Raw genomic sequence first — 261,618 nt, forward strand, 5'->3', positions numbered from 1 at the left:
AAAATGGAGCGCATTCCATGCAGCAAACTTTGCTTTTAAACAAATGTTCCTCCTACCTCAATTTTAACCCTTGCGATTTTCCTTTTTTGCATTTACATTTATTCTGTAATGGATTTCCATCTACTACAGAATACTAAATTCAGTATATTCCAATGCAGTGCTACCACCTGCAGGTCAGCATTGGAATATGCTAGTAATCGGCCTGGAAGCCTTGTACAGGCTCAGTGCTATTCAGTTCCTAATATAGAACGCCTTCCTCAATCTCAGCTAGAGCAAGGCATCAAGGCCCATAGTGTGCAGCTTCTGGTTTTAGCACTCACAGATGCCAGGGTCACATTTGACCACGGCATCTGAGGAACTGAATGTCTGAAATCAGCATTATTGAGGATTACAGACATTAGCCCCAGGTCTTTGCTGCTTAAAATAGCAGAAACCTGGAGGTTCCGTCATTCACTGCACTTCCGCTTTGAGTAAAATTTTTAATAAGATGTCCCTAATAAAAGTTTTTCTAATATACTTTATTAATGGATTTTGTATTTTTATTAAACTTTTCTTAAAACTGACAAACTGAGCAGTCAGCGGTGTACGGAGTATGGGCTGTAGACACTTTATAAATGGGGCCGCAGCAGCAGTGCCCGTGGAGGATTGGCCATAGACCTACAGAGAAATTTCCCAGTAGGGCGATGCCTAGGAGGGCCACTCAAACCCTCTCCATGGCTGCCAGTCGGGTTCATAATGATCTGATTCTGCAGGTACCCTCCTGAATGCAACTGTATAGACATCTTCAGGACAGCGATACAGTTGGCAGTATTTTATGCTGCACTGTGGAATTTGGTTCAGCTGGGGCGGTATATTGCTCTGCACTATGGTATTGCTGGCCCTGCCTACATACAGTACAGTATGTTGGTCCTGCCTAATTATGTTGCCTTGCCTTCTGTCAATTTGGACCCACCTGCAACATAAGGCCACTGCAACATGAACCACGCCCCCCGGCGTCCTTGGCAACGTGAGACACACCGCCGACTTCGGACCTGGATTCAAGAAAGCCGCCCAGGGAGAGCTGACCACCGCGAGAAGACTGAACACCGCAGTGCCGGGTGAAGGGTAAGTTACCTCTGCAGCCAAAGACAGTGCGGGACGCCGCACCTAGGCACAGAGCATCCCTTCTTCCCACAGTCCAGTACATAACTACATTGCTATATATATATATATATATATATATATATATATATATATATATAATCATAAATGTATGTGGCTCTAAGGATATTAACTGAGAGCGGTATATAGCAACAAGGCACTTTATTTTTCTTCTCATAGCGGTGACTACACAATAAGGTGCATTTTCCATTTTTATTCATTCACCTCCTTTCCAGAGGACATTACCCCACAAAAAGACTACCTTATACAGAGGGGGATAAGGATAAAAGACGCACTATTTTACCTTATTTTATCCACCAGATACCTTCCACCTTGAGACTACTATTTCTATGACAACTCCATGAGAAGACTATTCTATACAAAACTACATGAATTAGAACAATCACTTTTTCCTTTTTTCCTTTACTAGCACATCATCTTGTATTTTATTACATTTTTAATTAGCGCATTATTTTTATGAGTATCATGAGCTGACAACCGTTCAGTGACAATCTACCTACCTTTACATTCAATTACTACTATCTATTAAAGGACATTCAGCAGAATATAATCCATTAATACTACATACTACAGTTTTCTCCTCATTTTTACAGTTACATTATTTTAATATATTTTACACTCCATATTTATCCTAGAAATAAATTATTAGACAGACCCAAATCAGAGTGTGCCTGCTTACTTATATAACTTTATTTATTTTTCCCCTCACCCATGACAGCACCCATGTGACTAGGTCCTCCCATCCAGGACAGGAAACCTGATGAGATAAAAAGGTTCACATCCCCACCACACCTCAGTTCAGGTTTCCTGTCCTCTGGATAAGAGGTACCTAGGGAGCTCCTGCTCCTACCTTGGGTTCTCACCCCAGGGGGCTGGGTAAAATCCAGTCTACCTCACCGTGAAGGGACCTATCCCATGCGGCATCAGTCTGCTTGGGGACCAGCTCGCTGACACCTGTCTTCCTCCTGTCTCCTCCCAGCCTCAAGGAGAGTCGCTGTGGCCGTGTACAGACGGCTGCTGGTCTGGTGCAACGGTCCTGGCTTTATGAGCTTTTTTTGTAAGACCACTATGTCAAGCGTATGTGGATAAATTGGTTATGGAAGAGTCGCACAATTTGTCCAAAAGTATTAAGGCTTTGGTTAGATCAGAAGTTAAGTCATCTATTAAGTCACTCAAACTGAGTCATCCGTGATTACCAGAGAAGGCTGGTTACAATAGAGACACTGATTCTGATATTTCTGGGGAAAATGATGATATGGAATCCAGCCAGAACTTATAGGATGATTACACCTCTTCAGAAGAGGATACAACGTGGAGGGCTCTGTTCCCGGCTGAAGATACAGAACCTTTATTAGAAGCTGTTAAGGCCACCATGCAAGTTAGAGGACGTGAAACAGCCTAAAACAATAGCTGATCAGGTTTATGAGGGCCTGGGTCCTACACATAATAGGGTTTTCCCCGTACATAAAAACATGGAAGCTCTTATCAGGAAGGAGAGGAAATGAAAATGTTTTATTCCCGCTACAGTTAAAAGAAAGTATTCATTTGATGAATAGGTTTCTGATGCTTGGGTCAGGGCCCCCACAGTGGATGCTACTGTAGTTAAAATAGCTAAAAATGAGGATTTATGCTGTCTGGGAGATCCTTTGGATAAAAAAGCTGATGTTTATCTCAGACAAGCATGGGAATCAGCATCAACCAGTTTTAGTCTATCACCACCTCTTGAGTCTCTAGGTCTTTAAAATTATGGTTAGAACAGCTTGAATCTTATATTAAGGAAGAACAAGACCCCTAGAATTGCTATCTTCCCTCCCTACCTTCCTTAAGGCAGCAGATTTCCTAGCGGACGCATCTACTGATGCGGTTCATTTTTCTGCCAGAGCGGCAGCCATGTCAAACTCAACTAGACAGGCTATCTGTCTGAGGTCATGGAAAGGGGATCAGGGCTCTAAGGCTAGGCTCTGTGCTATTCCCTGTGAAGGTTCTAGGTTATTTGGATAGTCATTAGATGACATCCTAGAAAGAGCTTCAGATAAGAAGAAGGGATTCCCGGTTCGCCAGAGGCCTTCCTTTTTTTGTAAACCCCAGTCCAATTTTAGGAGGCAGAGGGGTAGGCAGAGTGACAGAAGAGAGAGATTTCCTAAAAGATCTAGTGTTTTTTTGTTAAAGCCCCAAGAAAATAGATCCAAAGAGAAACAACAATGATGCCAGAAGTCAGGTGGGGGGAAGGTTGTCTCAGTTTTTCCAGCCTGGAGGTCCATTTCTCAAAGCAAATGGATCCTAAGCGTTATAGAGAAGGGTTTTCGATTAGCATTACTTTCCCGTCCTCCGGAATTTTTCACCCAGACAGTCTGCCCCAAGAACCCCAAAAAGAGGCAAGCCTTAGAATCAGACGTATTTGCCCTTCCAGACAAGGGGGTGGTTTGTCCCATTCCCAAGAGGGAGGTAGGGAAGGGTTGCTATTTCCCTTTGTTTCTAGTGAAAAAACCAAACGGGACATTCAGACTAATATCTGAAAAAGCTAAACAAGTCCCTAACTTACAAAAAATTCCGTATGGAGACAATAAAAACAACTACAAACCTACTCTTTCAGAATTGCTGGATGGCAAGCCTGGATCTCGAAGATGCGTATTATCATATTCCAATTCATGCTTGTTCCCAAAAGTTTACGAACAGCGGTTTGGGTAAAAGGGAAGTTGCTACACCTCCAATACAGGGCACTTCCCTTTGGCATATCTCAAGCTCCAAAAGTCTTTACCAAGGTGGTAGCAGAGATAGCAGCATTTGTAAGACTATCAGGAATAACTTTGGTACCCTATTTGGAAGATTTTTTAATAATCTCTCTCTAAAAGAAGGGTTAGAAAAAAACTCCACCTTGCTCCACCTTGAAAGACTTAGGCTGGAAAATTAATTGGAAGAAATCAAACCTGGTTCCCTCTCAAGTTTGTGTGTTTTGGGGAATTCAGTTGGACTCCCATCAGCAAAGGAATTTTCTTCCCCTTCAAAGGAGGGAATCAATCAGGGAGCAGATTTTGTCAGTCTCACTCTTACCAGTGTACTTACAGAGAGGCGATGGTGGTGCTGGGTCAGATGACATCTGTAACACCCCAGAGTGGTGTTACCACTTCTGCACCTTGCTACTGTCTTTATTGGTCTAACCTCATGTCATCTTATTCCTTTATTCCAGGTCCTCCACACTGTGCATTTCTAATGTTATGTAACCGTTCATGTAATATGCCTGGTTCACCAGCAGGTGGCAGAAAACACGGCAGAGCTGTATGTAGATAGAATGGAATGGTAAGTTACATTCTAATCCCCCTCTGTAGGGAAGTGGGCTAGTCCGACTTCCTGAACGGAGGGTGGGGACCAGTTAGTTCCAGTCTAGTTTACCCCTTTCTAAGGGAAAGGTGTGCAAGGGCAAATCTCTGCTGGACATGCCCACGCCAGCCAGAGCACCCTAAGCTCTGCTGGCCATGGAAGCCAAAGCTTAAAGCCTCAGGAGCCAGGAGGAAAGTACTCTGGCATAACCTAGAGTCAGACTACAGAGAAGAAGTGTAGCATACAGAAGAAGCTAAGTTATTCAGCCAACCTGTCAGTACAGCAGAGTCAGAGAGAAACAGATATAGCAGAGTGGAGTTTGCCTGCCAGTTTCATGCTAAAGCCTGCTGGAACAAAGACAAAGCCTGTAAACCGCTTTGGAGAAACGTTTATTCAAGTAAAGCTGCCATTGAACTTCATCTCAAGGTCTGGACTCCAGTTATTCTTTCATCCCTCAATTATTCCCCCTAGTTATTGCTTCGGAGCCAAAGCCTGGGGTACAGCCGTATCCAGGTAGGAGCACCGTGACACACATAAAGAGACACTTCAGGCCGCAACATACCACTCAGCATTTCCTACACCTGGGACGCGTTATACAGAGGGCCCTAGGGAGAGGCTCCCATTGCACATCCTCTATTCCAGCAGTGGCATATGCACAGATCCACTCCAGAAAGCTACAAGCAGACATTCTAAGATCCTGGGATGGCTCCCCTTATTCCTTGGACCAAAAATTAAACCTATTTTTTATTTATTTTCTCCCAATCAAAAAAAAAATAACAATCATAGCACAATCATTGGAATTCCATTACAGACATGGCAATGATCATAAGCATAAATTGTCATAAGAAGCATGAATATGAGTACTCAGCATGTTACATCATAAGGTACAATAAAATAACAGTTTGGGGTTAGCTGCAATTGGGAGATGCTTAGATATTCGATAAGGCAGACCATACATCCTCCGCAGTATTTTCCATACAATAATGGTGTCTCTTAACAACAAGGACTTTGTAATTGGTCCTGGCTAGGGATGAGCGAACTCGAACTGTATAGTTCGGGTTCGTACCGAATTTTGGGGTGTCCGTGACACGGACCCGAACCCGGACATTTTCGTAAAAGTCCGGGTTCGGGTTCGGTGTTCGTCGCTTTCTTGGCGCTTTTGTGACGCTTTCTTGGCGCTTTTTGAAAGGCTGCAAAGCAGCCAATCAACAAGCGTCATACTACTTGCCCCAAGAGGCCATCACAGCCATGCCTACTATTGGCATGGCTGTGATTGGCCAGAGCACCATGTGACCCAGCCTCTATTTAAGCTGGAGTCACATAGCGCCGCCCGTCACTCTGCTCTGATTAGCGTAGGGAGAGGTTGCGGCTGCGACAGTAGGGCGAGATTAGGCAGATTAACTCCTCCAAAGGACTTGATTAACTGATCGATCTGCAGCTGTGGATCATTGAGCTGCTGATCCTCAATTGCTCACTGTTTTTAGGCTGCACAGACCGTTTGTCAGTCTCATTTTTCTGGGGTGATCGGCGGCCATTTTGTGTCTTGTGGTGCGCCAGCACAAGCTGCGACCAAGTGCATTTAACCCTCAATGGTGTGGTTGTTTTTTGGCTAAAGCCTACATCAGGGTGAAGCTGTCACACCAAGTGCATTTAACCAGCAATAGTCTGTTCATTTTTTGGCCATATACAAAATCAGGGGCAAGCTGCGCCTGTCACCAAGTGCATTTAACCCTCAATGGTGTGGTTGTTTTTTGGCTAAAGCCTACATCAGGGTGAAGCTGTCACACCAAGTGCATTTAACCAGCAATAGTCTGTTCATTTTTTGGCCATATACAAAATCAGGGGCAAGCTGCGCCTGTCACCAAGTGCATTTAACCCTCAATGGTGTGGTTGTTATTTGGCTAAAGCCTACATCAGGGTGAAGCTGTCACACCAAGTGCATTTAACCAGCAATAGTCTGTTCATTTTTTGGCCATATACAAAATCAGGGGCAAGCTGCGCCTGTCACCAAGTGCATTTAACCCTCAATGGTGTGGTTGTTATTTGGCTAAAGCCTACATCAGGGTGAAGCTGTCACACCAAGTGCATTTAACCAGCAATAGTCTGTTCATTTTTTGGCCATATCCCAGTCTAATTCTGTCACTAAATCCATACCGGTCACCCAGCGCCTAAATACTAGGCCTCAAATTTATATCCAGCTAAATCTGTCCCTAGTGCTGTAGCTGGGCGAGTTATTTAGTGTCCGTTCAAGCACATTTCTTGTTCTGGGTTGAAATACAATTCTCAATTTAGCAATTTCATAATTTAGTGGTTCCTGCTATATCAGAGCTCTTTGAAATCTATCCCAAAAAGGGTATATAATATTGAAGGTGCACATAGGGTCATTCAGAGTAACTTCACACACACCCGCTACTGTGTATTTCCAAGTCTAATTCTGTCACTAAATCCATACCGGTGACCCAGCGCCTAAATACTAGGCCTCAAATTTAATTCCCTCTAAATCTCTCGTTACCCACCGCTGTACTGTTGTTGCTGGGCAAGATATTTAGTGTCCGTCAAAGCACATTTTTTGTTCTGGGTTGAAGTACAATTCCCAATTTAGCAATTTCATAATTTAGTGGTTTCTGCTATATCAGAGCTATTTGAAATCTATCCCAAAAAGGGTATATAATATTGAAGGTGCACATAGGGTCATTCAGAATAACTTCACACACACCCGCTACTGTGTATTTCCAAGTCTAATTCTGTCACTAAACCCATACCTGTCACCCAGCGCCTAAATACTAGGCCTCAAATTTAAATCCCTCTAAATCTCTCGTTACCCACCACTGTACTGTTGTTGCTGGGCAAGATATTTAGTGTCCGTCAAAGCACATTTTTTGTTCTGGGTTGAAGTACAATTCCCAATTTAGCAATTTCATAATTTAGTGGTTTCTGCTATATCAGAGCTATTTGAAATCTATCCCTAAAAGGGTATATAATATTGAAGGTGCACATAGGGTCATTCAGAATAACTTCACACACACGCTTCTGTGCATTTCCAAGTCTAATTCTGTCACTAAATCCATACCGGTGACCCAGCGCCTAAATACTAGGCCTCAAATTTAAATCCCTCTAAATCTCTCGTTACCCACCGCTGTACTGTTGTTGCTGGGCAAGATATTTAGTGTCCGTCAAAGCACATTTTTTGTTCTGGGTTGAAGTACAATTCCCAATTTAGCAATTTCATAATTTAGTGGTTTCTGCTATATCAGAGCTATTTGAAATCTATCCCTAAAAGGGTATATAATATTGAAGGTGCACATAGGGTCATTCAGAATAACTTCACACACACGCTTCTGTGCATTTCCAAGTCTAATTCTGTCACTAAATCCATACCGGTGACCCAGCGCCTAAATACTAGGCCTCAAATTTAAATCCCTCTAAATCTCTCGTTACCCACCGCTGTACTGTTGTTGCTGGGCAAGATATTTAGTGTCCGTCAAAGCACATTTTTTGTTCTGGGTTGAAGTACAATTCCCAATTTAGCAATTTCATAATTTAGTGGTTTCTGCTATATCAGAGCTATTTGAAATCTATCCCTAAAAGGGTATATAATATTGAAGGTGCACATAGGGTCATTCAGAATAACTTCACACACACGCTTCTGTGCATTTCCAAGTCTAATTCTGTCACTAAATCCATACCGGTCACCCAGCGCCTAAATACTAGGCCTCAAATTTATATCCCGCTGATTTTGAATACAATACATTGGGCCAAATAATATATTTGTTGTTGTGGTGAACCATAACAATGAGAAAAACATCTAGTAAGGGACGCGGACGTGGACATGGTCGTGGTGGTGTTAGTGGACCCTCTGGTGCTGGGAGAGGACGTGGCCGTTCTGCCACATCCACACGTCCTAGTGTACCAACTACCTCAGGTCCCAGTAGCCGCCAGAATTTACAGCGATATATGGTGGGGCCCAATGCCGTTCTAAGGATGGTAAGGCCTGAGCAGGTACAGGCATTAGTCAATTGGGTGGCCGACAGTGGATCCAGCACGTTCACATTATCTCCCACCCAGTCTTCTGCAGAAAGCGCACAGATGGCGCCTGAAAACCAACCCCATCAGTCTGTCACATCACCCCCATGCATACCAGGGAAACTGTCTCAGCCTCAAGTTATGCAGCAGTCTCTTATGCTGTTTGAAGACTCCGCTGGCAGGGTTTCCCAAGGGCATCCACCTAGCCCTTCCCCAGCGGTGAAAGACATAGAATGCACTGACGCACAACCACTTATGTTTCCTGATGATGAGGACATGGGAATACCACCTCAGCATGTCTCTGATGATGACGAAACACAGGTGCCAACTGCTGCGTCTTTCTGCAGTGTGCAGACTGAACAGGAGGTCAGGGATCAAGACTGGGTGGAAGACGATGCAGGGGACGATGAGGTCCTAGACCCCACATGGAATGAAGGTCGTGCCACTGACTTTCACAGTTCGGAGGAAGAGGCAGTGGTGAGACCGAGCCAACAGCGTAGCAAAAGAGGGAGCAGTGGGCAAAAGCAGAACACCCGCCGCCAAGAGACTCCGCCTGCTACTGACCGCCGCCATCTGGGACCGAGCACCCCAAAGGCAGCTTCAAGGAGTTCCCTGGCATGGCACTTCTTCAAACAATGTGCTGACGACAAGACCCGAGTGGTTTGCACGCTGTGCCATCAGAGCCTGAAGCGAGGCATTAACGTTCTGAACCTGAGCACAACCTGCATGACCAGGCACCTGCATGCAAAGCATGAACTGCAGTGGAGTAAACACCTTAAAACCAAGGAAGTCACTCAGGCTCCCCCTGCTACCTCTTCTGCTGCTGCCGCCTCGGCCTATTCTGCTGCTGCCGCCTCGGCCTCTTCCTCCGCCTCTGGAGGAACGTTGGCACCTGCCGCCCAGCAAACAGGGGATGTACCACCAACACCACCACCACCACCTCCGTCACCAAGCGTCTCAACCATGTCACACGCCAGCGTTCAGCTCTCCATCTCACAAACATTTGATAGAAAGCGTAAATTCCCACCTAGCCACCCTCGATCCCTGGCCCTGAATGCCAGCATTTCTAAACTACTGGCCTATGAAATGCTGTCATTTAGGCTGGTGGACACAGACAGCTTCAAACAGCTCATGTCGCTTGCTGTCCCACAGTATGTTGTTCCCAGCCGGCACTACTTCTCCAAGAGAGCCGTGCCTTCCCTGCACAACCAAGTATCCGATAAAATCAAGTGTGCACTGCGCAACGCCATCTGTAGCAAGGTCCACCTAACCACAGATACGTGGACCAGTAAGCACGGCCAGGGACGCTATATCTCCCTAACTGCACACTGGGTAAATGTAGTGGCAGCTGGGCCCCAGGCGGAGAGCTGTTTGGCGCACGTCCTGCCGCCGCCAAGGATCGCAGGGCAACATTCTTTGCCTCCTGTTGCCACCTCCTCCTTCTCGGCTTCCTCCTCCTCTTCTTCCACCTGCTCATCCAGTCAGCCACACACCTTCACCACCAACTTCAGCACAGCCCGGGGTAAACGTCAGCAGGCCATTCTGAAACTCATATGTTTGGGGGACAGGCCCCACACCGCACAGGAGTTGTGGCGGGGTATTGAACAACAGACCGACGAGTGGTTGCTGCCGGTGAGCCTCAAGCCCGGCCTGGTGGTGTGTGATAATGGGCGAAATCTCGTTGCAGCTCTGGGACTAGCCAATTTGACGCACATCCCTTGCTTGGCGCATGTGCTGAATTTGGTGGTGCAGAAGTTCATTCACAACTACCCCGACATGTCAGAGCTGCTGCATAAAGTGCGGGCCGTCTGTTCGCGCTTCCGGCGTTCACATCCTGCCGCTGCTCGCCTGTCTGCGCTACAGCGTAACTTCGGCCTTCCCGCTCACCGCCTCATATGCGACGTGCCCACCAGGTGGAACTCCACCTTGCACATGCTGGACAGACTGTGCGAGCAGCAGCAGGCCATAGTGGAGTTTCAGCTGCAGCACGCACGGGTCAGTCGCACTACAGAACAGCACCACTTCACCACCAATGACTGGGCCTCCATGCGAGACCTGTGTGCCCTGTTGCGCTGTTTCGAGTACTCCACCAACATGGCCAGTGGCGATGACACCGTTATCAGCGTTACAATACCACTTCTATGTCTCCTTGAGAAAACACTTAGGGCGATGATGGAACAGGAGGTGGCCCAGGAGGAGGAGGAGGAGGATGAGGAAGAGGGGTCATTTTTAGCACTTTCAGGCCAGTCTCTTCGAAGTGACTCAGAGGGAGGTTTTTTGCAACAGCAGAGGCCAGGTACAAATGTGGCCAGCCAGGGCCCACTACTGGAGGACGAGGAGGACGAGGATGAGGAGGAGGTGGAGGAGGATGAGGATGAAGCATGGTCACAGCGGGGTGGCACCCAACGCAGCTCGGGTCCATCACTGGTGCGTGGCTGGGGGGAAAGGCAGGACGATGACGATACGCCTCCCACAGAGGACAGCTTGTCCTTACCCCTGGGCAGCCTGGCACACATGAGCGACTACATGCTGCAGTGCCTGCGCAACGACAGCAGAGTTGCCCACATTTTAACCTGTGCGGACTACTGGGTTGCCACCCTGCTGGATCCACGCTACAAAGACAATGTGCCCACCTTACTTCCTGCACTGGAGCGTGATAGGAAGATGCGCGAGTACAAGCGCACGTTGGTAGACGCGCTACTGAGAGCATTCCCAAATGTCACAGGGGAACAAGTGGAAGCCCAAGGCCAAGGCAGAGGAGGAGCAAGAGGTCGCCAAGGCAGCTGTGTCACGGCCAGCTCCTCTGAGGGCAGGGTTAGCATGGCAGAGATGTGGAAAACTTTTGTCAACACGCCACAGCTAACTGCACCACCACCTGATACGCAACGTGTTAGCAGGAGGCAACATTTCACTAACATGGTGGAACAGTACGTGTGCACACCCCTCCACGTACTGACTGATGGTTCGGCCCCATTCAACTTCTGGGTCTCTAAATTGTCCACGTGGCCAGAGCTAGCCTTTTATGCCTTGGAGGTGCTGGCCTGCCCGGCAGCCAGCGTTTTGTCTGAACGTGTATTCAGCACGGCAGGGGGCGTCATTACAGACAAACGCAGCCGCCTGTCTACAGCCAATGTGGACAAGCTGACGTTCATAAAAATGAACCAGGCATGGATCCCACAGGACCTGTCCGTCCCTTGTCCAGATTAGACATTAACTACCTCCCCATAACCATATATTATTGGACTCCAGGGCACTTCCTCATTCAATCCTATTTTTATTTTCATTTTACCATTATATTGCGATGCTACCCAAAGTTGAATGAACCTCTCCTCTGCCTGTGTGCTAGGCCTAAATATATGCCAATGGACTGTTGCAGTGGTGGGTGACGTGAAGCCTCATTCTCTGCTATGACATGCAGACTGATTCTCTGCTGACATGAAGCCAGATTGTCTGTTACGGGACCTCTCTGCTCTGCCTGTGTGCTAGGCCTAAATATATGCCAATGGACTGTTGCAGTGGTGGGTGACGTGAAGCCTCATTCTCTGCTATGACATGCAGACTGATTCTCTGCTGTCATGAAGCCAGATTGTCTGTTACGGGACCTCTCTGCTCTGCCTGTGTGCTAGGCCTAAATATATGCCAATGGACTGTTGCAGTGGTGGGTGACGTGAAGCCTCATTCTCTGCTATGACATGCAGACTGATTCTCTGCTGACATGAAGCCAGATTGTCTGTTACGGGACCTCTCTGCTCTGCCTGTGTGCTAGGCCTAAATATATGCCAATGGACTGTTGCAGTGGTGGGTGACGTGAAGCCTCATTCTCTGCTATGACATGCAGACTGATTCTCTGCTGTCATGAAGCCAGATTGTCTGTTACGGGACCTCTCTGCTCTGCCTGTGTGCTAGGCCTAAATATATGCCAATGGACTGTTGCAGTGGTGGGTGACGTGAAGCCTCATTCTCTGCTATGACATGCAGACTGATTCTCTGCTGACATGAAGCCAGATTGTCTGTTACGGGACCTCTCTGCTCTGCCTGTGTGCTAGGCCTAAATATATGCCAATGGACTGTTGCAGTGGTGGGTGACGTGAAGCCTCATTCTCTGCTATGACATGCAGACTGATTCTCTGCTGTCATGAAGCCAGATTGTCTGTTACGGGACCTCTCTGCTCTGCCTGTGTGCTAGGCCTAAATATATGCCAATGGACTGTTGCAGTGGTGGGTGACGTGAAGCCTCATTCTCTGCTATGACATGCAGACTGATTCTCTGCTGACATGAAGCCAGATTGTCTGTTACGGGACCTCTCTGCTCTGCCTGTGTGCTAGGCCTAAATATATGCCAATGGACTGTTGCAGTGGTGGGTGACGTGAAGCCTCATTCTCTGCTATGACATGCAGACTGATTCTCTGCTGACATGAAGCCAGATCCTCTGTTACGGGAGCTCTCTCCTCTGCCTGGGTGCTGGGCCTAAATTTATGACAATTGACTGTTGCAGTGGTGGGTGACGTGAAGCCTGATTCTCTGCTATGATATGAAGACTGATTCTCTGCTGACATGAAGCCAGATTGTCTGTTACGGGACCTTTCTCCTCTGCCTGGGTTCTGGGCCTAAATTTATGAAAATTGACTCTTACAGTGGTGGGTGACGTGAAGCCTGATTCTAGGCTATGATATGAAGACTGATTCTCTGCTGACATGAAGCCAGATTGTCTGTTACGGGACCTTTCTCCTCTGCCTGGGTTCTGGGCCTAAATTTATGAAAATTGACTCTTACAGTGGTGGGTGACGTGAAGCCTGATTCTCTGCTATGATATGAAGACTGATTCTCTGCTGACATGAAGCCAGATTCTCTGTTACGGGACCTCTCTCCTCTGCCTGGGTGCTGGGCCTAAATTTATGACAATGGACTGTTGCAGTGGTGGCTGACGTGAAGCCTGATTCTCTGCTATGACATGCAGACTGATTCTCTGCTGTCATGAAGCCAGATTGTCTGTTACGGGACCTCTCTGCTCTGCCTGTGTGCTAGGCCTAAATATATGCCAATGGACTGTTGCAGTGGTGGCTGACGTGAAGCCTCATTCTCTGCTATGACATGCAGACTAATTCTCTGCTGACATGAAGCCAGATTGTCTGTTACGGGACCTCTCTCCTCTGCCTGGGTGCTGGGCCTAAATTTATGACAATGGACTGTTGCAGTGGTGGCTGACGTGAAGCCTGATTCTCTGCTATGACATGCAGACTAATTCTCTGCTGACATGAAGCCAGATTGTCTGTTACGGGACCTCTCTCCTCTGCCTGGGTGCTGGGCCTAAATATATGCCAATGGACTGTTGCAGTGGTGGCTGACGTGAAGCCTCATTCTCTGCTATGACATGCAGACTAATTCTCTGCTGTCATGAAGCCAGATTGTCTGTTACGGGACCTCTCTGCTCTGCCTGTGTGCTAGGCCTAAATATATGCCAATGGACTGTTGCAGTGGTGGGTGACGTGAAGCCTGATTCTCTGCTATGACATGCAGACTGATTCTCTGCTGACATGAAGCCAGATTGTCTGTTACGGGACCTCTCTGCTCTGCCTGTGTGCTAGGCCTAAATATATGCCAATGGACTGTTGCAGTGGTGGGTGACGTGAAGCCTCATTCTCTGCTATGACATGCAGACTGATTCTCTGCTGACATGAAGCCAGATTCTCTGTTACGGGACCTCTCTCCTCTGCCTGTGTGTGTGCTGGGCCTAAATATATGCCAATGGACTGTTGCAGTGGTGGCTGACGTGAAGCCTCATTCTCTGCTATGACATGCAGACTAATTCTCTGCTGACATGAAGACAGATTCTCTGTTACGGGACCTCCCTCCTCTGCCTGGGTGCTGGGCCTAAATATATGCCAATGGACTGTTGCAGTGGTGGCTGACGTGAAGCCTCATTCTCTGCTATGACATGCAGACTGATTCTCTGCTGACATGAAGCCAGATTCTCTGTTACGGGACCTCTCTCCTCTGCCTGTGTGTGTGCTGGGCCTAAATATATGCCAATGGACTGTTGCAGTGGTGGCTGACGTGAAGCCTCATTCTCTGCTATGACATGCAGACTGATTCTCTGCTGACATGAAGCCAGATTCTCTGTTACGGGACCTCTCTCCTCTGCCTGTGTGTGTGCTGGGCCTAAATATATGCCAATGGACTGTTGCAGTGGTGGCTGACGTGAAGCCTCATTCTCTGCTATGACATGCAGACTAATTCTCTGCTGACATGAAGACAGATTCTCTGTTACGGGACCTCCCTCCTCTGCCTGGGTGCTGGGCCTAAATATATGCCAATGGACTGTTGCAGTGGTGGCTGACGTGAAGCCTCATTCTCTGCTATGACATGCAGACTAATTCTCTGCTGACATGAAGACAGATTCTCTGTTACGGGACCTCTCTCCTCTGCCTGGGTGCCGGGGCCTAAATATCTGAGAATGGACTGTTCCAGTGGTGGGTGACGGGAAGCCAGATTCTCTGCTATGGAACCTCTCTCCAATTGATTTTGGTTAATTTTTATTTATTTAATTTTTATTTTAATTCATTTCCCTATCCACATTTGTTTGCAGGGGATTTACCTACATGTTGCTGCCTTTTGCAGCCCTCTAGCTCTTTCCTGGGCTGTTTTACAGCCTTTTTAGTGCCGAAAAGTTCGGGTCCCCATTGACTTCAATGGGGTTCGGGTTCGGGACGAAGTTCGGATCGGGTTCGGATCCCGAACCCGAACATTTCCGGGATGTTCGGCCGAACTTCTCGAACCCGAACATCCAGGTGTTCGCTCAACTCTAGTCCTGGCAAACTGGAGATACTGGTATGTAACCATGCCATCAGGTCCCAGGGCTTTGCTAACTGTTTCTCCAGACTTCAACCTATCTTTGAGAGCCAGGCATTTCCTTTTATGGTGGGCCATGGGTTCCATGGTCATGCATGGATCAGACTGTAATCACTACAGATTCCAGCCCCTGGGGTTGGGGTCAGTGGCATAACTACCGGGGAAGCAGGGGAAGCGGCTGCTTCGGGGCCCGGCAGCGTTCAGTCAGTCTCAGATTATTTAATACAGTGGGGGGGGGGGACTTTGCCACAGTTTAACATTTTTTTTTTTTTCACTTGTGATCTTGATTCTCCAGGGGGGGCGCCCCCGCACTGAGCGCCCGGCCAGGGAGCGAGTGCGGCGCCACGGGGCCACAGTTTATCCGGATAAGGGGGGGGCTGGGTTACATGAGGCCTCCCCCCTGTCCCGGCTCCTAGATGCCAGGGGGCTGCGCCGTTTCCCCACGTGGTGGGTGTGCCCAGCCGGCGGCGGGTCGGCCCCTCGAGCAAGGGGGGCACCCCTGCACTGGGCGCCCTGCCAGGGAGCGGCGTGACCCCCCACGCGGCTCGTCTCAACCGGTGAAGGGTGGGGGCCGGCTCATATAAGGCCCCCCCCTGTCCCGGCTCCTAAATGCCAGGGGGCTGCGCCGTTTCCCCACGTGGTGGGTGTGCCCAGCCGGCGGCGGGTCGGCCCCTCGAGCAAGGGGGGCACCCCTGCACTGGGCACCCTGCCAGGGAGCGGCGTCACCCCCCACGCGGCAACATTCATTTGACCGATGTGGCGGGGCCCGCGTTGATTCAGGGGCCCCCCCGCACCGGTTTAGGCCAGAGGGCTACGCTACTCCCCACGCGGTAGAAGTGCTCAGCCGGCGGGTGGGTAGACCCTGAGCGACGGAGGGCACCCCCCGCACTGGGCACTCTGCCAGGGAGCTGCGCAGCCCTCCACGTGGCTCCCGTTCTGTGTTGGCGTGGGGCAGGGGCCAGTGCGCTAGAGGGTCCCCCCATTCGGGCCACGGTGCCAGGGAGCTCCGCGCTCCCCACGCGGTTATCGTGGTGGAATGCGGGGGGCGCATTGGCCATGCTCTGCGTTTTCACTAAAGTCTGGCACGGGCCGCCGTGCCACCTAGATAGGCAGGGATCCGTGACAACGCCGGAACGGTCGTGGGGGGTACATCTTAGCCAGTGACTAACCCCTTCTACCGGTCACCCGCAGCTTACAGCTCATGTCCAATCATTCCATGTTTTACCTGCACGGTTCCGTATGGCAGGCGCGATCCACAGTTGACACCTTCATTGTTTGCTTCCAGGGTCCAAGTTGTCTTGATCTCATTACGTAATTGTGGCTTATCGGTAAGGTAGTAGGGGTTCACGTGGGGGAGGGGAAAGGAAGTGCCCATCAGTGGGTTATGTGTCTCACGCATTGTCTCACGTCCAGGTTGGGCTGTTTCACGAACTTTCTGTGGTGGTCAGTGTAGATTTCTGAGTAGGTAAGTAGATCATTTCCCCCGTGTTGTATTTCCGGGTGGCGGTTCCTGGCCCCTCCCTCACGGTTCCTTTTGTGTCAGTGTGCATAGCTACACGGGGGCAGTACACCTTTCCTTGCTTTGCGTGCAGTTTCACGGATACTGGTGGTCGTCCAGTTTAGCCGGTCACTTATGTTACTGTTTCCACAGCTGTGTTGTCACACGCATCAGACATCATCGAGGCGTCCGTGGACGAAAACGCAGCAGGAATGTCTGAGGGGGGCAGTATTCCGTCCCCACGTGCATGGACCATTCCCAAGCTCATGTCGGAGCTAACGAAGAAGGGCGTCCCTTTCCCGGCTTCCGCCAGGAAGGCAGAGTTGTATCGACTGTGGAAAGACTCTTTAGTGCCCAGTAGTGACGATCCCCCTATGGCCACGGTGCAGACGTCACTCGCGCAGTTGCACGTCATGTTGAACAGTCTGACTTCGGCGGTCACCTCGATACAGGCTAGGTTGGAATTAATCGAGTCTCACGTCTCGGTCATTCCGATTTCTGCCCCTGAGGTCCCGGTCGTTGCCACCTCTGCCGTAGGGGATACCCGTTCTGTCCAGGCCATCCCCAACGTGGCTCCATCTCATTTCGTGCCAATCAGCATCAGGAAAGACATCCTTGAGGGTAGGGATGTTAACCTCGCTTCATTGCTGATAGCCTCCAGAGACTTGTCTGACAACAAAGTCATAGCTTGCGGGGAAGTCTCGGTGGTGCTGAGAGGCCGTGACCACAGGCTTAACCGCAAGCTAACCATCCCGGAATTTGTCATGGCGTTCAGCCTTTTAGGGATGTTATATGTTCTGCCAGGCCGGACAGGAGGGAGGAACTCGATCTGTACCTCTTTCGGGTTACAGAGTTGGGTTACAAGTATGGAGGAAATTCGTTTTACGACTATCATTGTTCGTTTTGGCCAAAGCAGCAGCTGCGCTTTCCCAGTTCCAACATGTGACAGATTGGTCCAACTTAGACACAGAACTGTTCTGCAGGCACTTTGCTGGCCTGAAAGCTCCCTCCTGTTCCGCCTGTCAGTCCATCTTCCACTCGGTAGAGTGGTGTCACTAGTCAGCCGCCAGTACCTCATCGTACCCGTCCAGCTTTACAGCTGGACCACTCAATGTTTTCAGACCCCCCCAGCTCCGTGGACAAGCCAGGTCGGCCCATTGTTCAGCTAGGTAGGGCTCAGATCTGCCAAGAAAGTTGAGGGCCCGTCCACAGTTATCACCTTTCTGGGCATTGAACCAGACTCACAAGACATGTTAGCCAGGTCACCTTCGGACAAATTGATGAGGATCAGAGAAGTTATCCACAGGTTTGCAGTCACGACCGTGGTCACTAAGGCCGATTTGCAGTCACTACTGGGCATGTTAGATTTTGCCATGCGCATCATTCCGCAGGGCAGGGCGTTCATATCCCGCCTGTTGGCGCTCCTGGCCACGGCCCGGAGCAGGACAGCCCAGTGTGTCTGGATAGTCAGGCCTTAGCTGATCTCCACATGTGGGATCAATTTCTTTGTCAATGGAATGGGGTGTCCTTGTTCAGTCCCGAGTTGTCGTGTAATTCTCCTGTAGTATTTTCAGATGCGGCCGCAAGCTCAGGTTTGGCCGCTATTTTTGGCACCCACTGGGTCGCGGGCGAATGGCCTGCCGAGGTGAGACAGATCCCAGGTTTCCTCCACTCCTCGGTACTGTTCGAACTGTACCCCATTGTGGTAGCTGCCTACATATCGTTGGGTAAATCAGTCTGTTCTGTTTGTGTCTGACAATGCAGCAGTGGTAGACATTGTAAACAGTGGGTCGTCTAGATCATCCCATGTTATGTGTCTCTTGAGACGACTAGTACTACTCTCCCTACATCACCACTTCCATGTCCATAGCGCGCATGTGCCAGGTTCACAAAACGTGGCTGCCGATGCCTTATCAAGGGCTAATTTCTCCCTTTTCTTACAGGTCATGCCAGAGGCAGATGTAGTGGACGCTACCGTCCCTCCTCACGAATCCTTAATCCTAGCGTGACTAGTCACCTAGAGACGGCCCACGCCTTGATTTCCAAGTCCCTTTCCCCCAACACCACCAGGGCATATACCACCGGGTGGAAGGCGTTTTGCAAGTTTCAGGGGGAATGTCCTCAGGAGGAATCTAGTTTTGTAGAATACATCCTGGCGTTCATTGGCTACTGCCACTCAGAACTAAAACTCTCTCATAACACCGTGAGATCATACCTGTCGGGAGTGCAACATTTCTTCTCCATCAATCATCCCGAACGGACATCGGTGTTCTCCATGCATGCTGTCAAAGCCGCACTCGAGGGTTTGAGCAAATGCGGGCCCCAGGGCCAAGTACGTAGGCAGGCTGTCACAGGGCTCCTTTTCGTAGACTTTATGACGTTCTGGATAGGAATCCTTTTGGGGTTCTACCCAACCTGGTGCTCAAATCCGCCATCTATCTAGCTTTATGGCTTCTTGAGGCCTGGGGAGTTCACTTGTTCTCCTGGCAGCAGCAGGTCTCTCACAGTCGACCAGCTGGTCCAAAACGCCGAAGGTTACGTGCTGCTGCTGAGGACGTCCAAAACCTCACAGGTGGGGCCCCCAGTACCGGTGTCTTATTTCCCGCGTCTCATCAATGGTGCCCTGTCACAGTTCTGTCAACTACTATCAGCCTTGTCAGGGTCCGGGCCAGATAGTCCATTTTAGCCCTTTGGGGTGGCGTCACTCACCACCCATCAGTTCGTGTCCCACGTACGCTCCCTGGTGGCCAGCTTGGGCGGCGACGCCACCGCGATCTCGGGACATTCGTTCCGCATAGGTGCTGCGTCCGCGGCTTCCAAGAATCAGGTGCCAGCGCATGTCATTCAGAAATTAGGGCGTTGGCGCTCCACGTGTTTTAGCCGTTACATACCTCACCCCGAAACTGAGATGTCAATAGCTTTCAGAGTCTGGTTTGTAATCACGTTGTAATAAAGTACTCCTGCCTACCGGTATGTCTTTTGCCCTCTTTCAGGCATCCCTCCACAACGCGGTTACGGCACAACTCTGACCGCTTTAGAGTAGGGCATCCCAGGTAGATCTCGGTACGTTCCTGGTTGCCACGACCACAAATGTATAGTTTTTCTTCAGTGAAGACTACAGTCCAGTGAGAAAGGTCCCAAGAAGGGTGAGTACGGCTGGCTTCAGTGCTGTGGACCCGAGTGTCTTCTTCTCAGCCTTTACATCTTAGTAAAATTAGAGGAGGAGAAGGATGGACTTCCATGGCATCTGGCACTGGCCGCCAAACTACACCGAGTGGGACTTCGAATGTGCAGGGAGTTGGAGGAGGGCAGCAGCAGACTACTAAGAGGCTTTGTCTGTTTTTTTCTATTCATGACCTATCCAGATCGGTGGAGGGAGGGGGTGATTCGACACCCCCACAGATCAGCTGTTTGAAGAGAAGGCAGCACTCATACAAGCGCTGCCTTCTCCTCATTGTTAACCTGCTTACCGACTGCAGTGAAGAGCAGTGTAATTGCAACTATGGCATCCCCATTCACTCCTATGGGACATTACCCTATTACTCACTTGGACAGAAAGGAGCTGCCCCATTGAAGTGAATGCAGTTGCGAGGGCAAGCAGGTAAACAATGAGTAGAAGGCAGTGCTTTTTTTGAGCGCTGCCTTCTCTTCAAACAACTGATGAGCGAGGGGGTTGGCTGGTGTTGGACCCACGCTGATCTGATATTGATGACCTATCTTGAGAATGGGTCATCAATAGAAAAAAAGCTGAAAACTCATTTAAAAGGAAATCATCTGCTTTTGTGAAACTGATAACCGATCCGGATAGGACATCAACATTAGAGCTCATGCACACAATAGAATTTTTTAGGCCTGTATGTATAACCACTCACTACAATGGGCCTGGCAAAAAGTGGAAATGACACAAAGTGATTTGCATGCCTGTATATCCGTATAGCGGTTCCATGGGCAAGGAGAGGAAATTTCTGCAGGAGCCAAAAATAAAGGACGGCACACCCTAGTGCAGAATCAGTGCTTTGCGTTTTTTTAAAACCGATTTTAAAATGGGTATCATGAGTCGGCTTTGGTACTGACTGGCACCTTGGTTCTAAAGCCGACTTCAGATACCTGTTAAAAATCTGTTTTAAGTTAAATAATCAAAACCTGAAGTTATTGACCGAAGTCTCCCAATACTTCGGCAATAACGAAGTCTGAACTGACTTTGGATCTTGGCTTTAAAGATCAGAACGCTCAACCCTAATGAGGATGCTTGTTACTGACACGGACACTGGCCCTGTGTGTGGAATCCGCTGCGTGAAAGAGTGCCAAGCCCCGTTCCGGACAGCAGAGACACGGAGCATTAACTTGAATGATAATGCTCCGTGCCTCTCTGTGACCTTTTTGCTACAAAATCATGGTGACAACTTTATCTCACTGTTATTTTGTAGTAAAAAGGTCACAGAGAGGCACAGAGCATTATCAATCAAGTTAATGCTCCGTGTCTCTGCTGTCTGGAACGGGGCTTGGCACCCTTTCACGCAACAGATTCCATGCAACAGGATCCGCTCGTGTGAAAAAGCCCTAAAGGTGCTGCAGATCACTCTGTCATCCAGCAAAGAAACTTGAACGTGTGGACACCAGAATCCTCCTTTCTTGTCAGCTGATTGTGCTGTGTTATCCACACCCTGCTCCCCAGAAATAATGATTTTGTATAAGGATGAGCAATTTACTGTTACCTTCTCCCCTAAAAAGAATTTATGATAGAAATCTGCTTTCCTCACTGTTGCAAACACAATAGACATTGAGGTCAGATTACAGATAGCAGGTCTATAGAGGGGATGGGGGTGAGTGAGTCATACTCTTATTTGATCAGGGAGAAATAGTGGAAGATATAGTGCAGTGCAGAGAGATAAATGCCATGTATAAGACAATGGTCTGATATAGTGCTAGTCTTAATATTTATGCAAATAATAGCATATTCTAGGACAGGGATCAGGAAACCTCCGGCACTCCAGCTGTTCTGAAACCACAACTCCCAAAATCCTCCTTTCACTTCTGTGGGAGTTACAAGAACAGCCAAGTAAGCTTGCATGCTGGGAGTTGAAGTTTCACAGCAGCTGGAGTGCCGAAGGTTGCTGATCCCTGTTCTAGAAAGTTATCTGATAACCTCCTTAGAGTTTAAATGTATATGTAAGAATATGTGTGGAGTGCAATTGTGTTGGTGGCATATTGCATAAACATCTCATACAACATTTGTTACAGAGAGATTGCAAAACCCACATAAATCCCTCGATATGTCAACCTATTAGGATCTGAGCAGTGCTCAGAAGCGTAAAAAGAAGAGGGAAGAGGAATTCAAGAGTCAAAAAATTGCTAAAATTAGTAGCTACTTTTCTGCTCCTAAATGTATGGGTGAAAGCTCTACAGGGAGTGCAGAATTATTAGGCAAATGAGTATTTTGACCACATCATCCTCTTTATGCATATTGTCTTAGGGCCGCTTCACACGAGCGGATGCCGTGCGTGGCATCCGCTCCGTGAAAGAGTGCCAAGACCCGCTGCAGACTGCAGAGGCACGGAGCAGTAACATGACTGTTAATGCTCCGTGCCTCTCTGTGATCTCTTTACTACGAAATCACAGTTGTACACTGTGATTTCGTAGTAAAGAGATCACAGATAGGCACGGAGCATTAACAGTCATGTTACTGCTCCGTGCCTCTGCAGTCTGCAGCGGGTCTTGGCACTCTTTCACGGAGCGGATGCCACGCACGGCATCCGCTCGTGTGAAGCGGCCCTTACTCCAAGCTGCATAGGCTCGAAAGCCTACTACCAATTAAGCATATTAGGTGATGTGCATCTCTGTAATGAGAAGGGGTGTGGTCTAATGACATCAACACCCTATATCAGGTGTGCATAATTATTATTCCTTTGGCAAAATGGGTCAAAATAAGGACTTGACAGGCTCAGAAAAGTCAAAAATAGTGAGATATCTTGCAGAGGGATGCAGTACTCTTAAAATTGCAAAGCTTCTGAAGCGTGATCATCGAACAATCAAGCGTTTCATTCATAATAGTCAACAGGGTCGCAAGAAGCGTGTGGAAAAACCAAGGCGCAAAATAACTGCCTATGAACTGAGAAAAGTCAAGCGTGCAGCTGCCAAGATGCCACTTGCCACCAGTTTGGCCATATTTCAGAGCTGCAACATCACTGGAGTGCCCAAAAGCACAAGGTGTGCAATACTCAGACATGGCCAAGGTAAGAAAGGCTGAAAGACGACCACCACTGAACAAGACACACAAGCTAAAACGTCAAGACTGGGCCAAGAAATATCTCAAGACTGATTTTTCTAAGGTTTTATGGACTGATGAAATGAGAGTGAGTCTTGATGGGCCAGATGGATGGGCCCGTGGCTGGATTGGTAAAGGGCAGAGAGCTCTAGTCCGACTCAGACGCCAGCAAGGTGGAGGTGGAGTACTGGTTTGGGCTGGTATCAAAGATGAGCTTGTGGGGCCTTTTCGGGTTGAGGATGGAGTCAAGCTCAACTCCCAGTCCTACTGCCAGTTTCTGGAAGACACCTTCTTCAAGCAGTGGTACAGGAAGAAGTCTGCATCCTTCAAGAAAAACATGATTTTCATGCAGGACAATGCTCCATCACACGCGTCCAAGTACTCCACAGCGTGGCTGGCAAGAAAGGGTATAAAAGAAGAAAATCTAATGACATGGCCTCCTTGTTCACCTGATCTGAACCCCATTGAGAACCTGTGGTCCATCATCAAATGTGAGATTTACAAGGAGGGAAAACAGTACACCTCTCTAAACAGTGTCTGGGAGGCTGTGGTTGCTGCTGCACGCAATGTTGATGGTGAACAGATCAAAACACTGACAGAATCCATGGATGGCAGGCTTTTGAGTGTCCTTGCAAAGAAAGGTGGCTATATTGGTCACTGATTTGTTTTTGTTTTGTTTTTGAATGTCAGAAATGTATATTTGTGAATGTTGAGATGTTATATTGGTTTCACTGGTAAAAATAAATAATTGAAATGGGTATATATTTGTTTTTTGTTAAGTTGCCTAATAATTATGCACAGTAATAATCACCTGCACACACTGATATCCCCCTAAAATAGCTAAAACTAAAAACAAACTAAAAACTACTTCCAAAAATATTCAGCTTTGATATTAATGAGTTTTTTGGGTTCATTGAGAACATGGTTGTTGTTCAATAATAAAATTAATCCTCAAAAATACAACTTGCCTAATAATTCTGCACTCCCTGTAGTGTCCTCTAGGAGCCCTAGTAGAGGAGCTGTGCCCAGTCCAGCACATCTTCTGCCCATACTGGCATCAGCTGCAGAGAAGACAACTTTAGAACCCGCTGATGTGAATGTCGCTGGTGCCCAAATAGAGGAGGGTGTCCAGTCCAGCCTGTCTTCTTTTGAAGAATGTAATGTAATAGAAGAAGCTGGAGACATTGAATGTGCTTCGGGATATCACCTTAGTACAAGACCCTACTGAAGATCTGCCAGTTCATACCGTTATTACCAGTGAAGCTGCAAGCTCTTCTGCCAGCAACATTTTAGATGCAGCTGTTTCTGAGAAGTATGTCACTGATAGGGCTAATTATCCTGTGACTATTTCTGACCCTAAAGTCAAGAGATTCATTATCTCACATGGCCCTTGCTGACCTCACGGTCCTTTTCCTAGAGATAGGACATTGACAGAAGATAATTTTCAAATATTATAACAGGATTACCCAAACAGGACTTAAACTACCTGTCACATGGTTATGTTATTCCCCGAAGCTCAATGCTGTGTATTGTAAGCCATGCTGGTTGTTTGACGATCGGAAAAAGCTGGGTTTTGAACCATCATGGGCCAATGGTATTAATAAGTGGAAAAAATTTAACTAGAAAAATTCTAACTCAGAGCTCCAATTCCCACATTAAAGCCTGTATGGTATATGACCAGTGGAGAAAAAAGGGCACTATTGATGAGGAACACGAAAGGCAAATAATTAAGAAAAAAAAATTTGGGACGCAAGTTCTACAAAGAATTGTAAACGTGACACTAACCATGTCAATAGCTAATCTGCCATTCCGTGGGCATCGAGAGCACTTAGGTGAGCTTAACAATAGGAATTTTCTGTGCATAGTTCAACTTTTAGCAGAGTACGATCCCATTCTAAAAGAACTAATTCAAATGCCACAAAGAACAATGCAATATCTCAGCCCCCAAATCCAAATTCTTTCTCAACAAGTAAAAAAGGAAATAGTGTCAGAAATTTAACAGGCACAATTTTACTCTGTCATCATGGACACTACACAAGACATCGCAAAAGTTGATCAACTAAGACAGGTTTTCCGGTATGTTTCTGTTGCTAGAGATGAGAACACCAGAGCGACCAGTGTGAAAATTCATGAAGTTTTTTGGGGATTTCATGCTGTGAAAGATGAGTGCCGCAGGCATAGAAAATATCATAGCCTAAATAGAGAGCAAAGGTCTAACATTACACAAGTGTTGTGGCCAGGGGTACGATGGAGCAGCAACATTGAGTGGCATATGCAGGCCCGAATTTTAGAAAAAGAACCAAATGCTCTTTATGTGCACTATGCAGCACACAACCTTAATCTTGTATTGCAAGATGCAATGGCAAACATCAAAGAAATTGCTAATTTATTTGATGTTGTGCAGATCATATATCAATTTTTTGCAGACAGTATTAGTAGGTGGGATGTACTTTGCTCATTCACAACTGAATCCAGCGTGACATCGAAGAGGCTGTGCCCTACTCACTGGTCATCACGCTATGAATGCCTGCTTGCCTTACGTTTCCGTTTTCAGGATGTGATGCAAGCACTGTCAAAAATCATTTTTACTTCAACAAAAAATAAAGAAAGAGAAGAGGCAGCACTTATACAAATAAATGGAGTCATATGAGTTCATCATTTTAGTAGTTTTCCAGACAAAAATTCTGGGAAATGTTAACATAGTTTTGAAAGTTCTGCAAGCAAAAAACATGGACTTGTCTAAAACATCCACTTTAATCAAAAATGTTGCAGACACACTGGTCCAATTCCGGAATCAGTTTGAGAAAGCAAAACAAACTGCGGCATCACTTGCACAACAGTGGGGCATTTCACCTGAATTTCAAAAGAAAAGGATCCCCAAAGTCAAGCGTCATTTTGATTAATTGGCAGTAGAAGAGCAATTAAACGATGCAGAAAAACATTTTAAAGTGACAGTTTTTTGCCCATGTTTAGATGTACCGTATTTTTCACCCGATAAGACGCAATCCCCCCCCCCAAAAAAAAAAAAGTGTGGGGGGGGGGGGGAATGCCCCTGCGTCTTATGGGGCAAATGCTGCCATTTTACATCGCAGTCTGCGATGCATCAGCTGGATGGGGGAGGGAGGAGGGGCCGGTGTCATGCAAATGCTCCGGGGCTGGTGCGGTCACTGTACTCCGGCCCCACCGCTCACTCACTGCTTTATTGCCTAAACATTTTATAATAGCTTTCATTAAAGTTCCGAGCCCCATCTGTACTACTTACTAAATGTCCAGTAGCAGGCAGAGCAGGGCGGGCGGCGGGCCGGAACTTACTGATGTCACGTGCCTGCGCCGCCTACTTCATTCATAAAGTAGGCGGCACAGGCACGTGACGTCGTTGAGTTCCGGCCGGCCGTCCGCCCTGCTCTGCCTGCTACAGGACATTTAGCAAGTAGTACAGATGGGGATGGGGATCGGAACTTCAATGAAAGCTATTATTATAAAATGTTTAGGCAATAAAGCAGTGAGTGAGCGGTGGGGCCGGAGTACAGAGACCGCACCAGCCCCGCTGCATTTGCATGACACCGCCCCCCCTTCCCCCCCACAGGTTTAGCTTCCGTATATTAGGGCATCTGTGGATGCCACTATTATGGGGTGGGGATATGTGGATGGCACTGTTATGGGGGGGAGATCTGTGGATGGCACTGTTATGGGGGGGTGATCTGTGGCTACCACTATTATGGGGTTGGGGATATGTGGATGGCAATGTTTTGGGGTGAGGGATCTGTGGGTGACATATATAGCAGTGCCATCCACAGATCCACCCCCCATAAAAGTGCCATCCACAGATCCCCCTCCATAACAGTGCCATCCACAGATCACCTCCCCCATAACAGTGCCATCCACAGATCACCTCCCCCATAACAGTGCCATCCACAGATCACCTCCCCCATAACAGTGCCATCCACAGATCACCCCCCCCATAACAGTGCCATCCACAGATCACCCCCCCCCATAACAGTGCCATCCACAGATCACCCCCCCATAACAGTGCCATCCACAGATCACCCCCCCATAACAGTGCCATCCACAGATCACCCCCCCATAACAGTGCCATCCACAGATCACCCCCCCATAACAGTGCCATCCACAGATCACCCCCCATAACAGTGCCATCCACAGATCACCCCCCCATAACAGTGCCATCCACAGATCCCCCATAGTAGTGTCATGCACAGACAACCATTAGTTCAAAACCCACCAAAAGCGCACCTTTTTGTAAAAAAAATTTTTTTTATTATTTTCCTCCTCAAAAACCTAGGTGCGTCTTATGGGCCGGTGCGTCTTTTAGGGCGAAAAATACGGTAATAACATCTCAGCTTCCAAACAGCTTTAAGGGAATAAATCAGGTTCTTGGCTGTTTCAACATTATTCAGCCCACGATGCTTTCATCTGCATCTGATGAGAAGCTCTTTAATGCTGCATCAAATCTTCAAAAAATCTACCAGGAAGATTTAACAAGCACTTTTCCTGGCCAGCTTCTAAGTTTTCGATCGGCATTAAAAGAAGAGATCCTTAAGGTATCCTCTGTCAGTGACCTTGCTCATCTCCTGTTAGTCGACAACAGTGCACGGTCATCCACATTTCCAGATGTGTGTGTAGCCTTGCTACTATTCTTAACGCTACCTGTGACAGTAGCAAGTGCTGAAAGATTCTTTTCAAAGCTGAGATTAATTTAAAAAAACTACTTGAGGAATACTATGTCCGAACAGAGGCTTTCTGGACTTGCAGTGCTGAGCATTGAAAACAAGAGAGCTAGGAAACTAGACATAGACAGCATTGTGGACACGTTTGGAGAACTCAAGGCGTGCAGGCGTGTGTTGTAAGAAACGGTCTTCTGTGTAAGTGTAAAGTTGTTTGGGAAGTTTGAAGTTTCAGCAGTTGACCGTTTCCTGCTGAACTAACCAAAAAGTTTTGCTAACAGTTTCTTTATTGGAATTGCATATAGATTCAGTTTAAAGTAACACTCCTGAAAGAGTGTCACTTTTTATACTGTGAGGATTGAATAGATACTGTGATACCTCTCAAATGATTATTTAGGGGAGTGGTGTTCTCTAAGAATATTAATAATAGTAATAATAATATTAAGGTCTGTATGCATAATGTAGCAAGAAATGTGGTTTGGATAAAGGGGTGGTCTTCTAATTGAGTTGCTCTTTTGGAGAGGTTTCACTATATATTCAATTCTTACCTCTGTAAAGCTGACCATACACATTAGATCTGGTGAACAGCAATAACCATTTTAGTCTATATTGGCTGTTGTTGTTCAAACTTCCATACATGTTCAATGAAACAGGTCCAGAAATAGCTTTCATGGAATGTTCTTTCAAAGAAAGAGATTTCGTTCACAAACAGTCTTTCTTTGAACAAAGGATCTTTTTGCTGCCTATCGGACGACATCGGTATTGAACACTTCTTTTCTACCATTGTTCCCCTAAAACTGTTGGTCATTGTTAAATTCGCTCCGCCAATCATACATTTTCATAGATATTGTCCATTTTGATCAAGTGTAAAAAATAAAATACATGCTCACCTTTTGGATTTTATTAGCTGCCCAAATGTTTGACCAGTTTGAGGGTCTGGAGAGTGTTTTTAAAGGCACAAACTAAATGTTGGTTTCTTTTCTCTAGGTTGCAACGCCATTTACTTTGCTTTCAAGTTCTGTTTATGTTAATGTAAGTTTTACATACATTGTTTGAACCAATCCTGCTATAATTTCTAAATGTAGAAGAAACAGAATTGTACATGCATATGGATGAGTTATATTTCCTTTTTTTGTGTCCCTAGATTGCTTTGTTGTTGCACTTCTACGTTTTTACCGTTGAAATACATGTGTGAATTGCAGAGATAGTCCTCTCCTGGCTCTTTTGGTTTCTGGTAAGTTTTTTGTTGTATTATATGGGTGTAGAATTTAGTACATTTAAAAATATGTTATACTTTCAAATATAAATAATACATTTTATCTGAGTATAACAATTTTTTTTTATTTAGGTTGTAGTTATGTTTTTCAAGTTGGAACAATCAACCTAGAAGACATGGAGACAAGAATAGCTTAGCAAAGGTACATGCTGGGAGTTGTAGTTTCTCTGCAGCTGGAGTGCCAAAAGTTGATGATCCCTGCTCTATATAATGAAACATACATACATAATATCTTCATGTATTATGTATATATAACATTATATTTATCTAAACAGAGAGAATTTTCATGAATTGAAATGCTGTGCCAGGGAAGGTTTTTCGAAAGTCCAAAGCATATCGAGAATTGTATATATTTTACAGGAATCTGTAACTGTAAGAAAGTGCAACATAGTCTTGAAAAAGGTCAAAAAATTTGTTCCTGGCAATAAAGAGTTTTCAGTATTAGTTATAAGTATTTCAGTCTTTGAATCTATTTTCACCTCCCCATGTAAGGGGGCTTTAAGTTATGTGTTGGGGGGATGGGGGGTGATCTTGACTAGTCACAGGAGTGTGGGGGTTGCATGGGAGGAGGGTTAAGACTTTGACAGGGCCCCCACAACAGTATTATACAATGACACTACATGACAGTGTGTGTGTGTGTGTGTGTAATATATATATATATATATATATATATATATATATATATATATATATATATATAAAATTAGGAAAAGGATGGCGTGACAGCCTGGTCTGGTCTAGATTGTGACTAGCCAAAGGAATGGGATTTACACAGGAGGAGGGAGTTGCAGGGGGGGCCCAGTCACTTCTAGCTACGCACCTGGTTGGGGTGCTCACTCTCAGAATAGGTACTGGCAGTTTAAGTGGGATCTGGATTCAAGGAAGGCATCTTCCAACTTCAAGGAGTTAAAGGCAGTAAAGATGGCTCTGGAACTAGCAATTCCAGACATAAGAAGCAAAAATTCAACGACAGTGGCCTATATAAACATTGAGGGGGGAACAAGAGTTCCAACTCTTTTACGTTTGTTTCAGGAGATTTTTCACATAGCGGAAGAAAGAATGCTTTTTCTTTCAGCAGTTCATTTGAAGAGGAAGGAGAGTTTGATAGCAGACTTTCTCAGTCGCACTTCCATGGAGAATGGTGTCTAAATAGAAAAAAAATTCTGGAGATAGTCCAAAGATATGCTCTGCCTACAGTGGATCTGTTCTCCTCAAGAGCCAACAGGAAAGTGGAAAGGTTCTTCTCCCTCAATCATTTGGACAGCCCCTTAGCAGTGGACGGGTTAGCACAGGGCTGGAGCCAACAGTTAGGTTATGTCTTCCCTACATTTTACCTTATTTCCCAGGTATTGAGAGAAAAAAAAAAAAAAAGAGGACGAAGGAGCCTCAGTTATCTTTATAGCTCCAAAGTGGCCAAAGAGGTTGTGGTACACGAGCCTTCTGAAATTGGCGGCAGAGCCTCCAATGATGTTACCATTGAGGAAAGATCTTCTTTACCAGAGTCCACTAATGCATCCCAGTCCAGAAATACTCCATCTCTGTGTGTAATTTGAAAGGGAGGTTTGGTCTAGAAGAGGGTTATCTGATAAAGTAGTCTCCACTATGTTGAAATTAGGAAGTTCACCTAGTACATTAAAGTGTGGAATAGTCCAGATAATTTTAAAGTTCCAGACGTTCCAAGAATTCTAGACTTTTTGCAAGCAGCTCTAGATAAAAAGCTTAAAGCATCCACCTTAAGAGTATAGGTGGCTGCTCTGAGTTACTTCTTTGATTCCAAGTTAGCAGATCATCCATGGATTAAAAGATTGTTGTCTGCAGCATCTAGATTAAATCCCTTATTAAGACCCTTGTCTCCCCCCTGGAATTTAAACACTGTCCTTTCGACCCTATCTCAGGAGCCGTTCGAACTACTAAATAATATCTCTATTAAGATGCTTACCTTCAAGTTGGCCTTCTTGCTGTCGATTTCTTCAGCTAGACGGGTCTCAGAGATTCAGACATTCTCAGCCTTCCCTCCTTATACTACAGTTTTGGAAGACTAAGTGATTATTAGGCCTATCCCATCTTTCCAGCCTAAAGTGGTCTCTGATTTCCACAGAAATCAGGATGTTACCCTACCATCTTTTTGTCCAAATCCAGTAAATACGTTGGAAGAGAAATTTAATTGTCTGGATGTTAGAAGATGCTTGTTGCTTTACTTAGATTCCATGGCATCTTGGAGAATATATGAGAATCTCTTGATCCAGTTTCAGGGTAGATTCAGTGGTCCTAAGGCTCCTATTTGTGTCATTGCTAGATGGCTAAAAAATGCCATTTCCCCTGACTATTCTTCTCTAAACTTGCCCCCCCAACGGGGTTCAGAGAACATTCAACTAGAGCAGTTGCGGCCTCTTAGGCAGAGAAGATGGCTGCTTCTTTGGCTCAGATTTTCAGAGCGGCCACTTGGAGCTATCCCCATACCTTTTTTAGACACTACAGACTCAGATGCAGCCTTTGGGAGGAAAGTACTACAAGCTGTAGTCCCCCCTAAGGTTTGGGCTTATAGTTTATTCTCGCATGGGTGCGGTAATGGGTGAGGGGAAAACAAAAATTACTCTTACCGGTAATTATTTTTCTTGAAACCCATGACAGCAGCCCAAATTTTACAACACTTATGTAAAAAAAATAAAAAAATATATAAAAAAAGTTGTGTTATATACATAAGATTTCATAGATGGGATATAATTTACCAAATTGTTTCTCTTCTCTACTACATTGTCTTTTTTTCTGGTTTCAAGCATTTTCTTTGGTGTTTGGCACGCCTTCGGAGATCTGGTTATTAGATCCACTGAGGTGTGGTGGGGGTGTGAACCTTTTTTATCTTGTCAGGTTTCCTGTCCTGGATGGGAGGACTTAGTCGCATGGGTGCTGTCATGGGTTTTAAGAAAAACAATTACCGGTAAGAGTAATTTATGTTTTCCAGGGCCACTTTTAGTTCCCAATCTACCCCTGAGCAGTGCGTACTGGCAGGAACACATATTGCTGCTCCTGCCCGTGCCCCCCGGAGGTTTACTAACTCCTGGCATAGCACATGGCTAACCTGTACCCATCTGATATGCCAGGATTAGCTGAGTGGAGAGGGCTCCTGCTTCACTAAGCTAAGAGCTGAGATGCAGGCAGAAGCAGGAACCTGCTCCGCTAATTCTGGCATCGCACATGGGTACAAGCCAATGACAGGAGGTCAAGCCAATGGCATGCGGGGACAGGGATAAGCCTCCCTAGCGGGGACCAGGAGCGGAGCAGGGAGAGAGGAGCCAGGTAAGTATATTCATTGTGAGGGGTTATAGCAATAATAGAGGCAGCAGTTACTCACTCTGATACTCTCCTAGGCCGTGCAGTGATGGGAAGGTCACACCTTTCTTCCCTTATGGGGCACACCCTGGTTGTAGGCTTCTCCTGCCTAATGTCATGTGGGGTGTCCTTGATGTTGATAGATTTTAAAGTGCAAGGCAGGGTTCCCTGGAATGTGAGGAGGTTTAACAGATGAACGGTTCTTTACTTGAAGATATAGTTCAAATACAGCAGTCACAGTTCTCCGCATGCACGGACTGGCAGTTCTTATACAGTTTTGTACTTTCCACAGATATCACAGTTGTCACAGCTGCAAAGGTAGTTAACAGACCAATTTTCATACGGGCCCCATAGCAGCTGCATGATCTGCCTCTACTGGAGGTACGCCATTGATTGTCAGCTCCCTGGCACACTAGCAATGAGTGCTTCCATCTGTATTGATGGAAGAGCTTATTGCACCCGGCACTCCCCTGACAGCTGGCACATGGGAGGAACCATCCCCCTCCCTTGGCATGCTTCTGGATATACCCTTTTGCAAGAGACCTATACACTGTACACCTATATATTCTCCTGATATGTAAATCAAAAAACACATACTACAAATAATGAAAAAAATGAATTAAAACCCATTAAATGGTGCTAACCCCATTTATACTATAAATGAACTATACTATAGTGAACATATGCACAGTATTCGGACATTGGGACACATTTATTAAGACCGGCGTTTTAGACACCAGTCTTAATAAGCCCCTGCACTGGTGGTGGATCCGCCAAAGTTATGAAGAGGTGCAGGCCTCTCTAACTTTGGTGCATCCAGCGCCAGTTCTAAATGTAAGGCTACTTTCACACTAGCGTTCAGAGCGGATCCGTTTTGAACGGATCCGCTCATATAATGCAGACGGTGGCTCCATTCAGAACGGATCCATCTGCATTATATTGTATAAAATTTTCTAAGTGTGAAAGTAGCCTGAGCGGATCCGTCCAGACTTTACATTGAAAGTCAATGGTGGACGGATCCGTTTGAAGATTGAGCCATAGTGTGTCATCTTCAAACGGATCCGTCCCCATTGACTTACATTGTAAGTCTGGATGGATCCGCACGGCCAGGCGGACACCCGAACGCTGCAAGCAGCGTTCAGGTGTCCGCCTGCTGAGCGGAGCGGAGGCTGAACGCCGCCAGACTGATGCATTCTGAGCGGATCCGCGTCCACTCAGAATGCATTAGGGCTGGACGGAAGCGTTCGGGTCCGCTTGTGAGCCCCTTCAAACGGAGCTCACAAGCGGACAGCCGAACGCTAGTGTGAAAGTAGCCTAAGACAGCTCACAAGTTTTAATCCCCTCTAAAATTTAACTTTTATTTGTAATATGTTAGAAACCAAGATTATAAAGAAAAAAAAACTATGAAATAGATACCGTATTTTTCGCCGTATAAGACGCACCGGCGTATAAGACGCACCTAGGTTTTTGGGGAGGAAAATAAGAAGAAAAAAAAATTTGAACCAAAAGGTGCGCTTTTGAACTAATTGTGATCTGTGGGTGATGCACTGTTATGGGGGATCTGTTGTTCTGGGGGATCTGTGGGTGACGCACTGTTATGGATGATCTGTGGGTGACACTTATGGGGGATCCTCTCTGGATGGCACTGTTATGAGGATCTGTGTATGACAGTTATGGGGGGGGGGGGGGGGATCTGTGGATGACACATATATAGCATCTTTTGCTATGTGTCATCCACAGATCCCCTCCATAAGTGTGGGGGTCGCATTTGCTTTTATAATGGGGGTGGGGGGTCGCATCTGCATTTATAATGACAGCGGGGCCCGTGCAGTGACTATTCTACTACACGGGCCCCGCTTACTGTATAATCATATCCCTAATAGTTAATTGTGTGCATGTAATCGCATAATGAGCGATAATGATGAGCGCTATTACTTACAATTAGAAGCGCTCGCCGTTCGAAGCAGAGAGGAGGGAGGAGGCAGGCCGGGAGGACGGGCGCTGGCAGTGTGAGTCATACATCATGCGCCCATGCCGCCTGCTTCATTCATAAAATGGGCGGCGCAGGTGCGTGACGTATGACTCACGTTGCCAGCGCCCGTCCTGCCTCCTCCCTCCTCTCTGCTCTGAACGGCGAGCGCTTCTAATTGTAAGTAATAGCGCTCATCATTATCGCTCATTATGCGATTACATGCACACAATTAACTATTAGGGATATGATTATACAGTAAGCGGGGCCCGTGTAGTAGAACAGTCATTGCACGGGCCCCGCTGTCATTATAAATGCAAAAATATTTCATCAGCACTGTCCGTCAAGACACTGGACGATGCTCGACCCAAATAAAGGCCCTTATTGGTGCTGACTGCAGCCCCATAACCATCAGACGGCATTGTCTCCTTGAACGCCACAGAACTGCTCGTTTGGACTTTGCAAGAGAGCACCAAACATGGGACATTCAAAGGTGTAAGAAAGTTTTATTCTCTGATGAGAATTTTTTTTAACCTTGATGGTCCTGATGGTTTCCAACGTTACTGGCATGACAAGCAGATCCCACCTGAGATGTTTTCTAAGCGCCACAGTGGAGGGGGCACCATAATGGTCTGGGGTGCTTTTTCCTTCAGTGAAACAATGGAGCTTCAGAGAGCATTCCTCATGACTGAGGTAACGACTGGGTTTTTTAACAGGACAACACTACAGTACACAATGCCCGCAGGACAAGGGACTTCTTCCAGGAGAATAACATCACTCTTTTGGCCCATCCTGCGTGTTCCCCTGATCTAAATCCAATTGAGAACCTTTGGGGATGGATGACAAGGGAAGTTTACAAAAATGTTCCAGACAGTAGATGGCCTTCGTGCAGCCGTCTTCACCACTTGAAGAAATGTTCCCACTCACCTCATGGAAACTCTTGCAGCAAGCATGCCGAAACAAATTTTTGAAGTGATAAGCAATAACGGCGGAGCTACTCATTAATGAGTTCATGTTTGGAAGTTGGATTTCTGTTTTGGGGGGGGGGGGGTTTAGTTTTTTTTGGGAGGTGTGGTCCTAAACTTTTGATCAGCTGGAAAACAGCCTGTTTCAGTTTGTTGTTTTCATTAAATTGAATGTTCAATTTTTTTTGTCTCACTCCCATTTCTTTTTTACATGTTAATGCTCTACTTGGAACCTTGTTAAGATCCAGCCATGCTAAATATGATTTTTTGCCATTTTTCCAGTGGTCTTAAACTTTTCATCAGGACTGTATATTCTAACTGCCTGATAATTTACTTTGTTATTTGCTCTTTTATTTCATTTAACTCTGGTCTTTTTTTGTCCTCCATCTGATGTATGCTTGCACCTTAACTAGTATTCAACGTGTATAAATTCTGGTGCTTGGAGGGATCCACGTACCCTCTATATGGCATTGCTTACCTTTATATGACTATGATTATTGCTGCTATTTTTCTTAATGGAGCACTTATACTACTTAGGCTACTTTCACACTGGTGTTTTGATTTCCGTTTGTGAGATCTGTTTCAGGGCTCTCACAAGCGGTCCAAAACGGATCAGTTTTGCCCTAATGCATTCTGAAGGATAAGGATCCATTCAAAATGCATCAGTTTGCCTCCGTTCCGCCTACTTGCAGCGTTTTGGTGTTCGCATGACTATGCGGAGGCAAACAGTTTGCTGTCTTGGTGTTTGTTCACACCATGGAAAGTCCACAGAACACAAACATTCACCTTGTTAGCCCTTTTGCACGGCACACATCTTAAGATCCCAAAGCAGAGAGACTCCACAGCTTCACTGTGAGATGGAGGATAATCCACACCACCTGATTAATGGTGACTGCTTTTTATAAGCCTCCCAAGACCCGGCCTGGAACGTGGGGAGTAGCCACCCACCCAGCACTTTGGCTACTTCCAGTAAGAGCCATCCCGGATCGGCTTTACAGCCATACTAAACAGCTGAAGACTGCAAAGCAATAATGACACTTCAGGAAAAAAAAAAAACATTAATGATGGCCCCTTGTTCCTTCCTACAATACACATATTTTATATATACATACAAAGCCAGTGGCCAAATTCCATACATATTTAATCATGTAACATGTAGAAAAAAAATCATGTATCAAAAGATGTTTACAAGTATAAGGCTACTTTCACACTCGCGTTTGGTGCGGATCCATCATGGGTCTGCACAGACGGATCCGCACCAATAATACAACCGCATGCATCTATTCAGAACGGATTTGTTTGTATCATCTGACCAGCAAGAGACAAACTACTGGGGCCCATCACTAGAACAGGGACCCATGCTCCCCGTTTAAATGGAGCTGCAGCCATACATGTGCACTGCCGCTCCATTCAGCTCTGTGGAGCTGCTAGACACAGCCGACTGCTTGGACTTGGCTTTCTCCAGCAGTCCCATACAGCTGAACGGAATGGCAGACAAAATGCATGTGATCCTGTGGATATCCTATCCTGTCTTAATGGCACAACCCCTTTAAAACCACAGAATGCTTTCAACGGGCATCTTCTGCATCTAGAAAATGTATGGGTTAATTAGAATCATCAAGCTCAGTGTAGCACGAAGCCCAAGCATGAGAGCATAATTACAACGTAGACCTGTTCCTGGAAAAGCTTGTCTGAATTCTCCTTGCTATTTACAGGTCATTATCTAGACATATTCTATACATTTCCATGATGAATATTTATTAAATGCCAACATAATCATGTTTAGTAAAAACATGGTGGCAGGTTATAGAGCACAATTGTTTGTATATTTTGGACGGCATGCTGTTTGCTGAGAGGCAAGTTGTCTCTGGAACTTATTAAGAACGGCCTGCCAACTATGCCGATATATTTCTGTTTGTCTTTGTCAGTGCTGGCAATCACTCTACTTCCTTTCTATTTCTCTCGTCTTGCTCGTCATTTGTTAACACCACTAATGCCATGTGCTGGGCAATTCTCCACTCTTCGCACTGTAGGTTTATAATACATGGGGGGCTTTGTCACTGTGACATTGTAGGATGTAACAAATTCCCCATTAAAAGTGTCCTGTCTGAACCAGGAAGAAGTACATCAGCGACTTAAAAAGATTAAAATAGACAAATCGCCAGGACCGGATGGCATACACCACCGTATCCTAAGGGAATTAAGTAATGTCATAGCCAGACCCTTATTTCTGATTTGCGGACTCTATACTGACAGGGAATGTCCCACAGTATTGGCGCATGGCAAATGTGGTGCCAATATTCAAAAAGGGTCCAAAGACAGAGCCTGGAAACTATAGGCCGGCAAGTTTAACATCTGTTGTGGGTAAACTGTTTGAAGGTTTGCTAAGAGATGCTATCTTAGAGCATCTCAATGGAAATAAGCAAATGACGCCAAGAAATCGGTCATGCCAAACTAATTTAATCCGTTTTTATGAGGAGGTAAGTTCTAGACTTGACAGCGGCGAATCAATGGATGTCATATATCTGGACTTCTCCAAAGCATTTGACACTGTACCACATAAAAGGTTAGTATATAAAATGAGGATGCTCGGACTGGGAGAAAACGTCTGTAAGTGGGTAAGTAACTGGCTCAATGATAGAAAACAGAGGGTGGTTATTAACGGTACACACTCAGATTGGGTCACTGTCACTAGTGGGGTACCTCAGGGGTCAGTATTGGGCCCTATTCTCTTCAATATATTTATTAATTATCTTGTAGAAGGCTTGCATAGTAAAGTATCAATTTTCGCAGATAACTCCAAACTGTGTAAAGTAATTAGCACTGAAGAGGACAGTATACTACAAGAGGGATTTGGATAGATTGGAGGCTTGGGCAGATAAGTGGCAGATGAGGTTTAACACTGATAAATGTAAAGTTATGCACATGGGAAGGAATAATGCAAGTCACCCGTACATACTAATTGGCAAAACACTCGGTAACACCGACATGGAAAAGGATCTAGGAATTTTAATAAACAGCAAACTAAGCTGCAAAAAACTGTGTCAGGCAGCTGCTGCCAAGGCCAATAAGATAATGGGTTGCATCAAAAGGGGCATAGATGCCTGTGATAAGAACATAGTCCTACCACTTTGCAAATCGCTAGTCAGACCACATATGGAGTACTGTGTACAGTTCTGGGCTCCTGTAAACAAGGCAGACATAGCAGAGCTGGAGAGGGTTCAAAGGAGGGCAACTAAAGTAATAACTGGAATGGGGCAACTACAGTACCAGTATCAAAATTTGGGTTATTCACTTTAGAAAAAAGACGACTGAGGGGAGATCTAATTAATATGTATAAATATATCAGGGGTCAGTACAGAGATCTATCCCATCATCTATTTATCCCCAGGACTGACTGTGACGAGGGGACATCCTCTGCGTCTGGAGGAAAGAAGGTGAAAGAGCAGTGAAACTCTCTGCCTGAGGAGGTGGTGATGGTGAATACAATAAAGGAATTCAAGAGGGGCCTGGATGTATTTCTAGAACGTAATAATATTACAGGCTATAGCTACTAGAGAGGGGTCATTGATCCAGGGAGTTATTCTGAACAAAAAGTCCTAGGAGACTATTGCACTAGACAAACGCCCCCATGTTTTGTGTGTAATGCATTTCATATGGAAAGATTTATTAAGGTTGGCCTATTATACACCAGTCTTAAATGTCCATTGAAGTACAGTACAGACCAAAAGTTTGGACACACCTTCTCATTCAAGGAGTTTTCTTTATTTTCATGACTATGAAAATTGTAGATTCACACTGAAGGCATCAAAACTATGAATTAACACATTTGGAATTATATACATAACAAAAGTGTGAAACAGAAAATATGTCATATTCTAGGGTCTTCAAAGTAGCCACCTTTTGTTTTGATTACTGCTTTGCACACTCTTGGCATTCTCTTGATGAGCTTCAAGAGGTAGTCACCTGAAATGTTTTTGTCACGGAAGGTGTATAGAAAACTAGAAGACACAAAATGAAGATCCGACTGACTGGATCCAAAACTAAGGAACAAAAGGGAGAGCCCTGCAACAGACCTGGCTCTCTCCCTAACTGCTCAGCCTATGCAAAAATCTCAATGGTAGATGATCGCATATCCTCGTACCTCGACTGTATAACACCTGAACACCCTATAATAGTGAGGGGACACGACCACCGGCTCCCTACACTTGATACGGAGGGAGTCAGGGTCACCTGGGATCCAGTAAACAGGAAAACACAAATGAATGAACAAAACTTATCTGTAGAAGACTCAGTAGTAGCATCCAGCATGCATACACTCCAGGAAGTTGTATAAACCGCAAAGTGATGCAGTATGGGACGGGATTTAAAGGGATGCAATCAGTGCAACTACATGACAGCTGAGAGAGGCTAACGTGATGAGAAAAGGAAAGCAAAACAAAAGGAACCTCAAGGAGGAGGTTCTGAAGGATGTCTGTCAGAGCTTCTCAGATGTCTGGTGGTGACAATTTTCACTTCACAGGTGTGCCCTGTCAGGTTTAATAAGTGGGATTTCTTGCCTTATAAATGGGGTTGGGACCATCAGTTGCGTTGTGGAGAAGTCAGGTGGATACACAGCTGATAGTCCTACTGAATAGACTGTTAGAATTTGTATTATGGCAAGAAAAAAAGCAGCTAAGTAAAGAAAAACGAGTGGCTATCATTACTTTAAGAAATGAATGTCAGTCAGTCCGAAAAATTGGGAAAACTTTGAAAGTGTCCCCAAGTGCAGTCACAAACACCATCAAGCGCTACAAAGAAACTGGCTCACATGCGGACCGCCCCAGGAAAGGAAGACCAAGAGTCACCTCTGCTGCAGAGGATAAGTTCATCCAAGTCACCAGCCTCAGAAATCGCAGGTTAACAGCAGCTCAGATTAGAGACCAGGTCAATGCCACACAGAGTTCTAGCAGCAGACACATCTCTAGAACAACTGTTAAGAGGAGACTGCGTGAATCAGGCCTTCATGGTAGAATATCTTCTAGGAAACCACTGCTAAGGACAGGCAACAAGCAGAAGAGACTTGTTTGGGCTAAAGAACACAAGGAATGGACATTAGACCAGTGGAAATCTGTGCTTTGGTCTAAAGAGTCCAAATTTGAGATCTTTGGTTCCAACCACCGTGTCTTTGTGCGATGTAGAAAAGGTGAACGGATGGACTCTACATGCCTGGTTCCCACCGTGAAGCATGGAGGAGGAAGTGTGATGGTGTGGGGGTGCTTTGCTGGTGACACTGTTGGGGATTTATTCAAAATTGAAGGCATACTGAACCAGCATGGCTACCACAGCATCTTGCAGCGGCATGCTATTCCATCCGGTTTGCGTTTAGTTGGACCATCATTTATTTTTCAACAGGACAATGACCCCAAACACACCTCCAAGGGCTATTTGACCATGAAGGAGAGTGATGGGGTGCTGCACCAGATGACCTGGCCTCCACAGTCGCCAGACCTGAACCCAATCGAGATGGTTTGGGGTGAGCTGGACCGCAGAGTGAAGGCAAAAGGGCCAACAAGTGCTAAGCATCTCTGGGAACTCCTTCAACACTGTTGGAAGACCATTTCAGGTGACTACCTCTTGAAGCTCATCAAGAGAATGCCAAGAGTGTGCAAAGCAGTAATCAAAGCAAAAGGTGGCTACTTTGAAGACCATAAAATATGATATATTTTCAGTTGTTTCACACTTTTTTGTTATGTATATAATTCCACAAGTGTTAATTCATAGTTTTGATGCCTTCAGTGTGAATCTACAATTTTCATAGTCATGAAAATAAAGAAAACTCTTTGAATGAGAAGGTGTGTCCAAACTTTGTCTGTACTTTAAACTTTGCCAAATTTATTAAGAGGGGCACAGCTCTTAATAAATTTGGGACATCTGTAGGTTGCTCTTAAGGATACTTTCACACTTGTGTTAGAGGATTCCGGCAGGCAGTTCAGTTGCCGGAACTGCCTACCGGATCCAGAAATCCGTGTGCAAACAGATACCATTTTTTTCCAGATCCGGATGCGGGTACGGCTGACAAATGCATTGAAATACCGGATCAGTCTCTCCAGTGTCATCCGGAAAAACGGATCCGGTATTTATATATTTTTTTAACCTTTTTAAAGGTCTGCGAATGCGCAGACCGGGAAACCAGATCCGTTTTTTCCGGAACACTTGGTACCATATCCGGCATTAATACATTTCAATGGAAATTAATGCCGTATCCTGCATTCTGGCAAGTGTTCCGGAATTTGGCCCAGAGAAAATACAGCAGCATGCTGCAGTATTTTTTCCGGCCAAATACCGTAAGAGGGACTGAACTGAAGATATCCTGATGCATACTGAACGGAATGCTTTCCATTTAGAATGCATTAGGATAAAACTGAAGCGTTTATTTACGGTATTGAGCCACTGTGACGGAACTCAATACCGGAAAACTTTAACGCTAGTGTGAAAGTACCCCAAGACAGAAAAAAAGAAATCTACTCCAGCTATGAGCAGGTGTGAATAGCTGATATATTTGTTAAAATTCTGTAGCTTATTCCCCTCTGCCAAGGGCGTAGCTATAGGGGGTGCAGAGGTAGCAATCACTTACAGGCCCAGGAGCCTGAGGGGGTCCAAAGACCCTTGTGCCACATAAGACACCGGTATTATAAAAAGTGCATGCTGGTCAATTTACACCTCTGGCTGAAAGGGGTTAGGTCAAGAATATGGCATGGGAGGGGGTACCATTTCAAATTTTGCCTCAGGCAGCACAAAGGCTATTGTGCTTCCCTGGCCCTGAGGGAAGGGGGGCCCAAGCTGAACCCTTGCACCAGGGCCCATGAACCTTTATTTTTAATTTGAAATTTTCACTCAAATATGACATGTACCAAGATTTCTTTATGCCACAAGGCATCAATTTCCACCTTTTTTTTTACTCATCTTTCACAAAGTGCATATATGACATGCGCTGCCTTGAGGACTCCATGGGAGCAACTTGCAGCCATTTCAGATCAGGATTCAGAGGAACATGGTAACTTTTCAGGCGCACACAAATTTGAAACCATATCAATGCACAGAGTTGTGCAACCAAAGTGCACACAACACATGGTTGACTGAAACCTGACGAACCCAACTACAGTCAATGAGGTCTGTTGGTTTCTGTCATATGACAGATCCGATGCTGCCATTTTTGTTTTCAGCATAAAAGAGAAATGAGAAAACAAAAACAAAACATGGATGTGAACATACTCTAAGCTGAGCATGAGTTCTCTGTTTGCAGGGCTATATACAAAATCGAGGAGGCCTCATAACAAATATTAAAATGGGACCCCCTCTTGGTGCCAGTTAACACTACCACACCCCTAATCATATAGGACAGTAGGACATAGTGATTGGGGGGTCCCCATCCCAGGTTGCCAACCAGAATTTATGTTTTATTTTTTTGGGCAACTTATCAAAAAATCATGGATATCCAACATTTTTTTTACGGAAAATTGGAAAACCACAATGATAAAGATTATAAGTAATATGTGTCTATAGCTCAACATACCGATAATAACTCAATACTAGTATTTTCTGTGAGCTGTATAATGATGATAATTAAAACCAAAATAATCTAGTCAAATACCACCAGCCTCAAAAAAAAAAAATCACAGACACAACTATTTCTTTTTACAGGAGAAAAGTCACCTATTTTTACAGATTTTCCATACATTTCTGGATGGTTGGCAACCCTGTCCCCATCTCAAGTCCACGATCCCAACTTTTTTTTTAGAAAGCCTGTCCCCATGCATGTTATCACCCCCCAATCAAAATAGGGGAATCTGGCAACTTGGACTCAGCCCCCTTTCTTAGAGAACCCTATGAAGTCTATGTATTTTCACCCTTGGCTCACTGCAAAAACAATGCTTACACATCAGTCTCCCAATTTTCTGTGAGACGTTGGGAAGAACAGGATCTTGAGCCTCTGTGAATACCGATAATAACTGTAATCAGCAAGGTGGCCAACAGGGCATCTAATGTTCAACTCACTGATTAGCAAATTGTGATTTAAACCCCTTTATCATCAAAAGCAACCATGTCTCTCTCATACAAAACTATTGATACTTAGCTAACTGAATGCAGTCCAAGATAAAAAAGAAATGAATACAGAACAAACAGAAAGACGCCAGTTTCCATGGAAACATCTTGCAAACGCTAACATTTTTGGATAGGAATTTATATTTGATATATCTCTACAAATGTCTATCTGAGCACAATAAGCGTAATCAGTATCAGATGCATATGCAGTAAACACACATCAATGGAGGAAATCAGTAACACATTCCAAGCGTCTTACATTTAGTGGTTAGTTCAATGTGTTTACTGCAGGTGGTATGATAGTAAAAAAAAAAAAAGTGCAGCAGATGTGACCATCATTGCTTTACGCTTTTAATATGTGAGAAGATGGTATTTCATTATTAAAAGAAAGCCATCTGGCAACAGATATTTTTAAAGGTAAAATAAAAATACCATCAACTCTCCATCCTAATATAATGGAAATGTATGCAGTGTATCTTTTTACATTGCTCCAGGATTCAAGTACAACTACAATTCCCCATACTGTTCAAAGCCGTGTTATTCACATAATTTTTATATATGCGGCAAACTTAAAGGGGTTTTCTGGGCTTTTAATATTGATGACCTATCCTCAGAATGGTCGTCATAGACATAGCCGCAGCCAGGCGCTCGCACACCGCTTCATACAGCTGATCGCCGGGGGTGCCAGGTGTCGGACCCCTGCCGATCTGACATTGATGACCTATCCTGACGATAGGTCATCAATATTAAAAGCATGGAGAACTCTTTAATATGTTATGGGGCTTCAACATTGGTCTCCTTATCAGCTTACAAGCCTCTTTTAGCATCAGCATGTTCCTTGTGCTCCCCTTCCCTGCCATGTCTGTGTCAGTCACTGTAGGTGGCAGTCCATAGTCATGTATTCTGCCCATTAGGCTAGTTTCACACTAGTCCATAGGATCCAGCAGGGAACAGCCTGTCTAATCTCTCTGCATTCTGGCATTGCCTAAAGTATAAAGGGGTTGGCCACCCTAAGTATCAAAAATCCAAAGTGCCCCAGACAATAGCCAAAACTATGAAGTATTAATATCTAAAGCTAAATTTACTGGCTATATATAATTTTACTAACCTGTTCACCATGACATACTTCCCTAAAGGAGCTCCTCAGACCGGATGTGTGGGAGGCAGTGGCGTTGCTAGGGTCTGAAAACAAGCCCACTGTATCACGCCCCCATGAAGCCATGCCCCAACCCAGGAAACCACGCCCCATCAGCTGGGGGGGCCTTCACAGTAGTTATTAACCCCTTTCAGCAGTCCTCCCTTCACAGTAGTTATTAACCCCTTTCAGCAGTCCCCCTTCACAGTAGTTATTAACCCCTTTCAGCATTCCCCCTTCACAGTAGTTATTAACCCCTTTTAGCAGTCCCCCCCCCCCCCCTTCAGTGAATGTAGTCAGACATCTCTACAGTGGATATAACAAGTCTACACGCCCCTTTTAAAATGTCAGATTTCTGTGATGTAAAAAAATGAGACAAAGATAAATCATTTCAGAACTTTTTCCACCTTTAATGTGACCAATAAACTCCACAACTCAATTGAAAAACAAACAGAAATCTTTTAGGTAGAGGGAAGAAAAAATATAAAAATACAATAATATAGTTGCATAAGTGTGCACACCCTCTTATAACTGGGGATGTAGCTGTGTTCAGAATTAAGCAATCACATTCAAAATCATGTTAAATAGGAGTCAGCATACACCTGCCATCATTTAAAGTGCCTCTGATTAACCCAAAATAAAGTTCAGCTGCTCTAGTTGGTCTTTCCTGAAATTTTCTTAGTCGCATCCCACAGCAAAAGCCATGGTTCACAGAGAGTTTCCAAAGCATCAGAGGGATCTCATTGTTAAAGGGTATCAGTCGGAAGAAGGGTACAATAGAATTTCCAAGGCATTAGATATACCATGGAACAGAGTGAAGACATTCATCATCAGTTGGAGAAAATATGGCACAACAGTGACATTACCAAGAACTGGACGTCCCTCCGAAATTTATGAAAAGACGAGAAGAAAACTGGTCTGGGAGACTACCAAGAGGCCTACAGCAACATTAAAGGAGCTGCAGGAATATCTGGCAAGTACTGGCTGTGTGGTACATGTGACAACAATCTCCCGTATTCTTCATATGTCTGGGCTATGGGGTAGAGTGGCAAGACGAAAGCCTTTTCTTACAAAGAAAAACATCCAAGCCAGGCTACATTTTGTAAAAAACACATCTGAAGTCTCCCAAAAGCATGTGGGAAAAGATGTTATGGTCTGATGAAACCAAGGTTGAACTTTTTGGCCATAATTCCAAAAGATATGTTTGGCCCAAAAACAACACTGCACATCACCAAAAGAACACCATACCCACAGTCAAGCATGGTGGTGGCAGCATCATGCCAAGGGGCTGTTTTTCTTCAGCTGGAACTGGGGCCTTAGTTGAACTAGAGGGAATTATGAACAGTTCCAAATACCAGTCAATATTGGCACAAAACCTTCAGGCTTCTGCTAGGAAGCTGAATATGAAGATGAACTTCATTTTTCAGCATGACAACGACCCAAAGCATACATCCAAATCAAAGGAATGGCTTCACCAGAAGAAGATTATAGTTTTGGAATGGCCCAACCAGAGCCAAGACCTGAATCAGATTGAAAATCTGTGGGGTGATCTGAAGAGGGCTGTGCACAGGAGATGGCCTCGCAATCTGACAGATTTGGAGTCTTTTTGCAAAGAAGAGTGGGCAAATCTTGCCAAGTCAAAATGTGCCATGCTGATAGACTCACTCAAAAAGACAGAGTGCTGTAATAAAATCAAAAGGTGCTTCAACAAAGTATTAATTTAAGGGTGTGCACACTTATACAACCATATTATTTTATTTTTATATTTTTTCTTCCCTCTACCTAAAAGATTTCAGTTTGTGTTTCAAACTGTTTATAGGTCACATAAAAGGTGGAAAAAGTTCTGAAATTTTTTATCTTTGTCTAATTTTTTTACATCACAGAAACCTGACATTTTAACAGGGGTGTGTAGACTTTTTATATCCACTGTACAATGTACAGGGGCTCACACATCTGAATATACAGTGGTGGGGGTCACACATTAGTATATACAGTATACAGTGGGGGGGGTCACACATTAGTTTATACAGTGTACAGTGGTGGGGGTCACATATACAGTGTGCTGGAAGGAGAGGGCATACATTTAAAGATGAGACCGCTGCTATCACTGACGTCAGTCATACTGGCAGCACAGAAGGGGTTAAAGCTCCTGAACTGTTGGTCTGGCTGTAATAAACATGTGTGGGATAAGAACACAGAGCAGAGGGGCCATAAACCACACAGACACTTGGATTCAAAGTTTGTGGTCCACAGCACCATCCTGGCTCTGCTACATCCTCACATACAGCAGGATCCTCTCAGTACAGGAGAGACAGAGGGGGTGAAGTCTGCAGTCAGTGAGCTCTGCATCTGCCATCACAGCTTCTCCTCTCTCTCTCTTCCTCCTGCAAAAGTTTCTTTATTTCAGCTTTTAACAAGTGTCCCGGCTAAGCCCCTGCCAGCCCTGCACAGCCAGGAGTGCCAGTCATAGAAGGAAAGCACCTCTGATACAAGCAGGGTGCTGTAGGACCCAGACAGAAGCACACTCCTTCAGGCATGGACGAGCAGGGCCAGACTGGCCTGTCGGGATACCGGGAAATTTCTGTCCTCCGGGGGGAGCCTCTCACCCAGTACACGGCTATTGTGCGGCTGCCGCGTCCTCTACTCACACAACAGCGGAGCTCCATTCTCTGGGTCTGCGGCAGGGGAGGGAGAGGTGTGTCCCCTCCTGTTCCTCTCATAGGCTGCCGGCGTCATCGTGCCGCCTGAGCCGCATAGTGAGGGACACAGGCCGGAAGAGGCCCGCATCGCATCGCTGGAGGTAAGTATAAGTGTTTTTTTTTTGTTTTTTTTATATAGGTACAATCCTGGATCATGATGATGGGGGGGGGGAGCTACTGGCACATGATAAGGGGGGCTACTGGCACATAAGGGGGGCTACTGGCACATAAGGGGGGCTACTGGCACATAAGGGGGGCTACTGGCACATAAGGGGGGCTACTGGCACATAAGGGGGGCTACTGGCACATAAGGGGGGCTACTGGCACATAAGGGGGGCTACTGGCACATAAGGGGGGCTACTGGCACATAAGGGGGGCTACTGGCACATAAGGGGGGCTACTGGCACATAAGGGGGGCTACTGGCACATAAGGGGGGCTACTGGCACATAAGGGGGGCTACTGGCACATAAGGGGGGCTACTGGCACATAAGGGGGGCTACTGGCACATAAGGGGGGCTACTGGCACATAAGGGGGGCTACTGGCACATAAGGGGGGCTACTGGCACATAAGGGGGGCTACTGGCACATAAGGGGGGCTACTGGCACATAAGGGGGGCTACTGGCACATAAGGGGGCTACTGGCACATAAGGGGGGCTACTGGCACATAAGGGGGGGCTACTGGCACATAAGGGGGGGCTACTGGCACATAAGGGGGGGGCTACTGGCACATAAGGGGGGGGCTACTGGCACATAAGGGGGGGCTACTGGCACATAAGGGGGGGCTACTGGCACATAAGGGGGGGCTACTGGCACATAAGGGGGGGCTACTGGCACATAAGGGGGGGCTACTGGCACATAAGGGGGGGCTACTGGCACATAAGCGGGGGCTACTGGCACATAAGCGGGGGCTACTGGCACATAAGCGGGGGCTACTGGCACATAAGCGGTGGCTACTGGCACATAAGGGGTGGCTACTGGCACATAAGGGGTGGCTACTGGCACATGATATGGGGGGCTCTGGCTGCTGGCACATGATGGTGGGGGGGCTCTTATTACTGGCACATGATTGGGGGGCATCTTGCTGGCACATGATTGGGGGCATCTATTGGGGCACTTATTACTGGCAGATAATTGGGTGGCACTATAAGGGGTATCTACTGAGGCTAAAAAGAAGGTGTATTTTATATTGGCACATTATGGGAACATTAGCTCAACTGGGAGCATTACAAAGGGATATGTTTTGCACAATATAAGGAGAATTATTTCTACTGGGGGGCATTATGGTGGGCTTTATTATTCCCCCATGGTATGACTCCCTAGTAGCAGCACCAGCCTCTCCCTGCTCTGCTATCCCTCTGCCCCTTCTCTAAATCCTTATTATGAAATCTTTCTCATTAGGATAAAGCACAACATCAGCTCCGCCGAGCCCCCGGCCAAAGTGTGGAAGTGGCGTCCGAGATCCCCAAGGGTCAAGCCTAGTAACTGTAAGTTTTCATGTGAAATATGTTTGTTTGTATTGATCTTTATCATCAATTTTACATTGCAGATTTTTTATTTTTTTTGCAGCATATGGGTGAGATTTTATATATATTTGTATTATTTGGTCGAAAGACTCATTGGGGGGGTTGTAACAGGACTGCTGTAGAATATCTAAAATAGCTGGTCAAGTAAAATGTTCCATGCAACAATCATTAAATAGGTGGCCAACAAAAAAGGGGCGGGTCAAAGGGCATGGTAAAACACTGTCTGAGCATGCTGAGAGTTGTAGTTTTGCAACAGTTGGAGGCATCCTGGTTGGGAAAACACTGATAATATGAACAATGGTGGTTCTACAAAAGAGCTATCGTGGGGAAAAGTTCATATTCGTGTTTACACACGTGTTTTAAAATGAATGCTTTCTCCTATTATAAACAAGTAAATAATGACGCAATGCTGTGGGGCTGGTTTTTATCCCCAGTACGGCCCTGTGGACGAGGTACCTCCTCAATGGCAGGTGAAGGGATGGACGAGACAGGCAGCTGTGAAAGCAGGACAGGAGGGGGCATGGCTGCCAATAGCAAGGAAACCAGGCAGATCTTCTTAAGAAAATATATTAATAAGTGTAATATCTCCCTACTTTCTTTATAGTTTTAATAAATGCTAACAGAGTAGCCAACCCCTTTAGACATTATCATCTAGCTCCATTAACTATAATGGGGACCAACGGAGGTCCGTCCACAACCCGGCAAATATCGCGCATCGGTTTTCTTCCAGATGATTTTTAGTATATTTGCCCGGTTGCGGCTGGATTTCTTCCGGTCCCCATTATAGTTAATTGGGCAGGATGGTGACGTTTAAAAGTGTTTTCCGAGGATAGGTCATCAGTAGCTGATCGGTGGGGGTCCAACATCTGGGACCTCAGCTGTTTGAGAAGGCACCGGTGCTTTTGTGAGTACTGCAGCCTTCTCATATCTTACCAAGCACAGCACCGTACATTGTATAGCGGTTGTGCTTGGTATCGCAGTACAGCCCCATTTACTCATATGCAGCTTAGCTGCCCCTAGGCCATGTGACAGATGAACATGTTGGTAGTGTGAAGCTAGCCTAACTTGATAGAGCTCACCAAACTAGTAGGTGGCTAATTGAAAATACTATTTTGGGACCATAAGAGAAATGTTTGGTGCTATCTTCACCTGTCCTCTGCTCTGAGTAAAGTCACCCTGGAGACCACTAACCAGTTCAGGACCTTGGTAATCTTAAAAGGGGTTGTCCGGGACCAATTGTTTTTAAAAAGAATCATGTTTACTCACAATGTACATCTAAATAAAGGTGCCTCCATATATTTTCAGCTATTTTCACCACTTCTATGTGGCTCCAACGGTCCCCCACTCATTGTTTATATAGCTGTTTATCTTTCCCTAACTTCCGGCTGCACTGCCCTGTGGGTCCTGGGGCAGCGCAGCATCAGGTGGTTACAGCTGTCTCTCTGCTCCGCTGTAACTCCGCCCCCTCATCAATATTCACCTCCATTCATTCTAAAGCTCACCGGACTGGAGGGGCGGGGCTTAGCTGGTTGTCAAGGGGCGAGGGTTAGCAGGATGTCGGCCAGCCGCTGTATTTCTGCCCCTCATTAATATTCACCTCCATTCATTCTAAAGTTCCTTGCCCGGTGATGTCACCGGACTGGAGGGGCGGGGCTTAGCGCAATGTCTGCCCACCTAGTTACCGCCCCTCCATCAACTCTGCATAAATTACTTATGCTGCCAGTGACGTCACCGGGCTCCCTGAGCAGCGGAAGAGGAAGCTTTGCTTGCCTGCAAGGGATCCAGTACGTCAATGAGGAGAAGAAACCAGTAACTTCCGGCAATGAATTTCAAAGATGAAAACGGGGCTGCAGAAATCTGCCAAAAGGTACTACATGCTTGTATGTAATGTGTATGCCACACTTGTACTATTAGAGCAATGTCCCCAATCCTGGACCATCCCCTGTAGATATACAGCAGGCAGTCCTTAACCAATTGAAGGGGTTGTCGCACAAAAAATATTATACTTTTTTCAAACTAGAACTCTGAATTCTTCTGTAATTGCATGCAATTAAAAATTGTGTACAGCCACTGAGGTATTCAATAAAATGTATTTGTTTAGCACGACCTGCTTTTTGTTCAGCCTACTGAGATGGCTGCACATGTTTAGTTTCATCCTTCAGCTGCCTCCTGAGTTGTGATAGGGAGAGCATGGACACGCCTCCTGAGCTGTGATAGGGAGAGCATGGACACGCCTCCTGAGCTGTGATAGGGAGAGCATGGACACGCCTCCTGAGCTGCAGCAGAAAAGACTCTCTCTCTGGAGCTGCTGATATAAATCTACTGTAGCAGAGCATTGAATGGGGAGATCTCTGGATCCATGTGAGGTACAGAGCTGGTTCTTTGATAAAGATGTCTGATTTTCATTTTTTACATTAACCAGCAGATATCCCAGATAACCCCTTTAAGGAAAAAAAAAAAAAAACTGGCATGCCAACCTTTTTATATTGCTGACAATGCCAATCCAAACTTTACTCTGAGTAAAATATTACCTATTTTTGGTCAGAAATATGTTATACAAAGTAGAAGTGGATGGAGTAGGGTATTGAGGCCCGGGAAAAGGGCTGGAAATTGGCTTTAGGAGAACAAAATGTTGGGTGTTTACTACTGGCACCAGGGAGGGCAGCACATTTTGGTTCTGATGAGTTGAATTTCTTTTAGGGAGGAGAAGACTTAGTCCTTCGAACAAGCAACTTCCACCCTGCCAGTAAAAACCTCCATTCTACCAGTTTAATCATCTCCAACTAGAGTTAAGCGAAGCAAGCTTTAAGTGCTTAATTTGAAATCGCTTCGTTCAAAACTTCGGATTAATACGATACAGAGATTTGTCTCCGTACAGTAGTAGAATATATGGGCTCCGATGAGCCGAAGTTATTCACAAAGTCGCACGTGACTTTGTTGAACAACTTCGGTAGTTGATTTTTAAAGTAGAAAACTATTTTAACACTTGAAACTGAACTCTGCTTCAGTTCCAAGGTACTAGTCGGACCCCAAGCCGAGTTTGGTTTCAACTCTAATCTCCACTGCTCATGCCTTCCCTTTCTCCTGGAGCACTCTCTTTTATTCCATCTGTTACTCTCCAAAACAAGGCATGCGCACAAATTGCGGGACTTCTGGAAAGGAGCTGAAGTCCCGGCCCTGAAGTAGTGATGTCTGGAGGAGTGGCTGCAGTGCTGTTTGCCGTCCAAGTCTGCTCTGCCACTTGTGTGCCAGCCCAGTTGGACCACTTGGTTTGCCAAATTGCCACCTTTTTCTTCTGGTCTACTAAAAAGGTAATTTTATTTTCTTTCATCTAATACTATGTTGTTTATTGGAGTAGTTACTCACTCAGGTCACTGGGATGGGGGAGGGGTGGTGGTGGTGGATGGCACTAACTACTATATCACAATAAAGATATATCTAATGGCATCTTATATGATAATTAATCCCTTGGAGGTCAGTGAGGAGAGAGGAAGGGGGGGATGGTGTGGAAATTGGCATTTGGCACTAGTATATTATAAATGTAAATGATAAATTACTACCAACTAAGGGCTTTATTAATTTAGAATTTACATTTATAATATACTAGTGCCAAATGCAAATTTGATTAATAATGTGGTCTGTGTGTAGAGGAAATATTTTTGCTGAAATCATGTCAATATATATATAGTCTACCCCTCTGCTATGCGTATTACATTTTATTAATACCACATTTAATTTTCAAACCACCCCATAATATTAAATTCAATAAAATCATGCACAATAATGATACTATTATAGCATTGGGGGTCAATGATTTTCTTCATGTTATTAATATAAAGTAGTAAACTAATGAAGTCAACACAAGCTTTTATTGTTTATATAAAATTATTTTACTCCCCCCCCATCCACATATTTCTTAGGCCTCTTTCACACTTGCGTTGTCCAGATCCGGCGTGTACTCCACTTGCCGGAATTACACGCCGGATCCGGAAAAACGCAAGTGTACTGAAAGCATTTGAAGACGGATCCGTCTTCAAAATGCTTTCAGTGTTACTATGGCAGCCAGGACGCTATTAAAGTCCTGGTTGCCATAGTAGTAGTGGGGAGCGGGGGAGCGGTATACTTACAGTCCGTGCGGCTCCCGGGGCGCTCCAGAGTGACGTCAGGGCGCCCCATGCGCATGGATGACGTGCCATGCGATCACATCATCCATGCGCGTGGGGCGCCCTGACGTCACTCTGGAGCGCCCCGGGAGCCGCACGGACGGTAAGTATGCTGCTCCCCCGCTCCACTTTACCATGGCTGCCAGGACTTTAGCGTCCCGGCAGCCATGGTAACCATTCAGAAAAAGCTAAACGTTGGATCCGGCAATGCGCCGAAACGACGTTTAGCTTAAAGCCGGATCCGGATCAATGCCTTTCAATGGGCATTAATTCCGGATCCGGCCTTGCGGCAAGTCTTCAGGATTTTTGGCCGGAGCAAAAAGCGCAGCATGCTGCGGTATTTTCTCCGGCCAAAAAACGTTCCGTTCCGGAACTGAAGACATCCTGAATGAATTTCACTCCATTCAGAATGCATTAGGATAATCCTGATCAGGATTCTTCCAGCATAGAGCCCCGACGACGGAACTCTATGCCGGAAGAAAAGAACGCAGGTGTGAAAGAGCCCTTAGCTAAGGATGATTATAGGTGTTTCTAGCTTTGTGAAATGTAAACAGTCACTGTATTATTTGTGTGCGCGCTGTTCCTTAACTCCTTCACTACTGAGCCAATTTTCACCTTAAATCCCAGGCCGATTTTTGCAAATCTGACCATTGTGGTAATAACTTTAAAACACTTTTACTTATCCAGGCAATTCTGAGAATGTTTTCTCATCACATATTGTACTTCATAACAGTGGTAAAATTAAGTCAAAATATTTCATTTTTATTCATAAAAAAAATACCAAATTTACCCATAAATTTGAAAAATTAGCAAATTTCTATTTCTCTACTTTTATAGTAGATAGTAATAACTCCAAAAATAGTTACTACTTTACATTCCCCATATGTCTACTTCATATTTGGATAATTTTGCGAAAGCCATTTTATTTTTTGGGGATGTTAGAAAGCTTAGAAGTTTAGAAGCAAATCCACTTTTTAAGGATCAATTCAGGTCTGAAGTCACTTTGTGAGGCTTACATAATAGAAACCACCCAAAACTACACTCCTCAAGGTATTCAAAACTGATTTTACAAACCTTGTTAACCCTTTAGGTGTTCAAGTATTAATAGAAAATGGAGTTGAAATTTCAGAATTTCACTTTTTTTTGCAGATTTTCCATTTTAATCAATTTGTTTTCCACTAACAAAGCAAGGATTAATAGCCAAACAAAACGCAATTTTTATTTCCCCGATTCTGTAGTTTACAGAAACACCCCATATGTGGTCAAAAAATTCTGTACGGGCAGACGGCATTGCACAGAAGGAAAGGAACGCCATATGGCTTTTAGAAAAGCAGATTTTACTGGGATAATTTTAAGCTGTAAATTGAAAAGTTTGTGGATAGCTCACCACCCTCCTCAGTCAGGGTGCTCTAGTCGAAAAACTGCTCACTCAGTCAGTCCAAAAAATGAAAAATTGAATAGAAAAAACAGCTGGCACTCACTATGTGGTTCACATCAAACAACTGATGAACCGCAACATCTTAGTATATAATCATATGTCAAAACACAATAATAATACAATATACAAATAATCAGCAAAATGTTAAAAAAAAATTAAAAAAGGGATTAAATATTGCATTGAAAACTGATGAGGGTTGGGTAAGAAAGGATTTGATGCGTAAAAGGGCGTCATCCTATATACCTTCTATTTCAGATATAATAAAAATAATGATAGAAGTGGTAGAACGTAGCAAAAGGGGAGGTGGGCGGTTCAAATACAACAAAAAACGCATATGCGATTTTAAAACCGATTTTAAAACCGCATTAGAAACGCACTGAAATCGCATTATGCAAAAATGAGATTCCAATCCAGATTTTGTGGACTGCCTGAGAGATGTAAAAAGGAGGATGTACCAACAGGGATATAGCTACTGAGGAAGAGGATTGAAGTCCTCGAAACGCGTTTAGCGTTATATCCCTGAATACAGCAACATTTGGGACATGACTGACAAGATCTAGATTATCTTTTCAGAAGTGGAGCGCTCCATTTTTCGTATCTCAAGTAACACCACTCATAGGAACATCGGAACAAAGTTTCCAAGTCCCGCGATACTTCTGGGATACCACGTGACAAACACCAGAGAGCGAGGACGCCGAAAGTGAGCGGTGCAACGAGCGGCCGAATCCGACTGCTAAAGATTCCCTGAGACGGGTAAGCGACATTCTTCTACAGGCAAAAGTATTGAAAGCCATATTAGAAGGACTGCTATGTTTAAGTACACAAGAGGGAACGGCATCCTCTAGCAGTATTTGATATCATAAGCCATTGCAGCTTCCGGATCGATCGAATTAATCCACTGTGGATATTGAACTGACTTGGCAGTGTTTCACATTTAAAGATACAGGTTCCGAAATATAAGTGACTTGGATACCAATTGCCATCAGGCTAAGGATTATTGTGACACACAGAATCCAACATTTATCCAGGAGATCTTATTGTGTAACATTTCTACAGCTATATAATCAGTGTTTTATATATTTTACTGTTTTATATTTTACTCTTTTTAGGTTTTTTTTCAAACGTTTTTTTAAATACTATATTGTTTGTATTATAAATTGTATCCATTGCTGCTATTATTCCATGGTGAATTGGCGGTAAATAAATCAGTTGTTTGATGTGAACCACATAGTGAGTGCCAGCCGTTTTTTCTATTCAATAATTTTAAGCTGCCATGTCACATTTGAAGACCCCCTGATGCATTCCTAGAGTAGAAACTCCAAAAAAGTCCCCATTTTGGAAACTACGGGATAAGGTGGCAGTTTTGTTGGTACTATTTTAGGGTACATATGGTTTTTGGTTGCTCTATATTACACTTTTTGTGAGGCAAGGTAACAAAAAAAAAAACTTTTGGCACAGTTTTTATTTTTTGTTATTTACAGTGTTCATCTGGCAGGTTAGATCATGTGCTATTTTTATAAAGCAGGTTCAGGTTGTTACGGATGCGACAATACCAAATATGACTACTTTGTTTGGTTGTTTGTTTCAATTTTACATAATAAAGCGTTTTTTTAAATGATTTTTTAGTGTCTCCGTATTCTGAAGGCCATAGTTTTTTTGTTTTTTTTTGGGGCAACTGTCTTATGTAGGGGCTCATTTTTTGCGGTATGAGATGACGTTTTGATTGGTACTATTTTACGGTGCATATGACTTTTTGATTGCTTGCTATTGCACTTTTTCGGATGTAAGGTGACAAAAAAAAATAGCTTTTTTTACACTGTTTTTATTTTTATTTTTTTCGGTGTTCACCTGAGGGGTTAGTTCATGTGATATTTTTATAGAGCAGGTCGTTACGGATGTGGAAATACCTAATATGTATACTTTTTTTATTTATGTAAGTTTTACACAATGATATAATTTTTTAAACAAACAAAATCGTGTTTTAGTGTCTCCATAGTTTTTTCAGTTTTTGGGCGATTGTGTTAGTTAGGGTATTATTTTTGCGGGATGAGATTATGGCTTGATTGGCACTATTTTGGGGTGCATATGACTTTTTGATCGCTTGGTATTACCCTTTTTGTAATGTAAGATAACAAAAAATGGCTTTTTTGACAGTTTTTATTTTATTTTTTTACGGTGTTCACCTGAGGGGTTAGGTCATGTGATATTTTTATACAGCAGGTTGTTATGGACGCGTCGATACCCAATATGTCAACTTTTTTATTTATTTTTACATTTAACACGCATTTAACAAAGCATTTTTGAAACAAAAAGAAATTATGTTTTAGTGTCTCTAGAGCCACAGTTTTTTTTCAGTTTTTAGACGATTGTCTCAGGTAGGGTATCATTTTTGCGGGATGAGATGACGGTTTGATTGGCACTATTTTGGGGTGCATATGACTTTTTGATCGCTTGGTATTAAACTTTTTGTGATGTAAGGTGACAAAAAAATGTTTTTGTTAGCACAGTTTTTATTTTATTTTTTTGACGGTGTTCACCTGAGGGGTTAGTTCATGTGATATTTTTATAGAACCATTCGATACGGACGCGGCAATACCTAATATGCAGACTTTTTTTTTTTACTTGAAATTGTAATTTTTAATTTTATTTTTTACTTTTTTTTTTGTCCCACTCTGGGACTTCAACTTTTGGGGTCTGATCCTTCTGTATTGTAATGCATTGGCTGTAAGTGTATTACCACTGTAATACACTTAAAGCCTGCTTGCCTGTGGGATCCAGGGGGCTGGATCTCACAGGCTGTCCCGGAAGGCAGCCACGGTGCCTAAGGAAGGCATCGGGCTGCCTTCCTTGCCATGGGGCCCCTGTCACAGCAGCACGGGGACCCCATGGACACCAGAATCCGTGAGAATACCTGACGTGCCGTGGTCAGCGCTGACTGCGGACGTGCAAGGGTTAATGTTTTCACTGATGCCGAAGCATACAGCAGAGGTCCGGCTATCAGTGACAGCTGGACCGCTGATCTGACCGGACAGGCACAGCTCCTGCACCCGCATGATCAGCGCGCCGTACCTGTACAGCGCTGGGATTTCTGCGCCGTACATGCACGGCGCTGGTATCCTAAGGGTTAATCTGTACTTAAATAAAAGGCTTATTGCACTAGTAGTCATACAGCCCTGTATGTACTGGCTGGGTGAGCATGACAGGAGTATGACTGCTGACAGCAGCCATTTATACTGCAATCAGCATCACTAACAGTAACATGCTAGAATCTCATATTTATATTGATATATTTATTTTCATCCACAACTTACTCTAAACCTCACTCTAGCTTGTAACCCTCTTCTTTCAATGCAAACGGATGCACAAAGAAAAAGTATAGTTTGGGACTATTTTAGTCAACCCTCCCCAGGACAGGCAATGTGCAACACATGCAAAACCAATGTGAGCATGGAATCTGCAACTGCAAAAACAAAGAATACATCAAATCTTTGGACCCATCTAAGAATTAATCATGTTGAATTATTTAATGAAGCACAGAAAACAAAAGAAAGGGAATCATATAAAACACAAACTCTATTCCAGCCAAAAATAAAAGACCTATTTCAGAAACACACAAAGTGGCAAAAGTCTGATGAAAGATCCCAACTTCTGGACAGAGCAATCACAGAGATGATGGTTACGGATAACCAGTCATTTACAATGGTGTCTAACTCTGGCTTTAAGCGCTTGATGTCCATAGTTGAGCCAAGGTACACACTGAAAAATGAAAAGTTTTAACGAACCGAAATGCTGCCAAAAATTCATCACAACGTGATTCAGAAAGTAAAAACAATGTTACAACCAGAGAACACTGGCAATTCACTACTGACTGCTGTGATAGGCAGGTTTTTCTCTCTCTGTATATACAGTGTAGTACACATTTAAAGTTGTCCACTCATATGACGGATGGAAAGTTGAAAGAAATTGAGAAAAATTGGCAATATTGGTATAGTAAGATGGAGAATTTGGATGTGGTAGTGAACAAAGAAAAGGAGAGTCTGCCAAATGACATCCCTTCCCCCACCACATCTGCTGAAACCTCCAATAGTAATTTTGGTTCTTGTAATTCCACAAAACCACTATTTCTTCTTTTGTCAGCCCCTCCTCTTGTCACGACCATGGTCATGGTCGTGACTCTTGAACCGCAAGCTGTTGCCTGCGGTCTCGTTTGGTTGTTTCAACCATAGGTGAGGGCCGCTTGTATGTTGCCTCACTTGTGGTTGCTGCTGGCAACATGTTCTTATTATGTATTTGGCAGTATAGCAGCCTGAGCTGGTGCTAGGCAGCTTGCTGCAATGTGCATGCATTTGCATCTGGCAACCTGTCTTTGTTAGGTGTGTCTTTTGTATGTCTGGTGTGCACAGGGTTTTAGTTATGTGTGCACTTTTCCCTTCAAGTGGCTTCCATCCCTTGCCTGGTGTAGGAAGGGTTAACTCCCTCTTTGTGTGAACACTGGGTGAGTCTGTGTGTGGGTGTGGCTACATGGGCTATTTAGCCTCAGTTGAGAGCAGAGGTCTGAGGGGTACTCCAGGCATGTTGCTGGAGTCATCCTCCTGGTTTGTATACCATCTGCCAGTGAGGGCCACTCTTGTGGTCATAAATGTTGTTATGTGATGTTAAGTTTATGTCTATGTGGTGTCTGCTATTATTGCAGCTGTGGTTCTGGGTTCCTGTCTGTTTGTGTGCTGTGTCCTTTTATGTCTGTGTGTGGACTTCAGCACTTGAGCTCAGGGATCCAGTCAGTGTGTCTGTGGCAGGTAGGGGTGGAAGTCTTTCACTCTCCTTCCATATCCATAGTCTGTTTATGTTTATATCCACTTGCAGCTTGGCCAGTTTAGACTCCTGTTTCTCCGCGTCCAGGAGGAACAGGTAGTCTACCCAGCTCCTAGTTCAGGGATCGGCGGAGGGTGAGTAGGGATCCGAGGTTCCTGAGCATGAGCCCTCCTACCTTCAAGGTCGGCTCATGCAGCTAGGAGTTAGGGTCGGATTAGGAATGCCTTAGGAGGTGACCTGCTCCCTTATTCTGTTGTCCTGGCTGAGCAGCGAACTAACATCTCGTGGCATCGCACGGCTGAGTGTTTTCCCCATCCTCTGCCGTGACACCTCTGCACAATGTTCTGGAATGTGCTCCTCTTCAACAGGAACACCTCCCGCCGTGCTTTCTGCTCCTACCATCCATTCCCAATCCCCCGAAACTCCCTCCTAAACAAACCAACCCCCTCCTTATGGGGGATGGGAGTGTGTTTGCAGGCACAAAAATGCTGAAACTAGTAACATGTGTGAATGATGAAGATGCGGCACTCACCAGATTGCGAAAATAACGTGCAGGCTTTATTCCTTACTGCAAAACAAACAGACAAGCAGGGGAGCAGAGCGAGCCATTCACAGAGGTTCGGCGGTGAAGGCCATTTTGCGCTGGACTAGCGCTTCGTCAGACCGCTATGACGTCTCTGCGCAGCAAACGTGCTATAAATAGGCATCACCTTAAACCATCCCTATAGTGACGGCAGGACGCTCCAAAGAGGCTGCAGCAAGAGGCAGTGGCGATCACCACCCCCAAGGATGGGTCCCACAGCCTCTATACCAGCAAAAAAGAGGCACCGCGGATCACCACCATGCACGGCACATATGTTCCACGAGACGGGGAGAACCACGGCCGGTTCGAATCTTACTTTGTGAGTTATGAGGACAGAAAGAGCATGTCCCACATTTGTGATTCCCTACCGGCCTATTACTTTGTAGCCAATTCTGTTGTGTAGATTGTTTCACCATACTATGAACAAGTTTGTCCTTGAGGGTATGATTTCAGACTTTATTGCACTGAATGTCTGGGCCACGCTTCAGCTATTCTCACCCAAGACGGTAAAGACACCTTTGAGTCACACTCCCAGACCCGATTTCCCCTTCCAAAGACTGCAAATAGATTACATCCAACTACCCAAAGTTGGGATCCTAGAATACGTCTTGGTATGTGTAGAACTGTTTTCAGGGTGGCCATAAGCCTATCCTCTGACCAAAGCCACTGCACAAAACACAGCCAAAAAACTTCTGAATGAGATAGTTTGCCGGTATAGGGTCCCAGAGACAATTGAGAGAGTGACCGAAGTTCTCACTTTACAGGGGAGGTCATATTGGGAAATTATGGGAGCCCTGGGTATTGAACAAGCCTTCCATACTGCATATCACCCACAAAACAGCGGTAGAGTAGAGCGACTGAATGGCACAATTAAATAAAAAATACAGAAGGCTATGGCTGAACTGAATAAGCCATGGAAAGAGTGTCTATAATTGGCACTCTTCTCCATCCGGTATACCCCTAACAGGAAGACAGGCCTGAGTCCATATGAAGTACTCTTTGAGAATGCCCCTAGATTAGGACTCTATTTTCCACAACAACGCCAGATGCAGCATAATAGTCTTTCAAAGTAAGTTATCTGTCTTAGAAACAGACTATCTAATGTGTATTCCCAAGTTTTTGCTTCTCTTCCACATCCAGACAGCATAGAGGCAACTCATTCTCTACAACCAGGAGATTGGGTAGTGGTGAAACGACAAGTGCGGAAAGTCCTAGAACCACAGTTTGAGGGTCCACATCAAGTACTGTTAACTACCGCCACTGCAGTCAAGTTTAAAGTAAAGCCTAAATGGGTTCACGGATCTCATTGCAAAAAAGTACCAGAACCTCAAGTGCCGTAATGACTGCAAGGGCCGTAATGTTTTTGCATAGTTTACTGTTCATTCTATATTGTACAGGGGGAAAGGCACAGTCAGATCAAATCCCAGATACCCTATTTAGAGCAATACTAATGCAAAAGAATCAGTGTAATTGCATTTGTACCTCCGACATCTTCACCCACAATTGACAAAATGGCCTTAGAGTTCTTTCCCAGAAGCGATCCAACTGCAAAGCCTGTGCTGCAGCTCGACCTCATTTGGGTACCGTACCTTTCCCTTTGAATGAGGTTACCGATTCAGAGGGTTTCAGGTGCATCCTTAAGATGTATACTGAAACTATTCCCAGTAATAACACCTCCCGCTGCAGGACATTAGTGCAAAGACATTGGTGTTTTCCCTCCAGGATATTGTTCCTATAACATCTATCTAAATGAGACAAGTAGTGACTCTGATGCTTACCCTGACAAATGGTTTGTCCACCAAGATTATTAACATTCGGATATCTGGTGGTTGTGTGGAGACCTGAAAATCTGACCCAGTATACGAATGGAATGGATTGGCCAATGTACCCTGATTAAGGTGCTGGTGCCATTTGTTCTATTTTCGCCGTCTTGAGTGGGATCAAGTCAGTAAGCAAACCAATGGCCGGTCACGGCTAAGTAGGTCACTCCCTACATGTTTTTATTTTCATGTATGTATGTATGTATGTATGTATGTATATATATGCTATAGGAGTCCCTATAGGAGTGCCTGATGAATTCAAGTCTAGAAACCAGATAGCTGCTGGTTTCAAATAGATATTTCCCATAATTGGCGTAAATAAAAATGTAGGCTGGATTAACTATTTGTATTATAATCAACAGAGATTCGTGAATTATACCCGAGATGTGGTGAAAGGAATAGCGGAACAACTGAACTCTTCATCGGTGATGGCGTTACAGAATCGATTGGCCCTCAGCATGATCCTGGTGGAAAAAGGAGGCGTCTGCAAGATGATTGGAAGTTTCTGCTGCACCTATATTCCAAACAACACTGCCCCTGATGGAAGCATTACCAAGGCTTTGAAAGGACTGACGGCTTTATCGAACGAACTAGAAGAAAACTCTGGACTCAATAACCCATTTACTTCATGGCTCAGTGGTTTGGAAACTGGTCTAGTGTGTTGGCTAATCTGGTGGTAGTATTTTTGGTATTGGCATTAATAGGGTGTTGTGTGGTTCCTTGTTTTAGGAAAATAGTTTTTTAAATGTTTAATTCAACCATACCTGCAAACACCATGTACATGCATTGTAACACTGTCAAACCCAAAGATTATTATGAGCACCTCTTTGAGGAACGCGATTCCATCCTAAAACAAATAAAACCTTGTTGATAGTTGCCGAATAAATAGAACCAGATGAAAGCAAACCCGAAAGGGAGTTGGGGGGACCTGGTGAAGTAATAAGGAAAGTCCAGCTCTTTGCCATTTAGAGCGTTGGGATAGTACCTCACTTTGCTTATTCATCTTGTATCTATTTACCGCAAAAAGGAGGGATTTGTGAGAGACAGGCTTTTCTCTCTCTCTGTATATATAGTGTAGTACACAAATCAATCAAGAGCCTCGTGTGCATTTTCTTTGTTTTAAGGTTATTGGGGAAAGGGAGGGGGAGTTAGGTTGCCACTTTTAAATGTGCCAATGAAACTCAGGGATAAAGTTAGCAAACTACTCCCTTTTTGTCACAGAGCCAATAAACATTCATTTAGGACCACCCTTTTTGTCCACCTCACATTGACTATATAAGTGTATGTTACTTGAATAAAGGATGGCATATTTCCATGATACCAGCCTGTATTGGTCTCATTGAAAAAGCTGTATGAGCTCATACTTATAATCCTAACTGATTTGGCGCCACACAAAGCAGAAGGGAATTGCACAAATTACGATAACACTGCTGGTCCGGATCAACAGAATCACTAATCAGTCTTCTGTATCACTTCATTGACAATAGATGGACAAAAAGGCAGTTGGTGTTGAACACAAAGGTGATGCAAGGATCCCACAGGGGTAAGTACATTAAAGAAATGTTTCTAGGCATGCTTGATGACTGGGGGATAAACAAATAGTGAGTGCTGTTTGTGCTCGAGACAGCGGAGCAAACATGGTGAAAGGAATGACGCTTGCTGAAGTGTCAGATCTCAGCTACATGGCACACACCCTGCAACTTGTAGTAAATGATGGTCTGTCAAGCCAGAGAGTTGTGATTGACATAATTGCCAGGCTAAAGAAGTGCACAAGTAATTTCCACCATTCATGAATTGCCAAGCACCAACTGAGGTGCATTCAGTCAGACCTTGGCCTGCCCAAAAACAGCCTGATTAAGGCTGTTCCAACACAGTGGAACTCCACACTCCACATGCTACAAAGAATGCTGGAACAGAAGCAAGCTCTTAGCATCTATGCTGCTGAACATGGAGGATATTCTTGCCCTAATGCTGATCAGTGGGAGATTGTAGGAAATCTTATTCAGACCCTACTCCCAATAGAGGAAGTGACCCTAGAGGTTAGCCATAACGACTCAAGAGTGTCTTCCGTCATTCCATGTGTGAGAGTGCTGAAGATGCTTCTTCAAGAGAATGAAGGGCGCACTACATGTGACATTAAAACACTCAGGGAGGTCATGAAGGAAAGCCAGAACAAACGTTTTTTGAAGTATGAATAGAATATAAATGTAGTGTTGGCATGTCTTTTAGATCCCCGATTCAACCATCATGCTTTCTCTTCTGATAATGTATTGGGCAATGTCTCACAGAAGATATGCAAAAGGAAGTACAGGTTATAGAAAGGTCACATCTGGAAGAGCCTGATGCTATTAATGCTATTAGTCTGGAAGAGCATGCTACTAGTAGTACTAGTCTGGAAGAGCATGCTACTACTAGTAGTACTAGTCTGGAAGAAAAGGATGATGATGATGCAATAGAAACATACAACTTCCCAAAAAGGAAACAAATGGAAAAAAGGCTTAAACATGGCCAAATTGATGCCATGTTCAGCGTTTTATTGGGGCCTCATGTAGAGGATTCTCTAACAAAAGTCAGCCTTGATGATGAGCTTCATCTTTATTTGAAAGAACCAGTGATCAATAGAAAGGGCAATCCACTTGAGTGGTGGAAAGAAAATGATCTTATGCCAGAAGATAGCTTTGTACCTAGTGAGAGTGTTTTCAGTGAAGTGTCAGCAATCTACGAAAGAAACAGAAGCCGTTTAACAGGAGAACATGCAGAAATGTTGTGCTTTTTGCACTACAATGTACTCCTTCTCAACTGGAAGTATTGAAGAAATTCTAAAGTTTTATATTAGTTTAGCATAGTTTTCATAAAAATGTTATTTAATGTCCGTCTTAACTCACTTTTTTGTAACCTTAAAGCTGGATAGCAGGTTAACATGACTTGGCATTCGCTGAATGATCTGGGTTGCTCCAGGAACTGGTCCTGTGTATATTGTAGTGTACCCTACCCTGTGCCCACTACTATTTCCTGTGCTACCCAAGACCAATAACCGTATGATGACTAATCGTATGGAATATGTGGCTATGTGCAATTGAACATTGTTGTTCTTGTTACCTTTTGACATATATTTATTTAACAAAAAAAAGTGGTCCAATTTGTTGTATTTGACCCATATCACCTTTTTTTTTTTTTTGCAATCTGACTGGTATGTTTCTGCATTATTTATTTTTATTTACCAATGAAAAAGAAAGATTTACAAAAAAAACTAAACCTTAACAATAAACATGTTCATTTAACAGCAGATTTGTGTAGGAATTTTTTAATGAAAATGCACAGAATATCGGTATAAGTTATCGGCTATTGGCCTGAAAGTTCACAGGTTATTGATATCGGCTTTAAAAAAAATCTATATTCGGTCGATCCCTAGTCCTTTCCCTGACTTTGTGTATCTATTTCATATATATATATATATATATATCATAAGCTCATATTTACAGGGTTCCTACATAATGAATCTTGTAAACAATGTTCAAGGAAACTTTTCAAGGCTCCTAATATTGATGACTTGTCCTCAGTATAAGTCACTAATATCCACTCAGTGAGTGTCAGATACTGTGCACCCCCACCGTTCAGATGTTCCCTGCAGCCTCCGGCACCACACAGCTAAGTGGCAAGGTAAACTTTAAAACCAAACCAGCCTTTGTTACCAAAAAAACGATTATCTGATGGGAAGGATTGTGCCTACATCCAGTATGTGGATCAGGCTTTTCTTTGGCGTGCTTACACAAGGCAAATTGCGTGACAATATGAAATGCTGCTAAATGCCTGTAGGATGCAATGTGTAATGTACAACCATTCTTTCACATAGTAGGGACATCTAGTCAAAAAACAAAAATCCATCCAACATACTGGATGATAGCAAATTAGGATACTTTCATAAAATACACATTCATTATTTGAAATTGGATCTTGGAAAAAAGGCAAAGAAGCTAGTAAGAATTTTACTAGTGCTACCACTGTGCGCTTACACTCTCTGAGAGCCCTCTTTCTGCCCCCTACTCCTGTACATATCCAGAGAGAGTGGTCTATATAGTGCACATCCACATTGTCAGGGTTAGTTCACAAGGCAGCATTTTGACTTGGATTTTTGTGCTGATTTCTACACCAAAATCACAGTAGAAAACAATTGAAGGAGTTGACCACTTTGCAATATTTTTTTGGTTACTCACTATGGGGGTCATTTCTGAAGCTGAAATATGCCTATGGGTACTTTCACACTTGCGTTTTTCTTTTCCGGCATAGAGTTCAGTCACAGGAGCTCTATACCGGAAAAAAACTGATCAGTTTTATCCCCATGCATTCTGAATGGAGAGTAATCCGTTCAGTTTGCATCAGGATGTCTTCAGTTCAGTCGTTTTGACTGATCAGGCAAAAGAGAAAACCACTGCATGCTACGGTTTTCTCTCCGGCCAAAAAAACTGAATACATGCCTGAAGGCCGGATCCGGCATTTTTTCCCATAGGAATGTATTAGCGCCGGATCCGGCATTCAGAATACCGGAATGCCGGATCCGTCGTTCCGGCATGCGCAGATCGGCAAAAATGTCAAAAAATGTACAAGACGGATCCGTCTGTCCGCATGACAAGCGGAGAGACGGATCCGTGCTTGCAATGCATTTGTGAGACGGATCCGCATCCGGATCCGTCTCACAAATGCTTTCAGTCAGCGGCAGATCGGCGGATCCGGCGGCCAGTTCCGACGACGGAACTGCCCGCCGGATCACACTGCCGCAAGTGTGAAAGTAGCCTATATTAGGTGTATTTCAGGCGCAGATTGTGGCGCAACAGGTAGTTGCTCCACATTCTGCGGCTTTTCTCCACTCTTTCCAAGTCTAAAAAAGTGGGCGTGGCACGGAAGGGGAGTGGCCAGCAGGCCCATCTCATTTAGCATTTCATATCCCGGTTTCAGGCGTAGAAAAAAGTCTAAATGTAAGACAGCTAGGAAGCTATCTTACATTTAGAAAAGGGGTTGGTGTATCCATCGAAGTTAAGAATAAGCCTGCGTGTAACAGTCCTACGGGCTTACCTGAGTCAGAGGACAGCTGGCTGGAGGTATGAGTGGAGCCCAGTGGCAAGGACCGCAGGCAGGTAGTAGGTGCAGGAGGTCTGGCAGAGGCGTAGTCGGTAGGCAGGCGGTGGGTCAGGGCAGGCGGCAGTAAGCGTGGTCAGACAATCCGGATGGCAACGGTGGTAGCAGTTCAGTAGGTAGGGACAAAGCAGAAGAGTAGGCGGTAGTGAATTCCTGTCCATCAGTGGATTTCCAGTAGTAGCAAGAGCAGCAGATGAGGAGAAGCTTGATCAAGGCTCAGGAGCTCAATAATCAGCAAACTGGAGTGCAAGGGGCTGGACTTATATAGGGAAGTACCAGGTGTGGGGAATCAAGGGTGATGAGCAAGGCTTGGCAAGACTGAGGTTAACTAATAGGCTTCAGGGAGGAATGTCCAGAGAGGACGGTAGCCTAGTAAGCAGGGCTACCGCCTGGGATGTGGCTGGTCACAGGTTTGAATCCCGACAGTACTCCCCCCCTTCCAAGGTGACCTCCGGGCACCGCAGGGGCAGGCTTACCGGGGTGCCGTTGGTGGAACTCTTTTACCAGTCTGGGGGCGTGGACATTTTCTTCTGGCTCCCAGGAGTTATCCTCGGGAGGGTAACCCTCCCACCCAATTAGGTATTGTAGTCTTCCCCGGTGGATCCTGGAGTAGAGGATCTTTGCGACAGCGTATTCTTCTTCACCCTGTACCCTCACGGGTGGTGGAGGGGGCGAGTGGCGGCCTGCGAAGGTGTTCTCCACGTATGGCTTGAGGAGTGAGCAATGGAAGACAGGGTGCACCCTAATGGAGTCCGGAAGGTCGACCCGGAACGTGACCTCGTTGATTTGTGCGGTGATCCGGAACGGACCCATGTATCTTTGGGCCAACTTTTTGGAGGGGACCTTCAATCGGAGGTTCCTGGTGACAGCCACACCTTGTCTCCCACATGGAAGCCCGGGGTGGGTTTGCGATGTCTGTCTGCTCCCTGTTTAAAGCGCCTCTGGGCAAGCTGGAGGTTGTCTATAATGTTCTTTTGTGCCTCCTGTAGGGTTGTTAGGCGTTCGGCCACTGCTGGGAGGGTGGAGGCGACGGGTAGGTGGGGAATGAACACCGGGTGCGAGCCTGTGTTAGCAAAGAAGGGGCTGTGCTTGGTTGAGCTGTGCTCAGCATTGTTGTAGGCGAACTCGGCCGTGGGGAGATGATCAAGCCAGTCATCCTGCAGGTGGGAGCTGAAACAGCGTAGGTACTGCTCTAGGGTCTGATTAGTTCTCTCCGTCTGCCCGTTTGACTGAGGGTGGAAAGCGGAGGGCAGGTTCACTTTAACCCCGAGCGCCAGGCAGAAGTTCTTCCAGAACTTTGAGGCAAATTGTATGCCTTGGTCGGAGACCACGTCATCCGGGTGTTTCCATGCAGCCTGAAGACCTCTGAGAATAAGATCGGCCGTCTGTTTGGCGGTGGGTAGGCCTTTGTAGGGGATGAAATGGGCCATCTTGGTGAGACGGTCGACCACGACCAGGATGGTGTTCATCCCTTTTGAAGGAGGAAGGTCTACCACAAAGTCCATGGAGATCGAGCCCCAGGGGCAGGAGGGAATCGGGAGGGGTTGTAACAGACCCACGGGAGAGGAACGAGGAGTCTTATTGCGGGCACAGACCGTGCACGAGGAGATGTACCTCTTGATGTCCTCCTTGTATGTTAGCCACCAGAAGGAGCGGGAGAGAAGCTCCTGGGTCTTTCTTGTGCCAAAATGGCCTGCCACCTTGGAGTCATGGTTGAGTTTGAGCACTTCGAGCCGTGCGATTTCTGGTACATATAGTTGTAGGTCCTGATGAAACCAATGACCGTTCTTAAACGTAAGGCTGACATTCCCTGTGGGGTGGGCGAGGAAGGGGTCATTTTCGTATCCTTCTTTGATTGTGCCCAGGAGTTCTTTAGAGTAGGTGGCCCCTACGACCCTTCTCTCGGGTAGGATGTTTTTTCCGCCCTTGTTACACTGTGAGGGCTCGGAAAACATTCTGGGGAGGGCGTCAGCCTTGCCGTTTTTTGATCGATAGTTGATGAGAAAGTTGAAGTGAGAAAAGAATAGGCTCCATCTGGCCTGTCTGGCTGAGAGTCTCTTAGCGCTGTGGATGAACTCGAGGTTCTTGTGGTCAGTTAGTACGATTATGGGGTTGGTGGCTCCCTCCAGCAGGTGTCTCCACTCAGAGAAGGCATCCTTAATCGCCAGTTGTTCTTTGTTCCCGATGTCATAGTTCTTCTCGGAGGGGGACATCTGGCCGGAGAAATGCGCACGGGTGTAATAGCATCCTCTCCCCTGTCCGTTGTGACAAAACTGCCCCTACCGCGGAGTCTGATGCATCCACTTCGACTGTAAATGGCAGCTTGGGGTTCGGGTGGATTAGGATTGGAGCAGAAGTGAAGAGGAGTTTCAACTTGGTGAAGGCCTCCTGGGCCTCGGGTGTCCAGGAGAAGGGGACTGCCTTCTTGGTGAGTTGGGTGATTGGTGCTATGACCTTGGAGAAGTTCCGGATAAACTTCCGATAGAAGTTGGCAAAGCCAATGAATCGTTGTATCTCCTTCTCGTTTCTCGGAACGGGCCAGTTCAACACAGCTTGGACCTTCCTCGGGTCCATATTTAGGCCCTCTGGGGAGATGATGTATCCGAGGAACTGAGTGGTGGTTCGCTCAAACTCGCATTTCTCTAGCTTGATATAGAGAGAGTTCTGTCGGAGTCTCTGCAGTACCCTACGGACGTGTTCGCGGTGCTGCTCGAGGTCTTCAGAGAAGATCAAGATGTCTTCCAGGTAAACGACTACAAACAGATCCAACATGTCCCTGAGGACGTTGTTAATGAAGTGCTGGAAGGTGGCGGGAGCATTGCAGAGTCCGAAAGGCATGACCAGGTACTCAAAATGACCATAACGCGTCCGGAAGGCGGTCTACCATTCGTCCCCAGGGTGGATTCGGACGAGGCTGTAGGCCCCTCGAAGGTCGAGTTTAGTGAAGATCTTCGCTGCCCGGAGTCTCTCAAGGAGTTCTGAAATCAGTGGGAGCGGGTACCGTTTTTTTACAGTTATGTTGTTAAGCTTTCTGTAGTCTATGCAGGGACGCAGGGAGGAGTCTTTTTTCTCTACGAAGAAAAAGGGAGCTCCCGCGGGGGAGGTAGAGGGCCGGATGAACCCCTTCCTCAGGTCTTCGTCCAGGTTCTCTTTCAGAGCCTTGAGTTCAGGCTCTGAGAGGGGGTAGATACTGCCAAAGGGTATTTCGGCCCCGGGCAACAGTTCTATAGGGCAGTCGTAGGGTCGGTGTGCTGGCAGCTTGTCTGCGTTTTTCTTGTCGCAGACATCCTGGAACTCACGGTATTGAGGGGGTAGCAGATCCTTGACGGATAGTTTTGAGATGGTGGTGTCTTCGGGTGGAAGGACGGGTTTGTGGGAGCAATTTAGCGAGCAGAACTCGGACGGGAATCGTATGCAGCGGGTTTCCCAGTCCACCGAGGGGTTGTGGGTGGCCAACCATGGGATGCCCAAGATCACCGGGAACTTCAGGGAGGCGATCAGTGAGAAGTGGATCTTTTCGCAGTGATCGGGTTCTATGAGGAGTTGTAGTTCGGTGGTCTCGTGAGTGGCCGGCCCCGAGGAGAGTGGGGATCCGTCGACGGTTTCCAGGTCAACAGGGGGCTGCCTTGATTGTCAGTGGAATGTTCTTTTCACGGGCGAAGGTTAGGTCCATGAAGTTGCCTCCCGCCCCGGAGTCTAACATCGCTGAACAGGGGAGTTGTCGCCCCTCAATGTAGATGAGGATGGGGACGATGAAGTGGGATCCAAGAGCCGACGTGTTGTTATTTTCAGGGGCTGCTGGCGGGGTTGGAGTCTGTGGTTGCTCCTTTAGTTCTGTGACGGCAATAGTCTTTCGGATCTTATGAGGACATTTGATGGCAAAATGACCCGGCTCCCCACAGTAGAGGCAGAGGTTTTCGGCCAGCCGTCTCTCCTTCTCAGCTGTGGATAGAGACCTACGTAGAGCGTCGACCTGCATAGGTTCAGTTGCTGACTGGGGGTCGCGCTGGGCGGTGGAAGAGAAGGAGTAAGTGGGTCTGTGGTCCAAGGACCAGAGTCTTTCTTTCTTCCTCTCGGAGAGTCTTTGATCTATCTGGGTGCATAACTGAATGAAGTCATCCAGATCGTCCGGGGCCTCAACTCTGGCGAGTTCGTCCTTTATTAATTCGGACAGGCCTCGCCGGAATTGGCTCCTCTGTGCCGCTGGGTTCCAGGTGGTGTCCGTGACCCAACGGCGAAACTCAGCGGTGTATTCGGCGACGGAGCGTCTCCCTTGCCGCAGACTATGTAGTCGCGCCTGGGCTGTCGCACAGCGGTTGGGGTCGTCGAAGACTTGGCTCATGGCGGTGATGAAGTTCTTTAGGTTGTTCAGGAGCTGACTGTTAGTCTCCACGTATGGTGATGCCCATGCTAATGCTTCATCCGTCAGGAGATTGACCATGAATAGCACCTTCTTTTTCTCGGTGGTGAAGGGGGCCAGGTACATCTGAAAATAGATGCGGCATTGGTTTAGAAACCCCCGATACTGGCGTCTGTCGCCGCCGAATCTTGATGGGAGTGGCATGCAGACGTCTAGGAGTTGCCTCTGTAGCTCAATAATCTCGCTCTGTTGGCTTTGGACTACGACTTGGAGCTGGGCAAATTTCTCCTGATACGTAGTACCAAATTCTTGAAGTTCGGAGACCTGCTTACGCAGAGTGGCCATTGCGGACTCCATAGTGTGGCTGATTATTCTGTAACAGTCCTACGGGCTCACCTGAGTCAGAGGACAGCTGGCTGGAGGTATGAGTGGAGCCCAGTGGCAAGGACCGCAGGCAGGTAGTAGGTGCAGGAAGTCTGGCAGAGGCGTAGTCGGTAGGCAGGCGGTGGGTCAGGGCAGGCGGCAGTAAGCGTGGTCAGACAATCCGGATGGCAACGGTGGTAGCAGTTCAGTAGGTAGGGACAAAGCAGAAGAGTAGGCGGTAGTCAATTCCTGGTCAGCAGTGGATTTCCAGTAGTAGCAAGAGCAGCAGATGACGAGAAGCTTGATCAAGGCTCAGGAGCTCAATAATCAGCAAAACTGGACTTATATAGGGAAGTACCAGGTGTGGGGAATCAAGGGTGATGAGCAAGGCTTGGCAAGACTAAGGTTAACTAATAGGCTACCGCCCTCTCTGGACATTCCTCCCTGAAGCCTATTAGTTATAGGTGGGACTAAATTGATAGAAGATGGGGCAACATAAGTAGGCAGGGTCAACACAAGTAGGTGGAACAAACAGAAGTAGGCGGGGCCTGAAATACCTTAGTGCAATACAGAGTACCGCCCCAGCAGAATCAAATACCACAGTGCAGCAAAAAATACTGCCACCCTGTCCACAGTATATAACTGTATCACCAACCTGGGGACAGTATTACAGTTAAGTTCAGGGGGGAAACTGCGGCTGTTGAGCATCAGATCATTATGTACCTGGCCTGCTGCCATCAGGAGAGCTTGGGTGGCCCCCTGGGCATTGGTCTACTGGGAAATTTCCCTGTAGTGTCTATGGCCAATCTGCCCCTGACTATGGCAGATCCCCCGCCAGGTATAGGGGTTGTGGCGAAACCATCCTCGCCACTGGGTTTTGGAGAGGCCTGTTTACCAGCCTCTTGCCTCAGGACTACGGCCCTTTAACCCCTTAAGGACACAGCCCTATTTCACCTTAAGGACCAGGCCATTTTTTGCAAATCTGACCAGAGTCACTTTAAGTGCTGATAACTTTAAAACGCTTTGACTTATCCAGGCCATTCTGAGATTGTTTTTTCGTCACATATTGTACTTCATGACACTGGTAAAATGAAGTCAAAAAAATTATATTTTTTGCACCAAAAAATATCAAATTTAACAAAAATTTGGAAAAATTTGCAAATTTCAAAGTTCCAGTTTCTCTACTTCTGTAATACATAGTAATACCCCCAAAAATTTGGATGACTTTACATTCCCCATATGTCTACTTCATGTTTGAATTATTTTGGGAATGATATTTTATTTTTTGGGGATGTTATAAGGCTTAGAAGTTTAGAAGCAAATCTTGAAATTTTTCAGAAATTTACAAAAACTCAATTTTTAGGGACCAGTTCAGGTCTCAAGTCACTTTGCGAGGCTTACATAATAGAAACCACCCAAAAATGACCCCATCTAAGAAACTACACCCCTCAAGGTATTCAAAACTGATTTTGAATACGTTGTTAACCCTTTAGGTGTTGCACAAGAGTTATTGGCAAATGGGGAGGAAATTTGAGAATTTTATTTTTTTGTCTAATTTTTCATTTTAACCCATTTTTTCCACTAACAAAGCAAGGGTTAACAGCCAAACAAGACGGTATCTTTATTGCCCTGACTCTGCCGTTTACAGAAACACCCAATATGTGGCCGTAAACTACTGTACGGCCACACAGCGGGGTGTAGAGTGAAAGGAGCGCCGTTTGGTTTTTGGAAGGCTGATTTTTATGGACTGGTTTATTTACACCATGTCCCATTTGAAGCCCCCTGATGCACCCCTAGAGGAGAAACTCCCTAAAAGTGACCCCATCTAAGAAACTACACCCCTCAAGGTATTCAAAACTGATTTTACATACGTCGTTAACCCTTTAGGTGTTGCACAAGAGTTATTGGCAAATGGCGATGAAATTTGAGAATTTCATTTTTTTGCCTAATTTTCCATTTTAACCCATTTTTTCCACTAACAAAGCAAGGGTTAACAGCCAAACAAGACTGTATCTTTATTGCCCTGACTCTGCTGTTTACAGAAACACCCCATATGTGGCCGTAAACTACTGTACGGCCACACAGCGGGGCGTAGAGGGAAAGGTGCGCCGTTTGTTTTTTGGAAGGCTGATTTTTATGGACCGGTTTTTTGACACCAAGTCCCATTTGAAGCCCCCTGATGCACCCCCAGATTATAAACTCCATAAAAGTGACCCCATCTAAGAAACTACACCCCTCAAGGTATTCAAAACGGATTTTACAAACTTTGTTAACCCTTTAGGTGTTGCACAAGATTTAATGGAAAATAGAGATACAATTTAAAAATTTCACTTTTTTGGCAGATTTTCCATTTTAATTTTTTTTTTCCAGTTACAAAGCAAGGGTTAACAGCCAAACAAAACTCATTATTTATGGCCCTGATTCTGTAGTTTACAGAAACACCCCATATGTGGTCGTAAACCGCTGTACGGGCACACGGCAGGGCGCAGAAGGAAAGGAATGCCATACGGTTTTTGGAAGGCAGGTTTTGCTGGACTGTTTTTTTTTACACCATGTCCCATTTGAAGCCCCCCTGATGCACCCCTAGAGTAGAAACTCCAAAAAAGTGACCCCATTTTACAAACTACGGGATAGGGTGGCAGTTTTGTTGGTACTAGTTTAGGGTACATATGATTTTTGGTTGCTCTATATTACACTTTTTGTGCGGCAAGGTAACAAGAAATAGCTTTTTTGGCAGCGTTTTTTATTTTTTTTATTTACAACATTCATCTGACAGGTTAGATCATGTGGTAATTTTATAGAGCAGGTTGTCACGGACGCGGCGATACCTAATATGTATACAATTTTTTTTATTTATGTACGTTTTACACAATGATTTCATTTTTAAAACAAAAAAAATGTTTTAGTGTCTCCATAGTCTAAGAGCCATTGTTTTTTCAGTTTTTGGGTGATTATCTTAAGTAGGGTCTCATTTTTTGCGGGATGAGATGACGGTTTGATTGGCACTATTTTGGGGTGCATATGACTTTTTGATCGCTTGCTATTACACTTTTTGTGACGTAAGATGACAAAAAATGGCTTTTTTTACACCATTTTTATTTTTATTTTTTTACGGTGGTCACCTGAGGGGTTAGGTCATGTGATATTTTTATAGAGCCGGTCGATACGGACGCGGCGATACCTAATATGTATACTTTTTTTTTATTTATGTAAGTTTTACACAATGATTTCATTTTTGAAACAAAAAAAATGATGTTTTAGTGTTTCCATAGTCTAAGAGCCATAGTTTTTTCAGTTTTTGGGCGATTATCTTAAGTAGGGTCTCATTTTTTTCGGGATGAGATGACGGTTTGATTGTTACAATTTTGGCGTACATGCGACTTTTTTGATCACTTTTATTACCTTTTTTTGGGAAGTAAGGTGGACAAAATTTCAATTTCATCATAGTTTTTTATTTTTTATTTTTATGGCGTTCACCGTTCGGGTAAAGTAACATGACCGTTTTATAGATCAGGTCGTTACGGACGCGGCGATACCAAACATGTGTAGGGAATTTTATTTTTTTAATTTTTAATCAGTGATAAATGTGTTTTTTGATTTTTACCTTTTTTTCACTTTTTTTTTGACCCAGACCCACTTGGTTCTTGAAGATCCCGTGGGTCTGATGTCTGTATAATACAGTACTGTACTCTATATAGGGCTCTGTACTGTATTTTACTTACACTGAACAGATCTATGCTTTCAGCACAGATCTGTTCAGCACCATGGACAGCAGGACGCCTGAGCAGGCGTCCTGTTGCCATGGGAACCTTCCCCGTCTGCTCAGTTATGGTCAGAACTGCGCAGACGGGGAAGGGTAAGGACGGGGCTCTGGGGGGCTGTCTGGGGGCTCTCTCCCTCTCCATCGGGGGGCTGCAAATGCACTGCAGCCCCCCGATCGGAGAGGGAGGGAGCTCCCTCTTACTGTTAACTTTTTCCATACAGCGGTCCGTACGGACCGCTGTATGGAAAGGGTTAAACGGCTGACATCGCATCACCGATGTCAGCCGTTTATACCAGGGTGCCAGCAATGTGCTGGCACCCTGGTATACCCACTGTACACCAACGATTACACAATAGGAGGCGGGCGGGGGATCGCGATCCCGCCTGCCGCACCGCCCGCCTCCCGCACCGCCCCCACCGCCCGCAACACCCCCCCTGCACCTCCCACCGGGCTAAAATCATTCAGAGGTGCAGGGGGGGGTGATAAATATATATTTTCGCCACACTAAAGTTTCTGATCGCCGCGGTCAGGGACCGCAGCGATCAGAAACTGCAGAAAGCGCAACAAACCGCAGGTCTGAATTGACCTGCGGTTTGTTGCGATCGCGGACATGGGGGGGTCACGGGACCCCCCCGCGCATTTAGCCGAGGTGCCTGCTCAATGATTTGAGCAGGCACCTTGTTCCGATCACAGCCGGCCGCACGGCAGTGATCGGAACAACACATGACGTACCGGTACGTCATGTGTCCTTAAGGACTCGGGAAACATGCCGTACCGATACGTCATGTGTCCTTAAGGGGTTAAGATACTTTTACTAACTTTTAAACCCCTGAACCTATTCAAGTGAATTTTGGATAGGTTTGTCCCCAAGTTATACTGGTTAAATTGATGTTATATGTATGTACAATGTAAACTCACAAAGTTGTAACAATTTATAAGAAGTGTAACTTTTCAGCGTAGGAGATAGCTGAGTAGATACAGAAATTGACTCAATTATCTCCTAGACAGAGGGGAGGAATATGCTGGGTGTGTTTCTATTGTCCCATTGTGCCATTGTCTCCACATGTGTATTGGCGATTTCCCTTTGTCCTGAGAGATAATTGGATTGCTCTTCGGGTGTCTCCAGGGCAGAGAGGAGGAAACCATGATGCATTGTGGGGATGTGTTGTGTCTGTGTATCCTGAATTGCTACATACCTGTCCTGTGTCACAGTCTTTCTTCTGATCCCCTAGGGGCGTGTCCGATTGGTTGCTGTACTTACATTGTATGTGTTGTAATATATTGATTGGTTGTATTTCAAAACCCTGTGGGCAGTACTATGTTTGTGGATTGCGAATAAAAGAGGCTGTACGTGCAAGTACAGTCAGAGGCTGCTTTTATACCTTCATTAAGTTTTGGCTCATGTTTGGGGAATGCAATAACTACACTCTTGGGGATTGCTATATCACAATACTCCCCTGAGTATAAGCTCTTGTAAGAGCTTGTTCCTGGTTCCTGCTCTCTGGATGTAGGAGAGGTTCCACCACTGGAAGCTGAAGCCCCGTCTTGGGTCCAGCGTGGGTGGAGGATGGTGAGACCCCAACCAAGCTGCGGCGATTTGTGGGGTCTGCAGTGCGTACGGTGTCAAGTGGAGTGCTTGGAGTCCTCGGAAAGCACTAGGAGCATCTATCGACGGAGGTACCCGGTCGGGGTGCCAGGCGTTCCGTTACAGGGGTTTATTAAGAACATCATCTAAAATGACTAAATATCTGTCACTGCAAATTGTCTTCATAAAAATCCATCCATATTCTTTTTCCTGTGCTGTTTTTGGGAGTGGCTGATACCCCTTTAAACAGTGGCTCTGTATTGTGTTTGTAACTTACAAGAAATGGCTCCTTAGGCTTCCCCATCCTGTCAGCAGTGTGCAGTCCCATCCTGTTTTCTACTGCGCCAACTTCACATCAAGTGTTTGGCGCCTGAGCAGTAGAAGTGGTTCCTGCTTTCAGTATCCCGTCCTCAGAGTGCAGCTGGCAAAGGAAGCAAGTGTGCACACTGTGAAAGCTGCTGATGTGGGGGCTCATACTTATACGGAATATACAGAAAAATGCAAATGCTAAATATCAGAAATCACCTATTTCATGCACTCAACCTGTAACCTATCATTATCCTAGCATTAGCTTCAGTGGTGTACAAACTATTAGAAAGGATATCTGCACAGATCAGCCCTGATATTGTTGGAACTTGAAGATGAGTCTAATTAGTACTGCTGGAGTTAACTCCCACCTACAGCCTGGTAAACACAAAGGGTTAAAGGACATATGATTCATCATTTGTCGTCACATTAATCATAAATGATAGAAATGAAAGAAAGAAATGAAACAAAAAAATGTTTTATATCTCTAATCTCCGAGTAACCACTGTTGCTAAGGCACAGGTAACTACAGCATAGCATTAGTCATTTGTTCCAAAAATATATGACATGTACCATTCACAGAAATGACCTCTGAACATGTTGACTAGCAGATCAGTCTGTAAATGGCTTTCAACTGCTCAGGTAAATTATCAAGAGCCTTTAAAATGTGCAGTAGCTATCTAAAATAAGGGCGGAAGAACACATTAAGATATTCGCTAACCAGCCTACATTATTTTAAAGTGACTCAGTTCTGTACATCTGCACAACAGGGTGACCTTTTTCAGCAAAAACATTTTTAATCAAATTACACTACTGGGAAAAAATAATAATAACACCTGCAAAACTTAAAGCAACTGAGCTGAAATTTACAAAAAACAAACTGACTGTGGTGCTTGATCAATGATAACCCTTTGTTTTGGGATCTGCAGCAGGGTATATGTGGAGACAGGGTCACATTAAAACTGGGTGGCATCTCCCCTTTCTGTAATACAGATTACCACTCTCTGTCATGAACCAGTGGGTGTGAACCCACTGTCCCACGTGTCCTACCTCCTCTGAGGGTGTTGTCTAAGTGAGCCCTTTGTTCTTTACAGTACCCTTTAGGGTGGGGATAGACTTTCCCAAGTGGAACACCATGTTGCTATGTCTTGAGGAGGATTGGCACACGAGACAGCTGGTCCAGATGGACCAGGAGGTGCCAGAGCAAGGTACCAGAGGTACAAACATAGTTAGCAGGCTGAGTCGTAACCAGGAGCAACAGTGCAGGACCGAAGGATGAGGTAGAGGCGAAGTCAAACAAGCAATAGGTCAGGGCAGGCAGCACAGGTACAGGTCAGGCAATCTGATTCGGCAACAGGAGAATCAAGGCATGCAGGCAGGGACCAAACGGGTAGCATAATCCAGAAACAAAAGCACGGGTCAGGTACACAGGAACACAAGCAGGACAAAAGGACCTTGACGCTCAGGCACCTGGGAAGGGGGCTGAGCCACTTATAAATATACAGGAGGGCTAGGAACGGTCAGCAAGGTCACATGAGCTAACCCTTAAATAACCAGGAGTGCAGCGGTGAATGGTGAAACACCGGCAGCAGATCACCGCTGAACACAGAGCCCGGAACTGCGGCGGTAAGCAGGGGAACATCAGCGGACAGCAGCCGCTGTTACACTCTGGGATGGTAACAGTCATACAGATGCTGGATATCCTCCTGTGATATGTCATTTTAGGCTCTTTCAACTTGGACTCATAGTTCAGCCAAGGTGATTAAAGGCTGTTGTGCATGGAAGATCCAACACCTAATCCAGTCCCAGACATTCGGGGGACAGATCTGGCACTCAAGCAGGCCAGAGGAGCTGCTGGATACTAGAAACAGCATACTGTGTAGCATGGGCAGTGTGTCGGTGAGCATTATCTTATTGAAGCACCAAGTCTCCTGAGTCAAAAAGACAATAGGATTGGTTCCACAATGTCCTAGATGTACCTAAGGCTGGTCAATATTCCCTCCATGAATACCAGACAAGAAAGGTCATAATAGCTAACTGCTCCCACACCATGACACCTGTGATAAATATAAATGTGCTCTCCTGTGAACTCTAAGGTATCTGCACAAGTTGCAGAATACGTGCAGTTATTCCACACAGATTCCCGTCTGGAAAAACCACAGCATTAGGCCGAATGCACACGGACATTTTTCACGGCCGTGAACGGTCCGTGGAACCACGGGCTGGATTCCTACTGAGAGCAGGAGCGCACAGGCGTCATTGATTGCTATGACGCAGTGCGCTCCCTGCTGCCGCTGCAATACTGTAATACACTGGTATGATCTATAGCAACCAATGACGCCGTGCGCTCCTGCTCTCAGTAGGAATCCAGCCCGTGGCTCCACGGACCGCTCACGGCCGTGAAAAACGTCCGTGTGCATTCGGCCTTACAGTACTATCAAAGTGTATAAGATTACACTAATCTCATGTACACTTCATTGATTTTTTTCATGCGGAAATCGACCTGCATTGCATTTTTCTAATTAAATAGCATGTCAATTACTTTTGTGGTTTAAGCTGCGGATTTCACCCTTAACAATGGAAGGGTGAATTCTGCGGCAAAACCGCATCAAATCCACACCAAAAAACGATTTTAGACATTGCGGATTTTGGTGTGGATATGCTGCAGAAATGCACACAAATGTACGCAGAAATTTGTGCGGATCCTATGGGCGTTCACCCGCATTCGTGTTCAGGTAGCCAAATGTGGCTATCATTAGTACCAAGGCAGAACTTGCTTTCATCACTGACCATTAAGGCTGCTTTACACGATTGGATGCCGTGTGTGACATCCGCTGCGTAAATGAGAGCCAAGACCCGATGCGGACAGAAGAAGTACGGAGCGTTAACATGATTGATAATGCTCCATGCCTCTCTGTGATCTTTTAAAAAAAAAATTAAAAAATCATGGAGACAACTTTATCTCACTGTGATTTTGTAGTAAAAAGATCACAGGGAGGAACGAAGCATCATCAGTCATGTTAATGCTCTGTGCTTCTTCTGTCCGCAGCGGGTCTTGGCTCTTATTCACGCAGAGGATGTCCCGCACGGCATTCGGTCGTGTAAAACAGCCCTTAGTGTTTGCCATTAATTTCCGCATTAGAGCAGTGTAGATGTACAGTAGTCATACGTGAGAATCCTGTGATGCTAGCCAACTGGACAGATAAGGTAAAATGTCAAGAGTTAGGGCTTCTTCACATCTCGTTCTTGCTGTACGTGAAGCGGAAACATTTAAACATACAGTAAAAAAAATGTATGCAAACTTATTTTGTGGTTATTAAGTGCCTGCTTGTTTATATGCAGCGATCTCCTCCACAGAATCATTGATTTAGGTCACCCGAGTTTTGCTTGTTTATTGGCCAATCAGTGGCACCTTTAAACCGGCAGATAAATCGCTAACAAGCATTCCTACAAGCATTCCTACGTATTTTTTGCAGACCGCAAAATATATACGGTCATGTGCATAAGCACTAAGACAAAAGGAGCTAGATACATACTAATGAAGTATACACACATACAGTCACCTACCCGTCTTTGATTCACACAAATAAATCCCTCATAATCTATAAAATATAATGCAATATAATGCATATATTTCCAAAACCTGTATTTCATGAACTCCATTCTTACAGAGATTCAGCTGAAGATCTTATCAGCTGTATTCAGGATCATAAACACTGATAAGCAGAGCAGAGAGGAGGATGAGGCAGCTCTTTAGCTCAGAACCCCTTTAAAGGGACACTGACAGAAACATAGAACGTGTCGGCAGATAAGAACCATTTGGCCCATCTAGTCTGCCCAATATATCTGAATCCTATGAATAGCCCCTGGCCCTATCTTATATGAAGGATAGCCTTATGCCTATCCCATGCATGCTTAAACTCCTTCACTGTATTTGCAGCTGCCACTTCTGCAGGAAGGCTATTCCATGCATCCACTACTCTCTCAGTAAAGTAATACTTCCTGATATTACTTTTAAACCTTTGCCCCTCTAATTTAAAACTGTGTCCTCTTGTGGTAGTTTTTCTTCTTTTAAATATGCTCTCCTCCTTTACTGAGTTGATTCCCTTTATGTATTTAAAAGTTTCTATCATATCCCCTCTGTCTCTTCTTTCTTCCAAGCTATACATATTAAGGTATTTTAACCTTTCCTGGTAAGTTTTATCCTGCAATCCATGTACTAGTTTAGTAGCTCTTCTCTGAACTCTCTCTAGAGTATCTATATCCTTCTGGAGATATGGCCTCCAGTACTGCGCACAATACTCCAAGTGAGGTCTCACCAGTGCTCTGTACAGCGGCATAAGCAGTTCACTCTTTCTACTGCTTATACCTCTCCCTATACATCCAAGCATTCTGCTGGCATTTCGTGCTGCTCTATTACATTGTCTTCCCACCTTTAAGTCTTCTGAAATAATTACTCCTAAATCCCTTTCCTCAGATACTGAGGTCAGGACTGTGTCAAATATTCTATATTCTGCCCTTAGGTTTTTACGCCCCAGGTGCATTATCTTGCACTTATCCACATTAAATTTCAGTTGCCAGAGTTCTGACCATTCTTCTAGTTTTCCTAAATCCTTTTCCATTTGGCGTTTCCCTCCAGGAACATCAACCCTGTTACATATCTTTGTATCATCAGCAAAAAGACAAACCTTACCATCGAGGCCTTTTGCAATATCACGTATGAAGATATTAAACAAAATTGGTCCCAGTACAGATCCCTGTGGAACCCCACTGGTAACATGACCTTGTTTTGAATGTTCTCCATTGACTACAACCCTCTGTTGTCTGTCACTCAGCCACTGCCTAATCCACTCAACAATATGGGAGTCCATGCTCAATGACTGCAGTTTATTGATAAGTCTTCTGTGTGGGACAGTGTCAAAAGCCTTACTAAAATCTAGATATGCAATGTCTACTGCACCTCCACCGTCTATTATTTTAGTCACCCAGTCAAAAAAATCTATAAGATTTGTTTGACATGATCTCCCTGAAGTAAACCCATGTTGTTTTTCATCTTGCAATCCATGGGATTTTAGATGTTCCACAATCCTATCCTTTAATAGGGTTTCCATTAATTTGCCTACTATTGATGTCAGACTCACTGGTCTATAGTTGCTCGATTCCGCCCTACTACCTTTCTTGTGAATGGGCACGACATTTGCCAATTTCCAATCTTCCGGGACGACTCCTGTTACTAATGATTGGTTAAATAAATCTGTTAACGGTTTTGCCAGCTCACCACTAAGCTCTTTAATAATTTTGGGTGTATCTCATCAGGCCCCTGTGACTTATTTGTCTTCACTTTAGACAGCAAACTTAGAACATCTTCCTCTGTAAAGACACATGCATCAAACTATTTATTAGTCATCCTTTCTAGTGGAGGTCCTTCTCCTTCTTTTTCTTTTGTAAAAACTGAACAGAAGTATTCATTAAGGCAGTCGGCTAGCCCTTTATTCTCTTCTACATACCTTCCGTCCTTTGTTTTTAATTTAGTTATTCCTAATTAATTACCCTTTTTCATTTATATATCTGAAGAATGTTTTATCCCCTTTTTTCATAGACTGAGCTAGTTTTTCTTCTGCCTGAGCTTTAGAAGTTCTTATAACTTGCTTGGCCTCTTTCTGCCTAATCTTGTAGATTTCCTTATCTTCATTGCTCTGTTTTTTTTTATAATTACAAAATGCTAGCTTTTTATTTTTAATGATTCGGGCCACTTCTGCTGAGTTCCACAGTGGTCTCTTCCTTTTTTTGCTTTTACTGACAGGCCCAATAAGCATAATTATCTACGGTATATATATGCATGCACAGGTCTTCTATTGTGTAATAAAAACATATAAGTCTAACCCCTGTCCACCTTATGAAGACTGTAAAATGATGTTTTATAACCTCGTCTTTCTGCCCAAGGGGCGGCGTTTCAGCTTTACTTCTGCCGAGGCAGCCTCCCCTAACCGCCGTTCTGAAGCGCCGCCCAGCTCATCAATATTCACTTCGCTGGGCGGCTTCTGCTGTCCCCGACGTTCCGAGATCCAGCGCATGCGCCCGGCACCCTCAATGGCCGGGATCACATCGCACCTGCGTCCCCTCTGCTTTGAGGCCGCTTCAGCCTCTGCGTTCTGCGCCTGCGCTGGGCACTTTTCTCAGCAGCGCAGAAGCCACCCAGCGAAGTGAATATTGATGAGCTGGGGCGGCGCTTCAGAATGGCGGTTGGGGGGAGGCTGCCTGGGCAGAAGTAAAGCTGAAACGCCGCCCCTTGGGCAGAATGAAGACCGATTACATACAGTCTTCATAAGGTGGATAGGGGTTAGACTTATATGTTTTTATTACACAATAGAAGACCTGTGCATACATATATACAGCTAATTATGCTTATTCTGCCTGTAAGTGTCCCTTTAAGCATTTTCAGTAATACATTTTTTTTCAATTCCCGGAGAACCCTTTAACCCTTTCCTGACATGGAGATTTTTAATTTTTCACTCCCTGCCTTCGCAGAGCCATAACTTTTTTATTTTTTTTCACTGCCATATTCTGACCCCGATAACTTTTTTTTATAGTTATGTCTACAGAGATATGTCGGGGGCCAATTTTTTTTGCGGAACAATCTGTAGTTTTTGATAATACCATTTTAGGGTATGTATGACTTTTTGATCAATGGCGAATAGGCCATTTTCATATTTTTTTTCCTATTACACCAGAGCTCCAGATGGCGACCAAAATTGGCGCAAATGCGACCTAGAATTGCTAAATGGCGACAAGACGCGCCTAGACCCTCCGCTGCTCTGCCGCTTTCACAAACTGACATGGCACACGCTGAGAGCAGCGCGTGCCATGTTCTCAACAACACAGGTGAGAAGGAGGCAGTCCCTCCCTCCTGTACTGCTGCTGCCACCAATGGGCTGATAGCAGGGAGGAGGAGGGCAGGGGCTATGGCCACTGCACCACCAATGAATATCGTTTATGCTTAATACGAACGCAAGCTACGGGTGCCGGACATATCTCATACCCGGCACCAAGCCTCTATAACTGCGCGCTGCGATCCGCCACTATTCCCTGAGGGGTTAATAGCGGCGGATCACAGCGCGCAGTCATAGAGGCTGGGTGCCGGGTATGTGATATGTCCGGCACCCGCAGCCTGTGTTCGTATTAAGCATAAATGATATTCATTGGTGGTGCAGTGCACCGCACCCCCCAACCCCAGTATTATAAATTAGAATCATTGGTGGCGCAGTGTGCCCCCAACCCCCCCCAAGTATTATATTAATTGGTGGTGCAGTGCGCCCCCCTCTTCCCCAAGTATTATCATTGGTGGCAGTGGCAGTTCCGATCAGACGGAGCCCCAGCAGTGTAAGCCTGGGGCTCCGATCGGTTACCTTGGCAGCCAGGACGCTACTGAAGCCCTGGCTGCCATAGTCAGCTCCCCCCTGCTGCTGTGTGCACAAAGCACAGAGCAGAAGGGACAGTGTGAGGTCCTATTCACCCTGATAGAGCTCTATCAGGGTGAATAGGACAAGGGGGGGGGGGGTGTACGTACTGATCCAGCAGAACAGAGGGATAAAACTTAACATTTAATGTTAGTAAATTCTAAAATAGATAGGTAGACACCAGAGGATGAGCCTCTACAACAAACAATAATTAAAGACAGCCCTATGGGCATAAACTTGTACATATACATACAAAATGTGGCCAAGATGGTATAAGTAAAAAGTTAGGAACGTTCTCACCCGATTATCGACCAGGGTTTCTCGCCGAGATGGCTATTGGTGGAGAGGATCCTGGAATACTTGATGGCCACACTTGAGATGGGTGCCCCTTTAACGTAGGTGGGTAACAGGGCGATTAACCCTAGACGGCCCTGAATAGGGGGCAGGGGCTAGTACGCCCTACCTACCTATACGGGGAACTTGCCCCGCAAGGAGCGTCCCCGTCCGGATACCTGGCCCTGGGGGGACAGATTCCCTAGTAATCCCTAAAAAGATTTTTGCTCCCTACGTGTCACGTTTCAATTCGTGAAGAATATCGTCAGGGGAGATCAAATGGTGGTCACAGGGCTATGGATGGGGCCTGTGCAACCATTGAGAGGGGGGAAAAAATAGTACATAAAGAGGGGAAGGTAAGGTCAAGTGTCTGTCAGTGTGTATAGCCAGTCAGGCTGAATCACACAGGACACGACCGCATCAAGGTTCTCTATCCAAAAAGGTACAGCTGCATCAGTGGGTGCCAACTATAAAGGATAAGAGGGGCCACAGGATGGTCAATCCAGGGGCAGGCTGTCAGCAGAGTGTACTCACCACTCTGTGTCTTTTTAAATGTGCTCCCCATCCGCCGGTTTCCACTGTAACTTCCTACTTCCGGACATGTGACTCTGTTGACAGGAAGTCACATGTCCGGTGGAACGCAGGAAGGGAGCGTGCGTTCCAGCCGGACGCGGCCCGTGGAGCGCGGCGCCGGAGAATGACGCTGCGCATCACGTGATAGTAATCACATGACCGAAGGCCAAGGGGCGCGCCGGGCCGGGAAGACCACGCCCACCACCCGAGAACCAATGTGGAAGCATTTGTTATATATATACAGGGGGCGGTTTGGTGCACAGGGCGATAATAATTGAACACAATGGTGAGTGCAGTTCAATTAATCGCCAGGGGGACCCATGGTAGATAGGATCCATGGTAACAATATGAATAAATAGACTTAGCCAGGCTATTAGAGGCGGGTTTAAAAACGCACCGGCCACAGGAGGGGTATAACTGGCCCAGTGAGGGAAGAGAGATATACAGAAGATAAGGCAATTAAATGTAGCAGCTAAAATTAAGCTGCTCATTTAGGCCCAGAGGGGTCATTGTTTTTAGGTAGTAGATCCAGCGCAATTCTCGCTGTAGTATAGCGCGGTCCCAATCACCTCCACGTTTGGGGGGTAGGACGCGGTCTATACCCATTACGGAAATGCGGGCTTTACCATTATGTTGGCTATGAACATGGTTGGCGACAGGGGTGTCCTTTGCTTTAGCTATGTCGCTAATATGTTCGCCAATGCGTCTTCGTAACTCGCGGATGGTTTTTCCTACATAGCCTTTCCCGCATTCACACGATAGGAGGTAAATGACGCCGCGAGTCCTACAGTTGATGAAGTGGTGTATGCGATATTCCTTTCCTGTAACCATACTGCTAAAGTCTTTACCAGATTTCAAGTAGGGACAGGCAATGCACCCACTACATCTATAGCACCCCTTAATGTCGGATTTGAGCCAAGTCGAGCCTGATACAATGGGTGGGGGTGTAAATTCACTCGACACGAGTGTGTCACGGAGGCTGCGTCCTCGCCGGTACGTGACGTGAGGGTAGTCCCCCACCACTTCTCTCAGATCTGGGTCTAATTGGAGGATGCCCCAATTTTTTTGAAGGATATGTCTGATGTCACCTGCCGCCCTATCAAAGGTCAGGATGGGGCGAATGATGTTTAAAGGTGGCGTTGTACAGGGTTTGGGAATGAGGAGGGATATTCTATCTGCGTGTAAGGCAAACTGAAACGCTCTCCTTAAGACTTTATCGGGATAGCCGCGCTGTCGAAACCTTGTGCGCAGGTCGGCAGCTTGTCTGGTGAATTCCCGTTTTGAGGAGCAGTTTCTCCTAATCCTGAGGTACTGCCCTTTGGGAATACCCCGCCTAAGTGGGAGAGGATGACTGCTCTCCCACCTAAGCAGGGTATTGGTAGACGTCGGCTTGCGATAAATCGACGTCTCCAAGTCACCAGAGGATGTTTGAGATATGAGGACATCAAGAAAAGGTAACCTGCTGCCCCCAACCTCACAGGTGAAGTGCATGCCGATCTGGTTGTTATTGAACATCTCCACCAGTGAACGGAACGAGGAATCGTTCCCGTTCCAGATGATGAAGATGTCATCTATGTACCGCGCCCACATGCCTACACAGTCCATAAGTGTGGAATGTTCATCCCTGAAGATCATGGTCTCCTCCCACCAGCCCAGGAACAAATTAGCATACGACGGGGCACAGGAACACCCCATCGCGGTGCCCCTGAGCTGGTGGTAGAGTCTCCCATTGAAGGAAAAAACGTTGGTGGTCAGGGTAAACTCCAGAAGGGAAAGGACAAAGAGGCTGTGGGTGCGGTACTGACAACCACGGGTACTTAGGAAGTGCTCAACCGCTTTTATTCCAAGGGTGTGAGGAATGTTGGAATAGAGGGCCTCCACGTCGATACTCGCCAGGAGGCTCGTATTATCGACGTGGATTCCCTCCAATTGTTTGAGCAGATGTGTGGTGTCCCGAGTGTACGAAGGTAGGGAAGTAACGAAAGGGGCCAGAACGCGGTCCACGTAGATCCCTACATTTTGAGATAAATTGCCTACCCCTGACACAATGGGGCGTCCTTTCAAAGGACGTGTTCCCTTGTGTAGCTTGGGTAGACAATAGAATGTCGCCAGACGTGGATGCGTGGGCAGCATAAATTTATGCTCGTCATCAGAGATAATAGACGCGGTTCTAGCGTCATCTAAGATGTTTTTAAGCTGTAGTTTGAATTTGTTCAGCGGGTTCACGGATAGAACCTCGTACGTGGATGAATCCCTCAGCAGGGCCTCGCACATATCTGTATACTGACCATGGTCCATAACCACCGTATTGCCTCCCTTATCGGAGGGCTTGATCACTATGGAGCGATCAGTCTCCAGGCTGGATATAGCGCTGGCATGGACCTGGTCAATATTGGAGAAATGCGAGGGACGTAGATTCTCAATCTCCTGCGAGACCGTGCTGAAGAAGACATCCACACACGACAGCTCGCCCAGATTAGGTGGCATCTTATTGCTTTTCAGCTTCAAGTTGGTAAATGGTCCCTGTCCTTCTTGTTTGTCTAGTTCTCCGTCTAATCCATATAAAGGCGGACGTCCGCCAGGATGTCAAGAGGTATACCTAGCTCGCGGCACTGTCTTTTATCCTGAAGTTTGTGGAACTTGTGCCAACGGAGTTTCCGGACGAAAAGATTTAAATCCTTAAAGGTATCAAAGTGGTTGAAGGAAGGGGTCGGGACAAAGGAGAGACCTAGTTGTAGGACCTCTATCTCGGTAGAATTAAGACTGCGGGATGAGAGGTTAACTACTTGTGGACCTAAGGGTTTGGAGGTGGTTGCATACGGTTCCGCAGTGGGTATGTCTGCTGCGGGGTTGGTGGGCCCTGGTGTTGACCCGTCCCTCCTAAAAAACGGGGGTTAGGAGTACCTTGGTATTGGCCCCGCCCTCGTGAGTTCCCTTTTTGTCGCCCACGTCGGTTTCCTCCCCGGGATGACGATCTGGAGCCCTTTGATGTATTATCCGAGTCGGAGCAGTCAGTTTCAGTAGATGACTGTTCGGTTTGGGCTCCCGTGGGTTCCCTCCTGTTGGCAATAGAAGAGTAAACTCTGTTATCCTTGAAATCAGCCAGATCTCTTACAAACTGCCGATGTTTGCGCTCCTTGAGATGGTATTGGTATTTCTCAAGGAGGTTCTGAAGTTGTTTCTCTTTATTCGCAAACTCGGCTTCTTGCGAAAAGATCTGGGCTGATTCAATACTTGTACTTAACTTTTTATTCAAACTCTCCAAGTTATTTTGTTCTTCTATAAGAAGGAGGCGCATTAGTCTCAGGGAGCTTTCGGTGGCTTCGTTTTCCCACTTACTAAGGAAGCCTGGATTACGGAATCTGACTCCTGGTAGGAGTGCAATCCTGAGACCTCTAGGCACAATACCGTGCTTAAGGTAACTTTCCAAGCTCTGCACCTCCCACCAGGAGAGAATTTGGTCCTTATATGTATCGGTCAGCTCCTTGAATGCTGCGTTGAACGATGGAGTATACTTTTTCTGTGAGAATTCTTTTTCTGAAAAAATCTCTCTAGCCTCAGTGAGCCAATTTTCTGCACTAAAGCCAGTGGTTAGAAAACCTGCCATGCCTGGTGAAAAATATGAAAGAGAAAACCAGAGAGGCCGGATTTGGCGACCGGGCCTGCTTAATCCCAAATTAAATAGCGTACGTACTGATCCAGCGGAACAGAGGGATAAAACTTAACATTTAATGTTAGTAAATTCTAAAATAGATAGGTAGACACCAGAGGATGAGCCTCTGCAACAAACAATTAAAGACAGCCCTATGGGCATAAACTTGTACATATACATACAAAATGTGGCCAAGATGGTATAAGTAAAAAGTTAGGAACGTTCTCACCCGATTATCGACCAGGGTTTCTCGCCGAGATGGCTATTGGTGGAGAGGATCCTGGAATACTTGATGGCCACACTTGAGATGGGTGCCCCTTTAACGTAGGTGGGTAACAGGGCGATTAACCCTAGACGGCCCTGAATAGGGGGCAGGGGCTAGTACGCCCTACCTACCTATACGGGGAACTTGCCCCGCAAGGAGCGTCCCCGTCCGGATACCTGGCCCTGGGGGGACAGATTCCCTAGTAATCCCTAAATGTTAAGTTTTATCCCTCTGTTCCGCTGGATCAGTACGTACGCTATTTAATTTGGGATTAAGCAGGCCCGGTCGCCAAATCCGGCCTCTCTGGTTTTCTCTTGAATAGGACAAGGGATGAAAGATCCCAGGTTCTAGCCCCTAAGGGGGTAAATAGGTATTAAATAAAAAGTAAAAAAAAAAAAACACCAATATATTAAGTTGAAATCACTCCCTTGCCCAATTTTACATATAAAATATATAAACAATAAAAAAATTATATATCGCCAAACCAGAAAAAGTGCAAACTATTAAAATATTAAAAAATATCTCCTATGCAGTGAATGCCGTAACAGAAAAAAAAAAGTGCAATTTGCAATTTTTTTGTCACCTTGTCCCGACAAAAATTAGGATCGGACTGTTCTATTATGGTCCAGAGGTTCCAAAAATGTGGAATGCACGTGGCTTTTTTGGTGTTTTATAAAAGTATCGCAATACTTTTTTATGGTATCGAAATCAAGTCACAATTTTGGTATTGTGACAACCCTAGGTAAGACATGTGTGTTTTTTTTATTATACCGTAATTATATGTATTTTAAATTTTGCGACGAAAAATTTAAATTTGGCTCCTAAATTTTTCAGTTAAGGAGCCAATGGCTCCTTGATATTTTTTTTTGTCTGGAGCCCTGCATTACACCATTCACCATATAGGCTATTTTATATTTTAATAGTATGGACGTTTTTGCTTACGTCGATGCCCATTAAGTTATTTTTTAAAATTCTTTATTTTTATTTTGGGGAAATGGGGATGGTTTGAATTTTATATAATTTTGAAAACTTTTTTTTTTACTTTTTTGTTTAGTTTTACACTTTTTGTTAGGTCCCCAACTGGACCACAACTTGCAGTCATCAGATTGCAACTGGTACAGAATAATGGAAAATGGTCCATTATTCTGTACTAAAAACACTATATCACAGTTCAGTGCTGCCACCTAGTAGCCTGAAGTAGGATATACTAATAATGAGTCTGGAAGCCTAGTACAGGATCCGGCTCATTATTACAACAGGGCGCTGTCCACAATTTCCACAGAGGGAAAGCGCGCTTCTGGTTTTTAGCACTCTCAGATGCTGTAGTCACATTTGAACACGGCATCTTTGTGGTTAAATGTCCATGGTCGTCATTACCGCCAATTGTAGACATTAAAATCAAAACAGGGGGATCCTGATTGTAGACATTAGCCACAGAGCAGGCACCATCTTTAAAGAACCTACATGTGCCATACATGTACGGCAGATGTCGGGAAGGGGTTAAAGAGGACCTATCCAAAAAACGCAATGCAATCTGACAGCACCATGTTATTGAGCAGGCGAGATGGAACAGTTTACATACTCTACAAATAAATACACATACAGTGGATATAAAAGGTCTACACACCCCTGTTAAAATGTCAGGTTTCTGTGATTAAACAATTTCAGAACTTTTTCCACCTTTCATGTGACATATAATCTGTACAACTCAATAGAAAAACAAACTGAAATCTTTTAGGTAGAGGGAAGAAAAAATATAAAAATTAAATAATATGGTTGCATAAGTGTGCACACCCTTAATTAAACTAATACTTTGTTGAAGCACCTTTTGATTTTATTACAGCACTCAGTCTTTTTGGGTATGAGTCTATCAGCATGGCACATTTTGACTTGGCAAGATTTGCCCACTCTTTGCAAAAACACTCCAAATCTGTCAGATTGCAAGGGCATCTCCTGTGCACAGCCCTCTTTCAGATCACCCCACAGATTTTCAATCGGATTCAGGTCTGGGCTCTGGCTGGGCCATTCCAAAACTTCAATCTTCTACTGATGAAGCCATTCCTTTGTTGATTTGGATGTATGCTTTGGGTCGTTGTCATACTGAAAGATAAAGTTCCTCTTCATGTTCAGCTTTCTAGTAGAAGCCTGAAGGTTTGGTGCCAATATTGACTGGTATATGGAACTGTTCATAATGCAGTGTTGTTTTTGCCCCAAACATATCTTTTGGAATAATGGCCAAAAAGTTCAACCTTGGTTTCATCAGACCATAACACTTTTTCCCACATGCTTTCGGGAGACTTCAGATGTGTGTTTGCAAAAAGTAGCCTGGCTTTAATGTTATTTTTTCTTCATAAGAAAAGGCTTTTGTCTTGCCACTCAACCCCATAGCCCAGACATATGAAGAATACGGGAGATTGTTGTCACATGTACCACACAGACAGTACTTGCCAGATATTCCTGCAGCTCCTTTAATGTTGCTGTAAGTCTCTTGGTAGCCTCCCAGACTACTTTTCTCATCTTTTCATCAATTTTGGAGGGACGTCCAGTTTTTGGTAATGTCACTGTTGTGCCATATTTTCTCTAACTGATGATGAATGTCTTCACTGTGTTCCATGGTATATCTAATGCCTTGGAAATTCTTTTGTACCCTTCTCCTGACTGATACCTTTTAACAATGAGATCCATCTAATGCTTTGGAAGCTCTCTGTGGACCATGGCTTTTGCTGTGGGATGCAACTAAGAAAATTTCAGGAAAGACCAACTAGAGCAGCTGAACTTTATTTGGGGTTAATCAGAGGCACTTTAAATGATGGCAGGTATATGCTGACTCCTATTTAACATGATTTTGAATGTGATTGCTTAATTCTGAACACAGCATCACAGTAATTAATGCGCATGCGTCGGCTAATGGCGCGAATCCGGCGGATGCGCATTACGGCGGATGCCGTACAAGGAATGGGCATCGCAGTGCGCATGCGCCGGCCGACGGACTGAGTGCGCAGGCGTGGGATCTCGGCGAAACAAGAAGTTAGTAGATAGGCGGTTAGAGGGAAAGGATGGGCGGGCGGAGGGAAGGAAGGGGCGGGGGGAAGAGAAGAAAAGGCTGCGCTAGCTGGGCACCTACGAGGGCAACGCCACCCCTGGGCACTTGCGAGCCCTAATTTGCATATGCTACAAAGATGTTTTTTGCCGGTTTTATAAGTCCAGGATTGATCATAAAGGTAACGTTTTTATTAACTGTAAGGATGCTAGAAAGCTATGGGAAGGGTTACAAAGGTGAAATGTTGATGACAGACTCCCTTTAAGGACCAGCACCGTACGTGCGATCAGCGGCAGAGGTCCAGCAGTCACTGATAGCCGGACCACTGCTGTATGCGCCGGCATCGGTGAAAACACAGATGCCGGCGCATTAATCCTCGCACTGCCGTTGTCAGCACTGACTGCGGCACGTGCGGGATCCTGCAGGGTGTGGGGTGGCCATCGGGGCCCAGTGCTGCTGTCACAGGCACCTGATGGCAGGGAAGGCAGCCCGATGCGGGATCCTGCCGGGTGCGGGGTGTCTATCGGGGCCCCGCGCTGCTGTGACGTGCACCTGATGGCAGGGAAGGCAGCTCGATGCCTTCCTTAGACATCGTTGCTGACTTCCGTGACAGTCTGTGAGATCCAGCCCCCTGGATCTCACAGGAAGCAGGCTGTAAGTGTATTACAGTGTGTAATACAAACCGGATTCCCAAAAAGTTGGGACACTAAACAAATTGTGAATAAAAACTGAATGCAATGATGTGGAGATGGCAAATGTCAATATTTTATCTGTAATAGAACGTAGATGACAGATCAAACATTTAATCCGAGTAAATGTATCATTTTAAAGGAAAAATACGTTGATTCAAATTTTCACGGTGTCAACAAATCCCAAAAAAGTTGGGACAAGTAGCAATTAGAGGCTGGAAAAAGTAAATTTGAGCATAACGAAGAGCTGGAAGACCAATTAACACTAATTAGGTCAATTGGCAACATGATTGGGTATAAAAAGACCTTCTCAGAGTGGTAGTGTCTCTTAGAAGCCAAGATGGGTAGAGGATCACCAATTCCCACAATGTTGCGCAGAAAGATAGTGGAGCAATATCAGAAAGGTGTTACCCGTTACCAAAAATTGCAAAGACTTTGCATCTATCATTACCAACTGTGCATAACATCATCCGAAGATTCAGAGAATCTGGAACAATCTCTGTGCGTAAGGGTCAAGGCCGTAAAACCATACTGGATGCCCGTGATCTCCGGGCCCTTAAACGACACTGCACCACAAACAGGAATGCTACTGTAAAGGAAATCACAGAATGGGCTCAGGAATACTTCCAGAAACCATTGTCAGTGAACACAATCCACCGTGCCATCCGCCGTTGCCAGCTGAAACTCTACAGTGCAAAGAAGAAGCCATTTCTAAGCAATATCCACAAGATCAGGCGTTTTCACTGGGCCAGGGATAATTTAAAATGGAGTGTGGCAAAATGGAAGACTGTTCTGTGGTCAGACGAGTCACGATTCGAAGTTCTTTTTGGAAATCTGGGACGCCATGTCATCCGGACAAGGACAACCCAAGTTGTTATCAACGCTCAGTTCAGAAGCCTGCATCTCTGATGGTATGGGGTTGCATGAGTGCGTGTGGCATGGGCAGCTTGCATGTCTGGAAAGGCACCATCAATGCAGAAAAATATATTCAGGTTCTAGAACAATATATGCTCCCATCCAGACGTCATCTCTTTCAGGGAAGACCCTGCATTTTTCAACAAGATAATGCCAGACCACATTCTGCATCAATCACAACATCATGGCTGCGTAGGAGAAGGATCCGGGTACTGAAATGGCCAGTCTGCAGTCCAGATCTTTCACCTATAGAGAACATTTGGCGCATCATAAAGAGGAAGGTGCAACAAAGAAGGCCCAAGACGATTGAACAGTTAGAGGCCTGTATTAGACAAAAATGGGAGAGCATTCCTATTTCTAAACTTGAGAAACTGGTCTCCTCGGTCCCCAGACGTCTGTTAAGTGTTGTAAGAAGAAGGGGAGATGCCACACAGTGGTGAAAATGGCCTTGTCCCAACTTTTTTGGGATTTTTTAAATGGTACATTTTCTCAGTTTAAACTTTTGTTCCGTGATTTATGTTCTATTCTGAATAAAATATTAGAAGTTAGCACCTCCACATCATTGCATTGAGTTTTTATTCACGATTTGTATAGTGTCCCAACTTTTTTGGAATCCGGTTTGTACACTTACAGCCAATGCATTACAATACAGAAGTATTGTGATGCATTGTAAAGTCCCAGAGTGGGACAAAAAAAAAAGTGAAAAAAGAAGTTAATAAAGTTTCACAAAGAAAAAATTTAAGGTTTCAAAAAAGAAAAGTCGACATATTAGGTATCGCCACGTCCATATCGACCGGCTCTATAAAAACATCACATGACCTAACCCTTCAGGTGACCACCGTCAAAAGAATTAAATTAAAACTGTGCTAAAAAAACTTTTTTTCGTCACCTTACATCACTAAAAGTGCAACACCAAGCGATCAAAAAGGCGTATGCCCCAAAAATAGTACCAATCTAATAGTTGCCTCATCCCGCAAAAAATGAGACCCTACCTATAACAATCGCCCCAAAAAAAAAACTATGGCTCTCAGACTATGGAGACACTAAAACATGATTTTTTTTTGTTTCAAAAATGATATTATTGTGTAAAACTTAAATAAAAAAATAAAAAGTCTACATATTAGGTATTTCCACGTCCGTAACGACCTGCTATATAAAAAAATATCATATAACCCAACCCCTCAGGTGAACACTGTAAAAAATAAATAAATAAAAACGGTATCAAAAAGCAATTTTTTTGTCACCTTACATAACAAAAAGTGTAATAGCAAGCGATCAAAAAGTCATATGCACCCCAAAATAGTGCCAATCAAATCGTTATCTCATCCCACAAAAATGATACCCTACCTAAGACAGTCGCCCAAAAAATAAAAATAAATATGGCTCTCAGACTATGGAAACACTAAAAAATTATTTATTTATTTTTGTTTCAAAAATATTATTGTGTAGAACTTAAATGAAATAAAAAAGTATACATATTAGGTATCGCCACATCGGTAAGAACCGGTGTATAAAAATATTACATGAACTAACAGGTGAACACTGTGAATTTTTTTAAAAATAAAATCATTGCCAAAAAAGCAATTTTTTTGTCACCTAACATAACAAAAAGTGTAATACCAAGCGATCAAAAAGTCATACGCACTCCAAAATCATACCAATCAAACCATCATCTCATCCCGCAAAAAATGAGACACTACCTAGGGCAATCGCCCAAAAAATAAAAAAAACTATGGCTTTCAGAATATGGAGACACTAAAAAAATATTTTTTTCAAAAATGCTTTATTATGTAAAACTGAAACAAACAACCATATTTGGTACTGTCGTGTCCGTAACAAACTGCATCTATAAAATACCACATGATCTAACCTGTCAGATGAACATTGTAAATAGCAAAAAAATAAAAACTGTGCCAAAAGTGCTATTTTTTGTTATCTTGCCTCACAAAAAGTGTAACATAGAGCAACCAAAAATCATATGTACCCTAAAATAGTACCAACAAAACTTTAACCTTATCCTGTAGTTTCCAAAATGGGGTCTTTTTTTTTGCAGTTTCGACTTTAGGGGTGCATTAGTGGGTCTTCAAATGTGACATGGCAACTTAAAATAATCCCAGTGAAATCTACGCTCCAAAAACCATATGGCGTTCCTTTCCTTCTGCGCCCTGCTGTGTGCCCGTACAGCAGTTTATCATCACATAAGGGGTGTTTCTGTAAACTACAGAATCAGGGCAATAAATATTGAGTTTTGTTTGGCTGTAAACTCTTGCTTTTTTACTGGAAAAAATTTATTAAAATGGAAAATCTGCCAAAAGTGAAATTCTGAAATTTTGTCTACATTTTCCTTTAATATTTATGGAACACATAAAGTGTTACCAAAGTTTGTAAAATCAGTTTTGAATACCTTGAGGGGTGTATTTACCAAAATGGGGGAACTTTTTTGGAGTTTCTATTCTGGGGTACATCAGGGGGTCTTCAAATGTGACATGGCAACTTAAAATTATCCCAGTAAAATCTGCCATCCAAAAACCATATGGCGTTCCTTTCCTTCTGCGCCCTGCCGTGTGCCCGTACAGCAGTTTACGACCACATATGGGGTGTTTCTGTAAACTACAGAATTAGGGCAATAATATTGAGTTTTGTTTGGCTGTTAACCCTTGCTTTGTTACTGGGAAAAGTGGATTCAAATGGTAAATCTGCCAAAAAGTGAAATTCAGAAATGTTGTCTACATTTTCGTTTAATTCTTATGGAACACCTAAAGGGTTAAGAAAGTTAGTAAAATCGGTTTTGAATATCTTGAGGGGTGTTGTTACTAAAATGGGGCCATTTATGGGTGGTTTCTATTATGTAAGCCTCACAAAGTGACTTCAGACCTGAACTGGTCCTTAAAAAGTGGGTTTTGGAAATTATCAAAAAAAATTCAAGATTTGCTTCTAAACTTCTAACGTCCCAAAAAAAAGGACGCATTGGCCTTTCATGAAAATCCTGAGTCATTGAAATCAGCTATGTCCCTTGCTGTACGTCTTGTTAGATGCCTGAGAGATCTAGGATTCCTCATCCTGAGGACGTGCTGTTGAATAATATGGCGGCTTCCTTTGACACTTATGGCGGAGAGACACCTGTGGTTACACCTTTTGACAAGCCTATGCAGTTAGGAGGAGCTACTCCTGGAACTGCTGGCAAGAGCTTTGGTCATATGAAGGGAGTCTGTTTTTGTTGTGGAAAGAAGGGACATTTTGTGAATATATGTCCATACGTTCAGCCTCAAGGTGAAAACAAAAAAAGTTTAATCCCCAACTTACTATTGGTGGTGTGGGTGGGGAGCCAGAAAACTAACTTTTTTCATTTACTGGAAGTACCAGATTTCTCCTGTCGGCTGAGGTGACGCTAGAATCCAAAACTATGGGAATTGAGGTGTTTATTGACAGTGGGGAAGGGGTTATCCTAGTTGATGGTCAGTTTGTTCATATGCATGGTTACAAATGCATTACACAAAAATATTTTGGTGTTTGCAAATCATTCCACTCCACTCACTCAAAAATGTTTATCACAAATTGTGCAGGACATCCATTTAAAGGTGGGTGATTTTCATCAAGAATCCATCTCGTGTTTTGTGCTGGAGGTTCTGCCTGCTCCGGTGGTGCTAGGTTTACTATGGTTAAGTAAACATAATCCTACCATCGATTGGCAAGCGAGACAGATTCTTGATTGGAGTGATTACTGCATAGACAACTGTCTTAGCACATCGCTTTCTGTTGTAACCACTAAAGCTGTACCTTCCTTTATTTCAGATTTTGCTGATGTATTCTCTGAAAGTAGAGACCAGGAGTTACTCCGACATCGAGAGTGATTGCCCTATCAACCTTATTCCTGGAGCTAAATTGCCAAAATTTTGGTTGTATAATCTTTCTGATCCCGAAAGGGCAGCCATGCGAGAGTATATGACCGAGAGTTTGGCTAAGGGCCATATTAGACCGTCCAAATCCCCAGTTGCTGCAGGGTTTTTCTTTGTTAAAAAAATTACGGAACTCTTAGGCCATGTCTGGATTACTGTCTGTAATCACTATCCCCTTCCTTTGATCCCAGATTTGTTCAATCAGACTGTCGGTGCCAAGGTGTTCTCTAAGTTTAATTTGAGGGGGGCATATAATCTGGTAAGGGTCAAGGAGGAGTACGAATGGAAGATGGCTTTTAATACCCCATAAAGTCATTTTGAGAATTTAGTCATGCCTTTTGGGTTGACGAATACTGCTGTTTTTCAACATTTCCTCAATGACATCTTTCATCATCTGGTAAGCAGGCTTGTGGTGGTGTATCTGGATGATATTTAAATTTATTCCCCCAACATGGAGAAGCATCAGGATCATACAGGTCTTACAGATCCTAAGGGAGAATAAATTGTATGCTAAGATGGAGAAGTGTGTATTTGAGGTTCCAGAAGTGAATTTCCAGGTTTACCTACTCTAATCTTACTGTGTTAGACTGGGATCGACACTAAAATCTGAAAGCACTCATGCGATTTTTGGGGTTCACCAACTACCGTAAATTTATCTTGAATTACTCGACTGTTGTTAAACCATTAACAGATATGACTAAGAAAGGTGCGTATTTCTCAGTCTGGTCTGATGGGCCTTTTCAGCGGTAAAGGAATGTTTTGCTTCTACTCCTATACTGTGCAGCCGGATGTGTCACAGCCATTTATTGTGGAGGTTTACGCATCCCAGGTAGGGGTAGGAGCAGTCTTGTCGCAGGGGCCTTCACCTAGCAAATGGCGCCCATGTTCTTTCTTCTCTAAGAAACTCTCGGCTGCTGAAAAAAATTGTGACGTAGGCAATAGAGAATTGCTGGCCATTAAGTTGGCTTTTGAGGAATGGCATCATTGGTTGGAAGGAGCGGTTCATCCCATTACGGTAATTACTGATCACAAAAATCTGGCCCATCTGGAGTCGGCTAAACATCTGAACCCAGGGCAAGCCAGATGGTCGTTTTTTACCAGATTTAATTTCATTGTCACCTATCGCCCTGGGATTAAGAACGTATGATTTACAGGCATTTATAAGTAAGATCCTCTTACCTTCCTTTTTGTTCTTACATGCCTCTATTTAGTTTGGCGAGGGTCGGGCAGCGCGGGACAGAGCCGGCGTCTCGCTGCGCACTCCTTGAGCCAACTTACCCGGAGTCTCGCGGGAATTGAAGAGGTGTTTCGAATTTGCCTGGATCACGTGACTTTCATCCAGCATAACAAGAAACGAGAATGTCTATCTCAATTCTTAATGTTAGTTATGATCCTTAAGGCATTCATATGTTCAGTTACTCAGCATGGCCATGCTTATTGTAGCGGAGGTGCTTCTTAGGTGTGCGATCCAGCCCAGACGCATTTCGGGAACTCTCCTTCCCTTCATCAGTGGTAATCTGTGGTAATGGCCATGCTGAGTAACTGAAAATATGAATGCCTTAAGGATCATAACTAACATTAAGAATTTATGTGAACTGTATTTTATTTATGCTATACACGTGTTAATTTCATGCCATATAAGTATTTTAATTGAAGTTTGATTAAACCTTTTACTACCAATACCAAATGTAGTGTGCTCACCCATTTCCTTGGTTTTTCTTAACAATTCTGAGAAGCTTGTGGAAGGATATTCAAAATGTTTGACCCAAGTCATATAGTTTAAGGGCAATTAATGAAATGCATGTAAACTTTTGTCTTGGCAGAAAGTAATAAAAATGCCTTAAAACATTATTCTGGCATTTGGTAAATAATATTAATTATGGTAATCCAAATTGACCAAAAACAGGAAAGGTTTATTCTGATTTCATGTCAGCTATTGAGAAAAACATGCATTTATGTCTTTTTATGTAGTGTATGTAAACTTCTGGTTTCAACTGTATATAGTTTTGTGGGAAAATATTCAGTAAAACCTGTAATTTATATATATATAAAAGACCTTTGGGGACACAGACTTTTTTTTTGTACTATTTCCACTGTAACTGGACCATCCAAAGGAACCCCAGTTACAGGGAAAACCAGCCTGCTGGGGAGGGGGGGGGGGCTTTGTATAGGGCAGAGCTGGGGACGCTCTGCATTCCTCTGCCCCTGACACCCGGCGATCACGGGTCTAAACTGCACAGCGCGTCGCTCACCTGTGTGAGGAGAAGCGCTGATACACTGCTTCTGCCAGCTCTGGGGACCCGTCCTGCTCCTGCTACAGTGCAGGAGCTGTAATGCTCCATTGTGCGGCGCTGCGGGCAGAAACACAGCTGATCACACAATCAGCTGTGTTTCTGTCCAGGAGGACGGGGGCCGCAAACCTTGGCTCTGGGGGCCGTATGCGGCCCGCAGGTTGTGCACTCCTGCTTTGGAGAATAGACCAGAATAATAGTCATTTTTATCCAGCGTGCAATGGTGGCTTTGCTTGCTGCCTGCCCTTTGATTGGACCCTGAAACTGGACAAATAAATGGTCTGACTTCTCCAACTGTTCTGTGGATAGTAAGTATTGTAAAACACACCGTCTAACATCTAGATAGTGAAATCTAGTCAGGCTAGAAGAACCTTATTGGGAACCAAAGGAAGGTAGGGACACTTCCTGCTGATAGTGGAATCCAGAAAAGACCTTTGGTAGAAAAGCAGGGGGATGTTTCAGAATAATTCTGTCATCCAAGATAGATAAATAAGAGGGTTTACATGAAAAGGTCTGAATTTCTCCCACCCTTCGAGCTGTCTTAATAGCTACCAAAAACGCTGTCTTCAGCTAGAGTAATTTCAAGGAGATCTCACGAATAGGTTCAAAAGAAGGGTCTAGCAGGCCGGACAAAACTAAGTTAAGCTCTCATGGTGGAACTGAAGAACGAAAGGTAGGTTTGATTATATAGGCTCCCTTTGAAAACCTCTTCACTAAATCTATCTCAGCGACTTTGACATCTAGGAAGCCAGATAAAGCAGCTATCTGTACCTGCAAGGTACTTACTCTAAGACCCATGTCCAGGCCTTTCTGGAGAAAATCCAAGATGATCTTGATATCTTGGGCCATGGACGGATCCCAGGAAACTTCCAAGAATTCCAAAAAGGTTTTCCAGGTTCTACTGTAGATCTTTGAGGTAATTGGTTTTCTACTCTTCAGCAAGGTAGATATTACTGGATCTGAAAAACCTTCAAGATTGAGTGTTCAAACTCCAGGCCCAAAGGTTGAGGTGTGGAGAATTTGGATGCACTACTTGGCCTTGCAGAAGAAGGTCTGATATCTGAGGAAGACGCCAGCATTCCCTTTTTAACAGTTGGAAAAAAAGAGGATACCAAGATCTTTTTGGCCAACGCGGGGCTATCAGGACTACTTGACAATTCTCTTCTACTATTTTTGACAGACAACTGGGAATAAGAGAAAGAGGAGGGAAGGCGTACAGTAGGCCCCTTGGCCAAGGAGCAGAGAACGCATCTACAAGAAAAGGACTGTCCTGATAGGATAGGGAGCAGAAGGGAACTCGTTTCTTCTTGTCTTTTGACGCAAAAAGATCCAGAATTGGAGAATCCCACCTTCTGCAAATCTGGTCGAACACTTTCTGGTTTAGGGACCATTCTCCCTCTCTAAGGGTGTTTCTGCTCAGGAAATCTGCTAGGAGATTCTGTCCTGATATGGAGTGAAGATGATTCTCCACTAGAACAAAGATTTGGGCTGCAATGGGGGCCAATGATCTGCTCCTTGCTCTGCCCTGTTTGTTGATGTAAGCTACTGCTGTTGTATTGTCTGACAAGATCTTTACATTCTGGTTTTGAATAGGATAGGAGTAGAAGGGAACGGTCACAGTCATTTTAGTGTTTGACCGTGACACAGTTGGCATGCAGACTCGTTGCCTGTGGCAACGTGTAGTTTGTTTGCACGTGCACTTTCCTTTTATATGGTGCTTTCCCTGTTTTGGTTGGCACAGGGACACCTAGGGTTCTAGGTTGGTGAGCATGAGCCCCCTTACCTTCAGAGGCGGCTCATGCACTAGGAGTCTAGGGAGATTTCAGGGTTGCATTAGGAGGTTACCAGCTCTCTGTTATCTGGCATTGCAGCCACTGTCATTGCACGGTGGGGGGGGGTTCTCCCCGACGTGACATTATTATAAATAACAGCTCCGCAGTCGCATTACCTTCGGAAGAGGGTGAAGCATGTGGCACCATCTGTTTTTGGTGTGCATGCGCGTTCTCCGGAGGGAGAGCATTATTGGGGTTCACCGTTTACGGCACGGTGAGTGGCTTTTTCCCCGCCATTCGTTTATACCGTTGTCTGTGTTGGTGCCCCCTCATCCCTCTCTATGTTCTTACCTCTGGTTGTCTGCTGGCAGCATTCCTTTGGTGTTCCGGCTGTGTGCTGGTTGGGGAGTGGCTTCTGGCAGCGACCTGGAGTGGGATAGTTTTTTGAGTCGGACGCGGTGTCCTGTATGTTCTTCTAACTGCTTAGGTGGCTGGATGCAGGGACCTAGGTGATGGTCCTGGCAGCAGTCTTGAAAGGACATGCTGACACTGACCTTTAATTCCCCACCCCCCCTCCCATTGTTTCTTGTGCCCCACCAACTTCCCCTTTTCAGTTGGGGGGGGGCTTTGAAGGGTGGGAGTGTCACGGTCATTTTAGTGTTTGACTGTGACACAATTGCCGTGCAGACTCATTGCCTGTGGCAACGTGTAGTTTGTTTGCACGTGCACTTTCCTTTTATATGTTTTCCCTGTTTTGGTTGGCACGGAGTTAATTTCTAGTGGTGGGTGTGACCTCAGGCCTCCTTATATATTTGTGTGTTGGAGCCTGAGGTCATAGTTTGTTGGTTGTCAGTCTGTGTAGGAGCTTTGCTCCCTGGCTGAATGTGGTGTCTGTGTGAGTCACCCTTATTTATTATATTGTTTACCTTGCCCTGGCTGTGTGTCCCCTACGGTGTGTCTCTGTTATTCCTCCCCCACCTGGTGTATGTTGTTTTGGTGTGGTCTATATGTTGGTGTGCCTGCTTTCCCGGAGGGGTTTAAGCAATAGCAAGACTGTGGGCTTCCCAGCCTGGAGCCGTCCTTCCATCTCGGCTGCGGCAGGTAAGTGTGGATAGCATTTGTCTTGTTGCTGTGTTACTTACCTGCCGTACTGCTTATCCCATAGTCTTGCATCCTGCCAGCTACTGGGCCTCTGGGGACACCATTCATCCGTGGTGAAGGATGAATGGGTGGCCTCTGCCCACTCATCAGGTCTAGGGCATAGCAGGGATACCTAGGGCTCTAGGTTGGTGACCATGAGCCCCATTACCTTCAGAGGCGGCTCATGCACTAGGGAGATTTCAGGGTTGCATTAGGAGGTGACCAGCTCCCTGTTATCTGGCGTTGCAGCCACTGTCATTGCACGGTGGGGGGTTTTCCCCACTCCCCGCCGTGACAGGAACTAGTTTCTTGTTGTCTTTTGACACAAAAAGATCCAGAATTGGAGAACCTCACCTTCTGCAAATCTGGTCGAACACTTTCTGGTTTAGGGACTGCTGTTGTATTGTCCGACAAGATCTTTACATTCTGGTTTTGAATTTTTGGAAGGAATCCCCTCAGAGCATATAGTACTGCTGTCAGTTCTTTTACGTTTGATGACAACTTGGTCAAGGCTAAGCCTTTAGAATAGGAACATATAGCTTGATACTAGGCCACGCAACTTTTTGGCAGCCGCTCTGTGCATTCTTATCCTTAGGGCTCATGCACACGACTGTAATTTGTGGTCCACAAAAAAATAAATAAATAAATAAAACCGATGACAGCAAAACTGACAAGAATAGGACATGTTTTATTTTTTTGCACAACGGACTTGCGGACATATGGAAACGGAATCCACAGAAAGTCATTTTCGTCTTTTTTTGCGGACCCATTGAAGTGAATGGTTCCGCATACGGGTTGCAAAAAAAATAGAACGGACACAGAAAGAAAATGCAGTTATGTGCATGAGCCCTAACACTGGAGTAAGGTGATGGTTGAACAGATGCTGAACAAACACAGACACAGACATACAAATAGCACGGTAGGTCATATCGCCATTATAGACATTCAAGCATAGAAACCAACATTTATTGCTGAAAAAAACACAATAGGGAAGATCTATTAAAACTGGTGCAAAGGAAAACTGCCTTAGTTGGCCATAGCAACTAATCAGATTAAAGGGGTTGTCTGGGTTCAGAGCTGAACCCGGACATACCCATATTTTCACCCAGGCAGCTCCCTGGTGTTAACATCGGAGCATCTCATGCTCCGATGCGCTCCCTTGTAATGCGCTAGATCGCGCAGGGCAAGGGCTCTTTTGTTTACAATCACACACTGCCAGATGGAAGCTTCCGCCCAGCAGTGAGTTCGGTGACATCACCGACTCTGATGGGCGGGCTTTAGCGCTGCCCTAGCCGTCTCAATGGCTAGGGCAGCGCTAAAGCTCTCCCATCAGTGCCAGTGACGTCACCAGGCTTCCTGGCAGTCCCATGGAGAGCACGGTTCGTCACCGGAACTCCTGAAAATGCCTTTGCCCTGCGCGATTTAGGGGGGCTACCTGGGTGAAAATGGAGGTATGTCCAGGTTCAGCTCTGAACCCGAACAGCCCCTTTAATCCTTTCATTTTCCAGGTTGATAAATCTCCCTCATAGATCATGAAGGGAATATTTGGAGTCAGTTTTGATTGAGTCTGTGTTAGAGTACTTTATGCCACATTTTCCAAATGTCTCAGGTTACTTTATAAATTTGTCTTATCCTTAGACCTAACGATAGAGAAGCTACTACAGTTTTCCTACTCTACCCTCCTCCTGGAGTGAGATTGCGACTTTTTGTGATAAAAAAAAAAAAAGTCTCAATGAAAATCATTAACATATCTAGCCACACCCACATTACAAAATTGGAGCAAGTGGTGTAAAAATTTGACTTTTTGATGCCAGAATTCTAGAGTGAACATTTACTAAACATGTTGCCCTAGCATTATGGTGTAAAATGGACCAAAAAAAATGGGGTTTTCATTTGCACCAGATATATCAATTGTTTTCTCCAGAATTTTCACCATAAAGAGTGCATCACGCCAGAAATGAGTTATAAATCTGAAAGTGACCAGGACTATCAAACTAGCGCATATTACGCCTCATTTATCATCCTCTTATCGGTAGAAACGGCTCAAATTGTTGCGGACATTTAAGCCAGCTTATGTGGTGGTGTTTTGTATTAAAAAAAAAAAAAATCGCAGTTATGGCAGAAAGATGCGACTTTTTGTCAAACATTTGCATTTATGAAAAGAAAAGTTGATTCGTCATGGGAACAAGTAATAGGCACCATTTTTTTCGCCCTATAAGACGCACCTAGATTTTTTAGGCGGAAAATAAGAAAAAAAATAAATTTGAACCAAAAGGTGTGCTTTTGAACTAACGGTGGTCTGTGGACTGGCACTGTTATGGGGGATCTGTGGATGGCACTGTTATGGGGGATCTGTGGATGGACACTGTTATGGGGATCTGTGGATGGCACTGTTATGTCCCGATACTTAAGGAACACATGACGTACCGGTACATCATGTGTAGTTCCGATCACCGCCGCGCGGTCATTGAGCAGGCATCCTGGGACAATGCACGAGACCCCCGGGTTTGGCGATCGCTGCAAACCGCAGGTCAATTCAGACGTGCGGTTTGCTGCGTTTCCGGGTCTCTGGGGACCCGATAACCCGGAACAGGATGGTGATCCTCTCAGGATCAGCTCTGATTGGCTGCAGGGGCAGGCGCTTTAAATTATTGCAGCGCTCCTCTCCTCCTCCTTTCTGTGTCCGGGAGCTGAGGAGAGAGGAGCGCTGCATTGATCTTCTGACCCAGCACCCCCTTCTGACCCTCCACAGTCGCATCTGGCACTAAAAGGTATTAAGGGAAAGGTTAGGTTAGGCAGGGATATTCAGGGAAAGTTTAGTGGGGGGGGGGGGGGAATAGTTTTTTGTTGCATCACTCAAATTGGGTGTCTGGGCTCCACAGCACAGCTCTCCCAACTTTTTGGGGGGCGCAAGCATTTTTTTTTTCTGCGTATGCTGACTATGGCCAGCACTGTTAGCGCATCACACACCCCACCGCTGGTCAACTTCGGACGGCTGATCATTGAGTTAGAATTTTTTTACAGTTCTTTGGCCTTTTTTTTTTTGTCTGTTAGGTTTAGGGTAAGTACGTGAACACCCATGCCCCCACACACACCAAATAAAGATTTCCACGCACGCAAACACACACTACCCTATGGCCCGCCGGATGTTCTCGACCGAGGAGGCATACGCCCAGCTTGCCTCCGAGTCCGAGAGCCCCAGTGAGGACGAGGATGACCCCACTTTCCTTTTGTCATCCACATCCTCCTCATCATCATCTAGCGATGATGATGAGCCCCCAAGGCGACGGAGACACCGCCAGGCGGAGCAAGGGGACCGCCATGCTAGGGACCCTGTGGCCCACACTAGTACGAGCAGCTCTGGGGCTCGTACTAGTTTCTGGCCCACCAGTTAAGTCCATCGGAGCCCCCTACCAGTGAACCCCCAGAGCATTTTGAGCCTACGATTCCTGATTTTGTTGGCCAACCAGGAATCCAGATTCCAACAGTGGGCTTCACTGAATATGACTATTCCACCTGATGGTGGAGCAAACGAACCTGTACGCCCAACAGTTCATTGCTCAACACCCGGGCTCCTTTTTAGCTAGGGCCGGTGGCTGGACTCAGGTCAGTGCAGCTGAGATGAGGACGTTTTGGGGCCTCGTGCTGCACATGGGCCTAGTCAAAAAACCTAGTGTCAGGCATTACTGGAGTGGGGACTTTACAGTACGGCCATGACACGCTCCGGGTTTGAGGCCATCTGGAAATGCCTGCATTATGCAGATAATGCAGCATGTCGTCGTCGTCTCCCCCCCCCCCCCCTTCCCTTCCCAAGGTGATCCTGCCTATGACCGCCTGTACAAAATCAGGCCGGTCATCGATCACTTTGGGCCCAAATTTTTGGAGTCCTATGTACCTGGAAGGGAGGTTGCGGTTGATTTGTCTCTCATTGCTTTCAAGAGGAGACTCATTTTCCGCCAGTATGTTCCCTCTAAGCGGGCGAGGTATGGCGTGAAGCTGTACAAACTTTGTGAGAGTAACTCAGGGTGCCTATCCCCAGGGGTGAGACACGTGCCCTTTCCAGTGGAAACCTGTTGCTGGTCAGATAAAAGGACAAGAGGGATGTCCTTGTACTGTCCACAATTCACGATATTGGCATCACCCCTGTTCCTGTGCAAGGTACCGCGACAACGGTCCTCAAGCCCGATTGTATCGTTGAATACAATCGGTATATGCGAGGAGTTGATCTCTCTGATCACATCCTCAAGCCATATAATGCCATGTGCAAAACCCGGGCATGGTACAAAAAAAGTTGCGGTCTACTTGGTGCAGGTTGTCTTGTACAACTCTTTTGTGCTGTCCCGGAGTGCTGGCAACACAGGGAAATTCCTTCAGTTCTATGAGGCAGTTCTTAAGGCCCTGCTCTTTTCTGACCATGAAAGAGCAGGACAGAGTACGTTGGTTTGTCCCTGGCCAACACTTTCCAGGTGTGGTCCCCCATACTGGAAAGAAGGGACGGACCCAAATAAGGTGCAGAGTGTGTCACAGGAGGGGGATACGGAAGGACACCACCATTCAGTGTGACACGTTGCATTATTGGTTTCTTCAGGGAGTACCACACTTCCATGGAGTACTAAATTTATATTCCCCTTCCCCAATTTAGCCACTGACAATCGGGAAAAAAAAACTATGGTTCTCAGACTTGAGACACTACAAAAAAATTAAAAAAAATTGTTAAAATAAAATAAAAAAGTAGACATACAGTTGCAAAAAAAAGTATGTGAACATTCACAGTGCAGGTGGAAAAAGTATGTGAACCCCTAGACTAATGATATCTCCAAGAGCTAATTGGAGTGAGTTGTCAGCCAACTGGAGTCCAATCAATGAGATGAGATTGGAGGTGTTGGTTACAGCTGCCCTGCCCTATAAAAAACACACACCAGTTCTGGGTTTGCTTTTCACAAGAAGCATTGCCTGATGTGAATGATGCTTCGCACAAAAGAGCTCTCCGAAGACCTACAATTAAGAATTGTTGACTTGCATAAAGCTGGAAAGGGTTATAAAAAGTATCTCCAAAAGCCTTGCTGTTCATCAGTCCACGGTAAGACATATTGTCTATAAATGGAGAAAGTTCAGCACTGCCGCTACTCTCCCTAGGAGTGGCCGTCCTGTAAAGATGACTGCAAGAGCAAAGCGCAGACTGCTCAATGAGGTGAATAAGAATCCTAGTGTGTCAGCTAAAGACTTACAAAAGTATCTGGCATATGCCAACATCCCTGTTAGTGAATCTACGATACGTAAAACACTAGACAAGAATGAATTTCATGGGAGGATACCACAGAGGAAGCCACCGCTGTCCAAAAACAACCTTGCTGCACATTTACAGTTTGCACAAGAGCACCTGGATGTTCCACAGGAGTACTGGCAAAATATTCTGTGGACAGATGAAACCAAAGTTGAGTTGTTTGGAAGAAACACACAACACTATGCGTGGAGAAAAAGAGGCACAGCACACCAACATCAAAACCTCATCCCAACTGTGAAGTATGGTTGTGGTGGCATCATTGTTTGCAGCTGCTTTGCTGCGTCAGGGCCTGGACGGATTGCTATCATTGAAGGAAAAATATTCCAAAGTGTATCAAGACATTTTTCAGGAGAACTTAAGGCCATCTGTCCACCAGCTGAAGCTCAACAGAAGATGGGTGTTGCAACAGGACAACGACCCAAAGCATAGAAGTAAATCAACAACAGAATGGCTTAAACAGAAGAAAATACGCCTTCTGGAGTGGCCCAGAGTCCTGACCTCAACCCGATTGAGATACTGTGGCATGACCCCAAGAAAGCGATTCACATCAGACATCCCAAGAATATTGCTGAACTGAAACAGTTCTGTAAAGAGGAATGGTCAAGAATTACTCCTGACCGTTGTGCACGTCTGATCTCCAACTACAGGAAATGTTTGGTTGAAGTTATTGCTGCCAAAGGAGGTTCAACCAGTTATTAAATCCAAGGGTTCACATACTTTTCCACCTGCACTGTGAATGTTTACATGGTGTGTTCAATAAAAACATGGTAACATTTAATTCTTTGTGTGTTATTAGTTTAAGCAGACTGTGATTGTCTATTGTTGTGACTTAGATGAAGATCAGATCACATTTTATGACCAATTTGTGCAGAAATCCATATCTTTCCAAAGGGTTCACATACCTAATACAGTTGCAAGAAATAGTATCGCTGCATCTGTAAGAATCCGCTCTATAAAAATACCCCATGACCTAACCCCTCAGATGAACACTGTCAAAATTTTTAATAAAAACGGTGCCAAAACAGCTATTTCTTGGCACATTTTTTGGAAAACCGTTTTTTCCAGTAACAAAACAAGGGTTAACAGCCAAACAAAACCTTTCCCTTTACACCCTGCCTTGTGCCCGTACAGTAGTTTACGGCCACATATGGAGTGTTTCTGCAAACTACAGAATCGGGGCAATAAATATTGAGTTTTGTTTGGCTGTTAACCCTTCCTTTGTAACTGGAAAAAATTTATTAAAATTGAAAATTGGCCCAAAAAATTTAAATTCTTAAATTTCATCTTTGCCAATAACTCTTGTGGAACACCTAAAGCAGGGGCGTACAACCTGCGGCCCGGGGGCCACATGCGGCCCTTGATACCATTCTGTGCGGCCCCCAACCATCTGGTAACAGACATGTATGCCTATGTCTTGTGGCTGCTCACATTTATTTTTCATGTATTTCTCCCATTGGATGGGAGTCCTGGAAGTGTAACTAGACATAAATGGTATATAAAGTGTGTTCAATATGCCATAAGTACAATATTTCTGTTGTTAATACATCTTTAAATTTTAATTTCGGCCCTCGTCATTGGTTCAGTCTGGCAATGTGGCCCCCAACCAGGAAACGTTGTGCACCCCTGACCTAAAGGGTTAACGACGTTTGTAAAATCAGTTTTGAATACCTTGAGGGGTGTAGTTTCTAGAATGGGGTAATTTTTTGGGTGGTTTCAATTATGTAAGCCTCACAAAGTGACTTCAGACCTGAACTGGTCCTTAAAAAGTGGGTTTTTGAAAATTTCAGAAAAATTTAAAGATTTGCTTCCAAACTTCTAAGCCTTGTAACGTCCCCAAAAAATAAAATGTAATTCCCAAAATTATCCAAACATGAAGTAGGCATATGGGGAATGTAAAATAATAACTATTTTTAGAGGTATTACTATCTATTATAAAAGTAGAGAAATTGAAATTTGCTAATTTTTCCAAAAAAAATTTAAATTTGGTTGTTTTTTTATAAATAAAAATGTTTTTTTTGTTTTTTTTACTCCATTTTACCAGTGTAATGAAATACAATATCTGACGAAAAAATAATTTCAGAATGGCCTGGATAAGTCAAAGCGTTTTAAAGTTATCACCACTTAGGCCTCTTTCACACTTGCGGATCCGACGTGCACTTCCGTTGCCGGAAGTGCCCGCCGGATCCGTAACATCGCAAGTGAACTGAAAGCATTTGAAGACTGATCAGTCTTCAAAATGCGTTCAGTGTTACCATGGCTGCCAGGACGCTAAAGTCCTGTTTGCCATGGTAAAGTGTAGTGGGAAGCAGTATACTTACCACCCGTGCGGCTCCAGAATGACGTCAGAGCGCTCCATGCGCATGGATGACGTGATCCATGCGATCACGTCATCCATGCGCGTGGGGCGCCCTGACGTCACTCTGAAGCGCCGCGGGAGCCGCACGGACGGTAAGTATACTGCTCCCCACTACACTTTACCATGGCAAACAGGACTTTAGCGTCCTGGCAGCCATGGTAACCATTCAGAAAAAGCTAAACGACGTTTAGCTTAAGGCCGGATCCGGATCAATGCGGTTCAAAAGGCATTAATTCCAGATCCGGCCTTGCAGCAAGTGTTCCGGATCTTTGGCCGGAGCAAAAAGCACAGCATGCTGCGGTATTTTCTCCGGCCAAAAAACGTTCCGGTCCTGAACTGAAGACAATCAGGATTTTTCCGGCATAGAGCCCCGACGACGGAACTCTATGCCAGAAAAGAAATACGCAAGTGTGAAAGAGCCCTTAAAGTTACACTGGTCAGATTTGCAAAAAGTGGCCTGGTCCTTAAGGTGAAAATGAGCCCGATCCCTAATGGGTTAACTGACAGTAACTTTTACTTGAACTTTAAATCAGCGCTATGATCTGTATTACCTGACAAATACAATGACGCTCCGGTAACAGGCAGAGCAGGCGGCGGCGTAACGTCACTCACGTGACGCGCCTGCTCTGCCCACTTTATGAAAGTAACGGGACATAGTGTAAATAAACCAGTCCTGCAAAATTTGCCTTCTAAAAACCACACGGCGCACCTTTCCCTCTACACTCTACCGTGTGCCCGTACAGTAGTTTACAACGAATCCCATTATCGAATATTATCGATAACTTTGATTATTCGTTGCAGTCCTAGATGACAGTATATGGCATCTTATGCTATACGTGTAATCCACAGATCCCCCAATACACCGGGCCCCGCCGCTCACAGCAGTATACATATCTATACACTAATCCTTAACCTCTAGTAACTTTGAAGCAGCGCTATCCTGTTTGTTTACTACTTACAATCAAGCTCCGATAACAGGCAGAGCGGGCGGCGGCGTAAGGTCACTCACGTCATGCGCCTCCCACTTTATGAATGAAGCAGGCGCGAGCTGTTACGCCCCCGCCTGCTCTGCCTGTTATCGGAGCTTGATTGTAAGTAGTAAACAAACAGGATAGCGCTGCGGGGCCCGGTGTAAGAGTACAGTGACTGCACCGGGCCCTGCCGCAAGTTGCCGGTCTCCAGCCCCTCCTCGTGGATACATCGCTGCGCTAGGCAAAAAATTTAGTTTATATTTACAAAAAGTGACATTTTAAAAGTGGTGTGCGCTTTTTTAAGTGAGGCGAAACAAATCACCACTTTTGATTTGTAATGTTAGTGGGGAAGGGGCTTTTGCACAAATTACGTCATGATTGATAAATGTCCCCCAGTGTCTGATAACAGGGCAGAGAAAAGGAAGAAGAAAAAATGTGGACCACCCTCCGTACCACAAAAGGAGGATAGGAGCCTGAGACCACCATCATGGGTCTGCTTCACTGCTGGGCGCCCCATGTAGGAGCTGTCATCCTCCCCCAAAGGGCAGGCACCGGGTGCCATGAATAGCTCCAGTGCGCCGCCAGCCTACATGTCTGTGCCCTCCAAAGGGTAATCAGTGCAGTACGGGCTCCCTCATATCCTGGTAACTAAACAACGTCCTCTCACAGACTACCACACTATCTAAACATGGCGCCGCTTCCCGCGCGTCTCCCAAGCTGCCCGCGCTCAGGTATGAGGCACCTTGCGCCTCCTCTCCGCCTCCTTCCTCTCCCAGGACTTGGCTCCACCCCCGGGGTGTGTCCTGAGCTCAGTGCTGGTTGTAGTGATAATAACATGGCCACCTTAGCAACCGGGAGCACGGAGACCAGAGAGGCGGCGGTGCAGGTAGGTGTGTGGTGCGATGAGAGGACAGAGAGGAGCCCTGCTCTGCAGACACCGGATACAGCCGGACCGTGTAGTATGCCGTTATTATACGTTATAGAGCTGCCGCGGACTGATCACGTGACCATAACTGCTGAGATCACGTGACTGGCCGCACCTGGGCGCTGGAGAAGATGGAGTTTTATGAGTTCTGGGCCCTACAACACCCTGCTAATCTTCTCACTGTCACACTGCACCACAGCCGCCATTATGCAGTGCGTCAGGCACCGTTGGGGTCCGTAATGCGTCTGGGCCAGTTTTAATTTTTTGCACTTTAGTTTTCTCTTTTCATTGCTCGGAGGCCGATAACGTTATACATTTTTGCGGACAGCTTACGGCCGTCTGAATGAGCCCTAACCATTAGGGCTCGTGCACACGAACGTATTTTCTTTCCATGTCTGTTCTGTTTTTTTTTTTACGGACCATATGCAAACCATTTATTTCAATGGGTCCGCCCAAAAAAATGGAAGTTACTCCTTGTGCATTCCGCAAAAAAATAGAACATGTCCTATTATTGTCCACATTACGGACAAGGATAGTACTGTTCTATTAGGGGCCAGCTGTTGAGTTCTGTAAAATACGGAATGCACATGGACGTCATCCGTACTTTTTGCGGACCGCAAAATACATACGGTTGTGTGCATGAGCCCTAATGCTGCATTGTGAACAGCACATTAACCACCTCCGGACCGCCTAACGCAGATGTGCGGTCCGGAGGTGGCAGCGCTGCGCAGAGTCACGCATATACGCGTCATCTCGCGAGATGACGCGACTATGCGCGCATGCGCAGTTCGCGCCGGCATTTCGCACAGAAGTATTTCGTCAGCAACCTGCCAGCCAATGATCGCGGCTGGCAGGTTGCTGATTTTTAAAAAATCCAATCAAAGTGCCAGATATCAGATCATATTAGTAAATATGATCTGTTATATGGCTGCCTGCTCCTCTGCTGGTTCTTTTCGTCGGTTGGATCCAGCAGAGGAGCAGGCTTCACAGTGAGTACACCAAACAGCACACTTTAGCCCCAGATCACCCCCCTGCACCCCAATTAACCCTTTGATCACCCCTTTGATCGCCCCTGTCAATCACAAGTGAAAAGAAAAAAGTGATCAGTGCAAACTGTCACTTTTTTTTTTTCACTGGTATTGACCGTTAGGTTTCAGTATAGTTTCGGCCCCTTGGTTAGGTAGTTTAGGGATCGGTTAGCGCCCAGCCCACCGCACCACAGTCCGTTACTCGCTGATTAGCGTATCGCTAATCAGCATTTGTACTTTTATAGTATCTGGAAGTGATCAAAACTGATCACGGTCAGATCTATAATAGTACTAGTGTCACTTTAGTTCTCCCTCCACCCAAAACGCAGTGTTTGCCCGATCAGGCCTGATCGGTCGCCCACACGTGCGTTCGCCCACGCCCGCCCCACCGCAGTGACAAAAAAAAAAAATTTTTTGGATCGCTGCACATTCAATTTACACGCACTGCGGCGATAAAAAAATCAGTTTTGATATTTTTTATCAACCGCAGCGGCCTCCGGTACTTCGCTAGCCTCCCCTTTGTAAGACAGGCTTGCTTTTTTTTTCTTGGGTAGTCTCAGGGAATACCCCTAAATTTAGTTGCCCACATGTCTAAAAGGGGGTATTCTTCTGAAGAGGCCTACAGGCTTCTGACCCAGTCGGATGAGGAGTGGGAACCCTCATCTGATGAATCCAGCGGGTCAGAATACGAACCTGTAGAAAGCAGTGGCTCTCTGACCCAAAGTTCGGACGAGGAGGCTGAGGTCCCTGATAGAACCAGGCGTACCCGGCCCCGTGTCGCTAGACCGCAGGTTGCGCAGGATCCGCTTCAAGAGCAGCAGAGTGGGGCTGGTGCTGTCGGATTACGTGGTGAGGCATACACCAGCAGCCCAGCCCTCCCTGGACCTAGTACCAGCACTGCCGTACAACCTGGTGAAGTAGCGAGCACCAGAAGGGCAGTTGAAGCTGGTACGGTGGCACGTGCAGTAGTGACCCCGTCGCAGCCACCGCAAAGACGTGCCCGTAGAGCCCCTAGAATCCCAGAGGTGCTGGCAAACCCTGATTGGCAGTCCCCAACTTCAGCCGCACCTGTAGTTTTCCCTTTCACCGCCCAGTCTGGAGTTCGGGTTGAGACAGCTCAGATCGGTTCGGCCCTGGGATTTTTTGAGCTGTTCTTGACTGCGGAGCTTTTAGACTTAGTTGTGGCAGAAACAAATCGGTATGCCACACAATTTATAACCGCTAACCCGGGAAGCTATTATGCCCAGCCTTTCCGGTGGAAACCAGTCCAAGTTTCCGAAATTAAAACTTTTCTGGGCCTCCTCCTCAACATGGGCCTGACAAAAAAGCATGAATTGCGGTCATATTGGTCCACGAACCCGATTCATCACATGCCCATGTTCTCTGCTGCTATGTCCAGGACACGATTTGAGGTCATCCTGCGTTTCCTGCACTTTAGTGACAACACCGCCTCCCGTCCCAGGGGCCACCCTGCTTTTGACCGGCTCCGGCATAGACGAGTCCCTAATACATTTTACCGGGCGCCTTGGCTTCAAACAATACATCCCAAGCAAGCGCGCCCGGTATGGGGTCAAATTGTATAAGCTCTGTGAAAGGGCCACAGGCTATACCCACAAATTTCATGTCTATGAGGGAAAAGATCAGACCCTGGAGCCGGTCGGTTGCCCTGACTACCTGGGGAGCAGTGGGAAGACAGTTTGGGACTTGGTGTCACCCTTATTCGGCAAGGGGTACCATCTTTATGGTGGCGTAGTTATACTGCCCTGGCAATTTAGGGGCCCAAATGTGTGAGAAGTACCTTGCAATCAAAATGTGTAAAAAATGGCCTGCAAAATCCGAAAGGTGCACTTTGGAATATGTGCCCCTTTGCCCACCTTGGCTGCAATAAAGTGTCACACATGTGGTATCGCCGTACTCAGGAGAAGTTGGGGAATGTGTTTTGGGGTGTCATTTTACATATACCCATGCTGGGTGAGAAAAATATCTTGGTCAAATGCCAACTTTGTATAAAAAAATGGGAAAAGTTGTCTTTTGCCAAGATATTTCTCTCACCCAGCATAGGTATATGTAAAATGACACCCCAAAACACATTCCCCAACTTCTCCTGAGTACGGCGATACCAGATGTGTGACACTTTTTTGCTGCCAAGGTGGGCAAAGGGGCACATATTCCACCGGTCATTTTTTACACATTTTGATTGCAAAGTACTTCTCACACATTTGGGCCCCTAAATTGCCAGGGCAGTATAACTACCCCACAAGTGACCCCATTTTGGAAAGAAGACACCCCAAGGTATTCTGTGAGGGGCATGGTGAGTTCCTAGAATTTTTTATTTTTTGTCGCAAGTTAGTGGAATATGAGACTTTGTAAGAAAAAAATAAAAATAAAATCATCATCATTTTCCGCTAACTTGTGACAAAAAATAAAAAGTTCTATGAACTCACTATGCCCATCAGCGAATACCTTAGGGTGTCTACTTTCCGAAATGGGGTCATTTGTGGGGGTTTTCTACTGTTTGGGCATTGTAGAACCTCAGGAAACATGACAGGTGCTCAGAAAATCAGAGCTGTTTCAAAAAGCGGAAATTCACATTTTTGTACCATAGTTTGTAAACGCTATAACTTTTACCCAAACCATTTTTTTTTTATCAAAGACATGTAGAACAATAAATTTGGCGAAAAATTTATATATGGATGTCGTTTTTTTTGCAAAATTTTACAGCTGAAAGTGAAAAAAAATCTTTACATTTTGATTAATAACAAAAAAAGTTAAAATGTCAGCAGCAATAAAATACCACCAAATGAAAGCTCCATTAGTGAGAAGAAAAGGAGGTAAAATTCATTTGGGTGGTAAGTTGCATGACCGAGCGATAAACGGTGAAAGGAGTGTAGTGCCGAAGTGTAAAAAGTGCTCTGGTCATGAAGGGGGTTTCACCTAGCGGGGCTGAAGTGGTTAATAAGTTATATGTAGTCCAAAATAGGGTTGCACTGGGTACTGAAGTATCAATACCCAATCGATACTTTTAGACCCCTGATCGATACAGTACCGGGTCTTACTATTTACCGATACTAGGCTGTGCTGCTGCACAGCCTAGTATCAATTAGAGAACATGGCATGCGCCGCTTTCATTGCGCGCCACGTTCTCTTTACTAGCACAGTGGAGAGGGAGTCTCCCTCCCCACTGTGACGTGGCTGCCGATGCCACCAATGGGGAGATAGCAAGGAAGAGGAGGGGAAGTGCCACACCCGAGGGGTTAATTTCTGCGGTTTGGCGGATCGCATGCCCGGTTATTGAGGCTTAGTGCCAGGTCTGTGATACCACCGCCAGCACCTGCTGCCTCCAAACCCCCCCCATTGTTATATTCATTGGTGGCAGTGGCAGCTTCTGATCGGAGCCCCAGCAGCGTAATCCTGGGGCTCCTATCGGTTACCATGGTAGCCAGGACGCTATTGAAGCACTGACTGCCATGGTCAGCTCCCTGCTGCTGTGTGTACTATGCACAGGGCAGCAGGGAGAGTGTGAAGTCCTATTCACCCTGATAGAGCTCTATTAGGGTGAATAGGACAAGGGTTCTAGCCCCTAAGGAGGCTAATAGCAAATAAAAAGTTCACAAAACACCAAAATACTAAAAGTTTAAATCGTCCGCTTTCCCAATTTTACATATAAAATGTACAAACAATAAAAAATAAACATATTGCATATCTCCACTCCCAAAAAAGTGTGAACTATTAAAGTATTAAGAAATATTTCATATGCGGTGAACGCCGTAACAGAAAAAAAAATCTAAACCTCGCGATTCACCATTTTTTAGTCACCTTGTCCCCCTAAAACATAATATAGGACTGTTCTATTATGGGCCGGACGTTCCATAAAATATGGATTGCACACAGCTTTTTTGGTGTTTTATTTTTCTTGCGTGGTATCGAGTATCTCAATACTTTTTTATGGTATCGAAATCGAATCAAAATGTTGGTATTGTGACAACCCTCGTCCAAAATTATGTATTTAGAAACTATAACTCGTCCCACAAAAAACAATTCCCCCATACAGCTACATCAATGGAAAAATAAAAAGGTTATAACTCTCTGAATGAGGTAAAGCAAAAACAAAAAATATTCCTGTCGGTCTTAAAGTGGTATTCCGATTATATGAGGGTATCCCCCTATCCACATGATAGGGCAGAACTCTTAGATTAGCGGGGGTCTGACAGCTGTACACCCAAATTAATGGAACAGCAGATTGAGCTTTTAAAAAACTAAATAACAAAAATTGTTTGTGTGCCAAGAGGTTTAAGGGGTTTTCTGGGAGTGTTCTATTGATGATCTATCTTCAGTTTAGGTCATCAATATCTGATCGGAGGTGGTTGGACACCCAGCACTGCCGACGATCAGCTGTTTGACGAGATAACACAGCGCTGTACATTGAATAGCGGCTGTGCTTGGTATTGCAGCCCAGGTCCATATCACAGTGGTCTTCAGCTCCCACCCACAGAGATGGTCACACTCTGGATCTGATCTTTTCCCGCCTCTGCTCCCTATCTAACCTTTCTAATCTGCCTCTCCCCCTATCCGACCACAATCTACTCACCTTCTCTTCATTGGTCTCTTCTGCAGCCCCCTCCGGTCCACACACTAGCACACCCCCGCAGGAACCTCAAACAGCTTGACTTTTGCTTGCTTTCTGACTCTCTTCTCCCACTCTCTACCATCTGTTGCCTCCAAGACCCTGAAGCTGCTACCACCCTATATAACACCACATTAAGTACAGCTCTGGACACTGTTGCCCCCCTCACACACAACAAAATCCGGAAAATCAACAGACAACCCTGGCACACCAACCTGACCAAAAAACTCAGACAAGCTTCCAGGGCTGCTGAGCGGCAATGGAAGAAATCCCATTCTAAAGATCATTTCACCGCATACAAGCAATCCCTCCTCATATTCAAATCCTCACTCGCTGATGCAAAACAGGCTTACTTCTCATCTCTCATATCTTCCCTGTCCCACAGCCCTAAACAACTTTTTAGCACTTTTAATTCCCTTCTCCGTCCCCCAGCGCCCCCACCCTCTCCTCTCTTCTCAGCTGAGGACTTTGCCAAATATTTCAAACAAAAGATAGTCCACATCAGAGAAAGCTTTACTACACAGTCCCCACAGACCCTCTACACAACTGCTCGGTCCTCTTCTCCCAAAACCCACTTCTCTACCATTACAGAAGGTAAACTCTCCACTCTACTCTCCAAATCTCATCTGACCACCTGTGCACTTGACCCAATCCCATCCCACCTCATCCCTAACCTCACTGCAGTGTTTATCCCAGCCCTAACTCATCTCTTCAACCTATCACTAAACTCTGGTGTCTTCCCCTCTGCTTTTAAACATGCTACCATTACACCCATCCTCAAAAAACCTTCACTTGACCCATCTTCCTTGTCCAGTTATCGCCCCATATCACTTCTTCCGTATGCCTCAAAGCTACTTGAACAACATGTCCATTCAGAACTGTCCTCCCACCTCTCCTCCTGCTCCCTCTTTGACCGCCTACAATCTGGCTTCCGACTCCACCACTCGACCGAGACTGCCCTTACCAAAGTCACCAATGACCTACTCACAGCCAAAACCAAGAAACAATACTCTGTCCTCCTTCTCCTTGACCTGTCCTCTGCCTTCGACACTGTTGACCACTCCCTTCTGTTGCAAACGCTCTCATCTCTTGGCATCACTGACCTGGCCCTCTCCTGGATCACATCATACCTCACAGACCGGACATTCAGCGTCTCCCACTCCCGCACCACCTCCTCGTCTCATTCCCTCTCTGTTGGTGTCCCGCAAGGCTCTGTCCTAGGACCCCTGCTCTTCTCTATCTACACTTTTGGCCTGGGACAGCTCATAGAGTCCTATGGCTTTCAGTATCACTCCTACGCTGATGACACACAAATCTACCTCTCTGGTCCAGACATCACCACCTTACTATCTAGAATCCCACAATGTCTATCTTCTATATCATCCTTCTTCGCCTCTCGCTTTCTTAAACTTAACATGGATAAGACAGAATTCATAATCTTTCCCCCATCTTGTTCAACCCCCCCTACAGACCTATCTATCACGATCAATGGCTGCACACTATCCCCAGTCAACAAAGCCCGCTGCCTTGGAGTGATCTTGGATTCTGCCCTTTCCTTCCGACCGCACATCCAAGCCCTTTCCACCACCTGCCGTCTCCAACTCAAAAACATCTCCCGCATCCGTGCTTTCCTTAACTTTGAATCTGCGAAAATACTTGTACATGCCCTCATTATCTCCCGCCTAGACTACTGCAACATTCTCCTCTGTGGCCTTCCATCTAGCACTCTCGCACCCCTCCAATCTATCCTCAACTCTGCTGCCCGACTAATCCACCTCTCACCCTATTATTCCTCTGCCTCTCCCCTTTGCCAATCCCTTCACTGGCTCCCCATTGCCCAACGAATTCACTTCAAAGTACTTACAAATACATACAAGGCCGTCCATAACCTGTCCCCTCCCTACATCTCTGAGCTAATTTCCCGATACACCCCCACACGCACTCTCCGATCCTCACAAGACCTCCTTCTCTCCTCTCCTCTTATTGCCTCTTCCCACAATCGACTCCAGGATTTCTCCCGTGCATCCCCCATACTCTGGAACTCGCTACCCCAACATATCAGACTCTCACCTACAGTGGAATCCTTCAAAAGAAACCTGAAAACCCACCTCTTCAGACAAGCCTACAACCAGTCACACTGCTGCCTCTATACCGCCACGACCTGCTTCACCCGCACCTACTGTGTCCTTCTCCCATACCATGTAGATTGTAAGCCCTCACGGGCAGGGCCCTCTCTCCTTCTGTACCAGTTTGTAACTCATTTTGTTTATGATTAGTGCAATTGTCTGTATTATGTATGTGCACCCCTTATCATATGTACAGCGCTATGGAATGAATGGCGCTTAAATAATAAATAATAATAATAATAATTCACTTGAATGGGACTGACCAGCACATAGGTCATGTGACTGATGAATGTGACGTCGCTGGCCAACTAGTCAACAACCGATCACTGATCAGATATTGGTGACCTATCCTAAGGGCAGCAATATTTTACTCCCCTTGAAACCCCTTGAAATCCTCTGTATAATTATTGTGAAAATAACAGAAAATCTTCACACAAAAAAAAAATCCATATAACTGGAAAACAAACTGACCTCTGGTTCTCACATTTGTGGGTGATTTATTTTGTGCAGGACGATGAAAGTTTTTCCATTCCTGGTGGAGATAGCGCTCGAAACTGGAAGCTGAAGGCTGAACAAGCCAAAAAAGCTGAATTTGTCCGTGAAGCTGAAAAATTCAGACACCAGTAAGTGGTCGGTGACTTCTGTTCTACGCGTCTCATTCATAAACTTGAAATGTATTTCCGTTTCTGAGATCAGTCATGGGCTCTCACAAGTGGTCCAAAACGGATCCGTTTTTCCCTGATGCAATCTTAAACGGAAAAGGATCTGTTCAGAATGCATCAGTTTGCCTCCGTTCAGTCTCCATTCCGCTCTGGAGGCGGACACCAAAACGTTGCCTGCAGCGTTTTGCTGTCCCCTTGATGAAACTGAGCCAAACTGATCCGTCCTGGCACACAATGTAAGTCAATAGAGAAGGGTCCGTTTTGTCTGACACAATCTGGCACAATGGAAAACGGATCTGTCTCCCATTGACTTTCAATGGAGTTCATGACGGATCCGTCTTGGCTATGTTACAGATAATACATACGGATCCGTTCATGACTGATCTATGTGGTTGTATTATTGTAACGGATCTGTTTTTGCAGATCCATGACGTATCCACCCAAAACGCGAGTGTGAAAATAGCCTAAGTTGTTTGGTCAGGATCCCCGAAATATATCATTGCTAATGCACTATTGTGCATATGTCTTCCCAGGGGCATCCATGCTCCATCCATGGGGTGACTGTACAGTGTATTCAGAAAGTCTTCAGACCCTTTCATTTATTTTTATGTTGCGTCATTTTTTTTCCAGTTTATTAAAAGGGAAAAACTAAAATTTCACATGGACCTAAGTATTCAGAGCCTTTGCTATGGCACTTGACATTTAGCTCTGGGGGCCTCCCATTTCTCTTGATCATCTTTGTTTTTACACCTTGATTGGAGTCACCTGTGATAAATTCAGTGGATAGAACATGATTTGGAAAGACATACCCCTGTCTATATAAGGCCCCATGCACACGGCCGTGTTTTTGGTCTGATAAGCACTGTCGGCTGTGAGACCTTATATCACAGCACTCCAGCTGCTGCGAAGCTACAACTCTCAGCATGCACTCTTACTTATCTGTTCTTGTAACTCCCATAGAAATGAAAGGAGTATTCTGGGAGTTGTAGTTTCAGAACAGCTGGAGTGCTGGAGGTTGCTGATCCTTGCCTTAGGCCCCATGCACACGGCCGTGTTTCACAGCCGTGTGCGGGCCGTGGAACCGCGGCCTGGATCCCTCCTGAGAGCAGGAGCGCACTGCGTCACTGGTTGCTATGACGCCGTGCGCTCCCTGCTGCCGCCGCAATACAGTGATCTATACCAGTGTATTACTGTACTGTGCCGGCAGCAGGGAGCGCACGGCGTCATAGCAACCAGTGACGCCGTGCGCTCCTGCTCTCAGGAGGGATCCAGGCCGCGGTTCCACGGCCCGCACACGGCTGTGAAACACGGCCGTGTGCATGGGGCCTAAGGCAAGGATCAGCAACCTCCAGCACTCCAGCTGTTCTGAAACTACAACTCCCAGAATACTCCTTTCATTTCTATGGGAGTTACAAGAACAGATAAGTAAGAGTGCATGCTGAGAGTTGTAGCTTCGCAGCAGCTGGAGTGCTGTGATATAAGGTCTCACAGCCGACAGTGCTTATCAGACCAAAAAAACAAGTTATCAGGAGGAAAGAACTGCTTGTAAAGTCCAGATATAGGCCTGTGTGGAGGTACAGATCTGAAAAAGTGCATGCAAAATTCTGCTGCACTGAAAGTTCCAAAGAGCACAGTGGCCTTCATACTTCTTAAACGGAAGAAGTTTGGAACAATCAGGACTCTACCTAGAGCTGGCTACCCCTCCAAACTAAGTAATCAGAGGAAAAGTGCTTTGGTAAAAGAGGTGACCAAGAACTCAATAGTCAGTCTAGCTGTGCTCCAAAGATTTTGTGCCCAGATGAAAGAAACTTCTGGAAGGTCAACAGTCACTGCAGCATTCAACCAGTCTGAACTTTATGGCATGGTGGCCAGAAAAAAAAGGATCTCCTCAATAAAAGACACATGAAAGTTTGTAAAAAAAAAACAAAAAAAAAACCAAAAAAAACACCTAAAGGACTCTCAGGCTGTGTGAAACAAGATTCTGGTCTGATAATGCCAAAAATGAACCTTTTGGCGGAAACCAGGCACTGTTCAATATCGTTCCTACAGTGACGCATGGTAGTGGCAGCACCATGCAGTGGGGACGTTTTTCAGGGAGACTGGACAGAGTTAAGGGAAATCTGAAAGAGATATTCTTAATGAAAACCTGATCCATTGTGCTCTGGAACTCAGTGCGCCGAAGGTTCATCTTCCAACAAGACAGTAACCCTAAGCACAAAGCCAAGACAACACAGGAGTGGCTTAAGGACAATTCTGAATGCCCTTGAGGGGCCCAGCCAGAGCCCTGACTTGAACCTAATTGAACATCTCTGAAGAGACCTGAACATGGCTGTCCACTTACGGTTGCCAACCTGATGGCTTGACAGGATTTAAAGGGAAGAATGGCAGAAAATCCCAAACTTCAGATGTTCAAACTTTGTGGCATCATACCCAAGAAGCCTGGAGGCGGTAATTGCTGCCAAAGGTGCTTCAATTATGTCCTGAGTACGGGTTCTGAATAGTATGGAGCTAACTTGTGTTTTTAAGTTTGGCGTACAAGGTTTGGATTATCTAAGAATGCCGTTATGGATTCCGCTACCATGGACCATAAGTTATGGTCCATGGTAGCGGAATCCATAACTGAATTCTTAGATAACCCAAACCTTGTACACCAAACTTGAAAACACAAGTTCGCTCAACACTAGTTCTGAACACTTACTCAGGACTTAATTGAAGCAACTTTTGGCAGCAATTACAGCCTCCAGGCTTCTTGGCATGGACTCGCGGGCAGGGATGTAATATTACCACTTTACAAAGCTTTGGTGCGGCCTCATCTGGAATATGCAGTTCAGTTCTGGGCACCAGTCCATAGAAAGGACGCTCTGTAGCTGGGGAAAAAGGAGAACAACTAAAATAATAAGGGACATTTATTCAGTCCTAAGAAGAGACTTCTAAGGGGGGAAAATGAATAACCTATACACAATATATAAATGGGCCATACAAAAAATATGGTGAAAAACTGTTCCATGTAAAATGCCCTCAAAAGACAAGGGGGCACTGCCTCCGACTGGAGAAGAAAAAGTTCAGTCTCCAGAAGCATCAAAGCTTCTTTACTGTAAGAACTGTGAATCTGTGGAATAGATTACCTCAGTATGTGGTCACATCAGGAACAGTGGATCGTTTTAAAAAGGGTTTAGATTAATTCTTAAAAGTAAATGACAATGCTTATAAAAACGTGTAGAAATCTGAGTCTCCCTCCCTTCTGGGATTTGCGTCCCCACCTATCCCTTGGTTGAACTTGATGGACTTTTTTCAACCGTATTAACTATTGTGGGGTTTCGCTCTGGTAGATGGGGTAAGCGGATGCAGTACAGAGGCAAAATACAAGTTCTTAACTCAAACTTCAGTGTTTATTCACACTTGAGGCAGTTGCATAAAACACGTCACTTTGCAGTCTTTGGTGTTAATTCACACACAATGGAAAGTTCATATTGCACAAGTCACCTTGTTGGTATTTCTTCCTCCAGTAGTCCACAGCAGGCTTTAGGGGGCCTGTTCCACCTGCACACGGGTCTATGCCCTCTAGTCTGGCACAAAACCCCAGATCCCAACACAGAGACATCCTGAGCTCCACTGTCAGACAGAGGTAATCCTCTTCACCTGGCAGTGCTGGCTGGTTTTTATGCCTGGCAAAACCCGGCCTGGAACATGGGGAGTAGTCACCCACCCAGCACTTTGACTACTCCCAGTAAGAGCCGTAGTGGATCAGCTATTACAGCCATACTAAGTATCAAGGTGTCAAACAGCAACTGCTGCTGACACATAAAAACCGGCTCTTACTCCACCGAGGCCAGGAACCTCGGTGACAAGTACCTATCATCCACGATGATTCCTTGTACCTTCTTACACTATGTTACTCAATATTTTGCTTCTGTTTTCACTTTCTCATTATGAAGTACTGAGTGCAGAATGATCAGGAAATATTCAAACTTATTTTTATTTTAGCACAAGACCGCAACATAACAAAATGTGAAAAGTGAAAGGGTCTGAAGACTTTCCAGATTGGTAAAATTCTTATTATATGGTTCCATGATAGAATCCTCGACAAATGACCCTTTTCTCCTCACAAATCCTTTTCTCTTCAGTCTTTTTTGTATTTTATACATGTTCCCGTGATTTTCCACTTGGCAAGGTACCCTGTAAAGACACTAAGCAGTTACTATGATTTACCTTTCAGCACTGCTCAGTGTGATGCCCATCAGATTCATGGGCAGCATTCCTTCTTCCTCCTTTTGTGATGAAGCATTTTAAATTTGGCAGCCATTTGGTGTCCACACATATAATTGGTTCAGAACCATTTTCCAAATATACAGACGTGGACAAAATTGTTGGTACCCTTTGGTCAATGAAAGAAAAAGTCACAATGGTCACAGAAATAACTTTAATCTGACAAAAGTAATAATAAATTAAAATTCTATAAATGTTAACCAATGAAAGTCAGACATTGTTTTTCAACCATGCTTCAACAGAATTATGTAAAAAAATAAACTCATGAAACAGGCATGGACAAAAATGATGGTACCCCTAACTTAATATTTTGTTGCGCAACCTTTTGAGGCAATCACTGCAATCAAACGCTTCCTGTAACTGTCAATGAGACATCTGCACCTCTCAGCAGGTATTTTGGCCCACTCCTCATGAGCAAACTGCTCCAGTTGTGTCCGGTTTGAAGGGTGCCTTTTCCAGACTGCATGTTTCAGCTCCTTCCAAAGATGCTCAATAGGATTGAGGTCAGGGCTCATAGAAGGCCACTTTAGAATAGTCCAATTTTTTCCTCTTAGCCATTCTTGGGTGTTTTTAGCGGTGTGTTTTGGGTCATTGTCCTGTTGCAAGACCCATGACCTGCGACTGAGACCAAGCTTTCTGACACTGGCTAGTACATTTCTCTCTAGAATTCCTTGATAGTCTTGAGATTTCATTGTACCCTGCACAGATTCAAGACACCCTGTGCCAGACGCAGCAAAGCAGCCCCAGAACATAACAGAGCCTCCTCCATGTTTCACAGTAGGGACAGTGTTCTTTTCTTGATATGCTTCATTTTTTCGTCTGTGAACATACAGCTGATGTGCCTTGGCAAAAACTTCGATTTTTGTCTCATCTGTCCACAGGACATTCTCCCAGAAGCTTTGTGGCTTGTCAACATGTAGTTTGGCATATTCCAGTCTTGCTTTTTTATGATTCGTTTTCAACAATGGTGTCCTCCTTGGTCGTCTCCCATGTAGTCCACTTTGGCTCAAACAACGACGGATGGTGCGATCTGACACTGATGTTCCTTGAGCATGAAGTTCACCTTGAATCTCTTTAGAAGTCTTTCTAGGCTCTTTTGTTACCATTCGGATTATCCGTCTCTTAGATTTGTCATCAATTTTCCTCCTGCGGCCACGTCCAGGGAGGTTGGCTACAGTCCCATGGATCTTAAACTTATGAATAATATGTGCAACTGTACTCACAGGAACATCTAGTTGCTTGGAGATGGTCTTATAGCCTTTACCTTTAACATGCTTGTCTATAATTTTCTTTCTGATCTCTTGAGACAGCTCTTTCCTTTGCTTCCTCTGGTCCATGTCGAGTGTGGTACACACCATATCACCAAACAACACAGTGATTACCTGGAGCCATATATATAGGCCCAATGGCTGATTACAAGGTTGTAGACACCTGTGATGCTAATTAGTGGACACACCTTGAATTAACATGTCCCTTTGGTCACATTATGTTCTGTGTTTTCTAGGGGTACCATCATTTTTGTCCATGCCTGTTTCATGAGTTTATTTTTTTACATAATTCTGTTGAAGCATGGTTGAAAAACAATGTCTGACTTTCATTGGTTAACATTTATAGAATTTTAATTTATTATTACTTTTGTCAGATTAAAGTTATTTCTGTGACCATTGTGACTTTTTCTTTCATTGACCAAAGGGTACCAACAATTTTGTCCACGTCTGTATAAAGCTGTTCTTCTGGATCTTCTGAAACTACATTTTTCACCTGATATGCAAATCTGCTTAATTTGTGATGTAGGTGGAAATATTAAATCGGACAACTCCACGTCATTTTAGCAAGAAGCTGTGTTCTGCTGATGCTATGTACAGCATCTCTATGTAGTTTGCAGCAGTCCCCAAAATGACACTTTTTTTTTTTTTTGTCTGTAAGTATTGTTTCTTTGAGCAAAAGTATTAAAACCTAAATTAAAATAATTTTTCGGTGTCACCATAATTGTAACAACCTGTTAACATTTTTCCCCCCACACTGTTCACGGTGTATGTAACATATACCCTCTGAGCGGCATTATATGATGCATTCAGGGCACCACTGAGCGTAAGTATCAGAGTGCTGTTGTAATGAGATTGATTTTATAATGGGTGCCCATACTCACTGCGCTGGGTTATCTCTCCTAGGAAGGACATCATATGTCTGGGCAGATTTGGGAGGCCGCCATAAACTTAAGACCTTGCAGCCAAGTTGATTTGCACAGCCGTATTTGAGATTTCTGATATCTAATATTTGTTACCTTTCTTTTTTTCTGCTTGCAGAATAGATGTTTTGGAGAGAGACAAGAATGGGCATCTCTATAGCAAGAAGAATGACTCCAGGGTTGAGTATAGTACACTTCAAGAGTATGAGGAAAAGCTGGCCAACAGCAGGAAAGCAGACAGTATGTAATGTAACATATGTGTATTGTACCACATATTTATGCGTTGTATTCATTTATATTTTATATATTATATTAAATATATAAAATATTATTATATATTCATTGTATTAATTTATACTCTTATTTAAGCTACTGTGGGGATTCGCTCTGGTAGTTGGGATAAGCGGGTGCAGTACAGAGGCAAAGTACAAGTTCGTGATTCAAATGTCCGTGTTTATTCACACATAAGTTCAAACAAAAAACACTCTGTGCAGGGTTGGTGTTTGTTCACACAGAGTAGAAAGTTTGTGCATAACAAAAAAACATCACCTTGTCGGCGGTTCTGCCTCCAGCAGTCTAAATGCAGGCTTTAGGTGGCCTGCTCTCCTAACACACTGGTCTCAGCTTTTCAGCCCAGCACAGAGCTCAGTTCCTACACCAGCGATTGCCAGAGCTTCTCTGTCAGAGAGAGGTAATCACTCCCAGCCGACACTGCTTGCTGGGTTTATTATAGGCCAGTCAAGACCCGGCCTGGAATGTGGGTAGTAGTCACCCACTTATCACTTTGACTACTCCCAGTAAGAGCCGTCCCGGATCAGCTATATAGCCATACTAAAATAGCAAAGTGTCAATCAGCATTAGCTGCCACTGACACCTGAAAATACTGTCTCTTACTTCACCGAGGCCAGGAACCTCGGTGATGCACATCTTCCATCAACGACAGACCCTTGCGCCTTCTTACACTACTGAATGAAAGCGTTTTTTTCCCCCAGTTTTATATATTTCTCACATGACAATGTTTGGAAGTCAAGACCAGCACATGCACAATGCAATGAGTGATGAGCGCTCAATGTTATCCGCTTTACTTTAAACCTGTTAGGTTTCTGTATATTTGTTTAATTTTCTTTGATACATGGCCATCAGTACAGTGAAATATGTATTCAAATTCTTGAACTGTACTAGTCAGAGCCATTTTCTGAAGGCTGGTATCCCTTCTTATAGGCCCTTGGTGCTCCTAGATCATACACTCTTGAGAAGAGCAATGTAACCCCAATGTAAATATCATCTATCAGCAGGATCAGCCCTCTCAAACCAGGCATATTGGCCTGCAGGATTGACCCTCCTGCATAATACAATACCTCATTAATGTTCCTCTGCTGTGCCAGTCCTGAGAAAAACAACTTTTTACTAATAAGTGTTTGGTGCACCAAGAGATCGACTCAGAGCACCATCAGAGCTCCTCTACTACTGCTCTAAGATTGCTTCCCCCAACCCCTTGACTGATGTGCCAGTCATTTAGCGCCATAGTCTATACTGTCAGTGTATACATAGTACATATGGATCTGCTTCCCCTGCAGGAGGACAACAGCATGCAAGTGATGTCCCCAGAACAAAGAATTGTGAGACTAAGGAATCATGCACACGGCTGTTGCCCAGCTATGCTCGTATTGCGGCCCGCAAACAGCAGGTCTGTTTCTCTCCATGCCTCCGCACTGCACAAAAGTAGTGCATGCACTACTTTTTTGTGATGCCAATCACGGACCCCGTTCAAGTGAATCGGTCCGCATGCAGCTGCCCTACAGTCGGTGTCCGTGCATTGCGGACTGCAATTTGCGGTCCGCAGCACGGGCCCAGCCGGCACACATTCGTGTGCATGAACCCTAAGGGCTCATGCACACAACCGTGCAGTTTTGCGGTCTGCAAATAACGGGTGCCGCCCGTGTGCCTTCCGCAATTTACGGAACAGGAGGCCCATTATAGAAATGCCTATTCTTGTCTGCAAAACTGACAAGAATAAGACATGCCTCATAATTTTTGCAGGGCCACGGAACTGGGCAATGGATGCGGACAGCACAGAGTGCTGTCTGCATCTTTTGCGGACCCGTTGAAATGAATGGTTCCGTAAACGGACCGTATACGGAATCAAAATACAGTCTGTATCCGGAAAGCAAAAAAAAGTTAGTGTGCATGAGCCCTAATGCAAAGATTTACCAGATGTTCCACATAGCATACCGCTCTCACTCCTGTAATTATTATTTGTCTTCCTATTCTCATACAGTAGCTGCTATCATGCCGCATAGTCAGGAAGGAGACCTTCATATGTTACAACCAAACACACTACTTAAAGACAGAAACCAAAATAGCTAATAACCAACTATTCAGTCTAAAGTAGCCAGATTCTTCAAATCAAAAGGGGAAGTCATATAGCTAGGATATGCCATTGCATCTTGATTGGTGCTGTTCCACCTTTCAGAACCCCACCTTTGCATCTATAGAGGTTCTCCTGTCCATCCACTGTCCAGGGGAACAGCTCTCTTATTGGTAAGAATATTAGAAGAATTGGGTTAGAGAGCGGTTTCCTCTCACACAGGGCTCTGAATGTTCCCTTTTAGAATATTTAGTTATAAAACAGTATTGTAGTGGCTTGTGGATGCTGCTCTTTGCGCTTAAAATTGATAGGTGTACTTTAAGGCCTCGTTCACACTTCAGTGTTTGGTCAGTGACTTCCATCAGTGATTTGTGAGCCAAAACCAGAAGTAGAGCCTCCACAGACATGAGTTTGAAGGGAAAGATCTGCTCCTGTTCTGTGTTTAGAGTTGCACCTGGTTTTGGCTCACAAATCACTGATGGAAATTACTGACCAAACACTGAAGTGTGAATGAGGCCTAAGGCTGCCAAAAAAAACATGATATATGGCTTTATTTAGACATTGTAATAGTGGTATCTACTTATTATAATAATGGTTCTACTGTCATCTTCCTCCTTTTCAGTTTGTAGGTACGGTATCTCCCTCTAGTGGTGATCATGTATATTTCTTCTTTTAGTCAAATCTTGTGATTTCTGCACTCATAACTCAAATCTGACATTGTGTGTGTGTGTGTGTGTATATATATATATGCACACACACACAACACTTTTGGTTTTGCTCCCATTTTGCATGAGCTGAAACATTTTCTACATACACAACAGACCCATTACTCTCAAATATTGTTCACAAATCTCTCTAAATCTGTGTTAAGCCTAATGCACATGTCCGTGGAGCACGGACCGTGAGATACCGGCCTGGATTCCTGCTGAGTGCAGGAGCGCACGGCGTCATTGGTTGCTATGACGCCGTGCGCCCGCTGCTGTGAACAATATTTGAGAGTAATGGGTCTTTTGTGTATGTAGAAAATGTTTCAGCTCATGCAAAACGGGAGCAAAACCAAAAGTGTTGTGCATGTACAAACCGGATTCCCAAAAAGTTGGGACACTAAACAAATTGTGAATAAAAACTGAATGCAATGATGTGGAGATGGCAAATGTCAATATTTTATTTGTAATAGAACGTAGATGACAGATCAAACGTTTAATCCGAGTAAATGTATCATTTTAAAGGAAAAATACGTTGATTCAAAATCCCCAAAAAGTTGGGACAAGTAGCAATAAGAGGCTGGAAAAAGTAAATTTGAGCATAACGAAGAGCTGGAAGACCAATTAACACTAATCAGGTCAATTGGCAACATGATTGGGTATAAAAAGAGCTTCTCAGAGTGGCAGTGTCTCTCAGAAGCCAAGATGGGTAGAGGATCACCAATTCCCACAATGTTGCGCAGAAAGATAGTGGAGCAATATCAGAAAGGTGTTACCCAGCGAAAAATTGCAAAGACTTTGCATCTATCATCATCAACTGTGCATAACATCATCCGAAGATTCAGAGAATCTGGAACAATCTCTGTGCGTAAGGGTCAAGGCCGTAAAACCATACTGGATGCCCGTGATCTCCGGGCCCTTAAACTACTGTAAAGGAAATCACAGAATGGGCTCAGGAATACTTCCAGAAACCATTGTCAGTGAACACAATCCACCGTGCCATCCGCCGTTGCCAGCTGAAACTCTACAGTGCAAAGAAGAAGCCATTTCTAAGCAAGATCCACAAGCTCAGGCGTTTTCACTGGGCCAGGGATCATTTAAAATGGAGTGTGGCAAAATGGAAGACTGTTCTGTGGCAGACGAGTCACGATTCAACGTTTTTTGGAAATCTGGGACGCTATGTCATCCGGACCAAAGAGGACAAGGACAACCCAAGTTGTCCCATCAACGCTCAGTTCAGAAGCCTGCATCTCTGATGGTATGGGGTTGCATGAGTGCGTGTGGCATGGGGAGCTTGCATGTCTGGAAAGGCACCATCAATGCAGAAAAATATATTCAGGTTCTAGAACAACATATGCTCCCATCCAGACGTCATCTCTTTCAGGGAAGACCCTGCATTTTTCAACAAGATAATGCCAGACCACATTCTGCATCAATCACAACATCATGGCTGCGTAGGAAAAGGATCCGGGTACTGAAATGGCCAGTCTGCAGTCCAGATCTTTCACCTATAGAGAACATTTGGCGCATCATAAAGAGGAAGGATGCAACAAAGAAGGCCCAAGACGATTGAACAGTTAGAGGCCTGTATTAGACAAGAATGGGAGAGCATTCCTATTTCTAAACTTGAGAAACTGGTCTCCTCGGTCCCCAGACGTCTGTTGAGGGTTGTAAGAAGGAGGAGATGCCACACAGTGGTGAAAATGGCCTTGTCCCAACTTTTTGGGGATTTGTTGACACCATGAAATTCTGATTCAACATATTTTTCCCTTAAAATGGTACATTTTCTCAGTTTAAAATTTTGTTCCGTGATTTATGTTCTATTCTGAATAAAATATTAGAAGTTGGCACCTCCACATCATTGCATTCAGTTTTTATTCACGATTTGTATAGTGTCCCAACTTTTTTGGAATCCGGTTTGTATTATATATTTTTTTTATATATTTATAGTACATGGACAGGGAGCAATTTTGCAAAGCTAGTCACTACACTCTTAGGGTAAGGCTACACTACAACATAGCAGTGTTGGATTTCTTGTGACTGATGGGGCGTTCCTATTAATTTTTATGGGATCACTGCTACTCGGCCAGTGACATTGTACCCTTATACTTATTGTAAGCATGTAATAAACAAACTCAAGCTCATAATTGTGTAGAAAAACTCAGATTACCCAGTATGCTAGGGATGAATGTGTGCTTTCAATTAGTAGGGATCTTAAAGGGGTTGTCTCACTTCAGCAAATGACATTTAGGGTCCATTCACACGTCCATGTGTGTTTTGTGGATCCGCAAAACACGGACACCGGCAATGTGCTTTCCGCATTTTGCGGACCGCACATCGCCGGCACGTAATAGAAAATGCCTATTCTTGTCTGCATTTGTGGACAAGCATAGGACATGTTCTATATTTTTTCGGGAACAGAATTGCAGACCTGGAAGTGCGGATCCGCAATTCCGGATCCGGGCATCACGTTGTGCGGCCCCATAGAAATGAATAGGTCCGCAATTGCAGACGTGGGAATGGACCCTTATCATGTAGAGAAAGTTAATACAAGGCACTTACTAATGTATTGTGATTGTCCATATTGCCTCCTTTACTGGCGTGATTCGTTTGTCCATCACATCATACAGTGCTTGTTTCTAGGGGTTACGGCCAAGGCTGCAGCGCAGATACAAGGTGGCTGGGAGTTGCTGCGCATGCATGCTTATGCGTAACCCCAGATACAAGCAGTGTATAATGTGATGGATAAATGAATCAAGCCAGCAAAGGAGACAATATGGACAATCACAGTACATTAGTAAGTGCCTTGTATTAATTTTGTCTACATCATAAATGCCATTTACTGAGGTGAGACAACCCCTTTTAAAGTTAGTATGGTAGTTTGAAGCAGTTTTCGATAACCTCTTGTGAAGATGGAGGCCCCCTTCAAGTGCACAGCGCTTGCCATCTTATGTTTTTACTGTGTTTGTATCCATTGTGATATAGAGTTGGGCAATATATACTGATATCTATGATATACCATGGTATTAAGAAACGCCCATATCACCGTTTCTTAATTGCCATGGTATTTTAGTGACGTCCTATAGGGCTCACACTTGACAGCACTGACTGCTTCTAAAGTGGGCGGCACGTACTGACGTGTTGTGTGCCACCGCACAACACGTTCTGTCCACCTGACTGAAATGACGTCATGGTTGTTGTGGTAACAAATGAAGTGGACAAAGTTCTGTGGCAGCGATGCCCAGTGGAGGAGGAGTATGGCGTCTCTGGTGAGTGTGTGATTGTGTCTCTGGACACAGACTCCCTACCCTGAACGCTTACATCAGCGGTATGTAATATAAAGGGGTCCCAGAGCCTACACTCAATGTATGTATGAATGTATAGTCTGCACTGGATGTGTGTGTGACTAATATATAGAAGAGACCGGAGCCTGCACTGGATGTATAGATGGAGAGGCATTATAATGTACGGGGTCAGAGATACATTATAGTGTATAGGACTCCTTTTTAGACTAACGGTAGCCATACACATAAGATGACAAAACGACCGTCATTTGGCTGTCCATCATATGAACCCTCACCCTCCAAAGCATGATCAAGCAGTTCAGTTGATTAGCATAATTTCTAGCGCAAGTAGTCAGGTGGGATACCTTCTGCCTGGTGTCAGCTAAAAATATCCAACCTGACAGATCAACTACCATCCAGACTTTAGTCGCAGATTAGTGACTACTTTTTGGACAGCCTAAATTGGCCGTTCCGGACAATTAAATTTTAATGTGTATGGCGACCTTTTGACTACAGCAGACAGTTCGTCATGTTTCTGTTACATTGAATTTTCACTTATTACTATTAGTTGCTAAAGAATATGGAAATGTGTGTGTGTGTGTATATGTATATTTTTTATATATATATATATATATATATATATATATATATTATATTTTTTATTTTCTTTAAATCATATTCCTACTTGTAACAGTAGTAGTAGACTAATTAATTATAAAATGTTTTATCGTTTTCAATTAAAGTCCTAAAACACATTTATTGCGATAGATTTCTTAATATTGGTATTGTGGGAATATTTTTGATATCGCCCAACCCTACTGTGATATAATCTGTTTCTTTTCCTTTTGTTCACAGAAGTTAAAACGGAACAACAACTGTCAAAAATGCATAACCATGTCAGACGGCTGCAGCTTCAGTTAAAAGATGTCAGACCTTCTCCAGAGTGTAAGTACATTGTAGAGGGATGTTCGGCAGTCTGTTGAATTCATTATTTAGTCTGATGTTTCATTATATGTTCAAAAAAATTAAGCCATGTGTGAAAAAACTAGGTCCCACCCCCCTTGAATCAACAGCTTGTAGAGCCACCCTTAGTAACTCGAAGTAATCGTTTTCTCTATGACTTCATCAGTCTTGCATTTGTTTCTGAAGGAATGTTGGCCCACTCTTCTTTAAGATTTGTGGCTCAGCTCTCTTAAGGTCCCTCCACAGCATTTACGTTGAGTTGAGGTTTGGATTTGACCATTGCAACGCCGCCTTTTCTTTTTCAGCCATTGTGTTGTACATTTGCTGGTGTACTTGACATCATTGCCCTATTACATGACCCAATTCGGCCAAGCTTTACCTGTTGGATAGTTGGCCTCACTTTTGACTCCAATACATTGGTTTACAGAGGACTTAATGACTGAAAGGTGCCCAGGTCCTCGGACTGCAAAACAAGCCCTTTAGTCTAATATTGTTCCAGTGGTCTAAAACTTGTTTGTTCAGATGGGATTTTGCAAACGTAAGGTGTGCTGCCATGTTCTTTTTAGAAAGAGGCTTTCTCCTTCCAAGCAAGTCATACTTGTTCATTCTTTTTCTAATTGTACTGTCATAAACTTGAACATTTAAAATGCTAATTGATGTCTGTATAGTCTCAGATGTAGCTCTTGGTTTTTTTTTCTCTGAGCATTGCACGGTCTGACTTTAGGGTGAATTTGCGGGACATCCTCATCGGAAGATGGTCAGCCATCTTAAAGGTTTTACAATTGTGAATAATCTCTCTGTATAATGATTGACTTCAAATTGTTTGGAAATGGCTTTATAACCATTTGCAGATTGACAGACTGATGGGCAGCCACAATTGTTTCTCTAAGGCCATTGCTGATGTCTTTTCTCCTTGGCATTGTGTTAACACATGTTCTAATTCCCCAGACCATCAAGCAGTTAATAAAGAACATTTGATTTGCAGTACCTGGCTGCTACTTACCCTCTTAATTACTGGAAGCAGTAAGGGGTACTTCAAGTATTTTCTTTTAAACTTCTACAAATACCCTAATAATCATTTTTGTAATATATTGTTTTTATTGTTGTTCTGCTAAAACGGTCCAAGCCGTATTGGCAGGAGCACACTTCGCTGTTCCTGCCTGTCCTCGCTCCGTTCTGATGGAGCCTGGCATAGCACACGAGTGCAGGTTATCCTGCCCTGATTATTATGCACAGGTTTCAGCAGAGTAGAAATGGACCTCTCTTTGTGCACATAAACTCCAGTCATAGCTACATTGATATTAAATCCAAATCACATCCATGTGTTACAGAATAGTTAATGTATGCAAAACCATTAGCCGCTAATTACATCGAATATCACATTTTACTGTTTCCCTTGTAGTTGTTGAAAAGCTTAGAGAAATGATGGAAGAAGTAGACAATGCAATTTCTGCCTTTAAGGAAGAACAGAGGACAATGTAAGTTACATAAGCCAACTACCTGCCATTGTCACGACCATTTAGGAAACTTTTCCCGCTTTGCTTACAGTGAATGATGTAGGCAAACATTAGAAGGAAACCTGCAGACCAGTATTAGTATCAGCCTGCTTGCCGTGTAACATTCCTGTCCTAATTTTTCTCGTGCATGGCATTGGGGGACACAGCACCATGGGTATATGTCCAACTACCACTAGGAGGCACTAGACACAAAAAGTGTTGGCTCCTCCCAGGTGGGCTATACCCTCTCCACAGGCACGAGGCTATTCAGTTTTAGTCTAGTGTCCGTAGGAGGCAGACCTGTCCTGCTTTTTTGCAGGTTCTGCTGTTTTTTATTTTTATTCTTTTCTTTTTTCTCTCTTCCGCAGGTCTCGGTGTTCTCCACCGTTATACCTGCTGCAGGCTGGGGCTCCATCGTGTTCCACTTTAGTTGCCCCCCTGCGGGCGCGTACTTCGGTACCATCGCCGGTCACCCAGTCCCCACGGACTGCATCCGCAGTGGCTTGCCGGCATTCCCACGGTTTCCGTGTTGAGTCTGCCGAAGGGGTGACCCTGCTGCGCCCGAAGACATCGGATGGTGAGTATATCTGATGGTGAGTATACTCCCCTGTCCCTGTGTCCCTGCCCCAGGGTTAGGTTCCCTCCTGTGGCCAGGGGGATGGGATCCACCTTAGCTGGGGGTCCTGGGGAGCCTCCATCTTCCCCCTAGCCAACCCCCCCTTTTTTCTGGGGGGGGTTATATTCTTGTTTCCCCTCCCTTCTCTTCTCCCTTGGTTGGTCTTTTCTCTCCTCCCTGGCCACACAGTCTTCTCCCTGGCTTCTCCGCTACTTTAGTCCCCGGCTTCTGCCGGGACTAGGCCTCATCTTCTGTGGCCCGTTCCCGGCTCCCAGGTGCTCCGTTTGCCCTGATCCACCTGTCCCTAGGTGTCGCTTCTCCCCCCCTACCCTCCTCACCTATTTTTATGATTCGGTGGGCCCTCTGTCGGCCGCGGTTCGCCCCGCCCCCCTCGCTCCATTCCCGGCCGCCTTAATAAATCGAGGCCCCGGCTTTTGGGCCTGCTAGGCCGCAATCTTCCCGGCCCCTCCTCCTTGCTTCCCGGGCTTTTCTGAGCCCCGCCCGGCCCTTGGGAGGGGCTATCTCTTCACCCTTTCCTGGGCTAACGTGTTTTTTCTGCTGAAGGGGGTGGTTAACCCCTTCCCTCCCCTCAATTGCTTCATGTCCCCTGCAGCCCTACTGACCACCTCTTTTGGGGGGACAAGCTGCTGCAGCGCCTCTTTGGGGGAACAGGGCGTCCGGGTCAGGATAGACAGCCTCTGCTGGCTGCTTTTTGAGCATCTCCTCTCCCAGCCTCTCCTCGGTCGCCACGTGTTTTCACGTGCGTCCGCTGTCTGCACCTCTCTGGGTCTAACAATGGCTGCCGTGCGGTCAGCCTGTCCCTGCTGGGTGCAGTACCTCTTCCCAGATCCTTTCCCCGAACAATCCCTTTGTGTCGGTCCCCCATGAATGGGCTCCCTCCGTGTCAATGCCATGGGAACCTTGACCGCCTCTCCCTGGCGGTGTCGCTGGCCGCTACCAATCCAAATTGCGGCCACCTCTGCCCTCCCAGGGTCCTCCCTGCAGATGGGGCACGCTCAGTTAGGGGTACCTGCACCCGGGTTCGGCTAGGGGTAGCTCACGGTACTCCCTCGGGTGGTCTCAACGGGGTACCACCCCTCCTCGGCATCCTCGGATCCCCCCCAGGACAGGCCTGAGGCTGGTGACGAATCCTTCCTGTCACCCCATCCGTTGCCTCTGGGGACACCTCTGCGCCGATTCCCTCGGAACAGAGCATCAGGCGGTCTTCCTCCATACAGAAGCCCTCTGGGAGGTCAAGACGAATGTGGACGGAGGAACCTTTCCTACCCAGGGTTGGTATCCCCTCTAGTGGATTTTCGGATGGTGCTCCCCTGACCGCACAGGTATTCAACCGCACAGGTAAGGCAGCCGTCCCCGTGTTTAGCATACTGAGTCACCTACGCGGTGTCTCTGATACGTACGCCTTCTCCTTAACAGGGGGATTCCTGCACCACTGCCATAGGCTGTCCCTGACAAGCCTTCCTGGTTCCCCTATACCAGGGGCTATCCTCTACACATTTGAGAGTGTTTCCACAGGGTCCCCATCCTGGTGGTGGTGTTCGCCACTCTACCTCATTACAGGGGGTTCCTGTTCTGGGCAAGCGGTTAGCTCGGCTATCGCCTCCTGTAGGTTGGGGAGTTAAGAGCAATTGTACAGCTGCCTTGCCCCTTTTCATAGGTAGTGTACCTACACCTACTCCAGATGCTGAAGCCATTACTCCTGGCTGGCTCTGGGGTGTTCCATACAGCACTATTTCTCCCTTCCGGGCGAGATGTACAGGCCACTTCGATTGCCGTTGCAATTGCACCTGTCTGTTCCCAGCCACTTTGCTCCCGTCATAGGTAGAGTATCTACGCCATCTCCTGATGCTGTAGCCAATTCCCCTGGCTGGCGCTATGGTGTTCCGTGCGGCACTATTTCTCCCTTTCTGGCGAGATTTACAGGCCGCCTTTAATTGCCGTTGAAATTGCACCTGTCTATTCCCAGCCATTTTGCTCCCTTCATAGGTAGAGTACCTACGCCATCTCCGGTGCTGTGGTCGATACCCCTGGCGGGCTCTATTGTCTTCCAGGCGGCAACATTTCTCCCTACGGGCGAGATATAGAGGCCACTTTCTATTGCTATAGAGTTGCCCCTGTCCGGTTCAGTTACACCTGTCTGTTCCCTGCCACCTTGATCCCTTAACAGGTAGAGTACCTGCACCATCTCCGGATGTGGTAGCCGTTCCTCCTGTCCGGCTTTATGGTGTACCATGTGGCATTTTCTCTCCCTTACAGGACGAGATTTTGAGGCCTCCTCCAGTTGCCGTGGCCATTGCACCTACCTCATCATAGTGTGCACCAAACAGCCATCTTACTTCCTTCATAGGTAGAGTTCCTGAACCGTCTTTGATGCTGCAGCCGTTACACCTGTCTGGCTTCTATGGTGTACTATGCGGCCCTGTTTCTGTTGCCATTGCACCTACCTGATTGTAGTGTGCACCTGTCTTGTTCTTTGTGGTACCGTGCGGCCCTATGGGTTCCATTGTTAACGCAGTTGCTGTTGCACCTCTCTGGGTCTGGGGTGCACCATGCGGCCACATTGCTTCGATCTTAAATGAAGTTCCTCTTCACAGCCATATTTCTACTTTACAGGTTGTGTACCTGTACCCTCCGAATGCTGTCGCATCCCCAGATGCTGTGGCTATGTTTCCACTCTCCTTGGTCGGCAACATGCAGCCACTTTACCTTTATTTTAGGCGTGTGTTTGTAGTACCCCAAGTGCTGGGCCCTATGGTGCGATCTGTGGCCCAGACAGTTTCTTTCTTACTAGGTGTTTTCTGCCCACGGGTTCTAATCTGTGCTGCAGATGTTGGTTCCATCCGTTTGGTTCTTCCATACGTCTGCCACTCCGTTACTGTCGTCCTCATTGGTCTCCTTGTGCCGCTCAAGGCACTGTCAGCACCAGGTCACCCTTGTTCAGCATGTGCATGGTTACCATATCTGGCAGGGGTGGGTCAGCCCATCCCCCACCTTATCGGTCTATTGCTGCTTCTGGTAGCTCCAGTATATGACTGATCTGTCTGGTCCGGCGGGTGGTCCTCATTCAACCTCCTACTCCATGGCCAGGTGGTTGTTGGCCTTTGTGCTAGAGTTGCTCTTGCTTTCTCTTTAAGGTCCTACGGTATGCTGTGCTCCGCGTTACCCCATGTTATAGGGGAGTACTCACATTGTTTCCTATTGCTGAGCGGGCCATTCCTGGTGTAGTACAAGGATCTCCACTGGATCTTCTACCTTGTTTGGACATGTAGCTGGTGAGCATCGGCCGCGGCAGTGGTTTTCGGTCATCGCTGGATGTCCGCCTCACGGTATCCTTCTGGGTCCACGGCTTTTTTTTTTTTTTTTTTTTTTTTTTTTTTTCGTCGCTGGACGTCCTCCCTGACGGGTCAAGGACAGGACCACTGAGCGCCACACATCTGTCTGAATTTTCAGCTGATTGCTCTGGTATCGGTCAGGGCCCCGTAGTTCCTTCTGGGTCCAGGTGTTTTCGGTTTTCCCTTGTATTTTATGCTTGGTTGCACTACATGGCGGAGGGACGTTCCCCTTGGACCTTGCCGTCGTCTGTACCTATCAGGTACTTTCTCCCCCCTGCGAGTTTTCTGTATGCCGGTCGCAGCTGGTTTCTACATTTCTATGTAGGCTACCCCGGTTTTTTCATGGCGACTTCTGCATTCCTTATGCATATCGATGTCTGTCGTTTTGTGGTACCTCCGAGCTGCTGTACTTGCCCTCTCTGGGACAATGTTTACGGTGTGCTGGTCAATGTTTTTGGTGCGGCTAGTTGTCCATGGCCAATGTCCCTTCCCCTATGGCGGTTTCTTTTCACCTTTCCTGGATATGCTGGCTTGCGTTGTCTTCCGGTGGTTCAGCTCCTGGTTCCTTGTGACCCCATCTGGGTACTCCTTTCTGGAGTCCCTGTCCCTGTTCATTTGAGGTCCTCTTGGGATTTGTCTTTTTTTCCATCCTCCCACGTAAAGTACCTGGTATTGAGTGGTTTGGTGCTACGGTTTGCAATTCCACCGTATGGTCTCCTTCGGGAGGGACCTCCTCCTGTTGTAGACCCCTTCCTCCTTAGGCTGTTTGGAGTGCTCTTCTTCTACTCCCATGTCTGTCAGTCCAGTGTGTTCCTGCCAAGGTTGCCTGGGCCTGTCTCTGGTTCCTTTTTTCCATGATACTTCACATGCCCAGAGTTTCCTCTGGTCTTGCGCTTTACAGTGCTATCTTGTTTTCGGAGGCTTGTGCCTCGTTTCCTGTTTTTGGGGACGCAGGAGCGATCGTTCTTTGTTCCTGGCTTTTACCTACAACCCCCTCCTTCTCCAAGGGTTGGCAGTTTCCTCTAGCAGCCTTGGGTTTTCGCCTTTACATGGGGCGCTTGGCTTCTTCACCTGGCCTTGCGGTGAGGGGAGTCCCTCTCCCTTCACATGTGAGCCTTGCTATGGCTTCCCTCACTCGTTTGGTTTCCAGTGCTTCCCTGTTTCTTTTCTCCCCTGGCCTTTCAGGGGATGGCCACAGGTTTATGGGTCTGAGACAATGTAGGGCGTTGGGTCGATCCAACACGCAGTGCTGTCCTAATTTTTTTTTTCTCCAGCCCTTGGCTGCGCTTGGTGTTCCCTTTTGCCACCTTCTTGCATTTGGGATTTTCTTCCAGACATTTGTCCTGGGGTGCTGGCAGTCTTCCCTGCTTCTTCTGAGGTTTCTTCCTTGTTATGAGACCTCTTGCCCATTCCGTGTTTTTTCCTGTTGGGTCACATGGTCACATTCTCCTGCACCTGTATGCCCAGCCGGTGGCACGTCTCTTCTTTTCCCACCCTCAGGGACTGCTTTGGGACGTCCCATGGTGCTGTGTCCCCCAATGCCATGCACGAGAAAATTGGATTTTTTGTACTCACCGTAAAATCCTTTTCTCGTAGTAGGCATTGGGGGACACAGATCCCACCCTATGTTTTTACTTCCGCTTCTCCGGGCTGGTCTCTTGATCTTTCCCGGTACGGGAGTTGTTGGTTCCTTGCTTTTCTTCTCTCTCCTACTGCTTTTGGTACAAACTGAATAGCCTCGTGCCTGTGGAGAGGGTATAGCCCACCTGGGAGGAGCCAACACTTTTTGTGTCTAGTGCCTCCTAGTGGTAGTTGGACATATACCCATGGTGCTGTGTCCCCCAATGCCTACTACGAGAAAAGGATTTTACGGTGAGTACAAAAAATCCAATTTTTCCACTAAAAAGGGGTTATCCAGATTTTTTAAATTGATAACCCATCGAGATTAACGAATCAATTTGTACGAATAGATTTGTTCATCAGAAAGAGTTCTTGACCAGAAAGGGAATGCTACTGAAGATGAAACGCTTGACTGACAGGGATGGACATCTCACCTGGCAATCAAGCGGCAAGGAATTGCATCTTGAGTGGCAGGGACAGTCCATCACTGCTCAAGAACTATTTACTGGACTGTTTGGGTACAGGGCTCATTCACACACAGGTCTTTTGATTCTGTCAAAATCCACCACATATACCCCAGGAGAAACCAGGTGCTTCAAGCGGTGGCTGTCCACAACATGTCCCTCATTGGCCCAGTCCCAGCTTTTATCTGCCAGGCCGCGAACTGCAGCGCTGCCTCCCATTGAAAAAAATCAAAGTTAAACTCCATACAGCCGATGACGGAATTTTGGCGCAGTGTCCGCACCAAATTTTGAGGGGCAAAATAAGCTGTGTTAACGGCCCCTAAGAAGGACTGTGAATACATAGGGCAAAAGACCACACAACCTGGTTGAGGGTCAAGAAGCCTGTTCAAAAGCCCTTTGAGACACTGCGATAAACTGCATCTGTACTCTGATGAGATTTCTGCTACAGGGATCTGTAGGTGTCTGTTCTAGTAGTAGATGCTTTAATGGGATATCCGGGTGCTTTATATTGACGACCTATCCTTAGGATAGGTCATCAATATCAGATCGTCCGAGGTCTGACTCCCAGCCTCCTCACAGCTTATCAAGCACAGTGCTGTCCAGGGTTAGAGGATGTGCTTTGTATTGCAGTTTGACCCATTCATTTGAATGGGACTGAGCTTTCGCCTAGGCCATGTGACCGATGACCGTGACATTACAGGCCTTGGAATAGACCGTAGTGCTAACTGGAGCGCCCCAGTGCTGATCGGCAGGGCTGCTGGGAATCGGACCCCTACTGATCAGATATTGATGGCTTATCCTGAGGGTAGGCCATCAAGATGAAATTTCAGACAACCCCTTTAAAAGCTATGGACACCATATGGGGTACTTTTTTTTATTATTATTTACTGCATTGTACTCAATTTTTGGCTAATCATTTTTTTAGTTATTAAAATTTTTTAACAGTTCTGCTCTACAGCATCCACTTATGCTGTGCCCTTATCAGTGCTCAGAAAATACTCATTATGGCAAATTTTTTATTAGTTTGATAACATTTTAGCTTAAGGCCTCTTGCCCGCGAACGTAAGGGCTCCGTGCCTGTGCTGCGGACCGCAAATTGCAGTCCGCAATGCACGGGTACTGACCGCGGGGCAGCCGCATGCAGATCACGGACTTATTCACTTGAATGGGGTCCGCGATCCATCCGTTCTGCAAAAAGATAGAACAAGTTCTATGTTTTTGCTCAACGGAAACACGGAACGAAGTGCTTCCGTGGGGTTCCGTCCCGTGCTTCCATTCCGCACTGCATCTCCGGATTTGCAGACCCATTCAAGTGAATGGGTCCGCATCCCTGATGCGGAATGCACATGGCTGGTGCCCCGTGTATTGCGGAACCGCCGTACGCAGCCCGCAATACGGCTACGGGAGCACTACGGCCGTGTGCAAGAAGCCGAAGTGAGTGTTTATGAGCTGTCAGGAGTTCAGAGTTAAGGGCTGCGGATTGAGCTGTTAGAGCATCTCTGACTGATTTTGTGTGAAGCAGAAAGCAAGATTCTGCAGATACACTGAAAGCTGTAGACGAAAAACTGTTGAAAAATCTAATAAAGACCAACAAAAAAATGATTTTTAGCCTAAAATGAGTAGAGTGCAATAATAAAAAATAAAGAAAAACCCAAGGTAGCCTTTAAATGGAATGACCAGTTTATACTGCCCTCAGATACTTGTTCCGATTAAGTCATTTAAAATCTGTATTAAGCAGCTCTAGAATGAACCAAGTGCTGGAGTCCACGCAATACAATGCATAAGTTCGGGGGTCCTTGTACGCATGGCATATGGCAGGAGCAACTGCAGTTCAGTATCGGGACTGCAGTGCTTGGCTCGTGCTGGGGCTTCCCACCAAAGATTTTAAGAGGATGAATAAAATGGAAGTGACCCAAGTTTATGCTGCCCTCAGATATGGCACCAGACAGATTTCTTTTATTTTAAAAGGGAATTGCTTATAATTGCTCTGAGGTGGAGCTCCACTGTAAACCTATTACCGTACTTCATTTGACTTATTCTGCATTTATGGTATGTTTTAGTTATGAAGAGCTTATGAAAGAAGAAAAGACAACTGTTATTGAGCTGAATGCTCTGGAGAAAAAAATCGAGGCATCGTTCAGCACTGTTCAGGAAAAGTCCTTCCAGGTTCCCTCTGGTAAAACACAGTTGGATGCTATGGACAACAGTCAGCTTCCAGAAGAAGTTGTGGCATTTGAGAGGTTTCTCCAACAGACAGGTGGTCGCTTAGGAGGATGGGATGACTTTGACCACCAAAGCTTTCTAAAAGTTTGGACAAAGCACAAAGGCAAGCCCTCCTATTTGGAAGAGGCCCTGGCATACCTTCCAAGTAGGACAAGAGAGGATGTTGAAAAACATGAAACTTGGTATAAGGAGTTTCTCTTCTTAGAAGAGAAAAAGAAAGAGGTAAGAACAATTAATATTATGTTTTTTTTGGTTTTCATAGTGTTGATTCAATAAGTGTACGTTTGGAAATGTAGTGTTTTGCTATTCCACAAGGACCTGAATTGAAACTTCTTCTAGACGAGCTACTTAGGCTTTGTTCAGATGTTGTTCTGCGTCATGGTTTTATTGTATAACTGAAACCACAATGCAGTGCAACATCATTCACACAGCAGTCATGATACGCCTGTGTACATGGGATCTTTATCAGGAAAAATGTTCGATTAGAAACCTACTGAAGTCATGACAGTAAATCTTAAACTGTTCTTCTCCCTCAAGTGAGAAGCAGCAGTTGGGACAAGTTATAAGTCATCAAGTTTTACTATCGCTATAAATATGCATGTTCAGACGATATGACCATGCATTGTGTGGGGAAAATGGCTGCCTGCTCAAGAAACGTTGTTGAATGTGACTGATAGATTTAGTACCAAAAGCATTGTTTATCTCCTTCTGTTACTCTGACAAGATAAGAGTGTACTGTTCAATAAATACATCTTATTCTGGTAATCTACTACCAATTTGACTTTTGTTTCCCAGTCTATTCAGAAGTGGAAAGCTAAGAAACAACAGGAAAAAATGGAAATGTCAAAAATGCAAGAGAAGACAAAAGACGTTTCAGAGTTTGATCATCTACAGCAGGAAGAGGCCCAGAGGCAAAAGCTGGAGGAGGAGAAGAGGAAGAGGCAACAAGAACTGGTGGCCTGGAAGAGGCAGAAGGAAATTGAGGCTGCTGCAAAACTGGAGGCAAAATTAAAGGAAGAGGAAGAGCGTCAGAGAAAACAGAGGAAGGAACGCCAGCGGCAACTAGAAGTCAAGCTTATAGTTGAGGAAAATGCAAGGATCAGGAAGGAGCAGGAAGAGTTTCTAAGGCTGGAGGAAGAGATGAGGGAGGAAGCAGAGAAAGAAGAGAGGAGAAGAATAGCTGCTTATGAGATTTGTAGGTTTCAAGAAAGGGTGAGTATCAGTGGTGACTTCTTTCTTCTAAAAAGGTGTCACATGACACCCAACAGCTACTTCCGCCCAGATTACAAATTCATAGATCCAACCAGAGCCAGAGGTCGCACAAATTTTTTTCCGAAAGAGTAAAAATACTCCTCTTACTGTTTTTGAGGAGTTGAAGTAATCAATAGATGTAATAATAATAAGGCCTAAATAACGTTAAGAGGCTGCTATTTTGCAGGAAACCGTTACCAGTCTACGCTAGAATTGTCGTCTATACCGTACATAAATAGCAAATTTAGACAATTTTACATTTCTGACTTTTGTGCAATTTAAAATCTCCTGTTTTCTCCATCATGTTTAAAATATAAGGCAGCCAAAATGACAAGTTAGCAGTGCTCTTCATCTCCAGAATTACATTGGCCCATCAGCACTATGATTATGCCCACAATGTTCTGCTGTGTAGATCCAGTGCCCACATATGAGATGACCGAGCGGCACAGAAATGTCTTTGCTGGGATGATGCTGATGAGGCAAAAAAAAATACAGGATACACAGAGCACTGCATAAACATATAGACGGATATGAGGCAAATACACTGACTCACTGCACCAGAAGGCTCTGGCTGCGCAACTGAGCTAGAGCCTATACTAACAGGCCCCTGCACTCAGCCAGAACGTGCTGGTGCAGTGATACGTTAATCCCCAGGCTCTTGCTGAGCACCTGAGCTGGATCCTGCTGGTGCAGTGATCAGTTTAGCCTCTGGACTTTTTGATCACTGCACAGCAGGCTCTGGCTGGGTACCAGCAGGCTCTTGCACTCAGTCAGGGCCTACTGCAGTGATCAGTAAGTCTGCTGGCTCAGGCGCTCAGCCTACTACTCACTGATCACTGCACCAGCAGGTGCTGGCTAAGCACCTAACACAGGAGAGTTTAGTATCGTACTTTACATTCGGGTGTCAAGACTCTGAGAGGTATGATGACCTCTTGTCTGGCAGTCACCTCCTCACCTCTGATTTCGGCAGCTGGCTTAGCAGTCAGAAGAATGCAGGCACGCTGCACTCTAAGTGATAACTGTATAATAGGAGTAGCAGCACATAGGGGTATACTGGCCTTATATGTGGTGGTGCACGCGGTGTTAGACGCCAGTCCGTAGCGTCCCTCCAAGCAGGCATCCATAAATCTCTCGTCTCTTTAAATATCCTTTATTCCATCAAATTCATGTGACGTTTCGACCTGAACGGTCTTTTTCAAGCAACTGACAATAAATCATTGCCAGGCTTAAATACCCTCCTTATAGGAGGAGCTAACACATATGTCATAACAAATCACGGCAATGTAAAAATAGTATAAGGTAAGACAACCTTTCAAATCAGCACTTACTTTGGAACACCCGGTAGAGTGCTGGTGGGATACTGAGCCATCAAATCCCAAGGTGTCACGCCGATAAGTCAGTGTCCCCTTTAGCTTCTGTGAGCTTGCGCAGGCGTGCCGGTACTGGATATGCGCCAAAAAACTTTAGTATAAAGGCGTCCCTTAGTTCACAGAGCGGAACATGCGCATATACGCGTTCAATGTGCGCAGACGCACCAGGTCAGGGCTCACGCAGGCGCACCTGCTTACTGCTAATCCATGGTCATATTGCACAAGCGCTTACTCTAAGTGATCCCATTACCCCGATGCAGAGCAAAGATCAGTGCTCTGCTGTCCGTCCACCGCTCCTTATCAGCTTGTCCCCAGACATCAGTTGGCCTCCTCAGGGGCTGCTCTCCAGTCTACATGGATCTTTCCTCTGCCAGCCACTAGTTAGCCTACACAGTCAGGGACTCAGGAGCAGCATGGAGAAGCAGTGTGCCAAAATTGGCCAATGAGCAGCCTCCCTCCGTAATAACAAGTTCCTTACTTGCTGCCAACCCTACACATGTGAGTAAGGAGCTTTGCTATTGGATGTTTTGGGCTACAGCAGTATTGCTGTGTTGCCCATGAGATTCACAGCGTGCAGTGCGCCGGTTTACTGCATGAAAAGCCTTAATGCGTATTTATACGCATTACCCTTTTTTCAAAGCGTCTATGACGCTTGTACAGGCCTTATTGCGACCTCTGGATCCAATGTGTGTTTTCTTTTAGTTGTCACAAGCCCCTTTGTAATGTAGGTGTCATAGAGGTTTCCTAACATTTCCTCTTTGATTATAGGATCAACATAAAATTGAGGAAAAGACATTTGAAAAAAGAGCCAAAGAAGAAGCTGAAAAAGAGAAAGAGAGAAGACTGGCAAAACTAAAAGAAAAGGTGATACATTCTCTCTGATTTGCAAGGACCTGAATTTAAAAAGTAACATCATACTGGACTCTGCACTGAACACTTCCCAGTCCCTCCCCTCTGCGTGACGGCTCTGGCGGTCTCCGGATTTGATGCTGGAGCTGTTGGGAAAAGTTCACTGCAGAGAGCCCAGGGATCGCGGTTGTGGTTTCAGGATGGCATGCACCCTGCTCTCTAGGTATGTCTACTCAACTATATACTGCTCACAGCTGTTTAAAGGGCTCAAAACCTTGGCCTTGCATATGGTCCTCTTGATATGAATTTTAGGAAATCTACCGTAATTAGTATTATAGTTAGAGCCTTAGTGGAGGTGCTCCAGCCTATACAATATATTGCTTTCTCTTGTAGGAAAGGAGACCACAATCTGCACTTTGTATATTTTTATTACAATGTTTTAACACTTGAATTCAATGTGCATTAAATATATTAGCCTAAGAAAACCTGAAATACATGTTTATAAGCTACGTATGGTGGAGATAACGGTGCATACTGTGCACCTTTATGTATACGTACAGGTGTGTATGCCACTTCATGATACTTGTTAGCTAAGAGGTCGCGGTTATCAGCAGTTATTTAATTAACCAGATTTATGAAATGCTACCTTTTATAGACTTTTAAAATAGGCAAGTCTGCATGCCGTTAGCATCTGGCGTAAAATGTATGGCGCTAAATCTTAACCTTTCAACAAACTTTGCATGGATCAATACTACAGTGTGTGTAGATGAGGAATAACAGTGTTTCTAGCTACTAGACAACTTGTATCTGGCACCTTTAGCAGTTTTCCCCTCTGAAGGTTGTAGCTCCAGTTTGCAGTTTTCCCAGATGTGGTGGGTTGAGACTAGTTAGCTCCCATCCACTGCACACAGAATCTAGAAGAAAATCTGCTCCCTAACTTTCTCTTACTCAGAAGCTGTCCCAAAATCATTGAGGACATAATAGATAAGTACTGACCTGTATATATGTGAATAAAGCACTTGGGCCCAGACAGAAACTTGTTTGTGCAGTCTCTCCGTTTGTCCCTACCTGCCCGCACCTTCCCTCTCCGTAGACTTGTACTGACATTTGTAATCTGGTCCTTTAGTGAGCTGCTGGTCCTGGACTGTTTCACGAGAAATTGCAAAGTGAAAAGCATGAAGCAAAGGGGGGAGGGAGGTAAACAGCTGATAACAGGAAAACTAGACATTTCTCTCTGATAAGATATATTACACAGGTTTTAAAGGTCACTTGTACTATTTATTTAAACAAAGTTGTGTGAAAAGTTTGTGACCATTTAACCAAAAGGCAATGCCTTCTCCAACCTAACACCTCCAATTTAACATGCAAACAAGAATGACACAGAATAAGCCATAATGACCATGGAGATTTTTAAAGTGATCATGCACTGGGGGTAGGTAAATTACATCTAACCAATATGTTGTGATTTTTATTTTTACAGGTGCAAGTTCATGTTGATAGAGATCCTTCCAGACTCTGTAAGCTTACCAAAGGATGGGAAGAGCGCTATAAAAACATAGGCCCCACAGGATCCGCCCCACTAGCACATATTCCACACCGGTAATGCAGCTTTATATGTGTGCACATCTAGCTCTGCTCATGTGTTGTGGTTTCTATTCACAGTGGATCTGTCGTACGATGGATACCACCAGCACCCAGGGTCTTACAGTGGATTCCCTTATGTCCATAGTTTTGACTGGAATGTTTCATATGCATGTTTTCACAGGTCTGGTGACTACTACTACTAATTCAGGAGCCATTTCTAAATGATGCTTTTACTTTGAAGTTTGACTGGTGACAAACTATGTTTGTGTAGTAGTTCCATTAGAAAGCATCAGTCTAAGGCTACATTCACACAACCGTTGTTTTGGTCTGCATCCGAGCCACATTTTTTGCGGCTCGGATGCGAACCAATTCACTTCAATGGGGCTACAAAAGATGCGGACAACACTCCGTGTGCTGTCCACATCCGTTGCTCCGTTCCATGGCCCCACAAAAAGAATACAACATGTCTGGGTGGCATCCTTGTTTAGCGGATCCGCAATTTGCAGACCGCAAAACACTGCACGGTCGTGTGAATGTAGCCTTACCTATGTAATTGATTGTGTAAATAAAATTATTGAGAAACTTCATTACAAAACTATATAGAATAGGGCACGCAAATGTCAATCTGTTCAGTTTATATTTTACATAAATGTCTTAAATTATATTTTAATCTTTGTAAAGTTCCGCAGCATATACTGGCAATATATTAGTAAATTAAAATAATATGACTATTATTTTTTATTTTTAGGGCTGTGCCAACATGGAGACAAGGTTTATAAGCTGTTAACAATGTGAGGCTTCTTGAACCACTAACATCCATTAATGGCAGTGAAAGGACATCTCCAACTTTTGCAGTGATTCATTTTCATTAAAGGCTCATTACTGTTCCAAACAAGTTTTTATATTAAACTTATTTTGTTAAAATGATTTGGTGAATTAATTAGTATATCTGGAATACCCCTTTAAGTCATATACTGAATAGCTATTTATTCATGGAAGATGCAAACTGAATAGTTTGCTTCACATTGTTACTTATTCTCAAAAATATGTAAACGGGATGATCAACAACTAGACAACTATTGTACCATATAGCACTGTATTGGAGATTTCCAATGGCGGCAGTAAAGGAATTCAGGGCCATATAGATTCTTTCATGTTGGGAAGTCCTAAGGGTCCCGATTCTCCACCAGTTGAATTACCTGACACATCTGTATGGACCACCTCTCAGTTGTAAATAACATAGACGCTACATACACTCGTGTGTAAATGTAATGATGATATACACTCACCTAAAGAATTATTAGGAACACCTGTTCTATTTCTAATTAATGCGATTATCTAGTCAACCAATCACATGGCAGTTGCTTCAATGCATGTAGGGTTGTGGTCCTGGTCCAGACAATCTCCTGAACTCCAAACTGAATGTCAGAATGGGAAAGAAAGGTGATTTAAGCAATTTTGAACGTTGCATGGTTGTTGGTGCCAGACGGGCTGGTCTGAGTATTTCACAATCTGCTCAGTTACTGGGATTTTCATGCACAACCATTTCTAGGGTTTACAAAAAATGGTGTGAAAAGGGAAAAACATCCAGTATGCGGCAGTCCTGTGGGCGAAAATGCCTTGTTGATGCTAGAGGTCAGAGGAGAATGGGCCGACTGATTCAAGCTGATAGAAGAGCATTGTTGACTGAAATAACCACTCGTTACAACCGAGGTATGCAGCAAAGCATTTGTGAAGCCACTACATGCACAACCTTGAGGCAGATGGGCTACAACAGCAGAAGACCCCACCGGGTACCACTCATCTCCACTACAAAGAGGAAAAAGAGGCTACGATTTGCATGAGCTCTCCAAATTTGGACTGTTGAAGACTGGAAAAATGTTGCCTGGTCTGATGAGTCTCGATTTCTGTTGAGACATTCAAATAGTAGAGTCCGAATTTGGCGTAAACAGAATGAGAACATGTATCCATCATGCCTTGTTACCACTGTGCAGGCTGGTGGTGGTGGTGTAATGGTGTGGGGGATGTTTTCTGGGCACACTTTAGGCCCCTTAGTGCCAATTGGCCATTGTTTAAATGCCACGGGCTACCTGAGCAGTGTTTCTGACCATGTCCATCCCTTCATTACCACCATGTACCCATCCTCTGATGGCTACTTCCAGCAGGATAATGCACCATGTCACAAAGCTCGAATCATTTCAAATTGGTTTCTTGAGCATGACAATGAGTTCATTGTACTAAAATGGCCCCCACAGTCACCAGATCTCAACCCAATAGAGCATCTTTGGGATGTGGTGGAACGGGAGCTTCGTGCCCTGGATGTGCAACCCTCAAATCTCCATCAACTGCAAGATGCTATCCTATCAATATAGGCCAACATTTCTAAAGAATGCTATCAGCACCTTGTTGAATCAATGCCACGTAGAATTGAGGCAGTTCTGAAGGCAAAAGGGGGTCCAACACCGTATTAGTATGGTGTTCCTAATAATTCTTTTGGTGAGTGTATAAGGAAGCGACTACAATATTACAAACCGGATTCCAAAAAAGTTGGGACACTAAACAAATTGTGAATAAAAACTGAATGCAGTGATGTGGAGATGGCAAATGTCAATATTTTATTTGTAATAGAACGTAGATGACAGATCAAACGTTTAATCCGAGTAAATGTATCATTTTAAAGGAAAAATACGTTGATTCAAATTTTCACGGTGTCAACAAATCCCCAAAAAGTTGGGACAAGTAGCAATAAGAGGCTGGAAAAAGTAAATTTGAGCATAACGAAGAGCTGGAAGACCAATTAACACTAATTAGGTCAGTGGCAGTGTCTCTCAGAAGCCAAGATGGGTAGAGGATCAGCAATTCCCACAATGTTGCGCAGAAAGATAGTGGAGCAATATCAGAAAGGTGTTACCCAGCGAAAAATTGCAAAGACTTTGCATCTATCATCATCAACTGTGCATAACATCATCCGAAGATTCAGAGAATCTGGAACAATCTCTGTGCGTAAGGGTCAAGGCCGTAAAACCATACTGGATGCCCGTGATCTCCGGGCCCTTAAACGACACTGCACCACAAACAGGAATGCTACTGTAAAGGAAATCACAGAATGGGCTCAGGAATACTTCCAGAAACCATTGTCAGTGAACACAATCCACCGTGCCATCCGCCGTTGCCAGCTGAAACTCTACAGTGCAAAGAAGAAGCCATTTCTAAGCAAGATCCACAAGCTCAGGCGTTTTCACTGGGCCAGGGATCATTTAAAATGGAGTGTGGCAAAATGGAAGACTGTTCTGTGGTCAGACGAGTCACGATTCGAAGTTCTTTTTGGAAATCTGGGACGCCATGCCATCCGGACCAAAGAGGACAAGGACAACCCAAGTTGTTATCAACGCTCAGTTCAGAAGCCTGCATCTCTGATGGTATGGGGTTGCATGAGTGCGTGTGGAATGGGCAGCTTGCATGTCTGGAAAGGCACCATCAATGCAGAAAAATATATTCAGGTTCTAGAACAACATATGCTCCCATCCAGACGTCATCTCTTTCAGGGAAGACCCTGCATTTTTCAACAAGATAATGCCAGAGCACATTCTGCATCAATCACAACATCATGGCTGCGTAGTAAAAGGATCCGGGTACTGAAATGGCCAGTCTGCAGTCCAGATCTTTCACCTATAGAGAACATTTGGCGCATCATAAAGAGGAAGGTGCAACAAAGAAGGCCCAAGACGATTGAACAGTTAGAGGCCTGTATTAGACAAGAATGGGAGAGCATTCCTATTTCTAAACTTGAGAAACTGGTCTCCTCGGTCCCCAGACGTCTGTTGAGTGTTGTAAGAAGAAGGGGAGATGCCACACAGTGGTGAAAATGGCCTTGTCCCAACTTTTTGGGGATTTGTTGACACCATGAAATTCTGATTCAACATCGTTTTCCCTTAAAATGGTACATTTTCTCAGTTTAAACTTTTGTTCCGTGATTTATGTTCTATTCTGAATAAAATATTAAAAGTTGGCACCTCCACATCATTGCATTCAGGTTTTATTCACGATTTGTATAGTGTCCCAACTTTTTGGGAATCCGGTTTGTAGAACGAAAGGATGTATTTACTGGGAAAAACGGTACAACTGAAAGGAGCCTCTAGTACCATGTTGGGGCGCCTCTAGCCTGAGCATGGAGGCATACAGGTTTTGTATGGTATCCTGCTCCACATTTGCCCACAGATGTTGCACCTGAGCCTGTAGATCCTGTATACTCGTAGGTTGCTGGAGCTGGTGTCCCAGCTGGTCCCATAAATACTTGATTGGCGATAAATCTGGTGACCGAGCAGGACAAGAAAGTGTTGCAATCTGGCGAAGACATTCTTGGGAACCCCTTACTGGGTGTGTGGGTAAAAATGATCCTGCTGAAAATGCCATTTGGAAGCCCTGCCATGAGAGACAACACAGGTGGCTGCAGGATGTCCTGTAAATATCGCTGAGCTGTTCGTGTCCCACGCAGCACTACTAGGGTATGTAATGGCTCCCCAGATCATCACACCAGCAGTTGGGGCAGAGTGTTGCTCCACAGCAAAGGAAGGACTGAAGCACTCACCACCAGGCCTCCATACTCAAACCTGACTGTCGTGAGATCTTGCATTCATAAAAACATAGAAGATTGACAGCAGAAAAAGACTGCCTGGTCCATCTACTCTGCCTTTATATAATTACTTATTGTAGGATAGACGTGTTTATCCCAGGCATGTTTAACTCCTTAAGGACCTGGCTCATTTTCACCTTAAGGACCAGGCCATTTTTTGCAAATCTGACATGTGTCGCTTTATGTGGTGATAACTTTTAAAATGCTTTTACTTATCCAGGCTATTCTGAGATTGTTTTCTCGTCACATATTGTACTTCATGACAGTGGTAAATTGGAGTAAAAAAAATGTCATTTTTCTTTATAAAAAATACCAAATTTACCCAAAATTTTGAAAAATGCGCAATTTTCTAAATTTCTATTTCTCTACTTTTAAAACAGTCATACCAAATATAATAGTTATTACTTTACATTTCCCATATGCCTACTTCATGTTTTGGATAATTTAATAAATTACTTTTTCTTTTTTTTGGTACGTTATAAGGTTTAGAAGCAAATCTTGAAATTTTTCTGAAAATTTCCAAAACCCACTTTTTAAGGACCAGTTCAGGTCACTTTGTTAGGCTTACATAATAGAAACCACCCTTAAATAGCCCAATTTTAGAAACTACACTCCTCAAGGTATTCAAAACTGATTTTACAAACTTTGTTAACCCTTTAGGTGTTCCACAAGAATTCATGTAAAAATGGAGATGAAATTTCAGAATTTCACTTTTTTGGCAGATTTTCTATTTTTTCCAGTAACAACGCAGGGGTTAATAGCCAAACAAAACAAAATATTTATTGCCCTGATTCTGTAGTTTACAGAAACACCCCATATGTGGTCACAAACTGCTGTACAGGCATACGACAGGGCGCAGAAGAAAGGAACGCCATATGGTTTTTGGACGGCAGATTTTGCTGGACTGTTTTTTTGACACCATGTCCTATTTGAAGCCCCCCCTAATGCCCCCCAAGAGTAGAAACTCCAAAAAAGTGACCCTATTTTGGAAACTACGGCATAAGGTGGCAGTTTTGTTGGTACTATTTTAGAGTACATATGATTTTTGGTTGCTCTATATTACACTTTTTGTGAGGCAAGGTTTTGGCATAGTTTAAATTTTTTGTTATTTACAATGTTCATCTGAGAGGTTAGATCATGTGGTATTTTTATAGAGCAGGTCGTTACAGACGCGACAATACCAAATATGACTTTTTTTGGTTGTTTGTTTCAGTTTTACATAATAAAGCATTTTTGAAAAAAAAGATTTTTTTTAGTGTCTCCACATTCTGAAAGCCGGAGTTTTATTTATTTTTTTGGGCGACTGTCTCATGTAGGGGGTAATTTTTTTCCGGTATGAGATGACTTTTTGATCGCTTGGTATTACACTTTTTGTATTGTAAGTTGACAATAAATGTCTTTTTTTTTTTTTTTTACTTTTATTTCATTTTTTTGATGTTCATCTGAGGGGTTAGGTCATGTGATATTTTTATAGAGCAGGTCGTTACGGATGGTAATATCGAATATGTATACTTTTTTTATTTAAGTTTTACACAATATCATTTTTGAAACAAAAAAAGTCATGTTTTAGTGTCTCCTCCATGTTTTAAGCGCCATAGTTCTTTTATGTTTTGGGCGATTTTCTTAGGTAGGGTATAATTTTTGCAGGATGAGATGACTATTTTGGAGTGCATATTACTTTTTGATCGCTTGCTATTACACTTTTTGTGATGTAAGGTGACAAAAATGGCTTTTGACACCGTTTTTATTTTATAGTGTTCACTTGAGGGGTTAGGTCATGTGATATTTTTAAAGAGCAGGTTGTTACAGATGCAGGGATACCTAATATGTATACTTTTTTTATTTACACAATAACAGCATTTTGAAAACAAAAAATTATGTTTTAGTGTCTCCATATTCTGAGAGCCATAGTTTTTTTTTTTTTTTTTGGGCGATTGTCTTAGGTAGGGGGCTCATTTTTTGCGGGATGAGGTGACTGTTAGATTGGTACCATTTTGGGGGGCATACGCCTTTTTGATCGCTTGGTGTTGCACTATTAGTGATTGTAAGGTGACCCAAATGTTTTTTGTTTTTTATTGTATTTTTTGGACAGTGTTCATCTGAGGGGTTAGGTCATGTGATATTTTTATAGAGCCGATTGATACGGATGGGGCGATACCTTTTATGTCTACTTTTTTTTTCTGTTTTTTAACAAATTTTGTTTACTTTATTTTGGGAAAAGGATGCTTTTTCTTTTTTTACTTACCTTTTTTTTGTAAAACTTTTTTCACTTTATTTCACTTACAGCCTGCTTCCTGTGAGATCCAGGGGGCTGGATCTCATAGGCTGTCACAGAAGGCAGCCATGATGCCTAAGGAAGGCATTGGGCTGCCATCGGGTCCCCGTCATAGCAGCACGGGGACCCGATGGCTGCTTCCTCCCTGCACGGACATCGCATGTGCCGGCATCAGTGATTTCACCAATGCTGGCGCATGCAGCAGGGGTCCGGCTATCAGTGAACACCGGACCCCTGCCGCGAATAGGGCGGGCACATCTCCTGCAGCTGCCCAATCACCGCGCAGTACATGTATGGCGCGGGTTCTTAAAGGGTTAAATTTACTGTCTATTTCCAAACCACAAATGCTGGTAGTTTGTTCCAAGCCTGAACTTCTTTTTCGGTGTAAAAATATTTTCTTCCCACACTGTGCACTCATTTTGAAGCTGTCTGATATCAGGGTCCCTAGATCTTTCTCTTCTGAAGTTTTGGCTACTACAAATATGATAGAGGGTTCCTTCTCCCGAAATGCTTTATTTTACATTTGGACATTCTGAACTGCCAGTGAAGAACACCAGTATTGTACTGCATTATGTAAGTCAGATGAGGGAATTCTGAGTGCATTTGGAGTCCCCCAATGTAATTGCAGTCTGTGACCCACACCGTGTGATTGCATGCCAAAGCAAGACTCGGGTATCTGCTTCTCCTTCCCCTCCCAGCTGGAACATCACAAATTCAAGCAGGGCTCACGGGCTTTATTGTTTTACTTCATTGCACTGAATAATAATGAAGCTGTGTTAGAGATGGCTTGGGGGCCTCTTCCAGCACGTACAGTGCCTTGCTAATTTATTCACCTCCCTAGACTTTTTTCGTACTTTGCTGCCTCACAACCTGGAATTAACATGGATTGTTTGAGGATTTGCATCATTTAATTTACAGAACATGTCCACAACTTTGAAGAGGTTTTTTTATTTATTTATTGTGAAGCAAACAACAAATAGGACAAAATAACAGAAAAATTCAAGGTGCATAACTATTCACCCCCCTAAAGTCAATACTTTGTAGAGCCACCTTTTGCGGCAATCACAGCTCCAAGTCGCTTTGGATAAGTCTCTATTAGCAGTTGCCACATATTACCATTGGGGTTTTTGCCCACTCCTCCTCGCAGAACTGCTCCAGCTCCTTCAAGTTGGATGGTTTGCGCTTGTGAACAGAAATCTTTAAGTCTGACCACAGATGTTCTATTGCAGTGATGCCCAACCTACGGCCCGCAAAGCCGTGTCATGCGGCCCACGCAGTAACAGGACTTTATCAGCGCAGGGAGCGCTGCGAACGGCACAAGCAGCAAAGTGATGCTGCCTGTGCCTGCAATCCCCCCGCCCAGCCCCGCCTCCTAGCAAATTTATTCACTGCACTTGCCTCTGTGAAATTGAAGAGAAGCGCCTTAATCTCGCACTGGCAGAGGCATCGAAGTGCGCATGCACCGTCTTCTTCGGCCTCTGCCAGTGCGAGATTACGGCGCTTCTCTTCAATTTCACAGAGGCAAGTGCAGTGAATAAATTCGCTAGGAAGTGGCTCTGGTCGGGGGGGATATCTGTGGACGACACTGAAGGGGGGGGGGGGAATCTGTGGAGGACACTAAAGGGCGGGCACTGGAGCGATAGAGCGCCCTGCTGTAGGAGAAGCCGGCGGGAGATGAAAGGAGGAGGGGCCAGCTCCTGGTGGTGTCAGGCACACGGCGCAAGCATGGCGGTGGAGGATCTGACTGAAGCCTAAAGACCAGACATCAAGGTAGACCTGCAGAAGAAGGTGACAGCGCAGTATGTGATGTATACACGTGTGTAATGTATGTAGTGCAGTGTGTGATCATCACATACTGCACTACATACATTACACACATGTATACATAACATGCCCCCTCACAGTAATGCCAAGATATGTGCCCTCTTCACAGACTTAATGCTCAAACATGCCCCCTCACAGTAGTTATGCCCAGATATGTGCCCCCTCACAGTAGTTATGCCCAGATATGTGCCCCCTCACAGTAGTTATGCCAGATATGTGCCCTCTTCACAGTAGTAATGCTCACACATGCCCCCTCACAGCGTTTGCATTTCTTTCTGGCAAAGCTACCTGGTTACGGCCCGCAAAATTTACAGGTCCTTCTAAAAAAAATTGCATATTGTGATAAAGTTCATTATTTTCTGTAATGTACTGATAAACATTAGACTTTCATATATTTTAGATTCATTACACACAACTGAAGTAGTTCAAGCCTTTTATTGTTTTAATTTTGATGATTTTGGCATACAGCTCATGAAAACCCACATTTCCTATCTCAAAAAATTAGCATATCATGAAAAGGTTCTCTAAACGAGCTATTAACCTAATCATCTGAATCAACTAATTAACTCTAAACACCTGCAAAAGATTCCTGAGGCTTTTAAAAACTCCCAGCCTGGTTCATTACTCAAAACCGCAATCATGGGTAAGACTGCCGACCTGACTGCTGTCCAGAAGGCCATCATTGACACCCTCAAGCAAGAGGGTAAGACACAGAAAGAAATTTCTGAAGGAATAGGCTGTTCCCAGAGTGCTGTATCAAGGCACCTCAGTGGGAAGTCTGTGGGAAGGAAAAAGTGTGGCAGAAAACGCTGCACAATGAGAAGAGGTGACCGGACCCTGAGGAAGATTGTGGAGAAGGACCGATTCCAGACCTTGGGGGACCTGCGGAAGCAGTGGACTGAGTCTGGAGTAGAAACATCCAGAGCCACCGTGTACAGGCAATGGGCTACAGGTGCCGCATTCCCCAGGTCAAGCCACTTTTGAACCAGAAACAGCGGCAGAAGCGCCTGACCTGGGCTACAGAGAAGCAGCACTGGACTGTTGCATGTCATTTGGAAATCAAGGTGCCAGAGTCTGGAGGAAGACTGGGGAGAGGGTAATGCCAAAATGCCTGAAGTCCAGTGTCAAGTACCCACAGTCAGTGATGGTCTGGGGTGCCATGTCAGCTGCTGGTGTTGGTCCACTGTGTTTTATCAAGGGCAGGGTCAATGCAGTTAGCTATCAGGAGATTTTGGAGCACTTCATGCTTCCATCTGCTGAAAAGCTTTATGGAGATGAAGATTTCATTTTTCAGCACGACCTGGCACCTGCTCACAGTGCCAAAACCACTGGTAAATGGTTTACTGACCATGGTATTACTGTGCTCAATTGGCCTGCCAACTCTCCTGACCTGAACCCCATAGAGAATCTGTGGGATATTGGGAAGAGAACGTTGAGAGACGCAAGACCCAACACTCTGGATGAGCTTAAAGGGAACCTGTCACCGGGATTTTGGGTATAGAGCTGAGGACATGGGCTGCTAGATAGCCGCTAGCACATCTGCAATACCCAGTCCCCATAGCTCTGTGTGCTTTTATTGTGTGAAAAAAACGATTTGATACATATTCAAATGAACCTGAGATGAGTCCTGTCCCTGACTCATGTCATGTACAGGACTCATCTCGGGTTAATTTGCATATGTATCAAATCGTTTTTTTTCCCACAATAAAAGCACACAGAGCTATGGGGACTGGGTATTGCAGATGTGCTAGCGGCTATCTAGCAGCCCATGTCCTCAGCTCTATACCCAAAATCCCGGTGACAGGTTGCCTTTAACCACTTCAGCCCCGCTAGCTGAAACCCCCTTCATGACCAGAGCACTTTTTACACTTCGGCACTACACTCCTTTCACCGTTTATCGCTCGGTCATGCAACTTACCACCCAAATGAATTTTACCTCCTTTTCTTCTCACTAATAGAGCTTTCATTTGGTGGTATTTTATTGCTGCTGACATTTTTACTTTTTTTGTTATTAATCAAAATGTAACGATTTTTTTTGCAAAAAAATGACATTTTTCACTTTCAGCTGTAAAATTTTGCAAAAAAAACGACATCCATATATAAATTTTTCGCCAAATTTATTGTTCTACATGTCTTTGATAAAAAAAAAATGTTTGGGCAAAAAAAAAAAATGGTTTGGGTAAAAGTTATAGCGTTTACAAACTATGGTACAAAAATGTGAATTTCCGCATTTTGAAGCAGCTCTGACTTTCTGAGCACCTGTCATGATTCCTGAGGTTCTACAATGCCCAAACAGTAGAAAAACCCCACAAATTACCCCATTTCGGAAAGAAGACACCCTAAGGTATTCGCTGATGGGCATAGTGAGTTCATAGAACTTTTTATTTTTTGTCACAAGTTAGCGGAAAATGATGATTTTATTTTTTTATTTTTTTCTTACAAAGTCTCATATTCCACTAACTTGCGACAAAAAATAAAAAATTCTAGGAACTCACCATGCCCCTCTCAGAATACCTTGGGGTGTCTTCTTTCCAAACTGGGGTCACTTGTGGGGTAGTTATACTGCCCTGGCAATTCAGGGGCCCATATGTGTGAGAAGAACTTTGCAATCAAAATCTGTAAAAAATGACCGGTGAAATCCGAAAGGTGCACTTTGGAATGTGTGCCCCTTTGCCCACCTTGGCAGCAAAAAAGTGTCACACATGTGGTATCGCCATACTCAGGAGAAGTTGGGGAATGTGTTTTGGGGTGTCATTTTACATATACCCATGCTGGGTGAGAAAAATATCTTGGCAAAAGACAACTTTTCCCATTTTTTTATACAAAGTTGGCATTTGACCAAGATATTTTTCTCACCCAGCATGGGTATATGTAAAATGACACCCCAAAACACATTCCCCAACTTCTCCTGAGTACGGCGATACCACATGTGTGACACTTTTTTGCAGCCTAGATGCGCAAAGGTGCCCAAATTCCTTTTAGGAGGGCATTTTTAGACATTTGGATCCCAGACTTCTTCTCACGCTTTAGGGCCCCTAAAAAGCCAGGGCAGTATAAATACCCCACATGTGACCCCATTTTGGAAAGAAGACACCCCAAGGTATTCAATGAGGGGCCTGGCGAGTTCATAGAATTTTTATTTTTTTGCATAAGTTAGCGGAAATTGATTTTTTTTTGTTTTTTTCTCACAAAGTCTCACTTTCCGCTAACTTAGGACAAAAATTTCAATCTTTCATGGACTCAATAGGCCCCTCACGGAATACCTTGGGGTGTCTTCTTTCCGAAATGGGGTCACATGTGGGGTATTTATACTGCCCTGGCTTTTTAGGGGCCCTAAAGCAAGAGAAGAAGTCTGGAATATAAATGTCTAAAAATGTTTACGCATTTGGATTCCGTGAGGGGTATGGTGCGTCCATGTGAGATTTTATTTTTTGACACAAGTTAGTGGAATATGAGACTTAGTAAGAAAAAACAAACAAAAAAAATATATATTTCCGCTAACTTGGGCCAAAAAAATGTCTGAATGGAGCCTTACAGGGGGGTGATCAATGACAGGGGGGTGATCACCCATATAGACTCCCTGATCACCTCCATCATTGATCACCCCCCTGGTAAGGCTCCATTCAGACGTCCGTATGATTTTTACGGATACATGGATCGGATCCGCAAAACACATGCGGACGTCTGAATGGAGCCTTACAGGGGGGTGATCAATGACAGGGGGTGATCAGGGAGTGTATATGGGATGATCACCCCCCTGTAAGGCTCCATTCAGACGTCCGCATGTGTTTTGCGGATCCGATCCATGGATCCGTAAAATCATACGGACGTCTGAATGGAGCCTTGCAGGGGGGTGATCAATGACAGGGGGTGATCAGGGAATCTATATGGGTGATCACCCGCCTGTCATTGATCACCCCCCTGTAAGGCTCCATTCAGACGTCCGCATGTGTTTTGCGGATCCGATCCATGGATCCGTAAAAATCATACGGACGTCTGAATGGAGCCTTGCAGGGGGGTGATCAATGACAGGGGGTGATCAGAGAATCTATATGGGTGATCACCCGCCTGTCATTGATCACCCCCCTGTAAGGCTCCATTCAGACGTCCGTATGTGTTTTGCGGATCCGATCCATGCATCTGTGGATCCGTAAAAATCATACGGACGTCTGAACGGAGCCTGACAGGGGGGTGATCAATGACAGGGAAGGTGATCAGGGAGTTCATATGGGGTGATCAGGGGTTTATAAGGGGTTAATAAGTGACGGGGGGGGGGGGGGGAGTGTAGTGTTTGGTGCGACTTTACTGACCTACCTGTGTCCTCTGGTGGTCGATCCTAACAAAAGGGACCACCAGAGGACCAGGTAGTAGGTATATTAGACGCTGTTATCAAAACAGCGTCTAATATACCTTTAGGGGTTAAAAAAAAATCACATCTCCAGCCTGCCAGCGAGCGATCGCCGCTGGCAGGGTGGAGATCCACTCGCTTACCTTCTGTTCCTGTGAGCGCGCGCGCGTTCACAGGAAATCTCGGGTATCGCGAGATGACGCGCCGATGCGTCCGGGAGGAACAAATCAACCACCTCCCGGACGCATCGGCGCGTTAGGCGGTCGGGAGGTGGTTAAGGCCGCTATCGAAGCATCCTGGGCCTCCATAACACCTCAGCAGTGCCACAGGCTGATTGCCTCCATGCCACGCCGCATTGAAGCAGTCATTTCTGCAAAAGGATTCCCGACCAAGTATTGAGGGCATAACTGAACATAATTATTTGAAGATTTAGGATAAGAAGGTAGCAGGCACACTCATAGATGGGATAAATAAAGTGTTTTTTTATTTTGTTAAAATCTTACATATGTTAAAATTGGGTACTGGTGTTTCAAGAAAAAGGTGGGTGTAATAGTCTGGGCACTTGTTACGGGTGCCAGATGGGAGGTGACTGATATTAGGTGATCTTGGGGTAAATTCGCGGAGAATGGATGGGGGAAAAAATGGACGGTATTTAGTCCGTTGGGGTAGGTGGTGTGTTGTGATAAAAAAGGGGGATGGTCGGGGAGTACAGTCTTTTGAGACTGGCTAGAGTAGGTGGGGTAGCCTTTCCCAGTAGTTTGTGATATATGGTGTAGAATAGAGTGAATTGGGCTAAAAGGGAAAAAAACAATTCATGTAGTAGGTGAAATAAAAATGGATAAAAAATAGAAAAAATATATAAAAATAGAAAAGAGTACAGTCTTTTTCTATTTTTATATATTTTTTCTATTTTTTATCCATTTTTATTTCACCTACTACATGACTGTACTCCCCGACCATCCCCCTTTTTTATCACAACACACCACCTACCCCAACGGACTAAATACCGTCCATTTTTTCCCCCATCCATTCTCCGCGAATTTACCCCAAGATCACCTAATATCAGTCACCTCCCATCTGGCACCCGTAACAAGTGCCCAGACTATTACACCCACCTTTTTCTTGAAACACCAGTACCCAATTTTAACATATGTAAGATTTTAACAAAATAAAAAAACACTTTATTTATCCCATCTATGAGTGTGCCTGCTACCTTCTTATCCTAAATCTTCTCCTTTTGACTGGGTGAGTCAAAACCAGCAGTTCAGCACCTCAGCCATTCTACTGACCAGTTGAGCCGCCTTAATCCTATTTTTCATAATTATTTGAAGGTTGACTTTTTTTGTATTAAAAACACTTTTCTTTTATTGGTCGGATGAAATATGCAAATTTTTTGAGATAGGAAATTTGGGTTTTCATGAGCTATATGCCAAAATCATCAATATTAAAACAATAAAAGGCTTGAACTACTTCAGTTGGTGTGTAACGAATCTAAAATATATGAAAGTCTAATGTTTATCAGTACATTACAGAAAATAATGAACTTTATCACAATATGCAAATTTTTGGAGAAGGACCTGTATACCAGATCTAGTGCGGCCCTCAGATGAAAAATGGTTGGGCACCACTGTTCTATTGGATGGAGATCTGGGCTTTGACTAGGCCATTCCAACACAATAACATGTTTCCCCTTAAACCACTCAAGTGTTGCTTTAGCAGTGTGTTTGGGGTCCTTGTCCTGCTGGAAGGTGAACCTCCGTCCTAGCCTCAGATCACGCACAGGGTGGTACAGGTTTTGCTCAAAAATATCCCTGTATTTAGCACCATTCATCTTTCCATCAACTCTGACCACTTTCCCAGTCCCGGCTGCTGAAAAATATCCCCACAGCATGATGCTGCCACCACCATGTTTCACTGTGGGGATGGTGTTCTTTGGGTGATGTGATGTGTTGGGTTTGCGCCATACATAGCGTTTTTTTTGATGGCCAAAAAGTTCAGTTTTAGTCTCATCAGACCAGAGCACCTTCCTCCATACATTTTAGGAGTATCCCACATGCCCTTTCGCTAACTTACAAAGTACCTTTTTGTTTTTAGCTGAAAGTAATGGCTTTCTTCTGGCCACTCTGCCATAAAGCCCAACTCTATGGAGCGTACGGCTTATTTGCGTCCTCTGTACAGATCCTCCAGTCTCTGCTGTGGAACTCTGCAGCTCCTCCAGGGTTACCTTAGGTCTCTGTGCTGCCTCTCTGATTAATGCCCTTGCCCGTTCTGTGAGTTTTGGTAGGTGGCCGTCTCTTGGCAGGTTTGCTGTTGTGCCATGTTCTTTCCATTTGGTTATAATAGATTTGATCCTGGGGATCATCAAAGATTTGCATATTTCTTTATAACCTAACCCTGACTTGTACTTCTCAACAACATTGTCCCTTACTTGTTTGGAGAGTTCCTTGGTCTTCATGGCAGTGTTTGGTTAGTGATGCCTCTTGGTTAGGTGTTGCAGCCTCTAGTGCCTTTCAAAAAAGGATCCCCAAAACACAGATGGCGTCCGTGTGTGTTCCGCAATTTGCGGAACGGCACGGACAGCCATTGATATAACTGCCTAATCTTGTACGCAAAACGGACAAGAATAGGGCAGGTTATATTTTTTTTTGCGGACCACGGAACAGAGCAACGGATGCGGACAGCACACGGAGTGCTGTCCGCATCTTTTGCGGCGCCGTTATAGTGAATGGGTTCGCATCCAAGCCGCAAAAACTGCGGCTCGGATGCGGACCAAAACAATGGTCGTGTGCATGAGGCCATTGTGAGCCAAAACCATGACTGGAGCCTCCTAAAGGGAAAGATCTGCACCTGTTCTGTGTTTAGACCCGTGCCTGGTTTTGGCTCAAAATCACTGATGGAAATCACTGACCGAACACTGATGTGTGAATGAGGCATGACTTTGAGTTTTGGGGCCATCTGTGTGACAGGTTTATCCACATTGTGTGTCCCAATACGTGCCAGGTTTATGCTCAGTGACGAATCTGGCACACTTTTAGACTGTCTACTCTGAATTTATACACTTTTGCTTTGCACCATAAGTTTACCACACATTGTCACCATTCCCCCTTTTTTGTGAGCTGTACTTCAAGACCAGGAATGGAAAAATCGCTTGGCCTCTAACCCTGGGTTCACACCTGAGCGTTTTACAGCGCGTTCAAACGCGCTGTAAAACGCTTAAGACATGAAAACCAATGCTTCCCTATGGGCTGTAAAACGCCCGACGCTCAAACAAGTACTTGAGCTTCTTTGGGGCGTTTGTGGCCATAGGACACTGCAGTCAATGACACAAACGCGCGTCTACTATTACAAAAACCGCGCATAAAAACGCGCGACAAAAACGCGCGTTTGAGGAACGCTTAGGTGTGAACCCAGGGTTAGGTGTGAACCCAGGGTTAGGTGTGAACCCAGGGTTAGGTGTGAACCCAGGGTAAGGGTTCTGCTGGAGCTGGTACATTTCTACCGACTCCACAGCCCTGCTTCTCAGCTGTGCACGAAAGCGTTTCCCCAGCTCTGCTGTGCGGACACCGGCGGGGGCTTCTCCACTCAGATATATACAGGCCCTGAAGGGAGAAGCCTGCAGCCGGTGAGCACAGCGGATACGCACTATGGAAACCATCTGTTGTAGGTGAATAGACTCCAGAATTCATGCACATTACACACACGGCTCTGCTGCATGGAGCTCTGGTACACGCATACACCACAGGTACCAGCACAAAAACTTCCTGTTCCGAGTCCGACACCAAGCGGCACAGAGCATGACTCCTCCCCACACGTGACTTGTCACATGACGGTGACATCAGCCCGGTCTACGGGAAGTGGTGCGGGTCAAGAGACTTCAGGGAGATGGCGGAGGAGGAGGATGAGTTGCTTGGGGAGAGGTTACTTTTCCTCCCAGATCGTCATGTCCGTTACTTCCAGCGGAGCCTCCAAGCTCTCCCGGAGCAGTGCTCGTCACTGGAGACCAGCAGGTAACTGCACAGAGCCGGGTGCCGGTGCACGGCTGCTGGGGTGGGGGCACCAGGGTATCCGGGGAGGCACCGGGTCCGCCAGTTACTGCAGGAAAGTATGTGGCAGGTTCTCAGCTTGTCTTATGCTGTCAAAGAGTTATCCCTATAAGAGAACCTTATGTATCATACTACACAGAGAAGATCTCCTGTATCATACATAGAGTATACTACACAGAGTAATCCTCCTGTATCATACATAGAGTAATCCTCGCGTGGCGCATGCTCCCCAGAGTAATCCTCGCGTGGCGCATGCTCCCCAGAGTAATCCTCGCGTGGCGCATGCTCCCCAGAGTAATCCTCGCGTGGCGCATGCTCCCCAGAGTAATCCTCGCGTGGCGCATGCTCCCCAGAGTAATCCTCGCGTGGCGCATGCGCCCCAGAGTAATCCTCGCGTGGCGCATGCGCCCCAGAGTAATCCTCGCGTGGCGCATGCGCCCCAGAGTAATCCTCGCGTGGCGCATGCGCCATGCGCCCCAGAGTAATCCTCGCGTGGCGCATGCGCCCCAGAGTAATCCTCGCGTGGCGCATGCGCCCCAGAGTAATCCTCGCGTGGCGCATGCTCCCCAGAGTAATCCTCGCGTGGCGCATGCTCCCCAGAGTAATCCTCGCGTGGCGCATGCTCCCCAGAGTAATCCTCGCGTGGCGCATGCTCCCCAGAGTAATCCTCGCGTGGCGCATGCGCCCCAGAGTAATCCTCGCGTGGCGCATGCGCCCCAGAGTAATCCTCGCGTGGCGCATGCGCCCCAGAGTAATCCTCGCGTGGCGCATGCGCCCCAGAGTAATCCTCGCGTGGCGCATGCGCCCCAGAGTAATCCTCGCGTGGCGCATGCGCCCCAGAGTAATCCTCGCGTGGCGCATGCGCCCCAGAGTAATCCTCGCGTGGCGCATGCGCCCCAGAGTAATCCTCGCGTGGCGCATGCGCCCCAGAGTAATCCTCGCGTGGCGCATGCGCCCCAGAGTAATCCTCGCGTGGCGCATGCGCCCCAGAGTAATCCTCGCGTGGCGCATGCGCCCCAGAGTAATCCTCGCGTGGCGCATGCGCCCCAGAGTAATCCTCGCGTGGCGCATGCGCCCCAGAGTAATCCTCGCGTGGCGCATGCGCCCCAGAGTAATCCTCGCGTGGCGCATGCGCCCCAGAGTAATCCTCGCGTGGCGCATGCGCCCCAGAGTAATCCTCGCGTGGCGCATGCGCCCCAGAGTAATCCTCGCGTGGCGCATGCGCCCCAGAGTAATCCTCGCGTGGCGCATGCGCCCCAGAGTAATCCTCGCGTGGCGCATGCGCCCCAGAGTAATCCTCGCGTGGCGCATGCGCCCCAGAGTAATCCTCGCGTGGCGCATGCGCCCCAGAGTAATCCTCGCGTGGCGCATGCGCCCCAGAGTAATCCTCGCGTGGCGCATGCGCCCCAGAGTAATCCTCGCGTGGCGCATGCGCCCCAGAGTAATCCTCGCGTGGCGCATGCGCCCCAGAGTAATCCTCGCGTGGCGCATGCGCCCCAGAGTAATCCTCGCGTGGCGCATGCGCCCCAGAGTAATCCTCGCGTGGCGCATGCGCCCCAGAGTAATCCTCGCGTGGCGCATGCGCCCCAGAGTAATCCTCGCGTGTCATGCGTGGCGCATGCGCCCCAGAGTAATCCTTACTGCTGGTAGTACAGACGGAGGCCGTGTGTATTGCTGTCCCTTTCGGTGTTGACATGGTCCCGATTCCATAACCTTGTCAGGTCCAGACACAGTTTTGTTGTTTTTTTGTATGTTTTATTCTCTGTTCACATTTCCATTAGGCCTCTTGCACGCGGCCGTTGTGATTCCGTGCATTTAGGACCGCAATATGCGGCGGCCGGCACGGATCCAGACCCATTCTACTTGAATGGGTCCGTGATCCGTCCGTTCCACAAAAAGATCAAAGAAGTTACTTTTTTTTTTTTTTGCAGAATGGAAGCATTGGTCCACAGAAGCACTCCGTGGGGTTCCGTTCTGTGCTTCCGTTCCACACCGAATCTCCGATTCGGAATGCACACGGCCGGTGCCCTGTGTATTGCGGAACCGCCGTATGCGGCCTGCCGTACGGCCATGGGAGCACAACGGCCATGTGCAAGAGGCCTTGGGAGCCTCCTTCAGAAATACATATGCTTTGATATGATGCAGACCTGCTGGATCAGTAGTCAGTCAGGCATGTCTTCTGTGGCTGATTATAGTGGACATATGGCCAGTGCTTCTGTTTGACAGTTATACATATTTTTTCCTGACCTGGACAAAAATGTGAAAATTTTCTTGAACAAAAAACCTCTAAAACACTTGAACGCATGTCCCGCCCCAGCAGGATCCTCCGATTACACCATCCCAGCAATCATGGGATCAGCGCGGCCTCTGTTTCATACAGAGCTCACTGACTCACTGCTTCTCCGCTCCATACACCAAGTGCGCCATTTTTTCCCCCTATTATAATGTCTAGGTCATTATACATATATTTTGCGTTCACTTTGAAGTCTAGACACATGGATCCATTGTGGAACAGCTGAATGGCGGATCTGTAAGGCTGTCGCAGCCTCGGCAGTACGAAGGTTGTCGGTTCTCACATTGCAGTCAGTGTGACGAGCTCTAGTTGTGGGTGCCGGCAGCAGTTCACGTTAGCTCTGTGTGATTGGGATGACGGATGGGACTACATGTGAGCTGAGCAGAAGAGTATTGTACACCTTGTAAAGGTGACATCATGTCACTATGACAGACGGCTTCTGCTGAGCCCGGGGATGTCCGTGGGATCCCATCTCTGACCCATTCCCAAATGTAAGTCTGCTAGATAGTCTTCTGTAATGGTGCAGACGTCTTCACTGCAGCAGCCAGAACGTTGGGAGGTCAATTTCGACATGTAAAATAAAAAATTACGCTGTGTACGTGAGATTTGGAAAATCTCTTTAACTCATTCAGACCGTATCCGTTTTTGCGGTCTGCAAATTGCAGATCCGCAAAACACGGGTACCGCCTGTGTGAACTCCGCATTTTACCGAACCGCCAGTCCTCTGATAGAAAAGCCTAGTCTTGTCTGCAAGAATAGGACAAGTTCTATCTTTTTTTGCGGGGCCACAGAACAGACCTATTGATGTGGACAGCGCACAGTGTGCTGTCTGCATCTTTTGCGGCCCCGTTGAAATGAATGGGTCCGCATGCAGACTCAAGTATACGGTTGCGTGAAAAGGCCCTTTTGATGCAGATTTTTCCACATGGAAAATGCGCACTGAATGCAGTTTGCGTGTGTATACCCCTAAGGCTTCCTGCAGAAAGTCTGCATGAAATCCACACCGAAAACGCAGTACAAATGCACATAAATCCACACTATTTATCATGGTTTTAGTGCAGTTTTTATGTATTTATTTTTTTTCTGAGCGGATGATTTGTAGGGAAAACCACTGTGTGTGCGGTGCAGAATCGCGTAAACAGTTGGCATGCTGCGGACTGCACGCAGGTCGTTTTCCACTGGTAAAATATGCGTTTGTCTAATCTCATTCACTTTGCTGGTACTGCATACGCTGCAGTTTTGCTGTATGAAAGTCCACACAGAAAAATCACAAGTAATCTGCACCATGTGCAGGAAGGCTAAGGCCCCTTTCACACGGGCGAGTTTTCAGCGCGGGTGCAATGCGTGAGGTGCACCCGCACTGAATCCGGACCCATTCACTTCTATGGGGCTGTGCACATGAGTGGTGATTTTCACACATCACTTGTGCGTTGCGTGAAAAATTGCAGCATGCTCTATATTCAGCGTTTTTCACACAATGCAGATCTCCATAGAAGTGAATGGGGCTGCCTGAAAATCGCAAGCAAGTGCGGATGCGGTGCAATTTTCACGCATGGTTGCTAGGATGAAAGTCTATTCACTGTAGTATTTTCCCTGATAACATGGTTATAAGGGAAAATAATAGCATTCTTTAATACAGAATGCTTAGTAGAAGGTCAATTGAGGGTTAAAAAATAAAATAAAAAATTAATTCACCTCCTTCAATTGATCACATAGCTGCCGGTCTCCTGTTCTTTCTTCAGGACCTGTCAAAGGACCTGTGGTGACGTCACTGAGCTCTTCACATGATACATCACCTGTATGGACCATGTGATGAGCTCAGTGACGTCACCACAGGTCCTGAAGAAAGAACAGGAGACCGGCAGCTATGCGATCAATTGAAGGAGGTGAGTTAATTTTTTTTTATTTTTTTGACCCCTCCAGCCCTATTGTACTATGTATTCAGAATGCTATTATTTTCCCTTATAACCATGTTATAAGGGGAAATAATAAAATTTACAGAATACTGAACCCAAACCCGAACTTCTGTGAAGAAGTTCGACTCTGTGTACCAAACATGCAGATTTCTCTCGCACGTGTGCAAAACGCATTAAAACGCTTTGCACTCGCGGGGAAAAATCGCGCATGTTCCCGCAACGCACCCGCATCTTTTCCCGCAACGCCCGTGTGAAACCAGCCTAAGACTACTTTCACACTCGCGGTTGGTGCAGATTCGTCATCGATCCGTTCAGATAATACAACTGTCTGCATCCGTTCAGAACGGATCCGTTTGTATTATCTTTAACATAGCCAAGACGGATCCGTCCCTGTTGACTTACATTGTGTGTTAGAACAGATCCGTTTGGCTCAGTTTCGTCAGACGGACACCAAGGCGGAATGGAGACGGAACTGATGCATTCTGAGCAGATCCTTATCCATTCAGAATGCATTAGGACAAAACTGATCCGTTTTGGACCGTTTCTGAGAGCCCATGACGGATCTCACAAACGGAAAGCCAAAGCGCCAGTGTGAAAGTAGCCTAAGGCTGGGTTCACATATGACTGAATAGCTCTGAGTTTGCTTTAATGGCAAATCTGCTGCCTTGTACAGTACCAAAAAAGTGGGTGAAATTTTAAGAAATCTCACCACAGAAAAAATACTGCGTGAATTACGGCACGAATTTTAAATCTGCAGCGTGTCAATTTATGCTGCAAATCTCTCTTCCGGATTTCACCCTTTGCCATGGAAAGGGTACAGTCTGCTGGCTTTCCCAGGCATATACTGCATGTAATATGCATATATATATATTTTTTGCTCTATTTTTATACATTATGTGAACCCAGCCTCAGGGTTTTAGTATGGAAAATCCATAGTGTAAAGCATCATTCACACGTCAGTGTTCGGTCAGTGATTTCCATCAGTGATTTTGAGCCAAAACCAGGTGCGGCTCTAAAAACAGAACAGGAGCAGATTTTTCCCTTATGTCTGTGGAACCGCAAAGTTAGGCTACATTCATGCGACCGTAGTGTTTTGCGGTCTGCAAATTGCGGATCCGCAAAACATGGATACCTGCTTGTGTGCGTTCCACAATTTGCGGTCCGCACATGGCCGCCACGATGATAGAAAATGCCTATTCTTGCCCACAATTGCGGACATGCTCTATCTTTTTCGTTGGACCTTGGAACAGAACTACGGATGCGAACAGCACACGGTCATCTTTTGCGGCCCCATATTGAAATGAATGGGTCCGCAACTGTTCTGGTCGTGTGAATAAGTCCTTAATGAGATATTCTAAATTCGCCCTTTGCAATGGAAAGAATGAGATGTGCAGAAAATCTGCAAGAAAATCCGCAAATAACACTTGGGCATTTGTGAGGTGTAAATGCACAAACATCCGTGTGGAAATTCAGTATAAACTGCGCGGCCGTGTGCCCCTGTGATAGCTGGTCATCGGGTTGGGTTGATTTTGGTAAAGGATTGTATATATGAGACACACATTAACCTGTTACATTGGTGGAAAGTGAATGTCCAGTAGTATCGGGAACGATGGGGGCTCTAGATTTTAGGAAAGGAAGCCGGACATATTGGCACCTTTTACTGTAGCGGTTTTATTGTCCTGTCTGCTTGGGAACATGTACATTTACTCTGTGCTCCGAATAGGGGTTCAGTGAAAACTCATGGTTTTTGACATTTTTCTCCTGTGCTTTTAGGTTAACTATCGCATTTTTTGCTCTGTCTGGACTGGACATGTTGGACTCGTTGCATGTTGTGAACAAAGCTGAAATAATAGAGTGGATCTATTCACTTCAGGTCCTCCCCACTGAAGACAGTAAGTAGAGTTTTACTCTGATGTCTAGTACGTGATGAAAGTGGTGGGAACCGCTATATACTGTTCATCTACTTGTTCCACAGAGGTCAGCAGCAGCCACATTGGGGTTTGGTCTGCTGATAGATACTCATGTATACAGGATGTGTGTGAGCGGACTCCCACAATCACTACAATGTGGGTTTAAGCACCCCCCACAATGAGAAGGAATTTGTATAGAGCGGTGGTCACACACGCGCGTCCTGCCACTGCATTTAATTTCTATAGAACTGAAAAATGGCCAAGCCCAGCTTTGCTGAGGGGAGCAGCAGGTTGCAGGCTTGACCGCTGCTCCTTGCAGACTCCAGTCCCCCTTCCCCACACTCGAGTTATGGTAACAAAGCCAAGAATGGAGTAACGGCAAGGGTCTTGGCTCTTAGCACAATGAGAAAAGGCCAATTCTGGATCTAATATAAGGAGTAAAGGACCCCATCTAAGTCAAACATGACCCTAAGACAAAGGATGTGCTGCCTAGGAGTTATGGTGGTACCATGCACTGAGAAGATCAGGGCTAGGTAGGTTAGTGGACAGTAGATGCACAAGGAAAGGAATCAGGAATATCTGGAGGTAGATAACCTTTCCACCAGATTTACTATATCTGGTACCAGAAATGGACATCAGTCATAGCTCAAGTCCAGGACCCTCATTCTAATCAGTGGGGCTTCCAGCATTAGGACCCACAGCACGTTGAAAAGACAGCAACTGTCCTGTGGCTAGTTAATAAATGTTGTTTGCTGGACATCCCCCTGAAAGGGAGCCTGTCACCTGGTTTGGGACCACTAAACCACCAGAAGGCCCTTTTGCTGCTGGATTTAGAGTCCCAAGCATACTCGTATCGAGCCCATTCACCCCTGCAAAGTATAAGACATGAAGAAACTCATATGCAGTGGCATTGCACCGATCCACTTGGTACACTTCACTGTGCATGCCCTGTACATTTGGCACATGCACACACTGAAGTGAGGTATACTGTCCTCTGCTTCACCGGCAAAATGGGCTCAGGCCAGATGCTGCTGGAGATGAGTGCCGGACTCCTCTCCCTGTACGTTACAACTTCAGTTTTAATAATTACAGGAGTGGACAGGTTTGGTATCGGTACATTGGGGAACATAAACCTCAGCTGAATACGGCCATGCTGGTGGTTTAGTGGCCCCAAACCAGGTGAGAGATTGCAGTTTAAATATAAGTACTGTATATATTCACGTGAATAAACTGGGTGTGTTGTAAAATGTTGCTGTCCCATCAGATACTGGACACGTTACTCTCGTTATACAAGTACTGTATTAAACTAACTGGATAACATTCTTGCCTGGGTATGCTGATGTTTTAGGTTCTCTGCTTAGTAGTCGTCGTCGTGGATAGGTGATAAATAATTTTTATGGCATAACCTCTTTTTAAGATTAAAATATCACTTTTTTTAAAGAGTTTTGTCCCATCAGGGCAGTGGTTGTCCATATGGCCTGTTGGAGCAGGTGGTCTTCATATATGGGGGTGTTGGAGATCCTATAACTGAAGATTGCATTTTGTTAGCTAGATCTTTTAAGGGGTTCTGCACTTTGTTTTAACTGATGCGCATCAGCTTCTGATCGGCGGGGGTCCGACACACGGGATCCCCGCCGATCAGCTGTTTGAGAAGGCAGCTCCAGTAGCGCCGTGGCCTTCTCACTGTTTACCGCCGGCCCACTGAAGTCAAAACTAGTATCAACTAGCGTGGGCGGGGCTAAGCTCTGTTCACTTGAATGGAGCTTAGCCCCGCCCACGCTAGTTGATAATAGTCGTGACGTCACTGGGCCGGCGGTAAACAGTGAGAAGGCCGCTGCGCCACTGCCTTCTCAAACAGCTGATCGGCGGTGGTCCTGGGTGTCGGACCCCCGCCAATCATCAGTTAAAACAAAGTGCAGAACCCCTTTAGAGGCAAGTGGCATTCATCATGTAGAGAAAGTTAATACAAACCACTAATGTATTGTGATTGTCCATATTGCCTCATTGGTTGGCTAGATTAATTTTTCCATCACATTATAAACTGCTGGTTTTCATGGTTACGGCCACCCTGCAATCCAGCATCAGTGGCCGTGCCTGCACATTGTGGAGGGGGGGGAAGCGCCAGCTTCTCTGGTGGCCGGGACCGTGGGAGCGCACATAGGCTGGTGCTTTTTTCTATAGTGTGCAAGCAGGACCACCACTGCTGATGGGTTTTTTGCATGATGGCCGTAACTATGGAAACGAGCAATGTATAATGTGATGCAGAGGTCGCAATAACGCCTGTACAAGCGTCATAGACGCCTATTCAGGCCATTTTACTCCCTGGAAAAAGTCTAAGGCGTCCCAAACGCCTTATACTTTTCCCTGCCATTCATCAGTGCAGTGAGCGCTGTTAACGGCACGGGCAGCGCAGCGATGTGGCTGCTACCTGAAACAACCAATGACAAAGCTCCTTACAGTAAGGAGCTTAGTGATTGGTCAGTTTGAGACGGCTGCCGGAGCTTATGGCACACCACTCTGAAGGGAGGAAGGAGGCGCACGCAATCGTCACTGGTGGGGTAAGTGGCCTTGCTGCAGCGCCTTGTTTTAACTTGTTCAGCCTCACATGCTGTATGAGCCTAATCCGGCTATGAACACATATGGATATGTGAGCTATAGCGGTGCTTGTCCGCGGTGTGCGCCCTGTCGGGGACCAGCCCTGCTAGTAGTAACTGTTCAGGAACGCCACATTTCGCACTGGTTAGCCATAAGTTTCCCGCCCTTATCTGTAGTGTACAGCTCCTAATGTGCAGGCAGCGTGCGTCTGAGGAGTACAGTACAGCTGTTACCTATAGCAACCGGAGACAGCCTGTTCTGTAATTAGAGGAAGCGGCCACAGTCTGTTCATAAGTCATAACCCATCAGCCACATTACCCCCAGAACAGGACAAACCCTTTAAACCTCATAAAATCACTGCAACAGTGACCTCAGTGGTGCCGACCCCCTCCGAGCAACAGTGACCTCAGTGGTGCCGACCCCCCTCCGAGCAACAGTGACCTCAGTGGTGCCGACCCCCCTCCGAGCAACAGTGACCTCAGTGGTGCCGACCCCCCTCCGAGTAACAGTGACCTCAGTGGTGCCGACCCCCCCCTCCGAGCAACAGTGACCTCAGTGGTGCCGACCCCCCCCTCCGAGCAACAGTGACCTCAGTGGTGCCGACCCCCCTCCCCCCTCCGAGCAACAGTGACCTCAGTGGTGCCTTTCTGTACGTGGATGATTGTAATCGTGTATAGACTGCGTCTGAAGCTACATGTACAGCTAAAATGGGGGTTTTGTTTTTAGCGAGATGGTGTTCACAGTGCACACATTTTACATCACTATGTATGAAAGAATTAGAAGATTCATTTTTGGGCTAAATATGATTTACAGAGCAAACTACTTTAAAGGGGTTGGCCATCCATAACCAGTGATATTTTGAGCCTTGCAGTATCACAGACCTGAGAAGTCTACCCTCAGTGGGTCCAGAGATCTGGGAGAAGTACTTAAGTATATCACAGAAAACAAACAAACAAAAAAAAACTTCCCCTAAGGCCTCATGCACACGGCCGTGGCCGTATTGAGGCCCACAAACAGCGGGTCCACAATATGCGGGCACCGGCCGTGTGCTCCCCTCACTTGAATGGGTCCACAATCCGGAGCTGCGGTGTGGAACGGAGGCATGGAACCCCACGACAGCCGTGTACATGAGGCCTAAAATGTAACCTTTGTATTACTACAATTAAAAAGATCCCCAAAATATAATAAAGGGAAACCCAAGGGTAAAAAACTCTACCAAGTCCCTGTTCCACCCTACCTAAGAACGGAACTGCCGCCCTGACAAGGGCGATCCCACTGCCTCCTTTGTTGTCCCTAGAAAACCCTGTGCCCACTGGGGTATGCAGGTAAGGAAGTGGAGTCGCACATGCATTCCTGGGCAGGCTGGCTCCTCACGTTGAGCTTCCCCTGGGAAACTGTCCCTGCTACCGGGAAAACCTTTAGGATTGACATATCATCTACCAGGATCATCGTCAGCTTGGGCAAGATAAGTACTTAAGGGCCTATACCGATGGTGCTGCCTAGATTATAACTGCTGCGTATATTTGGCACCCCACGTGTATATCACACACCTACACTGGGGGCAGTATAAGTACTCTAGGGCTACTTTCACACTAGCGTTTCTATTTTCCGGTATTGAGATCTGTCATAGGGTCTCAATACTGGAAAAAAAAAATATGCTTCAGTTTTGTCCCCTTTCATTGTCAAGGGGGACAAAACATAACTGAACAGAACGATGGCTCCAAAATGCATTCCGTTCCGTTTGGTTGCATTCCCATACCGGGGAGCAAACCGCAGCGTGCCACAGTTTTATTTCCGTCATGGGATGCGGAGCAAGACGGATCCGTCATGACCCACTATGCAAGTCAATGGGGACTGATCAGTTTTCTCTGATACAATAGAAAACCGATCCGTTCCCCATTGACTTTTAGTGGAGTTCATGACGGATCCGTCTTGTTTATGTTAAAGATAATACAACTGGATCCGTTCATAACGGATGCAGACAGTTGTATTATCAGTAACGGAAGCGCTTTTGCTGAACCCTGCCAGATCCAGCAAAAACGCTAGTGTGAAAGTAGCCGAACTGCTATGTATATCTAACATCTATTACTATCGATGTGTACATCACACACACAATCTGATATACCTCTCTGCGGTCTCCAGATTTCCCATTATACCATACACGCATGTGCCTCGCGCCATCTAGTCCTTGAGATATTTATCTTGGGTGACGTGGGGATGGGGGGGTAATATCTAAGGTTGGCTCAATTTACCAACTATCCCCCTTTGTTTCCCCTGGGGAGAAACGCGTTGGGCCAATAGCTAATATCCGGAGACATAAGAACAATAAAACCCTACCTTCCCATCTCATGGTATACACAGGTATATTCCTATACATAAATACAAGCACTTCTTTGCGATCTCACTTCCTCACCTGCATACCCCAGTGGGCACAGGGTTTTCTAGGGACAACCAAGAAGACAGTGGGATCGCCCTTGTCAGGGTGGCAGTTCTGCTCTTGGGTAGGGTGGAATAGGGACTTTGCAGGGTTTTTTTTCTGGGGTTTTCCTTGGTTATATTTTTGGAATTTTTTAATTGTAGTAATAAAGGTTACTTTTTAGGAGAAGTGCGTTTGTTTTTTTGTTTTCTGCGATATAGTTGAGCCACTACACAGAAGGATATACGGGCAGGGGGGGGCGGTAAATTTTGGGGAAATGTGGCTGAATTGTCTCACATAATATATAAATCATCTGTTTTCCTACACAAATAATAGAAAGCAAGTTCTTTCTATTCATCTGTATGGCAATAGATGATGCCCTGCTTGTACCAGTAGATGGCAGTGCAGGTTAGTTCAGTGTTTACTGGCATATGCTTATACTCCGATACTCCTCACTCATTGCTTGAAGATGTGTTTACCTATTGCGTCTTTCTGACCAACTCCATCTTGTAAGTAGAGCCACATCTTGAAGAGTAAATATGTGGCAAAATGAGTGTCAATATAATTTATTTTCTTCACCCCCTCCGTATCATGCAGACCTGTGTACAGACTGTATCCAGTAACATTATTTTAGTCTGTGGGTTGAGTACAAGGATCTCCTAGAATTTCATCCCATAGACTTTTGTAAAAAAATAAAGAGTAAAATAAAGCATACAGAACTTTTTTCATACGTCATGCAGTATCTGTAAGATCCTCTACCTCCCTGGTAAAAAAAAGACCAGTATCTCTGATGTGGCAGTGGCCTCTCTAATGCAGGTGCACAGCTGTGTGTGAACAGGGCCCACATCAGCCATTAGTGTCTTCCCGGCAGACGGCAAGTGTTCAGGGGAGTGGAAATCTTACAGATGAGATCTTATCGTGAAAAGGGAAACTCCAGTGTGAACAGTCACTTGCAGCTTCTTGTGAGACAAATTGGTCCAAAATTCAGAGCTGTCTGATTGCTTAATATATACTTTTCTTGGTCAGATCTCCCACTCCCCTGCGTAGAGCTAGAGTTAAGGGGGTATCCCGGAAAAAAACAAAAAAAAGGATCTGGAGAATAACGGTTAGATCAGTGTGGGTTGGGGGTGGCAATTTAACTTTCCTTAAATGGGTTCTGCAGTTTTTTTTTATCCTCTGGATAGATCATCAACATCTGATCAGCGGGGGTCCGACACCCAGGACCCCTGCCGATCAGCTGTTTGAGAAGGCAGCTGCACTGGCAGCAGTGCCACGGCCTAGAAGTCACGACTAGTATCAATGGCCTGGGTGGGCCTAAGCTCTGTTCACTTGAATAGACCCCCGCTGATCAGATAGATGCTGATATATCCAGAGGATATATCATCAGTTTAAAAAAACTGCAGAACCCCTTTTAAAGGGGTTGTCTCACTTCAGCCAATGGAATTTATTATGTAGATGCAGTTAATACAAGACACTTACTAATGTATTGTGATTAGCCACATTGCCTCCTTTGCTGGCTTGAGTCATTTTTTTCCATCACATTATACACTGCTTGCATCTTGGGGTTATGACCACCCTACCTTGTTTGTACACTATAGGAAAAAGCAGTGTCGTATCCGATTGTCAGGACCGCGGGAGTGTGCATAGTCTGGTACTTTTTCCTCTAATGTGCAAGCACGACCACCACTGCTGGATTACAGGGTGCATGTAACCATGGAAATGAGCAGTATATAATGTGATGGAAAGATGAATCAAGCTAGCAAAGGAAGCAATATGGATAATCACAATACATTAGTAAGTGCCTCATATTAACTTTCTCTACATGATAAATGCTATTTGCTGAAGTGACACAACCCCTTTAAAGGGGCCTCCGCCAAGCAGGACCTCTGAAAGGAACTATACTTACCTGCTACCCGACGCTCCTTTTTTTGGCTCTATAGGTCAATGGCTACCTCACTGCTGGGTCAACTGGTGTTTGGGGACTCATCACCTCTGAGGCCAGTCATTGGCTGCAGCAGCACACATGACCCGTGCGGGATGTTTGCATGCAGGGACCAGAAGAGCAGTGAAGACAGCCCAGGACCCACAAAGCTGGAACCGAGCAGTGGGGGATCCCTCCACAGGTCCCACTGGGTGGGGAATTTTAACAAAAAAATAAATAAAATTGTAGACAACCCCTTTAAAGGTGGCTGAGGGTAATGGTTGTCCCCTGGACATTTTTATAGGTCTGCTACATTTGCAACCTTTCTTTTGCTGCCTTTTATACACACAAGCGAGTACTGATGAGATTGCCAAATTAAGTTCTCAAGGGATTGAGTAGGTGAGCACAAGAGATTGCGCTGACTCAGCAGATGAGCGATGGCTTGCAGGCATTCTGTGGAGTGAACGCGCTGAGTCAGCACATAGCGACTGCTAACAAGGCACCCGGTGCTCACCTCCGTGTCCTCTGTCCTGCAGGAATGTATCACCCTGGACAATTGCCCAAGAGTCCTTCGCTTTAAATTGTCTTTGATTTATGAGCCTCTGTTAGTTCTAGAGCCATGAAAATAATTGATTTGTTAATGTCCTCTTTATACCAGCGCCTGTCTGCCTACATAACATCTGCAGGGTGAAAAGGGGCAGTGGGGGATTCTGTGGGGAGGGGGAGACTCCCCAAAAAATAAGTCTGGTGTGAACTGGTAGTCACATACAGCCCATAATTTCATATGTATTTAAGTTAAAATGCAAGAAATCAAAACTAAAAAGTGGAGTAGTTGCCCTTAGCAGTGAGTCAGGGCCACTGAATTTTCATAAAACTTTTGAAATGTCATAGTGACGTATCAAAGGTTTTGATGGGTGGGGATCTGAGTGCCGAGACCCCCACCGATCTTGGGAACGAGGAGAGAGAACACTCACATGGCGCGCTCTCCTTACTGCAGGACGCCTCAGAGTTTGAGTCTGCCTTGCTTCCTCTGCGAGAGATTCTCTCTCCTCATTCTACGGATCGGTGGGGGTCTCAACGCTCAGACCCAACCAAACAATCAAAGTTTTCTAAAAACTCAGTAACCTTTTAACCTGTTCACAAACAACACATTATTAACTGTACAAATGCCATCACCAGCAGATGCCAGCTGTAAGATACAACTGACATTCCACTGTAATCTCTGATCCCAGCCATTAGTCCCCTTGGATGCTGCAGTTTATAGTGACTGCAACATCTAAGGGGTTACACAGAGGCGGGGGCACCCTTTGTCACCCTATTAGTGGTACTACAACTTGCTTCGCAAAAAACAGGCCCTCATGGACATATCTATGAAAATCTAAAGTTACACCTCTCTTAGGCTACTTTCACACTAGCGCTTGATCGGATCCGTTCTGAACGGATCCGATCATATTAATGCAGACGGAGGCTCCGTTCAGTACGGATCCGTCTGCATTAATAACTTAGAAAATTTTCTAAGTGCGCAAGATGCCTGAGCGGATCCGTTCAGACTTTCAATGTAAAGTCAATGGGGGACGGATCCGCTTGAAGATTGAGCCATATGGTGACCTCTTCAAGCGGATCCGTTCCCATTGACTTACATTGTAAGTCTGAACGGCATCCGCTCGCCTCCGCACGGCCAGGCAGACAGCTAGTCCGCCTGTCCGTGCGGAGGCGAGCGGAGCGGAGGCTGAACGCCGCCAGACTGATGCAATCTGAGCGGATACGCTCCATTCAGACTGCATCAGGGCTGGACGGAGGCGTTCGGGTCCGCTCGTGAGCTCCTTCAAACAGAGCTCACGAGCGGACCGACGAACGCTAGTGTGAAACTAGCCTTAATCTGATGATACCGACACCTTAAAAAATGCTTTTATTCTAGAAAAGTAGTAAAGCAAAAAAAAGTATATTTGGTATCGCAGTAATCTGAACAAGTCATTTAAGTTACTATGTTAATTGTATTATTAGGCATACCATCATACATCTATGCCAAGAGAAAAATAAAGTTATGGTTCTTAAAACGTGTGATTTTAAAAAACAAAAAAACCTCAGAAATACACTTTCGGGAATTTAGTAAAGGCTGCACACTGTTTTTCAGGCATACAGATTGTTCATATTTTACATAAGCAGCATTTTGTGCAAAGTTTTGTGACTTTTTCAATTTTACATGCCTTTTGCCACTCTTGAAAAAAACAAAAACCTAGAAGGGGGCACAGTCTCCTGCTTATCCCATTTGTCATAATTTACTCCTGAAACTGGTGGAAATTATAGCACAAATCCATTGCAGCTCATAGCTGGCATTGATTTGCTTTTCTGGCACATGGTGTTGGCCTAGAAAATGTGGCACATCTTTCTCCAGAACTGGCATATAAAACGCCAATCTTAATAAATTCTCTCATCGGTGTCCTTAAAGGGGTTATCCCATGATGTGAAAAATGAATATCAGTCATATATAGTACATGACAGTCTCTCTCTAACAGTTAGGCTGCGTTCACATAACGTTTTTGACATCCGTTTAATGTATACAAAAAACTTATGTTAAACAGATGCCTCAGGCTGATGCCATACAGTGGCATCCGTTCAACATAGGGTTCCATTGTAAAAAAAAAAAAATATATGTATATGAAATGCGTATACAGTTATGGGTTGCAGCGTACAAAAAGTAGTGCACTACGCTTTTGTATCCTTTTTTCTTTTTTTGGCCAACATGTACGTTAAACGGATGGCAAAAACGTGATGTGAACCCAGCCGTAGTACCAGCCTTGCATGGATCCAGACATCTCACTGTTCATTTCTCTAATTGTTAGATTATTTTTTTCATGTTGGCAGGTGGGGGTGGGGGTTATTTCTGCTGCAGCTCTCTCCCTATCACAGCACAGGGGGGGGGGGGTTATTTCTGCTGCAGCTCTCTCCCTATCACAGCGCAGGGGGGGTTATTTCTGCTGCAGCTCTCCCTATCACAGCGCAGGGGGGGGTGTTATTTCTGCTGCAGCTCTCTCCCTATCATAGCGCAGGGGGGGTATTATTTCTGCTGCAGCTCTCTCCCTATCATAGCGCAGGAGGGGGTGTTATTTCTACTGCAGCTCTCCCTATCACAGCGCAGGGGGGGTTATTTCTACTGCAGCTCTCCCTATCACAGCGCAGGGGGGGGTTATTTCTACTGCAGCTCTCCCTATCACAGCGCAGGGGGGGGTTATTTCTACTGCAGCTCTCCCTATCACAGCGCAGGGGGGGGGGGTTATTTCTGCTGCAGCTCTCTCCCTATCACAGCGCAGGGGGGGGTTATTTCTGCTGCAGCTCTCTCCCTATCACATCGCAGGAGGGGGTGTTATTTCTGCTGCAGCTCTCTCCCTATCACAGCGCAGGGGGGGGTTATTTCTACTGCAGCTCTCCCTATCACAGCGCAGGGGGGGGTGTTATTTCTGCTGCAGCTCTCTCCCTATCATAGCGCAGGGGGGGTATTATTTCTGCTGCAGCTCTCTCCCTATCACAGCGCAGGGGGGGGGGTTATTTCTGCTGCAGCTCTCCCTATCACAGCGCAGGGGGGGGTTATTTCTACTGCAGCTCTCCCTATCACAGCGCAGGGGGGGTTATTTCTACTGCAGCTCTCCCTATCACAGCGCAGGGGGGGGTTATTTCTGCTGCAGCTCTCTCCCTATCACATCGCAGGAGGGGGTGTTATTTCTGCTGCAGCTCTCTCCCTATCACAGCGCGGGGGGGGGGGTTATTTCTTCTGCAGCTCTCTCCCTATCACAGCGCAGGGGGGGGTGTTATTTCTGCTGCAGCTCTCTCCCTATCATAGCGCAGGGGGGGTATTATTTCTGCTGCAGCTCTCTCCCTATCATAGCGCAGGGGGGGGTTATTTCTGCTGCAGCTCTCTCCCTATCATAGCGCAGGGGGGGTGTTATTTCTGCTGCAGCTCTCTCCCTATCACAGCGCAGGGGGGGGTATTATTTCTGCTGCAGCTCTCTCCCTATCATAGCGCAGGGGGGGTATTTCTACTGCAGCTCTCCCTATCACAGCGCAGGGGGGGGTATTATTTCTGCTGCAGCTCTCTCCCTATCACAGCGCAGGGGGGGGTTATTTCTGCTGCAGCTCTCTCCCTATCACATCGCAGGAGGGGGTGTTATTTCTGCTGCAGCTCTCTCCCTATCACAGCGCGGGGGGGGGGTTATTTCTTCTGCAGCTCTCTCCCTATCACAGCGCAGGGGGGGTGTTATTTCTGCTGCAGCTCTCTCCCTATCATAGCGCAGGGGGGGTATTATTTCTGCTGCAGCTCTCTCCCTATCATAGCGCAGGAGGGGGTGTTATTTCTACTGCAGCTCTCCCTATCACAGCGCAGGGGGGGGTTATTTCTACTGCAGCTCTCCCTATCACAGCGCAGGGGTGGGTTATTTCTGCTGCAGCTCTCTCCCTATCACATCGCAGGAGGGGTGTTATTTCTGCTGCAGCTCTCTCCCTATCACAGCGCGGGGGGGGGTTATTTCTTCTGCAGCTCTCTCCCTATCACAGCGCGGGGGGGGGGTTATTTCTTCTGCAGCTCTCTCCCTATCACAGCGCAGGGGGGGGTGTTATTTCTGCTGCAGCTCTCTCCCTATCATAGCGCAGGGGGGGGTTATTTCTGCTGCAGCTCTCTCCCTATCACAGCGCGGGGGGGGGGGTTATTTCTTCTGCAGCTCTCTCCCTATCACAGCGCGGGGGGGGGGGGGTTATTTCTTCTGCAGCTCTCTCCCTATCACAGCGCAGGGGGGGGTGTTATTTCTGCTGCAGCTCTCTCCCTATCATAGCGCAGGGGGGGTTATTTCTGCTGCAGCTCTCTCCCTATCATAGCGCAGGGGGGGTGTTATTTCTGCTGCAGCTCTCTCCCTATCACAGCGCAGGGGGGGTATTATTTCTGCTGCAGATCTCTCCCTATCATAGCGCAGGGGGGGTATTTCTACTGCAGCTCTCCCTATCACAGCGCAGGGGGGGGGTTATTTCTGCTGCAGCTCTCTCCCTATCATAGCGCAGGGGGGGTATTATTTCTGCTGCAGCTCTCTCCCCATCACAGCGCGGGGGGGGGGGTTATTTCTTCTGCAGCTCTCTCCCTATCATAGCGCAGGTGGGGTGTTATTTCTGCTGCAGCTCTCTCCCTATCACAGCGCAGGAGGGGGTGTTATTTCTGCTGCAGCTCTCTCCCTATCACAGCGCAGGTGGGGTGTTATTTCTGCTGCAGCTCTCTCCCTATCACAGCGCAGGAGGGGGTGTTATTTCTACTGCAGCTCTCCCTATCACAGCGCAGGGGGGGGTTATTTCTACTGCAGCTCTCTCCCTATCACAGCGCAGGGGGGGGTTATTTCTGCTGCAGCTCTCTCCCTATCACATCGCAGGAGGGGGTGTTATTTCTGCTGCAGCTCTCTCCCTATCACAGCGCGGGGGGGGGGGGTTATTTCTTCTGCAGCTCTCTCCCTATCACAGCGCGGGGGGGGGGGTTATTTCTTCTGCAGCTCTCTCCCTATCACAGCGCAGGAGGGAGTGTTATTTCTGCTGCAGCTCTCTCCCTATCACAGCGCAGGGGGGGGTTATTTCTGCTGCAGCTCTCTCCCTATCACAGCGCAGGGGGGGGTTATTTCTGCTGCAGCTCTCTCCCTATCACATCGCAGGAGGGGGTGTTATTTCTGCTGCAGCTCTCTCCCTATCACAGCGCGGGGGGGGGGGGGGTTATTTCTTCTGCAGCTCTCTCCCTATCACAGCGCAGGAGGGGGTGTTATTTCTGCTGCAGCTCTCTCCCTATCACAGCGCAGGAGGGGGTGTTATTTCTGCTGCAGCTCTCTCCCTATCACGGCTTCTGACAGTAGATACAGCTGGGGCAGTTAAAGGTTGGAACTGAGCATATGTGTCCATCTCTATGATGTTATTTATGGGGGAAGAGAAATAAGAAAAAGAACAAGCAGCAGGTGGCACTATACAGACAAATTGTATTAAATAATTCAGTAGCTCTACTAAATTTTTAATTACATGCAATTTCAAAAATATTCAAAACCAAGTACTGGTTTGAAAAATGTAGAATATATTCGTGGGACAACCCCTTATGAGGCTACAAAGTCATTTGAAACACTGAGCAGCAACCAGTCAGTCAACGCCTCCATTCTTCTTGTTCCTCTCATATAGGAACCAGTTTAGAGAGAATGTTCCTTTATTATTGACGTTCCTTTTTTCCAACATCTGTTCAGAAACTGATAGTCGTCTTTACTGAGGATTGCTGCTGCCACCGATGGCATTGATTTTTCTTTCTTTTTTATCCCAGCTCCATTCTCCGTGAACAATACGTTTATTTTTCACCTTTTTGTACATTCACCCTCCTCAATTATCATTACAATTACTACGAAATGAGAGAATAGTGATGATAATTACCTTTAGCCAATGTAAATGGACCTTGATACAAAAAGGCAATTTGAAATCTCACAAGCCCAGCAGCAGATCACTATGCAGATAACAGAATAGGAGAGTCGCGGAAAGGGTTCCTTTTTGGGGGGGAGGGGGGGCTGCTTTCGCCATTTAGGTCTTCTGAGTTATGGATGACTGAAATCGTATGATATCCTTTCCATGTTTTTGCTTCATCTAATCAATGGTAGAAATTGTAATAATAGGAATAAATCGTAGGCTTTCATTTGCATCATTTCCTTCCCTTATGCTAATAATATGATACATCCATCATGGAATTAAAGCGCATGTATACATGGGGTGTGTTCTGCTAAATGAAAGGGTTATCTAGAGTGGAAATATATATATTCTCTGTTAGACATTGATACTTAAATGGCTTGTCCCTTTACTAATCCTATCCCCTGTCCACAGGATAAGTGTTTGATCATCCAGCTCTGACCATTGGGACCCCCGCTGTTCACTAGAATGGGGGGTCCATGTTCCCACATTTCAATGGAGTAGTAGACGCACATACATGCTGCTGTTTTATTCATCTCTATAGGGCTCTGGCAGCCCCATGAAGTTGAATGGAGCAGCAGCCAACACGCATGTCAACCGCTCCATTCGAATGGGAGACCACTAGTTCCCATTCTAGTGATGAGCTGGTGTGCCAGCAGTCACATCCCCGCTGATCAGGCACTTGTCTTATACCATATCGTGTGGATAGGGGATATGTTATAATGAGAGAACCCTTTTTAAATAGTTTTCGGAGATGACAACTAGTCAAAGGGTAGATGAGAAATGTCAGATTGTTGGAGTTCTGAAAGCTGGAGAATCCTGAGAATGAAGGGTCGCCCCTGTCTAAATAGAGCAAGTTTGTTCAGGTCAGTCCACCACTCCATTCACTTATGTGAGAGTGTGTTAGACAGAGTTCCATCAGTGCTAAAGAAGTTAATGGAACGGTGGACTGACAAGTCCTCGTCTTCACACTCCTTTTCTGAAAACAAAAAGACGCCTATATGTGACAATTAGACAAGAATGGGCATGGTGTCTGACGGGTGAAGGGAGATTGAAAACATACACAGAAGTCCATGTTACACTTCCCTGGGGACATGTACAGATGAAACAGAGAGGATTTAATTTTTCTCTCCTCAATCAACCTCTCCACACTGCCCCCTCCAGGCTGGCTGAGATCACAGCGAGCTGAAGTGGGGGCAGGGCTATTTTAACCCTTCATATCTCAGGCTGGGTAGCAGCTTTCGATGAGAGACAGATCTTGTTTAAAAGCTGATAATCTAACCGTTTAACAGTGCTAGGTGAAATACATGGAGAGATAAAGCTATAAGAAATCAGGTCACAGGTGAAAGCTGTATATACAGCTATATATACAGTATATAGTATATACAGCTTTCACTAAGGCCCATTTTTAAAGGCTTCAACTTGCAATTCGGCTGTAGCCCAGTGACAGCCTAATGACAACCTAAGAAATAGCCTTCAAAAGTGGCCTCCTGCTGTAGCCACACAGACTGAATAGTGTTCATTGAAAACAGTATTGTCCTTTCCTGCCTAAACACTCACCGTTCAGGGTGATCTTTGGGGCGAGTGGGCAGCACTGACGGCTCATAGACACTCTATCTCAACACTTATCAGTTTAGGCTGCTGTCTGATGGGATTCATTGTGAAGGCAGAACCTGCCAGTCTACAAATGCACAGAAGCTGAAAGCTGTGCAGGAAAAGCTTTTGAAAACTTTTAATAAAGACCAATTGGAAAACATGATTTTTAGGCCAAAATGGGTAGAATGCAATTGGTGTATCTTTTTTGTATTTTTTTTTTCCATATCTATACGGTAATTATTAATCTGTATGCACTGCTGGCTGAAGATGTTGGTCACTGTGTTGCAGGGGTCAGCAACCTTCGACATTCTATCTGCTATATAGCTACAACTCCCAGCATGCACACTTGCTTGGCTTTTCATGTAACCCCTGTAGATGTGAAGGGAGCATTCTGGGAGTTGTTGGAGGTTGCTGATCCCTGCTCCGTTGTATAAAATGTGAGAAATGTTTTTTTTTTTTTTTGTGTATGTATGTATGTATATATGTGTGTGTGTAATATATATATATATATATATATATATATATATATATATACACACACAGTACAGACCAAAAGTTTGGACACACCTTCCCTTTTAAAGAGTTTTCTTTATTTTCATGACTATGAAAATTGTAGATTCACACTGAAGGCATCAAAACTATGAATTAACACATGTGGAATTATATACATAACAAAAAAGTGTGAAACAACTGAAAATATGTCATATTCTAGGTTCTTCAAAGTAGCCACCTCTTGCTTTGATTACTGCTTTGCACACTCTTGGCATTCTCTTGATGAGCTTCAAGAGGTAGTCACCTGAAATGATTTTCACTTCACAGGTGAGCCCTGTCAGGTTTAGTAAGTGGGATTTCTTGCCTTATAAATGGGGTTGGGACCATCAGTTGCGTTGTGGAGAAGTCGGGTGGATACACAGCTGATAGTCCTACTGAATAGACTGTTAGAATTTGTATTATGGCAAGAAAAAAAGCAGCTAAGTAAAGAAAAACGAGTGGCCATCATTACTTTAAGAAGTGAAGGTCAGTCAGTCTGAAAAATTGGGAAAACTTTGAAAGTGTCCCCAAGTGCAGTCACAAAAACCATCAAGCGCTACAAAGAAACTGGCTCACATGCGGACCGCCCCAGGAAAGGAAGACCAAGAGTCACCTCTGCTGCGGAGGATAAGTTCATCTGAGTCACCAGCCTCAGAAATCGCAGGTTAACAGCAGCTCAGATTAGAGACCAGGTCAATGCCACACAGAGTTCTAGCAGCAGACACATCTCTAGAACAACTGTTAAGAGGAGACTGTGTGAATCAGGCCTTCATGGTAGAATATCTGCTAGGAAACTACTGCTAAGGACAGGCAACAAGCAGAAGAGACTTGTTTGGGCTGAAGAACACAAGCAATGGACATTAGACCAGTGGAAATCTGTGCTTTGGTCTGATGAGTCCAAATTTGAGTTCTTTGGTTCCAACCACCGTGTCTTTGTGCGACGCAGAAAAGATGAACGGATGGACTCTACATGCCTGGTTCCCACTGTGGAGGAGGAGGTGTGAAGGTGTGGGGGTGCTTTGCTGGTGACACTGTTGGGGATTTATTCAAAATTGAAGGCCTACTGAACCAGCATGGCTACCACAGCATCTTGCAGCGGCATGCTATTCCATCCGGTTTGCGTTTAGTTGGACCATCATTTATTTTTCAACAGGACAATGACCCCAAACACACCTCCAGGCTGTGTAAGGGCTATTTGACCATGAAGAAGAGTGATGGGGTGCTGCGCCAGATGACCTGGCCTCCACAGTCATCGGACCTGAACCCAATCGAGATGGTTTGGGGTGCGCTGGACCGCAGAGTGAAAAAAGGGCCAACAAGTGCTAAGCATCTCTGGAAACTCCTTCAAGACTGTTGGAAGACCATTTCAGGTGACTACCTCTTGAAGCTCATCAAGAGAATGCCAAGAGTGTGCAAAGCAGTAATCAAAGGAAAAGGTGGCTACTTTGAAGAACCTAGAATATGACATATTTTCAGTTGTTTCACACTTTTTTGTTATGTATATAATTCCACATGTGTTAATTCATAGTTTTGATGCCTTCAGTGTGAATCTACAATTTTCATAGTCATGAAAATAAAGAAAACCCTTTGAAACTTTTGGTACTGTGTGTGTGTGTGTGTGTATATATATATATATATATATATATATATATATATATATATATATATATATATATATATATATATTTTTTTTATTGAGGTTATAGTTTGGTAATATTACACACCTTTCTTATTTCTTTAGAATCCAATCTAGATCGATGCGGTTTTCGAGGTTCCTCGTGTTTGGGGTTACCGTTCAATCCTTCCAAGGTATGTTAATACTTGACAAGTGTAATTGTGCAATGAAATAAAGACATCCGCATGGTCATTCACAATGCCAGTGACCCACGTAAGGAGAATTCCCTAATAAAACTGAGATTTGCAGATGACGACAAGTCTGCTTCCCCTTTATACACGTTTACTGGAGATTCTTGCTTTGTAGGGCTCTGCTCACCTAGCGTCTTCGTTTCTCTTTATAACTGGAGCCATGATGCTGTGCTGCATCCCTCATGACCTATAAAGGGAGCTATCTGGGTTTCGCCGTTCTGACAGTAAAACGAGTGCTATTCTTGCCGTTAAACGTGATGGAGACCTTAACAGAACCCCCGACAGAGGGTCCTAATGCAAATGTGGGCAGAGCCTGAGCTGGAGGGTCGTATGATAAAGGCGTTGACACAAGATATAAACATGTTCCCTGTCCACAGGAAATGGGATAACGGTCTGACTGGTATAGTCCAATCGCTGGGACCTCAATTAATCATAAAAACAGAAACCCTGTATCTGCTATATGAGCTCAGCCATATTTGCGCATTCCTGGTGCGGTCCATTCCTGCTCTATTGAACTTCTGGTGTGAACTGCCCCTTACAATTATTAAAGGGGTTCTCTGTTAATGCCATTTTACCAAGTGCCAGCAGCCTGCGCCATTAAGCTAAGGATTCATACTTGCATGTTTCCTAGCTGCTCTGGTCCTCCACGCTGCCTCCATATTCCTCTCCCCGAACAGTTTTTTCTTCTGTCACTGCATGGTCACATGCTCTACTGAAGCCAGTCAATGGCACATCACCGCTTATGCCAGTCAATGGCTGTAGCGGTGCATGTGACCACGCCCATGCAACGCTAGAAGAACCCAGTGAGGGGGACTGGAAGATGGAGACCCCGGAGGCAGCGCAGAGTACCAGAGAAGGTAAGTATGAACCCTTGTTTAGTGGGGCAGGCTGCTAGCACTTGGTAAAATGGCATTATTACCGGAAAACCCCTTTAAGTACCTGGCCGAGCTGTGTATTAGGTGCATTTTAAATGGGAGGCTGCGCTGCCATGGTTTATTCCCACTCAAGCGCCAAGAAACAAATTGTCATGTTTTTGACAGTGACTATACTCCAAGTTCTGCTGTGAAAAAATTGTGTGAACCACCGTTTAGCGCAATAATGGTGAGCCGTCAGCGCATGAACAGATTCTAGTAATTATTTATGACTTTACATTACTAGCCTGTTACAATAGAATATTAGCTGAAAGTCATCTGTATCAAGTGAGAGATAGATGGATATATCAGTCAGGTCCATAAATATTGGGACATCTACACAATTGTAACATTTTTGGCTCTACACACCACCACAATGGATTTGAAATTAAACGAACAAGATGTGCTTTAACTGCAGACTGTCAGCTTTAATTTTAGGTCATTTACATCCAAACTAGGTGAACGGTGTAGGAATTACAACAGTTTGCATATGTGCCTCCTGCTTCTCAGCTGTTCCATGGCCAGATGTGTGTTATTCCCTCATTATCCCAATTACAATGAGCAGATAAAAGGTCCAGAGTTGATTTCAAGTGTGCTATTTGCATTTGGAATCTGTTGCTGTCAACTCTCAAGATGAGATCCAAAGAGCTGTCACTATCAGTGAAGCAAGCCATCATTAGGCTGAAAAAACTAAACAAACCCATCAGAGAGAGAGCAAAAATATTAGGCGTGGCCAAAACTGTTTGGAACATTCTTCAAAAGAAGGAACGCATCGGTGAGCTCAGCACCACAAAAAGACCCAGAAGACCACGGAAAACAACCAGTGGATGACTGAAGAATTCTTTCCCTGGTGAAGAAAACACCCTTCACAACAGTTGACCAAATCAAGAACACTCTCCAAGAGGTAGGTGTATGTGTGTCAAAGTCAACAATCAAGAGAAGACTTCACCAGAGTGAATACAGAGGGTTCACCACAAGATGTAAACCATTGGTGAGCCTCAAAAACAGGAAGGCCAGATTAGAGTTTGCCAAACGACATCTAAAAAAGCCTTCACCGTTCTGGAACAACATCCTATGGACAGATGAACATCCAAGATCAACTTGTACCAGAGTGATGGGAAGAGAAGAGTATGGAGAAGGAAAGGAACTGCTCATGATCCTAAGCATACCACCTCATCAGTGAAGCACGGTGGTGGTAGTGTCATGGCGTGGGCATGTATTGCTGCCAATGGAACTGGTTCTCTTGTATTTATTGATGATGTGACTGCTGTGACAGCAGGATGAATTCTGAAGTGTTTCGGGCAATATTATCTGCTCATATTCAGCCAAATGCTTCAGAACTCATTGGACTGCGCTTCACAGTGCAGATGGACAATGACCCAAAGCATACTGCAAAAGCAACCAAAGAGTTTTTTAAGGGAAAGAAGTGGAATGTTATGCAATGGCCAAGTCAATCATCTGACCTGAACCTGATTGAGCATGCATTTCACTTGCTGAAGACAAAACAAGGGAAAATGCCCCAAGAACAAGCAGGAACTGAAGACAGTTGCAGTAGAGGCCTGGCAGAGCATCACCAGGGATGAAACCCAGCGTCTGGTGATGTCTATGCGTTCCAGACTTCAGGCTGTAATTGACTGCAAAGGATTTGCAACCAAGTATTAAAAAGTGAAAGTTTCATTAATGATGATTATTCTGTCCCATTACTTTTGGTCCCTTAACAAGTGGGAGGCACATATGCAAACTGTTATAATTCCTACCCCGTTCACCTGATTTGGATGTAAATACCCTCAAATTAAAGCTGACAGTCTGCAGGTAAAGCACATCTTGTCTGTTTCGTTTCAAATCCATTGTGGTGGTGTATAGAGCCAAAAATGTTAGAATTGTGTCGATGTCCCAATATTTATGGACCGTGTGTGTGTGTGTGTGTGTATATATATATATATATATATATATATTACACACACACACACACACACACACACACACACAGTACAGACCAAAAATTTGGACACACCTTCTCATTCAAAGAGTTTTCTTTATTTTCATGACTATGAAGGCATCAAAACTATGAATTAACACATGTGGAATTATATACATAACAAACAAGTGTGAAACAACTGAGAATATGTCATATTCTAGGTTCTTCAAAGTAGCCACCTTTTGCTTTGATTACTGCTTTCCACACTCTTGGCATTCTCTTGATGAGCTTCAAGAGGTAGTCACCTGAAATGGTCTTCCAACAGTCTTGAAGGAGTTTCCAGAGATGCTTAGCACTTGTCGGCCCTTTTGCCTTCACTCTGCGGTCCAGCTCACCCCAAACCATCTCGATTGGGCTCAGGTCCGGTGACTGTGGAGGCCAGGTCATCTGGCGCAGCACCCCATCACTCTCCTTTATGGTCAAATAGCCCTTACTTTCAAAGTTTTTCCCAATTTTTCGGACTGACTGACCTTAATTTCTTAAAGTAATGATGGCCACTCGTTTTTCTTTACTTGGCTGCTTTTTTCTTGCCATAATACAAATTCTAACAGTCTATTCAGTAGGACTATCAGCTGTGTATCCACCTGATTTCTCCTCAACGCCACTGATGGTCCCAACCCCTTCTATAAGGCAAGAAATCCCACTTATTAAACCTGACAGGGCACACCTGTGAAGTGAAAACCATTTCAGGGGACTACCTCTTGAAGCTCATCAAGAGAATGCCAAGAGTGTGCAAAGCAGTAATCAAAGCAAAAGGTGGCTACTTTGAAGAACCTAGAATATGACATATTTTCAGTTGTTTCACACTTGTTTGTTATGTATATAATTCCACATGTGTTAATTCATAGTTTTGATGCCTTCAGTGTGAATCTACAATTTTCATAGTCATGAAAATAAAGAAAACTCTTTGAATGAGAAGGTGTGTCCAAACTTTTGGTCTGTACTGTATATGTATATACACACACACATACATATTAGTAAATTGTTCTGATCCAGCAAAATTGGGATAAAACTCTTTCTTGTAGGGCTCGTTCATATGGCCTTAGTGTTTTGCGGTCCTCAAACTACGGGTTTGGGCTCTGTGTGTGTGTGTTCTGAATTTTGCGGACTGCACATGGCGACATTATGATAGAAATTACTATTGTTGTCCACAATTGCGGACAATAATAGGACATGCTCTATCTTTTTTGCACAGCTGCGGAATGGAACTATGTGCTTTCCGCAACTTTTGCGGCCCTGTTGAAATGAATGGGTCCGCACCCATTCCACAAAACTGCAGAATGGATGTGGACCCATACATACGGCCGTCTGAATGAGCCTTTAATGGTAGGGAATCTTGAGGAAGAAAGTTCCACAAATTGTCTCATGCTGCTACTATAACCTGAGTGATAATCTAGGCTTTCATCAGATTTTCTGGACGATAGAGACAGAATTAAAGGAATTTCACGGTACACACTGTATATTCAGCGGGTCTACTACTACTGCGCTGGTGTCACCCTAGTGCTATTCATGGGTTGCGGTGTGGTTTTATACACGCTGCTATGTCTTGTATAGGCAGTACTACAGTAACTGAAGCCACTCGTACAGTAGGAAGCGGGTGAGTATGTAATGCTTCCATGAACCAGCTATGAAGGATATTTTTAATTTTATTTGAAATTCTTACATCACTATTCAATAAAGAGAACCCATTTGGCTTGTCGGGACATTCATCTCCCCGCAGCAGGCGATTATATGTGTGCCTCTCCATTGTAGACACTATAACATATTGGATTATGTCTGTCCTACTGCGGATTACAAGGGTTGCAGACGTCACCAAGGGGTCCCCTAATTAGATAAAGGCATGAAACGGCAACCTTGTGTCTCATATACGTCTACAGCAATTTGATGATGGGGGTTGTTGTTATTCCTTTCATACTACGCTAGCCTTTTATGAATTGTAATTTTGACAGTGGTGATCAGTAACGTGACGTCTCACTTTACTGCAGATGTCCTTATTTCATAGATTTTAGAATGACTTCTGTGTATAGATCTATTGAAGTCCCTTTTCATGACAGCCAGTGACACTTCATAAATAGTGGGTGTCAGCAATGGATAAAGAAAGTCAATTAACATTAATTTTGGTTTACAGACCACATTTTTACATTAACATTCAATCTTGATTCGTTCTGTTACTTTACAGGGCCATGGAATTTACCACCCGTATGACAGTGGCCACATAGCGATGACCTACACTGCTCTCTCCAGCTTGCTGATACTAGGTGATGATCTGAGCCGTGTCAATAAGGAAGCGTGTCTTGCAGGACTACGTGCTCTCCAGCTTCCTGATGGAAGGTACTCCCCAATTCACTACTGTATAAGGGCTCATGCACACGATTGAAGTTTAGGCCCACATCCGATCCTCATTTTTTTTGGGATTGGATGCAGACCCATTTGTTTCAACGAGTCCGCAAATGTCCACATCCATATACCACTCCGTGGCCCCGCGTAAAAGAGAGAACATGTCCTATTCTTGTCTGTTTTGCGGACAAGGATAAGACATTTCTAGAGGAGTGTAATAAAAAAAAATGATGGCATGCACACAGCCGGGATCCATCTTTTGCAGATCTGCGATTATTGGACAGCAAAAACAGATACAGTCTTGTGCATGAGTCCTACATGTGATCTCGCTGTATACTACAAATCCGTCTATCTGGGATATTCAGTAGCTTAAAAGGGGTCGCCTCACCTCAGTAAATGGCATTTATCCTGCAGATAAAGTTAATACCAGGCACTTACTAATGTATTGTGATTGTCCATATTGCTTCCTTTACTGGCTGGATTCAGTTTTCCATCACATTATGCACTACTCGTATCGAGGGGTTATGACCACCCTGCAATCCCACAGCGGTGGCCGGTATTGTAGCAGTACGCATAGGCTGCAGCTGTGGCCATAACTCATGGATACGAGCAGTGTATAATGTGATGGAAAAATGAATGCAGCCAGCAAAGGGAGCAATATGACCAATCACAATACATTGTAGTAAGTGCCTTGTATTAACTTTCTCTACATGATAAAGGCCATTTTCTGAAGTGAGGCAACCCCTTTAACTGCATAGAACAGGGATGGCCAACGTAAGGCTGTCCAGCTGTTGCAAAACTACAACTCCCAGCATGCCTAGACTGTCTACAGCTATCAGGCATGGTGGGAGTTGTAGTTTTACAACAGCTGGAGAGCCGCAGATTGGCCATGCCTGGCATAGAAGTGAAGTGAAGGTGAAATGCAGCTCCTCGCTGTTCAGTGGCTTCTCTCCCTCCTCCATTGTAGCACCTGCCTAATATATGCCCCCAGGAGGTCAGTGCATGTTCAGATGAGTCCCTTACAGCATGCTTATTTACATGGACATATTAGCAAGAATAAACTTTTCTGCGAGCGCTCATTCCTGATAATTACCCCTTGTAAAAATGCCACAGATTACATGACAAGAAAACAAAATGCTTGTCTCTCGAGTGGTCCGTTGTTTATGTGGCACATGAAAAAAATCTGTCGGCAGCGCATCACCCTCTGTAATCAGGGATGTGCTGCCTACAAACAATGAAACAGTATGGGGATGAATGATCGCAGTAGCCATCATTCATCCCCCATACAGAGGGAATCATTGCTGCATGTAAATACAACTAAATGAACTGACAACGATGTACCTGACCATTACCCTGCGTCGACCATGTAAAGGTGCCCTGGAAAGGTAAACCAGGTGGTTGCAATACATACTGAGAAAATAGGGGTTTAGGTGCTTTAAGGTAGTTAATCACCAAAAAGGGTATCTGCCAGTTAAAACCAGATGGTAACGCATCTTTTATTTTTTTTTATTTTTATCTCCTCTGTTTTTATCTTCTGTTTAGGCCTCATGCACACGACCGTATTTTGTTTCCGTTTCCGATCCGTTTATTTATTTTTTTGAGGATAGGATGCGGACCCATTCATTTCAATGGGTCTGCAAAAAACGTGGACAGCATACCGTGTGCTGTCCGCATCAGTAAGTCCGTTCCGTTGCTCCGCAAAAAAAATAGTGCATGTCCTATTATTTTTTCTAGTTTGCGGACAAGGATAGGCATTATTACAATGGATCTGCAAAAAAAAACGGATGCCATACGGAACGTCATCCGTGTTTTTTTTTTTTTTTTTTTTTTTTTTTTTTACCGCAAAACAGATACGGTCGTGTGCATGTAGCCTTATAGAGTTTTTATTTATTTTATTTCCTGAACATGATTAAGGGGGCGGCTATCTTGCCTGAGCTGTTCTTAACAGCATTTACACAGCATAAACAAATTAGCTTTATGGCAGCTCCATGGTCCATAGAGACAATGGTCAGGAGGGAACCTCTCTGACTTCTATGGGAGAGTTTTCTAGGCATGTTCTGTGACCTGTGCAGAGTCATTGTACAAGGAAAGAAGAGATGAGATCTGTCAGTCACCTATTGTGCATGGTGGCTCCTGTCTTATCTTTACACAGAGGTGATATCTATACAGGCAGGATTAGAATGAGTTTACTGCAGTAAAGTGATCTGTACAAACCAAGAAGTGGCGCCAATTATTAGACATAGTGGCCAGTGCCAAAACTGCAGGATCTTTTTGTTTTCTTTTAAATATAAAAAGTGACATGGAAAATGAAAAATACCATCAAAAATGATTAAAAATATGTTAAACATAAAGTAAATCCTTTAACTTACTTAAAAAATAGAAATAAGTTCAGACTTCAGTGGGGGCCAATAATTTCTGAGCTGTTTAAATAATGGAATTGGAAGGGGTGACGTCTCCATTATGTAGAGCTCTCGTTATGGCCGCATTTCAGAGCTGAATGTTAAAATTCCAGATATTTAGCGGTGCATGAACGCTTTTCCTTGTTGCAGTGTCGGGTGTGTCTTTTTTTTTTTTTTTTTTTTTTTTTTTTTTTTCTTCCCTCTTTACCTTAGACTCTGTTCACTTCTTCATCCTGTGCCTGGTTCGTCACCACAGTGATGTGCGGAATCTGATGTATGCCTGATCACTGAATGACAGTGTGCACATAACCTTAAAGGGGTAGACCACCGCATTTTGAGCTATCAGACATTGGTGCCCATGGTTCAGTAACTCCTTTTACTACCTGTACCCACACATTTGCAGCTAGTGATATATACAGTGCCCAACCCCTTTAAATGTGAGTAGTCTAGAAGAAATGTATACACTGTCTTGTCAGTTATTAACACCTTAACAACCTAGAACAGTGATGGAGAACCTTTTAGAGGCCGAGTGCCCAAACTGCATTTATCGCAAGGGGCTAACACATGCAATTTAACCTTGAACACCACAGTCCAGTATAGTATATCCTCCATGTACTTTATCACTTAGCTATAATCGGCTGCCTACATTCAGTGCGCTGCCTGTGCTGTTCATAGTGCGCCCTGCGCTGATGAATGGCAGGAAAGGTCTAAGGCATATTGGTACACCATAGACTTTTTTTTACAGGGGGTAGGTGCCCACAGAGAGGGCTCTGAGTGCCGCCTTTGGCACCCGTGCCATAGGTTTGCCACCACTGACTTAGATGGACTCTATACACTCAGTACTGGACTGGAGTACGTTGGGCCCACCTTTCTTATATCTCACAAATGTAATAAAAAAATACTGTACATATAACGTTTATATCACATGGGCTCCATTTAATGTATAGGCCTGGAACGTATGCAGTGAACAGATGACTCTGATGCATAATGTACATTGACTTTAAAAGGGGTTCTCCAGGCTTTTAAAGGGCTTCTACCACCAGAAATACCGTTATGTAGCTGACTGACATTAGCGATGCGCTAATGTCAGCACTACATAACAGTGTGTTTTTGACATTTCTCCCTGCAGCCGTTTTGGTAAAATAAGCACTTTTATAATATGCTAATGGGCCTCTAGGTGCTATGTGGGCGTAAAATCAGCACCTAGAGGCTCAGTCTACTCACCCTTTATGTCGCCCAGGTCCCCTGTTCTGCCCGCCCTGCTCCTCTAAATTGATGTGACAGTTCGCAGCATCGTTTACGAAATCCTGCGCCTGCGCCATTCACTTCTGTATTCGGCCTAGGTGCAGTGAGTAAATGATGCGCTCCTGGTGCCGGATTCCTCACTGCGCCGACTACGCCTTAGTGAGGAAGCTGGCACCAGGAGAGCGGCCTTCACTCACTGCGCCGAAGACAGAAGTGAACGGCTCACACACGGGATTTCGTCAACTATGCTGCGAACCGTGACATCAATCAAGAGGAGTGGGGCGGGCAGAACAGGGGGCCTGGGCGGGATAAAGGGTGAGTAGACGGAGCCTCTAGGTGCTGTTTTTAATCCCACATAGCACCTAGAGGCTCATTAGCATATTATAAAAGTGCTTATTTTACCAAAACGGCTGCAGGGAGAAATGTCAAAAACACACTGTTATGTAGTGGTGACATTAGCGCATCGCTAATGTCAGTCAGCTACATAACAGTAATTCTGGTGGTAGAAACCCTTTAATACTCATGACTTATCCTCAAGATAGGTCATTAATACCAGATCGACGGGGTCTGACACCTGGCACCCCGCCGATCATCTGTACGAGGAGCGTGGATGTGCCATCTCCTATCTCTCTTCCTGCTCACCTCTGGCATATTAATATGTGTTAGCCAGGGTTTCTCAACTCCCGTCCTCGGGACCCACCTACCAGTCATGTTTTCAGGATTTCCTTAGTATTGAGCAGGTGATATGCTGCACAGCCTAGTATCAGTTAGAGAACATGGCACACGCCTACTCTCAGCGAGCACCATGTTCTCCTCAGCAGCACAGTAGAGGAGGAGGGAGTCTCTCCCACCCCACTGTGCCACTGCCACCAATGAGATCATTGTACTGAGGAGGAGAGGAGGGACTGTGGCCACTGGGCCACCAATGAATGTAATTAACACATTAATTCAAATGTAGGCTACGGGTACTGGTGGCAGAATCACATACCCGGCACCTGGCCTCAATAACAGGGCAGGGCGATCTGCCGAACCGCGGCAATTAAATTGACGGGGATCGCAGTGGCCTGTCATAGATGCCAGGTATGTGATACCGCTGCAGGCACCTGCAGCCTACACTTACTAAGTATTATAAACATTGGTGGCGCAGTCCCACTCCCCCTTCTCCCAACCCCCACAGTATTAAAGTCATTGGTGGCAGTGGCCACAGGGTCCCCTCGTCATTGCTGGCAGTGGCAGCTTCTGATAGGAGCCCCAGCAGTGTAATCGTGGGGTTCCGATCGGTTACCATGGCATCCAGGATGCTACTGAAGCTCTGGCTGCCATGGTAAGCTCCCTGCTGTGTGCACAAAGCCCAGGGCAGCAGGGACAGTGTCATATCCTATTCACCCTAACAGAGCTCTATTAGTGCGAATAGGACAAGGGTTCTAGCCCCCCTAAGAGGCTAATAGTAAAAACCCTTTCCCAATTTTACAATTTTAAACAATAAAAAATATTACATATCGCCATGCCCGAAAAAGTGGAAACTATTAAAATATTTCCTATGCAGTGAACTCCATAACAAAAAAAAATCAAAACTGCGCAATATGCCATTTTTTTGTTACCTTGACTGTTCTATTATGGGCCGGACATTCCATAAAATGCAGAAAGCATACAGGTTGTTTTTATTTTTTTTTATATTTTTTTTTATTGGTATCGAGTACTGCAATACTTTTTTATGGTATCGAAATCGAATCAAAATTTTGTCATCATGTGACAACCCTAGAATGTTGGTCAGGGTGCCTGCATGAATACAGAGGAGGCAGTTATAGCCAAGGGATAAAGTACAGAGAAGTCAGATACAGTATATTGGACTGTACTTTATCACTTGTCTATAACTGCCTGCTCTGTATTCACTCCAGACCCTATCCTGGGGGGGAAGGGAGGCTGGTATTTACATGGGACTGTATGTTGGAGGAGTCTGAACGGATGGGAGCGATGTTATTTAGACTAGTAATGGTCCCCCTGCATAAATACCAACATATTTATTTCTGTTTTCCATTAAATGAGCAGAACAACAAAAATAATGAAGGTGCTGGATCGGGCAGATAACTGACAGGAACAAAGCTGAACAGGCTCCATTGACTATAATGGGATCCGTTCAGTTACTGTTTACCAGTCCTGCATGCAAGGCTTTTTAGTATGTATTATTTGAATTACTCCAATTTTCATTCTCCTCCTAGGCTAAAAATACTCCTCAAAAATGGTAGGAGCATTTTACTCTTTTGGAAAAAATGTAGTGTGACCTCTGATAACACGTATGTATATACACATGTGTAAAATATATATTATACACACATTTACATGATTATACATACTGGATCTATGTGTGTATAACGTGTAAAGTAAGGATCTTAGAACTTTGATCACTACATGTAACACCCTCCAGCATTGCCATATGATAAAATAGTTTATATATTTTTTTAATCTTAACTCTAGTCTAGATGTTCATTTTGCGATAGTGTACATACCGTCTCATGTACACACAGCCTAATATATACACAAAATGGCAACTATGTACAGCGTCATATATACACACAGTAGGCACATACGTGTACAGCCTCATGTATACACACGACGGGCGCATGCGTACAGCCTCAGGTATACACACGACGGGCGCATGCGTACAGCCTCAGGTATACACACGACGGGCGCATGCGTACAGCCTCAGGTATACACACGACGGGCGCATGCGTACAGCCTCAGGTATACACACGACGGGCGCATGCGTACAGCCTCAGGTATACACACGACGGGCGCATGCGTACAGCCTCAGGTATACACACGACGGGCGCATGCGTACAGCCTCAGGTATACACACGACGGGCGCATGCGTACAGCCTCAGGTATACACACGACGGGCGCATGCGTACAGCCTCAGGTATACACACGACGGGCGCATGCGTACAGCCTCAGGTATACACACGACGGGCGCATGCGTACAGCCTCAGGTATACACACGACCTGGTAAGGCCTCATGCAGACGGCCGTTACCCGGCCATGCCCGTATTGCGGCCGCAAATAGCGGCTCCACAGCTGTGTGCACACTGCATCACTGATGCAGACCTATCCGCTTGAATGGGTCCGCAATCTGGAATGCACGGTGCGGAATTGAGGCACGGAACCCCACTCAAGCACTACAGAGTGCTTCCATGGGGGGGGGGGGGGGTTTCTCGCAGTGCCTCCGCACCACAAAAAAATAGAACAAGTTGAATGGGTCTGGATCCATTTGTGGCGCCGCACGGATGTTGCCCCGTGCATTGGGGACCGCAAATTGTGGAGCAACGACCTGTGAGCATGAGGCCTAAGCCAGTCCAATACTGCAATAAAGGAGTCAGAGGGGCTAAAAAGGAAAAAAGTTTAATAAAGATTTTTTATGTATATAAATCTCCATCCATCGTATCTTCTCTCTCATGCTCTATGTATCTGTGTGAGCATGAGAGGTCATGGACCATGCGGCTTGTAAGCCTCAGGAAGCGTGAACTATAGTTCTGGCCCTAATTCTCAGGAAAACCCTTGAAAACCTGTTCCTGTGTATTTAAATGAAAGGTTATAAATGTGTGATAGAAATATGAGGAGATGTGGGTCATCACTATGTGGTTGCAGATACAAAACACCATCTTTATCTCCCCAGTTTTTGTGCGGTGCCGGAGGGAAGCGAGAATGACATGAGGTTTGTGTACTGCGCTTCATGCATTTGTTATATGCTCAACGACTGGTCCGGGATGGATATGGAGAAGTCAATAGAATACATTAGAAGAAGTATGGTGAGTACTCTTTTCCTCTCTTACTTGCATGTATCCTGCAACATTGAAAATGTAATGTACAGTAAGGCCCTCAGGAGGATATTAGAACTGAGCACATGCGCAGTCATCCTTTTATTGTGCCAGGCCCTCTGACCATTGGAAGACCTTAATATCGCACATATTTTGGGAGATTCTTTGTTTTGCTCATAAAAAGACATGTCTTATAGATGTTAAAGGGGCAGTCTCATGACAATTAGTGCATTTAGGACCTATGGATACCACAGAGGATTGCTCTGAGCCAGTACTGATGGGTGATTTGTAAGATGGTCTCCCATTTCAGCAGACCCAGCCTGTCCGTTCATTAGGCTACTTTCACACTTGCGGCAGAGTGATCCGGCAAGCAGTTTCGTCGCCAAAACTGCCTGCCGGATCCAGCAAAACGCATGCCAACTGATGGCATTTGTAAGACTGATCCATCTTACAAATGCATTGAAATGCCGGATCCGTCTTTCCGGTGTCATCCGGAAAAACTGATCCAGCATTTATTTGTTTTCACCCTTTTTTTTTATTTTATTTTTTTATTTTTTCGGTATACGCAGGCAAATGTTGAGGTTTTTTTTTGGGCCGGAGATAAAACCGTAGCATGCTGTGGTTTTATCTCTGTCCTGATCAGACAAAAAGACTAAACTGAAGACATCCTGATGCATCCTGAACGGATTGCTCTCCATTCAGAATGCATGGGGATAAAACTGATCAGTTATTTTCCGGTATAGAGCCCCTAGGACTGGAACTTTATGCCGGAAAAGAAAAACGCTAGTGTGAAAGTACCCTTAGCATGTAATGCAATCACAGCCGATCTCCAGCAGTTATGGAATCCAGACTGGGACAATCGGATGATTATGGGGCTTTATTTTTCTTTTTTTAATTAAAGGGATGGCGGTCATGAGGCGACCGTTTTCAGTTATTAAGACATCGGACTGTTCTTGGTTGCACTTAAGCACCAAATGTCATTTAGGGTATGACCACATGGCGCGGTTGTCCCACAGTTGAGACACTGTCATGCTGCAGTCGAGTACGATCCGGCCGTATGATCCACAATGACTTATATTTAATTAGGCCTGCACTGTTTAGGTCAGAATCATACTAATAGCTTTATGTCACTATCATTCTGTAGAAGTAAGGTCAAACATAGGCACATAGTATTATAAAACATGATAATGCCGTGTGCGCCTGCAGGTCCAGAATGGAGGATAGCGCTCACACAGAGAATAATTCCTGCAATGGACTCGCTCGTGTGCAACAGGCTTTAGTCAGTCTGTACCATTAATTGCCGTGCAGTAGCGATGTCACGATACCAAAATTTTGACTTTGATTTTGATACCAATTATCACAATATTGGATACCAAATTGATACCCAAAAATATAAAGTCCGTCCATACGGACTTCAACCATACTAATGCCTTCAACCGCCATGCAGTATCCATACATCACGGTGATTGAGGTAATGTATGGAGCGGGACAAAGCGAATTAGGCGAAACCTGGGTCAGGCGGATCCATGAGTGTGGATGGATGTTCAGATTTAATCTTTGGTGGATCTTCACTATGTGCACAAAACTCTAACCTCCGCAGAAGGATCGTTTGTGATGAGACTATCCCTGCTGGAAATCGGATGTTCGGTTGCATAAGAAGAGCCTGATATAATCTGACCTAAGGAATAAGTATGGAGCTGGCTGCTGCAGTGAGCCCGCTCCATATTGCGGTGGGTGCCGGCTGTATCATACAGCAGGCACCCAGCCACAATGACTGGGAATGGCGGTCCCGCTGAACCAGGTCTTTTAACCCTCTGAGGCAAGGCAGTCCTTTGATCTGTACCATGGCGGCCTGAACTCTGCTGAAGCCTTCCAGTCCTGCCATAGTAAGTTCTTTGCTGATCTGTGCATGAGACACAGGGCAGCAGGGACAGTGTAAAATCCTATTCACCCTAATAGATGTCTATTAAGGCGAATAGAACAAGGGATCAAAAGATCCCAGGTTGTAGCCCCCTAAGGGGGCTAATAGTTATTAAATAAAAAGTTACAAATCTTAAGTTTAAATTACCCCCCTTTCCCTATTTTACATATAAAAATATATTAACAATAAAACATATCCGGTATCGCTGTGTCCGAAAATGCCTGAACTAGTAAAATGTTTTAAAAAACATCCTGTGCTGTAAACGCCGTAACAGTAAAAAAAAGAACACACACAGACAATTCGACATTTTTCTTACCAATTATTGAGTAACAGTGATCAAAAAGTCGTACACACTACAAAATGGTACCAATAAAACTATAGTTTGTCCTGCAAAAAACAAGCCCTCCTACAACTCTGTGGATGAAAATATAAAAAAAAGTTATGAAAATGTTTAGATTTTTATTTTTTTTGCTAAAGGTTTTTATAAGAGTCATGGCAGAGATGAGTCATCTGAAACCACGTGATGCTGCGCTGGGACCCACAGGGCAGAGCGGCAGGAATTTAGGCAAACAAACCTAGATGTAAACAGTGCATGGGGGACCGTCTGAGCCCTGTAAAAATGGCGAAAATACCTAAAAACAACCCCTTTAAGGGGTTAAATGTAAACAGTTTATTGAATTGAACACAAAAATCTGAATCAGATTTGTAAAGTTTGATTTGGATTTTTAAATGCAACATTGCGAAAAAGGACCTGTCACCTATCCTGACATTTCTGTCTTGGCAAATAATTGTATTTCCCGTGTAATAACCATTCTGGAGCCTCTATTCTATTTCTTATGACTCTATGATGTGCCATTCCTCTGTTATTCCTGCTAGTAGTTTCTAAGTAAAGGTACATCTGCAGGTGAAGGAAACAGCTAGGCAGTCCCAATTCACATTTTGTTTTGCCACATGTCCAGTTTGCATGGACTGGCCAGGGAAATTTCCTGATGGGCTGATACCCAGGGGGCATTCTGAGCCCTTCTGCGGTACATAGCGATCTGACACTCCCAGAGTTAAAGGGGTATTACCATCATAGACAATGGGGGCACATTGTCTGATAGGTGGGACCCGCTCCTACGCCGAGAACGGAGCGATAAGAACGGAGGCTGGAGTTAATAGGAGTGCACCGCGCTTGCATGGCCACCACTCCCATCAATTTCTATGGGGCCGATGGAAATATCCGAGCCAGTGCTTGCCCATTTTTGGCTGCTCCGTAGAAATGAATAGAGGGCGGCCTGCGCACTGCGCCCTCTACTACCTTTCCCTGCTCCATTCTCAGTGTAGGTGCGCCTATCAGACAATCGGGGCATATTCTAGCGATACGCCCCCATTGTCCTCTGATGGTAAAACCTCTTTAATTAACTAAGGGAGCTACAGGTAGATATGTCCCCAGCCGGGCACCACAGGTGTCCTCCTCAATTCAGTTGTATCCCCATTATCAAGACGGTGATGCAGTTGAATACTGTGGTGGGCACAGGACCGCTTGGCATCCCTCATAGAAAGCAGGCCACTAAGCTTGAAGCCTCTGAGGCAGTGTACGGATGACACAGGCATCTAAGACCTCAGGCTGGAAGAGGCCTGTGGCCTGCACTACAGATGGTATGGCTTCTGTCAATTTGGTTGGGCCCTTGGCAGTATGTGGGAACAACCTAACCCAGGTTTATTCTTTCTTTGTTTTTACCTGCTGTTTTTGTAGGTGCATTCATTTAGGCTGCTACTGTAGGATCAATATAGCTTAAATGGTGCTGACAGTGTTCCTGACCTGGTTAAATATTATGCTTGTTAATATGCAAATGCAAAATGTCCGTCTTTTTGCATATTTGCCTAAATGCTTGTGTTTTGCATGGAATTTTTTTATGTGTGCACTGTGTGACGTTGTGCAGCACTAACAATCGGATCCACTGTGAGGTCTTCAAGATTTCCATGAACTACTTGCAAATTATAACTCTGTATTAACACGAGTAATGACAAGTCCCTATGAATAAATCACCTTTCATATAATAGTAACTTCATGATGTAGAAACCGCACTCCGTTGTATGGAAATATTCTCATTGAACAATGGGCATCTTTGCATTCTGTGTTTTGGTTGACTAACACTTAAAGGGAACCTGTCACTATGAAAATGGAGTGCAATCAGCGGGCAGCATGTTATAGAGCAGAAGGAGCTGCCCGCTCATTCTGTAAAACTTGTAGTTTATATATTTACTAGATAGCAACACCATCCACTATAACAGTGACATCTACAGCACCCCGCCCCCTTAACAGTGACCTCCACATCTCCCCACCCCTTAACACTGTGCCCCGTCCCTTAAAATTGGCCCTCCACAGCAGCCCACCCCTTTTAACTTTGACCTTTACAGCAGCCTTCCCCTTTAACAGTGTGTTTCACAGCACACCACCCCCTTGACAGGGGCCCACCCTCTTAAGTGTCCGTTACAGCAATCTGCCCCTTAAAACTGACCTCCATAGCGGACTATCCCCTTAACTGTGATCTCCACAGCTGCCTGCCCCTAGGGTGGCCAGAGGTCCAGTTTTAGGCCGGACAGTCCTGCTTTCAGACTCCCTGTCCTTCATCTGGCGCAGGGCCTGGATGGACACAAGGATGTCCTGTTGAACAGCTCACTCTAAGATAGCATCACTGTGCTGTCTGAGTGTGAGCTGCAGGGAGAAAGTCACTGTCCCTCCCACCTCTGCAGCTGACAGAAGTTGATTTTTAACTTCATTTTTTCATTCCCTGTCGGCTGAGGAGTGGGAGGAGGCGTGACCTAACTGAATCAGGGGCTTGTCCTTTTCAACAGCTCACTCTAAGATAGCAGCACTGTGCTGTCTGAGCGTGAGCTGCAGGGAGAAAGTCACCCTCCCTACCTCCCCTGCAGCTGACAAAAGTTGATTTTTAAGGGCTCTTTCACATCTGCGTTCTTTTCTTCCGGCATAGAGTTCCGTCGTCGGGGCTCTATGCCGGAAGAATACTGATCAGGATTATCCTAATGCATTCTGAATGGACAGTCCGTCCTTCAGGATGCATCAGGATGTCTTCCGTTCCGGAACGGAACGTTTTTTGGCCGCAGCAAATAGCGCAGCATGCTGCGCTTTTTGCTCCGTCCAAAAATCCGGAACACTTGCCGCAAGGCCGGATCCGGAATGAATGCCCATTGAAAGGCATTGATCCGTATCCGGCCTTAAGCTAAACGTCGTTTCGGCGCATTGCCGGATGCGACGTTTAGCTTTTTCTCAATGGTTACCATGGCTGCCGGGACGCTAAAGTCCTGGCAGCCATGGTAAAGTGTAGTGGGGAGCGGGGAGCAGCATACTTACCATCCGTGCGGCTCCCGGGGCGCTCCAGAGTGACATCAGGGCGCCCCAAGCGCATGGATGACGTGATCGCATGGATCACTCTGACGTCACTCTGGAGCGCCCGGGGAGCCGCACGGACTGTAAGTATACTGCTCCCCCGCTCCTACTATGGCAACCAGGACTTTAATAGCGTCCTGGGTGCCATAGTAACACTGAAAGCATTTTGAAGACGGATCCGTCTTCAAATGCTTTCAGTACACTCGCGTTTTTCCGGATTCGGCGTGTAATTCCGGCAAGTGGAGTACACGCCGGATCCGGACAACGCAAGTGTGAAAGAGGCCTAACTTTGTTTTAATCTCTGTCGACTGCGAAGTAGGAGGGGGTGTGGCCTAACCAGATCAGGGCTTGGCGGGACCTAGAAATTGATTTTTAACTTCATTTTTTCATTCCCTGTCAGCTGAGGAGTGGGAGGAGGCATGGCCTAACCAGATCAGGGCATGTCCTTTTGAACAGCTCGCTCTAAGGGTACTTTCACACTAGCGTTTTTCTTTTCCGGCGCTGAGTTCCGTCCTAAGGGGCTCAAATCCGGAAAAGAACTGATCAGTTATATCCTAATGCATTCTGAATGGAGAGTAATCCGTTCAGGATGCATCAGGATGTCTTCAGTTCAGTCTTTTTGACTGATCAGGCTTTTCAGAATACCGTAGCATGTTATATTTTTACCTCCGGCCAAAAATCCTGAACACTTTGACTGAACGCCGGATCAGGCCTTTTTCCCATTGACTTGCATTAACGCCGGATCCGGCGCCGTGTGTTCAGTCAAACCGGATCCGGCTTTTGCATATTAAACCCGAAAAATGTGAAAAAAAAGTTAGTCCATAAATGGCAGATCCGTTTTTTCCAATGCATTTTTTCATTGTGATCAAATTCAAATGTAATCCGTTTTCACACGTTTTTCCGGATCCGGCGGGCAGTTCCGGTGTCGGAATTGAACGCCGGATTTAAACAACGCTAGTGTGAAAGTAGCCTAAGACAGCAGCACTGTGCTGTCTGAGTGTAAGATGCAGGGAGAAAGTCACCCTCCCTCCCACCACTGCAGGAGGCGTGGCTTAGCAGGCCTGGGGGCGGGGTTTTAAGTTTGTCTTTTAAAGGTGGACATATTGTGGTGGGGGGCGTGTCTGGGCTCCTTCCTGCAAGAGTGATGCCCCTCTGGGCACCTTACTGACTCATTTGCATACCAAATAAACTGGATTTTCAAAGGATAAAAACATCTGTTGCTGGATCAAAGGCACATCTTGAAATAAGGTGCTAAGTGCTATTAGGCCATGGCTTTACTTCAATAGCAATTATTCTTGTGACAGATTTCCTTTAAAGCTCTCCTACAACAGTGAAGAAAAATGGCTGGGTTGTTATGGAAACCTGGTGTCAAACTGTATGTGGAGGCTAACGGCGTGTGAGATTCTATTGGCTGATAAGGGTCATGTGACCAAGCTTCTGTTGGCTAATGCATTTTTTTGGGGAATATCTCAGGAATGTTACGTCCTAGAGAGCTGAGACCCCCCACATTTTTAGTATTTTATTATATCATTTCATGGGACAACACTGAAGATATAACCCTTTTGATACAATGTAAAGTAGTCAGTGTACAGCCCTCAGAGTCCTATCAAGAGGTTGTCTTTTTAAAATAGACGTGTGAGTGCTGCCAACATTGCTGTAGAGGTTAAAGAGGACCTTTCATCAGGCTAGCTCTAGTCTAATGATTATCCTATCTTATAGGGATGTCAGAAAAATGTCCAGACTTCACAGTACCCCTGCTCCAGGGCACTACATTGGCAGACTGTTACTGGCTAGATGCATGTCCTAGGCAGCCTGTTTGACCGTTTCATCAGAACAGTCCATCATTGTGTGTTTTAGGTGGCCTGCACAGTGTCTTGGTAAGGCCTCTTTCACACTTGCGTTGTCCGGATCCGGCGTGTACTCCACTTGCCGGAATTACACGCCGGATCCGGAAAAACGCAAGTGTACTGAAAGCATTTGAAGACGGATCCGTCTTCAAAATGCTTTCAGTGTTACTATGGCACCCAGGACGCTATTAAAGTCCTGGTTGCCATAGTAGGAGCGGGGGAAGCAGTATACTTACAGTCCGTGCGGCTCCCGGGGCGCTCCAGAATGACGTCAGAGCGCCCCATGCGCATGGATGACGTGCCATGTGATCATGTCATCCATGCGCGTGGGGCGCCCTGACGTCACTCTGAAGCGCCCCGGGAGCCGCACGGACGGTAAGTATGCCGCTCCCCGCTGCACTTTACCATGGCTGCCAGGACTTTAGCTTTTTCTGAATGGTTACCATGGCTGCCGAGACGCTAAACGTCTGATCCGGCAATGCGCCGAAACGACGTTTAGCTTAAGGCCAGATCCGGATCAATGCCTTTCAATGGGCATTAATTCCGGATCCGGCCTTGCGGCAAGTCTTCAGGATTTTTGGCCGGAGCAAAAAGCGCAGCATGCTGCGGTATTTTCTCCGGCCAAATACGTTCCGGTCCGGAACTGAAGACATCCTGATGCATCCTGAACGGATTTCTCTCCATTCAGAATGCATTAGGATAAAACTGATCAGGATTCTTCCGGCATAGAGCCCCGACGACGAAACTCTATGCCGGAAGAAAAGAACGCAAGTGTGAAAGAGCCCTAACTCTGACAGTCATGGAGTACTCTGGTTTCTTCATATACATAGTGGAAAGTTATGTGTTAGGTTGTGTATCCGTGTTTCACAGTTTTCAAAATCTCTGCTGGTTGACATTGAATGTGAACCTTCACTGTTTATATCCATGGGATGATAGTCTGTGCTGGTCATGAGATAATACAAGTAAGCAGCTTGTGAGCTGTAATGGGTCCAGTGCTCTTAGCATTATAGTAGTCACTGTATTTACATCTCCGTAGCCTGTAGGCACAGACTGGCTGGCTCCTCAGACTCCAGTAAACAAGAAGACGACACCTTCTAAATCACATATGACCTTAAAGGGGTTGTCCCATTTCATTAATTGCTGTTAATCAGTTTCCCCAAGTGTCATTGAATAATCTTCTAAATAACTTCCATTTCCTAACTTGCACGGTTCTCCTGAAAAATGCCTTCATCTGCGCCTCTGTTGTCTACCTGTATCCCATGGATACGGCCGGATACTTGCGGGGCTTGTATGTGCCGCGCCTGCGCACAATGTCCTACCTTCTCCCCAGCCGGCCGCTCGAGAACGCGCACGCATGGCTGTTTTACAAGCTGGGGAGGCGTGTCCTGCATGCTGGAGATAGTGCCGGGGAGAGAGACTGTCTGCCTGCTACGCTGCTGTCCTGCAGATTCTAGAGGAGGGAGGAGGGCCCTGGAAGATCACGGTGGCAGAGGTTAGTGATTGATATGCTCCCCTGGGCCCTATTAGTCACGGGCCGACTCCTTCTGGGCGCCGGAGCACACGGCGTCCTCGGTTGCTATGACGCCGTGCGCTCCCTCATGCCACCGGAATACAGTGATACATCTTACAGATCATAGCAGTGTATTACTGTTTTCCGGCAGCATGAGGGAGCGCACGGCGTCATAGCAACCGAGGACGCCGTGTGCTCCGGCGCCCAGAAGGAGTCCAGGCAGCAATCCACAGATGCCCCCACCCCATAAGTGCCCTCCACAGATGCCCCCCCCCCACCCCATAAGTGCACTCCACAGATGCCCCCACCCCATAAGTGCCATCCACAGATGCCCCCACCCCATAAATGCACTCCACAGATGCCCCCACCCCATAAGTGCACTCCACAGATCCCCCCCCCACCCCATAAGTGCCCTCCACAGATGCCCCCCCACCCCATAAGTGCACTCCACAGATGCCCCCACCCCATAAGTGCCCTCCACAGATGCCCCCCCCACCCCATAAGTGCCCTCCACAGATGCCCCCCCACCCCATAAGTGCACTCCACAGATGCCCCCACCCCATAAGTGCCCTCCACAGATGCCCCCCCCACCCCATAAGTGCCCTCCACAGATGCCCCCCCACCCCATAAGTGCCCTCCACAGATGCCCCCCCACCCCATAAGTGTCCTCCACAGATGCCCCCCCACCCCATAAGTGTCCTCCACAGATGCCCCCCCACCCCATAAGTGTCCTCCACAGATGCCCCCACCCCATAAGTGCCCTCCACAGATGCCCCCCCCCCCCCCCATATAAGCTGGGTAATAGGTCAGTGATAATATCAGAGACCGGGAAAGCTGGGTAATAAGTCTATAAGACTTATTACCCAGCTTTCCCGGTATCAGATATTATCACTGACTTATTACCCAGCTTTCCCGGTGTACAATATTATCACTGACTTATTACCCAGCTTTCCCGGTATCAGATATTATCACTGACTTATTACCCAGCTTTCCCGGTGTACAATATTATCACTGACTTATTACCCAGCTTTCCCGGTGTACAATAATATTACAGACTTATTACCCAGCTTTCCCGGTATCAGATATTATCACTGACTTATTACCCAGCTTTCCCGGTATCAGATATTATCACTGACTTATTACCCAGCTTTCCCGGTATCAGATATTATCACTGACTTATTACCCAGCTTTCCCGGTGTACAATATTATCACTGACTTATTACCCAGCTTTCCCGGTGTACAATAATATTACAGACTTATTACCCAGCTTTCCCGGTATCAGATATTATCACTGACTTATTACCCAGCTCTCCCGGTATCAGATATTATCACTGACTTATTACCCAGCTTTCCCGGTATCAGATATTATCACTGACTTATTACCCAGCTTTCCCGGTGTACAATATTATCACTGACTTATTACCCAGCTTTCCCGGTATCAGATATTATCACGGACTTATTACCCAGCTTTCCCGGTGTACAATATTATCACTGACTTATTACCCAGCTTTCCCGGTGTACAATAATATTACAGACTTATTACCCAGCTTTCCCGGTATCAGATATTATCACTGACTTATTACCCAGCTTTCCCGGTATCAGATATTATCACTGACTTATTACCCAGCTTTCCCGGTATCAGATATTATCACTGACTTATTACCCAGCTTTCCCGGTGTACAATATTATCACTGACTTATTACCCAGCTTTCCCGGTGTACAATAATATTACAGACTTATTACCCAGCTTTCCCGGTATCAGATATTATCACTGACTTATTACCCAGCTCTCCCGGTATCAGATATTATCACTGACTTATTACCCAGCTTTCCTGGTGTACAATAATATTACAGACTTATTACCCAGCTTTCCCGGTATCAGATATTATCACTGACTTATTACCCAGCTTTACCGGGAAAGCTGGGTAATAAGTCAGTGATAATATCTGATACCGGGAAAGCTGGGTAATAAGTCTGTAATATTATTGTACACCAGGAAAGCTGGGTAATAAGTCAGTGATAATATCTGATACCGGGAAAGCTGGGTAATAAGTCAGTGATAATATCTGATACCGGGAAAGCTGGGTAATAAGTCTGTAATATTATTGTACACCAGGAAAGCTGGGTAATAAGTCAGTGATAATATTGTACACCGGGAAAGCTGGGTAATAAGTCAGTGATAATATTGTACACCGGGAAAGCTGGGTAATAAGTCAGTGATAATATCTGATACCGGGAAAGCTGGGTAATAAGTCTGTAATATTATTGTACACCAGGAAAGCTGGGTAATAAGTCAGTGATAATATTGTACACCGGGAAAGCTGGGTAATAAGTCAGTGATAATATCTGATACCGGGAAAGCTGGGTAATAAGTCAGTGATAATATCTGATACCGGGAAAGCTGGGTAATAAGTCAGTGATAATATCTGATACCGGGAAAGCTGGGTAATAAGTCAGTTATAATATCAGACATCGGGAAAGCTGGGTAATAAGTCAGTGAATATATCTATCTATATCTAGCACAGATCATATGGCCACTAGCTAACATGCATTTGGGCTGTAGTGATTTATTGTTTTTGCTGCACAGAATGGGTTTGTAACACAGGTTTTATGTGTAAGTGTATTAGAATGCAGGACAGCCACAAGTTACTCCATTAGTTCACTAGCATTGGTCAGTGGTCACTGAGTGATTCCCCAGCAGGGGGAGGGGCTTTACATACTCTGCAGGCTCCATGTGGATGACTAGGACTGAGCTCTGAGGGTGAGTCATGAGGAGGCGTGGCCTTCACTCAACTGCCTGAGAAGCAGGAAGTTATCAGGACATTTACTGCTGGTAAGATTGAAACAGCAAAGTGGGACAACCCCTTTAAATTGTTTTGGTGTGCCAGACGTTGTAGTGCACTCCTTACAGCATCTAGCGCATCTCTGCAGCCCTCTCATTGTCCCTTCTTAGGTGACCTCCTTTCACTCCAACAGTATCAAGAACCTAGTTAACATCTAACGATCAAGTGTTATAAATGTTATACTAACGCATTTGTACCCCTCAATGTATTATCACAAGCCTAGTACAGTAAAATGAAAAGTTTTTTTTTTTTTTTTGATTTTACTACTGATGCCCTATCCTCAGGATCTGCTTGGTGGTGATCGAACACTCAGGACCCCCGCCAATCAGCTCTTTGAGAAGGCATTGGCACTCCTGTGAGCATTGCTGCTTTCTCAGCTTACCAAGCAGGGTGCCGTACGTTGTATAGCAGCTGTGCTTGGTATAGTGTTCAGCCCCATTGACTTCTCCGGGGCTGAGCTGCGCCTAGTCCACATGACTCGTGAATGTGTCATCACTGGCCTAGGAAAAGCTGTGAGAAGGCCGCAGCTCTCGCAGTAGTGCCGGTGTCTTCTCAAACAGCTGATCGGCAGGGGTCCCAGTCACCAATTAGATACTGATGACCGATCTATAATATATATTAGCAGCAGAAGGACCCGGCTTCGCACCAGTATATTTCTTCTATTTCATTTAATGTTTGTGTGTGTCGTTAAAAAGATATCGACAGTATCCCCCATGACAGTCACCTCTACAGCACCCCACCCCTTTAACAGTGAACTCCTGCCCTAACAGTGACCTCCACAGCGCCTGCCCCCTTAATGCTAGGGCTACACGACGACATGTGTCGCGCAACATTTTGTCGCAACAATTTTTATAATGATAGGCTATGGTGTCGCATTGCGACATGTGACACAACAATCGCAAAAATCGCAGCATGTCACATGCCGCAATGTGACACCATAGACTATCATTATAAAAATTGTTGTGTAACATCAATGTCACGCGACACATGTAGCAGTGTAGTTGTGCCCTATGTGTCGTGCGTCGTTGTGCAGCCTTAGCCTAAAGCTAACCTACAGCAGTGAAGAAAAGTGGCTGGGTTGTTATGGAAACTTGGAGTAAAACTGTGTGTATGTGGAGACTAAGGGCCTGTGAGCTTCTATTGGCTGATAAGGGACATGTGACCATATGTATGGCAGTTGGGATATGAAGAGAGACTTTCAGGCTTCTATTGGCTAATGCGGGTCATTTTTGGGGAATAGCTCAGGAATGGTACATCGTAGAGAGCTGCGACCCGGTTTAAAACCTTCCCGGACACCTGATGTACCTGTGTGCCAAATTTGGTGATCAGGTCCAGTCGTTTGGTCGCGCATAAAGAACAGGCAGACAGACGTCAGGAGAGACAAACTCATTCATGTTACCGCCACAGTATTCTTTCCCAGATAGTGATGTGTACCAAGTTTAGTAGAAATTGATCGATGAGTTTTTGAGTTACAGAGACATGTGTGTAGTAAAACCAGTTGGAACATACAAACTCCATGCATCTGCTGTGTAGGGGCGTATGACCCCCACGGGATTTCTTTCCAGGTAGCAAGGGGTGTGTATGCCAAGTTTCGTTGAAATTGATCGTTGCGTTTTTGAGTGATCGCTGGAACATACATGCATGCATACATACACATATATACGTCCTTCTTTGTATAGATAGCTATATACTGTATATTTGGTAGATTTATTTTTACTGTGATAGGCTTGTGATAATACATTGACAGAGAGATAGAACTGTGTTAGTGGAACATTTATTGTACTAGAGCAGGGATCAGCAACCTTCGGCTCTCCAGCTGCTGTGAAACTACAACTCCTAGCATGCACACTTAATCGGCTGTTCTTGTAACTCTCATAGAAGTCAAAGGGGGATTTTGGGAGTTGTAGTTTTAGAACAGCTGGCGTGCCGAAGGGTGCTGATCCCTGTACTAGAGAGGTTCTTACTATGTACTGGTGTAATGTGCCTTCTTGGCAGTATGTAATTAGTTTATACTTTTTTACTTTTTGGTTCTTTGTATGCAATTATCTACTAGTATTCAGATCAAACAAAAAAACTTAGAAATTATGTTTGAAAGGGATCTTAAATGTAACAAAATTGACTTTCACTACTCTTTCAACTGTATACTTTCTGTTGCAATGTGTCAGTTGGTGTGCAGTGTTTTTCAGCATCTGAAACTCTTGCTTGGCATAAAATTTTGTGGCGAGTTGGAGCAGTTCCTGAGTCTACCTCCGAAATGATTGTTTTGAGAAGGTGGGAGTAAAGTTTTGCTCATCCATAAATTGCCATTTTTTATTTCCGTTCCAGTCATACGAGAATGCACTGGGGCAAGGAGCTGGACTAGAAGCTCACGGTAAGATCATGTGATGTACATGTCATTTTAACATAGTTTTTCTTCAGTACTGTTAGGGTACTTTCACACTAGCGTTTTTCTTTTCCGGCACAGAGTTCAGTCCTAGGGGCTCAATACCGGAAAAGAACTGATCATTTTTATCCCCATGCATTCTGAATAGAGAGCAATCCGTTCAGGATGCCTTCAGTTCAGTCTTTTTTACTTTTCTCAGGACAGAGATAATACCGCAGCATGCTACGGTTTCATCTCTGGCCAAAAAAAAACGGAACACTTGCCTGAATGCTGGATCCGTTTTTCCAGATGAGAGACTGAGACGGAATTTCAATGCATTTGTAAGACGGATCAGGATCCTGATCAGTCTTACAAATGCCATCAGTTAACATACGTTTTGACGGATCCGGTAGGCAGTTCCGGCGACAGAACTGCTTGCCGGATCACTCTGCCGCAAGTGTGAAAGTAGCCTATGGGTTTCTGTCTAGATATGTGAATAAGCTATTTTGATTCCTTTATGTACCAGAAAAAAATCTGTGTGGGTTTATTAAAGGGAGACCTTAACCAGCGACCTGCCTATCAAACTATTTGCATAGACACATGGCTGTGGTTCACCTGATTAAAACTGTTTTTCTTTTGTTGATCCGGGGCTTCGTTCAATAATTGATACTTTTTCCAAATATGTAGATTAGTCTTTTAGTGCAATGAGGGCATCACCATTGCTCTTGTTGCACTCATACTTTATTAATTTCTGTGACCAGCCCCTCCCTCACTGCTTTGATTGACAGGACCAGGCAGTGGTAAAGCGGCAAGAGAGGGTCTGGTCACAGAAACAAGTGGAGCTTGGGTTCAACAAAAGTGATGGTGATGCCCTCAATGCACCAAAGGCCTAATCTGCATATTAAAGGGGGTTGTCCAGGAATAAAAAAAAATGAAAATACTTAAATATTATTTTATAATAAATATATTCACAAATACCTTTCATTACTTAGAATGGCTTGTTTTGTCTAGGGAGCAATCATTAGAAGAAATAAAATGGCTGCCGTCCTATCTGTACACACAAAACCTGTCCTAATCACACAAGTTACTTCACCACAATGAGCCATAGTGCTGCCTCGTCCTCCTCCTTGCTCTGCTTGTCACGAATCATGATCCTGATTACATGTAAATCTCTGTGGGAATGGAGAAGATGAGGAGGGTGAGGTGTGGCTAATGAGCAGCAGCCCTTGTGTGCAGTCTCCAGTACCACAGCCCAAAATTGCCACAGCCTGTCCGTCCTCTCTGTACTTCATGTCTCCTCAGTGAACTAAATTCCCCAGAGATTCAGCTGAAATTTCTTATCTGTATTCAGGACCATAATCCCTGACAAGTAGAGAGGAGGAAAAGGATGAGGCAGCTCTTTACCTCAGTGTTGTAAAGTAACTTGTCCTTGTGTGATCAGGACAGGTTTTGTGTGAACTAATGGGAAAGCAGACGTTTTGTTTCCCCTGATGATTGCTCCCGAGACAAAACGAGCCATTATAACGAATGAAAGGTATTTGAGAATATATCTCTAATAAAGTAATATTTAAGTATTTTCATTTTCTTAATTCCCAGAGAACCCCTTTAAGAAAAAGTATCATAACTCTGAAACGGAGCCTCAGATCAACAAAAGAAAAACTGCATTTTAATCCCATGAACCACAGCCAGGAAAGGGAGGTCACTAATAATAGGAAAGGGAGGTCACTAATAATAGGAAAGGGAGGTCACTGATAACAGATTAAAGTCAGGCGGCTTAAAGGCAATCTTGACCTGTGACCTAAGCCTGTATTAGGGTCCATTCACACGTCCGCAAAATGGGTCTGGATCCGTTCCACAACGTTGCGGAACAGATCTGGACCCATTCATTTTCAATGGGGCCATAAAAGATGCGGACAGCACACAGTGTGCTGTCCGCATCCGCACTTCCGTTTCGCAAAAAAATAGAACATGTCCTATTCTTGTCTGCAGACACTGACAAGAAAAGGCATTTCTATTTAAAGTGCTGGCCATGTGCGGTCCACAAAATGCGGAATGCACATGGCCTGTGTCTGTGTTTCGCGGATCCGCAATTTGCAGATCGCAAAACACTTGTGGATATGTTAATGGACTCTTAGACTGGCAGATCAGCAAGCAATCGTCGGAAGGGAAGCGTTCTCTCCCGGCAATTGCTTGCTAGCTAACAGAGACTGCTGCTATTACTGTCTAGTGTCTTTAACTGTCTAGTGGTTTGCCAGCGGCAGATCGCCATTAGGCAGCGTTTACTCGTTCATCCGCGGTAGTATTACACTGCAACATGAGCGTTCTCAATGGGGCGGCCAGGAAGCCCGGTGACATCGCCAGCACTGATGGTCGGGCTTTAGCACTGCCCTAGCCAGTAAAACAGCTAGGGCAGCGCTAAAGCTTGCCCATCAAAGCGGGTGACGTCACCGAACACACTGCTGGGCGGAAGCCGCCGCCCGGCAGTGTGTTATTGTAAACAAAAGAGCCTGTGACCTACGCGATCTAGCGCAGGGCAAGGGAGCGCATCGGAGCATGAGATGCTCCGATGCTAGCATCAGGTGGACTGACTGGGTGAAAATATGGGTTTGTCCGGGTTCAGCTCTGAACCCTAGACAACCCCTTCAAAGCTGAAAAGGGTGAGCGTAGGTTTGCAGCAGTGATTGTCATTCTCTATCTGTGGTTGCAATTTTAATTATTGTTTATTTCTAAATAAAGGGTTTCTGCCAAGTTCATAAGTCATAACTAGGTGATCATTGGGGGTCCGACCACTGGAACCTCTACTGACCCAGAGAATGGAGGTCCTCTTCTCCCAATCTGATGGGGTAGCAGGTCCGGCATGCGCCCTACCGCTCTTTACATTCTCTATGGGAGCGAATGAATGGAGCAGCAGGGGATAGGGGATAACTTCAAAATTGGCACAACCTGTGGAGAACTCTCATTTTGGTGGTTTTACGTATTTATTTGAATGACAACCAATCACTAATCCCTGTGTTAGGGCTCATGTACAAGGCCGTTGCTCGGCCGTTCCGTGCGTTGGGGTCCGCAGTTTGAAGTCCCCAATGCACAGGCAACATCTGTACAGATTCCGCAGACAGATCCAGACCCAATAATCCTGAATATGTCTGTGATTCGTCCGCACCGCAAAAAAAAATTTTTTGTTTTTTTTTTGCGGTGCAGAGGCATGGAGAGAAACCCTACGGAAGCACTCTGTAGTGCTTCTGTGGGGTTCCGTGCCTCCGTTGTGCACCTTCCGGGTATCCATGATGCGGGTGCCTGGATATTGCGGACCCGCTGTTTGTGGGCTGCAATACGGGCATAGCTGAGCAACGGCCGTGTGCATGAGCCCTTAGACTTCTGAAGACAGTGGTTGGCTGCAGCCGTCATGTGTCCTATACCGGCACATCACTAAACAGCTTGTAACAAGTAGCTGTAGGAGGACTAGAGCAGCAGCACAGCAATGCTAGAGAAAGAGGGGATGATGTATATATTTTTGTCAATGAGGCGGCTTGTCTGAGATTTTTAATTATCTTGGACAACCCCTTTAATATGATAAGTATAAACATCCAAGGACGCCAAACTGTGTGCATTTTCCCAGGTTTATAAATGAAGCCGTGAGAGGAAGTCCTCACCCCTGTGAACCAGTGAGATTTTATTCCTCTTAATATTGTGATTGGTCCAGGGCCATTGGTCTGTGGAATCCTAGTAAAGGAGATGAAATGTGGGAAAGTGATGCTTTTACTTTTGCCAAGTAAACTTTTTATGCCCAAAATTGGTAATGTGCTTTCTGTGTGCCATCCAGCGCTCAGCGGGCAAATGTGTGATATCTGTCTAATCAGAAATAATAGGACATTAGAAGATGTAGGTACACATACATATAAAACGTGTTACCAGAAGGCTTTCTTTTCTTTCTGACCTGGCACAGCTGCCTTTACATCAGTCATGACTTTTTTACAATAATTCCACTGTAGTGCGGTCTAAGCTCATAGTTTCAAATTTAAAACATGTGGAATTTATCTAAAATTCACACCGAGATGGGCTCCATTAACCACCTCCGTACTGGCACAGGTAGAACAGAATGTGTATTCCACATGTAAACCATGTATTTCTAGACTGATGCTGAGCTAAAACCTCATGTACCATATCAAGTAGTCTAGTTGGATTGTAACCAAAGGTTCAGGAAGGGTAATAGTAGCACCCATATTTCTGCACTTTGCGGTGGGTGCGTGTTCCGCCTGATATGGGCAGTCAGTTTGGCCTAGAGCGCTCTTTCATCATGTTAATTAGTTCTAAGATGAGCAGGTCTTTTACTTTTTCAGTGGGTAACCCTTTCAAGACCAGGCCATTTTTCACCTTCATGGCCACGTCTAATTTTGCAACTCTGACATGTCACTTTGTGCTATTAACTTTGGAACACTTTTTTACTTATCCAAGCCATTCTGAGATTGTTTTCTCGTGACACATTTTACTTCATGACTGTCATAAATTTGAGTCAATATATTTTGCCTTTATTTATGAAAAAATCCCAAATTTACCAAAAATTAAAAAAAATTAGCAATTTTCAAAATGTCAATTTCTCTGCTTTTAAAACAGAAATTGATACCTCTAAATATTTATTACTGAACATTCCCCATATGTCTTCTCTATGTTGGCATCTTTTTGTAAATGTCATTTTAATTTTTTAGGACGTTAAAAGGCTTAGAATTTTAGAAGCAATTCTTAAAAAAAAAATTAGAAAATTTCCAAAACCCACTTTTTAACCCCTTAAGGACCAGGCTCATTTTCACCTTAAGGACCAGGCCATGTTTTGCAAATCTGACCAGTGTCACTTTAAGTGCTGATAACTTTAAAACGCTTTTACTTATACAGGCCATTCTGAGATTGTTTTTTCGTCACATATTGTACTTCATGACACTGGTAAAATAAAGTCAAAAAAAATAATTTTTTTGCATAATAAAATACCTAATTTACCAAAAATTTGGAAAAATTAGCAAATTTCAAAGTTTCAGTTTCTCTACTTCTGTAATACATAGTAATACCCCCAAAAATTGTGATGACTTAACATCCCCCATATGTCTACTTCATGTTTGAATTATTTTGGGAATGATATTTTATTTTTTGGGGATGTTACAAGGCTTAGAAGTTTAGAAGCAAATCTTGAAATTTTTCAGAAATTTACAAAAACCCAATTTTTAGGGACCACTACAGCTCTGAAGTCACTTTGCGAGGCTTACATAATAGAAACCGCCCAAAAATGACCCCATTCTATAAACTACACCCCTCAAGGTATTCAAAACTGATTTTACAAACTCCGTTAACCCTTTAGGTGTTGCACAAGAGTTATTGGCAAATGGGGATGAAATTTGAGAATTTCATTTTTTTGCCTAATTTTCCATTTTAACCCATTTTTTCCACTAACAAAGCAAGGGTTAACAGCCAAAGAAGACTGTATCTTTATTGCCCTGACTCTGCCGTTTACAGAAACACCCCATATGTGGCCGTAAACTACTGTACGGCCACACAGCGGGGCGTAGAGTGAAAGGTGCGCCGGATGGTTTTTGGAAGCCAGATTTTGCTGGACAGTTTTTTTGACACCATGTCCCATTTGAAGCCCCCTGATGCAACCCTAGAGTAGAAACTCCATAAAAGTGACCCCATCTAAGAAACTACACCCCTCAAGGTATTCAAAACTGATTTTACAAACTTTGTTAACCCTTTAGGTGTTGCACAAGATTTAATGGAAAATAGAGATACAATTTCAAAATTTCACTTTTTTGGCAGATTTTCCATTTTAATATTTTTTTTCCAGTTACAAAGCAAGGGTTAACAGCCAAACAAAACTCATTATTTATGGCCCTGATTTTGTAGTTTACAGAAACAGCTCATATGTGGTTGTAGACGGCTGTACGGGCACACGGCAGGGCGCAGAAGGAAAGGAATGCCATACGGTTTTTGGAAGGCAGATTTTGCTGGACTGTTTTTTTTTGACACCATGTCCCATTTGAAGCCCCCCTGATGCACCCCTAGAGTAGAAACTCCAAAAAAGTGACCCCATTTTAGAAAGTACGGAATAGGGTGGCAGTATTGTTGGTACTAGTTCAGGGTAGATATGATTTTTGGTTGCTCTATATTACACTTTTTGTGCGGCAAGGTAACAAGAAATAGCTTTTTTGGCACTTTTTTTTTTTGTTATTTACAACATTCATCTGACAGGTTAGATCACGTGGTAATTTTATAGAGCAGGTTGTCACGGACGCAGCGATACCTAATATGTATACAATTTTTTTTATTTATGTAAGTTTTATACAATAACTTCATTTTTAAAACCCAAAAATTGTTTAGTGTCTCCATAGTCTGAGAGCCATAGTTTTTTCAGTTTTTGGGCGATTATCTTGAGTAGGGTCTAATTTTTTGCGGGATGAGATGACACTTTGGCACTATTTTGGGGTGCATATGACTTTTTGATCGCTTGCTATTACACTTTTTGTGACGTAAGATGGCAAAAAATTGCTTTTTTTGCACAATTTTTTTTTTTTTTTTTACGGTGGTCACCTGAGGGGTTAGGTCATGTGATATTTATATAGAGCCGGTCGATACGGACGCGGCAATACCTAATATGTATACTTTATTTTTATTTATGTAGGTTTTACACAATGATTTTATTTTTGAAACAAAAAAAATTATGTTTTAGTGTTTCCATAGTCTAAGAGCCATAGTTTTTTCAGTTTTTGGGCGATTATCTTGAGTAGGGTCTCATTTTTTGCGGGATGAGATGACGGTTTGATTGGTACTATTTTGGCGTACATGCGACTTTTTTGATCACTTTTATTACCTTTTTTGGGAAGTAAGGTGGGCAAAATTTCAATTTTCTCATAGTTTTTATTTTTTTATTTTTATGGCGTTCACTGTGCGGGGAAAGTAACATGACCGTTTTATAGATCAGGTCGTTACGGACGCGGCGATACCTAATGTGTAGTTTAATTTTTTATTCAGTGATAAATGTTTTTTTTTCTTTTTATCTTAACTTTTTTCACTTATTTTTTTTATTTTTTGACCCAGACCCACTTGGTTCTTGAAGATCCAGTGGGTCTGATGTCTGTAAAATACAGTACAGAACCTATATAGGTTTCTGTACTGTATTTTACTTACACTGAACAGATCTATGCTTTCAGCACAGATCTGTTCAGCACCATGGACAGCAGGACGCCTGAGCAGGCGTCCTGTTGCCATGGGAACCTTCCCCGTCTGCCACAACTTCGCAGACGGGGAAGGGTGAGGACGGGGCTTCTGGGGGCTCTCTCCCTCTCCCATCGGGGGGCTGCAAAGGCACAGCAGCCCCCCGATCGGAGAGGGAGGGAGCTCCCTTTTACTGTTAACCTTTTCCATACAGCGGTCCGTATGGACCGCTGTATGGAAAGGGTTAAACGGCTGACATCGCATCAACGATGTCAGCCGTTTATACCAGGGTGCCAGCAATGTGCTGGCACCCTGGTATACCCACTGTACACCAACGATTACGCAATGGGAGGCGGGCGGGGGATCGCAATCCCGCCTGCCGCACCGCCCGCCTCCCGCAACGCCCCCACCGCCTGCGACACCCCCCCCTGCACCACCCGCCGCCATCAAATCATGCAGGGGTGCAGGGGGGGTGTACTATATTGATTTTAGACACTCTAAAGTTTCTGATCCCCGCGGTCAGGGACCGCGGGGATCAGAAACAGCAAAAAGCGCAGCAAACCGCAGGTCTGAATTGACCTGTGGTTTGCTGCGATCGCCGACACGGGGGGGTCACATGACCCCCCCTGGCGTTTTAACAGGATGCCGGCTGAATGATTTCAGCCGGCATCCTGTTCAAATTAACCCCTGCGGCGCCGGAATGCCGATTTTAAAGTCAGGACGTACCGGTACGTCCTTGGTCCTTAAGGACTCGGGAAATAGGGCGTACCGGTACGTCCTATGTCCTTAAGGGGTTAAAGAGGACCTTTCATGGGTCTGAACATTTTAAGATAACTATGTAGACATGTAGAGCGGCGCCCGGGGATCTCACTGCACTTACTATTGTCCCTGGGCGCAGCTCTGTTCGCCCGCTGTGGCCCAGTTACCTTCTCCCATGCTTTATGGTAATTGCTACTATCGGTAAACAAGGGAGGAGTTTGCCCCGTTTCTCCCTGGGCGTTCCCTTTTTCCCTGGCTGTAGTGCTGTCCAATCGCAGCGCAGAGCTCACAGCCAGGGAGAAATAAACCTCCCAGTCTGTGAGCTCTGCGCTGCGATTTGGACAGCACTACAGCCAAGGAGAAGGAACGCCCAGGGAGAAACGGGGCAAACTCCTCCCTGGTTTACAGATGGTAGCAATTACCATACAGCGTGGGAGAAGGTAACAGGGCCACAGCGGGCAAACAGAGCTGCTCCCAGGGATAATAGTAAGTGCAGTGAGATCCCTGGGCGCCGCTCTACATGTCCTTATAACATGTTATCTTAAAATGTTCGGACCCGTGAAAGGTACTCTTTAAGGACCAGTTGAGGTCTGAAGTCCCTTTTGTGGGGCTTACATAGTGGAAACCCCCCATAAATGACCCCATTGCAGAAACTACACCCCTCAAGTTAATCAAAACTGATTTTACAAACGTTGTTAACCTTTTAGGTGTTCCACAAGAATAGAAGGAAAATGGAGATGAAATTTCAAAATTTCACTTTTTGGGCAGATTTTCCATTTTAATTCATTTTTTTCTTTAACACATTGAGGGTTATCAGCCAAACAAAACTCTATTACTCTGATTCTGCGGTTTCCAGAAACACCCCTTATGTTGTCGTAAACTGCTATAAGGGCACACGGCAGGGCGCAGAAGAAAAGGAATGCCATATGGTTTTTGGAAGGCTAGATTTGGCTGGACTGGTTTTTAGATGCCATGTCCCATTTGAAGCCCCCCTGATGCATCCTTACAGTAGAAACTCCCAAAAAGTAACCCCATTTTGGAAATTTGGGGATAAGGTACCAGTTTTATTGGCCCTATTTTGGAATACATATGATTTTTAATTGCTCTATATTAAAGGGACACTGACAGGGCCAATAAGCATATTGAGGTATATATATGGCAGTACAGGTCTTATAATGGGTATTACAATCATATAAGTATCCCCCCTGTCCACATTATACATACAGTAAACTTTAAGTTTTATAACCTGCTCCAACGGTCTTGCGCCGGATCTTGTGAAGTCCGGTACAGTAAGCGCCGCCCAGCTCATCAATATTCACTTCGCTGGGCGGCGCTTACTGTCCCCGACTTCACAAGATCCGGCGCATGCGCAGGGCACTGTTAAGCGCAGCGCTTCAGAGCGGGGACCGCAGAAGCCGCCCAGCAAACTGAATATTCATGAGCTGGGCGGCGCTTCAAAGCGGCAGTTGGGGGAGGCTGGCTGGGCGCAAGAGAGGTGAAACGCCGCCCCTTGGGCAGATTGAAGACCGTTGGAGCAGGTTATAAAACTTAAGTTTACTGTATGTATAATGTGGACAGGGGGGATACTTATATGATTGTAATACCCATTATAAGACCTGTAGTGCCATATATATACCTCAATATGCTTATTGGCCCTGTCAGTGTCCCTTTAAGTTTTTTGTCAGGTTTGTCAGTTTTTTTATTTTTTACAAAATTTGATCATGTGCTATTTTTATAGAGCAGGTTGTTACAGACGCAATGATATCAAATTTGTCTACTTTCTATTTGTTTCAGTTTTACATAAAGCATTTTTGGAAAAAAAAATTGTTTTTGTGTCTGTTTTCTCAATGCCTTATTTTATTTATTTTCTTTCTGCCGATCATCTTGTGCAGGGGCTCGTTTTTTGCAGGAAGAGTTGTTAATTTTATTGGTACCATTTTTGGGTACATATTAATTCATTATTAACCCCTTAGTGACCACCCATACGTGTTTTTACGGCGGTCACTAAGGGGCCTTAGGCTGGGCCGCCGCGTTTTTGCGGCAGCCCGGTCTAAGCACTGCACGGCTCCCCCGTGCAGCGGGGAGCACGGACCCGGCTCTCACATGAGAGCCGGGACCCTGCTCCAACAGCCCGGACCGGCAGGAGTGCCGATCCGGGCTGTTTAACCCTTTACATGCCGGGCGCAATGGCGCCCGCTGCATGTAAAGGACTCCCTCTGTCTCGCATCAGCACCCCAAAAATAAGATCGCGGGGTGCTGATGTGTTCGGAAGCTTACCTTCCGATCAGGGCCCCGAGCCTGTCTTCAGTTATCTTCAGCAGGCTGTGCCTCTCTGGCGCAGCCTGCTGGTCAAGGTTTGAATAGCATTGCTATTAAAATGTAATGCCTTATAGAGATAATGCATTACATTTTAAAAGCAATCAAAATACTGTATATTATTGTCCCCTTGTGGGACTTTTAAGTAGTAAATTTTTTTTTTACAAAAATACACATTTATTAATAAAAAAAATTCCATAAAATAAAAAAATATGCTTTTTTTTCCATTGAAAATACGCTTTTCAATTAAAAAAATTGCAAAAAGAAAATATCCCCCATATGTTTGGTATTGCTGCGTCCGTAACGACCCGGACTACATAAATGTTACATAAATTATCCCCTATGGTGAACGCCGTAAAAAAATAAAAATCAAAAAAAGACAGAATTTCAAATTTATTCTTAGTGTCCACCAAAAAAAACGTAATAACAAGCGATCAAAAAGCGCCATTTACTCCAAAATGATACCAATGAAAAATACAAGTTGTCCCTCAAAAATCAAGCCCTCACACAACTCCATAGAAAAAGAAAAAAAAAAAAGTTATGGGTCTTGTGAAGTGGCAATGCAAAATCATTTTTTGGGTTAATAAAAGGGGTTTTATTGGAAAAAAAAGTTGTAAAACGTAAAAAAATTATAAGTATTTAGTATCACTGTAATCGTACTGACCCAGAGAATAAAGATATTATGTTATTTGTACCGAAAAATGAACGCCGTAAAATTTATAATGTAAAAACGCAGTGGCAGTATTGCTATTTCCCCCCATCTCCCTCCCAGAAAGAGTTAATAAAAGTTAATCAAAGTTATGTGTACCCCAAAATGGTGCCATTAAAAACTACAACTTGTCCCGTAAAAAACAAGCCCTCATAAAGCTATATAGACGAAAAAATAAAAAAGTTATAGCTCTTGGAACGAGACCATGAAAAAAGGAAGAAAAACGCTTGGTCATAAAGGCCCAAACAGGCTTGGTCACTAAGGGGTTAAACTTTATGGGGCAAGGTGACAAAAAAATTGGTTGTTTTGGAACAGTTTTTATTTATTTTTACAGCGTTTACCTGAGGGGTTAGGTCATGTGACATTTCTATAGAGCAGATTGTTACGGACGTGGCAATACCTAATATGTATACTCTTTGTTATTTAAGTTTTTAACCATAATAACAATTTTTAAACCAAAGAAATAATGTTTTAGTGTCTCCATACTCTGAGAGCCATAGCTTTTTTATTTTTTGATTAATTGTCTTAGGTAGGGTGTAATTTTTTGCGGGATGAGGTGACTGTTGATTGGTACTATTTTGGGGGGCATACGCCTTTTTGATCTCTTGGTGTTGCAATTTTTTGTGATGTAAGGTGACAAAAAATAGCTTTTTTTGGCACTGATTTTATTTTAATTTTTTTACGGTGTTCAGCAGAGGGGTTGGGTCATGTGATATTTTTATAGAGCTGGTTGTTACGGACGCGGCAATACCAAATAGGTATACTTTTTAATTTATTTAACTTTAACGCAATAATAGCATATTTGAAACAAATAAAATTATGTTTTAGTGTCTCTATGTTTTAAGGGCGATTTTCTTATGTACGAGCTCATTTTTTGCGAGATGAGAAGACTGTTTTATTGGAACCATTTTGTGGGACATACGCCTTTTTGATCGCTTGGTGTTGCACTTTTTGTGATGTAAGGTGACAAAAATGGCTTTTTTTGACTTTGTAGTATAGTATAATCAGGTTTCCTGATAGATGGCACACCGGATGCCTTTGCAAGGTTGCCATGACAACCATCGGGCCGCTGCCATTGCAGAGCGGCAGCCCGATGGTTGAGAGAGGGAGCCTCCTCCCTCTGTTAACCCCCTTGGATGCCGCTGACCACGGCATCTAAGGGGTTACAGCAGTGTCAGCATACAGCTGACACTCGGTTCTGATGGCGGCGGCTCAGGAACGCAGCCACAGCCATCACAAAGTGCAGGGGGACCCACCAGGGGCTGGGGGGGGGTTGAAATGGGGGCAGAGCCGGCACAGATGGATGCAGGGCGGGCATGGAGGAAACACAGCCACAACGTACGGAGCATGGTCGGCACAGATGGGGCACCCGGACACCAGGGAGCAGCAGGCAAGACATCAAAGGGCAGACAGGCCACATCAGGGGGCACAAAGCGGGGCATGGAGAAGCAAGTGCCTGATTTCAGGCTCCGATCTGGAGAGTACAGAACCAAGCCTGAAACTGGCATTTTGACACTGCCGCGATTCGATTGGTTAGTCTGCACACACTAACCAATCGGAGCGATCACTGGCAAGGGGCCACTCTGATTGGTCCCTTGCCGGCATTACTGGACTGTTGACTGTCCCTGACTGCGGCAGTCCTGGGGCGGAAGCTTTAATCCAAGCGTTTTGCAGCTCTTTATTTATAGAGCTGCCATAATGTTTATATATGTGCTAGCTGTACGGTGCATGTGCAGATAGCGCGTATATAGCCGTATGGCAGTCGGTAAGGGGTTAAATTGTTTCTTAAAGTGAACCTGTCACCACATTGCATATATGGTGCAATCTGCATGTTTCTAGAGCAAAAGAAGTTGAGTGTGTGTGTATATGGGTTAGATTGCATTTTCAGTGTCACAGGTTCAATAAAAAATACATTATTTAAACATATTTTTCTTTGCCTAATTTTACATTTTGTTTAAGGATCAGAACAATAAATATATCATTTTGGTTGGCGTTCTCTTAATTTAGGTGGGTCAACATTTTGTGGCGTTGCTTCTCTGTGTCTGATGGGAAAACTTGAAGATATATTTTCTGTAAAAGAACTCGACCGAATAAGAAGATGGTGCATCATGAGGCAACAGAATGGCTTCCATGGGCGACCTAACAAACCAGTTGACACCTGCTATTCCTTCTGGGTGGGAGCAACTTTGACGGTAAAGATTTCTGTAGCCGTGAAGACTTGCATCAGCTGTAATGCTTCTTCTAGTAATAGAATATAGTGTCAATGTCTTCTACAGATTGAAGTTCATGCCTATTTGATTTATTATGATGACACCTTTTTATTGTTGCATTGCCTTATATTCTTCATTTACTAATCTCTTTGAATCTTTTATTTTTTGCTGGTTATTGCAGCTGCTAGACATCTTCAAGTACACAAATTTTGAGAAAAACAGAAATTTTATTTTATCTACTCAAGACCGTCTAGTTGGTGGTTTTGCTAAGTGGCCAGATAGCCATCCAGGTACATTTTCTTATTACTATTACTTATGCATGTAAATATATCTTTAAAATCAAAATATGCACACAAACCCTAATGGTTCGCTAAATGCGAAGAATGGAAAGAACACAAGCTGACCACATCCAGTTTTATTTTATTTTTTGCTGCATCATTCACAATGGTTTAACTCTTCCCCCCCTTTCTGATGGAACTCTGGTCCCTGCTGTTCTCCACTTCCTGGTCCCAGCTCAACACACAGGAAATTGCTTGTAATGGCTGCTGCAGTGACCTGGCAGTGATTTTTTTTTTTTGAGTGGGCATTACAAGCCATTTATTTTAACCCCAGAAAACTCCTTATGGGCATCTGAACACCTTGCAGAATATGCATGCTTTTTCCACAGGGAATTCTGTGTTCTAAAAAAAAATGAAGAGTAGTACAGTACCAGCACAGTGTATCAGAGTAAGCAAATCTCATGTACATTTTGCGGGTTGTTTCCGTGCAGAAATTGACCTGCATCACGGATTTCTAAAGCTGCAGCTTTCACCGTTATCCAATGAAGGTTGAGATGCGCGTAAAAACCGCATCTAATCTGCACCGAAAGTAAAAATGACAGATTTTGGTGTGGCTATGGTGCAGAAACACGCCCGAGTCCGTACGGAAATTTGTGCGGATATATGTTTGTTCACCCGCACTTGTGTTCAGGTGGCCGAAAGGTGTCACATACGGCAAGCCCTGCTTACTACAGTAATACACATGTGGAATACCTGCCGCTGACTCCATGTCAGTACTCTCCTGATTCACCCACTTTGTGCCCCCAAACCAGGCGTGGAATGCATAGAGGACTTCTTCTTTCCATCATGTACGCCTGCACAGGAGGCCTCTCAATGCATTCCATGGCTAGTTTGCATATGCACTGCAAAAGAATGGGGTTGTTCTGTACATATATTACTGTACTTATTAGAGCTTGTCGGAGGTGACAAATTCTCTTTAATGTGGTCACCGTCTTTAGCCTGGATTACAAAACCTCTCATTTAGCTGACCTGCCTGTATGCCAAGTGCCACAGATTTTACAAACTCTTATTCAGTGGGTTTTGTGTAAACAAAAAATGTATTTGGCCAAGGTCCGTTATCCTGTATTAGGGCTCTTTCACACGAGCGCATCCCATACGGGTAATCTGCTGCGTGAAAGAGAGCCAAGCCCTGTTCCGGACAGCAGAGACACAGAGCATAAATAGGACAGATAATGCTAATTGCATAGACGGTGAATGGAGCAGTGGGCACTCGTGTACACGACCACCCTGTTCATACAGAGGTTCCCTTTAGTCATAATCGTGGCAGTCCAGCTTCCAGTGATCATTCATGTATTGTCTATCCCAGTGGTCAGCAACCTTTGGCACGCCAGATGTGGTCTGACTACAGCTCCCAACATGCTCCATGCACTTCTATGGGAGTTCTGAAAACAGCTAAGAAAGCGTGCCTGCTGGGAGTTGTAGTTTCATCACAGCTGGAGTGCTGAAGGTTGCTGATCCCTGGTGACAGATGTTGATTTGGGCCCCCCTTTTAATTCTTCTAGTGCAGGGATGGCCAACCTGTGGCTCTCTAGCTGTTTCAAAACTACAACTCCCAGCATGCCCAGACAGCCTACAGCTATCAGCCGATAGCAGGGCATGGTGGGAATTGTAGTTTTACAACAGCTGGACAGCCGCAGGTTGGCCAGCCCTGTTCTATTGGCTCAACACAATCTATTGTATTTGTGACAAATATGTATGTGCATTAGATGTGTCTCCTCATTCCCCACCTCTTGTTTTTTTTTCTCAATACCCTAGATGCCTTGCATGCATACTTTGGAATCTGCGGCCTTTCATTGATGGGGGAATCCGGTATTAATGAAGTACACCCAGCACTGAATGTAAGCTTAACAACGTACAAACATCTCCAGCAGCTCCAGGACTCCTGGAAAGCCAAGAACTATGAAACGAGTTCAAATCATCTGCACCCCACTACTTGACTGACCACCAACATCACCTTAAGTTGGAGATTCATAGCCCCACTTCTAAGCCATGTATCAACCAAGCGTGCTTTTTTGTACTGGAGTCATACGATCAAAGTGTTCATTGGTTAGTAGCGCTACTTTGTACAACAGGCTTCAACCACTTCTCCTGTACCTCAATAAAAATATATATTTTATACAATGGTATTAATTAAAATAACTCACGTCATTGTTCATCAGCTTTAGTAATTCACTTCAATGACAGCCATGTTCAGTACTTGTAACACAAAAACTCACACACACTAATGGAAAAGGATCTTATTGTATCATACTGGATGGCATTATTTCAGACAAGACTACACTCTGGAGTAGAATAATGCTGGAACACTGGAAAATAGTGGCTATGACCGGACTGATGTTATTTGTTGTGCCCCACATACTAAATGCGTGTCTGCCAACCTATCATCAATTGGGTGCACCAAGAGTTTAAAGGGGTTGTCTCGCCTCTAGGCTAGTGCTTCACGTTAAAATGGGGTTGCCTGCGACTTGCAGTGAAATCCCCAGAATTACCACAGTTCTCAAGTGAAAAGGTTGTGTGGCCAAGTATCCCACACCAATGTCAAGAATTTTGACATTTTTTATTTTTTTTTTCCCTGTAGGGGGAACATTGAGAATGTGGCCAAGTCACAATAAAAATACTAGGTGACGGCATCATCGTGGAGCCCTAGCCAAAATAAAACCAAGCTCGAAGATCCACTGTGACATACCCGTGAATTAAGGGGTTGTATTGAGGGGGCTCAAGCGCAAAGCTCACTCCATACATGGCAGGTGCCAGATGAGTAATACAGCTGACATGCGTTGGCAGTTATCAGGAATGGAAATTACTCCCATCCGGATTTAACTACTCCGATTCTGCTGTCAATAGTGAAGGTGCCAATTGTGGAGGCTCCAAGCGTTGTCATAGTAAGCTGCCTGCAAAGCCAAGCCTGAGGCACAGTCTGACAGGCAGCCTGTGAAAGTCCCATAGACTGCAACAGTATTCTATCTCAGTCTTTGGGACGTGCTATCGGAAGATCACATGTACATGTCCCCTAAGAGGCCTAAAAAGTATAGTCAAAAAATAAACATAGTAGATATTACTATGTCCAACCTATTAAAATAGAACACTATTTATTGTGTTTGGAAGTTGTATGTAACCCACCCAAAATGGTACCATTAAAATAGAAAAAACTACAGCTAGCCCCACAGCCAGCTCTGTAGATGGAAAAATAAAAAAGTTATGACTGTCAGACTATGGCAATCCAAGGACACAAATGTAAGCTTTTTTTTATTTATTTCCAATACAAGCTATGTTAAAGGTAGTCTGTCACCGCTATATGAACTTACATTGTCCTGTAGCACACCTATACATGAATGTAATGGTACCTTTTGTTATTTTCTTTACACTTGCAGAAGCGGGAAAAACAATGTTTAATTCATATGCAAATGAGCACTTGCAGGTGCCCAGGGGCGGCGTTCACTGTGTAGGAGCCCAGGCTGCTCTGCCTCGTTTCATTGGTACTCCTCCCCAGCCTCTGCTTATGCCCCCCCTCCTATTCCCTTGCGTCATCCCTAGATGCTGAGATCCCCTGCCTGCGCTCCCCGGGCCGATGCACCTGCACTGCGATACCCACAATGGCATCGCTTCAACTAGTGCGCATGCGCCGGTGAACGGACACCATTCGGGAACGGACCTAGGGATGACTCAAGGGAATGGGAGTGTGGGCAAAGGCAGAGACTGGGGAGGAGTAACCATGGGCCTGGGCTCCCACACACAGAACGCCGCCCCTGGGCACTTGCGAGCGCTCATTTGCATATGAATTAAGTTGTTTTTGCTGCTTCTGCAAGTCTAAAGAAAATACCAAAGGTACCATTACATTCATGTATAGCTACAGAGGCATGTAAGCGCTGTATATGGTCATATAGTAGTGACAGACTCCCTTTGAATTAAATGGTGCCATTAAACAATACAACTTGTCTCGCAAAAAAAATAAGCTGTCCTATGGCTATGTGAATGGAACATTTTTGGAGAGACAAAAATGAAAATGGGAAAAAAGAAAATTGGCCCTGCCTTTAGGAGTGAAAATAACAGAAGATGGTGTAGTCACCTCTGCAACCATTCCCATTGGGCTCATGTCATAAAGAGACGCGATGTAGTACGGCATAAAGAAGCCTGTGAGGGAAAGGGTGAACGTAATGGGGCAAAAAACTAAAAGGAAAAGTCTAAAAGGAAAACTGTTGCCGATTGCAGCCAATCAAAGCACAGCTTTCATTTTTCGAGAGTAGAATATGAAATACTAATTGTCCTGTGAGTGGTTGCTGCAACAAATATTTTTTTTCTTCTGTTACCGTTTCATACATGTCTGTGTTCTGCTATTAGTTTGCATGCTTTATTACAGGTCAGACAGCCCCTTTAATGTATAGGGTGGCCACGGAAAAGTAGTCCACCTCCAATATCCCCAACTCAAACTGCCTTATAGTAAATCTGTCTTAGGCCGAGTTCACACGAACGTGTGTGACCCGTTCCCGTGCTGCGGTCCGCAATGCACGATCGCCGGCCGTGGGTCAGCCGTCTCGGATCGCGGACCCATTCACTTTAATGGGTCCGCGATCCGCCCGTTCCGCAAAAAGATAGGACCTGTTCTATCTTTTTGCGGAACGGAAGTACGGGACGCAACCCCATGGTAGCACTCCGCAGTGCTTCCGAGGGGTCCCGTTCCGTGTGGCCGTTCTGCAATTCCGGATTTGCGAACCCATTGAAGTGAATGGGTCCGCATCTGTGATGCGGAATGCACACGGAACTGTGGCCGTGTATTGCGTGCCGCAATACAGCCACGGATCACACACGTTTGTGTGAACTAGGCCTTAGTTGTCTATAACAAGCAATCAGAGCTCAGTTTTCTTTTTTTTTTCAGAGCCCTGTAGAACTGAAAGCAGAGCGCTGATTGCTTGCTATGGGCAACTAAGACAGATCTACTATTAGGCAGTTTAATTTGGAGATATTGGAGGTGGGCTACTTTTTCGTGGACCACTCTGTATAAAATCTTTGTAAGCATTTTATAAATTAATGACCAATCATCACAGAAATGTACAATGTCTAATTAGTGGATCTATATATCTGTGTGTGTGTATCTAATTATATATAATTAAAAAAAAAAAATTTGAGGAAATATCTGTAGAAGAAAATACATACCGTATATGTTTAGTTGTGTTAAATAACAGGTTAATTTCGACCATCCGTTGTACAGGAAAAGAAATCCCAATGTTTGGCATGTCTCACATAGTGATATTTTTATGAGTGACTATAAAATGCATCCTTCTCGGCTTTATTGCACAATATTGCCAAGTATTGACCACAGAATGTGTGCGATGTGCTGCAGTTTACTACAGGAACATTATTTAATCAAGCAAATAGGTCTGTGGTAACAATTTCTACATTTTATACAATAAAATAAATATAATTGTACAGCTGCTTTCTTTGAATACTTGTTTTTGTCCAATTAAAGGTGGTCTGTATTCTAACCAATGGGTGGTCCATCACACAGTAGTGTCTCATGGTTTCCTCAAAACATTTTCTGCATTGGATGTGTGTATATATACAGTACAGACCAAAAGTTTGGACACACTTTCTCATTCAAAGAGTTTTCTTTATTTTAATGACTATGAAAATTGTAGATTCACACTGAAGGCATCAAAACTATGAATTAACACATGTGGAATTATATACATAACAAAAAAAGTGTGACACAACTGAAAATATGTCATATTCTAGGTTCTTCAAAGTAGCCACCTTTTTCTTTGATTACTGCTTTGCACACTCTTGGCATTCTCTTGATGAGCTTCAAGAGGTAGTCATCTGAAATGGTTTTCACTTCACAGGTGTGCCCTGTCAGGTTTAATAAGTGGGATTTCTTGCCTTATAAATGGGGTTGGGACCATCAGTTGCGTTGAGGAGAGGTCAGGTGGATACACAGCTGATAGTCCTACTGAATAGACTGTTAGCTGCTTTTTTTCTTGCCATAATACAAATTCTAAGTAAACAAAAACGAGTGGCCATCATTACTTTAAGAAATGAAGGTCAGTCAGTCCGAAAAATTGGGAAAACTTTGAAAGTGTCCCCAAGTGCAGTCACAAAAACCATCAAGCGCTACAAAGAAACGGGCTCACATGCGGACCACCCCAGGAAAGGAAGACCAAGAGTCACCTCTGCTGCGGAGGATAAGTTCATCCGAGTCACCAGCCTCAGAAATCGCAGGTTAACAGCAGCTCAGATTAGAGACCAGGTCAATGCCACACAGAGTTCTAGCAGCAGACACATCTCTAGAACAACTGTTAAGAGGAGACTGTGTGAATCGGGCCTTCATGGTAGAATATCTGCTAGGAAACCACTGCTAAGGACAGGCAACAAGCAGAAGAGACTTGTTTGGGCTAAAGAACACAAGCAATGGACATTAGACCAGTGGAAATCTGTGCTTTGGTCTGATGAGTCCAAATTTGAGATCTTTGGTTCCAACCACCGTGTCTTTGTGCGACGCAGAAAAGGTGAACGGATGGACTCTACATGGCTGGTTCCCACCGTGAAGCATGGAGGAGGAGGTGTGATGGTGCTTTGCTGGTGACACTGTTGGGGATTTATTCAAAATTGAAGGCATACTGAACCAGCAAGGCTACCACAGCATCTTGCAGCGGCATGCTATTCCATCCGGTTTGCGTTTTAGTTGGACCATCATTTATTTTTTAACAGGACAATGACCCCAAACACACCTCCAGGCTGTGTAAGGGCTATTTGACCATGAAGGAGAGTGATGGGGTGCTGCGCCAGATGACCTGGCCTCCACAGTCACCGCACCTGAACCCAATTGAGATGGTTTGGGGTGAGCTGGACCGCAGAGTGAAGGCAAAAGGGCCAACAAGTGCTAAGCATCTCTGGGAACTCATGTTGGAAGACCATTTCAGGTGACTACCACTTGAAGCTCATCAAGAGAATGCCAAGAGTGTGCAAAGCAGTAATCAAAGCAAAAGGTGGCTACTTTCCCATCATCTATTCATTCCCAGGACGGTGACTGTGACGAGGGGACATCCTCTGCGTCTGGAGGAAAGAAGGTTTGTACACAAACATAGAATAGGATTCTTTACGGTAAGAGCAGTGAGACTATGGAACTCTCTGCCTGAGGAGGTGGTGATGGTGAGTACAATAAAGGAATTCAAGAGGGGCCTGGATGTATTTCTGGAGCGTAATAATATTACAGGCTATAGCTACTAGAGAGGGGTCGTTGATCCAGGGAGTTATTCTGATTGCCTGATTGGAGTCGGGAAGGAATTTTTATTCCCCTAAAGTGAGGAAAATTGGCTTCCACCTCACAGGGTTTTTTTTTGCCTTCCTCTGGATCAACTTGCAGGATGACAGGCCGAACTGGATGGACAGATGTCATTTTTCGGCCTTATGTACTATGTTACTTTGAAGAACCTAGAATATGACATTTTCAGTTGTTTCACACTTTTTTGTTATGTATATAATTCCACATGTGTTAATTCATAGTTTTGATGCCTTCAGTGTGAATCTACAATTTTCATAGTCATGAAAATAAAGAAAACTCTTTGAATGAGAAGGTGTCCAAACTTTTGGTCTGTACTGTATATTTTTATATAAATTTTTATTTTAATTTTTATACTGTTCACACTTGTTAAAATGAGTTGGCCGGTCTATGGTGACTTTTAGAAAGGTGCTCTGGAAACAGCCCTTTACACACCTACTAATAGGCTGTAAGGACATTTTCATTGCTGTGTAAGGGCTCATGCAGATGGCCCTTCCGTGCATTGGGGACTGCATTGCACGGGCAACATCAGTGTGGATTCCGCAGACGGATCCAGACCCATTCAACTTTAATGGGTCCATGATCCATCTGCACCGCAGAAAAATAGTTCTAATTTTTTTGCGGTGCAGAGGTATGGAGAGAAACCTCACGGATGCACTCCATAGTGGTTCCGTACCTCCGCTCTGTACCTTCCAGATTGTGGCTGTCTGTATGCGCCCTAATAAAGATCCTTTCCCCAACATAGTAGCTGACGGAGGGGAACATGACTAGACCCGTCTATCAGTTGCCTCCATAGGCTAAGTGCTCATGCACACAAATCTGTGCCGTGCATTGGGGACTGCAAATTGCGGTCCCCAATGCACTGGTGCCACCCATGTGGCCTGCGCTGATGGATGCAGACCTATTCAAATTGAGTATGTTCTATTCTTTTCTACGGACCGAAATGCCGGAAGAGCAGTAGTGGTTCTGTGGCCCTCTGCTCCATGCCTCCACTCCGTATCTTCTGGATTGCGGACCCGTTAAGTGAATGTTTGCCGGCCGCAATACGGGCACGACTGGCACATGTTCGTGTGCATGGGTCCTAACACTGTGCATGGTACTGCGCATGTGTTAGGTACCCAAGCATTGCACAGTATTAGACCTTATTCACACAGTCAGTGTTCATCCATCAGTGATTTTGAGCCTAAACCAGGTTCCGCTCTAAACACAGAACAGGAGCAGATCTTTCCCTTATACCTTGTCTCTGTGTAGCCTCCATTCCTGGCTCTGGCTCACAATCACTGATGGAAATCACGGACATGTGAATATGGCTTTACTCTGTGGAAGCCACTGAGGAACATGTCTAGTCATGTGACCCTCCAACCGCAGCCATGTTGAGGAAAGAAAACTGGTGCTGCGCTCACCTGGCTGTAATATGAGGAAGCACGGTCAATGCCGGTAACCTAGGCGTGGAGGCAGGTATCCAAATTGAAAAGGGAAGGAGTCCAGCTTCCAAATATTCGTGGTAACTTTATTGATTCAGTGCATTAAAAACCAAAGACAATCCATGTCTGCGCGTATCGGATCCTGTAGTATTGATCCTTATTCATGACCAGCCATGTTGAGGTAAGGCTTATTTTGTTCACACAGGAATCGGCTGTCAACACAAGGGGCCGATGAAGGAGATGACAATGGAAATGCTCATCTTACAATAAGCGGACTATAGTGCTGTTTCCAACACATTTCTAAAAGCATAAACTGGCCAACTCTGTTTCTTTAGCTAATAAAATCTAATATTAAAGTGGTTTTAGGATTGGGAAAAAAAAAGGTCTGGGAATACCAGACACAATCTGTGATCAGACATGGTGCTGTGTCTGGAAGAACAAATCTTTATTTCACCCCCCCCAATCCTGGAAACCTCTACGTTTTTCGTAATGCTTTTTTTTTTTTTTTTTGGGGGGACGACGACAAAATACGTCACTTGTTCAGCATTTTTTTTTTTTTTTTTTTTAAGTGTGTTACTACTTGACGTTCTTTCTTTAACCCCTTCCTGACATGTACATTTTGTTTGTTTTTTGTTTTTACTCCCTGCCTTCCCACAGCAATAACTTTTTTATTTTTCAACTCCTGTAATTCTGAGGGCTTCTTTTTCACAAGTTGTACTTTCTAATGCCATCATTTAATATTGCATATGATGTAGTGCAGGGATGGCCAACCTGAGACACTCTAGCTGTTGCAAAACTACAACTCCCAGACTGCCTACATTTATTATTCTACAGCAGGGCATGGTGGAAGTTGTAGTTTTACAACAGCTGGAGAGCCGCACTACATCAGGCATGGCAGGTTGCAGCGTTCGGGTGTCCGCCTGGCTGTGCGGAGGCAAACTGATCCGTCCAGACTTACAATGTAAGTCAATGGGGACGGATCCGTTTGAAGTTGACACAATATGGCTCAATTTCAAACGGATCCGTCCCCCATCGACTTTCAATGTAAAGTCTGGACGGATCCGTCTGAGTAACTTTCACACTTAGAATTTTTTTTAAAATATAATGCAGACGGATCCGTTCTGAACAGAGCCACCGTCTGCATTATATGAGCGGATCCATCTGTGCAGACACCAGACGGATCCGCTCTGAACTTTGCTTTGTGCAATTCCTAAATTGCCAACTGTTACAATTTCTCTTGCTAAAGGGGTGTATCCCTACACAGTACAATGCTGGCAGTACTTTTGGCAACAGCCAGTTGGCAATTTAATCATAGATTTGTGGCAGGAATAAGTGGAAGAACAGAAAAACAGAGTTCTAACAAAGAAAGCTGCTGAATTGTTATATTCTGCTAAATCGACAGGTCTTCTTTAAGAGGTTAAAGGGAATGTGTCATCAGCAAAGATGCAGCAATTGTGTTTTATTATCATGAACTGTCTACTGTGAAGGATGGCGTTGCGATCAGTGACAGGATGAGTGACTTCAGCTTCCTGCTGCATGCTGTGTCATATAGTTGTCTTCCTCTGTGCTATCAAATGTCTTCTCACATCCTCCATGCACATCTGCAATCATCTTTTAGATGAATTTCAGCACATTTTGGAGTATACTATCTGCTACATCAGACGTGGTTCAGCCAAACGGATGCTGAATTATAATGGATTTAGAGTAAACAATAAGCTTTTTTTTTTGTTTTTTTTATTATCAAGGATTGGCTCATACAAGCTTTTTTTATATATATATATATATATATATATATATATATATAGATTTTGCAGTATTTTAGCACATCTGGATATTTGAAAATTTCATTCACAGAATGTTGGAGAAAATTGCCTGGTTTTCAAAGCACTCTGCAGTTTCTAGAAAATATAGCCGCAGTCCCCAAACACCGCCCCGCGGGATCATCTGGTACCGGGCTGCAGGGACTCGGAGTTGAACGGCAGGGATGGGAACTATTGGCTCCTGTGCCCTGGTGATCAGCCTCATAGCCTGTCCTACAGCATTATTGATACAATTTTCATAATTTTGTTTCATAAACTTGTCTTAGGTGGCAATACAGACACTGAGTAGCTGGCAAGTATTAATTCACCCCTTGGAATGATGTTAAAGGGGTTGTCTGGTGGCATATCGCTAGGATATGGCACTAATGTGAACAGGAGCGCACAGCGCGTCACCCTCTATTGATTTCTATGAGAGTGCCGAAAACAGGCCATCGCTCGTACCCGTTCTGCACAGTGGTTTGCCGGTGGCAGATCCTGATCTTTCAGCATGCTAAAAGATATGGATTGCTCTATGAATGAGTGGTTGCTCGTTCATTGTGCAATCGGCGGCAGTATTAGGCCTCTTTCACACGGGCGAGATTTCTGCGCAGGTGCAATGCGTGAGTTGAACACATTGCACCAGCACTGAATCCGGACCCATTCATTTCTATGGGGCTGTGCACACGAGCGGTGATTTTCACGCATCACTTGTGCGTTGCGTGAAAATCGCAGCATGCTCTATATTGTGCGTTTTTCACGCAACGAAGGCCCCATAGAAGTGAATGGGGCTGCGTGAAAATCGCAAGCAAGTGCGGATGCGGTGCGATTTTCATGCATGGTTGCTAGGAGATGATGATCGGCATGGGTTCCCAGTCATTATTATTTTCATGTTATAAGGGAAAAAATAGCATTCTTAATACAGAATGATGCTAATTTGTGTTCATGTTGTTTGTGTTGTAAGGTGATTGCTTTAAGAGTATTATGAAATTGTTAAGATGCTAAATGAGGCTGATGTGAAGCACATTTGGTTACATGCCTGATGGAACTTGTTCTGTTAATAAAAAGACGCTACGCTGTGAGCATGGGAAGATAGGCAGATGTTCCGAAGTCTGTAAATACTTGTCTGCACATTATCAAATTGCTGGAAACTAATGGATTTCATTTAACCACCTCAGCCCCCCTAGCTTAAAGAGGACCTTTCACCTGTAAAAACAATGTGAACTAAGTATGCTGACATGGAGAGCGGCGCCCGGGGATCTCACTGCACTTACTATTATCCCCGGGCGCCGCTCGGTTCTCTCGTTATGCCCTCCGGTATCTTCGCTCTGTAAGTTATAGTAGGCGGTGTCTGCCCTTGTCCTGTGGGCATCTCCTTCTCCTAGGCTGCAGCGCTGGCCAATCGCAGCCTAGGAGAAACAAAACTCCCAGGCTGTGAGCTCTGCGCTGCAATTGGCATTGTAGAACCTCAGGAAACATGACAGGTGCTCAGAAAGTCAGAGCTGCTTCATAATGCGGAAATTCACATTTTTGTACCATAGTTTGTAAACGCTATAACTTTTGCGCAAACCAATAAATATACACTTATTGCATTTTTTTTAATTAAAGACATGTAGAACAATAAATTTCAAGAAAAATGTATATAGAAATTTAGTTTTTAAAAAATAAAATACAACTGAAAGTGAAAAATGTAATTTTTTAGCAAAAATTTCGATTAATAACAAAAATGTAAAAATGTCAGCAGCAATGAAATACCACCAAATGAAAGCTCTATTAGTGAGAAGAAAAGGAGGTAAAATTCATTTGGGTGGTAAGTTGTATGACCGAGCAATAAACAGTGAAAGTAGTGTAGTGCAGAATTGTAAAAATTGGTCTGGTGATTAAGGGTGTTTAAGCTAGGGGGGCTGAGGTGGTTAAACACAAAACTAACCCTATTCAACAAACACAATGGCATTGTCTGTGACGCAATTAACAAACACACTGGCATTGTCTGTGATGCAATTAACAATGAACATGCAAACAGATATCTTCACCCCCTCCATAATGAATGAATTGGAAGAGGAGACACATGTGATGGGATTATCTCCTGAGTGTATCATAGGAGTCGGCTGCTATTATAATCAACTATCTTAATCCCATCACTAACACAATAAGTGGGAGTCTCAGTGCAGAGTTAACCCTTTTTGTGTTGCTGAATCCACACCATGCCTTTTTAATGGGCAATAAGAAATATGTGGCATATAAATCATACGCATAAATCAGGGTTCATAGTTCCTTGTAACCCCAAAAGGTCTGAGGGGGTCTCCATAGTTCTCGGTCCATAGTCTGTAGGAAGGAAGCTGGCCCTCAGGCTTCTCCAGCAGCCCCAGTGACGGTTCAGTCCGTCACATTTCTCCCCTCCCAACAGTAGACTAACCAGATACCTGACCTCCTGTCGGTCGGTGCCTGAGTTAGTCGAGTAGCCCACCCATAAACAAACACTGGTCCTGTTGAACTCTGGGGCCTGGCTCTGTTCTGTATGTCCCCAGCTGTTGAGTGGGCATCTGCTACTCCTAGCTTCATTGTTGTTCTCTAGCTTGGAGCTGTAGGTACTTGGTGGACCGAGGCCGACTGCGCTCTGCCCAGATGCCAGCTCTTCCGCTGGGGTAGCCAGTGGGGAGTCAGGCTCTGGAGAAGAGGATAGGGGAGGGCAGAGGCCAACTGCACTCTGTCCAGATGCCAGCTCTTCCGCTGGGATGGGGTCATGGAATCCTACCCCCAGGACCTTGTTGCAGATCAGCTGTGGAGAGGATGGAGTGCTTACCTCCTCCTCCTGGCATTCCTGCAGGGTTGGTGGGGGATCTGTACCGGCCGTCCAGCATCCCGGTAGGCCTGGTGCAGAGACTGCAGTCCCATCTGCACCATCGGAATTAGGGGTGATGCCCCCCTGTGGTTGGGGAGAGAAACGGGTTGTCTCCTCTCCCTTCAAGGTACACTGCCGCTGGGGAGCAAGACCGACTGTCCCTACTCCTGAAAATCCAGCTGCCGTTGGGGATCTGGACCGACTGCCCAGCATCCTTTTAGGGCCGGTGGAGAGACCTCGGTTCCATCTCCACTGTTGTGGGGTTTACTGTCTCCCCCTGGTATGTTAAGCTGCCGCTGGGGAGAGGGGGTAACAAGCTCCTCTCCCATACATACTTCCAGCCGCTGGGGAGGGCGACCGACCGTCTCCACTCCCAATACAGTGTCCTGCTGCTGGGGAAAGGAGACTGAGCTCTCTATTCCCTGCTGGACACTCTGCCGCTGGGGTAGGAGGACAAAGCTCTCCTCTCCCAATAAAACCCTCTGCTGCTGGGGGACAGGACCGACTGTCTCTGCCCCCTGTAACTCAGCCTGCTGCTGGGGAATAGAGACTGGGCTCCCAATTCCCTGCAGGACCGGTGGAGAGACCTCAGTCCCACCTCTACCGGCCACCTGGGGTTCTTCCCAGTAAACCTCCACAATATCCTCCCAGCTGAAGGGCTCTGGGTCTGCCACCCAGCAATCCGGCAGTGTATATTGGGGCCGAATTGAGCTGAGGAAGTATTGTTAATCCTGCACCAGTTCCCACTCCATTGTCACTAGAGATGCCAGGTCTTGTCTCACCTCTCTCGCTGTAGCCCAATCATGCATAGCCTCCCTGTAGTCATAGATATCCCAGAACCGGGACTCTCCAGCATCTCCGAACTCCAGTTCTGCGAAGGACTCAAACAACAGGCCAGGGCCATCATAATCCTCACCCTCGGGTCTGTCATGCTCAGCCATCCAGGGGGAGTGCCGAATCCAGAGTGCCTGGTAGGCGTCGTCTAGCCAAAGCTCCTTCTATACCAGGCTCTCGAGTTCTGTCACCCACTCATCCAGGGGTTGTTCTCCCAGAAGGGGCATTCGCAGGGCCACTCGTATCCGCAACTGCTACTCCTCAGTGTGGAGACTCCAGTCCCGCCGACGCTGTACATCTTCTAAGGCCTCGTGCCAGACGCCTTTCCGTACTGCATCCCTCCAGTCCGGGTAATCCTCTTCCTCATAGCGGAACGCTGTCCGAAGACTAGCCGATTCCTTCCTGCTGCAGCCAGGGGCGCTGTACGGATACTAGTGTTGCCCTCAATGTACTCCGAGCTGCTTCTCCTCACACTAGGACGCCATCCCACTGCTTGCCACCAATGTAACGGATCTCCTGGCACCCAGACAGGGTACCTCCGTTGATAGATGCTCCTAGTGCTTCCCGAGGACTCCAAGCACTCCACTCGACACCATAACCACCACAGACCCCACGAACCGCCGAAGCTTAGTTGAGGTCTCGCCGTCTCCTACCCACCCTGGACCTACGACAAGGCTCCAGGCTCCAGTGGGTGAACCTCTCCTAAATCCAGAGAGCAGGAACAGCTCTTACAAGAGCTAATAGTATACCCAGGGGAGTATAGCAAATCTTCAGCATATAGCAATCCCCAGTGTCAATCAGTTACCCAAACACCAGCCTCAACATGATGAAGGGTAAAACAGGAACTATTTATTGAAAACACAGCATTGACTTATAAACACATGACATACTGAGGACATGACATAGCAGCCAATCCTGAACAGTTTAAACACAAAACTAACTCTATTAAACAAACACAATGGCATTGTCTGTGATGCAATTAACAAACACAATGACATTGTCTGTGACGCAATTAACAAACACACTGGCATTGTCTGTGACACTCTAGCTGAAAGTTTCTCAAACCTTTGAATCTAGCATTAATGGTCAGGTTTTTACGATAAAATCCTTTTTGAACTGTAACACCACCTATGCCATTTATTTAATAACCTGTACAAAATGTATGTTGCAATATGTGGGTTGCACAACCAATGCAATAAAATCACGAATCAGATAACACATATCAGACATACCGCACCATGAAAACCGCAATATATCTGCGGCAAGCCTTCATTTTGCAATGGTTCATGGTGGCGATACCTCTGACATGTCGGTACAAGGTATTGAAAAGGTTAATAAGCCAGTGAGAGGTGGTGACAGAAAAAGGAAACTTTTAAATAGAGAATCATATTGGATTTTCCATCTAGAAAGTCTCCAGCCTCAAGGTTTGAATAAAAGACTGGACTTAATCTTACAATACTAATATCTATTTTCCCAACTTCTTTGATCTATTTAAATAAATTATATAAGTTATCTTTAGTATGTTTTTACCTTTGTACACCTTCATGGAAGGGAGGAGTTTTTCTCTAACCTGATTACCTCAGGTGGGACTTCCCCTCCCTCCTATAAAGGTAAATGTTGCAGTGTATTTGAAACAGTCATGAGTAAGGGCTAAAACTGCTTTCTGCCCGAAACGCGTAGACTTTGCATTCTGTACCTGGATGTTTTTATATTGAATATATATATTTTTTCATATATTACTTTGCTTGCTCCTAATTCGGGTGAAGGAGCTGTTCCGTGCTTCAACATTAGAATCCTTGGCAGGTGAGAGCTGCTCGAACCACTTATTGTTTTGAACAGTACAAATTAATTTATGAAGTTATTACTCAAAGTCTCGTGAGACTTAACGAAGCAATAACTTCGGCTCATCGGAGCCAATACATTCTAATACTGTACGGAGCTCCTGCTCCGTACAGTATTGGAACAAAGTTTTATGCAAATCGACTTTGGATGTTTCTAAAATGCCGGTCTTAATAAATGTGCCCCAATGTGAGTATGGCTGCTGTATCCTTGGTATTCTCTAATTCTCAAGTACTACTTCCTCAGACCCTGCCCTAGACATAACACAATGTATTGGTTTCTCTAGGATTGCTCCTTTAAAATCAAGTTAAAGGGGTTCTCTGAAGTCATCAATATCTGAAGCCCAGAGAACCCTTTTAAATGAGGTGCAGAATAATAGGCCACTATTGCAAAATGTTGTCTGTACAGTTTTCCATCCTTTCATAGAAGATGAATTAAAGGGTTATTCCAGTCGGTTAAAGTTATCCACTATCCACAGGATAGGAGATAACTATTGGATCGTTGGGGACCTACCTCTGGGACACCCACCGATCATGAGACAGGCTGTGTCATATAGCTCCCCCTCAAGCATTATAGCAAAGTGTATCAGTATTGCCTAGAACAGCTCTTTTAAATCTTGGTATATGTGAACAACACGGTGACTCTGGTGAGGACAGTGCCTTACATCACTGGGGTCATGCATCCAAATCCCAAAGTAGACTGAATGGTCGGCACTCCTGTCGTCGTGGATGGTGCTCAGTGGTACAAATGCATCCAAATCCAACCAAGGATAACGCCTGCATGAACTTTATATATTCTCTCGGTGTTTGCATGATTTTTCTCCCATATGTTAAGAAAACATATTATCATGTTCAATAAAGGAGTTTTCCAGGAGTGAAATATTGATGACCTATTCTAATATGTCATCAGTGGGAGGCTGTCTCCTGCCGATCAGCTGTTTGAAGAGGCTGACTCCTGCCGATCAGCTGTTTGCAGAGGCTGCAGCCTCTTTCTAAGCCAGTGATGTTGTGTTCATTGGTCACACGGCTCAGTCCCATTGAAGCAGAGTGAAAGCTGTGCTTGGTATGCCTTGAGGAGGCCACAGCTCTCTCCGAAACACTATGACCTTTTCAAATAGCTGATTGGTGGCGGTGTCCCTTGTCAGGCCCCCACCATCAGATATTGATGACCTATGTTGAGGATAGGTCATAAATATTGTACTCCCTGAAAACCCCTTTAGCATACTAAAATAGTAGCCCTATTGGGTGCATATGTGTCTTAGGCCTCATGCACACGAACATGTGCCGGCCGTTCCATGTGTTGGGGACCGCAATTCGCAGTGCCCAATGCCTTAGGATGCTTTGTCACGACCCAGACAAAAAAGTACCCATATTATGGATACAAGCCCCAGATCTCCTGAGGTTGAGAGAACCAGGTAGAGCACCATAAAAGCCTGTAATGCTGTAACTCACAGATGTAGGTGTTTTACGGCTTTTAAAACAGGTGCAAAAAGCACTTATATTACAGCCGTCTGAAAGTGTCCTCGAGGAAATGTGATTGTGAGCCGCATAAGGTGAATAATGACCATTTTTGTACGGTACTGTGGAATATGTTGGGACTATATAAGCATCTGAAACACATTTATACTGATGTAAATGAACAAATAGGGCCACATCATTTGAATACACCACTTTTTCAACGTTCCCAAAAAAAAGGACTGTGACTAATGTGGAGCTGGTGGCCCCGCCACATTTATCATCTTCTGATCCAGTTTTGTAGCGTAGAACACTGAAATCTACGCCATTTTCTAACAGGAGTATACTGATTTTGATTTGTGCAGCAAGTCATTGTTTGGGCTGAATATCTGGATAGAACAGATATTAAAGGGAACAGGTCATTTTGAACATGGTGTCTAAACGGAAGGCAGCAAATTGTAGTATGTAGTTTTATGGAGAAAGATTCAGAATAATTTATTTATTTCTATCCTCTTCATTCTGGGCTTTGAAGTCCAGGAGGTGGACCTATCGGTGATGACAGCCTTCCCTCTATGACTGTGTATACAGTGATAGCTGTCAATCACTGATAGGACGTCTCCTGGACTTCAAAGCCCAGAATGAAGAGGAATTTAAATGAATGAAATACAAGTTATTCTGAATCTCTTCCTATAGAACTATATATTAATCTGCCCAGCTCCTCCTGCTCTATAGCATACTGCCTGCAGATGAATTCTCATTTTCATGGTGACAGGTTCCCTTTAACTTCTGTTTCAAAAAATGGAAATGAAAGAGATGCATCTATGGATCCATTTATTTGTGCTGAATGTTCAGTCCTTTAGTTATTGTAAATCCTTGAGAGTAATGAGTCCTTATTAACGCCTCTTAATTACGCCCGATTCACACCACTTTGCTCAGTCTGGGAAACACAACCTGTGTGTCGGTCGCATCTCCTGTACTGACCACGGCTCCCCTGACCCAAACTTACTGCATCATTGTGATTTATGATACAGTTCGTATATAGATGTGGGGTATTGGGATGTATCCACATCATGTAAGTACAGTACAATAGACCCACGATCCAATAAGAACTGGCTGTGTAAAGCTACTTTCACACTAGCATTTTTACTGGATCCGGCAAGGTTCAGCAAAAACTCTTCCGTTACTGATAATACAACCATCTGCATCCGTTATGAACAGATCCAGTTGTATTATCTTGAACATTGCCAAGACGGATCCATCATGAACTCAATTGAAAGTCAATGGAGGACGGATCCGTTTTCTATTGTGACAGAGAAAATGGATCCGTCTTGTTTCGCATCCCAGGACGGAAAGTAAACTACAAAATGTTGCGGTTTGCTCTCCGGTCTGGGAATGCAACTAAACGGAACGGAATGCATTTTGGAGCATTCTGTTTTGTTCAGTTCAGTTTTGTCCCCATGGACAATAAATGGGGACAAAACTGAAGCACTTTTTTCCGGTATTGAGCCGCTATGACGGATCTCAATACCAGAAAACTAAAACACTAGTGTGAAAGTAGCCTAAATGACTATGGTGCAGTAAGTTTGGGTCAGGGGAGCAGTGGTCAGTACAGAAGATGTGTACTGGGTTGTGTTTCCCAAGCCAATTGCGGTTGTGTAAATTGGGCCTAATCGCATGACAGGTAATGCCCTCGCCAGGGGCGTTGCTAGGTTAAAACATTCAGGGCCTCTGATGTTTTGTCCTAGGCTCCAAATGTCCTGCCTGCCTGCTAGATACAACTGTATTGCCTTCCTCAGGACGGCAATACAATTGAATCTAATGCAATGGAAGATCTGAAGGACCTGTGATGACATCATAGGTCAGTATTTTTTCAACTCCGGTCCTCGGGAACCACCTACCGGTCAGGATTTGAGAATATCCCACAGAATGAATGCCTGTGGTAAGTCCTGATGCATGGACACTAATTATATCACCCTGCTCAATACCAAGGAAATCCTGAAATCGTGACTGGTAGGTGAGTCCCGAGAACCGGAGTTGAGAAATCCTGTCATAGGTTATGTGACCAGTAAAACATGCAGTGGTTAAGAAGGATCTGCGATGATGTCACCATCATGTGACCAGTGCAGGAGAGGATTGCAGTCAAGAGGAGAAGTCCTGAGGGAAGAAGCTGTGGTGATGTCTGCTACATGAGGAGAGGTAAGTGAAGGGAGAGGCAGAGAAATGCTGGGAGTTGTGGTTATTTAACTAGGACTGTATGTTAGGGCTGAAGGGGAGATGTTATTTACATGGGACTGTATGTGGGAGGTGGCTGGGGAGAGAGGCATGTTATTTACAAGGGACTGTATGTTGATGGTGGCTGTAGGAGGGAGTGATGTTATTTACATGGGACTGAATGTTGGAGGGGGCTGGGGCAGGGTGATGTTTTTAACATGGGACTGTATGTTAGAGATGGCTCTGGAAGGGAGTTATGTTATTTACATGGGACTGCATGTCAGAAGGGACTGGGAAGGCAGTGATGTTATTTACATGGGATGGAATGTTACAGGGGTCTGAGGGAGAGATGTTATTTACATGGGACTGAATGGTGAGGGGCGTAGTTATTTACATGTGACTGTATGTTGAAGTTGGCTGGTGGGGGGAATGATATTATTTACATGCGACTGAATGTTGAGGGGCTGATATTTACATGGGATTGCATGTTGAAGGCGGCTGGGGAGGAGGTGATGTTATTTACATGGGACTGTATTTTGGAGGGGGCTGTAGATAGAGAGATGTTATTTACATGGGACTGTATATTGGAGGGGGCTGGAGAGATGGTGTGATGTTATTACATGGGTCTTTATGGCGGAGGGAGGAATATAACTACACGGGGCATTATAAATACTGGGGGTACTTCAGGGTGAGCATTAAAACAGTAGGGGTCAGTATAAATACTGGGGGCACTGTAGGGGACATAAAAGGCATTCCTATTACTACTGGGGGCTTATAGATCGGCCTTATTACAACTAAGAGTACTATGGGGCCTTATTACTACTGAGGGGTCTGTAGAGAGCATTATTACCACTGGGGTAACAATTGAGGGCCTTATTTCTACTGGTGGCTCTGTAAGGCTATTATTCATACTGGAGGGCTCTTCTACTAATGGGGGCATTATTGGAGCGCCTTTATTACGGTTTTGGGACCCTGTAGGGGGCAGTATTACTAATGAGGGCACTCTAGAAGGAAATTACTATTTGTGGGACTATGAGGAGCACTATTCAGTGGCGTCGCCAGGGGGGGGCCAGAGGGGGCCACGGCCCCCCCAACATCATGCTGGGCCCCCCCATGTGCCCCCCCCAACTAAAATGCGCCCCCCCCTGCTGCCAGCAGCATTCACTTGACTGATCCGAGTTCAGCTCAGCTCAGTCACAGTCTCTCTCTCACCTCACGCTGCTGACAGCAGGGACTCAGGGAGCCGAAGCCTGAGGGAGGGATGGGGAGGAGCGTAATATGATCTCAGAGTGGAGGCTGCTTCTGCCAGCCCCACCCCCTCCCCGCCCACCAACCAATCACCGACCAGAGCTGAGGGGGCAAGGCAAGCACAGCACACCAGCAGCTCTCTGAATCGAGTCGTCTGAGTCAGGCTGCTTTCACACTAGCGTTCGGGTGTCCGCTCGTGAGCTCCGTTTGAAGAAGCTCACGAGCGGACCCGAACGCAGCCGTCCAGCCCTGATGCAGTCTGAATGGAGGCGGATCCGCTCAGACTGCATCAGTCTGGCGGCGTTCAGCCTCCGCTCCGCTCGCCTCCGCACGGACAGGCGGACAGCTGAACGCTGCTTGCAGCGTTCGGGTGTCCGCCTGGCCGTGCGGAGGCGTGCGGATCCGTGCGGATCCGTCCAGACTTTCAATGTAAGTCAATGGGGACGGATCCGTTTGAAGATGCCACAATGTGGCTCAATCTTCAAGCGGATCCGTCCCCCATTGACTTTACATTGAAAGTCTGGACGGATCCGTACTAGGCTATTTTCACACTTAGTTGTTCTATGCTAAAAATAATGCAGACGGATCCGTTCTGAACGGAGCCTCCGTCTGCATTATTATGAGCGGATCCGTTCAGAACGGATCCGCCCGAACGCTAGTGTGAAAGTAGCCTTACACAAGTAAGTGCAGGGAGTCTAAGAATAGAAAGGAATCGAATGAGTCACAAGTTAAAAGAATCTAAAGATCCGACTTAGTTTGTGACTCATTCGATTCATTGAGTTAAAAGAGCCAGGAGTCAGAGGGTAGAACAGGTTAGGCTACTTTCACACTTGCGCTTGATCGGATCCGTTCTGAACGGATCCGATCATATTAATGCAGACGGAGGCTCCGTTCAGTACGGATCCGTCTGCATTAATAACTTAGAAAAAATTCCGTTCAGACTTTCAATGTAAAGTCAATGGGGGACGGATCCGCTTGAAGATTGAGCCATATGGTGACCTCTTCAAGCGGATCCGTTCCCATTGACTTACATTAGGCTACTTTCACACTAGCGTTCGTCGGTCCGCTCGTGAGCTCCGTTTGAAGGAGCTCACGAGCGGACCCGAACGCATTCCGTCCAGCCCTGATGCAGTCTGAATGGATGCGGATCCGCTCAGACTGCATCAGTCTGGCGGCGTTCAGCCTCCGCTCCGCTCGCCTCCGCACGGACAGGCGGACAGCTGAACGCTGCTTGCAGCGTTCGGGTGTCCGCCTGGCCGTGCGGAGGCGTGCGGATCCGTCCAGACTTACAATGTAAGTCAATGGGGACGGATCCGTTTGAAGATGCCACAATATGGCTCAATCTTCATGCGGATCCGTCCCCCATTGACTTTACATTGAAAGTCTGGACGGATCCGTACGAGGCTATTTTCACACTTAGCTTTTATATGCTAATATAATGCAGACGGATCCGTTCTGAACGGAGCCTCCGTCTGCATTATTATGATCGGATCCGTTCAGAACGGATCCGATCGAACGCTAGTGTGAAAGTAGCCTAAGTCTGAACGGATCCGCACGGCCAGGCGGACAGCTGAGCGCTGCAAGCAGCGTTCAGCTGTCCGCCTGTCCGTGCGGAGGCTGAACGCCGCCAGACTGATGCAGTCTGAGCGGATCCGCTCCATTCAGACTGCATCAGGGCTGGACGGAGGCGTTTGGGTCCGCTCGTGAGCTCCTTCAAACGGAGCTCACGAGCGGACCGACGGACGCTAGTGTGAAAGTAGCCTTACACTGAGGCTGAGGCTGCTTTTGTTGCAGCAGTGATAAGATTAAGGGACAGGAGAAGTGACAGATGACACAAGAGTTTAGATTACAGGTTGAATTAAATTAACCGTTTAGAATCAAATTGGCTTCTCAGGAGATATATATGTTAAAGGCATCTCATTCAGTAGCTATATAACTAAGGGCCCTTTCACACTTGCGTTGTCCGGATCCGGCGTGTACTCCACTTGCCGGAAGGTACACGCCGGATCCGGAAAAACGCAAGTGTACTGAAAGCATTTGAAGACGGATCCGTCTTCAAAATGCTTTCAGTGTTACTATGGCAGCCAGGACTCTATTAAAGTCCCGGTTGCCATAGTAGTAGTGAGGAGCGGGGGAGCGGTATACTTACAGTCCGTGCGGCTCCCGGGGCGCTCCAGAATGACGTCAGAGCGCCCCATGCGCATGGATGATGTGTACATGCGATCACGTCATCCATGCACCTGGGGCGCCCTGACGTCACTCTGGAGCGCCCCGGAGCCGCACGGATGGTAAGTATACTGCTCCCCCGCTCCCCGCTGCACTTTACCATGGCTGCCAGGACTTTAGCGTCCCGGCATCCATGGTAACCATTCAGAAAAAGCTAAACGTCGTATCCGGCAATGCGCCGAAACGACGTTTAGCTTAAGGCCGGATCCGGATCAATGCCTTTCAATGGGCATTAATTCCGGATCCGGCCTTGCGGCAAGTCTTCAGGATTTTTGGCCGGAGCAAAAAGTACTGCATGCTGCGGTATTTTCTCCAGCCAAAAAACGTTCCGTTCCGGAACGGAAGACATCCTGATGCATCCTGAACGGATTTCACTCCATTCAGAATGCATGGGTATAATCCTGATCAGGATTCTTCCGGCATAGAGCCCCGACGACGGAACTCTATGCCGGATCCGGACAACGCAAGTGTGAAAGGGGCCTAAGGGTGGGTTCACATCACCTTTATGGATTGTACTGTCAGTCAGACTGTTGTCACTGTGGGTAACAATGCACAACAGACAACAATTCACATTGCACACCACAGTGACAGCTTCTGACTCCTGTCTGACTCCTGACTCCTCCTGTCCGGCGTCAGCCTCAGCTTCCCTTTACTATAATAAATCACTCAATACTAGTAATCAGAGTTCAGAGAGAGCTGAAGAAGACGAGCCGACTGCACTGAGTCAGCAGCGCAGCAAGTAGTGAGTGAATCGAATGTATCAAGCATCTGCGCATGCGCACCGGCACCTAGAGTCTTCGGTTCACTTGCGAGTCAGCTCAGCAGTCTGACTCACCAAGTGAACCGAATATCCGATTCATGAATTGGTTCATTTGAATGAGCTGATTCAAATGAACCGATTGACCTAAAAGATCCGAACTTCCCATCACTAAGCGGCGGTGCAGGGGAGGGAGAGGCGTGTCCCTTCCCCTTGCTCTGATAGGCTGCCGGTCTAGTGCCTGCAGCCTATCAGAGGCCGGCGCAGGCGCGCGATGACGTCATCACGCCGCCTGAGCCATACAGCGTGGGACACAGGCCAGAAGAGGCCTGCATCGCATCGCTGACACTGAGGTAAGTATAATTATTTATTTATTTTTTACAATAGTGATACTTGGGGGGGGGGGGGGGGACGACTTACCTAATAATGGCACATGATGGGGGGGCTTACTTAATAATGGCACATTGGGGGGGACTTACTTAATGATGGCACATTGGGGGGGACTTACTTAATAATGGCACATGAAGGGGGGGGTACTTACTTAATACTGGCACATGATGGGGGGGCCTTAATACTGGCACATGATGGGGGGGCTTAATACTGGCACATGATGGGGGGGACCTAATACTGGCACATGATGGGGGGACCTAATACTGGCACATGATGGGGGGCTTATTACTGGCACATGATGGGGGGCTTATTACTGGCACGTAATGTGGGTCTTATTACTGGTACGTGGAGTCATCTACGGGGGCACTAAGAAGGGGTAATTTATACTTGCAAAATTATGGGGGACATTGAGGGCATCTACTGGGGCATTTTATACTGGTACATTATGGGGGCACTAGGAGGAAGGGGGAGAGGAGCACTATGGGGCATTTACTGGGGGCACTATATAGGGGTATTTTATACTGGCACATTATGGGGGACATTAGCTCAACTGGGGGCATAAGGGGGTATTTTTTGCATTGTCACATTATAAGGAGAATTATTACTACCGGGGGGCATTATGGTGGGCTTTATTACTCCCACATGGTATGACCCCTAGTAGCAGCACCAGCCTCTCCCTGCTCTGCTATTCCTCTGCCTCTTCTCCAAATCCTTATTATGAAATCTTTCTCATTAGGATAAAACACATCAGCTCCGCCGAGCCCCCGGCCAAAGTGTGGAAGTGGCGTCCGAGACCCCCAAGGGCCAAGCCAAGTAACTGTAAGTCTTCATGTCAAATATGTTTGTTATACACATATAGCCTACACTGTGCCCCACAATATACAGTATACCGCCACGCTGTGCCCCACAATATATAGTATACCGGTACACTGTGCCCCACAATATACAGTATACCTCTACACTGTGCCCCACGATATACAGTATACCTCTACACTGTGCCCCACGATATACAGTATACCGCCACGCTGTGCCCCACAATATATAGTATACCGGTACACTGTGCAGTCTGTTCTATAAGCACCCTTGTTCTGTGGCGGTGGACAGAAAATAATCTGGAAGTGCCCCTCCCGAGACCAGGCTCTGGATCCGCCACTGGTCTGGACCGCTCACAGGAGTGTACATTTCTTCTAAACTGTAATCCATATCCTCTGACCTGCAGAAATCAGCACTCGCTCGATAAGAACTAACAGGCAGTACCTGTAGGCTGTAGCCTGGCCCTGTTACCGAAGCTAGCCGAGTGGTGTAAGGTTAAGGTACTAGTAGAGATGAGCGGCCGCTTAATCCTGATTTAAAGTTAAAGTTACTGCAGGATATGGATTACGGTTTAGAAATGTCAAATGTACACTCCTGTGAGAGGCGGGGAGGGGGATCTGTGGATGACACTGTTATGGAGGGGGAAATGGGGATGACACTGTCATGGGGTGGATCTGTGGATGACACATATAGCATAAGATGCTATACATTACACGGTATGTGGCATCCACAGATCCCCCCCATAGCAGTGTCATCCACAGATCCCCCCCATAGCAGTGTCATCCACAGATCCCCCTCTCTATAAAAGTGTCATCCACAGACAGCTGGACTTTTCTTCCCTGTTGCGGTTTTAGGTATTGGGTAAAGTATCGCAGCATTTCTAAGTGTACTTGTGTAAATGTATCGTTGTTATAGCTGCCCCCCCTACTTTTGTCCTGGCCCCCAGTGTGCCCCCCCAAAATTTGAAAGCTAGAGACGCCACTGGCACTATTACTATGGAGGCACTAATTTTTCTTCAGGATAGTATTTGGGGGTATTGGGGAGCACAGCGAGCAGCAGGATAACACTGTGGGGACTCCAGGTTGGGGGATGATAGAAATGTGAGGATTGGAAGTCAAGATGTCTGTGTGTCACACTCTGCAGAGACGAGGCGGCTGAGAGAAGTTGTCCGGACCGTATAGAGAAGATGATGACAGGGAAGATCTACATCGGAGGAGAAGTCACCTGGGATGCCCTTGATGTGAGCGGTATGTGGTGCTGTATAGTAAGTACAGCAAAATGCTGTGTGCATGGGGGATGGTCGGAACTGGGCCATATTCATTGGGGCTTGGACCCCAGATCTTTTGAGATCCTAGCTATGCCCCTGGCCCTCGCCTCAGTTGCTGAGTCAGCTCCATCTTTAAACTCCTGTCATACATACATGTATTGCTGATGTCATCAAGGAGTTAATTATGTGGTTTCTTTCTCTATTCCATATGCTTGTTTTCTGCGTTTCCATAGTGCAATTAATTGTGGAAGTGCCAGCATGTCTGACTGTGAAGTAGAAAGAAACCTCTGTCAGGAGCAACTAGGAGAATTTTAAAGGGGTTGGTAACAGCACATAAAGGCATCTAGTGAACCTCTGTTATTAAAGGGGTTCTCCAGGAATCATGTAAAATGGGCACCAGCAACCTGTCCTGGACCTAGGGGGTGAGAGGTTGGGTCCACAATACACTGCTGTACAATAGATGGAAGTGATGTTATCCTGCCTATGATATGCCTTCATGGCTGAGCAGCCTGACAAGGAAACTCACCAATATGTGGTATATGCAGGTGATAGAGAGTAGTGAGGCCCTGCACCCTCACCCCCCTCAGCAGCTCTGCAGGTGGAGGCAACCAGTACTGCTCACGTTCTAGGACAGGCTGCTGGCGACCATTTTAAATAATTTCTTGAAAACACACTTATACCAGACAGCACTGATGTCCAGTAGTTTAATGTGTGTTTTTCTTGTTTATGAGCATTGTGCATCACTGCAGTCCTGAAACGGCTGATGATGGTCGGTCATGTGGGTTGTCCTGTCCATCAGCTGCCTCCATTGACTACACTGCGGATGGACAAAGGAACTAGCACATGCGCCGGCTATCTGCAGTGTAAGTCAATAGGGACCTATTAGGGACTGATGCAAAGTTTCTTGAAACGATTATTGGTTATTTAATTCCCTCACGACATCCGCCGTACAAGTATGGCACATGTCGGGTCTTTAAAAATGACGCCCGCTCCAATAGCAACCAGGTGCCTACTGTTTCATACAGCAGGCACTCGTAGCTAATGTCCACAATTGGCAGTAATGCCAACCGTGCATATTTAATACCTCAGATGCCGGGGTAAAACGTGAGAGGGCTAGGAACCGTAAGCGCGCGCTTCCGGTTCAGGCTCGCTTTCTCCTGGCGGAAATCGAGGAAAGCTCTAAAGTGGGATATAGCAATTTCTGTACAGAATAATAGACCATTCTGATGATTTGCAAGTTGTGGTCCACTTAGGGATCTAACAAAAGTAAAAAAAAAAAGGGTTGAAAAATTTACATTTCGTCTCCATTTCCCCAAAGTCAAAATAAACTATTTAAAAAATGCATTGCCGCATGCAAAAAAATGCCCATACTATTAAAATATTTTTAAAAAAAATTTTCATCACTTTATCTCCCCAAAAAATTAATCAAAAAGTCATTCATACCCCAAAATGGTATTATAAAAAAACTACAGATCGTCATGAAAAATTAGCCCCCACACATCTCTGTAGACATAACGATAAAAAAGTTATGGCGGTCAGAATATGGCGATGAAAATAAAATAAAAAATTCCACGTTTTTTTTAGTCAGTTTCTCGGCCGGTTATCCGTGTTTTGTGGATCCTCAATTTGTAGACCACAAAGCGGATATGGTAATATGCATGGGGCCTTACGGACACATCAAGTGTAATTGTCATGAAAAGCAAAATTGTGCAAATATCAGTATTTCAGTATGTCACCTACTGTCTGCGGAAAGCTGGAAGATGACTCCTGTTACTGTGATTATCACCCGTCATCTCTTACACAAGTAGAAGACTAAAAGAACTTTGGAACGGCTGGATAATATTTCTATAGACTTGACCCAGGACAACAGCTTCGAGTTCTTCTATCTCCAGTGCAATGAATCAATCTTACTGTTACAGTCAGATAAAGCAGTCATTTTGCAGAAACATTCAGGCAAATGCTAATCCTATTTCTGCTGAAATGCTGCCCCTTTATTGTGTAGTCTTCTTTTGACTGTCCCACTTACCTGACACTGTTCCTTCCTCTACATTACAGTGAAGAAACATCATCTGGACCTCCCTCATCACTGCATAATGCGAAACTGGATCTCTTTTTGTGAAGAAGTAGGACATGTTAGCAGATATCCTTTTTCGTTTGTTACAAGATACAATTGAGCAGTATAACGTGACTGCTTTTGTTTCAGATTTATCTAAACTTATCTCGTTTCTACTGTAGAAGAGCCAGTAAATATACAACATGTAGGAAGCCAATCGTGATGACATTAACTGATCCACGAGAAGAATTTGTGTGAGGGAAGATGTGTCTCTTATCAAAGGACATGAGAAGGAGTGGACACCACTGCAGAACGTTTTTGTGCCCCACCCATTCCAGAGTATACATGTCACCATAAGCTTCCTTCCACATAGGAGACAGTGGAAGTATATAATAGCATCCATAGACTTTACTGATGCCTAATTCAGGGTTTTAATGTTAGGGGGGACGTGACTAGCAGTGGTACCCAGGCTCCATATGCTTTCTATCTATACATGTGTAGAGGTCTCAATTAGTGCAAATTTTCTGGTTTTAAACATCAATTGCCGCTCTCTATGATCAGGAATCAGGCCGTTTAAAAGGATCCTTAATTTGTAGTGTATACAGCCATGATATTTATCCATGGGGGGCCTTATTTACAATGGGGGCCACTATGGGGGAATTATGTATACTGCAGGTGTTGGGATAAACTAATGAAATTCAGATGAAGAAAATATCAATGATTATCTTGTGACCATGGCATCTGTCAGTGGGTAGGAGATGCATCAAGTGAACAGTCAGTTCTTGAAGTTGATGAGGTGGAAGCAGGAAGAATGGGCAAGCGTAAGAATCTAAATGACATTGATGCGAACTATTTGTGATGGCTAGATGGTAGGTCATGGGGGTGTTCCTAGTGGTTACTACTTAACAAAAGTGGTGCATGGATGGACAACTGGCGTATCAGCAACAAGGTCATGAGAACCCAAAGCTCATTGATGCACATGGAGAGTGAAGGCTAGGACATGTGATCCGATCACACAGAAAAGCTTTTGTAGCACAAGTTTATGAGAATAGTTATAGCGGGCTATGATAAGGTCCTGTCCAGTGCTAAAACTATGTGTAATGGACAAATGAGCATCGGAAATGGACCATGACACCTGTTTTCTCTTACATCTTGTGGATAGCCAGGTGCATGTGTGTCCTTTATATGGGGAAAAGGTGATACAAGGATGAACTATGGGAAGAAAGTAGGAAAGCAGAGACAATGTGATACTCTGGGACAAGGTGGGGCCTGGCATTTATGTGCATGTACCGGTAAGTTTACCATGTAGCACTTTCCTAAACATTGTTGTAGGCAAAGTCTACCCCTCCATGACTATGATATTCTCTTCAGACAGTGCCATGTTCAACAGAATAATGCACCTTGCCACACTGTGACATTCCTGAACTAGTTTTGCAAAGAATGTAAAGCGTGAACTTGGCTTCCATATTCCCTAGATTCATGGAGGCCACTCCTCACAACCTATAGCTCTTAAAAGATTTGGTGCCAATGTCTTGAAGCCAGATACTACCGGACAGCATCAGAGGTCTTGTGGAGTCCATGCCTTGACAGGTCAGAGCTGCTTTGGAGGCACAAAGGGGAGCTACTCAATATTAGGCAGGTGGTTTTATTATTATAACTGATCGATCTGCAGCTCATAGGCATGCTTTCGTGTCATAGTTACAGACTACACACAAACCTTATGAAATCGGATCCTGACTCCCTTCTATCTGTCCTTTCATCACACCCCTATCACGCTGATCAAAAGTTCTGACCTGCATTCATGATATATCAGACACTTTCTTTTTAAATTGCATCATTTTTGTGCAATAAGGGGCTGGACCTGTAAAGGGAAGCTTACTTACCTGCTTCCTGGCACTGGCTCCCCTCTCCTTTTCCTCCCGATCTACAATGCTCCACTGGGCTCCCTCACTGAAAACATCCTGTTTGACATCGCCTGCAGCCAATTACTGGCCGTGGCAGTGATGGGCCTCTCCTTAAATCATAACAGATGGCCATTTGACGCAAGGGAATCCGGTCACTGCTACTGTCAGTGATTGGCTGCAGGTGATGTCAAACCAGATGTTTTCAGTGAAGGAGCCCAGAAGAGCATGGTGCTGGCTCCCTTTACAGGTCCAGCCAAGTGGGAGGTTTGCCCAAAAAAACATCATTCTTGCACAACCCCTTTAAGCTAAACATATCTAAATTGGGAGTGCAAAAAATAGAGGAACAGCTGAAGGGAATGATGTCTACACAAGATTTTTTAGAACTCTAAGAATGTGCCCTGTATAACAGAAATATCCAATGGATTTGGAATAAATGCATGCCAAAGTAATTTGGAGGACTATAAAGCTGGTATGATTTATGAATGCTACTTTAACATAGATGCTCATTTATCTCCACAGGGACATCAATGATATTTTAAGAGGAAAAGAACCAGCCAGGCTGGAATTATGACAGGCGACTCAGATTCTACCGATGACTCATTTTAGTTAGGTTTTCCAGACAAGAGTAGATCTCAGCTGAATGCAGGAGGAGATAAAACAGGAGAGGTCACTGGAAACATCACAGAAAGCACATGAGGAACAGTCAATAATACTAACTGCCCCATAGTGATAGTAAACTGTTAAAATATTTGAATGTGGCCTCCATGGTTACTTTCAAAATACCAGCAGATTTATTTCATACCCAGACGTCTTAATAAATGTGTCAAATCTTCGTCTGTTTGTGTGCCACAAGCTGAAATCTATGCCAGCTGTT

The 261,618-nt window shown here is 45.1% G+C and overlaps 2 protein-coding genes and 1 pseudogene across 2 annotated transcripts; all 3 read left to right on the forward strand.

Moving 5' to 3' along the window:
- Positions 1-57,829: 57,829 nt before the first annotated feature.
- LOC122929031 lies at positions 57,830-63,915 on the forward strand (annotated as a pseudogene).
- Positions 63,916-112,529: 48,614 nt separating this feature from the next.
- Positions 112,530-150,592, forward strand: CCDC112 (coiled-coil domain containing 112). Its single transcript, XM_044275917.1, has 10 exons — positions 112,530-112,627; positions 120,955-121,067; positions 127,679-127,800; positions 134,772-134,861; positions 136,282-136,357; positions 144,489-144,873; positions 145,447-145,863; positions 148,041-148,136; positions 149,602-149,720; positions 150,454-150,592. Exons 1-10 carry the CDS (start codon positions 112,577-112,579, stop codon positions 150,482-150,484), a joined length of 1,500 nt encoding a protein of 499 aa, XP_044131852.1. The 5' UTR covers positions 112,530-112,576; the 3' UTR covers positions 150,485-150,592.
- Positions 150,593-166,626: 16,034 nt separating this feature from the next.
- PGGT1B (protein geranylgeranyltransferase type I subunit beta) lies at positions 166,627-232,529 on the forward strand. Its single transcript, XM_044275918.1, has 9 exons — positions 166,627-166,792; positions 172,811-172,929; positions 190,204-190,271; positions 195,397-195,548; positions 202,869-203,001; positions 216,851-216,896; positions 229,873-230,057; positions 230,257-230,365; positions 232,169-232,529. The coding sequence occupies exons 1-9, from the start codon at positions 166,668-166,670 to the stop codon at positions 232,348-232,350; spliced, it is 1,119 nt and encodes a 372-aa protein (XP_044131853.1). The 5' UTR covers positions 166,627-166,667; the 3' UTR covers positions 232,351-232,529.
- Positions 232,530-261,618: the final 29,089 nt, after the last annotated feature.

The sequence above is a fragment of the Bufo gargarizans genome, chromosome 1, assembly GCF_014858855.1.
Source record: "Bufo gargarizans isolate SCDJY-AF-19 chromosome 1, ASM1485885v1, whole genome shotgun sequence".
Lineage (NCBI taxonomy): Eukaryota > Metazoa > Chordata > Amphibia > Anura > Bufonidae > Bufo > Bufo gargarizans.

Bases quoted from the DNA above. Each gene is read 5' to 3' on its own strand.
- CCDC112 (XM_044275917.1), top strand. From the start codon at position 112,577: ATGGCCACCTTAGCAACCGGGAGCACGGAGACCAGAGAGGCGGCGGTG. The intron at 127,801-134,771 runs GTATGTAATGTA...TTTTGTTCACAG, and splicing joins CAACAGCAGGAAAGCAGACA to AAGTTAAAACGGAACAACAA. The intron at 136,358-144,488 runs GTAAGTTACATA...GGTATGTTTTAG, and splicing joins AAGGAAGAACAGAGGACAAT to TTATGAAGAGCTTATGAAAG.
- PGGT1B (XM_044275918.1), top strand. From the start codon at position 166,668: ATGGCGGAGGAGGAGGATGAGTTGCTTGGGGAGAGGTTACTTTTCCTC. The intron at 166,793-172,810 runs GTAACTGCACAG...CTGTGCTTTTAG, and splicing joins TCGTCACTGGAGACCAGCAG to GTTAACTATCGCATTTTTTG. The intron at 195,549-202,868 runs GTACTCCCCAAT...TTATCTCCCCAG, and splicing joins CTCCAGCTTCCTGATGGAAG to TTTTTGTGCGGTGCCGGAGG.